Source organism: Onychostoma macrolepis, chromosome 14 (genome assembly GCF_012432095.1).
Source record: "Onychostoma macrolepis isolate SWU-2019 chromosome 14, ASM1243209v1, whole genome shotgun sequence".
NCBI lineage: Eukaryota > Metazoa > Chordata > Actinopteri > Cypriniformes > Cyprinidae > Onychostoma > Onychostoma macrolepis.
The window spans coordinates 8,313,360-8,530,909 of NC_081168.1; the positions used below are offsets into that span (position 1 = coordinate 8,313,360).

Genomic DNA, 217,550 nt, shown 5'->3' on the forward strand with positions numbered 1-217,550 from the left:
GTCTACTTGGTTATAATGTGGCTTTTGCTCTTATTAGGAAAGTACGCGCCTCATCTGTAAATATCTGTAAATTAGCGGGTGTGTTTCTCTCAAAAAGACTGTTAACATTTTGGCCAAAGAGAGAGAAATTTCAATTCCAACTGGTGTATAAACCAACAGATGGGCGTGGAGACGTGCACTTGGAGATGTGACAAGGGATTTTTGAATTCGCTACTGAAATGATGAATTGAAAAAAGATCTCAATAAACTTGTCACTCAGTCTTACAAAGGTCCGGTCAGATTCGAGCTGTTTTCCATAATTGTAAGGCCACATTTCTGATCCTCACTGGGTCTGTGGTATTTGGCTTTACACTCTAGTCACTCAGGGTCGCAAACCTGCAGGAAATATGGGCTACCATAGCAACAGAAAGATGGCCTCTGAAGGCTTAACATTATTCCGCCCTAATAGAAAAATAACAGCGCCAAATCCCGTCCTTAGTGAGGAAGCTTATTTGGTAGAGGCAGGCTCCCACCTGTGAGCCATAGTTGCCACACCACTGTGCAAAGACCAAAGGGAAAGGCAAAGCCCTTTTTAAAGCGCTCGGGTCGGGGTGGGGTGTGTGTCTGGTTTTTAACCAAGCCACAATCTCTGCAGCTGCAAACAGCATTGCTTCAAAATCACTTAGCTGGCCTGTAAACAAATACAAGATGCCATTTTCAGTAACAGCAAGAACCTTGTTAACAACTACTGGTTCTTTTATTTAATTTACCTTAACTGAATTATGGTGGAGAGTCCAGCCATTCCATAGAGTAACATAGAATCAAGTGCTGTGAATCAGTTGCACTGCAGCGTCTTTGTAGTGTCTTTTAAAATTTTCTGGTCTTGCTGAAAAGGCTGTTGTGTTATTGTTGGGTTAAGGGATATTGTCATGGATATGAGGCATCCCTATACTTTGTGTCTGTTAATTAAACATATTTTTGAAGCTCATAGATCGAAACAAGCTGTAGAATATGCTGTTCTGTCATTGAAATCCTTTGCTATTTGTCCTTGTGCCGATTCTGTGCATTCAAAATTTGAAAGATTAGCAAAGGCGCAACTGCAGTGGAAAACAATATTGTTTTCCCAGAACATTCATAGCATTTCCTTTTGTTGTTGTTTTCTGAAGCCTCTTTGATTTTTCAGGCTGTGATCACCATGCTCGGTTGTTATTGTGGCTTGATGGTTTTGAATATGCTATGACAGTCATAACGGGCAGCATCAAGGATTTCTTTGGACCACGCACTTCATTCTCGGCGTAATTAAATCTGTACAGTATACGCAGTTGACCAACGAGAGGGCAGCCTCCCCTGCTGATCACCGAAGGGAATCCTACTGAATCTCTCCAAAAGCCTCCTGTTTCAGAGCCTTAAACTGGGCACCTTTCCACATCAAAGCACTCCTGAGCGCTTGCTTCTCAAGGACTCACGTCTTCGGGAAAGAATGGCCTCTACTTAGAAACGAACACCGCTGGTCTAATTTGCCTTGCATGGCCCTCCCCATCCCCCTAGTGTATGTACAGACTGGGCCTGATCTGACACAGCCGTGGCTATCTGACGAGATCACATGGAGAGGTGCGGGAACTTAAAGGCGAGGAGTTACTCTGCATCCTACCAGGAGCCTCAAAAGGACTGTATTAAAATGCGCTCGATATGCCGGTAAGGGCTTTCAAAGTGCTGCACACCCTCTAGCCCCGGCAAACTCAAAGGGCATCTGTGAACCCATGGTAAGGGGAATAAGACCCCTATTAATTTAATGAATCCAGAGTATTAGTATGCCTAACCAGCCTCCCATATTTCATCTTTAGTCAAGTTCAGTTCAGCAGTCTACTAACTTGGGAGTGACAAAGACAGGTGGATGTTCCATGAATTTTGAGCTACATGTACAATTTTTTACACGAGAATCTCAATTGACTACATTTGTCTGGTAATGCAGATTACGATGAAAAATAATTTGGACTTTTGAAAAAAAAGAAAAATGGAGTTTATGGCGAAGCGCTTACAATGGAAGCGAATCTAAAAGCATCTAAAGCATCTAAAAGTAATAGCTCTATAAAAGCATTTACAATTATTCTTCGGTTAAAACTTGTTTATTATTTGAGCTGTAAAGCTAATCAAATCATAATTTACAGTTGATTTATGGTTTTATGTTGTCATGGCGATAAAGTTGTACGGAAAATGTTACTTAAGTGTTTTTTAAACTGACATCATGCATATACATGCGTATTGTTCACCTTTTCTGGCAGTGGATATTTTCATGTTTACAAATTTGCCCAATTCACTTTAGTTGTGCTGTAAGTGCTTCACTTGTAACAATTTTTATTTTTCGTAGACTGAGCTTAACTAAACCAAACCCGAAACATTCCTTCAGGAAAACCATCTCATGCTATTGTGAAAGTTTGCCTCAACATTTTACCACACTCAAACCTGCTAATATATCTGTAAAGGATAATGTTTAAGAAATTGGGCCATCAAATTTGCCAAAAGATGATAGACGGGAAGCATATATTTGCATAATTTCACACCCGCTTGGCTGTAAGATGGGAACATGCTGGTTGTAGTGATAGAACTGTGAATCTTAACCATGTCTCACTGCAACTGGCTGTGTTAGCTCAGCCTCTGTGCATCAGACTTGTTTGTGCCAAACAGAAGGAAGCAAGACGCGGCGGCGGTGGCTCCTCCCTGGACGTCGCACACCTGAGAGTGGCGGCTGATTTTGTTATGTTTGTGATGGCCACCTGCAAGAGATTAGGCAGATAGTGGAGTTTTGGACCAGGAAGAGGCAGCTGCTGGACCTAATTAAAAGCACAGTAACAGAAACTCTCGTAGCCGCACATCAAAGGTCTCAGACGACGTCCGTCTGCAAGCTCATCTCTGGGGTGTGAGGACCCGATGTGACCGAGACCAGTTGCATGCTGGGCCACAAGCCTGACCCCTGGTCCAGCAGCTCGGTCGGGGTCAGGCTTACCTGTGCCGTACTGGCGAAAGGTGATGCGCTTCATCTGTGTTTGCGCGGCGACTCCGACCTGGAGTGCAGAGAGACAGAGAGCAGAGGTGAGAGGTCAGCAGGAGAGGGCAAACTTAAGAGAATCACACATGGGGCACATTTACCAAACACTGTCTGGAGGTAACATGCATTTTCAACTGATATCGCTCCTCAGGAGCACATGAAATGTTCACAGTGCCTTTGTACTTGCCCCCCTGACCTCAGTTAAAAGAAAGAAAAAACTGCTCCTTTGATTGACTGCTTGCTGATTTGCCATGATAGTTAATTATCCAGTTCAGTCATTACCAAGACAGAGGGGTTTTAAAATTTCAAAGCCAAAGTATTGTTCACTTGATCTGGAAAATGCACCGAAAGAACATTTTAACCCCACTGTTGCTGGAGCGACTCTGCATTTTTCTTTTTCTTTTGAAATTAATTAAAGCAGACAGTGAAAGAAGGATGTTCAAAACTAAACAATTAAAATCTCTCTCTCTCTCACACCTTTTAATGTATCCATCCTTCACTGGAACCTCATGTGTGCCTGTCAGGGGAACCATAAACCTGTTATGCAGTTATCCATCACTTCAGCCTTATTCTGTAGTGATGTTATCCGAATCAAAGGTGCCGTAAGTCAGCGTTCACTCATAGTGATGTAAATAGTTTGACATTGTCTGCAGCACTGCCTACTTCTGCTTTATTGTTGTCAGACATCAAGTGTGGTTTTCCCAAGATTCTTTGTCATTCTGATTTCTATGCAGCTTCTTTGGTTTTCCATCATGTAGAGTTGCTTTCATTCAGCTACTAATGTAGTTTGTTAAAGCCTTACAGTTTGTAAAAAATGTGAGAAAGTCCTGGATAATGACAAAAACAGCTGGCCAGACCTGTACAATTAAAAATTTTGAAATAAAAATGTAAAAAAAAAAAAAAAAAAAAAGAATGAAAAAAAATAGTAACCTTAATGTGATTTTATTCTTGCTAACTAAATCTAACATTTTTGTACAGTATATATATTGTCCCTACTATCACTGAAATGGATTTCCTGAGAAATGACACCTGTTTTTATGATAGCCCTAGATTCTGTGAATGGCATAAATAGAGTCAGGGAGATAGCCCATGTTTTTATTTTTGTTTTTTTTCTTGATTGTGAGACACTTCACAATCATTGTGTGCATTCAAGGTTTCTGACATTGGGTTTGCTGAAAGGGTTGGAAGGTCAGATTTTGAGAGAGGGTATGTGATTGAAGAAAATTGATATTGCCTGGTTTTGCGGTGTCTTTCTATCTGGTGCGTTTCTCTTTGTCACATTTTTTTATTTGTTTATATAGACTTGTATATAGGGTTGGGTACCGTTCATATTTGAACCGGTACGGTACCGGTACCTGAAATTCGGTACCGGTACCCAACGGTACCTTTTGTCGGTACTTTACTCTCTGTGTAATAACAAAAACATTTATTTCAGTGAAAAAATAAGCCCAAAACTCTCAATTTCAACATTTTGAACAATAGGGCCCTACAATTTTTTTTTCTTTTTTTTCTTCCATAAATTGTTGTTTTCTTTTTTCTGATAATCAAATGAAGGCATGAAACATTTATTTATTTATTTTTAATCAAATGAAAATGAAACCCTTTTATTTTTTTGGCAAACAAACAGAGGTTTACTGTTAAAATTAATACATGGTTGAAAAACCGTGTGAATATTCCTTTAAAAAAGTTTTAATAATAATTGTATTTTTTTCTATAATTAAGTCATTAGTGTGGTTGTAATTATTTTTATCATTTAATTGTTTTATTTAAATTTGTCAGTAAATGGAATATATAAAGACGTTCATTATACTACTGTACAAAAGTAATAAAAGAGTAATATATTTCTGTTACATGTTAAACCTCACTTTTATTTTGACAGGTTGCCGTGAAGTTTCTGTGTGTATGCTGTATATGATGCTAGTTTTCTCAAATGAAACGCTAAAACTCTCATGAAGTGACTCTCACAGCCTGTAAGTTCATGTGTTCGTGTAGTAGGCCTACAGAGGCCGAAAATCACCGCGAGTTCACGTGTGCTTCAGTATTTGTGTAGTAAACAAAACCGAGTCTCCGCCATTCATACATACCGAGACTAATGGAACATGCAGGATTCATATTAAAACCATCTTTTTGCGTTAATATTCACATACACTAGTTCATATCGCCATTCGAATTAAGTGACAGAGCTTCTTTTATTCATCCAAAAATTGACGAATTCCGTGGCATTCCGCGCTATAGAGTAAATTCCGTTTTTTATGAATGGACTCCGCCATCATGTCCGCGTCTTCGCGATTCTTATCATTTTGGGTGAACATTTGCATTGGGTCATCACATTACTTCATTGTCAGTGGACATGAGACCTACAGCCCTGTCCGATGACCTTTGTCATGCTGCTTGTTTCATAATATGCTTTTGTTGTGAGATTATCTCTACTGTGAGTCTGTTTTTCTCTTCGGATCCATTCAGCTAACTAAAATACCTGTTCATGTCAAGGCAACTGTGCATCACCCACTGACCTCTATGAACATGAACGTTTTCTTCTCTTGTCCTTCTGACTAAAATCTGTAGAAAATGGATAGAATGTTCTGTCCCGTATTATTTGGAAAGAAAAGCAGCCCATGGCATAGTAGTTTTTGCCTGTTGAGTGGGAATAGAAATAACATGTCAGCTGGATTTCATTTTATAATGGTATCTGCCACCCTGGCCGTCCAGGCCACGTCTTGTCGAATAGTGTAAGGGCATTTTTGTGGTGGTTGTTCAGCTTTGTGGCACCCTGCTTGGCAGCAGGTTGTGTGGGAGCCTGCTTCAGGCTCCTTCAGCAAGCAGTCATGTGGTTCAATCTTGTTATAGCGATTCTCCACTAGTCTCTGCTTGAGCAGGCCTCCCCAAAGTGTGTCATCAGCAGATGTCTTTATAGAGCGGACTAGTGCCGAATGGAAAGGAGAGGCATCTTTGGCAATTTTGGTTTGGCAGTGCCTTTTCCCCCTCAGTCTATCGATCCCAGCAGTCATTTCAGTTTGGTTTTTCGGTTTCCGCTGAAGTCAGAAATACTGCTTGCCTCAGCAGGACAGACAGAAGAATGTAGTCCAAGAGCGAGATTCACTTTGCCTTGTATTTCGCAGGCCCGCACCTCTCATGTGGATTAAAAATTAATAATTCATCAGGGTCCTTAACTCCATGCAAAAGGGCTGCTTTAGACTCTGAGGATGGTATCTAAGTCATGGTGATGTCTAAATTTAGCTTTTAGTGCAATTAATTAACCTCACATTGGGAAATTATCATTGATTAGAAACAGCAATGATTTAATGTTTAACCTCAATAGAACAGGAACATGGGCCGACCCACATTACAGTGAAGCTCCACGGCCTTTATTTCACTTCTGGCTGGAATATCACATGTAAGTGGTTAGTTTGGCTTGTCTACACCACAAAATGTCTCTGTAAGTGATATTTTGCACGATGTGACAAAAGCTGTGTAATTTACAATCATTTGTTGTTTAAAGCAGCCAACGGGTAAATTGGTTTGGCAAGTAGATGCATTTTATATATTTTTTGCATATATTGTTTTGTTTTGTTTTTCCCCACAAATAACTGAATTTCTTTTCCGGTGCATAATTTTCCGTGAATTTTAGGGGGCAACTCTCAGACATTATTGGAACAATTGTGTGTGTTTTTTGTCCGTCGGTTATACTCTTTTCTGTTTCGGCGGTAAATAATGAATGGCATATTCACTGCTTATTTTTACCGCATAAATTACAGCTGTCTAAGCGTAGGTGAGATGCAGTGAGTAATATTAATGAAGCACAAAAGTCAAACTAGCCATTGCTTTTTTTCCCTCATTGCTTGGAGCACAGTTTCATGCTGTTTACCTGTCTGTCCATTGTGTCTCATTTACTATATATAAATTGTAAGATCTTCATCATAATAAAATAGAATTATAAAATCATAAAAAATCACATAAGATATAAATGTGCTGAGGGAAGGCTGTTTTTCAGCTTCACAGCTCTTATTTTGAGTCTTAATTGTGGGAATGCACTTTTTAAAAGCTCAGTTTTTTAAAAATGTTATTTTGAAGTAGCTAATATCGGCCATCTAGAGAATCTGCAAGTCACAATGCTTGTTACGTAAAGTCCTGTCTCAAAGTTTATTTTGCAACGAACAGACAAAAATATTCAAACTTCTTTTTAAACCAATATCAAAAGTCTCCCATATAAATAATGAAATAAAACTGAGATAGAAGTGACCTAAAACAGCACGCCTCTTTATGCTCAAGAGACCCACAGTACAGATATTTTTTTCTGGAAAATATTAAAATAAACATGGAATACAAAAATGCAAAGCTGAAAAGAACCCGGCATTAACAGGAACATCACCAAACTCTCTGCGGTGAATACTGTATTTAGGCCGCCACATTCACAATGAGGGAAAGTGATAATAACCCAAAACAACCTTTTTATTATGGAGGTGCTTTCACACCTCTACCGAAAACACCTTGATGTGGCACTTTGCATTGTGCTTCACACTACACTGTAATGGCGGCTTCCTCCGGCATTGTGCGTAATGAAGCTGTCGCTCGTGACTTTGCGGTGTGAGCAGAGGTCATAGCTGACTCTTCTTTGTTGTCGGGCATGGGTGGGTAGGGGCCGTATCTATTTGATATCAGTGGTACGGGCTCCCAACGCTCATTCAATGTTAATCTTGCATTAACGTGCCGAGCCACTGTAAGGTAGTGCTAACCCTTCCCCCCTCATCAGCCATGTTTGTTTTTGCTGGCACTTCATTATCAAAAGGCTAACTGCTTTACAGCGCCTCCTGCTGCTCCCCCCGGAGGAAACTTGGGCACATTTGGAATTCAGCCCTCAGATTAAAAGGTAATCAGAATGGCCGGTCTCAGCATGTCGAAAAAATTGAACAAAATGGACCGCGGTCAGTCTTCCCTGTGATTTTTGTACATAAACATTCAGCGCTTTGTGAATTTGCTGAGATTCATGCTCAAACTCATGCAACTGGTAATCCGAATGTGTTCCTGATGCTTTTTTTGAGAAGTTACAACATCCTGTTTTTGAAAATGCAAGCGTTTCTTGCTTTGCCATTTGGATCGTTTGTGGAAAATGAAGGAATTTCTTCAGGAGCGTTCAGACTTTAGATAGGAATCTCCTTTCCTGTAAGTAAATCCTGTAAGTTTGCCTGCATTTCTTTCCAGCCGGTTTTGAGTTTGTCCATGTCACTCCCAATTAAAGCTGTGTCCGCAGACGAGCGTAGTGGTTTTGGTGGGAGGCTGTCAGCTTCGGGCAGGCTGGAGGTGTTAGGTGAACGGGTGGCTTTAGGGGTCCTGGCCACGGCTTCTAGTAGCATGAGGTGAATGAACAGAATGCCTGTGCCCACCATGTGTGACCACTAATGAAGACGCTCCCAGACAGGACCCTATCACCCTGGTAACAAGATGTCTCCATAAACAAGCTGCAGGACATTGGCAGGCCACTTCCTGGTTGTATAATGTGACCTGCTTTTCTGCAAAGGCAGATCACAGGCCTGACTCGGGGGATGTGAGCAAATTTAGGAGTCGTAGAAAAAACGTAGAAATAATATAACCCATTTTTGTTGTCCTTAAATGTAGTTTGCCCAAATATCCCACCCTCTTTTGCATTGCCCGTTACTTTTCCTCTGACGTCAGCCCTTGTCCTGGTTTGCTATTGTCCTTGATTGTTTTACACGTTGCTTGAACCTGTTTTCTGAAATCACGTCTCATTAGTGTAGAGCCGTAAACCTGCATGTCAGTGGTCCACATGCCTCTTCCTGCAAGGGGGCTTTAACATCTTCCCCTCAGCCAGTTTACACTCAGACTTGTCACCTGCTAAACACAAAGTGCTTGACAACAGTGAACCATGGGAGATGCGTTTTTGACAAATCTAACAGATAAATCATAGCATCTGCTGTGAGGAAATATGGTAATAGAGTTAAGATGGCTGAATAGTCTGTGGGGTTGCCAACACATTTTGCCTTTGACTTTTAGTGACACTTGCAAAAAGTATACATGATCGTATATTATCGGAAATATTCTTGTCGAAGTGGTTGACTGTTTAATTGTTGTTTTCTGTGTGTTTTATTTCATGTTTCTTTAGTTTAGCTTTCAGTATGCGAGTATATGTGCTATCCATAGAGGGACGTCTAAGGATGTCTAATTATTCATATTTTTTCTCTTCCATTTTTTGTTTGATTTAGTGTAATATCATTTTAACAGAAATACAGCAATGTTCTTTGTTTTTCCAGTGATATAAAACATGAAAACATGACTTTTGATTGAACGGCACAATACAAAACTTTTTTAATTGATATCTTGTGTTCTTAAGTCATATTCGAAGAAAAAAAGTCGCACACAATTGCATCAAATGATTATGTATTGAACTGTAATTGAGCACTTTTGTTATTTTTAAGCCGCTCAAGCTCTGTTCCTTGAAACGGTGCTCACATTTTTAATTGATTTCATGAAAATTGTGTAAACAGTCAGTTAACATTATATATTTGTTGAATGCCTACAATATATTAGTTTTTGTTTTTAAAACGAACAAATGGTCTTTTTTTCACAAAACATAATAAAGCAGTGTTTTATTATATTAAAAATGATATGATATAATGAAATGCATAAAAACACCGCACATTACTGTATAAGATACACAATGTACAGAATTATGGAGTCGCAACGGCATCTATTTGTTTTTGTCTGTAAATAATGAAAAGTCTGTAAATAATGAAAAGGTTTTTTAAAAATCATATTCAAAGAGAATGTATTAATTTATTTTGTAAATGACATTGGTGTGCTAATTGCACTGATGCAAATGTTAAAACTGCCGACGAGGTCATAAAAATGTTTTTAAAATAATAATCTAATAATGATTTGAATTTGTTAAAATCAGTCTTGATTTTACGGATCTTTTTCGGAAAATGTTAATGTTCATGTTAAGTTGATGTCTTATTTTTCTTATTGTATAACACACCATTATTTTAACATTCATTGATATAGGAAATTGCTAAACAAGTTTAGCGGCTATTGAGGAAAAACAAATAATTTGTAAAATGTTGAATGTTGTCAAGTATTTGAAAGTTTCAAAGACAATTACATTTAAAAGATTACTGCATACTTATACAATTGTAAATAGCATTAAATTGCATTATAATGTGGAAAAAAGCAGGTGGCCTTTTTTTTGTAAAAAGAGACGATTAATTAACTTGCTGTAAACCGCATAACACACACACTCTTTTTTTCCCCCCCTGAATTAATAAAATAAATTCTAACAAAGTTCTTTAGGGAGACTGCATGACATGGGGTTATATTCAACCCAAATCTATGCACTTTTTAACATCATTATTTTTTTTAAAGACTGTTTCATGTTGTTTAATGTTTGAATGTTATATTATATTGTATATATTTAAATATTATTATTTTACAATGCATGCCCTGAACGTTTTTCTTGCATGCTTCTCATTTTTAATTAGTGCAAAGTTTGTTGTTTGTATTACAGTTGAAACTATAGATGCATAGAAGCGTTTTGATTAAACAATGAGTGTTTGAAAACCAACAAAAAAGCCAGTAATGCATTCTCAGCTTATTTTGCATTTTTGATTTCTCCATCTGTTTCAAATGACTTTTTTGTCGCATTTCTTGTATTGTTTATTTTGCTGGTAAAGTTTACCCGCAGCATCAAAAGCTGGCTCGGTTCATTAGGTATTTCTTGACAGAATCTAATTGGCAAAACTTTTTCATTTCCAGTGAGGCTTTTTACTTCTTCAAGGAGAGTGGTCATGAATGGTTTATACTAAGTCATAAACTAATCATACTTAATGATAGGAGGGAATCGACAGAGGCACAGGCCTGATCAAAACTGCTCTCTTATTCAGATGGTTCCTCTGTGTGAGAAGGGAAACACTAGGAGAATGCTGAATGAAAGCATACCATCTGTTTTTCACATGTTCCTCAGTGTTGGAGACATCAGACTCTGTCATCAGCTCATTTTACACTTCTTCACTGAGTGCCACTCAAACTCCATCTCTTTTAATTGATATTTACAGTCATCTGTTCATTTGCATCATTTTATGGCACACCAATAGATTTGCACTATTTAGCGATATGCTGAACTCTCATCTGCTAAAAGTACAAAGTGTGTTTGTGCATTTATAATTATTAAGCTTAAGCACTGTGTGGGCTGTAGCATGTGTATGCGTGCGTATTTATATGTAACGAATCATTTATTTATGAAATATATCTGTAGATTGCATACACTTCAAAAAAAGGTTTTTAAAGATAAAAGCGTTAAAAGTCAATATGATGCATTTTAAATATTTGAGTAATGCGACTTTATCCATCTTGTTTTTGATTCAACAAATTATTGACAACGCAATTTGATTTACTTGTCAGTTTTACCGTTTTTACTTCTGGTTTTATTTGAAGTAAACTGTAGTATATTTATTTCCTAAGAGAACATCTTGCAAAACAAAAAATATTATATGCAGTGTTTTTATACAGACACTTGTAGACTTGCACTACACTTACGACTAACCTCAATAACAACATTCGACAAACGTTACGTAAAAAATGCTCTCTGAATATCACCGCACAATAAATAAACATCAGTGATGACAAAAACCACAATAATAGCAATAGCATAAAATCAGCAAACAGCCATCCTATAAGGGTAACCTCATAATTTATCCTTGCTGAAGTGCATGCTGGGAGCTTGTGAACCTTTAAGAAATCAGCTGCATTCTACGTTATAAAATATTATAAAAATCAATTTAAATAGTTGGGTCATTTGACGGGATATTTATGTGGTTTAATGTAGGCTTAAATGCATCTGTCACTCAGAAAGACCTGTATACTGAATAAAATGCTTTTTTTTTCAGTATATATCGAATGAAAGAATGTGAGAACTACACTTCCATATTAAGTCCACATGCTGTTTGTAGTGTTTGGAATGGGTCCCTTCTCTGTCCGCTCATGAAAAAGTCCAAAAGCAAACAGTGAGGTCTTACTGTGCTGCCGTTCCCATTTCTCCAGTCAAACTCTCCGGACCTGGGAGATTTGGAAAGTGGAGGAGAGAAAGTTACCTTTCTCTTTCTTCTCATTCCAAATTAAAAAAAAAAAAAAAACCTCTCACATTATCCCCAAGTTAACCTTACATACAGAGAAAAAGACAGAGGGAGGAGATGGGATAAAGAGGCTTTTCCCCTTCTTTTTATAAAAGCTTTAAAGAAAGGAAAAAAAGAGTCAAAGAGACTCATATATGAGGCTGTCATATTTTACAAACTAATAGGTCTTAATGAAAGTTACTTTTGTAGTGTAAAAGATTCATTTACTCCACGATGTCCCTCCAGCCGTAAAGACATGCTCCATATAATGTGCTATTCTCGAAGACCGCTTCTGAGGAGTGATGCAACAGCATAGGTTTATGGTTTAAATCAACTCTCATATTTTCATCCCCTTTTGGTGTGATTTATCCCCACAAAGATGGAGAAACTAAATTCATATGGATCTCTTTAGAAGCGTGCGAGAAGAAAAGGAAATTGTTGCGTAAACATAAAACTGAGTTGCGTTTAGATGCACAAAAAAAGGGGCAAAGTTTTAGTTTCGAAATGGGCCAAGTTAATTCGGAGGAGTGTTACATCACCAATTTTTTTTCCCCCAACAAAACAATGTACCCAAACTGTGGGTGGGGTATGTGGGTGTGTGTGTCTGCGGGAAATAAGATCCTGGCTGTGGATAAATCAAGAAAGAAATGATAGATCTTCATGTCATTATGTAGAAAAACACAATCTATTCATATCTGTGTGCGATTACTCATGCGATGGGAAATGCGATTTGCGCTGCATTACTACAAATATCATATCACTTACAGCTTTCGCTCACTACCGCACAAAGAGGCAGCCATTTTGTCTGGCTCTCTCTGAATGTGCCTCCATTCTCATTGAATGACACCTAAACCCTCATTTTATACAACATTCATGATGCCACATCAAACGCCCGTGTCACACGGTCTCGTTTTGTCCGGCCCTGACAGAAAATGCACATTTTGAGGTAGTGCCTATGATTCTTATCTTCCGCTCAGAATGTTCCAGACACTATTGAGTAATAGCTACGCCACATGCCTCCCTTCTTTTCTTTTCTTTTCTTTTTTAACGCACACACATACACACACACAAATGCACCAAAGCGCCCAACATGGGACAAGATGAGGCTCATTGAAGAGCCAATCTCACACCTGCTCCCCCACCCACCGTGTCCACACACACACTTGCGCTCGCTCTCACACTGAGCTTGTTGTCCAGAGGTGACTTTATCCTGAATTGACAAAGTCAGCCAGAAGAGAAAATCTAGGTTGGACAAAAAAGGTAAAGTGAATAACTAGCAAGTGACACCACAGATGATGTATTAATCAAATGTTGATATAATCTGTCTTTGCTTAATTAGGCCTTTCAATCAAGTACAAACTTAATTTCATCCAATCTGAAGATGGCGAACAGCTAAGGAATTCTGTGTGAGCACTCGCATGGTTTTAAATACTCTGAAAGAGTGATTTAACTTCATTTGATACTTTTGCAATTAAAGGCTTTAGCACTCTTTGAAGATGTATAATGTCCTTAATTAATAATAGATCTCTCAAATCATATAGCCTTTTAACATCTCCACATCTCAGGAATATTTTAAAGGAATCAATACATTTTTAATTTTTTCTTGACAGGCCGGGTCAGTGCTGAAGTTTTGTAAGTATATTTTCACCAGAGAATACAAGATCCGTATGACCAACTATTTTCTGCCAACACAGCAACATGAAAATCCATCATCTGCAACTCATGATCACCCTGGAATAGGGTGAGTAATGTAATCCCCCTCAAGAAACACTTCTGGATTTTGTTAAGCGTAGTAAGCTTTATTTTTAACACAGATGTATTGATTTATTTGAACTTAATTATTATTATTATTTAAAAAAAAATTTATTTAGCCGTTGCCCATTTTCAGCACATGCATCTTCGGCCTCACCAGAACGCAAACAACATCAACTCACAATTAGGGAGTACATACGTGTACCCACCCACTCAAATTACCTGATCTATCAATCACAACACAGCTAAGCCTATTAAAGATTTATATGACTGTAAGAACGCTTATACACCTTACTGCGCAATGACGTGTACATAAACACTCACCTTATTCATTTTCTTTATACACCTCCTGCATAATTGACGGTTTATGATGTGTAGCTTGGAGCTTGCTGGACCAGATGTATTTTCTTCTTAATCTTGTGCAACTTCTAGCAGTCTGACTCAAAGTCTCAGCCCAACTAGGAGAGTAAGGCACGAAGCTGAACTCCATAAATCTGCACAGGCCAGGCCTTCACTGGTCAGGAACGCCATGGGAGTGTCAGGCTGCTCTCCGCTGGGGTTTTGGGGCAGGATTATGGATTGAGACACACAGCTGAGAGGCTAAACTTACACTTTTCATTCCAGCTTCAAGGGGGTCTCGATACTTCCTAGAAGCCAGATTCCAGACCTTTCATTTAGCTCCTCCAATGAATGGACCATTAAGTACTGATTTTTTTTTCTGCGTTCGTTTATGATGTGCAGTTGATAATTAAATTCGCCCTGAGAAATAAAACTAAAAATAACAATGGCTGCTTTTTTTGAGAAAAATGTGGGTAGTGCAAGACGATAGAAGGAAGGAGGCACACATGGTATGCTTAAACGCCTTATTCGCCTATGTAAAGAGAGAGCAGTATGCCCCCTTCTGGCTCTCTTCTTTTCTCTGTTGTCCTTTCTTCTTGCTCTTTTTTTCCCCCTTCCGTATTTTGAAATGTGAGTTATCTTTTGATCTGCTCTGACTGAGCGAGGGTCTTAGGATTTGTGAGAGTGACTGCCAACTGATTTGGAGGGACAAAAAATCTCCATAATAAGATGTTAGCAGCAAATGGGGGTCCAATAAACACTCTGTCTTCTGGTGTCCCTCGCTCCCCACAAAACGGTCTAGATCCTCTGCACTGCTCTGTAATCTTTGTGAACCGTCTTCTCCTTTGCCTTTATAGAGCTCTGGAAATGTGACAGTACATCATAAGAGGGCCACCTCAATATTGATATGGCTCACTTATTTTCCAGCTGAATGGAATGAAGACTTTCTCTGAGGAGCTGTTTGATCTTGCTGTAAATCTGGGGCACAAAGAATATTCTCAGTCACAGTGTTTGTGTTTTTTACTACTGCTTTGCCAAAAGTGTGCTACCAGAGATGCTCAACATCTGCGTCTGACATTTGTTACATGTGTGGATACTAGAGTTGGCCTGTGATTGTAATCCAAATCGATAAGAGCTATGAAAAAGCAACACCATCTCCGACTGGTTCCTATGGGGCCATACCGACCCAGTCGCTTTCAGTCGTTTCTGTGAGACAAACTATTACCTGATTAGCTGTGCCAAATAAACCCATCATCCTGGGATTGTGCATGTAGAGGAGGACAGTTGTAAGGCCACCTTCTCGCTCGCTCACTGTTCCCTTGCCCAGCACCCAGTGCCACAGACTTGAGCCGGCATTGGCACCGACGCCAATCTGTGGTCCACGGTGCCAATACTGGTGAGGGACCGGGATGAAGAAAGAGACAGAAAGACGACTGGTGGCTTCAGCATGCCCAGGCCGGGTGTGGGTAATTACGGCGGGGAGAAGCCGATTAGCCTAGACCCGAGCAGCACAGCGAGGGGGACGGGCCCACACCCAGCAGGGAGGGGAGTCTTGCCACGGCGAAGACCAATCAAGTGTAAAGCCCAGTGCAGACCCCCGGCCCTCAATTCAGTGGGAAAAGGCTTGGCTGGCGGTTCAGAGCACCGCAACTTTCACGGATTAGTTGAGACTCTATTCTGGCGGCTGAAAGGGGAACACAGCACGAGAGCGCGGCTTCAATGTGCGCGCTTGGGCTTGCACAAACACACACACACGCACACACACAAACACACACACACACACACACACACAGACAAAACCTCCCAACAGCTGGGGAGAGGGCTGCAGCCTGCACCATGTCACCATGGCAACGGCATATCTCACATTTGAGTCAAAATAAAGACACTTTGGGCTGGAATTGGAATATTTATTCCCCACCTCTAATGTAGCACGTTTGCGCTCCTCATTTACGTTGAGAGTGTCATGCCTCCAACTAGCAAACAAGGCTCGGAAAACAGGCTTTTTTCTGCTTTTTTTGTTTTTCCCCAAGGATAAATTGAAACTTTATGCTCAAATCCCCAGAAGATTTCCGTGCATCTAAAAAACTGTCGCAAAGTATAATCATTTTAATCGCAAAACACAATCGTTCATCTTTTTCACAGTTGTTTTGTGTCAAACGCCACGAAGGCAGATAAGGCATTTACACTCAGAAATAATACTAGCTGCTCAATGATTACAAGTTACAGCCTTTTGTGAGCTTTCCAGGCTCATTTTATTTCATATTAGCCTCTCACTGTCTATTTAATACCTATCATTTCACTATTATGTTGGAGAAAAAACTCCAGCTTGCCACTTCTTTGGTAAGTAGTCCAAAAAAGCGCATTCATTTTCTGTAACAATATCAATGCTTGATAATGGACGGATGACACGCGCTTGCTCACAGACACACACACTCACACATGTCCAGTTTATCATACAATACCCATAATCATTCCATTACCCATCTGCCAGGCACAAATTGAAGCAGTGCACTTGTTATTATTCGCATTTATTTATTTATTTTCTTTTAGCTGAAATTGGTGACAGTGCATTTTGTTGGAACAATTTACATTCTATTCCGAGTTATTTTACTGGCTGAATGGCTATCAATCTGTCACTTTTAATAGCACCAATAAGCAGAGGTGTAATGGACATATGTGTAGAGATGGAAAGGTAACACCATTATCAGAGCAGCTCCTCTTACTCCCAGCCAAGATAGTATCTAATTGGACTTATTATCTAGATTCACTCAAGTTGTTTGTACCTGTTATCTCAGAACGTGACATGCAATTACATTTTCAGCTACTACAGTGCCATCGATGCAGAATAAAGCATTTTATGTATTTTAAATAAGCGTATTTGAGTTTGTAACTGGTGGTTTTTACTCGCTGCTTTTTTTCAAATGCTGCTGTTTTAAAGCACAGTTTGGGGCTCATTTTATTTTTGGGGCCGGGTGGTGTTGGTAAGTTTATTTATGAGTGCTTGCACTCTCTCTTCCTCATTCTGTGTAATGGCCGCTCTTCGGCAGGCTGCAGATTGAAATCTGGTATTCTGTGAGATGAGATGATACGAGGAGAGGCCCCCACAAGCTTCCAGGGGGCTCTTCTTGCTCTCTGTCCTATCATGTGCACTGCTCTCTGTGTGCACTGCTTATTGCATATGGACTTTGAAGTCTCGCTGTTCTCTCTCTCCCCCTGTCTCTTTATCTCTCTCTCCCTTTCTCTTTTCTCTTTCCCTCTTTTCTCTCCGCTCTGGGTTGCTTTTGATGCATTTGCGTTCTATGAATGGTTTTCTTTAACGCCTGCTTCCCCATGCCTCTCTTTTCTCTCTGTAAAACAGTGAGTCTTTTTCTTTTCAAACAACGTCGATAAATTACAACTTGTCAAGTGTCATTTCCCTTGTTTACTGCCATTTTGGGCATCTTTTCCCTCCTAGTCCTCCCAGCGTTTCGCATTTAATTGCGTCAGTAATACTCGCAGAGTTCACCAGTGTGGCACGTTCGGCTCTCGGCTGTTATGGTGGGGGGACGGAAACTATTAAAATATTTTCCAGGCTTCAGGAGTTTTATGTGTGTAATTTGTGTGTATATACCCCACTGTGTTACCACCAACTACGACAGATATAACAGAGTTAATGTAAAAAAAAAAGACAGAGTGGATGAAAAAAGTACCACAGAGGTGTTTCTTAGGAGCCTCTGTTGTAGCTCTCCTATGCAAACGGCCTAATTTATTACATGTCAGCAAAAGCCAACAACCTTTTATTGCCCAACAGTAATTTCCCATATGTTGAGTGTTTATCACCACTCAGGGAACAGAGTAGTAGGAAGTGTGGAACTGGTGGTTCACTGCAGATATGAGGTCTTAAATAAAGCTAAAGCTTCACATAGAAAGTTGGTCTGAATTACCATGCAACTCTCTGTATCAGTATGTACTGTATTTGGATTTTTAGTCAACATCAGCCCTAGAAAGAAGCTAATCTGTATATTTGACCATTGTTCATGGCAGTCAGTCTCCTACTCTGTGTTAGTTCTCTTAGTCTTCTCAAAGAATCAAATTATTTTAACATCAAATTAGTATTACATGAGCATGTATTCACTTGTTTGATAAGTAGCTGTGGGGTAATGTACAGTCAGTAATTAGTGCAAAATAAATCCCCTTAGGATGATACAAAAAGACACTTCATAACATGGTCCTGACCACCCTGTTGTGGAGTTAATTTTGTGTTATTATTAGGGATGCATAATATATCAGTTCTATATTGGTCATTGCCAGTGATGGGAATAACGGCGCTATAAATAAACGGCGTTACTTTTTTCAGTAACGAGTAATCAAACGAATTACTGTTTCCTCTGTTACAACGCCGTTACCGTTATTGACAATAAAATGTGGCGTTACTATATTATATTATTAGAATAATTTTTCAGTTCATCTGAATGGATGCGCAGTGTAGCTGTATTTGACGTACCATAAACTCAAGTGTGAAGCGCACGACTCGCCGTCGCTTTCTCTCACACACACGCACACAAAGAAAGATACATAGCGAGAGAGTCTTTCATAACATGCAGAATTGACGCGCTACATGTAAACGATATTCTTTGTTGTATTTTCTTGTCAAAATAACGGAGTTCCTTTTGGAATTCTTCAGCTTTTAAGAACTGCCGGTTTCTCTGGTAGTGGGCGGAGTAAAGTAACGTGCCCAACACTGGTCATTGCCCAGTATTTATTAATATTGTTCAATATTTAATTATGCATGCTTATTTTTCCTACTTTTACATTCAGGTGACCATTCACATTCACTAACATTCACTTCAATTTAGCTCTCCATTAATGTGAAAGGTCTTTAAAAATGCACTCAAACAATTAACAGTTAAATGTAATCTTTAGCAAACCTCAAAGTGAATATCCATTTTTGTACTGTCCTTTCTCGTGTTGTGATGTGTAAAATCTTTTGTAGCATTTTAAAATGGATTGAATTGATTTTTATAGTTTTTACTGTTTTATTTTTAGTTTATTTATGCACAGTAATGTAGTAATCTTAATTAATGGCCCGCACAATTATTTATATTGGCCATATATTTAATATCTGGATTTCAACCAAACATAATCGTCTTATGCTATGACATTTCACTGGGAATCTTAACAGGGTCACACCTTCTGTGTTCCCTTGTTTGATTGATTCAACAGTTGTAGATGAGGGATAAGATAGCAAATTTTTAATTCACAAAGGCCTCTTCTGAACATTTGTGACACTCTGCGATTTTCGGACCCACTGTACATTAGGTGGCCTTAACTACTATGTACTTACCTTTAAATTAATCATTTGGCACAATGCACTTATTGTGTATGTACATGCTTTTACATTGTACTTATATTTTTAAAAACTCCTATATGTAATTACATCTGTAATTAATTTCTGTAATTACATTTATAATTACACTGTTGACCCATCCCTTACACCTTAACCCACCCTTTAACCTACCCAGACCACCAAACCTGTCCCTAACCTTACCCGTATCCCACCTCAATAGCAGCAGAAGTGTTTTGCAATACAGTATGAACACAATAAGTACATTGGCCACCTAATATAAAGTGTGACCAGATTTTCTTAGTCCAGAACTATGATTTGTGTGCGAAATCTACTTAAAGCCACAGTGCTGGAATGACTAAAGTGTTATGTGGGTGGCACGAACTGAGAAGCATTTGAGTCAGCCTCTGTTTGGTGGTACACAGGTCTAACCGAAGCACTATAAACATGTCCATAGTAGTGGATTTGAGAATGGAGTTAAGGGGGTATGAAAGAGCGTGATGCAAGCTGAGGAGAACAGAAAGCCCTTCTCGGCTATTGTTGGAGAATCCCACAGAGATAATCGATCGGCCAGCCACAGGTAGGCAGTCTGTAGATCATCTATGTGAACTGCCAAACGTCGACTGACTGCAGAACACCTTGCCAGAACAACACATTCACACACACACACTGAACACAGATATAAATTCATACACCCAATCCTGTATTAACCTTACTGTTTACCAGAGAGAGAAAAGCTTATAGAAAAAGACATTCTGTTCGACTCAGAAAATAGTTTTTGAAAGGAATAAAAAAAAAAAAAAAGCGCAGGGCATTTCTTTTCCCCGCCGGAGTTGATTTGCTACCTCATTAGGCCACAAAATGGTATCAGATCCGTCCATCATGCTCACAGCATCCAGCAGTGGTTGATCTCAGAGACTCCACAGTCCATTTCATTCAAATCCCCCCTCTCTCTGAACAACATGTTCTCGCTCTGTCTTTCGGTCTCTGGCCATGTACAGTAACTGCCGCTGAGCGTGTGCCAACTGTGTTTGATCAGATGTCACAAAGCATGACTGAAATGCATGGGAACAAAGTCATTAAGACTCCAGCTCTCATATGCCAGGGCGAGTGGAAGTCTGAATCATCAGGTTCTGCTTTGAGCTCTGCTGTGATACTGCAGCTCCTTATTCATAAAGAAATAGGTTAAGCCTTGATGTTTAAGTCAGAAGCAGCAAGTAAATCTCTTAAAATCTTTTTATGCTTGTTAGACAAAAGGATCTGGCTTTGGGAACACATCTTTTAGTTTGTCATAGCAGAGTCTAAAGTCCAGTTTTTTTTGTTTTTTTTTCTTGTTTTTTTTTTTCTGCTGTTTTTATTCTTGCTTAAGAATTCTGTTTATATAATTTCTGGTAGCTTTACTGACATAAGGCATATATTAGTGAAATTCAAACCGAATGCCTGTGGTGTGATGTCAAAAGGATTTTGTTCCCTAATGAGTGTCTATTGTTCTTCCTCAAACCTTAAGGGAAATGATCAGTCCTTACATGCGAGTAGATTTTTATTTTTTTTATTTTTTTCCATAATTACTTATGCAGCCTTCTGTTATAGATAATTGGGCTTGTGTATTGCATGTTCATAGGCAGCCAGTGTGTTTTGCAGTACTGTAGGCGATCAGGTTTGTATTAGTTAGGTGTGGAGAGGAGTCACAGTCTGACCAGCAGCATGGGGGAGTTTTACTGGACCTCCAAAATGAAACAAACAGGCTTTATTTGCTCTTTCCTACTGAGACACAGGGAAATTATTAGCCACAAAGTGCTGCAATAAGAATTGATTTTCCAGGCCTGATGAATCCAGCATGTTCCAGCTGAGGCTGCTTCTCCTGGGCAGCAGCGACCCACTTTATGGACATCGGGAGCAGGAGGAACTGGAAATTGGATCCTTAAAAAAGCCCTACCTTTCACTGCTGGCTTCATGACAATCATATTGTCATATATTGATGTTAACTGTTTCCAAAGCAGACATGAAGATCTCAGGCTTTTTGGGTAAGTGTTTATCTAGCTTGAGAAGATGTTGAGAGAGGGTAAAGCACCCGTCATGGGACTGCTGAATGGTTAAGTCTTATTTCAGTAATAAGAGCTTCGTAATTATACTACTTTCCTGAGATATTATTGCAGACTCCTTTCATGTCTTAATTACAACACGGTGAGATCTGAAAGCTCAGTTGAAGCTTTTTCACGAGACCAAAACAGATTAAAATATTTTTAACTTTGTTTTTACAGTTGTGCTTATTAATATGGATTTCCTGAATTTCTCAAACATATTTGCTTCCGTACTGTATTCTTTAGCTTGGTTCTCTAAAGCTGAAATCTGTAGGCTTACCAAACAGAACTGCAAATTTCAAGCAGGTTCCACAAATGCTCTTTCTGTTGGCCATTGATCGGATAAATAGCTCCACCCCAAAGTGCTATTTGTTGAGCCAAATTTGGTGTCAGAATGGTGAATTACATACTTTAGCTTTAAGAGGGTAAATTATGATTAGGAATACATAATATATCGGTTAACGACAGATATTAGATATTTTTATTTTTATTTATCTGTATTTTTTTTTTTTAATTGTTCATTTTAATTTCCATTATTTTTAAATTTAGATTTAGGCCTAAATCTCAAACATCTTGTTTAAAAATGTTGTCTTAATCAAATCTCAAAATAAATATAGATTTTTCATACATTTTAATATTGAGATACCTTAATTCTCTTGTCTTTTAGATTTTAGTGTTTTATTTATTGTTTATTTACAGAAACAGTTTATTTATCTTTTTTTCTGCATCATGAAAATAATTATCAGTTTTTACCCATAACAGCCATCATATCTAATTCTAGTTCAATATTTAGTAACACTTTTTAATGTCAGTCACATTATCTTGTACTGGAATCCAACGACTTATTTACAACATATCAAAAATACTTTTCAATATTTTTTCAATTTGTGCTTGTGCTGTATTTACTGTTACTGGAAAATCATGTTTTGAAGATTCCTGAAGGAAGAAGAGAGGGAAAAACTGATGAAGAAACTAAATATATTTGGTTGTATTACTGTCAGGAAAAAAAAGTTAAAGGAATCTTCATGTTTAAAAATCACCATATTTGATGCATCATGATAGGCACAATGATGTAAGTGATCGAAATATGTTTATGAACAGTTTGGCATTTTGAAGTTCTACAGCCAGCCCTGTAAGACAATACAGATGTGAAGAGAGCATTCGTCTTCTGAAAGAACACTGTTTTCATTCTTTTCACCCAGTGCTGTTCTGTAAACAGGCGGGTTTAGTCAATTCTCAATCCAAACAAGTTAGTGTTCCAAGGCGTCATTGTTTCAATGGCCCTTACCACACTCTGACTTACAACAAAAAGGCAGTCAGTGACTTTAAGGACATATGCTCGCTCAAGCTAAATGTTCATCCACTGGCTAATTAAGTGCTCTGAAAGAGGGCACATCAAAAGGAGCCGTGCATTTGGAATCGCTCGCACCGCCCCTCGGGTGCAGAGGTCAGCCCTCTTGGAGAGAGAAGTTAGGATATCCCAGCTCCAGACCTCTGCCTGGTAACCCCTCACCCCACCGGAGATATCAAAGCTCGGGGAGCAGTGGGATGCGCAGCCATCCCAGAACAAAAACAGGAACACTTCAAAGCGCCAGCTGGAAAAAGACAAGAGAGAAGGGAAGAGGAGGAGAGAAAATAACACAGGACAGCCGATATTAAATTCCCTCTTATTCTGAGCATATTCCAGAAAATGAATATAATTAATATCTCTGAGTTGTCATGCGTCTAAAGTGCTCTCGCTGTGCCGCAGCCTTGCTAGAAGAGAATTATACGATTTAACAGACCTGAGCGTTCTGGACTATGGGAGAGAGAAGAAAAGCCCTTTTCCCTCATAATACCCCTAATGAAGTGGCTGCCGCTCCTCCAGTCCTGGCCGTGGCCTTCAGCAGCCTGCTCACAATCTGTTTAATGATGGAACGGGGCCGGCAAGTGCACCAACGCTTCCCAGTGAGCCACAAAGGGAGATCACAACCCTCATTCTGGACAGGCAGAGGGGCTTAGTGCTCATCGACCTTATGAATCTGATCCCTGTTTGGAGAGAGAAGCTCCTTTCTGGAAGAGTCCACACTTAACCCTGTACCCGGTCAAAGAAGAACGTCCTTATCTGTCTCTCCAGCACTTACATTTTTTTATTTATTATTTATTTATTTTGTGTATTTAAAATGATAGTTCTCCCAAAAACCACCCTCATGTTGTTCCAGACTTGTATGGCTTTCTTTCTTTGAAATAAAAAGAAGATATTTTAAAGAGTGTTTCAGCTGTTTTTGTCCGTAATATGAACATCAATGGGAGCTAAAGTTCCACAAAGGAGAGATATATATATATATATATATATATATATATATATACAATACATACATATATATATACAATATATATATATGTATGTATGTATGTGTCCTTTTTAGAACTTTAACTCCCACTGACTTTCATAATATGGACAAAAACAGCTGAAAACACCAGCAGAGTTTTATAGATTCATTTCAATTTCAAAGTCTTTTGAAAATACAGAGTCATTTATGATAGAAAGATTGGAATTTAAGCCTTTATTCACTCAAATCAATGCACACATACATAGACTACATTAAATATGGCGACATACACCTTAGACGTCATGATATTTGGTCACGTGGCATATGAGAACCAATGAGGTTTTACGTTAGTTGACACTTGAGGTTTGTAATGCCATATGCGTGCATTGAGTTGTGTGTATATATAAATATCATACTACCTTGATGTCCCTTTTGGAACTTGAAAATTTTGGGTCCTGTTGACTTTTATAATATGGGCAAAAAAGCAAAAAGGGGTGTTTGTACAGGTTTGGAATGACATTTGAGTGAATGATGAGAGAATTTCACACTTCTTTTAAGTAAATTATGAGATTTGTGTGTTTTAATATAGTGTATTTAATACGATAAAGGTTTGCTTGCGTTCTCAAAGCAGCCAGTTCAATGTTTTCAGGCTTGGACTAAATGCATGCAAATTATTGACCACAATGGTACGCACAGCTGCACCCGCGCAGCCCGCCTCTTTCATGTGTAACCCTTGATCCCATCACCACACCACGTCATCTTAACCCTGACATTGTCGTCCCAAAAAAGCCATGCCCTCTTTGCCGCCACGTCCAGAAGTACTGATGTTACATTTAGGCCATGCTGTTGCTTTAACAAAATCTGCCAGCCCGTTCAGTGCAGCCTTGCGGCGTTTGGAGGGCCGGAGGAGAAGGCAAAAGCAAACAGTCCGTTTCATCCCTCTTCTTTTGGGCCTATTCTGCTTATTGTGAGCTGAGTGTGTAATGTGGCGGCGAGGGGCGGGGGGAGAGCGGGGAAGCAGTAAGGGGGTAAAGAACCTGATTGCTTTAATCTCAGTGTTGTGCGGCTTTGGCCTTTCATGGGGCACTGAGGCTGTGTGATTCAGAGCTCTGGCCCCAGCTCCTCTCACCCGCTCATTGTTCTCTACAGAAAATCAATTCTCTTGAAGACCCCTCCTTAATCCCGTTTTTCGCTGGCCACAAAGGCCACTTGTGTGCGACCCCTCTGGACTATGGACTGGGATGATGTGGATGTCTGCTCGGATTCCAGCCCTTTCAGGTGCTCCCGGCTTGCCTCACTTTATAGTGCCAAGCGTAGGACTCGACAGGAAGACATTTGCGATCATAATTTCCTGTGGAGTGCTGGCCGGCCCCTCCCCCTCAGCTCACCCCACGCCCCCAGAATAGTTTTAATTAGGCCCGACAACCACAGAGAGGAGGGATCAGTCAGCAACAATGACTGTCCCTTTGAACAGAGGACACACTGACCAGAGCCTTTACTCTGCAGAGAGGCAGAGAATCAAATTATTATGCATCTCATAACAGTCATGCATAGAGAAGAAATAAATGAAGCACAAACTACTCTGGATTCAGAGGTATATGGGTCAATGTTGTATAATGCGTTCACTATAAAGAAAAGGAAAACGTAAAAAAAAAAAAAAAATAGTTTAAAACGCACGTTCTTAAAAATATACTTCTTCAATTTATGTTAGTCTTCTGTGGTTTAAATTTTTTTTAAATTTAGTGAACCTAAAAATGCAGTGTAGTGTAATTGTCAACTTAAGTAATAAGATATTTTCCTTACACCTTGAACACGTGAGCGTACACATCTTAATAATTTTTTTAATTCATATGTTTTTACCTATATTTTTCAAGGTATAAAGTATTTTTTACAGACATCACAAATGAATAATTCATAAATATCTTAACTTTTTTAGGGAGTTGCACCACATGACATTTTCCATTCTGAACTAAATTTGCCTTGTCATAAAAAAATCAAACTTTCTGACTTATTGAACTTGACAGACTGCAGGGCTCATCTCTATGATTTCATTTCCTGGGTTTTTTTCTGCATGTTTTTGCATGTTAGTTGGACCACATTTTTCTAATATTTCTCAGTTTTGTTAAAATAATAATAATATAATGCCAAACTATTTTAGAATTTCTTTTTAAGAATATCATTTTTTAAGTTTACCATTTTAATGCAGAAACTAAAGTATTTCTCTATACTCATGTGGTCTATTACGTCATTGATGCCTATTATTAAAAAAAATAGAACAAAGAACATTAAATGGCTAGAATTCAGTTCTTTCTATATATTCCCAGCGTGTCCAGGGATCAAACCCCGTTTGACTGCTGGGAAAACAGAAGCCAAACATCCAAACAGCTACCAACAAACCCCAAGGCCCTCGTGGTGCAGCTTGTTCATGTTTCAGGTAGAATTTTAGATGTCCTCGTGCCTGTTTGCTTCATGTTGGATGAGAGCATTCTTCACCTGTCAGGTACGGCCTTTGGACAGGGCCTGACATCTGCTGATCTTTATATCGAATTCATACATCAAAACCTGCTCCGGCTCTGTGACCGCTGGACTTCATCAGTCGGCTTTGATGAGGCATTTCTAGCACTCTCCAAAGACTGAGAGCTGGCAAAGAACAGATCATCACAGCACAGATCTCTCCTAATTACAGTCAGTTATATCTCTAGAAGAAAAAGCAAAATAAACCTGATCAAGAAGACAAAGGAGTAAGTCTGTGGAGGAGGTTTCATTACCCTTCCCTCTCTTTACCTTTCTCTGTGTTTCTCGCTGAAAGGGAACAAAGACGGAACCCTACCGATTGAAAACTAGCAGAACAGTGAAACAACAGGACACAACTGATCACTCATGCATGGTTGGGATTAGGATAAAAGTATAAAGAGTGTGGAGAAGAAAGAGCACAACAAAAGGAACAGGGGACTGACTAACTTTTTTCTCTTTCTTTTGAGGTGAAAGGAATCAAAAAAGGAAGGTCTGGCCATATGAAAAGATAGAGAAAGAGATTTACAAATAGAAGCAGTCCTTTTTAGCCTCGGTACGCTTCCACTTCTACTCCTTTTAACCAAAAAACATGAAAGGCGGGACTGAGGTCTCTAGCAACCGAACCCTCGGAAGAAGTTGTTACCCCAACTTTTTCATCATATTTAACTTGAGCCGTGCATTTGCGCCAATCAACCTCCATGGGAATTTTGTCATGGCACAAGCAGCGTTTATTGTGATTCCGGTTGACCAACTGGCTTGTGAAGTCTTCAGTGACACACCAGCTAACAAGACAGCCGTCCTTTCAGCCCCCGCCTGTACTAAGTGGAAATAATCCAGAAATACTTTGCACATCTAGTCTGCCTTGGCCTTCATCCAAATTGCACTCTATTCTTTTTAATCTCCCTTAATAAAAAGGAGGGGATAAGAGAGAGATTAACATCTGTGCCTTTTTTCCTCTGCCACGTTTGAGTGGACAAATGTGAATGAGGGGAGGTAATGACAAGCCCCTCATTGACGTTGGCATCATTGAAGGGTCTACGCTTGGGGAACTTCACAGATAGGTGCTCCAAAGGGAAAGTGGTGGAGCGTTTGGGTGTGTCGAGAGCTCTTCATTCGGGATGCGAGTTTGGCAGGTTACGCTCTCTACAGCCGCTAAAATATTGCCTGTTAAATGTTGTGCTTGTAATTGTGGTTTATTGATCTACAGCTCTGTAAGAAGCAGTTGCTAACAGCGCAGTTTAACAGATGCTCCTCACGATGCAATGCACTTGTGGGCTCTGCTAAACGCTCTGATATGATGCAGCTGTTTCGTTTTACTGCTGGGATTTGTGTGACTTTCTCAGTGGCAGACAGTGTTTCTAACTACGCCTGAAGCTACGTGCTCATTAGCGTCTCGGTGTCATAGTGGACTCGCAGCCATTATTCAGTAGTAGACACACATTCTGTTCTGTGCTGAGGCCAAATGCAATAATACATGCACACCGCTCGTCAGCAACAAGGATCGCAGCATGAATTTTTAAACTACACACTTTAAGGTTTACAACAAATTACAAATACACACGTTTCATGCAGTACTTTGTAGGCTTGGCTCACTGCCTGGCACAAAAAGAATCATTCAGCCAGCAGCTTCCTTTTAAAGACATTTTATGGCACTAAAGACGTTGCTTGTGATAGATTGGATTTTTTTTTGAAAGATGTCAGGCTGTAAGTACAGTATTATCTCTCTGTTGACAGTTGTAATGCCATTTATGAGTAATGCTATGAGTAATTATGTGTAACATTTATGAGTAGTATGGCATCACCTTGGTTTAATTTTTAGTTTAACAACTCCGTTGATATTAAACGCATGCTGCTCCTGTTTATTGACAATATATACAAGTGCTATGGAGTTATTTGATGAATCATAGGCTAGATTATTTCTGCCCCAGCAATGATAATTTCCAACTATTTTCAGTTTTATTTCAGTGACTATAAAAACCTGTCTTGTTTGGAAGCCTATTTCCACCTCAGAGTAAGAAATGAGAATGGTAATTTCTTAGATAATGTATCTCAAATTGTAACTTCATTTCTTCTACAGCTGGTATTCTGAGAAGTGAAATTGCATTTGCAAGATATGAAGTCACATTGTGGAAAGTTGTAATTTTGAGAAACAAAGCTGCAGTTGAAAAATATAACACAATTTGTGACATAAAGCAGGGATACACAAATTGTAGTATCAATATCAGTTAAGGGCATTTTTTAATCCATATTGTATGTGAGCAATTCTTTAAGACACTAATAATGTAGGTTAATTGCAATCTTGAGCAAATCTCAAATATTAGTTGTCACATTAGTTGTCACATTATGTTGTGATGCCTAAATTCACTTGTCACATTAAAAACCATGTATTTTAGCGTTTATATTGTAGTGTTTGTGTCAGTGCTGTTCAATCCTGGTCCTGCAGGGCTACTGTCCTGCAGATCTTAGCTCCAACCCCAATTAAACACAGCTGAACCAAAGTAGTCAAGGTCTCCAGAATTACTACAATTTTCCAGGCAGGTATTTTGGAACAAGCTGGAGCTAAAATCTGCAGTCCTGGATTGGACACAACTGATTTCTGTATTATATAATTAAATATATTAATAAACTTAGTATAAAATGTTAATATCATCCTGTTATCCACCACTATTTATAAAATCAGTCACAGTGTGAGATATGCAAGTCTCAATTGTGAGATATAAAGCAATATATTGAAATGATCTCTTTATTTTTGTGTAATCTTAAGGTGGAAACAGGCTTTTATACAAAAATTATAAATTCAGAATTTGACTTACTGTAATCACTGTTTAATTTCAAGATTTATACAGTAACAGTATATTTTAACAGTGTACTGCACAGTACCTTACCAGTCACTATGGCTACCCATTTGTCTAAATTGCTTAACTTTCCTGTATTGGTGTCATGTGTTTGTGTAATTCACAGGATGCAGTTATAATGTAGCAGTTTATCTCCATTCAGTTTGCTGAGCAGTGACATACTACATACCTCATCATGGCACATCATTCCTGGGGGTCTAGGCCAAAACAGCCAGCGCCTGATTAACCCCGTCAACCTGTGAAAGGTACTTATGAGAAAATGAGAGGGAGAAGGGCCAGGTTAAAGAGGCATTTAATGAAGTCACTTTCATGCATGGGCCTGGGGCTGCCACATGGGTGGAAAATTGCGGGAAAAGAAGCTGAGTGGTCTGGGCACTGGGGTCTCGGCTACAGGGGGTCCCTCCTCAGGGGCCATTGTGTGGGAGGTGCTTTTGGCAAAAGCTGTCGTATACAAGTTGTGCTTTGTTCTACACACAGCAAGATTTTAGCCACTCAGGGTAAGACTGCAGACTTAAACAGCTTTAATGACATTACAAAGAGGTGCTGTTACCACTAGTGATGGAAACCCCATCATTTTACTGCCTTGCAGTGTTTAGGTGAGCTTTGAGTAGGTGAAAAGTGGCTTGAATGCTTATTCTCGTCTAGATCAGTTGTTCTGAGCTGGTTTTATTTCAAGATCCATATTTTACATTGGACAATGAGTTGTGAATACAGCGCTGTTTATTATATGAAATGTATAACCTTGAAGTGGCCTAACAATACAGTCAATACAGTGATTAACATGAAATACGGTGATGACTGAATATTAAAACTAAATAAAAGTTTGTGGTTGGTAATATTTTACTCATAAGAAGTCTCTTATACTTACCAAAGATGCATTTATTTGGTCAAAAATACAGTAAAAATAGAAACATTGTGAAATATTATTACAATTTTAAATAACTGTTTTCTATTTTAATATATTTTAAAATGTGATGACAAAGCAAAATTTTCGGCAGCCATTACTCCAGTCTTCAGCGTCACATGATCCTTCAGAAATCCTATTAATATTAATATTGATATTAATATCATCATCTTATGTTGAAAACAGTTGTGTTGCTTAATATTTTTGTGTGAACCTTGTAGGGGTGTCCCCGACTAAGGATTTTCATAGTCGAATCGGAATTTTCGAATCTTGCCAATAGTGGACTGATAGTCGAATCATATGTTTGGGGGCGGGGCAAAATACATTACCAAGAGTCAAGTCAGACATTCGACAGTCATAATTACTGATGATAACACACAGCGAAAATGTGGAATAGACACCTCGCAAATACTAAAATAATGTTTTATGTTTTGATTAAAATTCACAACATTTTTTACAACAGTGCTCTCGTTATAAAGTTATGTAGACTTGGCTATATGACAGTAGTTATTAATGTTCTGCATTTGAGCTGCGCGCACAGAATATGACCAGTAGAATGAAGTATTTGATAGCAGGTTTTTTAATCAATGGGATTTAACTCATCATTTATCTCACATAGAATACTCTTCTTTATTTATACAACATAACATTAATATTACGAGGGTCAATATCACCATAGAGTGCATTTCAACCCTCACAATACTCAAAAATGTTGGTTTTAATTTCCCATTCGCGTTTGTCATATCATAAATAGTAGACACTCAAGTACTATAGAAACATATTAGCTGAGCTCCCACACTTTTTTTTTAAATTTTTTTTTTAGATACTTATGGGCCATTATTCGAAGCATAAACCATAAGATATGTCCACCCTGTCATATATATTACTGTTAAATAAATTTTTATTGCAATATTAAGATGCAAATGATATTTTCTGAAAGGTAAGATGTCCCTTTCCTAAACAGGGCTATTTGTTTGCTTTAAAATTATAAATACATACAAGATTTTACGTAAACCATGTGTTTTTAAAGAAAGTCATGCAATTTGCACATGTATTTTTTTTCTTATTTTGAGAAAACTGTTATTTGGATGCAGTTTTTTGTTTGCATGTTATTGCCCCCACACCTAGCTATTGAACACACTGGATTATATAGATATGATTGAATTATTATTTAAAATATTATTGTAAAATATCAAGATGACAGGGTGGACCAGCACATGATGGTGTGGACACATAATGCAGAACACACAAATCATGACAAAATATGAAATTGAAACATTTATTCAACTTCATAATAATAACAAATAATATAATTACATTCTCAATCACATTGATATACCGCCCCCTCCCCATTCATTTTGATTCAGTCCACCCTGTCATGCGTCTGTCCACTCTATCGAGTCTACCCAGCTAAAAAAAACAATAGAAGCCCAATAGAAACCATCACAGAAATTCCAATGGTTTCCATTAAAATACCATTATAAACCATTAGCTTTTTCCAGTAAAACCATTACAAAATTCCTTTTTGTAGTGTGTTTTGGGCATTTTTCCAATAGGATTTAACATCCCACCAATAGAACCCATCACATACCAGTAGACACCATTATAGTTTCTATTAAAACCAATACAATTCCCATTATAACCATTAAATTTTCTATTGTGTTTTGGGCAGGGTTCTATTGTTTTTTTTAGCAGGGTAAATGGCTGACAGGGTGGACATTTTGGAACATGGACAGGGTGGACATTTTGAGCTAGAATTAGCATATTAACTTACAACAAACTGTGACTAGCTAAATATTTAGTCTGGTTGTTGAAGAGAATTTGGTATATTTAAACTTACATATTTTGAAAATACTGTATTCTAATCACTTCTGGCATATTTTATGCCGACAGGGTGGACATGTTAAAGGAATACTCCACCCCAAAATGAAAATTTTGTCATTAATCACTTCCCCCATGTCGTTCCAAACCCATAAAAGCTTCGTTCATCTTTGAGGGGAGGCTTGTGACTGTCCCATTGACTGCCAAGTAAATTACACTGTCAAGGTCCAGAAAAGTATAAAAAAAAACATCATCAGAATACTCCATCTGCCATCGGTGATTCAATCGTAACGTTATGAAGCGATGAGAATACTTTTTGTATGGAAATAAAACAAAAATAATGACTTTATTCAACAGTTCGTAACATCTCCTCTGCGTCACCGTGGCGCCATTTTGGAGTGTATCCCCTTGACGCAAAATGCGTACACTCTTCAAGCAATTTACTGCAGCACAACTCAACCAAATGCATCTTATACTAGATAAATAATATATACACTATATATATAAACCGGCTGAAATGTACCCTACCTGATCGAAAAAAAACCAAGTCTTTCACTCGGTCTTGTTAAAGATTTAAATTCTTGCCCCCAGGGCTCCTCCTATCAAAGCATCGAATCTTCGACTATTCGGGGTCACCCCTAGAACCTTGATAGTTTTTCATGATTCTGATGAATAGAAAGTTCAAAAGAACAACATTTATTTGAAAATATCTTTTGTTGTTACTTTCACTTTTGATCAATTTAATGATCAATTTCTTTCTTTCTTTCTTTCTTAAAAAAAAACAACTTACTGATATCAAACTTTTTGGTAGTGTATATAAACTTTTAGCAGCCTATATTGTATTACATCTATTAGATAGATTTGTGTCAAAATACTGTTTGTTGATTGGATGACAACCTTTGACGTCCACAAAAGCTGTAAGAAACATTTCCTCTCCTATTTGTAAAGCTCCTCCCTTTTTGGTGTTCTTGTAGCTCTAACAGTAGAGCAAGGTGCTAGCCGTGGGTTGGATTCCCAGAATGCAATGTGATGAGGAAATGTATTTTTTTGTCCTAACTTATTATCATCGTCATTGTTTTTCCTGTCCGCCAACCAATTAGAACTGCGAGCCACCAGCTGGGAATCGCTGATCGCTAATGTTATAACACATAAGTTGTAGTCAAAGTGTAGTTTGTAGTTAAGTTGTCTTGTCTAAATAGCTGCAATGATTCATCAAAGCTAAATACGTTTTAACATATCTATTTATACACAATTACTATTGTTATTCTAAGTTGTATAACACACACGCCCTCTGAAGCTTAGTAGCCAGTGCACTACAGATCTTCCTCTCTGGGGTGCAGTTAATCAGCTCTAAGCAAATATGTTTGCTGAAGCGTGAAAGCCCCATCGCTCACTCGCTTCACAACAACCCCTGTCTCTTCCACACATCTACCGTCACATCGGCCACCCGACTAGCATGTAGTACACAGTGACGATTACTTTACCGTGACACAGTGCATCTGGAGTGAAAAATAGCATAGAGTGTACAGGTATCCTCGTTTGAGTGACTGAATCTGAGCGTTCAAGCTATTTCAGCTTTCAGTCACGTCAAGGTAGTATCACTTCGAGATGTCATGTTTAATGCTATAACATATTCTAGCATTGGTGTTTTCCCCCCCCCTCGGGTCTCCAAGTGTACTAAGCTTTCTAATTCAGAATCATTTAGGGAGTGTAATCTACCTAGCATTGTTATAGGGACGGCGATCTGTAACCTCCTACCTAGTAAAGTTTATCTTTCACTCGGCTCTCCCAGACAAACAAAAACAAGAGCACAAAAGGGAGAGGGTGTGTGCGAGGGTGTTGTGGGCAGATGGGTCACATGCAGTCCTTTGAGAGTCTCCCCTATCAACCCCATTCACCAGGCCCTATAAAACTGACAGCCTGCTTAAATACCTGACACAAGAAAAGAGGAAAAAACAAAGACGAGAAGAGGCGAGAACAACGGTAAAAATAAATAAGACAGCCCTCGGTGACTGATGTGTAAAGGCTATGGCTGACATCTTAGTGACCATTAATAAATGTGGCTGTGGTCACAAAGGGCGAGACTAAAAAGGGAGAAAAGAGGCGAAAAAGAAAACAGTGAACGTTGCCTCCAGCTCTAAATTCCAATGCTTATTCATCAGGGTGGATGGAGCTTGCTTGGCCCATTTTTTTTAATGCCGCTCGCTCTTGGACCCCCTTTAGGGTCTTTGTTTGTCTTTGGAGTCCATGAGAAAAGTCAATTATATTTCAACAACCATGCTTAGTTAACATCACCATGCAAATCTTAAAGGGCACCATTACTCTTAATCATGGGTTGGAGGGGGCGAGAAGTTGCTCTGAATTGCTGCTGCTCTTCGGGCCTTTAAAGCGAGTAAGATGTTACGCATATCAAATGGAGAGACGCACGGAAAAATAAACACTGGTAGGCGATTAAAAATCCATATTTATGCAACGCCAGTTTTCCATGCCTGAGAATTCCACACATGCCTCCATTTGATCTGAGCAGAGAGACGGATGTTGAAACCTCAAAACTTGTAATCACAGTCTAAAGCGTTCACAAAAGTCATCAATTATACTGTAATTTGCAGAAATAGAGAGGAGTGGAGAAATGTGTAAAAAGCAAAATGATGTAAAAAACACACACAGGATGAACAGGTTGCACTATCTTAATACATTTCTAATTACATAGTGTCATTATGATGTCTTGTGTAGTTCATAGCAACACACTATTCACGTGAGCATAATTACATAACCTCAAACTATATGTACCACACACCAACTATTAGAGGAGATCTGCACAACTGATTGTAGCAACCTTCACAGAATTGTTCATATTAGGTTACAATTACAAGTTGCTTGAGTAAAAGCTTCTGACAGATGCTTAAAGGAATAGTTCACCCAAAATTGAGAAGTCTAGAATTATTTACTCACCTTCATGTTTGTTTTTTTTCCAAACCTCTATGAACTTCTTTCTTCTGTGGAACATAAAACAAAGATATTTTGAGATACGTTTCAGTGTTCATTTTGTCCATTCAATGAAAGTCAATGGTAACAAAAACTATTTGGTAAACATTCTTCAAATTTTTTTCTTTTGTGTTTTCAGAACAAAGAAAGTCATTTTTGAAGAGGGTGAGTAAATGATGACAGAATTGACAATTTTTCACATTGAATGCTATAGAAGCAGCATTTTTGGTTCCCCAAGAACCTTTTAGTAAACAGTTCTTAAAAGAACATTTTTATTAATTTTTTTTTTCTAATGTGAAGAATATTTTAATAATCTAAAGAACCTTTCTCCACTATAAAGAACCTTTTTTGGAATGGAAAGGTTCCATGGATATTAAAGGTTCCTCGTGGAACTATAGATGACAATAAAGAACCTTTGTTGTTAAGAGTGTATCCCTTAAAGTGTAATTGAATATATATTTATGAGTAAGGATGAAAATGAAAATAATAAAGAGAATTGCTAAATAATCAGAATCTGAATTGTTCAAATAAATGTTATGCTTGGTAGTGAAAGGCTCCTGCGTAAAAACTTGAGTCCCAATCCGAACAGAGACATCTTTAAAGTCGAGTCAAAAATAAATGGAGTGCCACTCCCTTTGAGAGCGTGCTATAAATCAGACTGAAGCCATACGGCCCTGTGGAGAGCTCCTCGGTCGGGCGTCAGGGTAAACTGTGCTGAATCCATCTGTGAAATCTCATCGCCATTATGTCCCTGCTGTTATCGGAGCCGTAAATCATCCAAACAAACTTTAAAGTCTGCACATCCGCTGTCTGCTTACAGAAACACGTGCTCTAGACGTTTCCAGCGCTTCTCTCAGAAGCACTTGACAAGTGCATCTGTTTTCAGGTCTGTGAGTCTGAGGTGCAAGTTTTAGTTGTGACTGACTCTGTGGCATTGATTACACAATTACACTCTGTAATCTCACCGTCATTGATTCAACACAACCGGTGTTGTTGTGTTGAATCAGTATAAACAAACACAGGAAAGTCGGCTTCACTTTAATTTGCCCAAAAATGAGTTGTTCAAACAAATTTCTCACACGGTGATGATGGCAGAATAACATTTACCTACTGCTTAGATACACTGGTACTGTATGTGGCCAGTGCTGGTATAATCTTCACCCTATAATGTATTTAGGAAATGATGTGTGTTAATCTGGCTGATAGACTGTGCTTTTCTGTGATTCTGTGCTGAGATATGCCTGGCTTCTTCTTTGATCTGGTGCACTCACCAGGAAGAAGTAGATTACAGGGTTTGTGAAATCAAAATACATCACAAATGGATTCTAGGTGCAAATGCTCAGGTTGAAAATGAATGCAGAATGACTGAAAAACTGCATATCACTAGTCATTTAGGTAAACACAGCCTTCGTAATTAAAGGTTCAGCTGAAAATTGTTTTAACAGTTGAAGTATAGAATGATGGTTGCATCAGTGGATATAAATGAAACCTCAAATACTGAGCAAAGATGTTCAAACTAGAAAAAGGTCACTTTTTTGTTTGATTATCATTTAATTGACGATGCACTTGTGCTTGACAAGCATTGCTTTTTTTCATTCAGTGATGTCCATAAGCAGTTAAATATGATTCATTTTTGTTTCCTTGAATGCATTCTTTTGGGAATCCAAAGTTTATTTAATGCTTGTATCTACAGCAAAAGTGCATTAGAGCAGGCTCACATCATCTCAAGCAGCCACATGTTAAGATGTGGAGGAAGTCTCAAAGCGCAGGTGTCTGTAGTGCAGCAGACAGACGCGAGGGGTCAAAGTTTGCTAGGAACACAGGGAACCCTGCGGAGAACAAGCATGTGCTATTGTCCCATGACCCAGGACGTGCGTGTGGGAGAGATGTGGTCTCTGTGTCTGGTCTCGGCACTCATGGCTGCTGTAGTTCAGAGAAGAAGAGAGCTTTAGAGTAGACTGACTGACAAGTTGTGCTGTTTCTCAGTGGCTAGTTGCGCCCTCTTTTGGTTTGTACAAGTTATGGTAGAAATGTGTTGCATAGATTCACTCTCCTGTGGCTTCTTCCTTGTTTTTCTGCTTTAAAGATGACAACTTTTTTTTTTTCTTACACTGAAATTTAAATACGTTCAGAATTCACAAAGTTTATCGGTTATTTTATGTATCTTCACAAGAAGATTAAATACTGATCGCTTCATTACAATGCTGTTAAGAAAATGAAAGAGTGTTTGAGTGAAGGATTTGTTCACTGACTGTGATGATTTGGCAGCTTGTTTTATCCATAATGTAGGCAGTGACAAACTGACATGAAAATGGATTGACGTGTCTCGTACCCTTAAGTCATGTGAATTTGGGTCAGGCCTACTGAGTGTTTCTGTCTTTTTGGGGGGCTTAAAATACAGTATTTTGTAGTCATAATAATTGTACAGGTGTCATTGTATTGCACGCATATTTCAATGCAAAAGTATCATGGGTATAAATGAGAGCATCAGAATATTAACAAGCTGTTGCTGCTTTGCTTATTTATTGTCTAAAATGATTGAGTTTTTGTTTACATTTAGGTATGTTTAGTTCATAGGTTTTTTGGTTTTGCTGGTTCACCCAATAATGTGCTCCCTGAGCACTGGCTATTGTTGTGGTTGTTATTATTAACTCTTAATAATGTATGACACGGTTGGTCATGTGATCTCAAAATGGTGGCGCCATAATAGTCAAGTGGTCAATATGTAGAATAAAATGGCTCTTTATGAGAGAAAATCTTCAACTTGAGTATAAATCATTTTAATATTTCACAAAAGTGCTTTTTTTTTTTTTTTTTTGCATAAAACTTTAAAACCTTTTAACACAGACTCCAGCAGGAATGTTCAAGAAGCATCAGGATTAGACAACGACATGCTGAAAGTTTGCATCTCCATTAACCGAAACACTCCAGCAGGGGGTAAAATTTCTAAATATAAATCACATTCCTGCTTAAATTAAATGTTATTAACTCTAGTGACATTTTATTCCGCATTGGGCCCGGAATAAAAGCGTGCTAAGTGAACCCGTGTTTCTATAAACAGTTTGTAGCGAGAAAACAACAGGTTACATTTATCATTATAAGTCGGCACCGTGTGACGCACCATCTCCAAGCGTACGCATTACCGTATTTTAAGAAGAAAAGTTTAATGTGAAGACAGAGATATTATTCAAATCTAATGCCCTTCTTCGCTCAGGATAAGAGCCTGATTTTAAACCTGACAGGTTAGAGAGGAGGTGGAGGTGCTTTGTTCCCCGTTTCCACTCTGCACACGAGGCTTTCGGAGCTTAGTCTATTTGAACATGCAACGTTTTAAGGCTGCTATCAATCAGCATGGGGTCCCAGAGTGAGCAAAATGAGAGAGCAGGAGGGAGAGAATGAGAGAGTCTGATATAGAAGGAAAGAAGTTATCGCACTGTTTATTCAAAGCTGACATGAGACAAACTTGTTACTGTGTTTCGTGCCTGTTCATGCATGTCAGGAGCGCTGTGAGGAGTGGAGGGAGAGATGTAAGAGGGAGTGGAAACCAGTGCAGGTTTCAGGCGACTTTGACACCCCAGCTAAAAATGAGAGCCTTCGTTCGAGCCCCTTAGCTGTCTTACTCTCATCAGGAGTGCAGAGGAGTGACAGACACGCTTTTTTCCTCTAAACTCAGAGCTCATTTTAAGTTAAAGACGATAAAACCTGCTGGCACCGCTGGAGTGTGTTTACTCCAGTGAGCTCCAAGTTCCAAGCAGATGGTCACCTGGATTCATTTACTCCATTTATTCATCTCATCATGAGTCTCCAGTTCATAAGATGTGTGTGCCAGTCGTCTAATTCAAAGACATCTTGCCTTGTTCATGTCAACGTCCACATGGAGTTTGAATGATTCCCTTATATTCCTGTTTAGTAGAGTAGACAGACATAGACGAGCCCTATTGTGCCTAAATTGAATATTTTACTTTCAGCCTTTTACTTTAGCCATAGTTTCTGACCACTGTATACATCTGAATACAGCTGTTGTTGCAACTGCAAAACTATAATATATTGACATGGAATCTCAGTTGATTATCTGTCACAAAAATTTCTTGACTCCCCACATCTTCAGAACAGTTTGTTTACAGATATTTAGGAAAGTAATCTAGTGGTCTTTGTTGCCATGTTGTTGTATTTTTTTGGAGAAAATTATACCCAAGTAGCTTTTAGCTCAACGAAACAAATAAAACAAAACAAAACAGTTTAAAGCTGCCAAAAATTCCAAAGGTCAAAGGTCATAATGGTTCTTTAAATACAAGTCAAATTTAACCCATAGCCTGTTAAGTCCACACATTAACACACACATTCAACTTTTTTATGTGCACTGATAATGTCTATAAGTAAATAAGACATAAAAACAAATGTAATTTCTACATTAAATAATTTAGTTCAGGTAAGAATTAAAAAATTAAAGTAAATTCTATATTAGTACTCAGTTTAAGCTGGTAAAAATTAAAGTTTGAACTTATAAGTATATTTTACTTGGAATTGTTTATGTTTACAAGGATTCTTTAAGTAAATATCAAAGTTATGATCCCGTTTTTCCCATCATGCATTGGGGCATGAATAATTAAAAAGGTTAATTTTTCACTGTTTTCGAGTGGTATTTACACTGTTTTGTGGTTGCTTTTGTTATTAGGTTTAGTAACTTACTGTTTTGTGACATCTGGAGTTCATTTTCTTTTCAAAATGACCCATTCATACTCAAACACTATTCACTGATTACCGTCATTGTGTATGGTGTACCAGGTATTGATGTCTCTGTGTTCATTTGAGTAGTAATTATATTGAGCGGGCATATTATCTTAAAATGATAACAAGCTGTCTACTTGTTTGTAGGTGAACCACATGCTTTGATAGAATGATTTTTTCCCAGTGCTACATTGTTAAGAGTAAATTTTATAAACTGTGTCTGAGTGAAATATAGTCTACTCTAACTGTTCACATTAAATGTACTTATTTCCTTTAAGTAGATTTTACTTAATTCAATACTTACATTTTACTTAAAATATATGTGTGCAAAAACTTACTAAAGAAAAATTAAGTAAATATTACTTATTGTTTTTTGTTTTTTTCCCCAGTGCAGTATATTACTGTTATTTAACAGCACAAACAAAGAGTCAATAAAATTTACTGGGAATTCCCAAGTAAACTTAACTTAAATTATTTAAAGCTGCTAATTATGTTCAGGATTTTACTTGTCAAATTTTTGTAAATTAACTAGCCTTTTCTGAGTGAAAATTGTTTTCAAGCTTTTTTCAAGTAAATCCTACTCCAAATTTTTTTACAGTGTGGAGCACATTAAAAAATGTTAGTAAATCAAATAAGGCCTATTACATTACTGTATATGCCAAACTACCACTAAATTAGTATTGTTTTTAAGGCATGCAATGAAAATGTGATGATTAGTTAAAATTGTGAACTTTCCTTTTGTGTGTGTGTGTGTGTGTGTGTGTTTATATATGTATGTGTGTATGTATTGCGCATAGGACTTTATGTCCTCCCACTGATGAACAGCACAAAATTGCAAGTATAATCAGTAACTCATATAAATCAATAATTAATATATACATACAATAATATTGCAATTATTCAAACATAAAAATGTGATAATTAGTTCAAATGCACAACTAGATATTTTAATGGCACATTGACTATTGACTTAATGTCACCTCACGGATGAACACTAGAGGGCGCCAAGAGAACACTTCTTTCCCAAGATTTATTCCTTGTGTTGAACATGCTGAAGATGCTTTAGATTGCGTAAAGTCGGGCACACTTGTGCTTTCCATAAATGAGGATTGACAGTCATAGCATGAGAGACCGCTCTGAGCTGACTTCAGAAGATCACCTTGTTCTGAGGTCATTACTCAAAAGATGGATGGAATGTTGAAAACTTCTAAAGGAATGTTAATGTATTGCTGATGGAATTTCTATGAGGAAGCGCATATCAAAAGAACCACACAGAAAACTTCTATAAACTGTAGTATGAGATTTTCAGATTAACAGTTTAAATTGTGTTTGATTTCTACAGGATTCTTGTTTGATTTTTTTTAGGATTATTTCAAAATTCCAATTAGCAGTTAGCATTAGCCAGACATTTTGTACAAAACTAATGGATTCAATGCTTGCACGCAGATCTGTGAGTGTTCTGGTGGCGTGTTGTTTTCATGTGTGTTTCGCTTCAGTCCTGCGTTTTCAGCAGTGATGACGGCAGTAGATTGTGAATCACGGCCTGTCTGCACAAGTGTAATGAAAGCGTACACAGCCTCTCAGACACACATTTATGTTCTAATCAAGGGCATTTGATTCCGCTTTGAAGAATATGTTCTGTGAGACATCTGTAATGTTCAGACCCAAGAACAGATCGGAATGCACACACAGGCTCAGATCTGCTGTAACTCTACCCTTATGTCACTATATTACATCTAGATGAAATAAGTTCAGTGAATAGTTGTATGATGTAGACCAGGGGTCTTCAACTAAAACAGCTCGAGGTCCAGTAATGAACCCTCCCCACCAACCGAGGTCCAAACAATTATATTTAAAAAACAATTGATGTTTTTTTGCCAGGCCAGGGTATCTGCAGGATATTTAAGCTTAATTTCAAGACTTTTAAAGACCTTTTTTTAAGACCTGAACAAAAAAAAATATATAAGTATTATATTAATTAAATAACATATAAATATATTTTACTGCCTTAATTGTTTACATTTTATAACACATTATCTTCAGCATATTTGCTGCTTAAAAACACGGGTTGATTTTCACATTGGCCTTTGACAACAGTAGACCTATGGGCTGATTGAAAATGGAAAATCATTCTCTTCCAGCAGGTGGCGCTTTGGGAATGGCAGTACACAAAGCCCAAGTGCAGCGCTCATATTTATTCAATGAATAGCCTTTTTTAAGTTTAATCGCAATTCTTGTCTTTCAGTCCCCACATTTAAGACCTCCTGAAATCATAATTAAGACTTTCTTGTAACATTTAAGATTTTTAAGGACCCATCAACTTTCCTAATTTTTGAAAATGCCATTGTTTTTCACCCACTGAAAGTTTCAGCTGTCTGTGCACAGCGGGCCACTCTCTGCTCTCATCACTGCTCGCACGACTGCACCCAAACGGCTCTAGAGCTGACCTTGATCTGCTAGATATAAATTTGATTTACTAGAAATTAGCGTTTGGTATTTATTTCATTATGTCAAAAGCCTTCTCGAATTCAGACCAGAGTCCACTACCGTAAAGACTATAAAAGCTGCACCAGTTGAAATAGAAGCTAGATATGTAGGTCCGGGTCCAGATGGGACGGCTTCAGGGTCCGGACCCGGACCCGGACCGCGGTCCGCCTGTTAGCGACCTATGATGTAGACAATTTCCATAGACTTCAATGCAAAAATTGCTTTGTATTCAACAGCGTGTTCTCTATCAGTATTCATTTGAATCTGAGCATGTGTTTAGCGGTATAATAGAGCAGCAGTAGTGCTGAGCTCAGTGAGGAGGGGAGTCAGTTAATCTCATGCACTCTTATTAATTACCCCTCCGTAAGCCTCTGGGCTTTCACACATATCAGGGAGCACACCCGCTCAGATTTAATTGAATGTACGCTAATGGGATGGGATCAGAATCAGGACTATTAAAGCTGATCAGAGTTAACAGGACAACTAGGCTTGTCTGAGACGTGTCTAGTCTTGGTATGAGATCTTGTTTATTGGATTTTAAAACCACTTTTTGCTAAACTGTTGTGTGGTTTTATGGCCTAGACTGCTGAAGTTGATCTTGCAATTTGAGAAGCTCAGAAAAAAGTCAATTATGACTCTGTTTTTAGCCTCCACTGCTTCAGTGTAGGTTAGTGTTGTCATCAGGGATTTTAAGAGATGTACGCTGGTGCACTTGAGTACTACTTTACCTGCAGTGTATGGAACTTGAATTCAAGAGGGTTTTTAACACAAGTAAGATGGATTATAGGGAGGCCAATGGGGATGTAAAACCGCAGATGCAATAAATTTACACAAAATTTCTGTCAGCTAAGATGTTAATTAAATTGTTTATTAATTATAATTTTTTTGCAATTATTTTTTAACATTACATTTTTCTGCGCTAAATTTTTTATTATTTTGACTCCCATAGTTTTTAACAACAAGCTATTTGTTTTAATTTATGATTTACCTTACATTATTCTAATTGTGGATAGAAAAACAGTCATCCTTTTTATACATTTGTGTTCTCCAGATAATATAATTAATAATATAATAAACATTTCTTTTGGCTGTAGTGCATTGATAATAATTTATAATTAATTGTAAATTAGGTAAACTTAGTACAGTTGTACATTTAAAAAAATTATATCAACTTTATGTGTATAATTATTTAACTACCTTACTACTACTATAGAATTGATTGCGGGGTTAAACCAAACCATCTAGATTTAAGGCTTCAGTGTTCTCCATGCTTCTGAGCACTGCCTCTGCTTATTCTTTTAAACCTGCACTCTTCCAAACCTATTTGGAGTACAATATCTCCCCTGAGCCGCCCTGCCAATGGCTGCACTCCTCCATTTATATGCTTGTGTTCCCCTGCTGTCCTGCCCTGCTGTAGTGCTGAATGTCTCTTACTCTGCTGCTGTTCAGCCTTTCTGCAGCACTGCCCCACTAATGTTATTTTCCATGGCTAAAAAAGCCTTCAAACCATAAAAGCAACCCTAAGTACTTCAGTGGTGACCATATGCGAACAAAAGTGAAGCTGCAATTACCGTATTGATTGTGTGGAATGCATCCATGCACTCTTTTATCTGCAGAAACAAGCAGTTCTTCACTTTATGTTATTGTGTCCATGTTATTTGTATAGTTCAGTATGTGTATATACTTAAGTGTACAGATAAACAGCAACAAGCCGTGCTAAAAGCTTATGTACTTCATCAGTTTTAGTAACGTAGTTCATATGTAAATACAATGTAAATGCTTTAATGTAAAGTGTGACCTTGTTTTTCTCCATGTTTATGTAAATTGCAGCAGTTTTGATGAGCTCATATAAAGCTACCGTTGATTTTAGATATACATCATATCAGAGTTTCTAATTTCATGTAGTTGTCCTATTTTATCTTCATCTTTAGCATCACAGGTGGAGAAGATCAATTTGCACCTTATGTTGCACTCTTAAAATTTGCCCTAAAATGGCAGCTTTCTCATCCCCCAAAGTGTCCAGCTTCCCCAGAGTCTTGCCTATTAAAAACCTTGTTTGTTCTGGCAGACGGGAACTGGCTCTCTGCTTGATCTCAAAAAAACGCATCTAAAAGCCTCCAAAATGTCCATATCAACACTCTCCAATGAATGAATGAATGATGTATTTATATGGCGCTTTATTGTGTATTGCTGTACCCCCAAAGCGCATTACAATCATGTGGGGGTTGGGCTCTCCTCAACCACCACCAGTGTGCAGCGTCCACCTGGCAGCCACAGTACAACAGCGCCAGTGCGCTCACCACACACCAGCCACAGGTGGAGAGGAGAGAGAGATAGAGCCAATCGAGTGGATGGGGATTATTAGGAGGCCATGACTGACAAGGGCCAGTGGCGGGAATTTGGCCAGGACACTCTTTTTTTTTTTTACGATAAGTGCCATGGGATTTTTTATAACCACAGAGAGTCAGGACCTCGGTTTAACATCTCATCCGAAAGAAGGTGCTTTTTTGACAGTATAGTGTCCACGTCGTATACTGGGGCATTAGGACCCAGACCTCAGGGTGAGCACCCCCTCCTGGCCTCACTAACACCTCTTCCAACAGCAACCTAGTTTTCCCAGGAGGTCTCCCATCCAGGTACTGACTAGGCTCAACCCTGCTTAGCTTCAGTGGGCAACCAGTCTTGGGCTGCAGGGTGATATGGCTGTGGCCAATCTGCCACCATCAATGAGATCAATGCTCATAGATGGTGAATGTAATTCATGTACCTATACACACACACTAAAGACGTTTACTTCATCCTTCCAGTCATCGAATTGATCTCTGTCTAAATTAACATCTGCACTGGCCTGTTTCCTGACTACTTGTTCCTTTATCATAATAGCCACATTATTAATTGTTGACTCTTCTGGTTTGACACAAGGCCAGCAGTCTACTTTACATCAGCATGTCGAGCAGACTTCATTTGACCAAGAGGTGGCAGTGTAGCTCTCAGGATCCCACATCCCTAGGCAAACCCTAGTGTCTCTGTGTCACTGTAAGAGATCCAAAAATCTATAACATGTCAGATCAGTTATAATTGCATTTATCTGTCTGACTGATATATTTATACCTACAGGATCTTCTCCTTTGTGTCTGAATGATTTGATTAAAGAAGGCTCTTTGGAGTTAAAGTAGGGTTTTCTTCTATTTTCATCTGTGTAATGCCATGTCTGGACTTGACTGTCAACATTAGCTTTATTGAAAGAGTGAAAAAATAACTTTCACTTCAAAGCTGGCTATTTTCAGTTATTCTGAGCTTACTGTATATACAGGTTGACTTCAATGAAATGTTTGTTACGTAAGCAAGATATAGAGGACTAGAGATATAGGAACTGACAGTTCCTTATTCTATCTGACGCACAAAGACAGATATTGATGGCAGATGGTGCCACAATTTTTATATTACCATATCTTTATTGTTTTGCTAAATATATTTCTTTTTAAGGTCTTTCCAAGATTTAATTTGAGAATCTTTCAAGTTGTCCTAAAATAAATGACACTTTCAAAACCAGTGAAGTTTTATAATAGCTACAGGATGTTTTAGCTGGACCAGGACACTTTCAGCTCTATCTGCTGTGGTATAGCGGTGACCCCTCTGTGTATAATGCATCTGCCTATCAGCCCTTCGACTGCTGGGAATGTGCCAAGTGATGGCCTATGGCAGGGGTTTTCTTTTCTGGTGATGCTGGAGTTTGTGAGCAGTTTCATGTTAGCCAGCCTGCTATTATGCACATGTTTGGCTGTCCATAGCTTAATGTAGGCTAAAATTGATTTATAAATATGATATTGTTCATTGTTACATGATCTAATGTATTATTAATATATCATTTGAACTGTTATTATTAATGTATAAAATGTATTAGTATATGTAGAACATACACTATTGTTCAAACATTTTAATTTGGTAAGATTTTAGACATTAGTTAACTCACATGAACTAAATATATAAAAAATTAACAGTTTATTACATGCTGTAAAATATATTGCTCATAGTTAGTTCATGTTAACTAATGCATTGACTAATTTTAACAAACAATATTATGTTATTGAAGGAAGTCTTGTATGTTCACCAAGGCTTGCATGTATTTGATCAAAAATACAGTAAAAATGATTACAATTTAAAATAACTGTAAATGTAATTTATTGCACCGATGCAAAGCTGAATTTTCAGCATCATTCAGTGTCTTCAGTGTCACATGATTCTTCAGAAATCATTCTAATATGCTGATTTTCTGCTCAAGAACATTACTTATCCATGTTGAAAACTGTTTTTCTTAATATTTTTGTTGGAACTGTTTTTTTTTTTTTTTTTGCAGGATATTTTAGAAAGTTAAAAAGAACAGTATTTATACAAAATATAAATATTTTGCAATGTTATAAATGTCTTTGCTGTCACTTTTGCTCAATTGAATGCATCCTTGCTGAGTAAAAGTATTATTAAAAAAAAATAAAAAATACTGACCACAAAATTTACTGAACAGTATGTAGAGTATAACATTAACCAACATAATAAATGCTGTAACATATTTTGTTGTAAGAACTACATATGTTACTAACCATGGCAGATTAACTTAAAAAGGAAGCTTTGGCTAACATGCTGTTTATAGTTGTCATCAGCTGACATACAGTAGCCGCAGCATAAAAATGACCATTTTATGTCTCCTCCTTTTTCTCTCGTGAGCCCTCAGCTGTACTCGCCTGTTCTGCACATCACCATATAAATAAATAAAGCCAGCAGGTGATTTAGTGTGTCTGCTTATTTTCGGGAGAGCCTTTGAAGATGAAACAACTGCATTCCAAGTCCCAGTCTCCCTCCCTGGAGACATGCTTTCCAAAAGGCTACAGCCACAGCACAAAGCCAGCCTTGACATTTGCATAAATCCATCAGCGTCACCGCGACAGCGCTGACTCCTAGGTCGCCATCCGCCGTTAAATTTAGAAGAAAAAAAAACAAAACAACTAGGCAGGAATGGTGAAAAAACACAGCAAACGTTGTAAAGCTTTTGCATTGCTATGCTGCAGTCAGATGATTACATTGACAGGTCTCAGACGAGCGCTTTTCAAGCACAAGCTATACAAAAAACAGCCATGGCTTTTGTTATTGCCTGGAGTTTTACAACATGACATAAAAGTGTGCGTGAGATTGTTTGTGTGTGTGAGAGTTCTGCTTGACGGAGGAGGCAGTGCATATGAATTCGTCTGTCCAAGATTCACGAGTAAATGCTGTGGACAAGGCCATTGGCCTCACCTGGCAGTCGATTGTCTTAATTTCACCGGTGTCACTTTCAATTTAGCCGGCGGCTGAGATGAGAGAGAACTCTGCAGGCTGCACCCACACCACTCCACCTCCTGCTCTCTGGAGCTACAAGTCTGCAGGCTGCAACAGCAGTGGCTTACAGACAGGAAGTAGACAACTGTGTGAGAAGAGCTCATCATCAGACTGAATGGTTATTGTAGCTGGATCTGGCCCTTTTTTACACAATTAGGTTTTTTTTTTTTTTTTTTTCTTCCCATTGAGGTGCTGTGAAATCAGAATTATATTGTAAGAAATCAAATAGATTGCTTGTTACCTAAGTCTCAGGCTTTCACCTATTATGTTCTTCTGTTAACCAAATATGTGACCCTGGACCACAAAACCAGTCATAAATAGCATTTGTAGCAATAGCCAACAATACATTGTATGGGTCAAAATGATCAATTTTTCTTTTATGCCAAAAATCATTAGGATATTAATTAAAGATCGTGTTCCATAAAGATATTTAGTAAATTTCCTACCGTAAATATATCAAAACTTAATTTCTGATTAGTAATATGCATCACTAAGGACTTCATTTGGACAACTTTAAAGGCAATTTTCTCAATATTTAGATTCTTTTTGCACCCTCAGATTCCAGAATTTCAAATAGTTGTATCTCGACCAAATATTGTCCTATTCTTACAAACCATACATCAATGGAAAGCATATTTATTTATTATTGATGTATAAATCTCAATTTCAAAAAATGTAACAGTTTTGTTGTCCAGTGTCACATATTAGCTAGTTTAGTTAGCTACCTAGCAGCACCAGAGTTACCCTAGCAACTGACAAGTGAGCATTCGTGAGCTGTCACATCACGAAAGCTGTTCCACCATCATGGCTCTTCTGTTTGGTTAGCTAACCATGCTGAGAAATCTGTGCATGAAATGATTTGTAATTGTACAATACTTAATCTCACTAATGGAAATGCTACTGATGTTGTTTCTCAGTTCTTAAAAGCGTTCTGTGCTTTATGATGACTGATGCGATTGGTATATAAATACTGTGTATAAATTGCGCTCATACAGTAAGTTTACATACCTGTACAAAAAAAATTGCATTCTTTTGTTTTTCTTTACAGTACATGTATATTATTGAGATCCAGCTTTGCCACTCAGGACAGTTGATGGCCTTATATGCAGAATCACAAAATCATGCAAACAACATCTGATGCTTGAGGAGGCAAGACAATATTAAAGGTGTGTAAACTTTTGAATAGGACAAAAAAAAACAGTTTTTTAACTGTGGAATAAAGTTAAATATTGGTTATACAGCTACTACAAGGAGAAACTGAATAAAAATATATGATCTTATTTTTTAAATTTTTCTCTTCATTTTTTTAATGAATTTATTTTTTAATATATTTTTTATATTCTGGCCTGAATTGGAAAAGAACACAGAATTTAGAGATTTTTTAATGGGAATGCAAACTTATGATCCAAACTGTAGCCAGTTTATACCCATCCATTTTTCTTTTTAAAATCACTGTATTTTTACAGCTCAGCTATCTTGAATGTGCTAGGCTTCCGGCGTCAGCCATGTCCAGTTATTTTAGCTCTACAAAAAAAAAAGTCCATTATGCTGCTTGATATTGCATATTTGTCATCATAATATTTCGTAACACTTTACAATAGGTCTCATTACTTAATATTAAAGGGATAGTTGAAAATTTACTCATCCTTATGTTGTTCCATACCTGTATGAATTTATTTCTTCTGCTTAATACAAAATAAGATATTTTGAAGAATGTGGATAATCAAACAGTTTCTGGTCCCCATTGATTTCCATTGACTTTCCTCCATACTATGGAAGTCAATGGCTACCAGCAACTGTTTGGTTACCAACAATTTTCAAAATATCTTCTTTACAATAGTAAACAAATGGAACCTTATTATAAAGTGTTACCTATTATTTTCAATAATAATTATTATTAGTTATTATTATTAGTTCAAATACTTTTACTATTTACTGCACTTTGTTATTGTTCTAGTTATTTATATCGGCTAATAAATCTGATATCTTGCCCATTCCCAGAAAATAGCTTGCTTTTGCATCGAAATATAAGGTGGATAGCCAGCATGGATATTTCCTTGAACACAGACCAGGAAAATTGATCAGAACTCTGTGTAATTGTGTGGGAGTGACTCAGTATTACCCAGAAAATGAGCTCTGTTTGAGTAGAGATCTCTGCTGATAACACACATCACATGTATCTGAAACAAGCAGTGAAAGCCAGGTTTGGATGTGACTGAGAGCTCACTAGCGGTCCTTCTGATGTTGGAGCTCAGTATCTGCAGTCTGGAACATCACGCCTCTCTCGGTTCTCATAAAGCAGACTTCAGTTATGTAATCTCTCTCTCTCTCTCTCTCTCTCTCTCTCTCACAGACTCAGACACAAGACAGGAGCCCTGTAATGCAACTGTCAAGACCATCTGTCATAAATTAGCAGCACAAATTTGATATATTAAAAATAATAGGATTCATAACATTCTCCCTCTCTCTTTTTCATCCTGCCCACTACAGAGTGTATTCTGTTATGGACCACATGGGAGAGAAGAGGAGATGGGTTAAAGGAAGGTTTAAGGTCAGGGTACAAGGAAATCCATGGATCAAATGGCAATAAATCAGTGGAAAGATGGCGAAGTCATTGCGACATTTTAGACAATATCAGGTTGATTGGGGAAAGTCCCTCGTGCGGACGACATGCCTATGGACTGCCTACAAGCCATGTTTGGACAATTTACATGTCAGTCAGATGGTCTTTTACGGTCTAAATAGATTATTCTTAGCCAGGATAAGCTACAATGACTAGGCTTTCGTCTGGCTTCTTGACATTAAGTGGATCCTAACCTTCTTGCCAGAATTATTTCCTAAGAAGAACAGGGGGATTCTCGAATTCAAATGAGTGGCATCTGACAAATAATTAGGTCAAATAACATTTATTTAAGGTAAAGGTATCAAGAAATATATTAAAAATTCATAAATAATACTGTTCAAAGTTGGAGGTAACTAAGAATTTTGTAATATTTTTGAAAGAAGTCTCTTATGCTTACTGCATACAGCTGTATTTATTGTACATACTGTGAAATATTATTACAATTTTAGTTTTCTAATTAATATATAAAATGTAGATTCTTATAAAATGCCGTTATTCCAGTCTTCATTGCCACATGATCCTTCAGAAATCATTTTAATATGCTGATTTGCTGCACAAGAAACATGTCTAATTATCAATGTTGAAAACAGCTGTGCTGGGATACATTTTTACTGGAATCTTTGAGTGCAGAGTTCAAAAGAATTGTTTTTATTTGAAAGAGAATTCTTTTATAACCTTATAAACACCATTGCTGCAATTTTTATTTATTGCATCCTTTCTGAAATAAGTGTTCTGAAAGAAAAAAAAACAGTAGTGTAATTTCACTCCATGGGATTGTATTCAATTATAAAATATGACTATATATGATATTCAAATATAATGGATTATTAAAGTGAGACTGACAAATTATTCAACTGAAAATGACAAAGCAGAATATTAACTTGCTTATTGCTGTTTTCCCACGTCTTAAGAAGAGTCATGACTACTAAACAGAGCTCCGACAATTGGCCAAAGTTTTCTGTTTGCCTTGCAGCCGTTCCAATTAAAACCACAAAGGTCAGTCATGTCCCTTCAGTCTGGCAATAAGAGACTATACTGAAGACAGCCATTGTGTTCCATGCTCACATCCTCAAGAGTGTGGAAACCAAACACGAGCAGTTAAGAGGAACAGTCTGTTCTTCCCCCCTGTTCTAAGATGCCAATTTTATATTAGTCATTTATTGTCGCAAAGTTATTAGAAGAAAAAAAAAAAAACAGGACAAAGAGTGCCTCATTAGAACTCATTAATCTAACTTCTATATCCAACAGAGGAAGAATGTGTGTGTTTTTTTAATTTAAAATAATAGCATACTGTAGGTAGAGGAGCAGTGCACACATTTTCAGTACAAAAGAGCACTTTGGTGTGTGTGATGACGGGGAGGGAGGAAGTTCTGGCACGACTCTCAGACTGCAGGGGCACATTAGAGGGTTTGTTCTCCCATGTCAACCACATCATGTTTAAACGAAAGTAATGCAATAAAAAACCCACTGCAGTAACAGAAAAAAGGCTTTCACACAAATGGAGCTAAAATCCCAGAGGAAACAGGGGTCTTTTTGAGTCAGCATAAAGTAGTCAATACTTCTGAGCATTTCCCCGATAATGTATGAATTACCATTTTTATAATTTTATCTATAAGCAATTTAGATTAACCTACCCCCAAACCTAAACCTACCCATTTTACAGCGAATATGCATTTTTATAATTTTATTAATAAGCAATTTAGATTTTAGACCCCTTAACCTACCTAAAAGTGCAGGCTTTGCTGTTTACGGTTGCTGGACTTGCTGCTCGGGATGGAGATGAAGATCGTCGAATAAAGGCTTGGATTTGGGTCTGTTCCTCGCTGTCGTATGGATTCTGAAGATCTGGATTACAGCGCACGAATAAAATCGTTTCATTTTGTAATTATGTTGTGGTTTTGGTGTTTTTTTTATAGTTCTGTTGTCAGTCACAGCATGTCGGAGAAAACGCCTTTTGTGGCCCATGGCAAACAAAGTACATGACAAGTAAAGGTTAAACGATTTAAAATGTTATTTATTTTAAGGTTTAAAGTGAAGTCTTGTTTAACATTATGTAGGCCTATTATTGGAAACGAGCTGGCAGCAGAAATCACACAACAAAACAAAATATTATCATTTCGTATTAAGTAAACGAGTAAACTATTTAATGATGCAATTGAAAACAAGGTAATTGATGACAACTAAAAACAACTAATAATAAAATTAATGCCGCGATTTCAATATTCATAAGGATTAATTCTTTAGATGTCGTCAATACGTCAGTTTTGTACGTTTAAATGCTGAAAATACGTAAGTATTGTACGTTTTAGTGCCTGTAAAAGCGTAAGTAAATGTACGTTTCATAGAACCACATTTTACGTAAAATACATACGAATTATCATGAGATCACGTTGCTATTTTTGAGTTTGTACTGATGTCACTGAAAACATCACATCATCTTTCCATTCCTACCTCTGCACGGCCTTGCAGGGTGCTGCTGTCAACAGTTACATGGTGGGGTTCCTGCAGCATGCTGTCGATGTGATTCAGAAGTAAATAAATAAATGATAAGGACCTGAGCTTCAGAGCCATTAAAGCTGTGACATTATATAAGCATATAGTCTTTTTTTTCTGTTTAATGGATCAGCATGTGGTCAACCCCTACTTTTACAAAAACATAATGTCATGTGAGCTGTTGCAATGCGGATTCTTTTTTATAAGTGAAAATCATATACTGTAAGAATGTTAGGTACTGTTTTTAAACTTACAGAAATGCTTTCTGTAGTAATCTCTAATACAAGAAATATGTTTGAATCAACATTCTGAGTTAAAATCAAAGTAAAAGCATAACAAGTTCACTTGTTTCAGGACTGCTGATTAGCTAAGGCTCTGGAAATCACAAACAAGCTAAATGGCGGCTTATGTGTCCCAGGTGAGAAGGAGGGCAAACGGTAATCATAATTAGGCTTCCAGAAATCAGTGATGACACAGATGTCTTCCCCATTATGAATATTCTGGTCATTAGTGAAGAGCAGAAGGCAGCTGTTAGAGGTTTATGGCACCAGCCTCACTCACAGAACAAGCAGCCTGTCTGGAGCCTGGCAGCAATGTGAAGATTATTAGTCATCAACGTGTGTATCACAGCTCCAGTATGTGAGATAAAGCTCTTAAGATATTAAACTAGGGATGTTTTTTGCTGGAGAAAGTTGATTGTGGTTGAAGTGTTCGGTAACAATTATAGCCACTGCATTTGTGAAACTGGAGGGTTTTTAAACCAGGATCCAGTGGGGTGCAAGTGGGTGAAAAATTTAAAACACTATTAATGATATTAATGAAATATATTTAGATTTATATACATTTAGATTCACCAAATTTGATTACTTTGTCATTTCTTCTTTCTACTGAATGGTCAGCAATCATGCAATTAATTGTGATTACTTTATTCTCTTGACAGACAGGTTTTATTCATCAGTAAGCAAAAACATTTGCATGTAGTAAAAAAACAACAACTCCAGAGTAAATATAAAAGTAGGTATTTTCCAGGTAATATTTCACAACTTGTGTTAGTGCAATGAATATATAAAAGACAATTATTTATTATAATATTATACATAGTAATGCCATAGAAACTCTTGAGGGCATGGACTGATGGGTCTTAACGTAACCAATGAGATTCACAATGTTAAATGATTTTGCACAAGCTGATTGGTTCATGTTGCATACGCAGCCAATGAGCTTGCTGCTTTACATTCAAATGGCTGGTTAGCATCCACTTGAGCATTTTGCAGCATGCTTTCAGAGTTCCTCTGAAACCCTCCACTTTCCCCTGCTCCACCTGTATAGATCTGCTGTGGGTTATTTTATATGCTATTTGTGCAGCAGCAACATGTCTTAAATACTCACAGCACTGTTTCGCCATATGCATTGGCAGTAGCAAGTTCCTGTACTTGCTTGTAGCAGCAGCAATAATTTACAACTACAACAATAACCAGCAGTAGCAGCAATTCTCTTTCACAAATCTATTCTGCCAAGACCAAATACATTAACATTGTCATAACCATTACCATGCTAAAATCTTCAGAGAGTTATGATAGAACTTTCATCAAACAGTATATGGGTTGGTATACATGAAAATATAAAGCTGAATTTATATATTAGGAAGAGTATCATCATATTCTGGGGTCCTAGAAATCAAAAAAAAAAAAAAAAAAACTGACCTTACCCATAGCACTTTGAGTTTTGTGTGTACTAGTGCTTGTGGTGGTCCACATTCTCATTCTTCTATAAATGTAGAAGACCAATTGCATTTCTTGTGCGGGCCATTACTATTGAATTAGCATTTCAATTTCCAGATGAAGTGGGACTAACTAATGAACGGCTTGCAGATTTATGGCAAATTTATGACTGGCTTTGTTACAGCACCATATCCTAAGGACACCATCCAGACACAGCCTTGCTAGCCAGACAGACTAAACGCGCATCGGTCTGCCAGGACAACAGGTCCTGTGCCTGTAGCATCAGTAAATTACAGTATGGTGCATAATTTCATCAGTAATGTACCAAAATTGTGTTCTCAGTGTCTGCTGACTGTTCTAAATGAGTGTCAGGTCTTTTTCCTCATCTCTCCTCTCCACTTGAGAAGTAGACTGAACAGGACAGCTGCACTTTTTATTAAGTTGCACTTAAACACTTGGTGTTGATAAGTCATATCAGTCTCTTTTAATGGACTCTAAATGGTCTCTTGGTTTGGCAGTAGGCACTGCAGGACCGTATTTGTTCTCATGTTCGTGTAATTAGATATGAGAGAATGATAGATAGAGGCAGGTGTGCTCTGGTGTGTCAGTAAGCAAATTTAGAAGACCCTACAAGAAGGAGAAAGACATATGAAGGAGATTGTAGGCTCACTTTTGAATTTGCATGTGCTTTAGCAGGACCAGCTTGAAAAATGCTGTGTGTGAGAGAGAGAGATGAGCTTAAAAAAATACAATTCCATTGTTTTTACATTTTGTTCATGATTCATATTATTGATACTTATTTGGCTTTTCTCCATGCCTGCATTATATTTACTTGCCTTAAAGGGATATTGGTGGTATTCTGCTGTATTAGACAAATGGATGCTGAAGCATCTTGACTTCCAGTAAGATGGGTGGGTTGTGATTCTGATTTAATCACAATATCAAAGTCCTGAAGAACAAGCACAGGGACCAGCATCTATACTTTGATTCAGGCCTTTTCTGCATCTGTGTTCTTAGCACAAGAGAAAATAATAATCAGCTAGAAGTATTGAAATAATATGGGTGGTTACATATGGGTTTGTTCAATGATGGACACTTTTGCCCTGCAGACCTTTAGAAAATGTAGAATGCACATTGTTTGTTTTTATATATTTAGTTTTATTAATGTATTTATTTATTTTTGCACTTTCACTAGTTTATACTTTGTTCGAATATGTTAATGTAGAATATTTTTAGAATTTTTAGAGCTTTTTTCAACCACATCATTATGATTGTGATGGAAATGACAGCCATGGAAATCACACAGTAAACTTTTTTTTTTTAATAAAATGGCTGATTACTTTTTAGTTTTGCTAAGGTTCACAGCTAACGTATGTATAAGAAATGCACATAAATAAATATATTTTTCTCTTTTTGCATAATGCGACAAAATGACAGCTTGATTGGACATGTACAATAAAATACAGTATTATGTTCATTGTGATGTTTATGTTGGTTTTTCTTTTGTTCAAACATCAAATGTCTAATTTTCATCCCAAGCTTATTCTTCACCAACATTGTTGTCTACTTTGTAAACGAGTACACTAAATTTTGCCATCTATTTAGGAACTTTTTTTTTTTTTTTTTTTAGGTCTGGTGGGAATATATAGATTAAGATTATAAGATTATATAAACACTATTGGAAGTGTAAATGTTTTAATTTGAACAAAAATCAACCCTCGGGACATAAACTGGCTAAAGTTGAGAAAAAACTAAACAAAACAAAAAATACACTCAAATATGGAAGTAGTGTTTCACCTGCAAAAATCTAGGAGGAAAGTAACTGCAGGGGTTTCTCTCATAGTGCTGCTGCTATGGTTATGGGAAGACAAACTGCATTGTCTACTTATCATTTACACATGCAGCAGTTCGAGCCAGTGACTCACTCTGTCTCTCTCTCTCGCTCTTCCTCTTGTAATGTTTCGATAGAATTCAAACAGGTACAGAACAATAAAACTCACTGGAGAGAGCAACTATCACACTGTAAGCATTGTTATACAGGAGTTTAATGAAGTCGGCTTCTTTTTGAAAAGCTACGCAGAATTTAGTTTCACCTCATTTGAATACATTTGTTCAACAGCTTGAGCACAATGACTCATTCACACGTCTTCTCTCTCCCTCATATTTCTTTCCCTTTCACACATGTACATCCTATATTCCTCCAATACGTTCCCTAGTGTGATCATTAAAGCGAAATCAAGAAGTGAACTGCGAGTAAGGTTACCATAGGAACTGATTGGCGGGCCATGATTTGGACTCTATTCATAATACTAGGCATTAGGAGGATTTTGCAGCCCGTTGCCTGGTTTCATTAGAGGCTAATATCGGTCGGGATGAGTCTGCTGCTCGGCCAGAGGAGACGGTTGCTAGGCGGACATGCGTTCTGTGTGGGAGTGCTGTATGCTGCCTTGAGACCACCAATATGCAAGCTGTTATCTCAGATGGAGCCTTTTCTTCCCTAAAAAAATAGCTCTTCTTTTGTTCTAGATGTGGCTTCGTTTCGCAGCTAAAACAGACAATGAGTTATGAGCACTGGGACCTGCCCACACCGAAGTAACAAAGATTTATCTAAAGTGATCCAAACATGTAAAGAAGCCCAGAATGATTCATCACGTTTTTGTTGATTGCATCCCGCAGCTCTCGTGTGTCTGTCGTCTTAACAATCGCTCCACTGAACATCCACATCCTCCTTTGACGAACTCGAGGGCCTCATCTGTTTCTGCTGACAGAGGGAGGACGGAACCAGTTCAGACAGTGGAATTATTCCCATTAGAGGGTCTCATTTACTAAGGAAGGGGCAAATCAGAACGGATGATGGATATTAATATTAAGGATTCTGTAGTGCTAAAAACAGCATCTGTTTGACAGAGACCGAAGAGCCGGCTGTTAATCACGTGTGGAGCTCGTATTGCCTCTAGACTCTTCAAAAGGACCGCTGCTACCCCTCTACCTACAATTTTATGCATTATTTACAATGTTCATGCAGGCCGCACAGACATATCTCAGATTGTCCTATAGATGCAAACAGGAGCAGATTGAGTAATATCTGTAGAATCTGTAAGCCTATTTCTAATGCCTTTAATCGTAGTGACAACTTTTGGTGCTGTGATTACAGATTTTGCATCTTTTAAAGTTAAAATTGTTATTCTAAGCTATTCTGTGTAGCTACTGCTGCTTTCATCATTTCAGATATTTCATCATTTAATGACTTTGCCTCAATACAGGAGTTTTGTCTCATTCTACTATTTCTTCCAATTTTCATAAACTGAGAGAGATTGACGGTCCTAATGTTAGTGATTGACAGCAAAGAATAACCTGCAGCATGTGCCTTATGGCATATTATGTCAGTGACATAAACTTTTGCAGTTGTGTTCCTGCAGCACATATCAACCAAACTCGCTCTAAAAATTCAGTTGTGAATTTTAGGCAGTCAGTTTGGTTATATCATGAGCTTGTCAGTCTCTTTTATTAAACTGTGTACAAACAGAGCCATATAGAGCTCCAAACAGAACTGACGACCGTGTTTTGTTTCTGTGTGAAGAGCCATAGATTTTCACAGTCTATCCTTTAGACCCAATTTGTCCATACATTATTGATGGCTTCTTTCTCCCAATCTATCATTAGATATTTCAGACTTTGTCTTTATTGCATGCTCCTCCTGGGGGTTTATGGGTTGGCAGAAGCATTGTGGTTTCTTCCCCTAAGAGCTCTGCAATGTTTACACGGGATCAAGGCGTTTGATTTTGAGTCGATGTTGTTGTGTGTGCACAAAGGGTTGAATAACTGAAGAAGTTTGAGGACTGGTTCTTGATCAGTGGTGGAGAGGGTGAAGAGTTGGTGGTGTTTGACTGAAACCATCAGATCCTGGAGCTAGAGCTCATGCTTCTCTGTGACGAGCACCACAGGACAAACTCTCTCTGTCTCCATCTCTGAAAGTGAGTGAGGAAGGTAGAGAGACAGTGTTCTTTTATTTGTACAAAAGTTCAAAGTACTATATTGAAAAAAGCATCAATGTTCACAATAAAAAACAGTGACAGGATAAGAAATGAGGTCAAATGTTACCAGTGAAAAATAAAATAAAATGCATTTGAAAAAAAAATAATAATAATATGTGTATAAAATAATATATGTATAATAAGTTTTAGTGGGTATGGTTTTCACTCATATTGTTGATTGTTTTAATAATATTAATGATAATGATAAAAATGATCCATATGAGCAAATAATTTTTTGTTACAAACCTAAGTCTTACATACATTAACATCAAAAGTTTCAAATAATTTTTAAGAAATTAATATTTTACACTTATAGAAAGTAATAATAAAGACAATGATGTTACAAAATATTTCAGTTTCAAATAAATGCTGTTCTTTTGAACTTTCTATTCATCAAAAATATAAGCAGGACATTTTTTTAAATTATAATTATAGAAATTGTAATTTTTAATTATCATATTAGAATGATTTCTGAAGGATCATGTGACACTGAAGACTGGAGTAATGATGCTGAAAATTCAGCTTTGCCATCATAAGAAGAAATTACATTTTAAAATATATTAAACTTTATATTTAAAATTGTATGTTTTCAATAATACTTGATTAAATAAATGTGGTCTTGATGAGCATAAGAGACTCATAAAACATTTCCTCAAACTTTTGAATGGTAGCAGGTGAATGACAAGCGTGTACACAAGAAGCGATTAGATAGTGAGATTGAAGGTGCGTGGCTGTTTAAGTGTATGGTGTTTAAGTGCTTGTGAGTACTCTGCTCTTAAAGTAATGAATGGTGTTGTAGGTCTCCTTTAGGAATGTGCCTGTTGTGTGTGTAAGTGAGTGTTTAGTGTATGCATTAGTGTTTAAGTGCTTGAGATAAGTGCCTGCGCTCACTGTAAAAGAACAGTGATTGGTGAAGCAGCAGCGAGCCCCCTGCTGGCTCTCAGCGGGGGGGATTGTAAAGGTGAGATTCTCGGGTGCAGCGGTACAATGCGGGACCCCTGGTGCGGGTAATCACCATGAGGCCGAGAGCATGCCACAATGCAACAAAGACCCCCTGTAACACACATGTGCCCTCCTTTGTGCAGTTAACAGCACACTCGGCCCTCTCCGGGGGTCCTGAGTGCCTCGGTGGGGGGCCGATTAAGGAATTAGGCACAGGGGAAAACTAGTGGTGTTGACTAACACTAAGTGGAGGCCCATCTTCAGTCAGAAAGCAGTGACTGAGGACGAGAGGCGGGGGGGATACAGACAGAGCGCTGTGTGCATGTGCATGTGTTTGTGACCTCTGGGGAATCAGACTTTATTTCTTTTTCTCTCTCATGCTGTGAAGAGTTCACTGCCCTCCTCCAGGGAGTCTGCATGTACTCCTACACCTCCAGCACAGAGGCAACATGATGTCAAGACCCAATAAATAAATAATCTCCAGCAACCTCCAGCTAAGTCCAGTAACAAGCAAAACGTGTAGATTATGCAGAGGAAAACAGAAGTTCGTATATTGTCAGGAACTACCTAAAGTATTCAATCATTCAAAATAAAAACATTAAGCAGGTCAGCAAAAAACAACCTTTCAGCTGTAATGTACTCTCTTAAAAATAGTGATTATTCATTGGCATCTGTGGTTCACTTCCAGGAAAAAAAATTCCTGATAATTTTACTCACCCCCTACGGTGGCCAAGAGGGCTCAACGTTCTGCAACTTCAGAAAACACATGCAAATAGAAAAAGCACCAGCAAATCAAGAAAACATCTTCACCAGTTTGACAGCAGGTGGTGCAAATGCTCACAACCAAATAAAGAATAGGTTGTGCTGTGAGTATTTGCAGTGTGTTTCTTTATTTGTTTGTATTGTGCGCATTTGCAGCATGTGTGTTGTCAAATTGATGAAGTTGTTTTCTTAATTTGCAGGTGTTTTTTTCTATTTGCAGCGCGTTGAGCTCTCTCGGCCACCGTACACCCCTAATCTAAAAAAAAAGACAAATCTATATACTTTTTAACCACAAATGCTTGTCTTGCGCTAGCTCTTTGATGCACATGAGCGACTTCACGCATTGCGTAATCACGTTGGAAAAGTCACATTGTCTGTGTACTTCAAAAAGTTTCAAAAAGGTAGGGTAGAGTGAAAAATTGCACTCATCCAACATCATTGTTTTTGTAAAGAGCGTTTGACTTTGCACATTCGCTTTGTAAACACTGGGTTGGTACTTCCACCTGCGTCACACGTGACCTTTCCAACGTGGCTATGTAATGCGCGAGGTCAAGCTAGTGCAAGACGAGCATTTATGGTTAAAAAGTACATAAATTGTTATATTTTATTAGAAAATGACCGATCGTTTCATTAGGTTAAGACCCTTATTCCTCGGCTGGGATCATGTAGAGCCCTTTGAAGCTGCATTCAAACTGCTATTTGCACCTTCAACCCACCATTGAAGTCTACTATATGGGGAAAAATCCTGGAATGTTTTCCTCAAAAACCTTCATTTATTTTCAACTGAATAAAGAAAGACATGAACATCTTGGATGACACGGGGGTGAGTAAATTATCAAGACATTTTTGTTCTGGACGTGAACTGGTCCTTTAACATCCATGGAACATAGGGTGTTCTCTTTTTCCCAGACATGTCCCAGCAGGGATTTTTATTTTTTATTATCTGAAGTGTCCAGGTTGTGGCTTTACTTACTATTGTTGTCATACTTCCTGAACGTAATAATGACTGAAAAGTAGTTTGACCAGTAGTGTGCAGCTGCTTAAATGATCTGAGATGACCAAACACCAGAGAAGAGGTGATGCCAACTCCTCAGAGGACCTCAGAGGATGACAAACCCTCAGACAATGTACAGAATTACCAAATTTTGCCATGAGTTAAATATATTAAGTTTCTACAATATATAAATATATTGTAGAAACTTAATTTCCTGTAAAGCTGCTTTGCAATGATTTGTATCGTAAAAAGCGCTATACAGATAAACCTGAATTGAATTGAATTGAATGCGAGAACATGGATTCTACAGAGAATGGACAAAGCAATGTAAATACATGTACATATAATGTATGAGAGCACATCAATAGGAAAACAAAGCCAAAACCTTCCAAACTTAAGATTCTTAAAATGTTCTTTTCACCAAGGAAAAAAAGGTGTTTTTATTCTTAAGTTGTTTTATTTTTATTGTCAACTATTCACTGAAAGGTTCTTAAGGGAACCATTTTTGGCATCAAAGTAAAAATGAGTGTGTGAAAGCTGTTGCATAAGAAAACTGTTAATGACACACAAATTGCAATTATGTTAAGGACAGTACATTCCCTTCGAAACAAGAGAATATTAGTTGTGCAACTGCTATGACAAATGCCTAGCAAAGCTTTGATAAACTGCCTGAAGAATAAAGGGTAGAAGAAAAACTTTAATGTTGTGGGTTTATTCTAGTCCATCTTTAATAAGAGCTTATTCAGTAATGGCAGTGGGTACAACCCAATCTCACAGGGAAACTTACAGTTGGTGTTGATTTCGAAAACATATAATGTAAGTATGAACAACATAACCATCACTGGGGTGCAAAACAAATTCATGAAAACTTAGTTATGAATTGCTATGAGATTATGTTGGCGTCTTTACACTGTACCCCTGAAATCCCTGTGCTTATAAAATGCTCTAATGATGTGCAAACATAAATGGGGGAACGTGTAGATTCTCTACATTGTGCTTATTCACCTTAACACAAATCCTCCCTCTAATGAACGCTCACTGTGACTCCACAGCTAATGGCAGAGAAGCTGTTGTGGCAGCAGTATGCTGATGAATAGAGGAAGTGCTCCCTGAGGGAATGAGAGAATACTGAAAGAGAAGCCTTACCGCTGAGGTCACGCACAACATCAAGTAAAGGAGCGCTGCCGTCACCTTACATGCCCTGTCCTGAGGGGAGAGGGCTACACTTACCACTGCCTTATAGACAGAGCACAGGAGCGAGAGGAAAACGGAGAGGCGACATGAATACAAATACACAGACACTGCTTCTGTGCACTACACATACTGAAACCACTGAAAATATGCTGATGAAACACACATACTGTGAAATACAGGGGAATTTAGGTGAACCGGGCATTCGATTTGAAGTTGACTGTCACAGCACATTTGATTAAATACACTCATTTCAATGCAGTGCGGAATGCAGCTATTAGCATATTAATGACTCCTGTGCATTGTATGAAAGTGTGAAAATAGGAGAAAATGAGATGCTGATAAGGAGACTTGCTCCCGTGTTTCTTATACTCATTTCTAGTGTTGCTCTTACTTAATATTTTCTTATCTTTTGCCTTTATTTCTAAATATATTTTATTCTGTTCTGTTATATATTTTATCACTCGTTTTTCAATTAGTCTTCATATTCTGTCTTTTGATCATTTATGTGCATTGTTTCGCACTGTTTTTTCTTTATTTTTTTGTACGCAGCTAAAGAGCAAATGCTTTGGTAATACAAATGTGCTATTATATGCGCTGTTATTATGCTACTGCTTATGTTAGCTTTTAATATACGGTTTTATTCTGATTAAAGCTTTAATACAGTACGGCAACCGCACACGCGTCCATGTATAACGCTTCTCATTGCTATGTGAAAATGTATAATTGGAACAGTTTGTTAGAGCTGATCTGATGATCTGAATGAGAGAGAGAGAGATGCAGAGCGGGGCGACGCGAGGAACAGTATTAAGAACGGCTGTTTTAGAACATTAATTTTGAAACTTGTGAATCCATTAGAATCGTTAGAAGACAGAATCGCGATTCATATATAAATATAGATTTTTACGTGCACCCCTAGTTTTCTTTTTCTCTTCCTCTTCTCTAAAGCAGCACAGCATGGCCCCGCCCCCTTCCTTACATGTTCCCGAGGGCGGGGTTTATCTGGGTCCGTGATGTATCAGACCCGGGAAGTAGTTCGTTGTAGTCCCTTACCAGCCGTTTTTGTAGGCATTAAACTTCCAGAATTTTAAAAGACGATATCTCTGTTTGCATTGAACTTTCAGTGCTGCAACTTTGCAGATATTGTTTATGCTCAAACAGCAACATTACACACTAACTAACGTTAAAAAAGTGAAATTGCAATCAACCACCCCTTTAATAAATGTTTAAATGTCATTATTAAATGTCTTAATAATGGAATTGTTTATTATAGACATGGATTATTGTGATGTGTTTCTCAGCTCTTTGGACTCGTTCTGACGGCACCCATTCACTGCAGAGGATCCATTGGTGAGCAAGTGATGTAATTCTAAATTTCTCCTAATCTGTTCTGATGAAGAAACAAACTTATCTAGATCTTGGATGGAGTCCAATTTTCAGCAAATTTTTATTTTTAGGTGAACTATTCCTTTAAGTACCTCTGGAATAAACATACTACTGCTTGGGAATAATTTAAAAGCGTTTAAAATGGTTTGACTCTAAGTATGAGGGTCTGACTAATTTAATAAAATTAATTTAAATCATTATAAATTATTAACAAATATTTTCCTGTACAATTTCCTGTACTTTTCATGCATAAAGAAAGCAATGAGCTACTAATATATTCTGATACCTTTATGTGTGATTTGCATTGAGCATGTCCTTGAACCGGGGTCTCTCTACACTGACCACAATGCATGACTGTGATTTTTATACGTGCTGATTCTCTGCTGTGATCAAAGTCCGGTGCATCACTGAAACCCCTGAACCCCTGCTGGGTTACTGTATCATCTATTTTAAATAGCAACAATTTGCATTTTAATGAGAAAGACAAACAGAATAACTTTTTTTAAATTATTATTATTATTTCATTGAGTGGTACATAACAAGCATATAGTGATCCCCAGGGGGCCGCAAAACTATACTAGGGGGTCCATGAAAACTTCTAAATGTATCTGTCCATACTATCAAAGTAAACATGTAAACTTATTAATATTAATAAAATATTTTTACCATTAGAGAAACCACAAGATTATTTTTTATTGGTTCTATTCATTTCGCATAGTTTTGTGAAAGAAAATACAATATACTATATTAAAGTTGATCTCAGATACCCTGTCAGCTTTTCTAATTTATTTTTTTAAGCATCTAATTAGCCATAAATATAATGTAAATGCTCTCAGCCAAAGCCAATAAATTAAGTGCAATTTTGTATGTGCTAAAATATTAGATTTTTGGAGGGGGGCCATTGACAAGGAGATCATTATATTCTGTGGTTCCTTGGCATCAGAAATTGTGAAAAACACTATAAGAGTGTTACACTGAAACCATACAAAATTCTCTGACTCACACCTGAATAATTACACTGTGCACTGCTGCCCTGAAGGATGTACAGAGGTTAGATATGTCTCTAACAGATGGCGAAGCCCTCCTGTTCAGAATACTAATGTTGGTACATCTTACAAAATCAACTCTGTCATACAACAGCAATATCACTGTGTATGGACCGGTCTTGCTTTACAGAGACCCACATTAGGAAACCAGATTCTTACAGAGCCCTGACGGCTTCATCTTTTGTCCTTAATTAACAGAGCTGTAAGTCGACTCAAGTCTCCTGAGACTTTTTAATTGGGTAAAGCAGTGATGTTAGACTGTACTTTTCCAAGAAAATGACCAGGTCACAAAAACAAACAAGGTTGTTTTTATGAGCAGTTATTTGAGGGCTTATTTTGCTCTTTCACTTCCCACCTACTTATTTATATTCATGTTATTGTCATATTTTTTTTCTTTGCATGTACAAGCAGAATAAAAGCTATATATATATATATATATATATATATATAATTTAATTGCCAGATGTAATTCATACGCTCCAGATGGGAGGATGTTTGTACATCAGCTGAGTTGCTGACAGATACATTTCTTGGAAATCTTGGAATCTCCATCTGGCAAGGGAAGAGGCAGCGTGTGGTTCTCTCTTGACAGAAGAAACCGTGATGAGCAGTGACACCATGGCAACGAGAGCCTTACCCCCATCCTCCTGCACTTTGTGTTCAGCTCTAGGGGTTACTCACATAGGCATAATTAATCAGATGAACTGATTTGTACTTGGAACATTCAGATATCAATAAGCAGCTCTCTGAATCCTTTTACACAGAAACACAAAACAAAAGAGGCTTTTATTCCCAGTTGTGGTGGGTTGACGTTGGTAAACATTGGTATACCAGAGTAAAGGGTAACATACAGTACTTCAAACCTGATGTATACTGTAAGAAGAAAGAAAGAACTTCTCAATGCAGCAGATCTGGCTCAACCAATGGGATTGTCTGTTTGACTGACCAATGGCAGATTAGAGTTTGGGAAGCCTGTTTTAAAAAATCATTGTTCAATCAAGTTCACTGTATTCTTTAATGCAGCATAAATCACACACTTCACCAGTGTTTGAAATGTGTTTGTTAAATTTTTCTTGAAGTTACAAAATTGCGTTGCACTGCCAGTACTCTCACAGCAACTCTTTTTCACATCTTGTCATGTTGCTCATTAAATGGCTGAAAAATCTTCTCGCACTCTCTTTCTACTGGAAGCACAAGATTGTCTATCTGCTACAGGAGCACTCCAAGTGTTTTTATCTCTCTTTTTCCCTCTAGCTGTCTCACCAGATGCTTTCATCATTTGAATGTGCTCAAAGTTAAACCATAACCTGCATCGTTTTACATTTGACACCTTTTTATCTCAACATGTGACTAAACAGATCCAAATCAAGTTTTAGTTCATCCTGGAAAACTGTAGAATAATGGAAAAAAACATGCCTAAACTAGAAACATGCACAGTGCATTTATACTCTGTGTAGAGAGGAACAACAATTGACTCAGAAGTGGATATGAAGTCTGTGAGGTGTTTCATTTGCCAAGGTCTTTATAAAGCACATGTCCTGATTAAACCATGTCCTGCTCTTCATACTAATGTAGTATTGCATGTAGAATTTACTTTGTGTTCAAAACTATCCCAGACTCCCTTTATGAAGTTCAGTAGAGTTTTGTCAGATCTGTAAATCATAATGTTTTATCAGTGATTTAGATTGATCTCTGCAGTCTCATGACAACCTGTTGAAACACTGTGAAATGCATATTCTAGTGTTTTAAAAAAAATCATTTCATTGACTGCAAAAAACTCAAATGTCATTAGTGGACTGATCCTGTTGATGATGGATTGAGTTTATGGGTGAATTTTGCTAATGAATGAACACATGTAATTAATGTTACTTGCAGTATATGTAGTCTTTCCAAAGTAATATGATTTCACTGGCAATTTATATTAAAGCCAATATACTAACAATATTGCACCTTTTTAAAAAGAGGCTATAGTAGGCCTAAAGAAAAAGAGAGTCAGTTCATACCATTGGTGAGTTCTTTGATTATCTGTGACACATTGGTGAATCCATCAAGGAGTCCATTAGTAAAACCTTAAAATGCATTAGTAAACTTTTCAAACTGGACAGCCTCATTGATGAAGATGCATCTATCCAATGTGTAATTTACCATGAGCACCAAGATGCTTCCTAACATGCGAATGAGTTTATCAGAGAACCACTTTGAAAAGCTGACAGTAAAGCCAGAGGGATCGCTGGACTCATTACTGGACTTATTGATTTACCTATAGTGAATGTTACATCAGGTAACTTATTGGCAAACTCACACATCCCCTCATCTATGAGCTCATTACCTAATCAATTAAACAATATTTATTAGCAAACAAATTGATGAACTTGGTGGAGATGCAGTCACTTATTTTCTCTCCTTTTAAGATCCATTTGGGCTCACCAAAGAACCTTTCAGTGAACAGTTCTTGTACTGTGCTGAAAATGACCAGCCTTATGACAATAGCATAATGACACATTAATAAGCATTATTTGTAGGCACTGGGAACACCACAAGTATAATAAGGTTGGTGGTGGGGAATCCCAAAAAAGAACAAAAATGATAATTATTAAAAATTATGAAGTTATTTTACGCTGTCTGAGCAAAGTCAAGTTTTAGTCCAATGTGATAACATTAGCATTTTCATGAAAAAGAAAATCCTCTTTGGATATTTTCCCTAGAACTTTTTAATAATCTAAAGAACCCTTTTCCACTATAAAGCAATTTTTGTGCAATGGAAGTGTTCCATAGATGTTAAAGGTTATTCATGGATCCATAAATGCCAATAAATAATCTTTATTTTTAAGAGTGTGGGTTAAAGCAGCTGAAGAACGAGGGAAAAAGTATCTTGGGGAGCAAGAGACGAGGTGTGTAAATTCTTCATGGTCAGTGTGGCTGTTTTCCTGGCAGTACCATGGAAGTGTCAGGAATAGGAATGCAGTTTTGATGCAGAGAGCCTCATGAATAGTGCATGACTGGCGGAGAGAGAGCAGAGAGGAGAGGCCTGTCTGCTTCTCTTATGTAATCACATCCCTCCCACTGCAGCAGCACACGCAGTCCGGGATTCCCTCCTGCACCTGCTCACAAACAGGGAAGAGATAGGCGAGGCGGAGGAAAAAAGGACGGGTAGAATCATGAGGGATGGAAAGAAATAAGGTTAAAGAAATGATAAATCAGACATACAGATAAAACATAGGGCTATTACAAATCAGCAAGCATGAAGGTGTTATGTAACAGCAAATTCAACTGTAATATGCAGCTCATTTATTTCATTCTAGAATTGAAAGTATTACATCATATACTCTTCTCAGGGCAAAACACAGGAGTCAAGAGTGCAGATGATTAATGCATTCAAAGAGGACTGTGCTTTCTGCCCTGGATTATATCTATAAATCAAACATACACATAGACAGTCTAGTGCTCGATATGTGATACAGCATTTGAAAGATGCAGAGAATTATGTCATCACATCAAGAGCTTCTTCTATGCCTTCATGTCCTTCAGTGAACTCAGCGCTGTACGTATGTGTGTTCCTCTGAGCCTATAGAGCTATTATCTGAGCACATAAACAGCTCTTGCATAACGTCTCCCTCGCACATGCGCTTCAGACGTCCCCAATCAGACTCATTTGCTCCAGCACTCTCACAGAGATCAAACCACTTTCTCCAGAGGTCACTGCAATTATCAAACCACACACGCGTGAAGACACATACAAAGACCTTTAGGTAAGGCATGACTAGAGAAGTGTGCTTTGGGCTTCAACATAACAGGTTATTATGCAGAATGTCTGATAATGTCATATTATATTTTACCTTGACATAGTTCACGTTCATTTGACTTTCAGCCTTGTCCAGCAGACAGATATACTTCATTGCTAGGATCAGTATTAGTGCAAGTCAAATGTAAGTGTAAAAATGTAAGTGGGATGATGGCTTGATATCATTCCAATGGAGCAGGAATCGTTCTGCACACAGGCAGATGATACATACAAAAGCTTAACAAAGAGATGAATCTGGCACATGAAAGCTATAGATGTTATTCTTATTCCAATTGCTGTCCATGGTGCTGAAACTTTGGAAAGCTAGTAACTGACTGAAATACATTAAATAGAGATTCATTATATATTTGTATTAAGTATTTAATGTGTCAGTATGTATGCTGTGTACAGTTAGATGAGGAAGGATGCCAGCCTTAAGAAGAATGTGCATTTACTTTAAAATTGTACCATATTTAAGTTTAGCATGTGCACAATGAGGCATCAGCCAAGGGAAATTAATACATTTGCTAATTTAATTGTTACAGTCAAAGATGCACGTTTCCATTGAAGATCCACCATAATAGCATAGTCTTTTTACTATAGAACTATACTTTTTACTCCGCAAATCTAAAAACATTGATGTTTGCACAAATCCCCCATTAAGAATTGAACAAATGAAATGACAAAATTAAAAATAACAGCCATTCATCATGAGTTGTGAGTTTTCTTATGCTGTCTGTTCAAAAAAGAAAAACGATAATCTTTCTTCAGGGGGAATCATACCTTGTCTGTAGGTAATATGTCTTTATACTGTATATATATATATATATATATATATATATATATATAATTAAATCTAACATCATCTAATGCTTGAAGGTAATCTTTTAAATAACTAATTTAACAGAAAATCTCAAAATAAACACATTTTTGTACATGATACTGTACATTATTATAGTGATGCATAAATTCACATAACATTTATGATAGATTTTTGTTTTTAGTGTTTTATTTTGAGTTTGCATTGCTTAAAATACATATATAAAAAGATATCTTTAACTATTTTATAAATATGTAAACCTTTTACATTCTAAAAAGCACATTTACATTGAGAATTTGCTGTTCATTTGCTGCTTTCACTTTTTGTTCATAAGGTTTGCAAATGTCTGTAAGTTGTGTTTGGTGTGTGAGGTCTCTATAGTGAGTTACTCAGGTCCCCTGAGGGTTTGTCTTCATTATGCTGGATGCTCTGTGAGCTACTGTCTGTCCAGTTGGCTTCAGCCTGCAGTGCTACAGAACTGTCTGTGTTAATGAATTAGAGTGTGCTGGCTAATGAACAAGAAGAAAGGGCCACAGAGAGGAAATAATGGGAGTGCATAGAGCAGCAGCATAAGAGATGAAATGTGTCGTACCTGCTGCTGTGGAACAGACTTCTCTTTAGTTCATTTTTGCTTACAGAGCTAACACACAGACCACTTGATTGCTGTATATATGTTTACACATACTGCACTGCAACCAAAGACATTCGTACTATTTCTGCCATTGTTAGCGATCCTCATAATCCCTCTTACACTCACATATATAGACATCACACATATATATCAATCAAAAGTTATATACATTTTATATACAGGGATTTACTAATATTCAAATTATATACAATTTTAAGGCTATACTAATTTGTGGAAATTAAAAATAAAACAAAAATCTATTGTTTTAAATGTTATAAGTGAATTTTGACATCACATTATAATGTACAGTTTGACCACATTTGATTCATTTGCCAAAGATTATATTTACATTGTTATTAAATAACTAGTATTTTTTAAAGATGAGCCTTATATGATGGCAAAACTAATCAAGCTAATAAAATGAGTGTGAGCACCATTTTACACCGTTCATATACCATTGAAAGTTTGGTGTTATTAAAGATTTCTTCTTCCAATAAATGTTCTTTTGGAACTTCAAAGAGCAAAGATTCTTTTTCAAAAATAAATGGTTTCCACAAAAATATTAAGCAGCAGAACTGTTAACTGTTATACACTGCTAATAATAAATGTTTCTTGAGCAGCAAACCAGCATATTAGAATGATTTCTGAAGGATCATGTGACACTGAAGACTGGAGTGATAATGCCGAAAATTCAGCTTCCTGCATCACAGGAATAAATTGCATTTGAAAAATATATTCTTAAAAAAAAAAAAAAGTTAATTTAAAATGTAATAATATTTAGCAATATTACTGTTTTCACTTTAGGAGCCTAAGAGACTCCTTTCAAAATCACAAAAAAAAAAAAATCTTACCAACTCCAAAAGTTTAAACAACATTATCCAAAATTAACATTATAATATTCATCTCACAATATCATAAAGGATCAAGAGTATCGATTCCCATATTATGAACTACTGCTCTATAATAAGATTTTCTAATATAAACACACTATATTATTCTAGGAAACGCAGTCTTATTCACACAGCTGTCTACCGCCATATTGATTCATTACATGGAACTGCTTCACTGAGTAGAAGCCGTGTAGTAGTCTTGACTCTGCAGGCAATTAAAGAGCAGATTTTTTGAGGGGTAATTCATCTCAGTCCAGAGGAAGTGGATATAGTTGGCTATATCACTGGCTCAAATACATGCCAGCATCAGCCAGGAAACCATCAAAAACAACATCCATTCCCCAGTGCAGTGCTATTTGTCACTTTCTTACAACACAGTCCTCTGTTAAGTGCTGTTTTACTTTTGTTCACGCTGGAAACAACACAAAAGTGCTCCAACAACAGCAATAAAGTGTAACAGTTTTTTTGATTCCCACAGTGGTATCAATCTGATCCCTCTTTCGCTTCAGTCTTTGATTTTGTTGGCACAATATGACTATTTAATATCCCAATTCAGAAGTAAGTAGATTAAAATAAGATGTAAGAGGCCATTAGAACAAACCGAATTGGCAAGGAGAAAGACGAGAGCAGTCGCCCGGTGAACAGCCTGTAGAATGATAATACAATTACAGCGATCGAAGTCAACAAATAAAGCACAAAGACACATTTTAAAAGTATATCTTAATATAAACATTTTATTCAGTGCATTGTATGTACACAACAAATAAGAAACAACTTGAAGGTACGTGGCAGAGTGCCAGTCAGTACATACATGTTGTTTGTCAGTTTTATCCTGGTAGTTTGGAACATATGATGCAGGGAGGAGTTAATACACATAGCCTACATCATGCAGCTCTATTCCTCACCTCCCTGCAGTCTCCCATGCAACAGATACTGTATGTTCATCTAAAAGAAGAAAGAAACCCAGAAAGAAACAGAAGAGAGAAGAACCCCCATGTAGCATGTATGACGTTATGTTGCCCGAGGGGAAGGATATATACTGTACTGCAGGCCACAAAAGGGTCCTTATTGTACACAACCTGATTTGTACATGCCCTGTACAAGATTTTTTATTTTTTTTTCACATTTTTTCACTTTTACAAATTAGACATACCCTAAAAAATTCAACCAACTTAAGTTCCACAGTATCATCTTTTGTTTGCTCATTTAAATAGAAAATTGTCACCACCATAAATTACTTACACACAAAACGCAGTCCAGGTGGGAGTCCCGACATGTCTGGGAAATCACCGGCAACAGTGACCAGCATTGACCAAAGGAGAGTCGACATGTGCGGGAAAGGCAAAAACACAAGCACACAGACTAAAGGAACTCAGAAAACGGACAACGGGACACAAAAGAGACGAAAGGGGTGACCTCGAACAGCCCTCGTGAACCACACACCCATCTCCTCGAATACTGAAACCTCTCACTAATCAGAAAAAGCTTCCTGTCATGCGTAAATATGTGGTCTGACGGCTCGAGGGGAAACTCTCACAGTTCTGTCTTTGGTGCACTGGATCTCCAGTCGCGGTTAAACCTCGAAAAACACTGATTTGGGGAAGAACAAGAGGAAGAGAAAGTAAGAAAAGCTCACAGCTAATTCAAACAATTAGCAAGCTGTGGCCTCTCGCTTCGGAGAGGCTCAGCTTGGCTCTTCATGTGAGCAGAACGCAGGCTTTATATTCCCATGCTAGAGAGCAAAACTCTCGGAGCGAGTGCACAAGAACGCAGGAGCCCCCCACGCACCGGGACAGGCGCTTCTCTATCGCGTCACTTTCAGGAAGCATGGAGGACAGGGGTGCCTTCCTTCCTCCGCACCCGTGCAGCTAAAACCCTCACTGACTGCCCTGAACTCTTAAAAAATGCATTACTTGATCAGGACCTGCGATGCTAGGAAATGAACCTTGATGACTGACGTTCAACTGCAACGCAACGTCCCATTGTAAGAAAGGCTACAATTTCTGTGTTTCACATGAAAAAGGCTATTATAGTGGTGATCGAGAAAAAAACAAACAAGCTAAACAGAACCAAAAAACGAGCTAATTATAAAGGAGTCCAATCAAATGTTACTCTAGTTTGCAAGTGGTTATGTTATGTATCATGTTGTCCTGAACCGCTGAGAGCTTTTTGGAGAGAAGTCTGTGTGAAGTCACAAGCATTCAGAGGTTTTGGTGAAGGCGTAAGGTAGCGGGCCGGGCCAGGTAAACCGGGCTACGTTGACTCGTTCTGACTCACAGCTTTGCCCCCGTTCAGCACAGCGGAGGCACTCCGGCTCTTGGTGGGTGTACCGCTACCAGAACGTGAGAACTCGGTCAGGTCGTGCAGAGAGGGTTCCCTGTACATGGCCACTGAAAAACAAGAAACAAAAGAAAGAGCGTGTGGTTAGTAAAAGCATCCCACATTTCATGTTAGATGTGCACAGAGGAAATGCTAATGGGATGCAAATGTGCTTGTTTACTTCATGAAAGCCACTGATTAAATGTGAACAGGCTGAACATTTTCCATCAGTTTTAGTAAACAGAATGTTCACAATAAAAAAAAAAAAATAAAAAAAAATCAATGTTTTTGTATTGTGTTTGTGCATTTACCCATTTGCAAATTAGACATTTTCTTATTAAATATGCACAGAAAATGCCAACCTTCAGTTAGATCAATAACTAATGGTTGGTAATTGTCTAAAGGTCTCTGCACACTGAGTCCGAAATTTTCGTATGCATTCATTATCCTAAAAATTCGTCCGATGCATATTAATGGTTGCGAAAAAATTCGCAAAGCAGTAGGCCTACTAAATGGAGTCTTCAAGCATTGAGGATGATTTTGTTGTCCTCTCGCTTCTTAAAAAAAGAAAAAAAGGAAATATAGGGTCCATCCAATCCTGAGATATAGAGAGGAAGGAGAGTTCCTCCTTATTAAGGGGCAGCGGGATTATCACGGGCGATTCAAAGTTTACTTCAGGATGTCAGTGGCTCAGTTTGATGCTTTGCTAGCGATACTAGAGCCACATATTAAAAAGACCACCACCAATTTCTGTGAACTCGTGGGGGAAGGATCTATAGACAGTGCTTTGTGCTGCGAGAAGTGGATGAACTTGACAATTCGCTTGTACGGTGGCTCTGAACGGTCAAAACACCTCTCAAAATGCTTGCCACGGATGCGAAAAACGCAAAACAAACTTAAGCCTTTTATTTATCAAAAAACAAAAAGACAACAGCAAAATCTGAAATCAGGGCTCTATACCTATTATAAAATATGAGACACTGCATTTACAAACTACTGTTCAAAAGTTTACACTACTGTTCAAAAGTTTGGGGTCAGTAAGTTTTTTTTTTTTTGTTTTATTCAGCAATGATGCATTTGTTCAAAAGTGACAGTAAAAGACGTCTGAAGGATCACGTGACACAAAAGACTGCTGAAATTCAGCGTTACCATCACAGGAATAAATTACATTTTAAAATATATTATAAAACAGTTATTTTACATTGAAACAATATTTCATAATATTACTGTTTTTACTGTAATTTTGATCAAACAAATGCAGTCTTGGTAAGCACAAGAGACTTCTTTCAAAAAACATAGTCATACACACTTTTGAACAGTAGTGTACATGTATAACATTTTGAGTAAGTTTTGGTAATTGATGTTGCAAAATATTACTCTATACAGTAAATAAAGTCAAAATTGTTGAATTGTCACTGCGAGAGAGTAGAGCAGAACAGACTGTGAAAAGCGATTATGAGAGAATGTGATTCGAGCAGAAAAGGTTCTGAGAGGCACCCTTTCACTCCACGTCTTGCCTTTCCAACAGAAACATCTGTTTTAGGGAGCTAATATCTCTGTCTTGCTGTATAGAAAACACAACTCCTGCTATCTGACACAAACATCAGACTCAAACACTTCAGACAGCACTTTCACATCACCACTCCAGAAATCCACTAGGTAGCCAATGTGCTAAAATTCATCCTCTCTGATCATCTTAACGATGGATGTGCAGTGCAGGGAGCATCACAAAGACTTCTTTTAACCTCACACAAAGCGTCTTCTGCCTGCAACATGCAATCGATACAGCACTTAAGTGGAAAGCTCTACGAATCGATAGTTGACGTATTGGTTGTGCAAGCGAGTGTCAAGCTTCTCGCCGGAGGGATGCAGGAGTCTCAGAGACCGGTGGCCAGGTCATTATTAGTGCACTCTGTAGAGCTTTCTCTGGGCTGTCACATACCTGCTCATCAAATTGTCTGGACCAGTGTGCTTCAAAGTATGACTGCGTCAATATGGCAATACATGGTTGAAGTGTTAAGCACTTTTAAATGTTTAAAACATTTTTTCTAATTAAAGTAACTGAACACGAATGAGGCCCCAAGCTCAGGGAATATGGATGCAGATACATCAGCCATATCGTGCCTTGTTCTTCGGCTATGAGAGTGTTCGTACAGGCTTTATATGCGTGTGTGCACTCTGGACACAGACTACAGTACTTTGTGAGCCGAGAGCTGGCAGCCGAAGCCATGTTCACAGCGAGGAGACAGTTCCTTAATTGGTCCTCTGGAAGAACACTGCTGGAGAATCTTTATAAGGCAGCGAGCAAAATTCCAATTCCCTCTCTCTCTTCAAATTACATAACTCTCCTCGACAACAACTAAACTCATAACTGACACAAGCGTCGATTTTCTGCATGAAAGATTATGGTAACACTTTGCAATAACATTTAATTTGTTAACACAAGTTAATGCACAAGGTTGACAATTAACTTTTCACAGCATTATTATTCTAGGTGAATCTTAATTCTTCATGTACTTATTGATCACTGTTAGTTCATTTTCATCTGTAATACAATAATTTATGTACATAAATTTAACTTAGCTTGAAATATTAATATATTTTTATATACTACAGTTTAAAAGGGACAGTAAGATTTTTTTAATAATACTTTTTTTCAGTAAGGATGCATTAAATAAATCAAAAGTAAAGACTTTCATAATGCTCAAAAATATTTATATTTCAAAGAAATGCTGTTTATACATGAAATGATTCCGAAAAAAAGTATCACAGTTTCCACAAAAATAATAAGGAGCACACGTTTCAATATTGATATGAAGAATTGTTTCTTAAGCAGCAAATCAGCATATTAGAGTGATTTCTGAAGGATCATGTGACACTGAAGTAAAATGGAAAACAATTTTTCAATTGTAATAATGTCTCATAATATTGCTGTTTTACTGTATTTTTTATTTATTTATTTTTAATCAAATAAACAGCCTTGGTGAACATAAGACACTTACTGGAAAAACATTTTTAAAAAAGTCTTACTGATGCCAAATTCTGAATGGCATTTAAAATTTAAGATTAACCTAGACTAATAAATGCTGTAAAAGTATTGCTATTTTATACTAAACTACTGCATTAATGTATGTTAATTGTTAATTAACTTATCATAAAATGTAACCAATATTTTAATATATTTACACACATTTTAAAACACCTGATCAAATTTAGGTGAAGCATCTTACTCTTACTACTTCGCTACTGTAAAAGGGGAAAAAATGTCTGGCTTCCAAGTAAACATCCTTAAAACAAGACAGCATTTACTAGAGAAGCAACTTGCTTGGGACTTTTATTCAGAGAACGTATCTTGAATAGGTTGCTATTTCCCCTTTTTAAAGCATAAGTCTCAATGGCTGTACACTGGCCTCTGAGATCAGCTCTAGTAAAGCATCTCCGCAGTGAATGCAGTGTGGAGCCAATAGCATCAGACTGTCCTTCCAAGCTAATGCATTACTCCTGCTGTCTCTTTCATTACCAACACTCACCATTATCCTCTCACCACACTACAAGCCTCTTTAGAAAAAGGAAATGCATTTTCAAGGGCTAAGGCATTTTCTCTGAGAACAAAATGTTTCTCAGCTGCTAAGCCTCCATTTTTAATTATAATCAAATAAAAGACCTTGTTTTAATTCTTTAAGCAATGAAAAGCGTTATTGATTTCTCTAAGTAGTTGAATTGCGTGACATTATCAGACATTATGTTCAAAAACTCATTTGTGCAGCATGAGTCATTTGATAAGTTACTGCTCAGCGTAAAAACAAAGCAGCTCATAGTTTGGAGAACCGTCTCATCTTCATTAAGAGAAAAATCCTAATTATGCGTCTTTACTAAATGACGAGCAAGGCATTAAAAGTCAATCTAAAAGCAATAAAACGAAATGTTTACCTTGAAATTGGCACATGCTCAGGAACAAATGTAATATTTATGCGTAGAGTCTTAATGTTTTAAAATGTAAGCTTTCATTCATCCTTTTTCCAAAGCAACAAAAACAACAACAAAAAACTTCCACAGAGTTCGGATTTGTGCTTAGAGCGCACTCTCTCTGTGTTCGCTGACAAGAAAGTATGCAGCCGGCAGATGAAAGCCACAAGGAACTTTGACAATTGCACAAAGCTCTGTTGTGTTCTGCTCTGAGATGGCTGCCTTGGCCTGGATGGAAGGGGTACAGTGCTGTTTGCTGTCAAAAGCTGCTTTATCATTCCAGAGCCTTCTGCCACAGACGACGCTTTAAACTGTCTGATTGTGCTGGCGTCTGCAGCGCTCCTTACAGACTCCACTATCCACACCTCATCACCTCAGCAAAGAGTCTGAGACCAGCGTTCCCCTCAGGCGCGTGGAGAGAACAACGGTGGAGGGACAATGGAAATGCTCACAGGTCTGGAGCCTGTAGTTTAGAGCATTCTTTGGGGCACATATAATGGAATTCCATTGAAAAAAGATACAATATACAAAGATGCCTTGTGTTTTATTTCCTGTTCAGTAGATGAATCATCAGGGTTCCCACAAACTAACAAATGACTTTTCCAGGCATTCATGATTATGAGACGTTTTTTATAGGGACTGCACTTATTTTTAGTCGAATAAATGTTTTAGAGCTGGATACTGACTTTCAAAAATCATTTTATACAGCAATTTAACTGCGTCAATATCAATAAGAGTGACTACATAGTGTGTTGAGGTAGCGACTTACCTTTCAAAGGCTTGGGGAGGAAGTGTGCAGCGGGCTTGTTCTTTTTCACATGGTTGCCCTTCATGATCTCTCCTTCCTTGTTCAGGCCTAGGTACCAGCCCCTGCCCGACTGCTGCTGTCTATAGATCATGGAGGAGTATGTCACGTAGTAGTTTTCAAACACTGACTCCTTAAACTTGCACTCTGGTGTGAAGTGTTCCTAAAGGGCAAAGGAGGGAGGAGAAAAAAAGATGCAAGATGAGGTTTGAAATTTCAAATCCTTTAGGTGACACAGTGGATAGTAAGTAGTAATATGGTGATACAAATATACACAAAAGCAGTGTCTAAAGATTAACTGTAAAATAATTAGATTTCTCAGGTTATTATGCAGAGACAACTATAAGCCATTTTATAGACTGATATCCCTGCAAAAGTATAAAACACACACATACATATATATATATATATACACACACACACGTGCATATACATATATACAGTGGGTACGGAAAGTATTCAGACCCCCTTAAATTGCTAAAATCATTTAAGTTCTTTTTTTTTTTTCCTCAATGTACACACAGCACCCCATATTGACAGAAAAACACAGAATTGTTGACATTTTTGCAGATTTATTAAAAAAGAAGAACTGAAATATCACATGGTCCTAAGTATTCAGACCCTTCGCTCAGTATTTAGTAGAAGCACCCTTTTGATCTAATACAGCCATGAGTCTTTTTGGGAAAGATGCAACAAGTTTTTCACACCTGGATTTGGGGATCCTCTGCCATTCCTCCTTGCAGATCCTCTCCAGTTCTGTCAGGTTGGATGGTAAACTTTGGTGGACAGACATTTTTAGGTCTCTCCAGAGATGGTCAAATGTGTTTAAGTCAGGGCTCTGGCTGGGCCATTCAAGAACAGTTGTTGTTGTGAAGCCACTCCTTCGTTATTTTAGCTGTGTGCTTAGGGTCATTGTCTTGTTGGAAGGTAAACCTTCGGCCCAGTCTGAGGTCCTGAGCACTCTGGAGAAGGTTTTCGTCCAGGATATCCCTGTACTTGGCCGCATTCATCTTTCGCTCGATTGCAACCAGTCGTCCTGTCCCTGCAGCTGAAAAACACCCCCACAGCATGATGCTGCCACCACCATGCTTCACTGTTGGGACTGTATTGGACAGGTGATGAGCAGTGCCTGGTTTTCTCCACACATACCGCTTCGAATTAAGGCCAAAAAGTTCTATCTTGGTCTCATCAGACCAGAGAATCTTATTCAGGTGTTTTTTAGCAAACTCCATGCGGGCAGTGTCTTGCACTGAGGAGAGGCTTCCGTCGGGCCACTCTGCCATAAAGCCCCGACTGGTGGAGGGCTGCAGTAATGGTTGACTTTCTACAACTTTCTCCCATCTCCCGACTGCATCTCTGGATCTCAGCCACAGTGATCTTTGGGTTCTTCTTTACCTCTCTCACCAAGGCTCTTCTCCCCCGATAGCTCAGTTTGGCCAGACGGCCAGCTCTAGGAAGGGTTCTGGTCGTCCCAAATGTCTTCCATTTAAGGATTATGGAGGCCACTGTGCTCTTAGGAACCTTAAGTGCAGCAGAAATTTTTTTTGTAACCTTTGCCAGATCTGTGCCTTGCCACAATTCTGTCTCTGAGCTCTTCAGGCAGTTCCTTTGACCTCATGATTCTCATTTGCTCTGACATGCACTGTGAGCTGTAAGGTCTTATATAGACAGGTGTGTGGCTTTCCTAATCAAGTCCAATCAGTATAATCAAACACAGCTGGACTCAAATGAAGGTGTAGAACCATCTCAAGGATGATCAGAAGAAATGGACAGCACCTGAGTTAAATATATGAGTGTCACAGCAAAGGGTCTGAATACTTAGGACCATGTGATATTTCAGTTTTTCTTTTTTAATAAATCTGCAAAAATGTCAACAATTCTGTGTTTTTCTGTCAATATGGGATGCTGTGTGTACATTAATGAGGAAAAAAAATGAACTTAAATGATTTTAGCAAATGGCTGCAATATAACAAAGAGTGAAAAATTTAAGGGGGTCTGAATACTTTCCGTACCCACTGTGTGTATACAGGTGCTGGTCATATAATTAGAATATCATCAAAAAGTTGATTTATTTCACTAATTCCATTCAAAAAGTGAAACTTGTATATTATATTCATTCATTACACACAGACTGATATATTTCAAATGTTTATTTATTTTAATTTTGATGATTATAACTGACAACTAAGGAAAATCCCAAATTCAGTATCTCAGAAAATTAGAATATTTACATTTGAGTTTCAATTAATGACCATCCCTAAAGTATAAATTCTGGGTATCTCTTGTTCTTTGAAACCACAATAATGGAGAAGACTGCTGACTTGGCAATGATCCAGAAGATGAACATTGACACCCTCCACAAAGAGGGTAAGTCACAGAGGATCATTGCTGAAAGGTGTGGCTGTTTACAGAGTGCTGTATCAAAGCATATTAAATGCAAAGTTGACTGGAAGGAAGAATTTGGGTAGGAAAAGGTGCACAAGCAACAGGGATGACTGCAAGCTTGAGAATACAGTCAATCAAAGCTGATTCAAACACTTGTGAGAGCTTCACAAGGAGTGAACTGAAGCTGGAGTCAGTGCATCAAGAGTCACCACGCTCAGACGTCTTCAGGAAAAGGGCTACCAAGCCCTACCAAGAGGACATTGGACCACTGAGCAACAGTCCAGTTCTTTTTCTCCACAGCCCAGTTAAGATGCTTCTGACATTGTCTCTGGTTCAGAAGTTGCTTGGTAGCCCTTTTCCTGAAGACGTCTGAGCGTGGTGACACATATATATATATATATATAATGTGTGTGTGTGTGTGTGTGTGTGTGTGTGTGTGTGTGTGTGTGTGTGTGTGTGTGTGTGTGTGTGTGTGTGTGTGTGTGTATGTGTGTATATATATATATATATATATATATATATATATATATATCTCTCAACCAATGGCATGAGATTTGGGGTGGGACTATCCATCTCAGATGAGGGGGATCTGTTTGAAACCAGGGTTATTATAGTTAAATTTAAAAAATAAATAAATAAATAAAAATTGTTGAAATAAAATAAAAATATATATACAAAAATATTTTATTAAAGGTAGAAGGAAAGAAAACTTTCACTTGTTTTCATTTAGTTTAACTTAATGTATTAAAATAAATATAATTGAGATAAAACAAGAAAAAAAAAACTAAAATTAGGATAAAATCAATAAAAACTATATAGGCAAATAAAAAAAATTTCAAAAACAAAACATTAATAAAACTTTACATTTAAAATATAAATGGAAAATGTGTATTTACATTTGTATATTACAAAATTTGACTGATTACATTAAGAATTAAAAACATTTGTTTGTATGAAATGTTTTCTGAAATGTTATATTTAAATATGCAAATGAGGTGTTATCAAATTAAATATGCACTAATTTGCATACATGTCTAGAACAAAACATTCTCACAAAAAAAAACAACAACTCAGAAATACTCAAAAAATCTCAAAATTGCCAGGTGCATAAAAAACAGTTTTTGCATGCAGTGTATGGCCTTAATAATAAACAACAACAACAACAACTGTTAAATTAAAAAAACATATGTATTTTTGTCTCTCTGCTATCCTCTTCACATCACTTACCCTTTTATCTGCTTTTTTCCCCCCTAATAATCCTAACTCTTCCCTGCTTGGTCTGTTGTATGCGTTCTCTCATTAGCACTTCCAAAAGCAATCTATGTTGTAGTGTTGCATAAACATGCTAATGGAGTTTGGGGATGGATCGCTCTTCAGCTCGGTCTATGGATCTGGCCGTATTGAATGTGTGCGAGTACACCGTGTGCACTTCATTGAGTCATTCTAAACGCTCACCTCCCACTAGGCTTGATCCTGTATTGACTATGTGCTTCGTTAGGATATTGCAAGCGGTGTAAGAGGGTGAAAAGATCAGAGACAGTGCATGGAGCAACAGCAAATTACGTTATTCTGCATGTTATCTGGCTAACTAATTGCTTTTCAAGAGGTGTCTAACTCATTCGCCTGCCCAATAAAGCATTCAAAATAAATCAATGCCTATGCAAAGCCACAACACACCCACTGTTCATGGATCCACACTTCCTGTTTATATACCAGCTAGTCCAGGCATGGTGAACCACGCAAAACTTAACTGGCTGAAATGTAACATATTTCTTACATCACTATGTAGAAGTGCTTGTACAATCCTTGTAAAAAAATGCATTTTAGACTCATATGGATAATATTACACACATATGGATTTATAATGCTTGATTTTTCAAATCCATGCACTCGTACCATATCCATCTCTTTAAATGCAGGAGCGAAGTAAATTCAAACAGAAAGTCATTAGAAGAGGTTAGATTAATATCTACGCCAAACCTTTGGGCTGCTGTTGCAGTAACTGAACGGCTCTGTTAAAATGGATTACAGAACCTCAGGGTCTTGTGGCTGTAATCTTTACTGTTTGAGTGTGGCAAATGATGTGGAAATATTACAGAGAGAACTGTAAATCAAATTATGTTTTTCATCAGAGCCAAGGGAAGAAAGTAACAGTAAATAATCTTTGTGTCGCGCTGCAAACATCACTAGGGGAAAGTGTTCAGTGTTTCAGCTCTGAGAGCTTGATACACTTAAAAGGAAAATCTACAGCAGGTTTGAGATTTATACAGGAGACAGCAGATTAAATAACAGCAAATTGTGTTATTTCATCTCGCTTCCTAAGTGTGCTTGCACATGAATATTGTGGCTACAATTTCAATATCTGTGACAATCAAGCATAAGCTAACCAGACATGAGACGCTAAAATCTCTGAGTTTGTTAATCAAGACATTTTAAAAACTGCTTGAGGTCTCCAGCATTGTGCTGAACAGCTCCAGTAAAAGCTCACTGGTCTGAAATCTAGTGCAACATAACTCTATTAAACATGAAATATCTTCTGTTTGGCTGTGATGGTTTTTAAGCATGATTTGGGAAATTCATGATAAAATTATTTGAATTTAATAATATCTGAAAAAATGTAAAAGATTTCATCATTTTGTAGATTCCAGCCTTATATAGATATTTTTAATGTAAAAAGAGAAAAGAAAAAAATTTAATCTCATGCTCACCAAGGGTGTTATTGTGAAATATTATTGCAATTAAAAATATATGTGTTATTTTATTTTAATATATTTAAAAATGTAATTAAAATTACTGTGATGGCAAAGCTGAATTTTCAGAATTTTCCATTACTTCAGTGTCACATGATCCTTCAGAAATCATACTAATATGTGGATTTGGTGCATAAAAAAAACATTTAATTATCATCAATTTTGAAAACAGTTGTTTTGACATAATTTTGTCATACATTTTTTCAAGATTCTTTGACGTTTGATCAAACTTTATATTTGATGAATATAAAATTAAAAGGAACAGAATTTGTTTCAATGAAGCAATCTTTTTTTAACATTATAAAGCTCTATATTTTCCCTTTTGATCAATTTAATAAATGTTGCTGAATAAAAATGTATTAATTTCTTTCCAAAAAAATAAAAAAATAAATCCGACTAACCCCAAACTTTTCAACAATAGTATACATGTGTACATTATGTACTTAGCAAATAGCTGCTCAGGTGTGCTACCAAGACAGCCACAGAGTGCACTGACAGCCTTAAAGGGAATTTGTAACAAACATAGATATACAGCTATTGTAGCAGCAATGCTGAGAATGTCTCTTCATCATGTATACATAAAAGTCCTGAACTCTCACTCTCGTCACAGGACGCTCTGTTTCCCAGCCGGGCTGGTGTCAACAGGAGCGCTCCAATGTTCAATGTACAGGCCAGAGTTGTCCTTCTGCTCCGGGTGACTCACACAGACACTGAGCTCCCACACACGCTGACAGGAACACTCCTGATGTCACAGACCAGCCGTGACATCGCACCTCCTCTGGGACAGGCTGTCGGCTCAGCTCTGAGCTACGTTCCGTAAACATCCCGAAAAAAGAAAGCGGCTGGGAAGTGTGGACGATAAAAGGATTTGCACTCTGAGGGGCTGCGGTCAGCCTGATGAGAAAGTTTGATTACGTGTGAGATCTTACGAGCAGACACGCAGGGACGTATCTGAGATCAATACTTCGCCAGAGATAAACGTCATCAAGATGTTAGATGCATCTTTGGTCAGCTATCAGCAATGTGGTAAGGACACTGTTGGGTTCAGTCAGGGTGAGAACTTAAAGTGAGGTTGCATCTCATCTCATCCATGCTTCCAGTCAGAAGAAACGCTCCCTCGTAAACATCCTGTATCTCTCAGTTTAAATAAATTACTGCTATATTTTGTGCCTCATATACAGCTATTCTGTTAGTAATTCTGTTAATGTCTCAGCTGAAGGTCATATTAATTAGCTACGACCAAATGGAGCACAAAAGCATTATGTAGAGCGACTCTCAATAATGACTGAATTGCATCCAATCTTATCAGGAATAATTCATCATAATTATCATAATAAACAAAAACAAAAGAGTGAAATGTTGAGAGGATGAGGGCAGGAAATGGGGATGACTGTAAATGGCACATTCTAACCACAGCAAAAACATTATGCTTCTAAATGCCTCTCTAAATGTCCTTCCCAGCAAAGGTTTGAACAAATAAAGATTCTAAAACAGTCAATATGTTGTATGGTTATGAATTAAATAAGTAATGTCAGCTTTGACAAATTTCATTTTAAATGTTCAAGTTGGCAGCCAAAATACTTTTCAAACCCTACAAAGACAAAATAGTCAAAAGCTAGAGTTAAAACAACTCAGTTTGACAACAACTTTCATACAGTATGAAAACTTGTGCTGTCAAGCGATTAATCGCATCCAAAATAAAGGTTTTGTTTACATAATACATATATATATATATATATATATATATATGTGTGTGTGTGTGTGTGTGTGTGTGTACTGTGTATTTTTATTTTGTACAGTATATATAAATACACACACATACAGTATATATTTTGAAAAAAAAAAATTATATATAGTTATATATATATATATATATATATATATATATATACACACACATACATTAATATATTTATATTCTTATATTTTATATTATATATATATATATATATATATATAAATATATTTTAATATATAAACATAACATTTTTCTTAAATATATACATGCATGTGTTTGTATTTATATATACACATAATAAATACACACAGTATACACACATATATTATGTAAACAAAAACTTACTTTGGATGCGATTAATCACGATCACAGCACTAATGAAAACGTTTGGTGTCAGTAACATTTTGCCCAATAAGGCTACATTTATTTGATCAAAAAGCATGTAAAAACAATATTATTGTGAAATATTTCCACAGTTTAAAAAGTTATATTTTAATATATATAAAATGTAATTTATTCCTGTAATGCAAAGCTACATTTTCAGCAGTCATTATTCCAGGCTTTAGTGTCCACCATGATCTTTCATAAATTTTTTATTTAAAATTTAATTTATTTTTTATTTTCAATATTTTTGTGGAAACTGTGTTTTTTTTATTTTTTTATTTCAGGATTCTCTGATCAAAGTTTTTCAAAGTGTGTTTATTTGAAATAGAAATCATGTGTAAAATTATAAATGTCTTTACTCTCACTTTTGATCAATTTAATGTATATTTGCTGAAAAAAGTATTTTTTAAAAATAATAAGAAAAAGAAAACAAAAAAAAACTTGCAGACCCCAACTGAATGTAACTGCATTTGAATAGCACATATCATAATTGCTCCAAAGCAGCTTAAAACAAACAAAAACACACACACACACACACACAAACCAAAAGTCTGTGCCAAAGAAAAATAAAATAAAATAATAAAAAATGAAGGTAATATTTATAAAAATGAATGAATATATAATATTCTCTCAATTCCAATAAAAAGGAAAAAAGCACCAGACCACTGTAACTAGTGTCTAATTTCATGTGTTAATATCTCTTACTTCCTCTTACTTTAAGAAAAACACTGTTTATAATTATGCTAATGTATGAAAAATGATTTGTGTTCCGAGTGAAACCAATCTTAGGCTCGCATCTGAACTGTGGTTCACTAATTGATGACCGCTGCTTTAAGGGCTGGTCCTGGAACAATTAACTGACTTAAAGAGTAATGAATCATATTCATCTATAAATGCTGAAAACAATCTTCCTCCTCTGCTTTTTAAGATAAATCAATTATTTCCTATGGTTTGTCAGAACCTTGAGACTAAGGCCATTCAGCATCAATAAAGAGGCACAATGCATTACCACAAGCGCATAACAGTATTGATTTAATAACCAAGGGGCAGTTCGATTTCAGAGACAAAGCCTCTATTTGCCTGCAATTGTGGTATACTAGGTCCAAACATATGTGATGTGGGTGTAAACAACATGCAGTACTCTTTCTCTAAATGGACATAAGAACTATTAACATCACTGGCTTAGACAAGAAAGTAACACAAAATCATGCACAGTACAAAGGTTCTTCTACCGCCGTGCACACAAAGAAAGAAAAGAGTTGTTAAATCTCCGAGGCATCACCACATACTGTAACACGGCTTCCAGATGGAGTGTGTTAGATGAGAGGTGCACTGTGCAGAAACGGCAAACACATTTTCCTAATTGTCCATGCCATTTTATCACCAACACTGATGAAAATTGCAGCAAGCAGTGGCATAATTTAAAAACGCTGGAGAACAGCTATATACATAGAAACACAGCAGATATTTTTGGGAACCCGCTGATGTCTTGTGGAGATCAGAGGAAGGAGGCAGTTTTATCGAATTACCACACATATACTTGCAGCAGTGCTGAGAATGAGGAGTGAAACAAAGAAAATTCAGATAATGTGCACTGTGATGGGGCGAGAAACATTAATCTCTCATTTAGCTCTACAGTATCCCCATTTATTTATTGTTGCTTTGGTGGCTTAATAGAATGAATATTCTATCTATCTGTCGCCACATGGGAAAAAACACTTTCATTTAGTGATACACAGAAAATTTTGGCAACTGAAAATATTTGACCAAAACGGCAAAATAAATAGATGAAATTTTGGCCAAAATAGTTTTGGAGGGCCAAAATAAGAGGCGGCTCATTGCCTGAAGAACTCCACTAGGGCCCTATGGAATCAGTTTTAATTCTTTCCAAATTCCGTTTTTTTCCATTTTAATTTTTCTAGACTGTTTTATGGGTTAAGTAAAATTTTATTAATCAAAAATTATGTCTAATTAATTGAAATCATAAACAATATTAAATAGCAATTTATTGAGAGTTTAACAAAAAAATAAATTTTTAAGGCCCTATGAAATGTGTTTTATTTTTTGTCAAAATCTTTTTTGGTAACACTTTCTATGAGGCCCATATTTATAATACATTATAAGGATATTCTAAAGGCATTATAATGAATGCATAATGCTAGGGGTGCTCCGATCAGGATTTTTGAGGCCGATCACAGAGAGCAGTATCTGCCGATACCGATCTTTTTACAGCCTTCTTTTTATGTAGAATTATTTATAGTAATACTCCAATCAGTATTTTTAGACATTTATTCAGGGCCTGAATTTCATTTTTGAAAATGAATTCCCCACTTAGGTGACTCTTGTGAGAGGGGATTTTTTAATTTGAGGGGTGGAGGGGGCATATTTTAGACATTTTTGAAAAAAAAATATTTATCTCACCTAAATGTTTGATCATGTAGTGCATTTTTGTTTTTACAATCGTGCAATAGCTTACACACAGTACAAGCCAGATTTTATGAGCTGTATGTGAGTTGGCCTTTTATGCCAGGTTCACACATAGGCCTACTCCATTTGCAGTGTGTATGCAGTCCATGTGCGGTACGTAAGCGGTGCAGAAGCAGCACTGACTCATTGTGCTTTCACACAGGAGTCTGCAACTGATCTGTGGCTGTATACCACAAACACAACGTTTATCGATTATTTTGATTTCAAATCAAAACATTGTCACTGAAAAAGTCTTTCATAGACGTGTTTAAACACAATAAATATAAGCAAAGCAACACATTATTCAATGCTTTTTACTTTTGCATTTACTTCTAGATTTATATATTAAGCTGCTCAAGTGGCAAAACATTTCAACTACTTTTCTACTTTTCTTTTTTCTTGACAGTTCCTGTGTTCCTGTCCAACTGTTCAGCGTGCAGCTCGCTTATAGTGCAGACGCGATGTGATTGAAGTCGTTTGCGCATTTTAGGAAAGAAAGAAAGAGCGTGCGCGCGGTAGCCAATCAATCGGCGCACCCCTACATAATGCATTATAAAAAAACCTTATATGTTATAAGAATACCCTTATAATGTATTATAAATGTGGGCTTCATAGAAAGTGTTACACCTTTTTTTTAATACCAAATTCTGTTCTCCATAAATTTTTGGATTCCATTTTAATGGTTTAATTAACTATTAATAATCAAAAGCATCTCTAATTAATTGATTTTATAAAATAATACTTTTTTTTACTGAAATACTGCATTGTGTATTTACATTTTTCTGCAAAATATTTTCTTGTAAATATTTTTTATGGTAAATATTCCTTTAAAAATTATGTTTTAATAACAATTTTATTTTTAGTAGCAGTAGTATCATTACATTAAATAATATTTCTGTCACGGTTTCATCAAGTTAAACCGAAGTTATTGTCAAGACCTTTAGGTTTCTGTTTGTATATGTAAGGAATAATTGACGACGGGCCGTTGGATTATTAGAAAAATAATGCACACCCGAGGTGGTGATGCGGTCACACCTTGGGTGTGCATTATTTTTCTAATAATTCAACGGACCGAAGTCAATTATTCTGCTTATACTACGGTTGCCACACCTCAAGACATCGATCAGATGATATATTTCAAGGCATTCGTCCAGTATTTCTACTTAAATCGCTGTTGTGAGTAGGATTATTTCTTCCGCATTTCATCCAACGCCTCCGTTGCGAATTCCAAAACGTAATTTTAAACCTAGTAACGGAGGCTTGAGCCGTTGACTAATGCAGTTAATACAGTTAATAACTAAGTTATGAGAGAGAGAGAATTACCTCTGTGCGTCTCTCAATAGTGTTCGGCGGCAATGTCTCTAGTTATAGTGAAACTTAGTTCCTTTTGTTCACGAACAGCGCCGTTGTTGTTACCTCGCTTGTGAGAAGTCATGTAGTTTTTAAGTTGTTTACTGATAAAATCGTCAGAGTAGCGCTAACAACATTAGCGCGATGTATGTTAGCGTGTGTGCAAACTGTAACTGTTATGTATGTGCGGTCTGTGAGGAAGGGAGAGCAGGAGAGATAAGAGAATGTGCTTTCCGTACAAAATAAAGTGTAATTTTGTGGCAAAAACACAGACATGATCTGTCGTTTTTATCATTTTGATTACTATATTTATTTGTTTGGCCAGTGTCGTTGTGGGTCTTGGTTATTTTGCTGTTGTAAGACCTTTGAAATAACAGAAATCATTTGGCGAAGTGATATGGTCATGTAATGTGGTCAAGAGCTGCCTGGAACTACATTCGCTGTGCGTTTCCCTGAAAATAATTGCACACCTCAGAACGTTCGGCAGCCAATCAGATTCAAGCATTCAACGGCCCTGTAGTATAAATGACGATAGTTTTACTCAAAAGAAAAGTCACTCTCAGATCAGTTCTAGAGATTATGTTCATGCGTTCATGTACTCATATATCGAGGCGGCAGAGGCTGAAAACACTGTGAGCATCACCCGCACTTCAGTATGTGTGTAGTAAATGAAACTATGCATCTGGCACCATTCATTCACACAGAGACAGGCAGGATTCATATTTAAATTGTATTTTGCAAGTCGATGTGATTCTGTGACATTCTGCGTTATAATGTAAATTCTGATTTTCTGAATGGATTCCGCAATTACGTCTGCGTTTCCACATGTAATTTAATTACCAAAACTTTATTTTTCATTTCAGTTTTCAGTGAAACCGAACCAGTGTTTTGGTAATACATTTATTTTGGTGAATTATTAATTTCATTTAAATTTAGTTTAAATTATGTATTTTTACGTTGTAGTTCATAATAAACCGACCAACAATCCATTAACTGAAGTATCAAATACTCACTTTTCAAAGCCAATTTTTCTTTGCATTAGACATTGACAAGTATTAATTTTGGCGAGTGACTTGACCTGGGCTCCGGCTGTTTCTCTGTACTGTCCCTAACCACATGACTAATCTACCCTCCTAACAGCTGAGTAAAAGAGAGCAGATATTGAGGTGTTGTAGTGCTTTGTGTTCGAGCTGATTCTATCTCCAAGTGTAATTATATCAGGAGCTGCAGTCATGCTGTTGCCAGCTCACTGATTCGTATCTAATATCTTTTCCTCTGACAGGGGAAATCCCGCATTGCCCCTCCCTCCCTTCTCCCAAAGGGCTTCCCCCTCCCAGACAGAAAAGCATGAGGAGATGTTTGTGTGTGTGCTAAAAACAGATAGTGTTTCTACTTGGTCCTCATATATGTCTAAGTGCTCTATCTTCTGCCATCTGCTCAGCTCTCTCCTTCCATCTGATATTTTCTTTTCCATCCTATTTTTCCCTTATTGCTTTTCTCTCTCTTGATCCATCCTCCATCAGATGCTCCCTCTGTCTTTCAATATCTTTTTCAAAAACTAACCTCGTTAATTTTCGCCTCTCCCACCATCTTCTCCATTTTTCTCTACGATTCTTCCTTTTTCAGCTTCTGTACAGTATACCTACCTCCCCCCATTCCCTCTCTCGATCGGTCTCATTACTTTAGCCACTCTCCCTCTTCCAATTCCAATCCCATTTATGGAAAAGAAGTAAATGGGGAAGCTGACAGAATCCATTCCAGTCAGAGGCTGTTCCTTCCTGCTTGGTGCAGTACAGATGCCTGGTAACCAGGTCTCTCCACCTGGACCTCATTTTCCCCTCTGCCTCAACCACCCATCTAAATAATTGAATTATCATTGAAGCTCAAGATGTCTCAAACGAAAGAGTCGTACTGCTGATGGCACTAACTTTACTGAGAAGAATACCACAGGACTACGGTTTTCCTTTTTCAGCTTCTTGTCAAGTTAATGTGAACTGCTGTTCAAAACCTATTTTACTTCTGTAATGTGACATATTTCAAAGTGAAACAGGATATTGAATAAGAAAATAATGTAGGACAGGACTTGATTTTATTTAATCAGCATTTGATTGGACTGGGTGTTATATACCAGAATGGCCCCTAAAAAGTCATTCCCAAAAGCTATTCCCAATGGAAGCCTACAAATGACAGTGGTAAAGTCGTTTTAGAGGAACATAAAATATTTCACAATAATACTTTTTACAATCCACTGCAATATATTTCAATTCTTTAGTTAGTCTATCAAGTCACCAAGACTCAAACATGAGTTGATGGGACATTGAGGGAACAAATAGGGTACTAGTGACAAATTAAACATCATGAGGAATTTAGTTTTCTAAACATTCTCTATGGTATTTGCAATTTGGTAATGTCTAAACAATAACAGATTGTCAAAAAACAGTTTAATCAAACATATTTAATAGTTCTCAAAGCAAAAGATACAGGATTTATGTCTTAACTGCTTTAAAAAAAGGCATGGGATATCGACATGTACTGTATTTGTAGAAAGTGTTCTATAAGGTCTGAACTGTCCCCTTGCAGAGTGTCGCTTATGGCCACTACAGCAGGCTATGGTGTCTGTGCTCTCTCTGTAGTCTGTGGACTTCTAATATTGATGTGCCTGTCTCTGCCTGCTCTTAATGACCCAACACTAAACTGATTTTCGACTTCAAATGTGCCTGCAGAGCAGCTCACAGGACAGCCCGCACGTCGCCAGTGTGCACTGACTGTCATCTGATCAACTGTTCATTTGTAATATGTTGTGATTAAACCATTTATATTTGCATGGTTGTTGTAATATTTGATGTGTTCACTGATCAAACAGCAGGTATTACCATTAAACACAGCTTAGCATTGAATCATGTGGTTTGGTTTATTAAATGTAAAGAGAAATTATGCAGAGAACAGAACATATGTTTAATTGATTTCCTCTCTCCCACTCACTGTCAAGCTGATGGATGAATACATTTGCACGCAGTAATACAGACTCACTCATGCATTCTCTTTCTATATTCTTTTCTACCTTCTGATCACAAACACACAGATTACAAAAACACACAATGCTGTTTTTTTAGCATGTTGCTATGCGGTTTCTAGGGTTCTCTGAGTGCTTACTGACAGAATAAAAATTCAGATTCTAGTTGTAATATTCTTGAGCATGTAAACTTGGTTAGAGAGCTCCATATGTGGGAACCTTTGGAAAGAAACTTTACAACAACATACAATGGGTCAGCAGAGGCTAAACGCCCTTGCTATGCTTTCAAGTGAAAATAATTCATTCATGGACTGCCAGATCTCAAAAGAGGAAAAAAAAGGTTATTGTGCAAAGTTCTTTTCTTTAAAGTGAACTGCACTGGTGAGTCAGCCTGACTTAATCCTGTACTGCTGATTTACTGCGTAGTAGTAAAAGTGCTGAATTGTAGGATACTGCTTTATGACATGTTATGGTTGATTTGACTTGTAGTAGCCCAAATTAACTGAACATCATTTACTATATTCCATTTGCCATTGGTTTATTTATAATTTGGCCACACTTATTATATTTGCACGGCCTTGAATAATCAATGTGGCCATTTTCAAGGCATTTTAGCTTCACATGTAATAACTATGGATGCTTGTGTGTGTACACATTGTGTTTGTCTACTAACTGATTGGTTCTTTATTTATTGAGGGGCACAGACACCACTGGATGATAAAGTTCAAATTCACTTTCATGAATCAGCCCAAATTTTCCATATTGAATAGATTCACAACGATTAAATTATTAATTTGCATTATTGGTCATTGCATTTTGAAAATCTACAATGAACAGAATTTTGACCGATTAATACAATCAGTTTAAAAAGTCTTTTTTTTTTTTTTTTTTTCCCCCAGTAATTTATCAACATATTTTAAAAGGTTTGCTGCATGGTTATAATACCCTACGTGTATAAAATAAAATAGTGTTTTTTTAGAGAAAAAAACAGTCGCATTATTATTTCATTCAGAAATGGGCCTAATGCCGATGCAAAATGTTTACAAACATTATAATAAACACTGTAAACACAGCTAGGCTATTTTACTTCCCCTCACTCCACAACAAATCTTTTCAATTTAATATTCAGAAAAGAACAAGAATTAAAAATATAAGAAGCTATAGCTATATAAACAAGCCAAAATGAATTCATTTAGGCTAAAACGAAACTGAAACCAACGCTGGGTCTCTCATTCAACACAAAATCAAATGTTTCCGTATTCGCGATGTATTTGAATGCCAAAATATTATTTATTATGTAAACCCGGTTTTGTAGGCTACTTCAATCGCGTTCCAATATACACGTAAAACAAAGAGTGTTTGGCATAACATCAAGGCGGTACGGTGATGACGCTTAACGGCACATATTTTACTACATATTTAAACTGTGCAGTGTTTTTTTCCCATATGTCTGACTGACTGTATTTTAGTATGATAATTAACAGGCTGCATTGTCAAGGTAGCAATGCTTAACTGTGTGTGCGCACGCAGCGCCAGCACTATCACTTGAATTTTTTCCTTCTAACAGTGGAAGCAACTACTTCTTTTAGTCATAAAGATAATCGGAATTGTAAAATATTTGCTTTTATTTGTGTACATTCACAATAAAAACAAATCTTTGTGCTTTTGTAAAATAGGTCTAAAGAAAAATAGGATGCCTCTTTCTGCCATCTTGGTTTCCTTTGTTTCTCGTATAGGCCTATTTATTCGCTTTATATATATGTATGTATGTATGTGTGTGTGTGTGTGTGTGTGTGTGTGTGTGTGTGTAATATATATATATATATATATATATATATATATATATATATATATATATATATATAAAAACACAGTGCCGCTTGAAAGTTTGTGAACCCTTTCGAATTTTCTATATTTCTGCATAAATATGACCCAAAACATCATCAGATTTTCTGATGTCCTCAAAGAGAACCGAATCAAACAAGTCAGAGAAAAATATTTTTTTTGTCATTTATTTATTGAGAAGAATGATCCAGTGTTACATATCTGTGCGTTGCAAAAGTATGTGAATCTTTGCTTTCAGTATCTGGTGTGACCCCCTTTTGCTGCAGTAACTGAAGGTAAAGTTTCTTGTAAATACTGATCAGTCCTGCACAATAACATGTAGGAGTTTTAGACCATTCCTTAGTGCAGAAGCACTTAAACTCTGTGTTGTTGGCGGGTTTCCTCCTATGAACTGCTTGCTTAGGTCCTTCCACAACATTTTAATTGGATTAAGGTCTGGACTTAGACTCAACCATTCCAAAACATTAACTTTGTTCTTCTTTAACCATTCTTTGGTAGAATGACTTGTGTGCTTGGGGTTGTTGTCTTGCTGCATGACCCACATTCTCTTGAGACTCTGTTCTTAAACAGATGTCCTGACGTTTTCCTTTAGAACTTGCTCGTATTATTCAGAATTCACTGTTCCATCAATGATGGCAGGCTGTCCTGGCCAAGATGCAGCAAAACAGGCCCAAGCCATGATACGACCACCACGTTTCACAGATTCTTAAGCTGGAATGCAGTGTGTTCTTTTCTCTGAACATAATAGCTTCTCATTTAAACCAATAAGTCCTATTTTGGTTTCATCCATCCATTAAACCTTTCTCCAATAGTCCTCTGGCTTGTCCACGTGATCTTTAGCAAGCAATTTTCTTTTTGGAGAACAGTGGCTTTCATCTTGCAACTCTGATGGTGGGCTCATGAACATTAACATTAGCCAATGTGAGAAAGGCCTTTAGTTGCTTAGAAGTTACCCTGGGAACTTTTGCAACCTTGCAGACTATTACACGTTCTGCTTTGGAGTGATCTTTGTTGGTCGACCTCTTCTCAGGAAGGTAACAGTGGTCTTGAATTTCCTCCATTTGTACACAATCTGTCTGACTGTGGATTTGTGGAGTCCAAACACTTCAGAGATGGTTTTGTAACCTTTTCTAGCCTGATGAGCAACATCAACTCTTTTTCCGAGGTCCTCAGTAATCTCCTTTGTTCGTGACATGATTCACTTCCACAAACATGATCAGACTTTGATAGATCCCTGTTCTTTGAATAAAACATGTCACATACTGACATTTGATAGTCATTGCACTGACTGAAAACACCTCTGTACAGATGGACTCTAATTTCACCTTTAAATTAACTGCTAATCCAAGAGATTCACATACTTTTGCCACTCACAGATATGCAATATTGGATCATTTTCCTGAATAAATGACAAATAAATTATTTTTGTCTCATTTGTTTGATCGGGTTCTCTTTTGTCTACTTCCAGGACAATATTTATGCAGAAATATAGAAAATTCTAAAGGGTTCACAAACTTTCCAGCGGCACTGTATATGGCCAAAAATATCGGCACCCTTGGTAAATATGATCAAAGAAGGCTGTGAAAATTAATCTGCTTTGTTAATCCCTTTGATATTTTATTTAAAAAATTCGCAAAAATCTAACCTTTCATTGGATAGGAATTTAAAATGGGGGAAATATCATTATGAAATAAATGTTTGTACACAATTATTGGCACCCCTAGAAATTCTTATGAGTAAATTATCTCTGAAGTATATTCCCATTCATATTCACAATTTTGAGCACTCCAGGGCGATTATGAACATGAAATTATCCAGCCATGGCTTCCTGTTTCACAGAAATATAAATAGGAGGGAAAACAAAGCCCAAATTCCCTTAATCATCCATCACAATGAGAAAAACCAAAGAATATATTCCTGATGTGCAGCAAAAGATAACCAAGTTTCACAAATTAGTGAAGTGGCTTTAAGAAAAGAGCTAGAGCAGTGAAAATTTACATTTCCAACATCAGGGCAATAATTAAGATTTTCCAATCAACATAAAATGTTACGAAACTGCCTGGAAGAGGATGTGTGTCTATATCGTCCTAATGCACGGTGAGAAGGAGAGTTTGAGTGGCTAAAGACTCTCCAAGGACCACAGCTGGAGAATTGCAGAAAATAGTTGAGTCAGAAAACCTTGAAAAAAAAAATTGTCAAACAGCACCTACATCACCACATGTTGTTTGGGAGGGTTTCAAGAACAATTCTCCTCGCTCATCCAAAAACAAACTCCAGCGTATTCAGTTATCAGACACGACTGTAACTTCAAATGGGACTGGCTTCTATGGTCAGATGAAACTAAAAAATTAGCTTTTTAGCAGCAAACACTCAAGATGGGTTTGGTGAACACAGGGATAAAAAGTACCCCACGTGTACAATGAAATATACTGCTGTATTTTTGATGTTGTGGGCCTATATTTCTGCTGGAGGTCCTGGACGTCTTGTTTAGACACATGGCATCATGGATTCTATCAAATACCAACAGATAAAAAAAAATCAATAAGTGACTGACTCTGTTAGAAATCTTATAATGGGCCATGTTTGCATCTTCCAACCGTAAAATACTCTAAACACAAACCTCAAAAACAACACAAAAATGGGTCACTGAGCACAAAACCAAGCTTCTGCTGGCCATTCCAGTCCTCTGACCTGAACCCTATAGAAAATGAGTGGTGAACTGAAGAGAAGCAGCACCAACATGGAGCTGGGAATCTAAAGGGTCTGGAGTGATTCTGGATGAAGGAATGGTCTCTGATCTCTTGTCAGGTGTTCTCTAACCTCATCAGGCATAATAGGAGAAAATTTACAGCTGTATACTGGCAAATGGAGGTTTCAAAAATTATTGAATAAAAGGGTGCCGTTAATTGTGGCCAATGTGTATTTATTTCAAAATGATATTTCCTCCCATTTTAAATTCTTATTATCCAATGAAAGGTTAGATTTTTGTGAATTTTTTAAATAAAAAGATCAAAAGGATTAACAATGCATGTTAATTTTCACAGCCTTCTTTAATCATATTTATTAAGGGTGCCGATATTTTTGGCCATGACTGTATGTGTATGTATATATATGTGTATATTAGGGATGGGACTATACACCTACCTCCCGATTCGATACTATCACGATACTTGGGTGCCGATACGATATGTATTGCGATTTTTATAAGAATTTCGATTCTGCAAGTATTGCGATTCGATATTACTATGTGTTGCGATTTTTGTTTTTAACTCTAGACCATGGGAAAAAGTTGAATGATACACTTAATATACAGACTGTCACAATTTAAAAAACACACACACATCTTAGCAGTTACTAATGCGATTCAATATTACAATTTATTGTGATTTTTGTTTGCTTGTTAAAGACTAGACAATGGAAAATAGTTGATTATACCCTTAAAAGAGACTGTATATGATGAGTCATATTAACAAAAACAATGCATCACATCTTTCTAAACTTTTATTTCTGGAGCATACACATACACAGTAGGGGTGGGCGATATGACCAGAATCTTACATCACGATATAACTAATTTTATATCACGATAACGATACATATCACAATGTAGTAATTTTTTTTTTCTTTTAAAAAGGTTTTTATGATATTAAAATCTTTGATACCATAGAATTTTCATAACCCTTGTCACCAATGTCAATATCAAACTAATACAAGCCTAAAAATAGGCAAAAAACAAACAAAAAAAAAACCTCAAGCTCACTGAAAATAAATAAACAGTTAGTGATGAAATAAGTATAAGAACCTAATTTCAAGCAATAGGACAAAAAACTACAATAAATAAGAAACGCTACATACATTGTGTAAATTAATTAATCTTCACTGTGTTAATTATATCTATCTATTTGTCTATCTATCTATCCATCTATCTATCTATCTATGATAGATATAATTAACACGTGTATTATGTATAGATTATATACACACACACACACACACATACATACCACATATATATACACACACACACACACATATATATATTATATATATTATATATATTTTATTATTATTTCTTATTAAAGTTACAAAAGTGATTTAGTCAAGAGCAGTGAGAGATTTTCTAGCAATGTGCTATGATGAATATGAATGGCAGACAGAACGAACATTGGACAGCTTCCCCTTTAAGACCGAAGTCCGGATCCAATATACTGTTACATATGTGTTTTCTCTTTTAGCCGTTTCCTCTCTCTTAAGACCTAAATCGCTGTCTTTATGAGGATACTTACCAAGACGGGGATTCTGACACATATAAGTGTGTTTATGTAATCGTTCAAAGTCAATAAAGCTGCAAAAAAATCTAATAAAATGAAATAAAAATCGATTCTGAGGTAAACCAATCGATTTTTAAATCGTTTTAAAAAGAATCACGATAGTTAGGGGAATCGATTTTTTCTCCCACCCCTAATATATACATATATTTGTGTGTGTGTGTGTGTGTGTGTAGCCTAGCTTTATGATGTTTTTCTCCGCTCGCAGAAGTGCGTGATGATGTGACCATGTGAATCTTCATGTTCTGTTGTTTGCTGCTTTTTGTGCATGTAAAATGAATCCCTGGAAAACAAATTTTAGTATTTTTAATGGGTCACAGACACTTATCCTTTCTAATTGAAAATAATCTTGTCGGTTAATGGTTAATAATCGGTTAACGAGTGTCGGTTGTCGGTTAGGAGAAATAAAACATGAAAACTCCAAACAGAAACAGGTGTAAACCCTCCCAGCAGAACTGGAGCTGCTTCAAACCTCTCATACGTCACTCACTACAGTACCTACTCTCCATTGATTGGGGATTTCCCAACATGACTGGTGTGTGATTGGCTGGTTGTGTGACTCAGGCAGCATGTGGCTCCATAGCAGCAGACATAAAGAGCCAGTGAGGGGGATAAAAACCCCAGAAGTGCATGCACACACACATTACAAGAACACAGAGAGACTTCAGAATTACAGCACACTAAATCATTAAAAGACCTTATAATACTGTTTAGATTACCGTAATGCCCTACACTCAGTATCCTTCACCCATAATCACCAACCACTTATGCCAGCTGAAAGCTCTCCACCACTGTGTAAGCGCTGGATTACTTCACAGAGCTACAGTATACTCAATAACATCAGCACATTCTGCTTTCATTCACCCAAAAATCGCCTCTCATGTCCATATTATTGAACATTTCACAAAATTGTATATTCGATATTGGATAATTACAATGGAATGCAACTACAGGAAAAGCTTTTAAAATGGAAATGAACACAGGGAGCAAATGGAGATGAATGTTCAGAGACCTATGTGTATTAACACTCTCCAGGCTAACGGTTACAGTTGCAATAAAATATTAACCTACAGAAGCTTGCTGTGCTGTCACTCAGAGAAAAGTTAAATATAGCCTCCGTCCTTCTGCCGTCGACCAGGATGCCACACGGTGACACATAAAAATACTAAAATTGAAAATACTAAAATTTGTTTTCCAGGGATTCATTTTACATATGCAAAAAGCAGCAAACAATAGAACATGAAGATTCACATGGTCACATCATATCACTGTTGTTGAGAACAGAGCTTTAATTTAATGAGCACTCCGGCACATATGTTTTCATTACAGATGCTGAAGCACACATCATTAAAGTCACTGAGTGGGAACAGAGATCCGCCGTGAGTTACAGTGTGCTTGAGGTCGGGATGTGCAGTAGCTGTATGTGTGTGTGTGTGTGTGTGTGTTTAGATCCCGTTGCTTCTCTATCATCCCCAAAGGCTCCTGCTGGATATGTTACAGCTGTATCACACCTAACGTTATGATCAGATTACATGCTTTTGTCAGACTTCATGTGAGAGTCTCTTGTCTGCTGCCTTGTTTGTTTATCTCCCGCCTGCTGTGAGCGAGTTCAGCCCAAAGCATCCTGAAAACAGCATTACGTAGGACAGATTCGATGGCAACAGGTTTGCAGCATGGATGAGCGAGCTGCTGGAAAAACACTGCTCCTAGATTAGGTATGTGCAAAAATATTGATTTTCAAAATTAACTAGTTAGTGTGTTGTTTGAATGACTAGTCAACTAGTTGCTTTCAAGAAAGACCTGCAAAATTAAATGGCTTGAGATTCACCTGACGTGTTTTTACATAACACATTTGAAAACAAGCAGACAGATGCAGTGGGACAAAAAAAAACACTTTTCTGAGAAAAAGTTTTTGTTCTTTTCAGAAAAACTATATTTTCATTGTAAAATGTAAATGATTTTTAATTTGACATATCCAAAAATGTCAGGGCTCTAGACTCATTCTTCCCACTGGTCGCTCTTTTGCGACTAACTTTCTCAGTTGGTCGCACAAGCACATAATTTGGTTGCAATTTTTCTATTTTTTTGCTACATGGGATTAATCAATGCATGATGATGAACTTTTATCATAAATTATAGTAATATGGTAACGAAAGTGTTCAACATTCAACCCGTTCTTCCTCTTTTGCTGTGTTATAAGCCGGGCTTCATGTGCTTTCACTTTCGAATTCGCAATTTTGGCATCACGTTTTTGTCCGTTTTGCTTTTTAAGACTAAAACAAAAGATGGATTCATTGTTATTCTTGATTAAAAAGCACAACAACAAGAAAACAGTAGGCTATAATGACAAACAATCTTACATAACGTTTAAAAACGTTTACAAAAACGAATAAGATGAGCCATGGCATAGGTCTACACCACATGCTGTATTATATACAGACTAATAAATTACAGAATGTTTAGCAAACACTGAGGAATAAATTGTAAAAAATTTTAAGAAATCCTCCATAGCGTAACGTGAGGTAAATAGCAAAGATAACAAGCTTTACAAAATGAAAACAAAAAGAAAAGTAAAACTAAACTTTCTGTAGGTGACAGTGCTTGCATTTTTTCCCCCACAAGTATACCAGCAAGTTCAGCTTCTCTGGTTTAAGAAGTGGTCTTTTACTTTAGCTTTAAAACCAAACCCTCCGTCTGCCATCATTTCTTCGATATTCGCATCATTTTTTCCGCGCGATGCTGATGCGGCGAGTATAAACAAGGCTCTACCCCTGAAGCGCTCTCTTCATGTGATCAGTGAAATCTGACTCCTGCTACAATGTGCCGCGGCTCTGCAGCGTTGGAGCAGCGCAGACCATGCACTCACACAAATGCGACCACGTCAAGTTTTAACTTGCACATTCTCAAAAAATTGTTGCAAATGCGACCATTTTGGTCGCCGTCTAGAGTCCTGAATATTATACAAGTAATACATCTTCCAATAATCTACATGTCAAAATTAGTGAGGTTCACACATCTTTTTTTAATTATTTTTTTACTTTTTCATTTTCACTATACATTACTGTTTTTTTAACAAAATTAATACATTTATTTTGCAAATGCATTCAACTGAGCAGCCAACATGCTAGTAATACTCATGCTAATAAGCAACTAGTTAATAGTGAGAACTGGTCCCTATACTAAGGTGTTACCATATTTCATAATATTACTATTTTTACTGTACATAAAGTAAATGTATCCTTGGTGAGCACAAGAGATTTCCTTCAAACACTTCTTTCAAAATAAATTACTGACTTTTTGTTGGTATTGTGTCCGTCTATGTAAAATCTAGAGAAAATAGTAAACTTTACTAATATTGTCTAGTTGGTCGATGGAGTCAATTAGTTGAATCATTACAATCTCGGACCAGGCTAGCTTTCTCAGGCAACATCTGCTTCCTGTATTTTTCTAAGTTTCCTCAATGATCCTTCTCCAAAGCTTAGTGTCCAATCATTCTACTGTTATTCATAATTTGGAGGATTTCTGTCAGCCTCGAGACTGAGGATGAGTGAGAGTGTGTTATTGTTGAGACTGTGTATTCGTTTGCGCCCACTCTCTCCTGACAGACAACATGAGCTCCAGTAATGCCAACCACATAGTGAAATTCTGACATTTGTCTTGCAGCAGAAGTTTGGCAGGTAGGTTACTACATTATTCATGTCTTCATGCAGTCAATCAATGTTGGGATGTAGGCTGCCTGTTCAGCATATTTTCACGAGTTTCTAAATGTTTCAGCTTTTGATTTTAGTCATCTTTACAACGAAAGCCGTGTTACTCAATTCATGCACTGAAAACTCACCTGTCCCCCTATTTCAGAGGAAGGTGGAGAAAAGCCTCTCCGCAAGGGACTAAAATATCTTCTGGGCAACAACTATAATAATGGTAATTACTCACGGCAACAGTCAACAACCAAATCATTGTGACAACTGAACGCATCGGTGATTCATAGTATTTTGCATGTACTTTTAAACATTAAGCACAATTACAAGCAGTCCTCCATATGTATTTTGCTAATTAAGGATGATTTCACATGTGCTTATGAAAGCAGAGAGTCTCATCTATCTTTCGGTGAAGCTGAACAAAATGATTGGGACTGGTGTACATTTCCACAACCCACATACTGCCTTGCCTGCATCACCATAGTAACCAAGACGAATGCCAGAGCACCAACATTTCGTCTGGTAGAGGCAGGAAGAAGGTCAGGACTGTGAGGGGGGCAAAGTTCAGCCCGACCACAGCCAGTAAACAAACATCTCTAAGCCATCCACCCTGTAATCACGCCACTTAGCGTGAGGGGCTGCGCATAATCTAAACTACGAGTGTAGAGCTGAGGTTATGAAAACATCTTGAGATATTTGTCACAGCTGTAACTTAACTCATGTTCTGACAGCATGCCATATGGAGAGAGGGTGTGAGACTAGCACACAGTGGAGGCTTCATCTGTTTATATGGATAAATCTGAAACGCTGTGCCGTGCTCTTGGGAGTGACAATTTTTTCAGCACAGTAAGGGGTTCGGGAGCAGGAACGTATCTTAAAGGCCATGTGACCATTTGATCTTGGGTCACAAGGAGGTCTGTTTATCTGGAGTGTCTGATATCACGATTTGGCAGGCGATGAGAGTTGGGTGCGCTGGTGCAGTGAGTGTTAATGACAGAGCTCAGGTGTTGGTCTGAGAGCAGCAAGTTTGGTGTGACTTTTCTTGATTTAAAACAGCTGAAGGAGTGAAGTATAGTACACATAAACAAGCGTCAACATTAAATTGTAGTTACTTACTGATGTATACAGGTAGCCCTCGCTGTTCATGGCCAGATAGAGTTTGGTCTGAACTCCTTGGATGGCCACCACTCGCAAGCCCACCGGAATGAGGTTGAACATGGCTGCATAGGAAACAGAGAAAAGTCATAATTATATTTGCAAACATTTATGCATAAGTACAGCTAATTGATTAGGATATCACTATTGCAGTAACTTATATAATATATATATATATTTGATGTTAGGGGAAGCGAAAATAAAGCAAGCCAGGAGCATTTTACATTCACAAAATGCACCACACGGTCTGTGCTCATTTGAAGCGTTCACATACAAGGCAAATCCTTGCACAACTAATAAAGTGTCATCCAGAGACAGGCATAACGCAGAATATGCAAGCAGCATGAGTCTGAGAATACAGATGTGCATGCTTACGTTTCTCATCAGCATCATGTCAGCCGCGCTGACATTCTGTCCACTCACATACACTTCATCAACACAGCGCCCGACTCACCAGAATCCGCAAAGATTACTAACACTCCAGTATAAACACCCTAGAAATGCTTTAGCAACTCTCTAGAACGCAACCAGCTAGCATCTATCTGACAGTCTTTGTCTATTTGTGTAACACTTGTATGGACTGTAAAAGCTTCAAGCCAACATCAAAGTTTACCTAACTACAAGTATTTGGGTTTTATTTTTCCTCAACCAAATGGCCTTGATTTATATCAGTAGAAAGTTTTTTTTAGCTATAAGATTTTGAAACTTTTTTCCATTGTCCGTTAGTTCATTGTTCTGATAAAATGTCACTTTTGAAAGACTTTTTTAAAATATTACATTTAACATTACAAAGACAGCGTTGCTACTGTAAACTACAACAAATATTTATTTATTTACTTATTTTTTTGATTGAAATAAAGCCGAAATAAAATGACAATGTAGAAATGCTGCTTGGCAACTAACTGAAATAAAATAAATTGTAGTATTAAAAGCTCTAATACTAAATTAACTAAAACTTAAACTGAAATAATGAAAAAGCTATATATAGCTGAATATATAACTGAAAATTAAAAAATAAAAGCTCATTCAAAATAATAAATACAATAATCGTATATATAAAAACACTAAAGTAACATTGTAAAGACATTTTAAAATTACTTTTGAAAGGAGTGAAATTATTTCCTTTATGAAATTAATTCCTCATGAGGCCAAAACTCAGGAACTCTCGCAGCACACATGACATGCAATAAAACAATAAACGTTCTAATCTGACAGGAAGATCTGGGAGAAAGACCATTTGCACATCTGTCCCTTGACCCATCCTTAGGCTCCCTCCTTCCCCCCTGGGCATGACATAGAAGTGTCAAGAACTCAAGTTGCCAGACTTACAAACTGAATTTATTATATCTTAAGAATTAATGATCTTAACCCTTTCATATTTGGTATCATTTTGAAGGTATCTGTGCGATTGGTAAACTGGTCTCAATTTCACAGTAGTCACTTTTATTATGAGAAATATTGAAAACTTTTGTAGAATTGTGTTCTGGTGAGGAGGGGGTGTGTCCCCCTTTAGGGGTCAGCGGGAATGTTTATCCATCTTCATCCAGGTGCGACCCTGGAGCACTAGAACCAAAAACACCAAAAAGTCTTTTATCTTTTTACAACTTATCTGAAGATTTTTTGTTTTTCTTATTTGGGTATATAAGGGAAGTGACAAAACACTACTTTGGAATTTCTGTAGTCAGAAAACCCCATGCAGTGTGTGAGGTCTCTGGAGCTCTCGCTGCCGTGTGTCTCTCTGCTGTCAGGTATGATTTAAAAATGTAATTGTGTTAAACACATTGTGCCCATAGTGCACACTGTATAGTTGTTTGTGCTACGACATGTGCACATAGGCTAATTAAGTTTATTTTCTAAAACATCTGAGTGCTTTGCTATGCATTTGAGACCGTGTGTCTTGTGTTAAATTAGGATAACTGTTACATGTGTGACTATGTTCAATTTGTTCGTCTCCTGCGTAGGTCACTTGGCTATTTCCCATATAGCCACAGTCTCTATGTACAGGAGCAGGGTTGCCACGTGGTTACAATGTGATTCACAATTGCATTATCCTTTCTAAATTGGCTTCTAATTGTTTCATTATGTGATTGGCATGATACAACTTTACATTTGATTTATTCTGAACTGTCCTGAAATCATTATGACTATTAGACTGTGAGGAGGCTTTTGTTACCGCACATCTACGGCCAGGATAGGTCAAACTGAAGGCTCATGAATGAACGGAGCAGTAGGCACGTCATCTGAGACCTCAGATTTCTGTCTATCACTGGTGCTAGCAAGTTGTACGGGAAACGACTAAGTAAACTACACTTTATATCATAAGCAAGCAGTTGGCGGCAGACAATTAGGTATTAGTCTACCTACATCCTTTGACTAACATCGGACTGGTGAGTTTGTGTCCGTGAGATCTACGCAAAACCCGGGGCGTGAGACTCTATGCGACATTAGGTACCCAGTGAACGGATAATTGAAAGTATGGGATGTCTAGGATAATCAAATATCTAAATTAATATAGAAGCGATATTTGTGATCAGTTTTTAATTAGAAGTACAGTCTAAATTTAATGATCACTTGGAATTGTAGTCAGATTGAGCACGGAGCTAGACCAAAATTGAAACTAAATCCTGATGAATTCAGAAGCGCAAGTAAAAGACCGAATACGCAATAAACCTTCAACCAGGCTGCTGGATTCCATTGTTTGGACTAGCGGGTGGATCCTTACACTTTTTTAATGAAAATAGTTTTTACACATTTTACTGCATTTCTAACCCTGATTTTTCCAAGTGTTTTATAGTTAAATCCAGTGCACTTTAACCTGACTTATTATGATCTAAATGTGGCAGCATTTCATCTCTCTCCCTGGCACTTGTGTGTTGAACTGCTGTCTCTTTAACATAGTTCCTCTTTTTCCCTTTCACACGCGCTCTCTTTCTCTCTGTCTGTTTCACACTCTTCCCTCCGTCTCTTTCACACATTCTCTCTCTGTTGAGCAGTTAGTGAGCTGTGCGGGGCTCTGTCTTCCTGGTACCACTGGCTGTGCCAACTCTCCTCACACCTTTGTCCCCCCTGTCACCACGTAAGCCACAAAGCTGACAATCTCTCCCATCCACACAGCCTCTTTCTGCCAGTGGGAAAAGTGAAGCAGCCAGCCAGCCACCCCTAACACTGAGAGTATCTGAGGAACATAAGCTTGAGAAGAAAAAAGCACAAGCTTTTTGAAAAAAAAAAAAAACATATGAGCCATTTCACTGGTTATGTAACTTAGCTTGATTAAAAAAACAAGGAGGAAACAAACTTGTAAATTAAAAGGCTGCTTTCCTTCAGTGAGTGTGTGTGTGTGTGTGTTAACAGAGAACAATGCACACTGATCTAGATTAGCACAATTTATACTGCCTTCATGTGACAACCACAAAACAAGTTTTGTGTTTTAGGAATATGTACTCTCATCAACTAAAATATTATCCCTCCTTTATCTCTTAAAGGGTTAGTTACCCCAAATATGAAAAGTCTGTCATTAACTCACACTCATGCACTTTTTCTTCTAAAGGTATATGACAGTTTTGTGATGAACTGACCAAAATTTGTCAAAATCTGATCAATTAAAAATGTAAATATTCAGTGATCTATTTATTTATTTTTTAAGGGATACTTCACCAAAAATAAATAAATAAATAAATACATTTTAAAAATCCTCACCCTCAAACCTGTAAGACTTTTGTTAATCTTCAAAATACAAATGAAAATATATTTTTTAACAAAACCTGATAAATATCTGTCCCTCCATTGTAAGTCCATCCCACCCAAAATTTGACACTTCACAATGTTCATAAAGAAATTATAAGAAAGCCATAACAATCAAGCTAAATTAGTCCTAGTCTTCTGAAGAGCTACAGTATGATCACTTTATATTTTGAACTGAGCTTTTATTCACATAAAACATCAATGGTCATACAATAGAGCACATGAAAAATGGTAATAAGGAAAACTCAAACATGCATGCTTGAAGATGGACAAAATTTGTATGGGTTTGGAGCAAAATGGTGAGTAACTGATGACAGAATTTTTATTTTTGGGTGAACTATCCCAATTTTTGTCATTATTTGCACGCTCTCATCTCATTTCAAATAATCTGGGTGACCAAATTTGGGTGAACTATCCCTTTAACTCAATCTACGTCCCTGTTTCCTCACCCTCCAGAGAGAACATAACCAGAAATGCCTTCTGCCTTTCATCATAAACATGAGAGCTCTTGATTAATATTTCTTATTTCCTGCAGAGCTCAATCGATGGCCATGTTGCTATTTTACACAACAGTCCGGAGTGCTTTCCATCCCCTCTAATCCCACATCAAGGCCCTTCCTCTCCCCTCTGAACCCCTCTGACACCAGCCAGGTCCACCTGTAGAGATCTGCTCTCTTCCTGCTCTGTGGTCTATGGCCACTGACTCATACGAAGAGTTTTAGAAGCCAAATGCAGATGCTTTAATGAGCTATTGATTACATTTGTATGAAAGGAGGATAATATGTTTTTCGTATCTTCATCTTTTGTGGCATAGACACATAGGCAGTTACGAGCAGACCTCATTTCAGAGGGATTACCAGAGCTTGGTCGCTGGGGGTTGTGGAGAGGAGACTCAATTACTCACACCTAATAGAGCACCTGAGCACAGAGATCTGGGAAGATCAAGAGGGCACGATAATCATCTCTACAAAAAAGCCAATACAACAACCATCAGGATTCAGTAAAAAGTCTCTCCTACAGCACCAATCACTGAAAACATGGGTGAGAAGACTTCCTGTTCACTTAGTATAACATATAAAGGATTAGTTTGGCCAAAAATGAAAATTCTGTCATCATTTAGGCCTTCATCAAAACATGCATTTACTCTCTTCTGTGAAATGCTATGCAGTTCAATGCAGTCACAAATAATGGGGACTAGAGCTTTAAAAAGGACACAAAACACTAGTGCTGCACGATATATCACATGCGATATTTAATGCGCATCTTGTCAGTAAATCCGGTTCTGTAATCAGCGGTAATTTCCATCACGTGCGTGATTTCACATGGAGCTGCATTTACCACACAGAGCCGTTGTTCACTGACAAGCTGCGCAAATCCACATTGATAATGAACGTGGATTTGCGCAGCTTGTCAGTGTTAAAATATTAAAAATATTATGTAATCTATTGATTTATTTCTAAAGCAATGTAATCCATATGAATTGAGCAGTTTAATCCAAGTCTTCTGAAGATACACAATATCTGTAAATGATCAACAGATTTAATTTAGACTTTTTTTCATATATAAATATATAGACCTAGACCTAATCAAATATGGTAAATGGAGGCTCAAATATGCTTGTTTGATGTTTGTTTGTTTCGTTTTGTTTTTTTGTGCACAAATCAAGTCTGTCAGGTGTCATTAAAAATGCCTTTACTTGTGTCTCAAAGATGAAAAAAAGTCTTATGGCTTTGGAATGACATAAGGGTGAGTAAATGATGGCAGAATTTTCATTCCCTTTAAATAATACTAAAGGATCTTGGACGTTTTAATTCTGATGTTTAATTCTAGATGCCTGGATAAAACCATGTACAGTAAAACTGGGTAAACTTTTATTGCTTTTTTAGAGAAACATTTCAGCCTTTCATTCAGATGTTAGTATTTCAGTTTATTATATCCAGAGATAAATCAGACTGATTAGAATACACCATGACTGACTGAAAAACACATCAGCCTACTCTTCAGATGGAAGGCGAGTTAGCAGAGATAAAACCTAATGTTGACGGAGAGAAAGGTCTCCTGCCAAGATACATTGATCAGGAATTGAATTAAGCTCTAAAACTCTGCACAAAGAGACATAATCCAATAGAGCATCCATACCTGACATTTACTGCCCAGAATGAGCTTTTGTCTTGTTCCTCCAAGAGCTCATCACAGTCAGACTTGAGAGATGGAAAAGCTGATTTTCAATAAGGTCTTTATCTTTAAATGTCCGCTTCTCAACCCCCTTGATCTGCCCAATTCATCTAATAAAATCCATTTGATTCTATCATTATCAAATGGCAATGAAACCTTCTCATTCTGGCTGACATTCTCACACAGTTAGAAATAACCAATAAAACATAATAATTGATAGATTTTTGAGTGATTTGCCTAAATTTTCCTGTCAAGCCTACTATCTTTGAGAGAAAGAAGATATTTATCATTTATTTATTTATAGCACCATGGCATGACTTTAGGGCAAAAAAAAAATAATAATTGCATTTGTCTGATATATGCTATAAACACCTAAAAACTGGAACTAATGTCATATTTATGGGATTTACGTGAAACAATGACATAATATTTTAAACTTAACATGCTCAATCACAATCAGAAGCGCAATGAGCATCAGTTAAGGTAAGAGACGTACATCTATTCCAGAGAGTAAAGAGAGCTTTGGAGCAGACCCTCATCCCTATCAAACACACACACACTCACACACACACCAAGAGGAGAGCCAAGAGGACTGCACTGCCGTCGCTATGGAGACAAGGGCACCAAGCTCCTAACAATTCTATTTTTGTAGCGTGAGAGATAGAAGCTCCCTGTTTTCCCACTTCTCTTCTCCAGCAACAGCTTTTCATTCTCTCCACAAAATAAGGGAGAGTGGTGGGAAAAGCAGGTCAGCTATTATGTAATCTCACCCCTATATAACTCATTTTACCTCAGTCAATCACGCAGGGGAAGAACACAAACAAGAAAATAAACAAGCACGCAGCAAGAGACGGACTGGCCAGCTGCACCGGTGGCGCAGATTCAACTCAAGGGTGAATAAAACACGAATGCTTGAGTCAAACAACCACTATTTAAATTCAAACAGAGGGTGTTATTTCAATTAGCACGGCTCTTCAAGTTAAACATTGTTTATGTGCACTAGACACAAATTTATGTTAATCTAGATGAGCATGATGGATGAGAGGATTTGGAGACTCGAGTGATCACAGTTACAAATGACTCCTTTCACCACAAACTCATTTGCTCGATATAAGCGTCATCTTCACCCAATGACTAATTGAATAGAGTCAAGCTAATTTACAGGCCCCAGAATGCCACAGACACTTAGCGTCAGTGAGATATAGCACATATTAAATTAGAGCCCTGCCAACCAGCCAGCCGGCTCCATCCGCACTTGCCTACGGAATAAATAATTCACACTTGCAGGTGCCCGGCAAGATGACTTCAAATGACACAAAATAATCTTTGGTCGTAAGGGACAAAAAAAGTTTTTTTTCAGGCACTATGGACATCCGCCTAAAAATGTTTCTCTCGTACTTGGGCTTTCCAGCCACACTGACTGTTCTCTCTAAAGAACTGTTTTCTCAAAAACAGTGACCGCTCCGGCTACTTTTTCCATTTCAGGATAATAAAGAACTGAACCTCTTGACTCTTGTGACCAATACAGTAACTGTAAAAGTATTAAAAAGTGAAAAGCAAAGCTGAAGCTGTCTATAAGTGCCATTATGAGACAGAAATGCTGTCTGAAGGAGCAGTACAGCTGCCAAGGAAACAATAACGACAGCAGCTGTCACTGAAATATGAGTAGACATCCAGTGTCCCCGAAAAAGCGTTTGGACACTTAAGTTGCACTTAAAAATGTCTGGATGTCATTGCATTAGATGCAACATATCAAACCAAGTGGCATCTGCAAATGATGCAAGACTAGAACTAACTTCACTTTTCTAAGGCATTTTTGCAATTACGTTTTACCAGCTGGTCTTGAGGAGATTTTTAAGGAAAGTATACAGTCAGTTCCCTTCACTGTCCTAGTTGAGTAACTATGGGCATGTTCCGGTAACGTTTGGCAACCATAAAGTATCCAAATACTTTATTCTAAACTGTATTTTTATTGCTGAATCATTTGAGGCCTAAAAACATGTTTGTGAAGCAATATAATTCTTATATTTAAAATAATAATAATAATAATTTAACACCACTCTGTTATTCAACACAAAAGCATTCATATATCACGTGTCCAAATATTTTTAGGGGCAACTCTATCAGTGTATCCTTGTTTCCAACTCTGAACTTGTGTCTTGACGGGTGAAAATTTGAGAACATATTCTAAAAGAGGCCAGCTGACTTACTGAAACCACTGTCCTCCTCTTTAGTGCCATCAATGGTTCCATCTGCTTGGAGCTGCAAATGAAAGCCCTGTCGACTGTACAGCTTCGTTACGATCCCCTTCAGCTGGGGCTCTGCAAAAAGACAGAAGGTAGAGAGAGAGAGAATGAGAAAAAGACAGGGTTAAACAGGCATTGCCACAGTGAAAGTGTTGGGGGCTTTAAAGCTCCTGGCTTAGCAAGAGCTTTCCATGGTCTACAGATTTGAGCCTGCATTACAAACAAGAGATCAGACCACAGTGACAGAAGAACAGGGAAAAAAAAATATCTACATGTGGAAATAGTTCTCAGAGCCACCACGCAGGAAATTGGTGAGAGCTGCAATTTGCAAGGAAACTGCAGTCTTCTGGCCATGATAAGAATTCATGTGAATATGTAGATGCAGAGAGCTATATCACCTTACATGGGTCTGATCTGCATGACTGAAACTAAAAAGCACAACTATACAGGACACAGCTCTCCCGTGCAAAATACCAGATTGCATCAGCAGATCTGTAGTTAATAAGGCTTAGAGAGTCGGTGGATCATGCTATTAACACTGATTAACTTTCATTTATCATAGGAGATTTAAAAAAAACGTGTATATTAGGTTACATCTTATAATAAAAACTATTTATATAGACCATTTAAATTGTAAACATCCCTGAATTTCAGTCATTAGAATACAAAGAGAATATTAATGTTTAATATAAGTCTATTAGATATAAATCCAGGATAAACCAAAATGCATTACCATACACATGCTATAGTACGGTGCAATACAGATACATTACAACTGGTTGGATAAATGTCTGAATGAACATATTAAATTTCATTTCGAAAGGCGTCACTTCTCAACTTATTAAACATGGATATGGAAATATGCTTATGTTCATGCGTATCTGTAAACAAGATCGTAGGCATGAGCCTGTTTAATAAAGACGAATCACTGCTGCAAACAACTGCCACTCTACACACACAAACTTCCACACTTCTGCTTAGGTGTCACATAAGGGTTATGTAAGATGCTGTCTGGGGAGGGAGGCAAGGTAACTGGGACTATGACAAGCTTGTAAGTAAACAGTTGTGTGCTGAATGTGTGCGTGTGATAGATAGATAGATAGATAGATAGATAGATAGATAGATAGATAGATAGATAGATAGATAGATAGATAGATAGAGTAAATTAAAGTAAATTTCTACTGATTCCTGGTAGGTCTTACTACTTATGGACGGAGTTACTACAGACCATCCACACAAAGTCTGACCGCTCAGATCATCATAATATCAATCATGAATTATGTTACTTAATTATTCGACTTGAAGTCACTTTCTGTAAAGGAATAGTAGTTAATAAAACAATAAAAATCATTTATAGGGTAACAGCAGATTTTGCTGCAGAATATCTATATGGTCCAGATTGTGAGACTAAATCACCAGAGACTCATCTAGCTTGCTAGATAGCTGTTGTCCAAACAATGTGCCAAACAATAACCTGCTTAGTTTGCTTTCTATTGTCCCTGTGTCCCTGAAGAGATGAAAAACACTAGAGAGCTGACACTAAATCAGTATCAACATCATTGCAGCACAATATCTGCAGAAAAACATAAAGTTCTGTCTTTTCCCCCTTACAAATTATTTGGTCAAAATGCCTGAAAAGTTCAGTAAGGTCGTGTATCTGAGTCTGACTGAAATCTCACTCTGAAGTGTGAAAGTACATGCTGGCGACTTTTGAAAACAGTAAGTGCCCTTGCTTTATAGGAATGGCAAGTACTTTTTAAAAATTCAAAATGCAACATTTTAAAATCCATTATTTTTGAAAGTAGAGACACAAATGCATTGATAATGACAGAGATGCTGTTACGCAAATAATAGCCATATTAATTAAGAACCCAAAAAACACATGTAACATCAGACCTGGTCGTCTCCTCCTGCGCTTTTTGGAGCCGAAAAGCTTGACTCTGGAGAAGACACTGAGTCGACTGGGTTTCTCGCATGTTCCTTTGGTTTTGTTCGGACTGCTCACGCAGCGGCAGGCGTTTGATTTCTCACGCTCCCTCGCCTGCCTCTTCTGCCGAATAAGGGAGCTGGCGATCGCCGCAGCCATGGCCAGTTTGACGGTGCGACACCCAAAACTTTCAGAGGACACAATCCGTTTCCCCACCTCCTCCGCGACACGATCTCTTTTGGGAAATCTTCACTGAACAGCTCACATCCAAGTCTTCATACACCGGTCACCGCCATCGTTCGTTAATGCGAATGACAGATTGGCAGAAAGGAGTTGTAAACTAATACAGCTTTAACACAAAACGCAGTTATGTAGGTGACGGTACGCGCATCTCTCCAACGCTCATTTTCTTCAGAGATAAAGTCCTCAAACAGCTCTACATTCAATTAGCTGCAGTCTTACCGCATCTGTCTCCAGATAATGTCACTATCTGGCTATTTCGAGTAATAACGGAGAAGATGTTCCTCCAGACACCGAGAACACGCTTCGCAGCATCCCACAAAGCAGTCAGTCACAGCAGCACACAGAACAGAGCCATGTGAGAGAAACACCTGTTAGCGAGCGCACGAGCGCGATTCACTCTTGGGTGCGCGCGCTTTGTGTGTGTGGGTGTGTGTGAGAGCGAGAGAGTTAGTTTCAGTTCATCTTCTGAATCCCTTTGTAATGTAGAAACAGACGACTACAACACGAGCGACAAGTTAAAACCTAGCGGTAGTCAAATTCGGAAAAGATAAACCACTCAACGTGAGGACAAAACAGTTTGCTCGGTTCGTTGTGGTATCTGACTAGTGCTAAAGGTATTTCTGCGAATCGGTTCTTTCGAGCAGCTCGTTTCAAAGAACCGGTTACAATGATTCAGAAATTATTTTACGTCATGGCGTAATTAAGTTATATTAATGCGGGTGTTTATCGTTTACTTTCTGTTAAAACGAAATGATGTATTAAATAGAAATTTAGTTTTAGTCAAATGTAAACATTTTCAGTAAACATAAATAAATAAATAAATCTAAACTACAAATTTTCTTCACTCATCAGTTCTTAATTAATTACGAATCTGCCATGTCTGAAAGAAACTAGGCTGTAATCCCATTTATATTAAAATGTTATCCTATATTAAATAGTGTTATTCGATTAAATTCCTGAATCGTATATTAATCTAACACGTCCGAAAGAGGGCGTGTCTCGGTTCAATGGGCTAGTGGTTAACCGAAAATCGCTGTGACCGATTCAAGATCGTTTCAATCGATTCACTGAAAAGATCAAATTTAGACGATTCGAACATCGCTAGTTCGCGAACGCGTCCTTCTTACAGAGCTGTTCTGGGGCGGTGGACGAAGAGTGAGGAACAACAAAACAATATTTTTATGTTGTAGTGAAGTGCGTAAAGATTAGTCCTAAAAACTAGATCCTGAATGTCTGAGAATCATTCAGTGTGAACAGCGAGCTGGGTGATCAATTTCTAACAGGGAGACGAATCTATCGGGCTGCCTCTCCCGTTAGAGACTCGAAGGGAGACGGTGACACACACAAATGTGACAGCTGCAAGTGAACTGGAGCACTTGAAGCTTTATAATGTTTAGACAGTTACACAGTCGAACATAATGTGCCAGTCATGTGTTATATTTCTTTCCCAAACATAACGGATCGCGTGGAAACAACAGAATTGCGATGTCCTGATTGGAGGAGTGTTGGTTGCCATGGCAGTGAGTTTCCTGCGTGCGTGGCAAAAGCACAGTTGTCTTCTGGCCCACTCATAATAACATGCATATTAATATTTGCACTACATAATTTTCATAAATAAAAAATAAAATACTGTTGTAACATTGCTTCCATTCGAGATGCACGATGTATATTAAAAAAACATTAGGATTTTTTTTTTTTTTTTTACCTGCATTACTGGAAAGATTAAGAAAAGTCCTAATCAAATCAAATCACGTTAAGTGACTGATTGTAGGACGCATTACACTCAACATCCTCAGTAACTATTATCGATCTCAACCTTTCAGACTCCTGCCTGGTCATTCAACTGCAGGGCACCTTATAGATTTTATATGCTCATCAACAGCGCCATCTACTGTCCAATAATCGCATTATAAGACGCAATACGACTCAACTACACGTTTGAACGGAAGACAGACATCAAACGTTACGATTGGGGGAAAAAACCCAGATAATATTATTTTGATTCAGTAATGCAAAGTTACAATGAAAATAAAATGCTAGAAAACACTTTCAGCCCTTCTTATGTCAATAACAGGCATTTTTAGTTGAGTTAAATAACCGTGGATTCTCTGAGGTGCGCAAATGTGATTCACTCCACATAAAAATTCTATTTTAACATTTAATTAGGGTAAATATGATGAAAAATGTTCTTAAAATTAAAACCTGTAATCTTTATAAATACACGCTACTAAAAACTAATAATACGATACGGGATTAAGACAGACAAATAAGACTGTGAGAACGAAGAGTGAATTAGTAAAATAAATATGACATAAAGAAAGAAGACGCTAATGAAACATTACAATGAATCTGCAGTTCAGCACCTCGGACAGCTCCACAAACTGACAGCCCAGAGAACAGTTAGACAAAACAAATAGACAAAACTTGAACCTGAAACCAATAAAGCCCTCTAAAAGTAATAAACAGTGAATCCAGCAGGTCATTTTCAATGCCGACTATAAAATTCTAAATATACCTTAAAACCAAAGAACCAAAAAAGTGAAGAAAAACCTTACCTGATGTTGATTTTCTGAGAGGAAATGTCATATTTAGCTATTAAATAGTGGAAAGAACAAAGCAGGGAAACAGTGGTGATTCACTGCAAGCAGGAGGATGTTTTCAAAGTTTTAACCATACTAAAAGAAATCCTAATGGAACAGTCGAGAGGCCATCAAGGCGGGGCCAGCTGCATTCAGAAATCATTAATGGACATTAGTGACTAGCCATTACGACTTCTAAAGCGGTCATTAAAGATTCATTGGGAAGCGCTGTTGATCCGGCAAACACAGGGCGTGTGTTCACTAAACTGCAGTGCTCTGGGTCAAAATTGCAGGGAGAAAATCGAACATTGTACTTCCTACTAGAGCAGAGCTTTTGTTCCTCTCACGTTACAAAGAAACGGCTGTAAAGTGATCCTTTAATGCGTCGCGTAAACCAGTTATACCAGACCTTCCATTCTCCACTCAGAAGCATCAACGAGCATCTGCAGATATACGGCAAACATTAGCTGTGCTTTTCCCTTCTGTTGTTCTCAAAGAGTCTGACAGATTTAACAACAATCTAAGCATCCAGATAAAAGAGATTCAACACAATTCTTTTAATAAAAACATCTGTAAAAGCTGCCAGTAGTCCAGTAAACTTGACAAAACTATGAGAAATACCGAAATAGCAAGATGAACTTTAATATCAATTCCATTCCATTAATAGCAGTCTGAAGATTTAAACCACCCAAGGTTTGCATATTTATAAGCATGAGCAAATTAATGTAGTTAGACTGACTGAACAAAATAATCAGCCACTGATTGTCACAAAACAGCTCAATATAACAATCACAATAAATATGTTTATGACGGAAGCAGAAAATGCTAAATGAGGCAGATCTCAGGTGATTCTCTAAAACATCACTGAAAGTGAAACCAATAAACAATCACTTCTGACCTTCAACAGCACCTTAATTTCAAGTGTATTAATAAAGGCATCAATGTCTGTTATACCAAAGGTAAATGCAAAAGTAAGGATATAAAAACATTGTGAAATGCAACAAGAGAGCCACTGTCCAGATGAACACAAAATGCTTTTCCACAACAATCAGATAATATTCTTTAAACTAACGATTTGGTGGGAGGGATCTACAGCATCAGACACTTACTCCAAATAACATTTACTGCCAGTAAGACAAGTTGTATGTTTTATCTTTCATCATGTATCCCCTCCATAATGCTTTTTCATCGAGCCCATAACCATACAAGCCCTATATATTTATTAAAAGTGGCCAATAGAAAATGAATGATTCATGAATCACTGCCTCAAAAGTGTTTATCAAAGGTTTGTCCACTAGATGGCGCAAGCTAATCATATTTATGAAGCTGTGCAGTCCATCCATTATTTCATAAAGCCACTTATGTTTGTCTGGTACATTATGTAACTGAATACCTAACTATTACTGATATTTAGGCTAGATTAATATAAGCTATATAAGCTAAATTACAATTACCTATTTAATAACGTGAACAATTCAAAGTTGAAAATGTTCCAGTTATTTGCATATTTAATAGAACTTGACTCTTACTTTACTCTTCAGAGGTCAAAATGACATCTTTATTTTTACAACATAGATTGTAAGATCAATAAAGTGCTACACAAATTTTTGTGGGGCAAAAACCTGACAATGGCTTTGCATTTTAGCATTTCCAGTTTCAGAAACCTGAAGTCAATGGGCTTTTTGCTAAATGCCTGAAATATAGTGGTTAAGCTCAAGATATTTTCATTTATTCTTGTCATGAGGCAGTCACTAACAAGTGGCTAAATGGGATTACCGAGGTTGTTAGGGATATTAAATGCCAATGTGTTAAACAGGTAAACTCATCTATCTACTCACTAGTACACTTTTAAAGCCTCACTCTGTTAATGACCGTGCTCTTAATGTCAGGTGCTTAATAGTTAGGTCATGCAACTGTTGTGTAGTTTGTTTATAGTCTATATCTAGCTTTTTACTTCTGATTGTATTTAGAAAGATCATAAAAGTTGTTTATCTGTGAAGATTATGATAAACTAAACATGTACAAATCAAAGTTTTGTTGGTCACAGAGCTTATTTCCTGCAATAATTTAAAAAGCAATGCAATCCTATTAGTTTTTGTCAAGGGAACTAGGAGGATGCAAATTTCTCAGTTGCTTTACAAAAATACGTCATTGCTGCAGCACTCTGTAAGAAACTACACTGACAAGGACAAACAAATATAGAATTATTCATGACTTCTTACGTTTTTTGTTTTTCTCTTCGAGTCAATGTCGCTTGTTATTGATCTTGTTGATCTATGTTATTGAATATTTTTGGAGTTGTAGTTTGAGCTGTATGATAAATGAAGCAGAGGGTCATTTAACACTAATGACATAAATCAAGCAACAAATTAATTTGTTTGGCATTTCAGGTCCTTGAAGATCGATTACAAACATATAGTGATAGAAAAGACATTGCTATTTAGCATCAACCATAAAATGCAGAAAAAATGGAAGCACAATGGAAGTCACAGCTGATCAGAAGGCGCACACAGCTTGATGATTATGATTATGGATTATAGGAGCTTTGATGAAAAACACTGCTGCACAATTAATGTGACTGCTGTCCACTAACTACTGACAGACATTATACACTAAACATTAGCTACCTTTACAATACCTATGCTGGTTTTACAACATCCTCAGGTGGTTCAAAATTCACAATTCTACCCCCACTAAAGAAGTGCAAACCAGCAGTGTTCACTGTTTGTTCTGCATGTTTGAACGGCAGAAACCTCTCATATATCAGAGGGTTCACAAAAACAGACTCATAACATACAGAAAATGCCTTGCAGATGAGGAAACAGCCACAATAGAGCACCTGTTTTATTACATTCACTGCGCTATTACAGAGTTGACACACACACACTGATAATTGTGCCAGTTCCTGCTGACACACACAGGCACACAGATGGCCATACTGATCCTCTCTCATCGCCTGGGAACGCTCAGATATCAGCAGCATACAGCCTTCTCTTCACCAAGCACAGCCAGAAAGAATGACATCATCCCTCAAAGATGCGCAGACATCATGGCTGTGAGCGCATTCAGTGGCCACTAGATAGAGCTGTTGTTAACAGACTTTGAGATGCATAAGTTACAGAAAACGAAGAGCCTTTTGACCTCTGCATCTTATTTTCTATCCTCAGTGGAAGGTAGGTGTGTAATATTTAAAACGCATTCATTTTTGAGTTGTGTCAATGATTATAGGTTACTGTGAGTATTCAAAAGGTGATCACAGACACAGAGGATCAATTGGGTGTCATGTTTTACCTTTAAACAGCAAGTGAAACGAACAGAGATTAAGCTGAAAATGGCGGGGAAAAAAAGAGTGAAGATGAAGTATGCATTGTCCTAGTGTGGCCCAGGAGCCCATGCGGGTTCACAGCATCTTATTGCTGCTAAAAACAGGAGGGCCTTCTGATGAGCGCCGGCCACTAGCACTGTGGCAATGGCAGGCGTTGTCATGGAGACAGTGTCTATATCACAGTGTGTGTGTGTGTGTGTGTGTGTGTGTGTGAGTGTAGTAGATGGGGGAAGGGGAACATCATCCTCAACCCTCTACTACCCCCATCTCCCCTTTTTTTCTCTTTCTCTTCACGCACTGTCTTTAACAGCAAAATGGGATTTTCAAATCATGTCCACAACCAGGTTACACGTCACATGCGGTCTGCTTTGAGCCGCTGATGTAATAAGTGTTAGACGGTGAGAAATAAAATAAAGTGTAATTGGAAGAGATGAAAGGGAGAGATTGGGAAAATAAAATAATAGTGTGGGTGCAACAGAATGAGAGGGATGGGGCATATTTGTCATCATCCAAGGTTATGATAAGGAGAAGATGAATGCAGAGATTGTGAGTGACAGAAAAGAAGAAAGAGCAACAAAAAGGATGAATAAGATGAGACTGTGATTTAAAAAAAAATCCACCAAAGTCTAAATAAATTAACCTCCATGTTCTGTTGAAATTGACTGTTTTTTATGTTATTTCTAAAAATAAGATTTTTAATTGTTTTTGACATCTTTATGCTCATCAGGGCTGCATTTATTTGATCAAAAATACAGTAAAAATAGAAATATTGTGAAATATTATTAATATTACAAATAACTGTTTTATATTTTATTATATTTTAAAATGTAATTTATTCTTTTGATGGCAAAGCTGAATTTACTCCAGTCTTCACTGTCTCATGATCTTTCAGAAACCATTCCAATATTCTGATTTGGTGCTCAATAAACATTTCTTATTATTATCAAAATAAAAACAGAAATATTTTGTAACATTATAAATGTCTTTACTGTCATTTTAATCAATGTAATGCTTCCTTGCAAAAAAAAAAAAAGATAAATAAAAATAATAAATGAATGAATGAATGAATACAATTTAAAAGGAAAATTTGTATGTATGTATATACTGTATATATATATATATATATATATATATACACACACTGTATGTATGTATGTATGTATATACTGTATATATATATATATATATATATATACACACACTGTCTGTATGTATGTATGTATGTATATGTATATACAGTATATCGTAGAAGTGAGTACACCCCTCACATTTTTGTAAATATTTTATTCTAACTTTTCATGTGACAACACTGAAGAAATGACACTTTGCTACAATGTAAAGTAGTGAGTGTACAGCTTGTATAACAGTGTAAATTTGCTGTCCCCTCAAAATAACTCAACACACAGCCATTAATGTCTAAACCGCTGGCCACAAAAGTGAGTACACCCCTAAGGGAAAATGCCCAAATTGGGCCCAATTAGCCATTTTCTCTCCCCAGTGTCATGTGACTCGTTAGTGTTACAAGGTCGCAGGTGTGTTAAATTTGGTGTTATCGCTCTCACTCTCTCATACTGGTCAAAGGGAGATCAACATGGCACCTCATGGCAAAGAACTCTCTGAGGATCTGAAAAAAAAAAAAAAAATCGTTGCTCTACATAAAGATGGTGTAGGCAATAAGAAGATTGCCAAGACCCTGAAACTGAGCTGCAGCACGGTGGCCAAGACCATACAGCGGTTTAACAGGACAGGTTCCACTCAGAACAGGCCTCGCCATGGTCGACCAAAGAAGTTGAGTGCACGTGCTCAGCGTCATATCCAGAGGTTGTGTTTGGGAAACAGACGTATGAGTGCTGCCAGCATTGCTGCAGAGGTTGAAGGGGTGGGGGGTCAGCCTGTCAGTGCTCAGACCATACGCCGCACACTGCATCAAATTGGTCTGCATGGCTGTCGTCCCAGAAGGAAGCCTCTTCTAAAGATGATGCACAAGAAAGCCCGCAAACAGTTTGCTGAAGACAAGCAGGCTAAGGACATGGATTACTGGAGCGCAATGCGGTCTCTAACATCCACCAGCTCCGTGATGTTGTCATGGAGGAGTGGAAGAGGACTCCAGTGACAACCTGTGAAGCTCTGGTGAACTCCAAGCCCAAGGCTTGTTAAGGCAGTGCTGGAAAATAATGGTGGCCACACAAAATATTGACACTTTGGGCCCAATTTGGACATTTTCACTTATATTGGGGTGTACTCACTTTTGTGGCCAGCGGTTTAGACATTAATGGCTGTGTGTTGAGTTATTTTGAGGGGACAGCAAATTTACACTGTTATACAAGCTGTACACTCACTACTTTACATTGTAGCAAAGTGTCATTTCTTCAGTGTTGTCACATGAAAAGATATAATAAAATATTTACAAAAATGTGAGGGGTGTACTCACTTCTGTGAGATACTGTATACACACACACACACACACACACACACACAGTCACACACACACACACACACACACAAATAGTCTCTTATGCTCATCCAGCCTGTATTTATTTTATCAAAAACACAGAAAAAAATGGTAATAATGTGAAATATTATTGCAATTTCTAATACTGGTTTCTTAATTTAATTTACTCTTAAATATTATTTATTTCTGTGATGCAGCACTGAATTTTCATCAGCCATTACTCCAGCCTTCAGTGTCACATGATCTTTCAGAAATCATTCTAATATGCTGATTTATCATCAGTGTTGAAACTGTTCTGCTGCTTAATATTTTTTGGGAACCTGTGATACTTGTTCTTTGATTCTCTCATGAACAAAAAGTTAAAAAGGACAGCATTTATTTATTATTTATATCATTTATTAATTATCTGTAGTTTTGATCAAATAGATACAGCCTTGATTACCATAAAAAAACTTACTGATCCCAAACTGATCCCGGCAGTGTATACACACAAACACAAACACATACACATACACACACACACACACACACATACACATGCTCATATGTGATCTCTGCGATAATTAATGTAATGTTTTTCATGCAGGATGTTTGAAGCATGATAAATAATCCGTTCTCTTAAGATTGAATTTAAATGTTATACTTGAATGTGAAGTATGTTTTTAAACTAGTCCCTGACCCCAACCAGATCATTGTAATTTTAATTATATATTTGCACTTAAATCCTTATACAAAACAGCAACAGTCTGTAGTACTATGTAGGAGAGGATCATTAGAATGAGAACGATTTCTCAACAGCGTTGAGCAGTTACATACATCATAAAGTCAACACTGCCCCAATTATCAGGCTGTTGTGTCCTCATTAGGCCATCAGCTGCATTAGCAGGGGTGAGCAAGAGTCCATCACAAACCAGGCGGCTGATTATTCTGCAACAACCAAGTACACAACTATGGCTAATTTCATTCTGGGCCTCCAGGGACTCCCATTTAGCTTGAAGGAAAATTCAATTCAGAGACTCATCTCCAGCACTCTCGGAAAAACGCTATGTACAGTCACTGTGTGTCCTGACTCAAAGGAATAAAGTGTATGCATCAATAATCGGAAGTAGTAAGGAAGGTAATTACAGATGGCTGCTCTGTCCACTTCAGTGTGAGGACACTTTAACTGAGTGTGATCAGAACAGATAAAGGAGTCATTCTGACAAGTACTTGAAGTCATCAGCTGACATGTGGGTCATGCGAAAAGATCTGCTTTTAAAGCCGGAGTGTGCCATCAGCTTCAGAAAAACAAAAACAAATTAAAAAAAACATTGCTAAGTTAAAGAAATAGTTTACCAAAAATCAAACTTTGCTGAAAATTTACTTACACTCAGGCCATCTAAGATGTAGATGAGTTTGTTTCTTCATCAGAACAGTTTTGGAGAAATTTAGCATTACATCACTTGCTCGCCAATGGATCCTCTTCAGTGAATAGGTGCCGTCAGAATGAGAGTCCAAACAGCTGATAAAAACACAATAATCCACAATGTGACTCCAGTCCATCAATTAATGCATGTTTGTAAGAAATGAATCCATCAATAAGGCATTTTTAACTTCAAACCACTTCCAGTGAAAAAGTCCATCCCCTGCTGTCATGACTTTTTCACTACAAAGAGCAATATTATGAATTGAGGACTTGTATTTTAGCTGGAAACAGCAATTTGGCATTAAAAAGGTCTTAATGATTTATTTGTTTATTGCAAACATGCAGCTTTTCACTTCATACAACATTAACTTTGATGGATTGGAGTAGTTTGGATTACTGTGATGTTTTTATCAGCTGTTTGAACTCTCATTCTGACGGCACCCATTCACTGAAGAGGATCCATCGGTGAGCAAGTGATGTAATGCTAAATCTCTAAATCTGTTCCAATGAAAAAAAAAAAAACTTATCTACATGGATGGACTGAGGGTGAGTACATTTTCAGCAAATTTCAGCTGAAGGATTCAAGAAGTATAACGTCATGCAACCACAAATTATGGAAAGTAAAGTGTTTACAGTGTAGAACAGAATCCAATCTGTTATGTTGTGAACAAGGTGCTCATTTCCTGTGTTGAGCATGAGTTCATAAACCCAGCCTCAATCCTGGTCTGAGAGCTTGCACTCTTTGATGAGTGGGAGAAGTCTCAATCTCCAGAGCCAAATGAGCTGTGAAACGGCACACAACAGTGAGGTTCCGTGCTCGGGCCCATCTGACCTGAATGAGTAATCTGAGAGCTAGTTTCATTTGTATGAGCTCCACAGAGCCTAAGAACGAGAGAGAGAGAGCTGCCCCAGGTGATGCTGCGAGCCGAAGACAGCTGCAAACCCTTTTACACATTCTTACTGTCTCAATTCTGAGAGGATACAACCACAGTCACGCTCATTCAAACGTTCCCCCTTAGTTTTTGAGGCATTTTGATTTTGAATGCCACAAAAACAAATAAATAAAAATAAATATATAAATACACTACTGATTAAAAGTTTGGGGTCAGTAAGATTTCATTTTTGTTTAAAGAAATTGATTATTATATTCAGCAAGGATGCATTAAATTGATCAAATGAGACTGTAAAGATTTCTATTTTAAATAAATACTGTACTTTCTATTCATCAAAGAATCCAAAAAAATGTATCTAGGTTTCCACATATGTATTAAGCACCAATATTAATAATGAGAAGAAATGTTTCTTGAGAAGCAAATAAGCATATCGGAAGGATCACGTGACACTGAAGACTGGAGTAATGATTCAGCTTTGCCATCCCAGGAATAAATTAACTTTTAAAATATATTAAAATATGCATGTTTGGTGAGCATAAGAGAATTTCAAATACAATGAGAATTCTTTCAGACCCCAAACTATTGAACAGTATAGCAAATAAATAAATCAAACGATCGATCATGTTGCTAAAACTCAATCCAATTTTTATATTGAGTGACATAAAAAAAAAAAAAAAAAATGGTGGCTACTAGGTTGACACCACTTCTAAACAACAAAGTAAACTAAATCACAGCATCTGAGAGTACAGTGCACATAATCACGATACCCTCACAGTCTTCTAAGACCAGATTTCAACCAGCAAGTGGCTAGTTTCTCAGAAAGAGGCCAAGCATGCGCTGCACGATGAGGCTAGCCCAGATTACTGCTGTTTCTGGGTTGCTGAAATATTGTACCCTACTTTACCATCATGGGACTGACTGAGCGGAGATCAGAAAAAGAACGACACCGTATATACAACAGGTGGCCCAGTTAAAGAAAGTTTTAAGCAATTATAATGCTAACTTGTACCTGTAGAGTTACACATGCACATAGCTTATGTTATTCCAGCAGCCAAGTAAAAAATCTTACAATTTTACTGCCCTTGAAACTGGGACACTTAAAAGGAAGCACCTGGATTTCATAGCTTCAGATAGCAATAGTGACAACTACAAACAAACAATGTCTTTTCTCAGAACTCACTGCACTTTTCCGAGCAATTCCAAGTCACTTTTCTGAAACTTTTTTGTGTGAAATGTCTTGACTAAAAATAATGTTGGTGTTTTCGCTTATTTTATGTTTTGTCATATAATGCAGACATGCATTCATTAAGTGTAGCTAAGTATTTTTGTTCTGTTAATTCATTGCCGTGTGACCCAAATAGGTCTGTATTTACTGCTATAATGAGCTCAATAAAGTTTATAGACCACTTCTGTTCTCTGTAAAACTCATTCACAGCTTATTAAAACACTGATATGCTGCCAAACCCCCAGTTCACCGGGAAAGACTGCGTCCAATTAAATGGAGAATGAAGCATTCATCTATTTGACACAAAGCACTATTTTGAAGCTTTCTGATTGTTAGTAATTTCACGAAACTTCCCAGCATGGAATCGCATGAAAAGGCAAATCTACAGTAAAATGTTTCATTTTAGATGTTGGCTTATAATGTGCTGCATGAGAGGGGCTAAGAAAGCGCTCATCGCTTTTATATGACATGCTTTCATTTCCTCAATGGCTCTGAGCCCACAACCTGCTCCGGCTAATCACCAAGGTGAGAATGAAAATCACTTAATGTCTGCAAACTCACACACGTTTTCCGCCAGGATTCCCTCTGCAATAATCATGAGTTCCTGAATTACACACTACCTAAACATATTAATAACTCATTTTCTATTTTCATCCTGGCAGCGGGGCCTGGGCACAGGATGCGTGAGGGTGCCGCTGACCTATATCGAATCCCAGTCAGACAGATATAAATGGAAATGGTTGGAAATGAGGGGCAGATGACCCTGCTAATGCTAATTCAACAGAGTGAAAATGAGATACAAGATAAAAGAGAGAAAGGGACAAAGGAAACTCATCTGGCTGGATGGGCGAGCAAATAGCGCCGTCTCCCACCTCAGCTCGGAGGTGACAGCTGTATCACAGCCAACTGTCAGAACTCTTCGCATCAGTCTGACCCATTCTAGAACATGTGATGCTAAGCTTAGCCACTGCTCAAAAATAGCCCCAATCATCTCCACTTTGCTTCTGGTGCACAGAAATAGATATGGAGGTTATGCAAGCTGTCTGATTACTTTGCTAAGTTTCCTGCGGAAGATCATACACAAAATCCATTTAGTGAGGCAGGCGGTTTTCATTTCCCATGCTAATACCGTGCTTCCTCCAGGAGATATCTGATGTCTTCTGCCTTGCTCGGCGACATTGCGTAAAGGCCTGGCATAGCTGTACGGTGACAGCTGAGTGTGGATCAGTGGAGCAGGCTGAGGTAGAGTCAGCCGGAAGAAACTGACTTCATTACACTTCTGCAGAAAAGTCACAGAATGAGTCAACACTGAGCCCTTACTAATCAGACCACAGCAACATGCAGGTTGTTAGTTTCTACCAATAATAACAATTTAATGTGATTGATTAAGAAATAACTTTTGTGTGTGTGTGTGTGTGTGCGCGCGTATTTTTGTGACACAAATTTGTATAATGACATGGATATGACATAGGTATTACAAGGAGAAGGAGATTTATGAGGACATTTCCCCATGTCCCCATATTTCAAAAGGCTTATAAATCATACAGAATGAGTTTTTCTGAGAAAGTAAAAATGCACAAAGTTTCCTGTAAGGGGTAGGTTTAGGTGTAGGGAGATAGAAAATACGGTTTGTACAGTATAAAAACCATTATGCCTATTGAGATTCCCCATAAACCACAAATGCCAGACTGTGTGTGTGTCTTCTTTTGCACATAAAACTGCTGACAAGTAACATCACATTGAATGAACTATTTTAAAATAAATGTTACATACAGTACAGTATGTTGATTGTTTGCAATTTTCTACCTGGTCTTATTGTGAAACTGAGCTATTTTAAGTCTATAGTTTCCAAGTGGCTATAGATACATAAAATGCAAACTTAAAATAATAAAAAATAAATAATAAAAAGCCATAAAGGTGGTTTGATTTGGGTTACTGGGTACCACAGAGGTAAGAATAACTAAGGTAAGAATAATTTAGTATTAAATGGGTTACTCATGACCCCTGATTCATATGTAAATCCTTTAATAAGTCAGTATTCTATACCCCACCAAAAATTAAAGCAATCAGTAAATTAAATTAAATTAAATTAAATAAATGTACCAAGAGTCCACAGTCAGCACAGCCCCAGTTGTTCACACAAAAAAGTTCAAAAACAGAGTGCAACTGATAATATCATGGAAATTACATTTCACGTAGCATTTTTTGTTCCAACTAACACAACAACTTACAAAACATTGGATTCTATTATTAAAGGGACAGTCCACCCAAAAATATTTATTTACTCACGTTGTTCCAAAACAGTATGATTTTTTTTCCCCCCTCTGCGGATTATAAAGACAAAAAAAAAAAAAAAAAAAAAAGAATGTTGGTAACCAAGAAGTTTTGGTTCTCACTGACTTCCATATGTTTTTTTACCATCATTTTTCAAAATATCTTATTTTATGTTACACAGAACAAAGAAAGTCATACAGGTTTGAAACGACATGAGTCTGAGTAAAGCATGACAATTTTCATTTTTGTGTGGACTACCTTTAAGCTGCCTGCAAAGTCTTGGCCAAAGGTAGAAACACCTCAAGGGAAGACATCTCTGTTAAAAATGCCCGTTTGCAGTTTCATGACTTTAAATCCAGAAGACTGAACTCCTTTTATGAATCTGAGCTGCAGCCAGCTTTGATTTGAGCAGTACAGTCAGAGTAGATCTGACCTTCTGCATTATTGATGGCCCTCTCTTTTTTTCCACCATGCTGTTTTTCCCCCCCCCAGAAACAAGTATCCAGGAGAGATCCCAGGCAAGGCAACACTTCTACACTGCCTTCTGGGATGCCTGCTTGGCATGCTGATACTCTCAAAACTTTCTTTATTTGATTTGTCTTTGCTCTCTCCCACAGACCTCAGCTCCAAACACACCACCTGTTCTAAAACCTTGGGGAGCAGCCACCGCTGTACTGCAGTGCATGAATAAATTGTTGCCTCTTTTTCTTCTCATAACTCATTTTACCATTAAAATGGTGAGGAAGGTGCATGGCGGAGAGATTCAGTTAGGTTATGCAGTTTGTTGCTTTACGTTGTCTACTTCGCAAACAGTCCATAATTTAAAAAGATAGTTCACCCAAAAATGAAGCTTCTGTCATCATGTATTCACCTTAATGTTACTCCAAACGTGTACGACATTTTCATACATGGAAAACAATTAAAAGAAGATATGTCTATCCCATAGATATATCTGGACTCCATTAACTTTTATGATTGTTGTGCTCCACATACAGAATGAAAGAAAGTCATACAAGTTTGAAATGACACGATGGCGAGTAAATAATGACAGAACTTTCAACAGTCCCTTTAAGTTGGAGTTTATATGCTTCTACTGTATCTCTCTTTGGACAACCAAGCTTCAAGTCGCTTCCATGTGCACAGCAAATGCATTATACAAAGTTTTTCGGGTGTGTTTTATTCGTTTGAGGCCTTCTCTTTTCATCTTTTTACATTATTTCCTTTTTTCCAGCCTGCATAGTTTGTGATCTAAGCAGACGCTCATGCAGTGTGAGCTGTCTGAATAGGAGGTCGAAGAGTAAACAGCAATTGAAATTCCTTTGATTCTGCCACGCTCTCGTCTGCTGCCTCACGAAAACGCAGCAGTCCTTTAGCTGCAGGCGCTCTCATTTCTGAAAGCCAGTGGAATAATAATAATTCTGACATTAATGAAGCAGGAAGAGTGAGGGCTAAGAACAAAGCTTTGTGCCAAAACTCTTTTTACAGAACCCAACTGTCTTGGTTGAGACCTCAGACAATGAGTTTTTCTTCATTTCTGATGTCTGTCTCTTTCTAACTTTCCCACTCCCTCTTTGTAAGACATGTTTATGACATTCTGGAGTCTGGAACTACAAGAGGTTAAATAATAATTATAATAAACAACTCACAATAAAAAAATAAATAACTAAATAATAGAAAATGTGTAGTCATTCGGTCATTATCACAAATAAACCCAAATAGTGAGATCAGGGGTTTATTATGCAGTTACTAAATAAGTAAAAATAAAATAAATCTGAACTGGAAATATTTTATGTAAAAGAAATAGACTGTGGTGGAGAGGTTAACACTGGCATAGCTATGCTAAAATCAGTTAATTAAACAGCTTAACGGTCATTATACGCAACTATTTGTCTGCAAGACACCACAACTGACCAATCAGAATCTAGCATTTTGGAAAGCCATGTAATAAGTCTGAATATGATTCTGAGATTACGCTGAGCTCCTGCAATGACCAAGGGACAAATTCAAGCGATTATAGCCTGGTCCCAAGCATTACATTACCATGATTTACTTCCGTAACCAGAGTGGATTGGGCATCCTTTTGGATTGGAAGCAGCCATCTGATCCCATTTAAAAACATCTGCCATAACAAGCACACACTGCAGAAGGAGTCGGACTCATGCTGCTATAAAATCAGTGAGGCTTAAGTGCAGATCATCACACAAAGCTTACAGAGTTATCCAGCGGTCCCCGCTAATCAGCTGATAAAGCGTGCGGCCACTGCCAGGGGGATAGCATTAATCAGGCCTTTATCAGTGTTAGCGCAGAGATTAGCGCTAGCTGGCATCATCAGCGCTGCCTTTTGTATGCTGGGTCCTACGATGCCGATGACGCTTGATTGCTGCATATTACATCATCCGAAGCATGCGTCTGAACGGTGTGATAACCAATCAGACAGTTTCATGTCTGACGGAGGGGGTAGGAGGGAAGAGAGCGCACACGCATTGTCTACATTCTAACACCTCTGTTAGACACAGACTACGTAATGTAGTCAAGACGGGTGCAAAATTAAAGGGATAGGTCAGCCAAACACAATACATTTTGATATCATTTATTCACTCTCATGTTGTCCCAAAACCGTACGACATTTTTTCTTCTGTGGCACATAAAAGGAGAACTTCTGAAGCTGGTTACTCTTCTCCATGTGATTACGACGAATTCAAAATCTTCAAAAGCACCATAAAGAGAAAGTTAGTCGATATGACTTATGATACTTCCATTCTGGAGCTTTATAGCCCCAGTGCTCATTCATTTTCAATATAAAGAACGGCGAGGAAATTCTTCCAAAATTCACCATTTTCATTCCCCGAAATGTCTGCCACACCCGTCAATGCTGGAGAACTGACAAAATGTACTATTAATGAATATTTCTTGTTTTATAAATTGTTTTTTTTATATATATAAAATCAAACAAACAAAAGAGCAACAATATGTAAGTGCTGTGACAAGTCCCAGTAAGTGTAATGCAGTACATTTTTTAAATAAATTATATTACTTACCTATATAGCACTTACATCATAGCACCTACCTATTCTATTCAATTCTATTCTATTCTACTCAGTCTAATTTATTGCCATGTGCACTGTGCTAGACTAACTAAGACTTGTCACAGCACTTGTATATTGTTGCTCTCTCATTGGTCTGATTGCTTCTATTTTATAAGTCGCTTTGGATAAAAGCGTCTGCTAAATGACTAAATGTAAATATTATTAAATTATATATATATATATATATATATAAATACATATATACACACAGTGGTGTGAAAAAGTTTTGGCCCCCTTCCTGTTTTTTTTTTTTTGTCAAACTTGAATGATTCAGATCATCAAACTAATTTTAATATTACACAAAGATAACCCGAGTAAATACAAAATGCAGTTTTGAAATAATGATTTCATTTATTAAGGGAAAAAAAGCTGTCCAGACCTGCCTGGCCCTATGTGAAAAAGTAATTGCCCCCTAAATCTAATAACTGGTTATTACATATTAGGGGTGGAACAGTACACAGATGTCACGGTTCGGTACGTACCTCGGTTCAGGGGTCACGGTTCGATACGATTTCGGTACAACAGGGAAAAAAAAAACTTTTCATTTATTTTGAACAGACAAATTACAATTTTTTTCCACCTAGATGTACAAATACTAAATATTATTACATTATGTTATATATATATAAAATCTGCAGTACATATATACATACAAGGAATAAATTCTTGAAATATATTTGATTTAGTTTACAGATAAACAAGGGGGAAAAAACAGTGCGACATGTAACGTGGCCTATATATGCTGAGTTTCAGTTCATTTTTGTGACACGCTTAATTTGTCACAGAAAGGAAACATCAGCACGCCTCTGTGTCACCATTGGAACGCGACTGAAGTACAAAGCCCATCATTTACATAATAAATAATAGTTTAGCATTCAGATATGGAAATATTATGGAATATTTGGATTTGTGCCGAATGAGAGAGGTAGGATACATGAGCACAAAGCTCCATTTCGCAAACAGTTGTGTGTGCAAGCCTTTAAAGTATTCTCATTTATCAGTCTATGAGAGAGACATTCAGAATCAGCACATGGTCACTGTCTAGGGGGCTTTGTTTTCAACTCGGCATTCGCTGTTCTTCTGCTGGCGGTTATCAAACAACGTTGCATTACTGTGGGTGCCCCCTTCTGGATTGGGGGTGAATTGCCTGTATTCGTTGTAAGGCCTCGTGCACCGAACCGAGATGTCCATACCGTGACGGTTCGGTATGAATACATGTATCGTTCCACCCTATTACATATATACTGTAATATATATATATATATATATATATATATATATAATAAAAGAATAAAATAGAATAGAGAGAACTACTGTAGTATTAGGAGTTTCTATTAACATTTTATATATTATATACATAAAAACTATGTAAAACTAATAAATATTTAATACATTTAAATACAATAAAGTTATTGCTAGAGTGATGACAGATGTTTGATCATTTGTATTTGATCTTTTTTTTTTTTATAAATAAAAAGAAAACAAATAGATAGAACGGAAATAGAATGCTAATGTTAGGGTATATGTGTGTGTACATATACATACATACATACATACATACATATATACACACACACACACACACACACACATATATATATATATATATATATATATATATATATATAAAGTTTGTAATAACAAAGTTATTACAGATGTTTTTTCATTTGTATTTCTTTTACAATATGATTATTCTGCATGAGAACAGACAAAGCTTTTCTAAGAAGAGTACTATCTACTGTTGCATTGTTAAAACGCATGGTTGACATTTCCGTTTCACATCTCATAGCTCTAGAATTACTAGTACATGCACAGATATACTGTAAACAAATATTATGTTACAGCGGATATTAATGACATAAAATCTTGAAATAAGAGGACAATCTGATATAAGATTGCAGACTTGGGTCAGATGACCAGATATTGGATAAGTATCAAACAACATATGAAAGTGGCTTAAATCGGATGTGGAAAAATGTGATTTGCTCAGTGTTTCTGCCATTTACATGCATGCAACAAGATCTGATCAGATATCACTGCAGCAGACATCGGTGACAGTATGAACAGAGCATGCATGCACGTATGTGTGTGTGTGTGTGTGTGTGTGTGTGTGTGTGTGGGTGGGTGGGTGTCTATACATATGAGTATTGCTGACTCAGCCTCAGGTGTGTTACAGGATTATCATCACTCACAGGCACGTGGCTACTCTCTCCCATGCTCCGGTTCGGCCTTTGCATCCTAGCAGTTCATTTATTCTTCCCTTGCCCTCCTCAATCTTTCACCCACAAATCTGATTTGGTTCTGTGATAACAACTTCCTTCCTGCACTCCCGTGTCCTGCATTCTGATTCAAGTGACTGCTAGCGCAACCAACACATTGTTTATACATCAAGATGGAAACACGGTGCCACCCTGGACTAAATGATACCAAACTGTTTCATCTTCTTCATGTGTTTTACTCTAAACAAACATGATATGTGAACGTATGGTGTATCTTTCCATTTCTATGCCAATGATACCCAGCTCTATCTGCCTATAAAAAGAAACGATCCTTCAGCTATTAAATCCCTATTTACATGTCTTGATGAGCATTGGTTGGCTAGTAACTTTTTAACCTTAAACGACTCAAAGAATGAGGTTATTGTCTTTGGCCCATCAGACAATTTCAAATTTTACAACTCGACCTTGGATAGCCTGTCAGTTTTTGAATCAAAGTGTGTTAGGAACCTTGGTGTTCTCTTAGACAGTCGGCTCACTCTAGAGAAACATGTCTCCTCGGTTGTTGCTTCTAGCTTTTTTCAGCTCCGCTTACTTTCTAAGATCAAACATTTTCTGCCTGAAAAACCTCTCGAGACAGCTGTTCACACATTTATTTCCTCTCGATTGGACTATTGCTACTCTTTGTATTGTGGCATCTCAAAGTCCCAAGTAGCTCGTTTACAACTGGTCCAAAACGCAGCAGCCACATTTCTTAAGAAATGCCGCAAATAAGATCCTGCCACCCCCTTTTTGCGAGCTCTTCATTGGCTCCCTGTTCATTTTAGGATAAATCCTCCTATTCGTTTATAAATGTTTACACAACCTTGCCCCGCGTTACTTATCGGAATTGCTGCATCCTTACAACCCTAGCAGAGATTCAAGATCTGGTCATCAAAACCTACTTACGGTTCCTTCCACAAGGCTGAAACGCAGAAGAGATAGAGCTTTTTCGGTGATGGGCCCTAGATTGTCGAACAGCCTGCCAGCATCTCCGTCTTTATCGGTTTTTAAATCTCTTTTGAAAACACATTTGTTTTCTTTAGCTTTTGCAAATTGATGTTGTTTGAATGTGTTTTTATCTTTGACCATTATGTTGTACAGCACTTTGGTCAGTCTTGTGACTGTTTTAAACGTGCTTTATAAATAAAAGAACTAGAACCCTGGACCACAAAACCAGTCTTAAGTCACATGGGTATATTTGTAGCAATAGCCAACAATACATTGTGTAGGTCAAAATGATAGATTTTTCGATAACACTTTACAATAAGGTGTCATTTGTTCACATTAGTTAATGTATTGACTAATATGAGCAAACAATGAACAATACATTTATTACACTATTTATTAATCTTTGTTAATGTTAGTTAATAAAAATAGAGTTGTTCGTTGTTTGTTCATGTTAGTTCACAGTGCATTAACTACTGTTAACAAGCACAACTCGTGATTTTAATAATGCATTAGTAAATGCTGAAATTAACATAATAAATGCTGTAGAAGTATTGTTCATTCTTAGTTCATGTTAACTAATGTAGTTAACTAATGTGAACTAATAAACCTTATTGTAAAGTTTTTCAACCTTTACAAGTTTACAAGTTATTGTCAACCGATTTTTCTTTTATGCCAAAAATCATTAGGATATTAAGTAAAGATCATGTACCATGAAGATATTTTGTCAATTTCCTACCGTAAATATATCAAAACTTAATTTTTGATTAGTAATATGCATTGCTAAGGACTTCATTTGGACAACTTTAAAGGCAATTTTCTCAATATTTAGATTTTTTTGCACGCTCAGATTCCGGATTTTCAAATAGTTGTATCTCAGCCAATTATTGTCCGATCCTAACAAACCATACATCAATGGAAAGCTTATTTATTCTTTTTTTTTTCAGGTGATGTATACATTTTAATTAAAAAAATTACACTTGTGACTGGTTTTGTGGTCCTGGGTGACATATGGGCATATGTTTCCATTATAAATAATCAAATTAGTAACTTAAAGACAGTTTTGCAGGTTCTGCTTGCATATATCAGTGAAAATGAATCAAGAAGGCAACTCCAGCAGGTAACTTTCCGAGCAGCTGTCTGTGCTTTACTTCAGGCTGCTATCTGTCTGCACATTAGAGATAGGATAAGCGGTCTGCCCATGAAAAAAGGGACGATAACAGTACCGTAAAAGTACAGTCAAAATTATTCAAATAAAAATAAAATCCACCTCAAATTATAAATCACTCACAGAAAAAAGGTACAAAAGCTGTCACTGTCACCTTTTCAAACATACATGTTTGTGCCTTATTTACACTTTTTAGTACCTTAATGGAACATATTACCTAAAGCATACATATTAGTATCTATAATGGCATATGTTAGAACCTTTTGAAAGCTTACCACCCCTGTGACAAATTTTGTACCTTTCTGTACCTACTGTAAATATTTATTTAACATTTTGTATGTTTTATAGTCATGCATATGTGTAACAGTCCTTCAGAAGGTGATGATGAACAGTACCACTCAATTTAGGGGTTTCATTTAGCATTAGTGACTCTTTAAGTAATTCATTACATGGCCCAATGGTACAGTCATGGAACAATAAATATTTAAGGCAACACATGACATTGACTGCACTTCAAAGTAAACAAGTCATGAAGCCCATGGAGAAAACATGTGGTTCAGGATAGTAGGTCAGTATCCTGCTAGCACACATGTATTAGAGATGCTTTGCAATGATCTTTTTCCATCCTGTTTTGCTTGCATCTTCCCTGAATGCATGTCCCAGCACAGTGACTTAGCCCCTGTTCCCTGTCACTTCAGGATTAGCTATAAATAGCTTCTCGCCTGGAGTGGTTGAATACACTGAATCTCACCCTCTCTGTAAAGACATTACTGGTCCATTGAGCCTATTGCTTTAACCCACAGCAGTGCACAAACTACAGCACCGATAGGGAATGGCACTATATTCAGGTGCAGACTGTTTAGAGCGCTTCAATTGTCAAAAAGAGACTAAATATATCCTTGGGTTAACCATAGGCTATATATTCTCTCTGACAGTATCTCTGAACCACAAAACCGATAAAAGCTATGAGAAAAGTTTCTTTGTATAAAAATGAGGACAGTGAAGTGTCGCAACTGAGAAATGAGATCATACGTTGTATTTTGTCACAAAAACAGGAAGAGACTTATGTTGCATGTCTAAGGAGATGGTAAAAGACAAAGAACATCAAATATCCCTATTCAAAAACTCTTTTAGCCTCAGTGTCTAACATACATACATAGGCCTGTTTTTTATTAGTCATCTCACTTCAGTTCACAAGTTGTAGTAATATCAGACTTCCCACAAGCCCTTCACTGACTGCCAGATGCATGCTGCACACAAAAAATGGCAAACATCAGAGAATTCTAAAATACATGCATCACAGTTTCCACAAAAATATAAGGCAGCAGAACTGTGTTAAACATTGATAATAATAAGAAATGTTTGCTGAACACCAAATCAGCATATTAGAGTGATTTCTGAAGGATCACGTGACACTGAAGACTGGAGTAACGATGCTGAAAATTCAGCTTAGAATAAATTAAATTTTAAAATATATAAAAAAAGAAAACCATTACTTAAATTGTATTAATATTTCACAATATTAAAGTTTTTACTGTATTTCTTATTTTATTTTTATTTTTTTGATCAAATGAATGAAGCCATGTTAGTATACATTGGAAAGTGTTTATTTGTTAGTATTAATACTAAATACTTTTTTTAAATTTTATTGATGTTGGTCAATATTTAATTGTTCATGCTGATTCCCACTATTTTTTACATTTAGATTACAGTACCTTTGCCATTATCTAATGTCTACTTAAAAATTCAACACTAATCAGTTAATAATACTGTTAAATGTAACCTCTAAGCAAATTTCAAAATTAATACCAATTTTTCATTCTGCACACTGTCATGCTCTGAAGCCTAAATTCACATGTATCATTTAAAGCAACTGATTTTTGTAGTACCTTTTTTTTTAAATCTATTTACATAAAACAATATACAATAAGATTTTAATATTAGCCATGAAATAATGATCAACCACAATGTGAAAATAATTATTGCCTTATCTGTATCATCCAAAAATGTTTAAATCAGAGACTACATTTGTGATCATTCTTTTAGTAGTGTGGTTTGAGGTGGCTGAGTCTCCACAAGGAGCTTTCAGCTTTATCACCACTGTGCCTTTGAGAAATGCACTTAATGCAAGGTTGCTCCAATGGGATCTTCCCTCATGTGACTGATCCACAGTATCACATCACAAAAAAACAAACCTCACTATCCCTTGTAAGCCAATAAATAAGTATTACACACATGGCTAAACAGCCTGTTACGATATTGAACCGTCAACATCTTACAATTAGTTTTCCAACAGAATCATTTCACACAAAACACCTCTATCTATATATTGGTATGCTGGTGGGTGAGGAAGAGAGTGCTGGCAGACATTAATTCTGCATCTTCTGTCCAGCCCAACACTCTCAGATCCTTCACCAGGGCTGGCAGGAGAGACGACGCTCCAAATTGGGTGTCTGTGTAAATCAGTGCCGACAAGGCCTTAGCCTGCCAGAAGCCCTTTGGGAGAAGTCGCTCTGGAGTATTATGTAATTGCGCTATTCCACTGCATCCCACTGGCCCACGGGACAGGACCATTTCACAGAATGAGGGCTTGGGGTTCAACTATCACCACTGTTCACATTCGCACTATTGGAACAGACAGAGAACACAACTTTCCCAGTAAACATTTCGACAAAAATGAGGGCATCACCCAACTGTAAAGTGGCATAGCTTAGGCAAGAGCACAAATGAGTTTTAAATGGAGCTGTAGAGTGTTCGCCTATTGATTTCATCTCTGACAGGGTGGAATATTTCCATTCACGGTGGCGCCGCTTCAGCATCCCGCTTTAGTTTTCGCAGAGCTGTTCAGCGAGGGAGCGGAGGAGAGAAGTTACCTACTGTACACCTCTCAGCTCAACTCTCCAGGAGCACGAGGGATTGAAGAGGTGTGAAACAGGTTGATGAAAGAGGAGAATAGGCGAGAGCATGTGGGGAGATGACTCATCATGACTACCCGTCTAAACAGGCATCTGGAATACACTGGCGTGGGCGAGAGGAAAAGACCAAGCGTGTGTGTTTGTGTGTGTTTAAGGAAAGAGGGGGAGTCAGGCAGGATTGAAAGCATGCAGTGAGCCAGTCCACTCCTGCTCTCTTCCTCCCATTCACGTATTTTGCTGTTTCACTGGGGTGGTTCCTTTTCAAAAGATACTAATATGTACATTTAGGTACTAATACATACTTTTAGGCCTGGTTTCACAGACAGGGCTTAGACTAAGCCAGGATTAGGCCATAGTTCAATTAGGACATTTAAGTCATTTTTATAAACATGCTTAGAAAAAAAAAAACATTACTGGGCTGGATTTTGAGACAAAACAAAGGCACTGATATGTTTTAAGATCAGTCAGTGCAAGTTTATTTCAGTTGAAACAGCTCAGACTTACATTTTAGTCTAGGACTAGGCTTAAGCCTTGTTTGTGAAACCGGGGGTTAAGGTACTAATAACTTAAGATAGTAATATGTACCATTTAAGGGTTAAATAAGGTACAAAGACTTTCAGCCCAGTGATAGATTTGTCCACAGAGACCACAAATGGGTCACAATGTTCAACTATTTCTATTCGTTTAGCAATCAACTGTTTAGTGAGGTCAACTAGGTTATATAGAATTTTTTTCCTTACGTTGTCAGTTCTAACATTTTAGCAGCAGAGCCTTAATTAATAGAAGAGGCACATAAAAATAAAAATATGATTAATGGTTAAAAATACTATGTAACTATGTAAAAATAAACAAATTTATAAACCATTTACAAATTGCTTTCAATCAAAAGTTGATTCTAATTAATTTAGCAGATTCCTCCTACATTTGAGCCATCCAGTTTCATAAAGCACTTTGAAAAGGTAACTAATTTATAAAAATACAAATGAAATCAATTTATTGTTGTTACATAACTACATACCATTGATCTGTCCATTTGAAAATTAACTTATTTTTATTATAGTATTAATAAAATGATAACTGATTCCATCATCTTGAGACACTTCTAAGGCTCCATAAACTAAAGCACCGCTGCTAAAAATATCAAAACTAAAAAAAAGAAAATCTAGATCTAAAGTGTAAAGTTTATAAGTCAGTGTGTGCAGTTAAAAATAGTCCATCACATTTCAAGACAACTGCATTCTGCTCTATTATATTGTACTACATTCAATATTTTTTTAGAAACAAAAACAAGTCTATAAACTGCCAAGAAACATGTATTCTTGACGATAAGCATGTGAAGTAGGCTGTCATTGTGTGAATCGTACAGCATAAACAGCTTGCAGACTAAAATGCTGTTTACACATTAGCTAATGTACATATATCTTCAGACTGGGTGAGTCTATGGCTGTTCAACTGAAAGATTTACGTGAAAATCTGGCATGGCGTGTTACTGGATTTGACAGAATCCACTAAAGTGACAGCAGGTGAGATTTGGGTTGGAAGGTTTTTTTTACATCTTCACTCCAGGAGAGCCACAGGAGGTCTGTGAGGCTGTGTGGAGACGTGTGAAAAAAAGAAGCGGTGTTAAAACAACCACTCTGAAAATGTGTGGCCTAATGGTTCAAGAAAGCTTTAAAGGGGTCATCAGATGCCCATTTTGCTAAGTTTCAAGTTGATATGATTCTTTAGGGTCTTAATTAAAAGTCTATAACATACTTTGGTTAAAATGTCTCAATGGTAGTGTAAAAAACACATTTTTCACCCTGTCAAAATCAGCTCTGTTTTCAGCAAGCTATTTTTAGTCCATGTTGCTTTAAATGCTAATGAGCTCTGCTGACCCCGCCCCTCTCTTCCATGGGGTGACGAGCAGTACTGTTTACTTTAGCCGCGAAACTAGTACATTATTAGGAAAGGCGATTTGCAAAGATTCATAAAAAACTTTTATACTCACTTCATCTGTAAGTGAGGCTGGATCACGAATGATTCGCACGAACAGACGCATTTAGGCAGATAGGGGATCGGCGCATTCACTTCAAAGCGAAAGTAACGTTAATCCTCTGCGTCTTCAGCGGCTCAGATGCCGGGAGTAAATGATGACTGCTATATTCATTATTACATCCATCAACAAAGCAACACAATCGCTTAATCTAAGACATCTTGTCTTCCCCTGCACTGGAGTCGACACAATGGCGGACGGACTATTTACAGCTCACAGCTCACTCAGGGCGGGTCTAAGGTAAGACGGCTTGTCAATCAACTATTGTGGGAGCGGTCTGTGCAGAACCACGTCATTTTGACAGGAAACTCAGAACAGCCTGATATGAGAAAGGGGATTTTAAAATAGGGATTTAAAAAAAAACACTGGGTGGATTTTTATAATTATAGGATGGATGTGTACACACACTTACAACACACACTTATGTTCAAACAACTTGAAAAGTGAATTTTGCATCCGGTGACCCCTTTAAGATGAGTTGTGCTTCAGGACTAAGACAGGATCTTGATTATGGTGCACTGGTAACCAGGGTAATTTGGTTCCAGGAAGAGTGTCTCTCCAATGAGTTATCGCTACACTTTATATGTAATGACTACAATAGTTATTTCCAAGAAAAAAAACTAACAAAAAGGAACTGTAAAGAAATATAGACGGTGAATAAGTGGGGGAATAAGAGAAACTGTACATTTAGAAATTAGTAGAATTTGTAAAATAAAATAAAATTTTAAAAAAATTAAACAAACAAAACAAAACAATACAATACAAAAATTAAAAAAATTTAAAAACTTAATTTGACATTTTGGTTTCTAAAGTAATGACATTTTCAAGTGCAGTTAAAGTGTCCAAATACTTAATAAGTGACAATATAAGTAAAACCAGTCATAAGTAGCACGGGTATATTTGTAGCAATAGCCAACAATACATTGTATGGGTCAAAATGATCGAGATGATTTTCTTTTATGCCAAAAATCATTAAGATATTACGTAAAGATATTTTGTAAATTTCCTACTGTAAATATATCAAAACTTAATTTTTGATTAGTAATATGCATTGCTAAGAATTTCATTTGGACAACTTTAAAGGCGATTTTCTCTCTCTCTCTCTCTCTCTCTCTCTCTCTCTATATATATATATATTGCACCCTCAGATTCCAGATTTTCAAATAGTTGTATCTCAGCCAAATATTGTCCTATCCTAACCATACATCAATTCAATGGAAAGCTTATTTATTCAGCTTTCATATGCTTTCAATTTCAGATCGACCCTTATGGCTGGTTTTGTGGTCCAGGGTCACATATAAAAAAAACTACTGCTTGTGCACAATGCACATTTCTTACTATTAAGCCTAAACTGTGTTTTAATCTCACTATTGATGAGGATTGTATGATCTTTGAATAATATCAGTCTTTAAATGCAAGATTTTTAAAGGTACCTAAAGTATACTTGAAATAGTTTCACTTTAGCACAGTCAAATATACTTCAGTATAGCTTTAGTTAGACTTCAGCACTACTTCCACACAATTAAAGTGCATTAAGCACAAAATTAGTTTTTAGATTTTAAGTATACCAGTTTATTATACTAAAAGTGCAATTGCAGGGTATTTTTAATGGGTACATAAATATGTAAATGTATTTTTAGTATACTTAGCATGAAATAAATATATTTATTTTTCACCAGGGACATCACTATTAACCCAGCTCAGTCGAAGATGACAGCAGCATGGCGCACTGGAAGCCCTCCATCACACTGTTGGCATTTCACAGCAGTTAAAAGGCTGGCTGTGTGTCCTGGAGCAAGATGATGGCAGTACTGCCACCTGAATGACCAGTCAGATCAGCTGCATTCCCTCTGCTATCCCAAAGCTCTCACCTTTTACACATCAAATATAAAAATATAAAATGCACTGTTAAAAACACTTTTCAAATAGAGTGCAGTGCAGATGGTCTTTCACTCTGCTCCACCCATCTGAATCCCCCCTGCCCACATCTATTATCATAACCATGACTTATTCATGCTTTCTCTATTTGCGCAAACATTTGCATAAATAGCTCCAGCCTGATCCCGTGAGCGTGATGCAACAAAATGAGGAAACAAACAAACAAAAACGCCATTATTAGAGTCTAGCTAGACTTGTGCGGTTAGTGATAATGGTGTTGAGTCATGCAGTTTGAGAGCAGCAGCTGAAATGAGAAGTGGGGGTCAGTCGTAATGTAATTTCAGAGCTCATCAGTCGCACTGATGCCGTTTACACAGGTGGGAGAGTGGATGAATGTGCCAAGTGCTTTATTGATACACATGGTTTGTGAAATGAGCAAGCCAGCCATTATTTTGGATTCTGCAAAATAGGGCTATGGACGTAGTCATGATTTATAACTGCAATATGTTATGTGTTTGATGAATACCATTTAAATGGTATCACAACAATAAACATCATTTGACAAACTATGACCAGCAAATGGTCTCTTTATATTACCAATATATATTTATATTATATCTATTAATTTATATCTAAAATGAATGCTTTTCTTTAGAACTTTCTTTAAACAATCCTGAAAAAAGAGTAAAATGCTTTAGCACTGATATCATGAGTCAACAATAATGTTAAAACAATCTGTAATAATTTGTAAGATTTTACTGTATTTTGCTCAAATAAATGCATGCAACCTAAGTGAGCACAAGAGATTTTGAGCATTAGAAATCTTTCTTACCACAAACTTTTCAATGTTCTTTTTCAAAGTGCACGCAACTTTCTATCATAGTAATGGTAGCTGGAAATGTTAATATACACACCCACACAGTTTCCGGAGAAGACAGGGACATATTAAACTTGTGGGTTATGAAGAAGTTTGGCCTGTAAATAACAAATGTTAGCGTGTCCCGATGTTTGAGTATGTGCTTTCGAGGATAAATAGCAAAAGTACAACTTGTTCTCAGTTATTGATTAAATATGATAAAGAAACAGGCCTTTGGGACACACTAAGAATGAGAAAGACAGAAAAGAGGAAAGAGAAAGAGGTTAGGATAGAGAAGAGAAAGAAATCAGGCAGATATTGATTGGGGGATGAATTTGGAGCTGTCAAGAGAGAGTAAAAGAGATAAAGGATGTTGAGGGTAAGTAGCGTAACAGAACAGGAGACAGAGGAGAAGTTAAGGAGAGAGAGAGAGCGACAGAGTCTGCTGCAATTGTGGAGCGACAGGGATTTGGATTATAGACTCCACTGCTGATCTGAGTCTCTATTGTGTGTGTGTGTGTGTGTGTGTGTGTGTGTGTGCGCAATAATATTTGTGGTGTAAGAAATCAGCAACAGATTTCCAGCTTACAAGAGCAGCAACTGCACCCATTGCTCCCTCCATCACTGAAACATGTCCAAACTAACTCTGAGTCTCTGTGACACACAATCTGATCTCAGAACAGCATGTCTTCCTCCTACACAGTGGTTCAGATGTCCTTTCTCTCTTAAAGAGATAGTTCACGAGATAGTTTACTCACCCTCGTGTCATTCCAAACCTGTATTTTTCCATGGATTACAAAAGGAACGGTTTAGCATGCATGTTCTTTTGCATACAATGAAAGCACATAGTGACAAGGTATTTAAGGTTTGAAGCTCCAAGAGGCATTTTAAAAGTAGTTTGTACTACATGTATGCTATATTCCACATCGTCTGAAGACATATGATAGCTTTCTGTGGCAAACAGACTACATTTTAATTCATGATGAGAGATTTGAGAAATTGTAGACTGGAAGATTTTGCCACGGTTTTCAAGAGAGCCATGATTTGGAATAAAGTCATACACTGAAAAAGAAAATTGGTGTAGAAACAAGTTTCACTCAGAAATACACTGCCTGAAGTAACACAAAATTGTAAAAATTCTGAAGTAAAAAATAACTGAAAGAGAACCCCAAAATTGTTTTATTAATTTATTTTATATGGGCAACTTTTGGTACTTCTATGGTACTTTTGTGTCATTTTAGAAGATTAAAGGGATAGTTCACCCAAAAATCTAGCGTCAGCGTTAGCTCTGGCAGGTCACGTTAGTCAAGCTTGCATCATCTGACTCTCAGCTGATCCACATCTACCTATTATCACCAGCTGCGCGTTGCTCAATAGCTAATTACCCACCTCCATCCCCAATTCCTCCTCTGTCAGTCAGAATCAGACTTATTTCTAAAATGTTACATTAAATTATTGAAGTTAATGATATCTGCAATACATTTTATGTTGGTTCTGTTCTTTTATTGCTGCTCTCCCTGCTCTTACCCATGCTAGGCTGCATGGATGCTCAGGGAGTTCTTCCCCAGAACAGAACCACACCGCCAATCCAAACTGTATGCTAATTGTCAGTCATCTTTGACGATAGTGGTCCTGACAGAAAGGAAAATTCTGTCATTAATTACTCACCTTCATGTCATTCCAAACCCATAAGACCTTTGTTCATATTCGGAACACAAATTCAGATGTTTTTGATTAAATCCGAGAGCTTTCTGACCCTGCATAGACAGCAACGCAACTGACACATTCAAGGCCCAGAAAGATAGTAAGGACATCGTTAAAATAGTCCATGGGACATTAGTGGTTCAACCGTAATTTGATGCATCGCGGTGCTATCATGAACGCATGTCGAAGACTGACATGGAAGAGAAGAAATTGTTGAATAAAGTCGTTATTTTTGTTTTCTTTGTGCACTAAAAGTATTCTCGTAGCTTCATAACATTACGGTTGAACCACATGGACTGTTTTAACTACATTTCTGGGCCTTGAACGTGTCAGTTGCATTGCTTTCTAGCTCTTGGATTTCATCAAAAAAAATCTGAATTTGTGTTCTGAAGATGAACGAAGGTCTTGGGTTTAGAACAACATGAGGGTGAGTAATTAATGACAGAATTTTAATTTTTGGTGAACTATGCATTGAACAGTCTCTGTTCCCCATCACTTTCACTGTATGGAAAAGAGCAGTGTGAACTTTCTTCTCAGCATCTCCTTTTTGTTCCACTGAAGAAAGCAAGCATTCAGAACGACATGAGGATGAGAAAATGATGACAGAATTTTCATTTTAAGGTGAATGATTCCCTTCACCCTTGACGGAATGCTTCTTATGAACATGTTTCATAAGAAACCATTGACTTTCTTTGCAAATTCAGTCACGTCCAAGCAAAGCTTCAGTCAGACTGAATAATAGATCTGCAGTACTCCAGTCTGTCTCTTTATAAGCCTTCCCCTCCTTCTCTCTCACCCGTGTCCTCTTGTTTGCAGCATGATCCAGACAGATAAAAATTTACCACAAACAGACATGGAAAAGATTCCCTGCACCCAACACACTCTCGCTCCTCAGAGACTCTCTACAACTCTATAAGATGCAGAAATGAGGTAGTAATGACCGTGAATATAAACCATTACTGAATAATTGATTAGGCACATGTTTGTCAGCAGCAATGGCACTGTATCTATGACAACTAAATTATCCATCAATCTTGAGCTGCATTCCAGCGATGCGTGAACAATTCATATGTCATCCAGCACAGCGGCGGAGATGAGCGCGTTTGTGTTTAACTTTATTTATTTAGGCTTGAGGTGACTGCTGATGGCTTACCCAGTGATCTGAGAGGCTGAAAAGAAAAACACTTCACAATCATATTTACAACATGTTTGGACAATCTTAGTACTCTACAAGATTCCCTCAACATAAAGACAATACAGCATTCAGCCGCATGCAGGACCCCATAACAACCTGTGTACAAACGACATTGGCAACCCTCATGCATCTGAAAACACCTGCCAGGAAGAGCCAGATCGATGGGAAAGAAAGACAAAGAGATAGAGTGGCCAAGCAAGCCCTTTAAAAGCAGAAACATTATCATTTTTGAAACAGATATTCATCTAATGTCGACCTGATGTGTGAGGAGAGGGGTGTCTGAAAATGAGTGAAGAGCTAAAGAGAAGAGAAGAAAGATATACAGAGGGAAGAGGGAGTAAAGGTATTATAAAGGGGAGGGGCTTGTGGTAAATGGGTGGAGTTTGATCTATAGAAGGAAATAGGGCATGCTTGTCAATCATCATCATCATCATCGTCGTCCACTCACTCAATAAAATTAAAGGGTCAGTGATCAAGGGGCTGCAATATAAGGCAGACTTTATTGTGTGGATGTTTTGTATTTACAGGGCTCTACACTAAAGTATGTCATTTAAAACTAGTGTCAATGTAAAAATTAATTTAGTCGTTCAAGTACAACTGATCAAAACTCATGGCTAATGATGCAAAATCAAGTTTTCAAAAGTGCCTTTAAGACTACTATAGAACTGCACTTGTCTAGATGTTGTTTTCTTCCTATATCAAAGTGTACATATAGGCTGCATTTTTATGGTATAGAAATAAGGTACTGTATATTAATTAGTCATGCAGACATCATGCCTTTGCAACTCATGAATTTATGAATTTGAAATTATGAATTTATGAACTTCCATAACGAAAGTATGGATTTCATGTAATTTAATTTGTAATTTACAGCATTTAGACACTCGAGAAAAATGTGAAATAACTTTCATTAAAAACATTTACAAAATATATGATATTGTTATAATTTTATATAATGCAATACATAACATCATTAGTTAAAATCCATTCATATTTCTATTCATTTTATAGTAAAAAAAAAAAGTTAGTTTAACACATTTGTTTGTATAATTCATGGCTAATTGAAGTTATTATATAGCATTACTGATAAGTGTTTGTTTGTTTTTAAGGGCTACTGTTGTTTAATGTTGCCTGTCAAGTTACCTGGAAAACATTAACGGGAAAGTGTCTAATGTCCTTTGTTAAGTTGTGTATTTCATACATATTTATTTAATAAAATCTTAACTTGGATATGAATGTTCCTAAAAAAAAAGTGTGAGTGTAGAGCCCTGATTTGTGCCTCTAAATGTAAGTATGGAGCCTCAGCTGAGGCAGTGTGACATCATCGGGTAATCACTGGTGAATACAGATCTGAAGGATCATGAGCACGGGTCTGCATTCAGCACAGACACACAAGGAGAGTGTGTCCTTAGGGCATTCAACATCGCAGGCTTCAAGCAGTATCTACAAGACACACATATGGCTCAGGAACAGAAAATGCACAAGCTAGATGCTTTTAAGAAAAGGCAAAAAACAAAAGCAAGTTCAAATGAAACTTAAACCTAAGTAAAAGATACAAAAGCATCAGCAAAGTAAAGAAAAACACAGATGTGTTGCACACAAACCTTCAGGCTCTGAGTTTTCTTTGTGGACGACTTGCTTCAGTGTGCAGCAGAAGATTTCATGACACTTAGCACGAAAAGGGGAGCCTTTACCCCTTATATCCGCAGAATGGATGGAATCCTGCCGCAACATAATGTACTCCTGGGTACCTGGGGCAGCATCATCCTGGACTGCGGTCGGGCCATAACAAAATGAACGCAGGGTTAGAAAGGGAGAGAGCGCTCAAAGCAACAGAACTAATTCAACACAATGACAGAAATACGCAAAGAAAAGAGACAAAGTATAAATGACAACAACAAGGTCATAATAATAATAATAATAATAAGCAACAACAGTAACAAGATTAGCAGAACACATAATAGCTTGATATACAGAAGAAAGAGAAGAAGAGAAGGTAAGAGACAAAGAAAAGCATAATACACAGTAGGACTGGGCGATTCATCAAATACTTACAATAATGTTCAATGATTTCATACTGTATAAAATTGTTTAATTACATTAATGTGCATATCATGATCATATATATATATATATCATCAGAATAATTTCAAAATTCTTCCTTGTCAAACACTGTGTTAATAATTAATAGTGACAGATTTAAAGAGTTGGAAAGTAGAATTTAAGTAAATTGGTTCAAATAGTATACTTCAAATAATTCATGTGTTCATGTGTGTTATCACTCAAAAATATTCTCAGTGGCAATTTTGTGCATGAATATGTTTTAAAAATATATGTAGATAAATGTTGCTGTCTGTATGACTATGCATAGGTGAATAGTAATGAAAATAATTAAATATTAATGAAAATAATTAAATATCATTATTAAATATCATTTTGTGAAAAACGAGGTGGAAAACATGCCATGATTTTTATATTTTTATATATATATATTATTTTATTTTACTTCTTGCATTAAATATTTTGAATCTAGTTTAATGCAAAAAATAAACTACAACAAAAATGCAGTTAAAATTACTCTTTTCTTTAAATGATTATTTCTGATTAAAAATGGGAAAAAAACGCTTTTAAGGAAAGATCAAGAAATACATTAAAATATTGTCAAAAATGTGAAAAATAATGAAAAGCTAACTTCAGTTACATCGCCCAGACCTAATACACACTATGTCACAATGATTGAAACAATATGACAGCAGTTAGTTAAGCACTGGGATCTAGTGGTAAATCAGAGCAGGCAGGGGATTTGAAGCTCGTCTGGCTCTCATTAACTTAAAGTGTTGTATGGTTGTTCTGGAGCAGCTTCAGGTGCATGAAGGTGCATGAGAGGAAAACAAAAATATCTGAAATCCAATATTTCAGAAGGGTGATGAGCAGGGTCAAGAGCACATAAATGGACAGAGCCCCCATGCAAACTTACTGCGTTGGATCAAGACATATCAAGAGACTGCTTCTAAAGTATTTTCTTCAGTACTAGAGAAAGTCAATCCAGTGAAAGCATGCATCATCTTCCAGCACAGGCATCTTCTGCATCACACATGCACAGAGGAAGCACCTCAATCTGTATGTGGAACATTATTTAAATATAATGTTCACATATGAACAGCTGTCATTGTTCCAGGACTGATAAATGAGCTTATATAGCTTGACTCTCATACAAGTTAAAAATAGACCAACTAAATCCTTTGAAAAAAGCAATGACTAAACAGTTTGTGATCTTTTTCTATAATTCTTGTTTTAAATATTCATTTTGACTATGTCCGTAAGAGCTTTAAGGCGGCTAAAAACAACCCAGGGTCAGGGTTTGGCTGGTTAGGATTCTAAGGGAAAAGAATCTTTCTGCATGGACTGTCATTAAAAAATAGTGTGTAATTCTGATGTTATTTGACCTTGACTTCTGAATCTCTCTTGACACAAGCAGGCTAATGCTCACTACTAATTCAGGCACATGCTGTGAGAGGTTAATAGAGGGTTTCATTTTCTCGTGCTTGTACAGCCTACCTTGCCCTGAAATGAAATGTACTAATAAAGTTCACACTGCTGTTTTATAGCATCTCCTTTTTCCATTGTCATGATTTGAGGCCAAACACAACTACTGCCAGAGTGTTTAACAGCAGGGTATTAAAACTCTTCCCCATGCCTTGCTCCTTCTCGCTCTCTTTCAGACATGTTATTAAAGACAAAAACATGAATGGTGGTTAAGAGAAGACCTGTCATCTTCTCCAGGTATGGTCTTCACTGGTAGGTTAAAGGACACACAGAAACATTTGGGGCCCAATTTACTTCGGTATGAAGTGCTGGTGCTCTGACAGCCACCTTCTATTTTAAACCAGGAAATCTATTATATTGGAGAATGAAGTCTAGATTTCCTTCTGGTGAAGGAAGTCAGTTATGTGGCCTTTTTTTTTCATCTAACTTTTCGCGATAAGTTGACCAATTGTCATTTACAGTATTTACCCATCCTAATTTAGTCATACTGTAGCCAAAATTACTAAAAAGAGATATGAAGAAATATTATATTATATTATATTATATAAGGACTGGCACGAGACAATTATCATTATGGATAAGTGGAAAACTATTTAGTCAACATTATTGACAATATCTTTTAAATATTTCAAAATATAAAAGATTTTCATCAATCTTACAGAATTAATATAAAATAACTGTAAACTTGAACAACACAAGATACTTTTAAAAAAAGAGTAAAAGTTTTTGTATGATAATGCTGGAATAAAATGTAAAAATAAAATAAATAAATAGATAAATAAATCATGTTTTTATGAGAATATTGGAATAAAATCCTTATAATAATAATAATAATATTATTATTATTATTATTATTATTATTATTATTAAATAATTTATATAATAATAATATTTATTATTATTAAATAATTTAAAAATGATAAATAATTAAATAAAAACAATAAAATAAAACAACTAAAAATATAATAAACTAATTACATACAGTGTGTATGCAACACACTGATTGTTACTTCAAGGGCATATTCTGCCAGGTTCTCATAATTATGCACTGCCTCTAGGCTTTAGGTTCTTTCCATTTACACAACCTGAAGGGGAACAGTCCATTATTCCCTCCAGAACGCAGTCTCCTTTTGTCTCCAATGCACTTTGAAGGTCTTCGTCCATCAATGGTTATTAATAGCCATGTTAACAGCAGCCCCGTAAACCTCAATTAAAATGAGGGGCAAATTTAGGACTGGACCGTCCTAAAAGAGCTCTTTACGACTTAGAGCGGCACGACGTGCCAAACTGTGATAGAGAGTGCACGGAGGGGTCACAGGATGCCTGATGGATATGCAGCCTGTCGAAGCTCCACCCTCCTTATCAGCTGGGCCTTCAAAATGAGCTGTCAGCCTGTGGGGTGATGGGATATGATCTACAGCTCATGGTTCTGCCACCACATCAGCCCTGCGCTGATGAATGTCCCTGTCCATGGTGCTGAAAGCCAGTCGCTCACACTCCAGAGAGGAACTTGATGGGAGAAAGGATTTAATGACACAGAGTGCATAACCTTCCGCTGTTTACATCACCTTGCCCTCCTGAGTTGAAGGTATCATGTGTCACAAGTTGGATGCAAAATGACCCTTAATCAAGGGAGGCAATAAAAGTCAAAAAACAAATGATTGGTGATGGCTTAATCCATAATAGCCCAGAAGTGTACATGGGTTACAGTTACCCTGCATATCGATGCACAAAGGCATCAAGGACAGGACTGACGCTATCAACTGCTCTGAATTATGACCATGCCACGGTTTGAACATTTAGGCCGAGAGCTCGCTGCAGATTGAGGTCACGAAGTTTAGCAGGGAGACAGATTTAGAGGTGGACTGTCTCAGTTTGTACAATTCAAATGAGGGGAAGTCAGAAGCCATTTCAATCACTCTCATTTTGCACGAAATGCCAGTTAACCGTCTGATGGAAACGAACATCGCCATCAGCTGCTCCAGCAGCCCTGGGGGAGCGTGCGCTTAAAATACCAGCACTTTAAATATCATGTGTATCTGAGTCAAGACTACTTTCCGGTCTCTTGGGATCTTCTTCTAAGTTCCGCAGCCTTGAGGAAATGGATTTAATTTTTATTGCTGTGTCATTCTGAAGCTCTGTAAGCTGTGGTGAAATCAAGCTTTTCTTTACATCAGTAAACCTCTTTTATTCTCTACTTAAAGACAGAATCCATATTTTCCACAGCTTCAAATGCCTGCGAGCAGTCAACATTCCGCAGAAGGAGAAAACGGATAGTTTCAAAGTAGGGTTTCTCTACAAAAATATCTAAACAACTTTAAATGTGTAAAAATAGTTTACAAATAATAAAATATATACATTTTTATTTATTTGAATTGTATTGTGGTTATAACAGCACAACACAAACAAACAGCAAATTACGTTACTTTTAATAATTTATATATTTTTATTTTTTCCTGGTTTATAAGGTAAAGTATTTAAAAAACATTTAACATTATATTAAGGCTGTTAAAAATCGCAGGTTTCTATAATTACTGTAATCATAAACATTAAATTAATGACATAGCATTAAAATTATAATTCATAAATCTTTCCACTCTTAATGTAATGATCTTAAAGGTCCCATGACATGCTGCTTTTTGGATGCTTTTATATAGGCCTAAGTGGTCCCTAATACTGTATCTGAAGTCTGTTTCCTGAAATTCAGCCTTGGTGCAGAATTTCAGCCACTATGAGCCAGTCCCACAATGAGCTTTCCTTAGGACGTGCCGTTCCTGTGTCTGTAGCTTTAAGGAAAAGAGAGGCGGGGCAAGGTGGAGGGTGGGGGTGGGGCCTTAACCAGCTTGCGCTACCATGCGGTAATGTTGACAGTGGATGTATCGCAGTGGCTCATAGACATGCAGTCATTCAAGCTTTTCAGTTTGACCCAGAATCTGATCCGGATGGAGAAGCACCGGATGAAGAAGCTGCAACTCAGCGGCTACAGCAGGACGTCTCCAAATGGTTAGTTTAAAATATTGTGTCTGGATACAGAACTTTAGTTGGTTTGTTTATGTATGCTGTTACAGTTATTATCATGTAGCTAATGCTAGCCATAGGCTCGGATGAAGGAACTAAAAAAATACTTCATTGTTCATTTGTACATCCAAACACTGAGCAACTGTCATGCTTCGCTCGTTTGCAAGCCATGATGTCTCTCGAGGAATAAAAAATATTGTGCTCGCCTCGCATGGTAGTAGCTCATTTTCTCATGGGCGGGCAAAGCAGAGAAAGGGGAGGTAACCTTTCCCCGTATGACGACATAAAGGGAAGATTCCAGATTGGGCCATCTGAGCTTTCATTTTCTCAAAGGCGAAGCAGGATACCCAGGGCTCGGTTTACACCTATCGCCATTTCTAGCCACTGGGGGACCATAGACAGGCTAGGGGAACTCATATTAATGTTAAAAAACCTCATAAAGTGAAATTTTCATGCCATGGGACCTTTAAAGAAACAACATAAAATAATAATTTATTTAAAATATATATAGTACTATGAATGAAGGCTAAATCACTGATGATACAAATACTGCTGCTACTGCAAATTATCAGATTGTTTTTATTAATAACAACAAATAATTAAAAATATTATAAAACTTTTTTTAAGTAAACTTAAAGGTGCCATAGAATGCATTGATACAATATTTTAAATTGTTCTCTGATATCTACATAGAAGGTATGTGGCTTCTAGATTTTCCAGAAACAGCTTTACATGTGCATTTACAACCCTAGGATTTCTCCCTAGAATGAAATGGTCTGTTATTGGCTTATTTGGAAGGGTCATGAATAATAATGTAGAGCTCTGCTCTGATTGGCTGTTTCACAGTGCGGCTCAATCTTGAGCTCTGCTCTGAGTGCGGCTCATTTCAGTAGCTCACACAGCAGGAAGGAAACACAGGGAAAATATATATTTCAATACTTTCTCTTGCAGTTATATTGTTGGGTAATTTCAAATGCACGATCGCTTTTTACTTTCATTTTCGCTTTCGAGACTTGCAATCATACGAACTCTGTTTATAATATGGAGAGCGGCAGTACTTACCACACATTTTACAAGATCAGATGCTTGTCAGTGGTGCTCAGGATCTGTAAATCATTCGCCATCATCCTCAGTCATCTCTCCTTACTGTGTTTATGTGGTAAGTGAAATATTATGTACTGCAATGTAACAGGCTACCGCTAGCAAGGAGCTAACCATGTCCCTTTAGTGGCTCGCGTTATTTTATTAGAACGCATTATTTGTTTTCCGTGCCTTTCTGAATACAGACACCAACCCATACCTGCACTTCACATCCCCTGCACAGCCTGGAACATAATATTTATTTCCGTGATCTGCCATTTTCGCTGTTGTCCTCGCTTGTTTCTTCACAATACCTCCAGAACTTCTGATTGTTCAGCTGGCGGCTCGCCTAGAACATGGGCGTGTATATGCAAATGTTGGGGGCGTAACTATTAGTGATCCCGACTGTTACATCACAGTCAGTGTTATGTTCTGATTTGCCTATTTTTCAGTAGTCTTTTTTATTCACGAGATTTACATAAGAAGGAGGAAACAATGGTGTTTGAGGCTCACGGTATGTCATTTCCATGTACAGAACGCTTATTATTCAACTATGCCAAGGTAAATACAGTTTTCAATTCTATGGCACTTTAAAATATTTGCATTATAATAAATGCTAATTTCTACAGCTCTAAAGTTGCACTTATATAAAAAGTTCAAATTTAAGATGTTGGCAAACATCTAATGACCAAATTGAACCAAGCAACATTCTGATTATAAATGCTGTCAGAAGATTTATGCTTTAATAATCATCAAAAACCCTTTTAACTAACCCCACAAAACACTTTCCTGTCACGCGTCCTCATCCAAGCAACACCCCACACCCTCTAACTCAGGAACACATGAGAGTGTAACAGAGTCATCTCACACCCTTCATCATCACCCCCACCTCCCTGTCACATCAGCCCATTTAACACAACACAGACCACCTGATGCCTCCCTCCCACAGGAACACACAGCTATGACGCACAGGCCATGCCTGATTCTCCCAGCGCCTCTGTCAAACACACACAGACATGCTCAGCTCCTCCCGGCCCATTCAGCCAGTGACTAATAGCTAATCAGAGGGCACCCTGAAATGGCCCTGAAGGGGCTTTTATGGCCCCCGCCATCTCCAAAGACAAATTTGCTGGAAATGGCCAAGTGAACTTACGTCACAGGTCCATAAAAGCAGGATGGATGGGGTAAAATGAATCACAGTCCTGTCACTAACGCCTGGATATATATATATATATATATATATATATTCTTTCTGACATGTACAAACATGTTGATTAAAAACTAAATTTGTATGTTTTTTTGTTGCCGAACAATGAATAGAACTGCAAAATTGGTCTGTCACACCTACATGACTCATGCGGAGGAAAAGTTACACCTCCAGGTTCAATTTAAAATAGAAACAAGAGTGAAGATGATTGCAACAGCAAACATGTAATAAGAACACCAGTGGTCACGAAGAGCAGAACAACATCAGTTTGAAGTGGTTCAAAAGATTCATTGAAAGAATTTTTACTCCACACTAAATCAGTATCTAGAGAGTAACTTTGTATACATACTTGCACACATACTAAAATGTATATTCAGTAATTATTATAGCAAGATCTGTATGACTATAGACTTTTATATTTTAGATATAATTTTTTATATATTTATTAAATATGCACTACTGTTCAAAGGTTTGGGGTCAATTAGATTTTTTAAACAGAAAATATTACTTTTATTCATCTAGGGCAGTGGTTCTCAAACTTTTTACACCAAGTACCACCATAATGACCAACATTAAAATACAGTAGCGTAGTAGGACTAATTATTCAGCTTCAGCTATGCACAGATCAAAAACGAGGCAGTTTTATTCCTAATAAGAATATTTATTATTGTTGGCCACTTTAAACATTGTAAATACAGTTTGAACATTAACACTGCACTGTGATTACATACAGGTAAATAAAAAAACTTAAATGATTAAATTAAAATGTACTGTACATAAAAGTTAAAACTGCACTGTACTTGAAGTAAAAAAATAAAAATAAAAAACTGCACTGTACTTAAATGTAAAGTAAAGAATGTACAGTACTTGATCAAAACTTCATTCTGAATGGAGGCGGGGTGAAGTTATGAGGTTTGACTGACAATTTGAGGATCCAATGGCCTTACGAGGTTTAGTCACAAGCTCTTTTGAATGCTTTTCTTTGGTTAAATATTTGTAAAACCCACAAACCGACATAACAATGACCGATAGCACTGATTTAAAATGATAACTAAATATAATAGAGATAAGGAAGTTTTTGATAATTTTCCATAGCACACCCGACAACAGTGGTTGGGAAACACTGTTTTAACATTAATTTATATTTAAGTCAGTGATTTCGCATATGAAAAATATGAAGCAGCAGAACTTTTTTCAACACTGAAAATAATAAAAAAATATTTCTTGAGTAGCAAATTAGCATATTAGAATGATTTCTGAAGGATCATGTGACACTAAAGACTGGAGTAATGATGCTGAAAATTCAGCTTTGCCTCACAGGAATACGTTAAAAATACATTAAAATAGAAAAGTTATTTTAAATTGTAATTCAATATTTACTGTATTTTTGATCAAATAAATGCAGCTTTGATGAGCATAAGAGACTTTTTTCAAAAACTAAAAAAAGCCCCAAAAAAGAAATCACAACCCAAAACAGTACACAAATACTTTTCCAGCCTGAAAATACAATTTTAACATTGTAGGATATTTCCATATTTCCCGTAACTTTGGGAACACAAGCTTTGACGGAATCAACTTTGCAACTAAGGATGAATTTATATTCAAGGACACAGTAAATTAAAATATTCTAATGCCAGGTCACCGACGGTAAGCCATGTAGTTAATTCACTGTCACTGCTGTGAACACACAAATGAATCACAACAAATATTCAATCAGCAGAGCAAGAGAACATCACACACACCCCATTTGTGACTTAATAACGGTCTGGTGTTGGTTCTCTGGACCGAACTCACTTTTCTTCAGAGGCTTTAAAATTAATTTAGATGTGGAGATACTCCCAATTTAAATGCAAACGTAAAGGTGCTGATATGCTTTCAAAGTGTGACCTTACGCCTGCCCACATTCATTTATCATCATGAGTCACCTTGGCGTACAAGCTTTAATATAAATACACTCCCTTAGGTCTTAATGAAAGCAGTGTGGCAAGTTTGCTTACATTTGTATTTAGAGAGTTTAAGCAAGAGATGCTGTTTAATACAACAGAACAAAATCATGTTCTTTGCTGAAAGCACAAAGACAGGTCACAGTAGGGTTGCTTACATTAATAAGAACCACAAAGTCTAATTAGTACTTGAGATATTTACGCTCTCGTTATACAGTAACTCAGTAACACAATCATAGCTCTCGTAGGACTCGCTGATGGTGGACTGGATTAAATGCTGAGGTGGATTGAACCTCTTTATCGCCTGGAGGCCCTATGGCTGTCCAGCATGACATCTGAATGTGATTCTCATACTCTGAACACTGCAGAAACTAAAAGTACACATCCTCACACATAGGGCCTGCTTCCACCCGGGGCCTCATGTATAAAACTTTCCATAGATTTCATCCTAAAAGTGTACGTACGCACAAAAGCTAGATTTGGCGTATGCACAAAAGTTTTCAGATTTATAAAACCATGCGTGCGCCAGAACCTGTGCAAAAATCCTTTTATAAATCCCTGCCAGCTGAAGATTGTGCGTACATGTGTCTTCTCCCCAAAATCACCATATATGGAGCTTACAACGCCGAGTTTTACGATGCATAACCTCATCTGCATATTATTTCCATGCATATTCCCATCCACGTGACACCATGTTTAACACCATCAAAGGTGCATGACATGAGGACTAAAAATGCTATTTGTACGGTACATTACATTGCTAAAAAATCATTCTCTGTCCTTGTCTTGTTTTCGAATAAATATATCAAAATAAAATAGTCTAAAATACTTCTCAGAGAATCTTTTTAGAATAGAATGGATCTCTTTCTTTTCCACTGGCCAAAGCAGTATAGTTTTAAACATATCAGATGTTTTAGGATATTTAAATAGGCTATAATAGTAGAATCAGAAATAGGCTATGGTGTGTGTAAATAAGTGTACATAATTGTATGACGCGGCATCACTGACAAAATATTATAAAAAAAGAAACGTGCAAATCTTACCGTTTGCTTCAGATTCTATCCTTGCTATTTTCAATGCTTTTTCATAATGTTCTGAAGATCGCAGAAAAAGTCTGCCTTTACACGAAATAAACACCTCCGTGCAGCCAGGTTGTGCAGTAGCCTAGGCTAATATAATCGGACCTATTTAAACTTGCCAATGGACCGTTCCACCACCAAATCCAGCAGTGTCTGCCACAATATCGAAGTAAGTGTGCATATCGTTGATGTTTTTGCTAAAAATATTTTCTCTTAACATGAGATCTGCAGTTTAAAGAAACATTACTGTGCTGTCATTAATGACACACTCCTTGCTGTCATTAAAACAGCATGCAACAAGGAAAGTGATCAAAAAACAACGCATTCACTACAAATACGTCTAAATATCTAAATTCATATGTTTTATTTAACTTTTGAATAATGACTTTATGTAATGTCAATGCTTAACTCCATTAATCAACAGAATATTCAATCTAAATGTGTATATTGAAAGGAAAAGAAAGTCTGAAATCATTCATTCGCTATTACGCCAGTAAAAGAGTGCGTACGCACGGTCTAGAGTTCCCGTACGGTGCGCACATATTTACGCCAAGTTTGTTTTTTATAAATCCCGATATATACATGGGAAATTGCGTATGCACATTTCTATGCCCGTTTTGTGCGTACGAAACGTTTATACATGAGGCCCCAGGTGTAAACAGCCCCATAAACACCATCTGAGAAGACCAGCTTAGACCAGCATGCGCTTCCAAGCGGTTAGCACTTGTTTAGATGAACTGGTGGACCAGCACAACTTATATGGAGAAGTTGGGTGATCAAAAAAGTATGATAATACTTTATGATGTTATGATTGAAGGGACAAAATGTTTATATCCTACACAATAACTGGCTAAAACAGTTCATTTTACCTGTGTTTTTCACATTTCAGTTTCTAAATAATATCACTTATTACTTTTAAAAAAAACTTTGTATGTGTATTCGGGGTGGGCGATATGACCAAAATCTTGTATCATGATATGAGTAATTTTATTTCATGATGGTAACAATATATTTTTGCTTTAAATAATAGAATATAAGAATATTAGACTGCTGTCACTTTAAGAGCTGCCTGGATCCAATATACTGTTATACATGTTTTCTTTCTCAGCTGCTTGTTTTCACTTAAGACCTAACTTACTGTGTTTACGAGAATACTTGCAAAGACGAGCATTTTGACGCATACAAGTGTGTGTATTTAATCGTTGAAGGCCTATGAAGCAGCAAAATAACTCTTGAATATGTTCAATACTCCCGCGCTCTATGAGCACCGTCTTCATGCGCGTGCCTCTCTGACAGCTCTCTCAGCGCGTGCATATAGAGAAATTATGACTTATTTTTAAACTGCAATGCTTAAAAGCATGTGCAAATGACACATTTGCGACCATGTGGCACAGTAACTTCACCTGAGTGTCTTACTCTACCTGTTCTCTACCGGTCGACAAATTTCTACCTGTTAATCGTGTCTACCAGTATATCACCCACTCCTAATGCGTATTATTTTTTTAATCCTCAATACTTATTCATTTATTCCTAATAATATCTAAATGTGCTCTTGAGTAATCTCCAGTAGTGCAACAAATTGTTACCATTTTTCATCCATGCACAGTGAATCTTAAACCCAACATGCTGAGAGGCAGAAGTGCTCTAGTGTGTGTGCCCCCTGTGAGGGAGAATATGGATGGGCTGCATTTAAAGATGGCAGCGCATGGAGAGGCCACACGGACTGACTTACTGTATTCCACCTCAAGATCTCATTCAACAAGACTCCTCTTCACAGGAGATGACAAAGTACAGTCCATCACTGTCAAGCAGGTTCTCTCTCTGGCTCACTGTGTGTGTAGGTATGTAGAGAGCAGAACGTATTCCCCTCTGGCTGGAAACCTGCCGACCTGCCCTTGGATTTAAGGTAACAACATAAACACAGGACTCTGTGCGCATGGTTGAACACATTTAATACTACAGGCCTGCACAGCTGCGCTTCTGTGTAATTATGAGGTTTGCAACACAACAGCCAACTGACTGCCATCACCAAACATCAATGATGATAGATAGATAGATAGATAGATAGATAGATAGATAGATAGATAGATAGATAGATAGATAGATAGATAGATAGATAGATAGATAGATAGATAGATAGATAGATAGATAGATAGATAGAGGGAAATGAATTGAACAAATTGAATTGAACTGTTTTAGCCATTAATTTGCAGTGTAAAACACATTTTAGTTGGCACAATTACATTTATATTTTCTAAATATATTTACTTAATTTAAAATGATAAATCTTATTACATTTACCATAGTCTGGGTCCTGTTTTCTACCTTGCACAATTTTGTGCATGGTTTTGGAGTATGAGGTCTTGTCACGCAACCTGTCCATGTTGGCATCTGTCTAATTTGGCTGCTTATACCAAGTGACAGATGAATTTGCATCAAAACACTGTTAAGTTGATTAGACGCACAGCCTTTGATGTCAACAATAAAATATACAAGAAGCATTTTCTCCTCCATTTTGTTGACAAGCCTTCCATCCTAATTCTTGTTGCATTTTATTATGTGCATTTAGCGTTTATATTTTTTTAGCAGCTGAGAACTACTGCACACATCAATACGCATTTAAAGAATTAGCTTATTTGTGCAGTTTGTGCAAACCAAAAAACTCCCTGATATGAAATTATTACTGTTATACTGTCGACAGTACAATGAATGTCCAGAAAAAACAATTTAGAAAAGAGCAAATGGACTGAACTGAACAGCTGGCGGCTGTGCTATAGCCCCCAAAAGAGTTTCCTAGTTACTAATACGGGCTTAAATTTTGGTAACATCAAACATTAAGTTCCAAGTAAACACATTTTGCAACTGTAATGAGTGTGTCTTTTATCCATAAAGACTTTGTGTTCTCGGTATGTGCTTTCTGCTCAGTGCAGAGCTGATGCGATTCCTCAGTGGTTTCTCGCAGTCAGAGCTGACTCATACGCATTAATGAAACTTCACTGCGGCCTCTTTTCACAACCTGAGAGGAAAGCCTCCAAAGATGACGTGTGAATCACAACGGCTCTCCAGACTGTTTTGACACTGCTCTCTCTCTCTGACAGGACCCTCAGAGCTGATGACTGAGCTGCTCTTGATGGTTTCTGAATGCACCAGACTACATATCTGAAGACACTGAAGTCAATCTTTCCTCTCAGGTAAATAAGACCATCTCTCTACCGCACATTCACACACTGCAAGTCATCTGCACTGAAGCTGAAAGCAAACAGATGTAAGAATTAAGTGGGATTAATGTTTTGGACCACATTTACCGCAGTCGACAGCTGATGGAAGCTAATGGGATTCAGTACAATACTGGGCTTGTTAGAGGCTGATTAAATCATTCATTATGCCAATTAAAGAGATTAAAATATGACAACATTCAGTACAGGCCATGGTAAATATATTATGTAGAAACTTTTACTATCAACCTTGTGGAAATGATTGTATTGGGGATCTTGTGTTCACACTCAACTGTGTAAACTAAGCATCAATAACTACTTAAAATAGCTTAAATCTGCAGCTGAATACAGTTGTCACTCCTCTTATGATTGTTTAATCCCGTTGACACTGGTTTACTAAAAAATAGTTGAACAATAATTAATCTACAAAGTTAGTTTGAACAAAAAGGGTAAACACCAAATAAGTCAAACTGACCTGTTTTTGCCAAGGTCTCTTATTCTGAAGTTTTTTTCCTCAGAAAAAAGAAAAGAAAAAAAAAAACTTGGTTAATTTATTATTAACTTATAATTCATTTAGAATTAATAATTTATTTCCACTTTTTGGCAAAATAACAAAATGACAAAAATACAAACATTATGAATATTTTATTAATATTTGCTATTGTTGTTTTTTGTTATTTTCATAATTCATTTCTGATTTGACAATAATGATGATCATTATACTACAAAAATAAAAACAATACATTTTATAAAAATGAAAAACATAATATAATAATAATAAAGAACAGTGATCTAAATAAATAAATATATACATACTGCATATAAAATTCTTCAAAGAGAAAATTATCTGAGAAACCACTGTTGATTTATGTCAATAATTGTATTATTTCTTTCTTCAATTTCTCCTAAGAAGTTCATTGAAGTTCAAGTTCAAAATTTAGTTTGGATGCTGCCCAAAATTGATTTCAATTGACATTAAACTGAAATAATTGAAACCTAACAAACTTGATACTTGAAACCTAAATGAAGAATAAAGATTTCCTCTGGGAGTATGAGCAGGTTTATTCCACACACAACACAACTACAATAAATAAATAAACAATACTTTGCAGTGCCTTAGGTTAACTTCCACTAAATTCATCATATGTCAGTAGGAAACATGCTTGCAGCTCTTCACAGAGAATTTAGCGTTATGTTATTCAGTACCACTCACTTCCTTCCTCTCTCCCTCTATCTGTCTGCTAACTGCTTTCACTCCTCTTACACTTAGGAGGCTTCCCTCAGAGCTCATGTGTCTCAGAGCTGTAAAACACAACCCCAACACACAGTGAGATGCCACCTCTCCACACCAGACACCAGCTCCCCAAACGGCCTCCGGAGGAAACCTCCATTCATTCATGTACGAGCACATTTAAAAGCCAGATACTACAACTGTGTCATCATTCAACCCTCTGAAAACCCTCTCACAGTGAAAACTGAAGCTGTTTTAGTGTTTAGTAAAAGTACGCATTATGATTTTTTTAGACTATTCTCAGCTTCAGACAGCATGCCCACAGACATCCCACAGTCCATTCGCTGACCGTCTGATGCACATTGCTTACAAATCTAGAAACTTGCTCTTTAAATTCTAGAGGCCAGATTTACTAACAGCTTACGCCAGCACAAAATGTCTTTTGGCATTAAAATACTACTATCAGGATTTACTAAAGACGCACAGTGAAGAATTAGCACTGAAAAGGCGTGGACAGTTATTTTTGCACCTGACCTTATTGAATATGCATTTGGAGGAGTTTTCCCTTTCGGAGGCAAAATTTATGGGAGGAGAGTATTAAAATGTATCATGCAACGCAACGTTTGCGTTTGTCAAATTACTGGTATTTGCGCCATTATTTAATGCCCAAAAAAAGCATGTTTTAAAGCATATGGTAATTTGGTACATTGTGCTTGTCATTATGGAAATGATCTGGCTGCGCCTGTGTTCTTTAATGTGCTCATTGTCAGTAAATCACACGCAAAATTTTCCCCTCCCATCTGCGCTTTTATGGAATTGCGCTCTAGCGCTGATTTGCCCTGTTTAGTAAATCTGGCCCTAGATCTGGTAAACTCTTAATCTGAAAGGCCTTGATGCCACTTCCAACAAACAAAAAAGTCCACCTGCAAACATAGTCATTTTAATAGATAACAGGTTAAAATAATGTTTTGGAAAAAAAAAAAAAAAAAAAAGATAGATTTGCAATAGATTTGGTTTTTCAGGTTCTCATCAAAATAAAATAGAATAAAAATTAATAATAAAATTAATTAAAAAATAACAAATTTCTGTTCAAGTTTGGTCAGATGGCCTCTTTCTTTCTAAGTGGGCAGCTTTGAGGATAGCATGTATAGCCATATGGGCCTCTTTTGAAATAAAATTTATATGAACTCTAACACACTGAAAGGGTATGCTATTTCTGGATCTCTATCAATATATTGCTTTTATGAGTTGTGCTCTTAAAGGGATAGTTCACCCAAAACTGTAAAGTCTGTCTTTACTTGCTCTTCAAGTTCTAAACCTGTATGCCTTTCATGAGGTTGAGTAAATGATGATAGAATTCTCATTTTTAGATTAACTATCCCTTTAAAACTCCGGAGATCTTCTGTTAGCTATTTTTATTACTGGCAGCATCGCTAAAGCTAAGCCACCCTATCTCTGCTCTCGGTCTCATAGTACAAGGTGTTTGTGCTTCTTAATGTCAGTTCTGTTTACTCTTCCATCTGTGTGTGTGTGGAGCCTGAAAACAGAGACCGGAGCTGAGGACACTTGAGACTCCCTTGTGTCAATGTCGAGCTAACAGAGAGTAAATGGATAGTGAAAAGTACAAAGTGGAGGTTAGGAAGTAATTGATTTTTTTCTTCAGAAGACGCGGCAAGTTAACGTCTCCTATTGTCGTCTCAGATCCACATTCAACAAACTTCTCCAAAGAACACAGGCTCACAAATTTCCTGATCCTACCCACTGGACCGAAAGCAATTGGGCTGTTACACAACAGTCGTCGGCTCTGTCTGGAGGCGCTGTCCGTACACATAGTGACAGCAGCGCTTCACACGCGGGGCGGTCATCTCTTCCCAGAGGCTACGACATGTTGCAAGCTCAAAGTTTTGGCTTATTGCGCCAGGAGACAAGCTCTCATTGAGGTTTCAGTTTCTAAAGGCCTCTGATCTGATCCCACTGGCCTGCCTCTCAGTCTTCATCCACAGCCTTTACACATACATTTCCATACTGGATATCCTGGTTCTTAGTTCACCCAAAAATGAACAGTCGGTCATCATTTAGTCACCCAAATGACTAAATGAAACATGTATGACTGACTTTCCTCTACAGAACACAAAAGTAGGTATTCTGAGAAATGAATGCCCTCGTCGCATTAAAGACTGACATGGACGAGAAGAAATTGTTGAATAAAGTCGCTATTTTTGTTTTCTTTGCACCCAAAAAAGTGTACTTGCAGCTTCATATAATTAACGATGTCCTTACTAATATCTGGGCCTGGGAACGTTTCAGATGCGTTACTGTCATTGGGTGTCAGAAAGCTCTCGGATTTCATCAAAAATATCTTAGTTTGCATTCCGAAGATGAACAAAGGTCTTATGGGTTTGGAACGACATAAGGGTGATTAATTAATGACAGAATGTTTATTTTTAGGTGAACTAACCCTTTAAAGTGATTTAGCTAAATAGCATATGCTCCTGGATCAACATCCTTGTTAGTCCTGGAAAACATTCCAATCAACTAATCAGATTTTCAAACCATCACTTGGCATGAACTGCTGTTTCTGTGCGGCTGAAGAGTCGCCTGCTTTCTGTGCTAAACTCACAAAATGAATCAGAGTTTTCAAAAGCTGTGGGAAGAGCCAAGCACTGAGAAGTACACACAGCTGCCTCAGACGGTCTTGTGTTACTGCCTGCCTGTCATGCCAGAGCTCCTTCAAACAGCGCCTTCCGCTTCTTTTCCCGCTCCACAGGAGATGTGAATCCATGCACGTAGGTCATTTCGCTTCAAGGGTCACATTCATTTTTTATCTGTGTGAGGAATATGGTGTTGTTCACAATGATTTAAGCAGCTTCATTAATGTTCTATTCCAGACAGGTAGTTTAAAGAAACGCAGCAAATGACACTTTCCCTCAAACCAAAAGAGGAAACACACAGGTGATCATGTGCCACAGTTCTCTCTTATTCACACGTGTATGCGTGTCTGGGCCGTGCATTTAATGCGCTTACGCAATGGCACAGAGCACAATGCTGGCTGCCTGTGAACTCAAGCTGATCATTCGCCCGGCGGCCCCAGGACCTCACGAGAACTACAGTGATCACACAGCTCAGTCTACAAATCATAATGATTTTCAAGCAATTTCTATAGGAACTTTTTAAGAAGCAATCGGTTACGGTTCATCTCACACAAGTCAAGCTGTCTCTAGGTTAAAACTGTAAACTTAGCCAAAAGTTAGCATTCCTTTAAAGGAAAAGTTCACCCAAAAAAATGAACATTCTGTCAATATTTACTCATCCTCATGTCGTTCCAAAACCTGTATAACCTTCTTTCTTCTGTGCAACATAAAAGAAGATATTATGAAAAATGTAACTACTGATCAAAACAACGGTTTGACTTTGGCTTTTCTTGTATTTTGAGTGAACTATCCCTTTATCTAGGGATGCACTGAGAGATATGTCAGATATATATATTAATGTTTGGGATAATAATCGATAAATGGTCAAGATTAAAAATGTGATACTATTTTCTATAAATAAATAAATGTAAATGAGTATACTCGAAACAATCCAGCACTGATTGAAATATGGACAAACCCAGGGATTGGGTTGTTTTGACTCAGCGACTGACCCAGATATAGGTAGTTTTATTTAACTCAACTATTGCTTAAAAATGACTATTTCTTGCATGAAATAAACCCCAAATAAGTTGGAAACATTTATTAATATGATTGATAAATGAACATTTAATAATAAAAAAATAATTAAATACCGGTATATACTGTGTATATATATATATATATTAAATTGCTTATTAATAAACGTTTACCTTTTGATTATTGCTGATGTCTCTGTAGTACGTGTCTGTTTTTTAATTTACAACTTATTTTGGGTTCATTTTAAGCCAGCCATTAACTAATTGTTAAATTAATTGGTAAGTAAATGAGAAAATAAATACAAATTCATCTTTTAAACACTGAAGTGAATTTAGGATTCAAAACAGCATGAAAATAGATTTTGAAGATAATTTTGAGATCTGCTTAGTATTACATTTAACAGTGTTATTAAATTATTAGTGCAGATATCTTTCTAGGCATTACACTCCTCTTCGGTTAGCCTCGGGTGGCAACAGGATGTGTTCTTGTCTTTCTATTCAACTCTTTCCTTAGTGGCACTATGATGAAGCTTTCAGTAAATTGTATTCTAAATTGTGTTTGTATCCAAAGTCATCTCTGATTTTTGCAGTTGTCAGCACTATCTATATTGTGTCCATATAAGAAACAGCTGTGGAGCACTAATGGTCAAAGCTCACAGTGCATCACTATAGTTCTGAATCTCTGATGTCGGCGTGACTGGCATCGCTGAACGCCTTCCTGCTGGCCAGGCCTAACTTTGCATAATAGTGCCTGACGTACAGAAGAGTGAATATTGTATCAAACACACTTGCCAGTCCAAATCCATAACGTCTAGACTTGTCATCCCAGCTGGTCTAGAACAACTCAAACCCTCGGTACAGCACAACCTGCAATAGACAAATGGGTTGAGCCTCTAAATCACCTCAGGGCAACCATCTAACTTTTTTTCCATTTGCAAGATTTGGTAATGGGTTTTGCAGTACGTATTGATTAGCTGTCCGGTGGCATTAATCTAGGACAACAGGAATATAAATAAAACATACGGCCTTGTCTTGTATACAACTCTTGAGGTGAACAACCCCCATTACAACTGGGGCTCTAGAGTAATAAACAAATGAGATAATGATCCCTGTCCTACACCAACCGACTTTCACAAACCTAATAGTTTCAGGAGTTTAGAAACAAGATCACACGGATCCGAATCATGAAACAGATTGCATAACAGCAAAAGCGCTCATCCATTTGGAAGACACATCAGAAAATAAGTGAAGCCAATTAAAGTTTAATTTTGGAGATGAAAAGGCAAAATTAGCTGTTTTTGTCAGTAATTTGAAGACACCTGAAGTGACCCAAAATAAATCTACAAAACTCTGTACTCATCACAGCAACCCCATTCTGTCAGATACTACTTCTTTAAAATAAAGGGAGGTGGCCCAGACAAACACTGTCTGCAAAGCGCTGAGCTCTACACAGACAAACATCAGCCATTTAACAATTTGAAATGGCTTTTATCTTAGAAACTAATAAAAATGAACAAATAGTGCCTTTGGCGAAATAACATGAAGCAATAACAGCACATCCATATAAAAACATGAACATTTTTCTGAAGAAAGTATCTTTATATTTTGAGAACACACATACTTTCTTTGTAAACACAGATGTTAGAAAGATCAGAACCGTAATTCGTACTGTAGGTAGTGTTTCATTAAACAAGAAGTACACACTGTACAACTGTTCTAAAACCTGCAGCACTGCAGTACAGATAAAAGAACAAAGACACATTTGTCCACCAATGTCCTTTAACTCCTTCAGATCTGACCTTCAGGTCCAGCGTCAGCTTGTGTTCTGCTACGGTGGGGGCTGATGGCTGGAATAGCTTCATGAATAATTCGTGTTGACAGAAAAGGTGGCCTGGGAGAAGAGCGCTACTTCGGTTCAGTGTGGCGGAGATTACTAGACACAACTGCTCTTTAATACAGGACAATAATGATTACAGGCCCCCAAATCAGCAAGCCTGAGACCAATATAGAGAGAAAGAGAAGAGGCATGTATAGGAAGGTACGTATAGCGCAGCTCTCAGTAAGGATGCTGGATCTGTGCCTTCTATTATGAATGCTGAACACATCAGTGCTGCAGGAGAACTATCCCACTGAGAAGAAGAGATCTGCCACAGACCCTTATAAACACACACATACTGGAAGGATCTAGAAGACAGAAATAATCTGATAAGAGAACATCACACAGTTGAGTTAGGAGTGTGATAACTGTTTTTCTTTGCACCAGCGATTGTTAAATACTGACATACTGTGCCTAGAATAGAATAGAATAGAATAGAATAGAATAGAATAGAATAGAATAGAATAGAATAATTAGCTTTGGCATTTTTGGTATTATTTTTGTTGACAGTGTAAAAAATATAACTAAATGGCCAAATTCTGTCAGAAAGTTACTCAATAATGGAACTGTTGTTTAAAAGCAGTATCATACAAGCGAGAGTGCTGTTGGTCTTATTATTAGCACAGTTCATAATTTGAACAACACTACTGCAAACATAACATTTCTATTGGAAATTCTAATACCAGATGAAATTTTCATTTTTGGGGGTTTTTGCATTTGGTAAGGTTTCTGGTGTATCTGCCAGCTCAGAAAAGCTGAAAAGAAAATACACAACCAGTTTGTTATGGGCTGTCTGAATCTGAAACGGTTTCATCCAAGGAGCTGTTTCAATTAGTAGCTGTTTTTTTACTTAGATAGCTAGCTGTTTGAATAAAATAGAAAAAATCACTTCTGAGCCATATATGGAGTGTCAACATGCCCCACGGAAAAGAAGGGTGGGGTGAGCAGTAGCTCATTATCATTTAAGGAGCCGTGCACCAAAATGGGTTGCTGTGAACAGAGTTGGTTTTGACAAGGGTGTTGTTTTACACAACCATTGGAGAATTTTAACCAAAGTATGTTACAGACATTTCACGAAGACCCTTAAGAACTTGTGGAAAATGGGCATCCACATCCATATTTAATATATAAGTAATTTATATTTTAGACAATATTGCCAGTTACTGTAATCTAATCTGTAAATCTCCACCTAAATCGGTGTAAAATCTCCACCACAAATGTACAGACTGACAGTCTCTCTGGAACACGCAAACACACACAAGCAGAGTAATTAAAAAAAGAGAGAAAAATGCTAATCACAAAACATAATATTCTAAATTTTTCTGTACATCCATTTGGAAGCATAAACTAAATTTAGTTATATCTCAAACCACAACACATTCTTTAATTTGATAAACTGCTCTTTACAGTATCTTAAATTGCACTTTATGACCTTGAGTGTTCAAAGCATCACCATGGGAACAGTTGGCAAGACATATTTGACAGGAATATAAAGAACAACTCCCTAAGACTCGCTTCTCAAAGCTTCTACAAATATAGCCAGCTGCATTTTACATAATCCAGTTGTTGCTTTAAAGCCAAAGCTATGTTTAAGGCAGACAGATTGCATTTCGTCCAAAAGAGTTGTGTGGCCAAAGGATTTATGTCAGGGATATCAGAGATGTCAAGTGGAAAGTCTCTGTCTGTCTGTGTGTGTGTGTGTGTGTGTGTGTGTGTGTGTAAGTGAAAGTAAACACCTGCTGGCAGAAGCCACGGGAGCCCTGCGTCTCTGATAACCGCTGACATCACTCCTGTACTCTCCAAAACTCTCCTGAACTCTCTAGAACTCTCCTACAAGTAACACCAGTTTTGTAATGACTTTACTTTTGCAAGTAACTAGTAAAGTAACACATTACTTTTTAATTTACAAGAAAAATATCTAAGTTACTTTTTCAAACAAGTAACAAAAATAGAACTTTTTATATTAAAAATAAACAGTAATGTAATGCATTACTTTCCATAAAAATGAACTAAGTAACGCAATATTGTAAAGCATTACTTTAAAAACTAACTTTCCCCAACCCTTCTGAAGAATGTTGGGAACCAAACGGTTGACAGTAACCACTGACTTCCATAGTATTTTTTCCATACAATGGAACTCAATGGCTCCCATCAACTGGATAACTTGAGTTTGAGTAAATGATGACAGAATTTTTGGGTGAACCCTTAAGACAGAGCAGAATTCATATGGTTTAAAACTTGTCAAACATCTGTGTTTCAAAACCTGCCTAATAAATCAATAAATATTTTCATGTTTTGTCTTATAAGCAATAAAAGGACAATGTAAAAATTCTATAATATAATAAACAATAAAATCTATAATCTTAAAGGCTTCAAGTGAATTTTAGCATTACAACACGATCATGTACAGTATGAGAAATTTATATTCATTTTGAGATTTGTTAAAGATTACATTTAACAGTGTTATTTAAAATGTTTTTAAAGATTAGCAAAAAAAAACTGCAATAATGCTGTGCAAAAGTCTAGAGGTCTGTACAATTTTTACTTTTTTTTTTTTTTTTTTTTTTTAAGAAGTCTCTCATGCTCACCAAGGCTAACTTTATTTATATATACTGAATCTTTCCTCAAAAATATTTTTTTTTCATATTCGCATGATTAAACTTGCTGTCTCCACCCAATTTACCTATGCTCAGACTAATCACAGATGTCAATGATGCTAAAAATGTTTGGCTACTAGGTGTTATGAGAGGAATTACATCACATATATAATATAGATAGGCAAGGATGCCTGAGGGGAAATTGAGAGCCGTGTTATGATGACATGATAGACAGCAGCTACTCTTTCGTCTGTCTCACTCAAGAGGTCGATACCAATTTAATGGGAAACAATTACATTAATTCTTTAATAAATTGCTACATTACGTTTATTTGGCAGAGCGTCTGGAAGCAGAGTATAAGGCAGGCTCTAGTGAGCAGGTTACGTTTATATTACTAGACAATGGTCAGAAAAACAATTAAAAGTCTATTCTGAATCATAACCCCACATCTGGCAACATTTATTTAAAAAAATAATAATACGATTTGTAATGCCAGAATTCAAGTCAAATAAACTCACATAATCACATATTTTAAATTTAGGGTCGAAATGAAAGACAGGAGGCTGTAGACCATTAAATAGGGTCTTGCTAATTCTAATGAGAATATTTAAAACCAGTTCATACACAAACCCAGAGTTAAAGCCTGTTACCGCTACAGTATAAAAGACACTGAAACAGCATCTCAGCTACAGTAGTTATTCTATGATCAATTGTCTGATTCAACCCACAGTACCTCAGAGGTCTGCTTCCCTAGATGTAACCCATTGTTCCTAAATCAAAGGGTTGCGGTGGGCATCATTACAGCCCCCCTGTGAGGACACATCTATTGTCATTTCAGACTGTTACAAAGTAATGACTTGCTACACTGGGAGAAAACTGAATCAAGAGGAAAGCACATACAGTAACTCATATTTCATGCGGCCGCCCCCACGTTACTCACCGAGACCCGGGAAATCACTCAGTGATTCAGCTTCAGTCACATCCTACAGTTCAGGGTTTTGTTTTGAGAAGAAAACAGGTTAGCCATTAGCATCAGCTCTCCAGCAATAATATCCCTGCCCTTTTGTGTACAGAGCATTAAGAGAAACATGAGGTAAAATGCAAGCAGTGTCATTCTGAATCAAATGTCAATGCAAAGAACACATGTTGCATTCACGCAACTAATGGATCATTAGATCTTTCTAAAGGTGATGCATTTAATTTCTGCACTACTAACGGAAAAAAACAGAACTAAAAGTAATGGCTGTACTGAGTGTTCAAAAGGTTTCCAGTAGTGATGTCCAGTTTGTGAACGAATCATTCTTTTGAACCAGTTCTTATTAGTGAACTGGATTAATCATCTGAAACAGTTCATGGCTCGAGTCAACAGTGACCCACAATTTACTCAATCAGAAATATTCAGACATGCCTAACAATCACTCCAACTCTAATTTAGCCAATATCTTGGAAAATATGATCCTATGAAGAAGTTGTTTTGCACTGTTTGAGTTAAGACTAGTTTATTCACTTTACATTCTTTAAATATGTAAAACATCTGCATTTGCACATCATTGCCTGCATTGAGTGCTTTAGTTGAAAAATGAATATAAACTTTAACATGAAAAACTGAAGGGAAAATTTTGAATAAAAAGGGTTTCATTTGAATGTGTTTGAGTGTGTATTTTTATCTGCTGGGGTAAATAGCAAATGCGTATCACTGACATCACAGCATGATTACATGAAGTGTTAAATCTTTTTTGTTTTTTTAACTGGCCTACTGAAACCAACTTACCAAAAGAACCGGTTCGTGAAAATGAATCCACAAATGGATTTCCCATTACTCAAGCATACATCAAGTCACTGTTATTTGTATTTGTATAGCGCTTTTAACAATGCATAACAACAACATCAGTTTACTGACAGTGTGTATGAGAACAGTATGACTATGTAAATCTGTTTTAAAATAATATGTACTGGGAAAAGCGCTATACAACATTTTGACTTGACTTTGGACTTTAAACTTCTTCACATGCCAAAAGCTTCAGTCTGTCTTTAAATAAACAACTTTACATTCTACAAGTTTAACTCTGATGTTCCACCAAATAACAAACCAGTCAAAACAAGTGTGAACGCTGGGTGAGCAAACACTTGGCCATTAATCAAAACCCCTCCAGCTGCTGTCCTGAAAGATACACGCGGCTGGGCTCTCACAGTTTTGGGCAGAACTGAGAGAGTAGTGGGAAAGTAGGAGGAGAACAGCGAGCTCTTTTCATTTGACTGCGGCCTCTGGCGCAGCGGGAGCAAGGAAGCATTAAATTGTTTTTCAGACGGTTGTTTCCCTGCCTCTCCCTCCAGATGTATGTCAAGGTTTTACATCACTACCCTTATTAATGTCAGCGCTCCGAACCTGAGGTCACCTGAGGAGGACACATGCTCTGAGAGCAGTGGAGGTTATTGTGTATGCTATACATGGCCTATACCGCAGAGGGATTTCAACTCACTGAGCTGATATCTGTAAACAAAACTAGACTGATGCAGTTATGTAATGAGAATGCACGATTTATTCATTTCTGTATCATATCAATGTGATTTTAATGCCTGATGAACAGTCAACCACATCAAACAACAGTGAAGTAGCTGATAAAATACTGAAATATTTTGGTTTTAATTATGATCTCTGTTTATAATTAATTGCACTGAACAACAGATAGGCCTATTTCTGTCTCACAAAGATTTTCGAAAACATGTTTAGCTATAGCTAAGATAAATAAAACAAATGCGCAATGTGCTTCTGTTTGATATCTGCAGCCACTTTCTTCACAAAGAAGATAAGTGCAGCTTGAGGAGACACTTAAAAATCTCAACCAGTGACCTTTTGAGGACAAAGACTGATGGTATCTGTACAGCAGCTGTCATATTATTGACCAAAACATTACCCGGGGAAGCTTGTCAAAGTGAAATGATATCATTTAAATAAATGGTTCCACCTAAAACAACCATCACCTTGAAACAAATGTCAAATGTAGCTAGTATGGATTTAATTTAGGAAGGTTTTTTCGTACATTTAATTAAAATATAACTTAGACATTACAAATCGCAAATGCATATTCATTTGCAAACATCAATGCAACAAGCAATTAAATGTGCTATTTACCCTAAACAAGCAATTACCAACATACTACTAGTTTTTAAAATACTACTGTTCAAAAGTTTGTAAAATTTTAGCATTTTTTTTCTTCAAAGAATCCTGAATAAATTTTCGCAAAAAATTAAGCAGCACAACCGTTTTCAACAAGATAAAAAAAAAAATGTATCTTGATGAGCATCAAATCAGCTCCTGATCAGATCATGCGACACTGAAGACTGGAGTAATTATTCTGGAAATTCAGCTTTGCCATCACAGAGATAAATTATATTTTTAAATATATTTAAAAAGAAACTAAGATTACTGTTATTAAAAGGATAGTTCAACCAAAAATGAAAAATTCTGTCATTAATTACTCACCCTCATGTTGTTCCAAACTCATAAGACCTCCGTTCATCCTCACAACACAAATTAAGTCATTTTTGATGAAATCCAAGTAGACAGTAACCAAATTACACGTTCATTGCAGACTATATACATTCACCGCATGGGTCATGGTACTGTCGTAAACATGTGTCAAAGACTGACATGGAACAGAAGAAATTATTGAATAAAGTCGCTATTTTTGTTTTCTTTGTGCACAAAAAATATTCTCGTAGCTTCATAAAATTAAGGCTGAACCACTGCTGTCACATGGACTATTTAAACAATGTCCTTACTACCTTGAAAGAAGGTAGTTGCGTTGCTGTCTATGGAGAGTCAGAAAGCTCTCGGATTTCATCAAAAATATCTTAATTTGTGTTCTGAAGACGAAGAAGGTCTTACAGGTTTGAAATGACATGAGGGTCAGTAATTTGGTGAACTATCCCTTTAAGATTTACTGTATTTTTGATTAAACAATGCATTATCAGAGGTGAAAATTTTTTATGGTAAAAAATTTCCAGAGTCATGTTGAGTAGCACCAAAGTACAATCAGTAATAAATAAATAAATAAACTAACTAATGGTCATATAGACCTAGCATTCAGCACTGCGCTCGTTGACTTCGGTCTTCTGTTTGTATTTCCACACCGTGAAGATAAAGTCATAAAAATGTATGAATGAACCACTTCTACTGTCATTTATGATATCTGGTTCAAACATTACAATGCATATGATACAGTAACTTTCATTAACTCGACAATAAGCAAATCCATTTCACCAGCAGCAGCTAATTACTCTTCAATTACTCATGATACTACAGAGCTACCGCAAAACATGAAAGATGGCTGTGCACTTGTTTCTCTGATACGAGATGGTCAAAAACAAAGATGATATCTCCGCACTAGCCCTCATAGTACACATCTGATCTTTTACTCACACTGTCCATTGGCAGCCTGTGTATCTGTGGGGCAGTGTAGTCTTGAGTCAGCTCTGATCAATGGCCACAGGCCAGGCAGACAGGCCCTTAAAAAGAGTGATGGGAGGATGAGAGCTGAGGTTGTGCGGCTTCAGCGAGCACATCACTTCAGCAGCAGGCTATAAGGCACCTCTCAGTTTGTCTCATCATTTCTCAGCTGTCAGCCAGCAACTGCAGAAAGCAGGAACAGGCGGCGAGGAAAAGGAGCGACCATCTCAACAGCTATCAGCACTCTGTTGCCTCCTCATTCCTACCGTAACTCTCATACCTTGAACTCTGACCCCAATGCATAGCAACATGCATGTGCTACATTGCTTGAGACCTGTTGACCCACAGCTCATAGTGATAACAGCTGTTTAGCGCCCAATCAAATGTTCACACTTTAAATCATTTCACACACTGACCTATACCCAACCTAAGGCCACATACCTTTAACATGATTTCAGTGTGTAACCTTACACTGTATATAACAGCTTGTAATTTGCACATACATGCAACCTACAATGCTTATAAGTGGAATGACAATTTCCTCTGCCCTTGATCTTTTAGCTATGTGCTGAAGATAAACCAGAGAACTGAGAAATGCAAATTGCCCAGCATGGAAAAAAGAAAAAAGCATTGAAATGAAGGTGCCAGTGAGTACTATATCATGGTTGTCATCCACTTTCAGGCTGCTGTGTCTTTGATTTACAGGCAGACATGTTTATCTGCAATGGTGGATGTGTGTTTTTTTTGTTTTTTTTTACAAGGTAGTTCACTATAGGTAGGCCTAGTTCTCTGCTTTTATACCGTACCTCACAAACAAATTGTCAGGCTTTACGAATTCATATGTTATGGCTGATATGATGGGTGACATTATGAAGCTAGACTTTTCTTTTTAAAGATGCACTACCATTTTCTTTCTTTTTTTTTTAAGAAATTAATATTTTTATTCAGCAAGGACACATAAGTAAGTCAGCAAGTGCATGATGCCTAGTCTTCGAAAATCTGTTCAATTTTTAAAAGTCCTGTAGTGTCTTCTAAACTTAATGCAGTCTCTGTGTCTGGTATGCACTTGGTATGCAGCTCACTAGGTTTAGGAAGAGAGTATCTTTCTGAATTAGAGTCAGTACTTGTCACAGAGTTTATTCGCACCATCCAGCATGAGGACAAATGGTGATGATGTAATATGCAGACAGAACGCTTAGAAGATATGCAAACGTCATGTCTTGTTTCTGTTTTTTTAAACACTATTTAAATTTAGCTCTTTGTCAGCTTCCAGATTCAGACTTCAGCTCATGAATAATTCAACAGAGAGATTACAGGTGCGATTAAACAAGCTCATCTGCATTAAAGACACAGTGAGCTGCGCTGACTGCAAACGGTCATGATCAGCGGAGCGGTACCTCTGATCACTAAACATCTGTAAGTAAAGATAAGATATAACTCGATAACTGGTCATTTACAATGTGCTTCAGCATAAACAAACACTGCACATTCTCAAACAGAAATGTTAAAATAATGGATGCACATACTCTACAATACCATGCTATACCATTCAAGAATAACTTAGGCTTTACAGAAGTATTTACATCTACATAGTTCCAGCATGCTCAGCACTATCGGTTGATATTACAATTTACTATAGCATTATGATTAATCTGAGACACGCATACAGCACAGATATATTCATATTAAGTTTGAAGTCACAAAAATGGACAAGCTTAGAATGAAACAAAGCATGTCCATGAACTCCTCTACACCAAGGCTGAAATATCATACTGGCACATTGTAGGAAGGTTCGCCACTTAGTGTCTGACAGGTTGGTCAATCTCACAGACTCCAAAGGGTGGGAGCTGTGGGGTCAGGCATTTAGCAGGGCAATGGTGCTATCAAACATACATGAATCATTACTGAAAATTCAATTTTCAGACATTAAAAAATTACAGAGTGGTGTAAACACTTTTTGATGTGAATAATTCACAAATATTTTTTACTTGTGTGTCATTTACTTGCATAGCATTGTGAAAGCATGCTTTACAGACATATGAAATAACAGTCAAAGTTAATGTTTAGATAAAATTTTAATTTTTAAAAATGTGAAAAACGTTTGCTTGTGTTTTTTGTGGAGTATCATATTTGATATATCAGACAGATCAGACTTGTGGCATTTTGAAGGAGCTCATACACAAGGAAAAAAACACCTACATTTTATTTAGAGGCTCAAACTGAATAAAAATAAGGAATTTGGTGCAATTGCTGATATTTATATGGCCAAAAAGATTCAATTCTGATAGCTTGTAATGTAAATCAGTGAGATCTTTATAACAGTATAGCTAATTTCATAAAATGCATATTAATTTCAGTTGTCACTTAGCAAAAGTATTTAAATGCTTACTTTTATGATCAAAGCTCTGTAGTTTTTCCTTGTGTTGTAAACATACTGTTTAATGCAATGCAATACAGTGATGAGTGGCAATTATGTACTGATTATTGATAGTGTCTTTTAGAAAACGCTGCAAGGCTCACTCTAATGAAGTTTGTTCAGACATTCTCAATCAAAGTCTAGTAATCCTGCTACCCTATTCATTCTCGCCACGTCAATTCATGCCATTACATCCATTTGCTCTAGAGTCTAGACGGACCTGATGAAAAGAACAACACCTAATTGCTGCTTTAAAATGGAGGAAGGGAGCAGGGGGGATCAGGGGGAGAGAGCCCATCCAGTTGTGGAGAGAGATACCCACAGGGTCTTTGTTATTCTTAGAGCAGCCATGACAACCTTGTAACTGCAATAATCAACTTAGGGCTCCTCAGAGATGAGACAAGCGATGATGTCAGGGTACAACAACAAACACAACCTCAAAAGAACTGCAGACGCTTTTGTGTACAGCAGAGCACTGCAGTGTGTCTGTGAACCTCTGGAGGTCAACAAGAGTACATGTGCAGCAAGAAAAAAACATATGACCTACACTGAGTGAGAGAGCAAATAGGACAAAATGTGGTGAACAGATGGAGAAATGGTTCTTGAGTTTTGACTTACGCAACAACCTCTACCACATATCTCCACCAAAAAGTAAGCTCTTATTCTGGCCAAGAACCGCACACTTAGACAGGAAGAGACAAATCTGACAGATATGTAAAAGACCAAATTGCAGATTGTTTTGTTGTATATCCTTTTTAGGGGCAGTTTTATTGACATGGATAAAACTATAATAAATAGGCATGGGGGAAAAAAATCATTTTAGGTATTTAAATGGTGACACAGTCTACGTAATTGATTTTACAGAAAACACCATGAAAGTAATGAATAATTAAAAACTCACAGACGTACAGTAACTTAAAAGATACAGATATAACTCACAGAATGTAGATCTACTCATGGATATCTCCTTAAAATAGTAGAAATTATTTTAATAGTAGTAATTTAGTATTATTAATATGCCATCATAGTATTCATTAATATTTTGATTAGCTATTTTGTTTATATATTTAGTTTTAATTTTAATTTTAGTTTAAGCGTTTACTGATTTTGTTATGTGCTTGTAATTTTTACTAGTTTTTGGGGTTTTATATATATATATATATATATATATATATATATATATATATATATATATATATATATATATATATATATATATATATATATTTCTATATAGTGTTCATTTATTTTTATTTCAGTTTACATTTTACAACTTTAACTTATTTCAGTTAGTTGTCAAGGCAACATTTCAAATTTTTGTTTAGGGTTTTCGCCTAATATTTATTTTTGTTTTATTTAAATTTTTTTAGTTAATAACAACAGTAAAAATCTCTAGTGATTTCCTCCTCAAAATGGGAACGGCATGAATCACACAACCTTTGTTTTCTGTATTTAAAAAAAAAAGTTGCATAAATCCAGCCGACCAGAATGAAACGGATGTGCCATATCGAGCTGAGACTAGTAAAATGCAACAAACACTCGTCAAATGAATCTGAGCAAATAAATAGTTACTCAAGATGTTTGATACTCAAAATGAGCTGATACTCAAAATTAGATGTCTATGTACTGTATGTGAATGTTTTGAGTTCACATTTTATGTCACTTTGTATCTTTTTCTGTCACCTTGTGAAGGTGGCATGAGCGCAGATGTTAGCAACATGTTTTGTAAATCAGCAATGCTCTCACACTCCAGTCCTCCTCCATCAGCATGCCATCATAGCTATCTCTCGTTCTCTATCTGTTTCTGTGAGTAGGTGTGATGTCTGCCACCTCGAGGTTCAGGCCTGCCGCTGTATTACGGCCCATCAACCGTTTGCTGCCTCATAAACTGACATGACTCTTTAATGGTGACCTTAACGTTACCTCACATCCTCTACTCACAAGTCATTGCACCTGACAGTCTTCAATGCAAATATCTGTCTTGACTGGTCTGCCATAAAATCCTGCCAGTGAGAGAAACCAAATATTCCAACACCAGCATTTCACGCAGACTTAAAAATGAGTGCTTTGGTTCGTATTAAAGCATTTTAAAGATTTAGTTAATGGTTTTGAAGTGTGTATATGTGCACGGCAGCTGCAGTGGGTATACAGAGTTATCAGAAAACACACTCATCAGGACAGGGCTGGAAGCTGAACTACTCTTTTATGAAACACTGACGGCAGATGCAGCTTGCACTCTCTCCTATCTCTCTCTCCTTCTGTCTTTCGCACACATGTGCACAACAATGATTAAGAGTCCACAAATCACTCTGAGAACAGCTCCCACACATGTTCACGCAGGCAGTTATGCAAAATACTGGTAGGATAGACGGTCAGTACCTGCGCTGAACACTGGCCTCCAACACTACATCCACCAAACTAGCAGTTTTCAGAAGACCGGACTGACATCAAAGTAAAGAGAAACAGAAATTGTGGGACAAAGAATGACAGTTGAATAGATTTTCAGTATTTGCTGGTGAAGTGTCAGAGGCTGCAACACAACTAGAAAACTCGAAGTCAGCTGAATGCTGATGTTTTGAGAAGCGCTGAGGAAGAGTAGCAGAAGAGGCTTAAGGTCAATTCTAGAGGATATGTCTTCACTGAGCTCTTCCAGTTTTGACACGACACCCTCCATATAATCCATCAGAAGCATCCTCATAAAAGCCTCCATTACAGTCACAACGACAGCTCTGTTCACTCATAAAAATTACACTGTCATGAAATGTAAGCTTTAAAAATGAATGGCCAGGAATTAACTCCCCATTTAAAGGTATAGTTCGCTCAAAAATTTAAATTCTGTCATCATTTACTAACTCTCATGTCATTACAAAACTGTATGAAGATGCGTACCATAATTACAAGATTCTGACTTTTAAAAAGTATTCATGTCCTCGTATAACTTGTTATTACAAATCTCAAACTATATCAATGCAAAAATAATCTGAAAACAAAGGAAAGAACAAAAATAACGTATTAACGTCTCTAGCGAGTTGAACAACTATGCGTAGACAACTATCTTGGTTTATTTAAAATGCATTTGCATAACAACTTAGCTTGCATTACTGTTTTGTTTATTGATTGCTCAACTCCAAAATAATGTCCTGGGTTGTCAATACAGCATGAAGTATGGAGTCAATACAGCATGACATTCTTTCTTATGTGGAAATTTAAAAAAATGTGCTAATCGCTCTTTTTTATGCAAATGCAGTGATAAGAGTCTGAAGCTTTTAAAGGCATAGTTCTCCCAAAAATGAAAATTGTCGTCATCATTTACTCACCCACATGTCGTTCCATACCTGTAAAAGTTTCTTTCCTAAAAAAAAAGTACATTCTTCAGAATTTCTCCTGTTGCTGAAGTGTTCTTTCACTGAAGAATGAAAACCATGCAATTTCAGGGAGGTAGGAAATGATGACCAGATTTCCATGTTTGGATGAATTGCATCTTTTAATGCTTTGGATGCTCTCTGACTCGATGCTCAACATTTTACTGTCCTCAATCTGAGGCAGCGATGTGTTCACTGCTCCTTGCTTAGAGTCTGATGCACTGTGAATCATACGGTCATTACTTTATACTCATTCATACAAACATTTCTCCCCCACAACACTTTAACCCTGCCGCTAGTGCTAAACCTCATTCACAAAGAGATCAAAGATCCAGCGCATTCAAGGTGACCTCAACCAGACCGCTCGTGTTCAAGTCCCATCTCTAGTGCTCTTCCAGAGCAGCCGTGTGAAGGCGCAACAGCTCATTAACACGTGGAAGTGGGTGGAGAAAGCGCGTTTCAAAAGACAAACAACATAATTAGCTTTAGCAGCCTTTAACGTCATCTCTGAATAGTTTAGAAATGCTGCTTAATACATACTAGCAGCAATCCTATAATTACAGCCTGGTCACATTTCAGCACTCGCTTGTTCTTTAGGAAGAAATAATTAAACTCCATTTAAAAAATCTAGTGGCTACAAATGGTTACAACTCTTGTGGTCACTACTGTAAGCCATCATGATGTAGATCATCAGAACTATTTAAAGGGCAGTGAGTCATTTAAACTGTATGTAAATTATTACAGGATGTGCAAATGACATGGCATTACTAGATGGATAAAGGAAAGGAGATTTAGAATAGCTCATGGTAAAGCATGTTGTGCATTTTAATACTTTTAATGAGCGAGGATGCATTAAGCTGATCAAAACTGTTACATTTCATGTAAATGCTGTACTTTTTAACTTTCTATTCAACAAAGAATCCTGAAAAAAATGTTTTTTTACACAAAAATAATAAGCAGCACAACTGTTTCAAACATTGATAATAAAAAGAATGTTCAAATCAACAAGTTAGAATGATTTCTGAAGGATCATGTGACACTGAAGACGAGTAAAGGTGCATCACAGGAATAAATAACATTTAAAATTATAAATAGTAAATAGAAATTTGTTCTTTTAAATTGTAAAAATATTTCTTAATATTGCTGTTTTTACTAGCTATATTTGATCAAATAAATGCAGCCTTGTATCTATATTGTCTGAAATATACAAAACATGTCTATAAAAGTTCTCTATTTGCACTCCATTTAATCATATCGTTGTCTAGGAAAAACAATTGAGATATTTTGTTATCAACTTTTTATTGCTTTTTTACACACAACATCATAACATTAGTGGTGCAACGGATCACAAAACTCACGGTTCGGATCATACTACGGATTTTGAGTCACGGATCGGATCATTTTTCGGATCAACAAAAAAAAAAAAAAATTTTGCTTTTCATTTATTACTAAAAGCTTACTTTAAGCACTTCTATACCCCAGCAGAAACTACTAGCTTAACTACTAAAGTCAGTAATACAACAAGAACAACTGCACAAATTCCAAGCATAGATGGACTGCCTACAACATAAAATTATAGGTTATATAAAGACAGTAACAGTAGTATTCAGGTGCAGAAATGTAATAATTAAGTGTAAAACAACACAATAATGCTTACTGCATAAGTTAAATATAGATTAATCTTTGTTAAAGCTGTGATGTTGTTTGATTAGCAGACAAGACTGTGGTGTTGTTTGGTATGTTTGGTATTTCTAGGCTGTTGTCTCTTTAAGACTAAATGCACGGACCTTTTTCTTAGTCAGCTGTATATGTTAACTTAATGGACATAACCTACTGTGTTTACCAGAATACTTGCCAAAACGGGTATTTTCACATAACTTTGTGTGTCTGTATCCATCCGTTGAGGCGTTGTCTGAAACGCGGTGTCTGAATCGCGCCACTCTCTCTGCGCGCTTCAGTGTGTGTGCGCGAGTCCCGATTCAATTTCTCCTTCATCTGAATGGTCTGAAATCGCTTGAATGTGTAAATTGGTAAACACGTGCAAATTATCATTTCAGTCTATACTGGTTGAATTTAACAGTTAATCCGCGAATCACATGCGTGCCGAAACGTGGGGACTGGTCCGTTGCACCCCTACATAACATCCATTCAAAAAAAACAAAAACAAAAAAAAACAACAGACATATAATCAATACTTTAAAGAGTCCAGTCAAAAGGGAGAGAGAGAGGGAGGGAAAAAAGAAAAAACAAAAGTCATTCCTTTATATAATCAAGTATGTTAAAGAAAAAACACTGCCAAGCATCAACAGTAGAGGGCTTGGCCCCAAACAATATTAAAGATATTAAAGAGATTTTTCACATGGGTGATGTACAGTGCCTTGCTAAAGTATTCATACCCCTTTATTTTTCATTTTGTTATGCTGCAGCCTTGTTAAACTGCTTTAAATTACTTTTTTTCCCCACATCAATTTACACTCCATACACCATAATGACAAAGCAAAAAACAGATGCAAATTTATAAAAAATAAAACACTGAAATAAGTACATTGCAGAAGTATTCATACCCTTAATTCAGTACTTAGTTGAAGCACCTTTACAGCCTCAAGTCTTTTTGGGTATGATGCGACAAGCTTTGCACATCTGCATTTGGCAATTATCTGCCATTCTTCGCCTCACCTCTTCGCCTCTCAAGCTCTGTCAGATTGTATGGGGACTGGCAGACATTTTCAGGTTTCTCCAGAAATATTTGATTGCGTTCATCTCAACATTTTGGTGCATTGAGCTTTTCTTCTACTCTGACGAGTCCCTCAGTCCCTGCCACTGAAAAACAGCCCCACAGCATGAGGCTGCTACCAGCACACTTTACTTTTGGGATGGTACTCTGCAGGTGATGAGCAGTGCTTGGTTTCCTTCAAACATGATGCTTAGAATTGAGGTTCATCAGACCACAGAATCTTGTTTCTCACAGTCTGGGGGTCCTTTAGGTGCTTTTTTTCCAAATTCCAAGTGGGTTTTCATGTGTCTTCACTGAGGAGAGGTTTGAGTTTGGACACATTGCCATAAAGACCAGATTGGTGGAGTGTTGCAGTGATGTTTGTCCTTCTGTAAGTTTCTTCCATCTGCATATCTGATCATGGAGCTCAACAGTGACCATCAGCTTCTTGGTCACCAGTATAACCAAGCCCCTTCTCCATCAAATGCACAGTTTGACCAGGAGGCCAGTCCTAGGAAGAGTCCTAGTTGTTCCTAGTTTCTTCCATTATGGATCATGGAGGCTACGCGATTCTGTGAACCTTCAATGCAGCAGAATTTTTTTCTGAACTCTTCCCCAGATCTGTGCTTTGACACAAACCTATTTCTGAGCTCTGCAGGCAGTTTTTTGACCTCAGGGCTTGGTTTTTGCTCTGATATGCATTTCAGCTGTTAGACCTTTTCTAAGAGGTGTGTGCCTTTCCAAATCATGTGCATTCAAATGAATTTGCCACAGTTTAACTCCACTCAAAGTGTAGTAACATCTACAAGCAATATGAGTGCTCCTGAGCTAAATTTCAAGTGTCGCAGAAAAGGGTATGAATACTTATGCAATGGAATCATTTCAGTTTTTTATTTCTAATAAATAAACTTTTTCGTGCTTGGTCATTATGGTGTATGGAGTGTAGACTGATGTGGAAAAAAAGTAATTTGAAGCAGATTAAAAATATAACAAAACGTGAAAAAAATTTATAAATACTTTCGCAAGGCACTGTAAGAGCATGAGGATATAAATATACTATGCTATGGCATGCACAGACAAATACAAGCTTAGATTGGATGCTGCTCCTGTGAATGAAGTCGAGATCGAAGCAAAGAGAGACACATCCACACCACATGCAGTCTGAACTGCTACCACAGCCTCTGTTTACAGGCACACATACAGGAAGAGCAAGACGTTGTGAAACCGAAACATGAGGATGTGAGCTGCATGCTATCACTAGTTTCACCCTCTCTCACTCTCAGCTGCTCTCTCTATCACACGTGGCGTGCTGCGGTGCGGTGCTCTGAGAGCCTGAGGTTTCATTGACTGCAGTGTGCAGCGAGCGTGTGCGGAAAGTCATCAGTTTCTCCGCAGGCTGGGAAAATAACCTTTCCTGCACATTCGTGTCCTGCGCCTCAGCCTCTGAATAAATCATAAGCCCTTCGTCTCAGCATAAGTGATCCTGTAATGCTTCACTACATCTACATGTCACACGTTGACGTTCACTCCAAGCTGAAGTCCTGTTCTCGGGCTCAGCAGAAAGCGTGACAGAATTACGTGGAGAACGTGGTAGAATAGCAGCTTGCCGGGACGATTAGTGCAGCGTCCGGTGTGCTAATATAGGTCAGGTCACCTGGAGCCTTGGAAGCGGCTTGTAGGCAGTGTAGTAAGCCATACACGAAATTATGAGCTTGAAACGGTGATAAATATAGGAGTGGGGCATCGGGGCCAAAAAGTGTTACTCTTTCTGTGTGCCAGGACAGGATGAGAACATAGAGATGGGGTACAGGAGAGCAGCAGGATGGCAGAAGGGCCATCTGTCCCTTGAGCAAAGCAAACAGCGCTCTGAGCTACATGTGCAGCGATCATGAGACTCTTAAACCAGATTCAGAACTATTCTGATGAGCCAGTTGAGTAACGGCAAATTTGTAGTTCAATCACAGGTGTTCTCTCAAGGTTTCTTAATAAATATGTAATAATGGGCAATTCCTATACAGTACAATTTTTTGTGCTAATTTTTGGGGAAAATGTCTACTAATGTGTCTGAATGCATTACTGAATTAGCTGAAATAAATAATTATCGGCCACACCAGTTTCACACCATTAGGAACCAGAAGGCGAAACAACTCTCCCCAACCCCTGTCCATTAATTACTTCAAATTATATTTAAAATACAAACAACAAGAATAACTTTGTTGCGCATACACACACACACAGAGAGAGAGAGAATTCACACACAACAAGCATTTAAACCAGTGGATCTTAACCAATGAACCAGGATCCACTAGGGGGCCTCAAGATGACTTATTCTGATTATCAGGATTATCTGATTATTTATACACTAAAAACTGTTTTCTTTGAAAAGCAGGCTTCTTACTGTCTTGAAATACCTGTATACAGTATATGATGTAACCCAAAGTTAAGGTGTGATTCCTAGACCGGAAAAAGTAATGTAAATTAATAAAATTTGATAACTCCATGGATATTTAAAAAATAAATAAAAATAAAAAAATCTAGTTCTGCCATGCTCTAAAATTTTATTTTATTATCAGTGGTTGAAAACTGTTCATAAAACTATACAGATATTCAAAGAAATGCAAACATCTCAACAAATGTTTGAGTGACAATGGCAGCTCTGTGTGTGCACATCATGTGAGGGTACCTGAGATTGCAAGTCTCCTCATGTTTGGATAAATTACTCATTGATCGTTCAGCAGTAGAAAACGAGTGATGCACGGCGACAAAACTACAGAGACAGGACGCAAGCTCCTGTTATTATTAACAAAACGGTCTACAATGTAGAAAAGTAGATAGATGCATATATGAACATCATTTTGCATAAATGCATTCGAAAATTAATCAATGCTTTCAACAGAGAATCAGTATGTTATTGGAGCACCAGACCCACACAAGTCAGTTTTTTTGGCACATACGTACTAACAAATTAGTGCCCTAAGCAGTTACCTAATGGATTGATTTGGTAATACTAATAAAGTTTAATATAGAATAATTTCTTAAATATATGGCATGTTGATATTGATGATACAGGTAATTGTATGTGGATTTTTTAAATATAGGGAATTTATTGTGGATATAAGCATGGGTAGGTGTGTGTGTGTTGAGCTGGTGGTAAGCTAATGAGGAGCTCCAGTGGTGTCAAGCGGTGTCATGTGGTGGTCTTTTCTCTAAAGGAGGTCTCCAGTCATTAAACTCTAAATACAGAGCAATAGCATAAACAACAATTATTATCTTTTTATATAGCACATGCTGAATCTTTTAACAAGAACATGACATGGCAGAAAAGAGAAAAAGTGTAAGGCTGCATTATTACTAAGAGGTGCCTATGGAGATAACACAAGGAGGTGTGAGGGAATTGGACATTCAGGTTTGGATTCAAGCCAATAGTTTTATTGCATATCACATTATGTACAAATATGTATCAATGCCTCCACCTTGACAACATGTAGGCGTTTGTGGTAGAACGATCTAAAGCAGAGATGCGCAAAGCAGGTATCTTGCCTGTGGACTCACCAGGAATCATCCCACACCCTCCAGGATAAGGAGACGGGAATGAAAATAGGGAGGGACAGAGATGCTGAACACAGCAAATGCGCAATTATGTGGATGCCTGGGAGGTTAACACATTGCTTTGTGAAGCTTCATTGCTTTTGTGACCTCAGCTGTATGACTCTCTCGTACTCAGTGTATACACATGACTATATCACAAATCATCTTTACACATTCTTCTAACTAAAGATTATGGTTCACACTGCCTCAACATTGGATCAGTGTGTTAACCCTGCCGTTTCAAGTCAACCACCTGAGTTATGAATGCCAAGTGACTAATCATTTGGAGCCACAAGAAAATGACATCATGGTTGGCTGATCACCAACTGATGGCTGATGGCACCACAAGAACATTTAACTCTAGAGACTATCCTGCAAAGTGGTGTCAAAGGCAGCAAAGGAAAAATCCATTTCACATTTTTAAGAGCCTCCAAAAAAGATATCTACTATAAAAATGCAAATATTTCATTATGTGGTACCCACAAAAAAATTATTTTGATCCAGATGCCTCTGCATGGCCACCACTGGATGGGACAGTGAACCAGCCTTATAGGGACAGTCCATGCAAAACTGAAAATTCTATCATCATTTACTCACCCTCATATCGTTCTAAACTTGTATTACTTACTTTCTTATGTGAAATACAAAAGAACATACAGTGAAAGTCAATGGGGTCAAATGTTGTTTTGAACTCTTAGACATTTTCTTGTATGTACAAAAACAGTGTAAACATTCTTTTGTATTATACTGAAGAAAGTCTTACAGGTTTCAAAAAATGTGAGGGTGAGTTTATGAATTTTCATTTTAGGTGTATGATCCCTTTAAGAGAGAAAGACAAGAGTGATGGAACACTGCTAGAATGGTGCCAGACACTGCTTTTAGACATCTGCGACATTCAGCTGATAGTCCAGAAGGATGGAGGTAATGGATTATATGAAATACATAAACAAAGACATGCTCAGTTTGCTGACAAGACTTGAAGAAAATTACAAAACTGTAGACACACATCCTCTCGCACTACTAAGGCAGTCAGAGACATACTAATGCATTAAAGTCATTTTACATTGTCAGGAACATCTGAACTAGACTTTCTGACTCTCTGTGGTTTCTGTCAATCCAATTTCCTCATATGTGAATGCGTTCAGGAATGGCAGCAGCACACTATAAGACTAAAGCTCACCAGCCTGTGCTCATGTTTTCTCATGTTTGTGCACAAAAATAACTGCAAACCATTTGTTTCAATATCATCAAGAAACATAATTTGAAACAACACATTAATTAAAGAGCAAAACTTTCAGATATTATATAACATATATATATATATATATATATATATATATATATATATATATATATACTATTTCACACTAAAAGAGCATCTACAATGGGTGCATGTGTATTTGCTACATTCTGAGACTTCTTGTCACAGACTTAAAACATCAAAGGGCAACAAGCTTCAGTCTTGTAGTGTGGCTTGGCTTAAAGCACAAGCCTGTCAGCCTTTCAAATGCTGCACTTCATTACAAGCAAATGGGCCTGACTTAATGAAATCAGCTGCTTCTGTCTCTGTCACTGAGTATTTACTGATGGTCACAACCGTCACAGCTCTCCAAAGAGAGACTATTCAGTGGGCATGTTTTTTGCTAACCAACAGCTACAATATGTAACTTTACAAGTTACTTTTTACAAAAAAATAATACAAAAATATATATATATATATATCCTATTGTGTAATCTTTATTGTTAAAAAATATACTATTCAATAAAAACATTTTTTTAAAAAGGTATGTTTTGTTATCATGGAGCGGCGTATTAGTATTGGTGCCTATATATTTTACAACTTACTTCAAACACACAAAGAGAAAACATCAGTGTAACACACATGGCACTAAAACAATGCAATAAATATCAAATGTAGTGACAACAAAAATAAGAACATAACTATTTAAAAAAATAAATGCTGAACATCAATGTGATGTGTCATGCAGCACCTTCTGGAAATGTCTTTTAAATGTTTTTGAATTATTATTAGTTGACAATTAATAGTTTTTTTCAAAAACCATGCGTTTTTACAGTAAAATTAAAAAAAATAATTAAATAAAATTCAATTATAAATAAGATGTATAATTGTTTTTACTGTATATGGTAAAGCATCTTACAGTTAACCAGTTAACAGTCATTTTTTTTACTGTAGGATTTTGACAGTATTTTTCGTAAAAATTACAAACAGTGTTCCTGAAACATTTAGAGGGATACATTTGAATTTACCGTAGTTTAGGTATACAGTGGAGAGACTCTAACAGATGACAGCAATGTTCAGCACTGCTCAGTGCAGTGACAGCCCTCATCCCATAAAGCTTTGATCCATTAAAACTCCTCTACTGCCATAACTGACGCCTGATAGGAGCGAAGGGTAAAAAAGTCACTAATATGGGATACTTTTCTCAAGTTACTTTAATATTTCTAAATCGAGGCATACATTTTTATTCTGTGAGAAACCAGGAGATGAGAAGCAATGTGATGATTCTGGGCTGACAAACACACAAACAGATTAAACATCACACAAACCTACACTGAAAAAAAAAATTTTTTAAGTACACGAATATTTTTTAAGTGAAATTTAAATAAGGAATTAAGTAAAATCTATTTAACTAAGTTATCTCAAATTAGTAAAGGAAAGAAGTAAATTTAACGTGACCAGGTAGAGTTTGATCAGTAATTTCTACTTAATTATTTTAAGTTTACCCTACAATACTCAAGTACATTTCACTCAGTCACGGTTTGTAAACTTTACTCAAACAACATAGCACTGAAAAAAATGCCTATAAAGCATGTGGTTAAGTTAAAAGCACGTAGGCAAGCAAGTAGACTGCTCGTTATTCATTTTAAGGTAATATGTTGACTCAATATAGTTATAAACTGAATGAACACAGAGACCTGAATACTTGGCACATGATACACAATGACGGTGACAATCAGTGAATAGTGTTTGAGTATGAATGGGCCATTTTGAGTAAAAAATGAACTCCGGATGTCACAAAACAGCAAGTTACTTAACCTAATAACAAAAGCAACCACAAAACAGTGTAAATTCATCTCGAAAACAGCAAAAAAAAATTACCTTATTAATTATTAATGCCCAAGTGCATGATGGGAACAACGGGATCATGACGTTGATATTTACTTAAGCAATATGTGTAAAAATAACAAACAATTCCAAGTAAAATATACTTATAAGTTCAAACTTTAAATTCTACAAGCTTAAATTGAGTACTAATATTGAAATTACTCTTTTATTTAAATTCTTGCCTGAACTAAATTATTTAATGTAGAAATTACATTTGTTTTTCTGTAGTATTTACTTTACCACAAAATCATTTTTATCAGTGTAATGCAGGGCTTCAGAAGACATGGAATATACTGTGTAAGTCATATGGACAGACCCCATTCCCATTCACTTTGTCACTGCATGGAAAAGAACAGCAAGAACATTCTTCAAAAAATCTCCTTTTGTGTTCAATGAAAGAAAAAAACGGTACTGGTTTGGGACATCATGCGGGTGAGTAAATATAAAAATATTGTGTGTGTGTGTGTGTGTGTGTGTGTACGATATCTTTAGACATCTATCCTTTCCTCTCCTCATGTTACATTGCAAGACAGCTAAGAGAGTCTGTGACTGTTTGCTCACCACTTATTTCTGATTTGTTGTCTTGGCTGTCTCTTAATGTAAATTATTCCTTCTTGTGTGTGTGTGTGTGTGTGTGTGTGTGTGTGTGCTCCTCCTAACACTGAAGCACATGCACACACACACACACACACACAAACACCTTATAATCGTCACTCCAGAGTGTGTGAAATCAGCTTCAGAGAACAAGGGCGTAGCTATTTTCAGCTGCTGTCATCCTCACAATGGTTTATTTTCATTCTTCTTCATGAGTCCATCATAGATAAGACTGAGCTTGGAGACACAGAAGTGTCAGTGTACACAAAACACTTTTGGTATATGTATCTCCAAAGACCTGTGTATCTACGACATCTTTTGACATCAGACGTTTGAGAAACTATCTAAACAGCAACCCCTGAGCACTTGAGAGCTCATCACTCATCTAAATGTCATTACAGCACAATAATGAGGTAGATGGAGATTCATTGCATTTTCTTCAAATCTGGTGGACTCTAAATCATTCTGAGAGGTGTTGAAATGTGATGAATCCGCATAGGTGAAATTCCCAGGTTTAACCTGAAATAAACTGCTGGAAAGAAGTGCTGGGAGTCAAATGAGAAGTAGAAGAAGTGCTGACATGGCAGCGAGCCTGAAGAAGGATACTTACATGATATTCATCTGATTTCAAGCCATGTGCCTTCAGAAGAGTCCACCTCTCTACAGGGTTTCAGCATTTGAATGCAACAGCTATGTTGACCACGTGACCCCAGAGATCAATGTGGTCAATAGTGTTAAAATCAAAAATGCAGCGAGCACATGACATAAATTAATCCTGTGACAAATGACCAGCTACCGTAATCTCAACCTTAGACTACTCACAATTGTTCACAGACCATCTTCTACATATTCCAAACAAAAATGGCGAGCACTGATGAAATCGCCAGTTTCAATCTGACTAGATAGTATATAGTGGCATCAGTTTTAAATAAACCCACCTCTAAATAATACAGGCTTGGTGGTTACACTTCAGTCAGATCCTGATTTGTCTTGACTGCGTGGGCAGTTATTGGCAAAAATAAGCTTCTGCAGGTGACCAACTACTTGAAGCTACTGCTTTAAGACTTCAAGTTAGAAATCCAGCCAGAAAAGTGCATAGTATTTACCTCCACAGAAGTGCTTAATTAGGCTTGTCTTGAAGAGTTGCTGGAAGTGGTGTCAGACACTAACAGTTTAAATTTAGGTAATTTTTGCTCTGGCCAGAATGGTGTCAAACTGTGGACTAAAGGAGTCTTTATAGAGGCACTCAGACCTTTCTAATCATTCATGCTGAACAATTTGTAAAGCGAGGCACTGGGAGATTCAACACACTGTACTTGTGGTGAAAAAATGGCTGCCTGGCTGTCAATCAAATGCTCATCGATGTAATCAGAAACCATCCACATATTGCATGATCTAAAATGCATCCTGGTTTGTGGCGATCAGACCCTAACCCAAGCCATTTTGAGGCACAAAGTTCTGCACATATCATAAACAACCTACAGTGAAAGACCTTTATTCTCCCTCCACTGACCCAGAATGCAATGTGTATCCTCTCAAGCCTTGTTAGGCTTTATTACCCCCCTGTCGTAATTTGGCCAGCTTTAATTTGATCATGATCAGACCAATGACTAACCCTCGGCACATTAAGAGCGTCTACCAGAAAACTGGCTATTAACATGTGACACACATATGCACACACAGAGTCATAATCACAGCTATTTGCTTTAACAACCATCTCACTAAACTACTTAAATAGCAGGACTACACAGACTGGATGGGTGACATCTTCTCAGGCTTCACATTGTAGCGAAAGGACAACTGTACCTTTAAAGGTGCGAGACCTCGGGTCACCTGATTATTAGTTGTGTGATCTCGGTTTGCACTATATGCTTTCAGCCATTCCTTACACTGTCAACGATCGAGAAGGGCGGAAAATAATCAACTGGACCCCAACGACCAATAGAAATTACCATTTAAAGCATAGAGTTTAATTATTAACCTCTTTATTGAACTATAGCGGAGCAGGCAGTAAGACGCCCATGGGAATTGACTGCAGGGACAGAAGTGGAGGACTGAGATCGTTTAGGAATTCCAATCACCTGATGCAAGAATGGCTTGTCGTCTCAAATGACCTTCTTGTCACGTACATCACGTCAACACTGCCCACTACTTATAATGACTGGACTTAGCAGATTTACAAATGATATTAAAGGTTGTACCCTTTCCCTATATGGAGAGTACTCAAAATGTCCTATACTTCTGCTGCACATTTTAGGGAAAAAAACAGAATTGCAATTTTTCTGATAAAAATTGTGGTTGTGATTTAAAATATGAATTAAACAAATGTTTAGTGTGCAAAAAAAAACAAAAAACTATTGTGATTATATTAATGACTTAATGATTATATGATGACTTATAATGATTAATTATTATTAATTACATACTGATAAAAAAAAAAAAAGTATAACCTGAATGCACTGTAAGTCGCTTTGGATAAAAGCATCTGCTAAATGCATAAATGTAATGTAAATGAATTATTATATGATTAATTATATGATTAATACAGTTATTAACAATAATTATGAGAAGAAAATAATATTAATAATAATTATTGTTGTTTTGTTGTTGATGTTGTTAAATAAAAAGAATAAATATTATATGCAATATTTCACTGTAAAATAAGAAAAATAAATGCATTTTACAGTACAGCTGTAAATTTATAACACTAATATTTATAACTTTCCAAAAATTCAATTTTGAAACGTTAAACCATCAAGGTTTTATTTCGGTAGAAAACCGCAAGAAGACTTTGTTGTGAAAGCTCCTTTTTGACAACAACTGGTTTATAAGTGCTTCTCATGACAAGTTTTAGAGTTTATATGGAGCAGTATTTACTGTGAACTGGGACGCTCTGAGACACCACACACACTAAATGATGAACCGCTCAAAGAACAGTGTTCAAAGAACAGTGTCACGTTTCCCTTGGAAACACGCAACACATATATCTAATTTAAATCACAGTCCTTGTGATTTGATAATCGCACTAAGCCATTTTGTGCACCCCTACTTGGTAAACTTCAAGCATGATACATTTTTATCATTTTGCAGAGGCTTTTGCAGAGTTGGCCGTCCATTCCTACCTCTTACCAGACAAAACCAAAACAAGGTCATTCTCTTAATCTGATAACAATGAAACACTTGTCAATCACTAAGTAAGAAACTTGACTGCTAATTGACTAACAACTTGTCTTCTGTTGGCTTTGCAGCAGAAAATTAAATCCCATTAAGCGATGCCGCGTTCAGGCCCGGGGGAAGTGTAATTAAACAAAACACAATATCCACAGCAGGCTCTGGGACGGAGCAGCCAGCTCAGGATGTCATTGACACAGGTACATAAATCAACAAGGTGCAGTGATGGTTTCAGAACTGAACTCCTGCCGCTACACTTGAAATGTCATGCGTGACTGAAGCAAAATATTTGTCAGTGCAGCTGACATGGATCACTGGACATCGCGTAGCGCTGCGGTAATTATTCTCTTGGTAGTGTTTCTGTAGCTGCGAGATTTATACTTACTCTGGAGAGCAATAAAAAACTAAACTGCAGGAGTCTGAAGAAAGTTTCACTCCCCCATGTCTGAGATGTGTTATGAATCTACTGTGACCTTGTTACAAGCAGCTGAAGCCTTGTCTAATGTCTAAGAGCTCAAATATGTTTTTAAACTAAAAGCAATATTCTCCTTTTCAGTCACAACAAGGTTTTGATTTGCTGAGTCAAACACCCGAAAGTCATGGCAAAGCAATTCAATACAAACCTACAGACACATGGACCGTGTGTGCGTCTGCATAGTGTGCGTCTACATAGTTTGTCACACTCTGTCCAAAGCCAGTCTTTTGAAACGAGCCCAAGTAAAATTGCTTTGTTTTCTATGCCACAGGTTACTGTAGCTATATAAACCTAGACAAAGTACAAATAATTTTTTCTTGTGTTTTAAAAATGCATTTTCGATACATACAAGAGATTTGCTTGAACAATTCACTTTTAAACTTAATAGTTAATTCATACGTTGTCAAGGGAGTGAATGTTCACCTAAAAATACACATTTTTAGACATGCTTCTACTTTCAGTAAATTCCAAAGAGTGCACACAAGATGCAAACATTCAGAGAAAATATCCCTCTTTTCAGGATTAAAGGATGCTGTTCAGTAATCTCAAATTTGGAGTACAAAATTTTGTCACTTAAAGGAATAGTTCACCCAAAAATGTAAAAATTCAGTCATCATTCGCTCATCCTCATGTCATTCCAAACCTGTATGACTTTCTTTCTTCTGTGGAACACAAAAGATATTTTGAAGAATGTTGGTAATGATTTTAGTGACCACTGACTTCCATTGCATGGTCAAATAAACACCTAAGAAATTTCTCAAAAATATCTTATCCTACATTCCACAGAAGAAAGTAAGTCAAACAGGTTTGGAACAACATTAGGGTGAGTAAATGATGACAATTTTAATTTTTGGATGAACTATTGGAGTCAGAGTCTCACTTACATTTCCATCTCCGGTTTGTGCATTCAACACAGGGTGAAAATTAAACAAAAGAACAGACTGACACTAGTTTGTAGATAAATCTTGATGCTAAAATTTGATGTTATGGTGAATTGCCCTACTGTACTTCAAAACCTGGAGAGCAACATAAGAAGTGCCTCTGTCCACAAATGTTACAAAACGGAGCAGCTTATCTTTACATCAACCAATGGCATGAAAATGCATTTCTAAATCTCAAACAATTCCATTCAGACCTGTAATCCAAAAATCTGAATTGCCACGTAATCCCACACCTTCAAAAACTACATCCCCTGAATCAAACCATTAGTGTAATGAAAGAATCCAACAAATAACACCAATAACTAGATCAGTAACACTGGCTATGAACGTGATTAATTCAAAGATTATGACTCACCTGAAAATAATACCCAACATACTGTTCTCCATGTACTTTACAACACGCTGAATACAGATAGGAAAATATTAATACAGATAGGAATATCCTCAGCATTAAAGGCTTTGTTATAACAAAATGGACTGGAGGAACTCACTGAAGAATGCAGAGATGATGAATATTCCAGATTTAGAGAATGTGTGGTAGTGGCCTACATGCACAACACTGAGAGACTGATTGGGTTTTAATCCCCATAAATGCATTGCTGCATAAATCCCATTACAGCCATCACTAGGCCACTGCTGTCATCAGTCATAATATGAAAACTCCATCACAATGGACCATTTAGGGTCACTCACTCTCCCTCTCTGCCATTTCTTTCTTCTCAATTGTTCTTCCTCTTATAATTTAACTTCTTTGTGACCTCAGCATTGACGTAACATTGTAACAAAATGACTAAATTATTCAAATGGCAAATTAACAGTAAAAAGTCAAAGATACCAAAGGTTCAGGGTGAAAACCTTTAGACAAAAATATTGGATTATTGGAACAGCCCACCACTTGCAATATGGAATGTTCTACATATCACGCTATAAGACAAATCTGACCAGTAATCAGCTTTAAGTAATATTTTGCACAGTGTTGTATATTTGTAACTGTATCGTCACTAGCAATCAGTGTTGCCAAGTCTGTGGTTTTCCCACGGAATTGGGAACGGGTTATTTAGTCCGCAGGTTAAAGCGTTCTCACACATGGAATGCGATTTTGATGGAGAGAACTTCTGACAGAAGGGAAAACTGCTGAAAAAGCACAATCAAGCTAGTTTTGAGGTACTTTGGTTCATAGACCTGGCAACCCTGCTAGTAATGTCTTTATTTGTAGAAACTGCAGATGCAAAATAACTGTTTCTGTTACTGATGTTCATTAATGTGCACTGTCCGTTTCAAATGAATACAAAATGTGTTAAATGTTATTTAGGGAAGATTTATCCTCAAATAGGATGTAATAATAATTGGGCTTGACGTTGTATCTTTGAAAACACAAACAGACTGAAGGCAGACTGATAAAATCCTGTGTGCCCTTACTTCCAGAAGTTGCACAAAATCAGCCAATCAGATAAGAATAAAAAAAAAAAAAACACTGTCCAGATTTGTGAGCAATATGCATCAGGCCCATGCGCCGTCTGAGGCTGAGACTGAGAACTGTGTGGTTGTGACCTTCAGAGCAGAGCAATGTGACCTATAATTTATAAATTGCCATCTGAAGCAAAGCTGATTTCTACAGGAACTATGAGCTTAGCTTAGACCTCCACTCCCTTCAGACACTTCCAGATCTCTCTGAATTACTGCTTCATTCACTTCACCACAGGTATTTGAAGACTTTAAGGTCACAGCATTTAATTAAGATGAATCACCTGGCTACTTTGTGCTCTTCTATGTTTGAAGGTGACATAACCATGCTTGAATATTAATTCCAGTATGAATATTTATCCCACTATAACTAAAAACGAGGTAACTATTAAGCTAGGTTCAGGCAAATTGCCAAAGCGAGGAGAGGCACTTGAAATGTTATGACTCTCCTCCAAAACAAACAAAAACAAGATTTGCATTATTCTGCTCTTTCTTTTCAAGTATGTTTTTAAAGCTGCTATTATGATAAGCAAGGTTTTGTGAGGAGCTGGAGATCAAGCTAAAGCGAGAAAGGGCCAGCCAATCAGAGAGCACTAATCGTGCTGCTTTCACCAGCCCGGCCGTCATTGACGAGGTGGAGGGAACAGCTATAGAGACAGGCCCGCGACATTCCCAAACATTTCAGAGAGCAAGGCAGCGATATAGAGTGACAGCTCTCTAATGCAGATGGAGTCTTGCTCTAGGGCTGCATGCTGAGATTTCTGTCAGCGCTGAGGAAGCGGTAGCACTGTCCTGAATCACATGTGTCCTTACGCAGCCTTTACAGACCACTTACTATACAAGCATCTGACCCTTTAAAGATGAATATGATTCTGCAAGAGCATTGTACAACATCATTTTCTTACTAAATTACATTTTATTTAATATAACAGCACTGGTTTCATTTCGTAATAATGGTCAGTTTGTGCACTTAGTATTCCAGACTAGAGTATACAAGTGGAAGTGAACTACTTTCGTTGATGGCATTTTTTCTTTTTTTTTTTTTGTAAAGAAATTAATACTTTTATTCAGCTAAGATATATTAAACTGATCAAAAGTGACACTAATAACATTTATAATGTTACAAAAGATATCCATTTCAAATAAACGTCTTTCTTTTGAACATTCTAATCAAAGAATCCTGAAAAAATATTAAGAAGCACAACTGTTTTCGTCTTTGATAATAAGTAGAGTTTCTTGAGCACCAAATCTTGTCATTTTAGTACTATTTCTGAAGGAATATGTGACTGACATAATGGTATCTGAAAGCTCAGCTTTGCCATTACATGAGGACATTACATTTTAAAATATATTCTAATAGAAAAGACGTTATTTTAAATTGTAATAATATTTCACAATATTACTGTATTTGGATTAAAATAACTGTCACGAATCCGGGCTATTAACTTCCGTTCACTCACCACCAGAGGTCACTCGCTCACCACATTGACTCTCACAACACCTATCACACTGGACTCCATTTCCCATCATCCATTGCACTGATGACACTGATTGCACATACACAGCTGAAGGCAGTGATAACACAGCTATCACCAATCACACACTCAACTTAAGCCATGGACTATCTCTCCCTCACTGCCGAGTATTGTATGCACTTATCCCTCTCCTAGCGATAGCTACTCTACGGAGCCCATGTAGTTTTCTTAGTCTTGCCTTGCCTGTTTTCCTGTGTTTTATTGTAGCCCATGTTTCCTGGATTAACCCTTTCCATGCCATTCCGTGTTTCTGTTCGGTTCCTGTATTGTCCTGCGTTTTTCACTCCCCTAGTGTTAGCTGCTTTACGGAACGTTTGTTGTTTTCTAGTCTGTGTTCCCAGTATTTACCCCTGTCTCACTGTTCAGACTCCGTTTATTCCTTTGCCTGGATTATAGCCCGTGTACCTGGATTATCTCTCTGCCTTGCCCCTTTGGATATTGTATACTGTTTGCCCATCGTCGACCTCCGCTTGCCCTAGGATTACTCTTTGTCTTGTCCCTGCCATACCTGTTTGCCATTGTTTCGACCCTGCCTGTATATATGACCATGCCTTTAAATAAAAGCTTGCACTTGGATCCGCACGTCTCACGTCTCGTCAGCCCCGTTACAATAACAGTGAACATAAAAGACTTCTTTTAAAACCATTTAAAAATCCTACAGACCCCAAATTTTTGAATGGTATCATATATTTTTTGTACTAAATATTATATTGATACTCAGAACAATAGCACTTTTGCTTCTGTAAAACTGCTTAATTATGTAATACTGTAATACTTATGTAACTAATGTAATATTAATTCAGGAACATAAGGAAAGCACTTTTGCCTTTTATTTATGTCAAAGTTTCCGTTTCCACTCACTTTGTGTGTGAAATGAGGTTGGCAACATCCAAACAACAAGTTCAAACTCTTCTCTTTTATGTTACTGGCACAGTTTAACCTACAGTGCTGAAACATGACACTGTACAAAACAAACCTTTATCCATAAGTCATATTCAGCTATTTAATTTACTTGGGTCTGGCAGATCAAGACAGCATGTTTTTTTCCACCTCCAGTCACAGCATCAGTGGATTTGGATGCTGCAGCAGTCAGGGTGCCGCTATGCCAAGAAGATTAGAGCAGGTGTCAGAGCAGGGCACAAAAAAAACCTTCTGCTGCTTTGTGATTAATGAAGCCTCTCTAAATTATGCTCTGGATGCCTATTGATTTGGCACTGCATCTGGCCTGGAGATGAATTCATCTGCAAGAAAATATGAAAGACTCGCAAGCCCCGCTCAGCCAGTCCAGAGCCTGTGGCATTCATCCTCCGGCTAATTAGCCTGTGCTGTAGTCATATGCCCTTGGGCATTCAGCGCCACTGGCCTAAATTGCAGTGCAATGGAGGACTGATATTTATCAATCCCTAAATAAGACACATTCAACTGGAAATTCATAACACAGTCAATGTTTCGAAAAATATAGCTTGTATTCTTAATTTTGTGTTTTGCCTGTTTTATTAGAGAGATACTGATGATAAACTGGAAATTATTATAGAGATAGAAGAGGGATGTGATTTGTGTGAATTTCAGGACAGATTCAAACTTGCATCTTATTTAGCATGGCTCCAGTGTGTTAAAAGCATGCATGCTTTTGCTGATTTTTCTAATAGCCATACAAATATAATGCTCTCAAAACTGTGATAGTAATTCTGTAACTTAATGACGAACATTCAGTGGGGGCAGTCGTGGCCTAATGGTAGAGAGTTGGGCTTGTAACCCAAAGGTTGCAGGTTCGAGTCTCAGGTCCGGCAGGGATTGGCGGTGGTGGGAGTGAATGACCAGCGCTCTCTCCACCCTCAATACCACGACTGAGGTGAGACCCTTGAGCAAGTCAATGAACCCCCAACTGCTCCCCGGGTGCTGCAGCATTGGCTGCCCACTGCTCCGGGTGTGTGTGCGCACTTGGATGGGTGAAATGCAGAGCACAAATTCTCAGTATTCACCAAAAGTTACCTCCTTTCCTTTCCATCTACAAGTCAAGATTATTATTTAATATGACTGAATCAACTTGCCGGGTTAGACCAAGTAGAATTGAACCTTTTTGCAACAACTGCACGAATCCGCTTTTAACAGTGCAGCTGCTAACCACACAAAGTGTGAATGACTTAGCATAGTTTCTATGAAAACACAGATGAGCTCAATGACAGCACTGCTCATGCTTATACAGAGAACAGAAAAGCTAAACTTTCACACATTAAATCCAGAGTAACTAACAAGCTAACAAGGGATGGTGAGAATACCAATTTTAATGTAATCCTGAAAGTTTTAATGATGTAGAGGCAGCCACTGCAATGTGTTTCATAATAGCTCAAAACAAATAAGATGAAAGCCAGCATGCTGAGTGAATGAGTCACGTACAATGCTTTGACAAAGTGCTGCCTAAAACAAAAAGAAAAATGAACTCCTGTCGGTATTCAATAAAGTCTGCTGTACATTTACTATAAACACTAATAATAAAAAATACATGAGGATATGCTGGAATTATATAACATAATGCTGAGATAGCTGTCTGTCTGTTCATTATGTGCCTAAAAAGGGGCGAGGAATGGATTTCTTGTGTTTGCCTCAAGAACAAGGTTTTTTTTTTAAGTGAAGAAGAGTTGTTGTTTTTTTTCTAATACCTAATGAACAATATTTATCAAAATAAAACAAAGCAATCACTCATATTTATTTCTGATAGCCTATTAGTGAGTCTATGGAAAAATTAAATTAACTTGACAAAAAGAATCAAAGAGAACAGATTCTTTGAAAGAATCCAAGTCAAGTCACTCTAGATTTTCTATTGTATAGTAAACTATAACAATATCTATTAGAAGTTGCTTGCTTTTAAGTTCGGGTTTTATTATTTTGCATTTACTTTTATGCAAAACAATTTAATTATTCATTTATACAAAAGAGGAACAAAAGCAATTTGTCCGTGTGCCAGCAATACTGGTAATATACAGTGCCAGGTTTATTTTAGAGGTAATCAGGCTATACTACATCAGTAGTATATCATCAGTCGGAACAAAGGAGCACAGCATATTCATGTCGTTGTAAACTGAAATGAAAACCCCTCAGCAGACAGCATGCACATCAATTAATCGCGCGGAGGTTTCTTTGGCAACCCTGTAGCCCCTTTGTCTCCATGGCAATGGTTGGCCAGTTTACATCCCGTTGAAGCGCGGCTGTTTCGGGGACATGCAGAAGCTCAGTTTTACGCAATGGGTCATTTGCGCAGTAGCTACCCAAACAAACGATTACGCGTCATCACACAGCGCAGATCGTTGCAAATGTGATAAATATTTGAACAGTTACTCAGACCTACCTTAATGTGCAAGGAAGGAAAAAGGGGAAATTGAATGGGATGGTCATTGGTTTTATTGCAGGTTACATTAAAGCGACAGCCAAATAATTCATCTCCGCAGAACAGACTAAATGAAATTTATGCCGATTTTCGGTCTTTATCAGGTCAGGTGGCAGTTTTTTGTTATTCAGCAGAGCTGCTAATCATTATGTATGTATTCTCATAAACGCTTTACATTTATCTTTACCAATTTCCAATACTGCTTTTGTGTTTTCACAATTGAACAACAATGCAACGAGTGGGAGATGAATGAGATCACGGTCGCTTTAAACCTGTGAGCAATCGAGACGTTTCAAGACTCTTCTTACCCTTTGAAGCATCCTTTTCTTCTTTAGGCTTAGCCACTTTTCCGCTCATAGATCCCAGTTTGGATGTATAGATCCCGATTTGGATTAAAACTCGAAATCCTTCAGTCGAGTATACCCACTGTTGCTTTAGGAAATCCTTGGCAAATCCAAAACAAAGGTGCCAGGTGAGGAGATAAGAGCTCTGCAAGAAACGCATAGCAAATAAACAAAAGTGCATGGTTTTTTTAAACATCAGAGGGAAAGTGATGGTTCTCGTACCTTCTATCGACATTTATCAACCGCCGTCAATGCAGTTAAGCATACAGACTACAGAAGTCGAGTTTACAAAGCGCGTGGTAGTAACAAGTCCGCCAATGTCACAATCAAACGCAGACCTTCACGTAGTGCTCTTTGTTATCAACAAGGTTATCTCACCTTATCTCTTTCACGGTGTCTCCTACATTAATGCACATTGATATAGACAAACGGCTCCCGCGTGAAGCTCGAGGTGATGAAAATAAGACGAACCCTCTCGAATGAAGCAAACCGGAGAACAAAAAGCGCGAGGGAAGGAGAGGGGCTTCCACCGAGTGTCAGTCGACGTCAGCTGTGACACACTGGACGCGAGCGCTGATATAACCTGAGGAACCACCTTTTGATAGCTACTGTAACAGAGATAGCCTTTTCACAAATGTACTAGCCTGTTGCCAGCGTTTGCAGAATCTGGGTCTGACGTAAAACACGCCATGCTAGTGTGAGCAACAGATATTGTGAGTCAAATCCGAAATAGCGGTCTACATCGCATGTACAGTATAGAGGGAATAAATCACTGCTATCCATAATAAGGGATATTTATAAGACATACATAAGATATTTTCAAGAAAAATGGGCTACGCTAGGCTACTATTTTTGATTCGATCGATGTTAAAAATTCCAACAATCCCCAAATTCCAATGCGCATTTTATATTGAATATCAATTGCCCTAATTAGAATACAGCTCGAACCCCCATGGAGTTCAAAACGAAAGAGTGGGGGCTCTTAAAAAGTAGTATAGGCTATGGCCTTCATTTTAGTCCAAATAGCATACCCTAATTCGCTATTATCATTCTATAAAATGTAATCTAAAACTCTGTGCTGCTGAAAATAGGCTAATTGTTAAAATTGCAAATTTAAGCACCATATTTTTCTCGAAATTTATCACGCTGGATAAATTTTAAGTTAATAACAAATCACTCTGAACAGTCCTGAAATTGTCCATTAAAAATTCCTTAATAGTTATAGGCTACATACGAACATGAAATATTTACACCCCAAAAAGTAGATAAAATTACTTTTTCATTATAAAAGTGGTTTTGTACAGGTAAAGAACAAGGATGAGCTTGAGAAGTCAGGATCCAGGAGAGAAATGCTGTGGGCTACTGAAAAAGCTCTCAAAGTACGGTATGAATATAAGTTTGCGTGTCTTCTTCGGTCTATCTTCCACATTCTTTTCAAGTGTGTAGGTTAACAAACTATTTGTGCTCACAAGAGAAAAACGCATGCTTTTTTTCTCTCCATGTGGTACCAATGATAGCCACTAGAGGCATCTGTTTGAAGCGCCCCCGCCTCCACCTCCGCCCCCCAGTTGAACCCCCGGATAGTCTTTGTACAAGTGGCACCCTGTTTAATGACTAAATTCCTTCTGAATCCACAGTTATGAAACATTAAAGTAGCCCTATTCAGGCTACCGCTCAAAATACCCTTGATCAAATACACTGGTAATCTTTCTGCAGATTATGACGCGCATATGATTTTTGCAGACTTCATTAATAAAGTCCCCGGAGTGGACAATGCACAGTCTTGTCCTAACGATATTCACAAAGGGATACTAATGAAGCTCGGGAGTTTCTAATGTGCGAAAAGTTGTATATCAGCACAATATCGCGAGAAACACATTCAGATGTAAAAGTTAATTAATTAAAAAACATTACACAAGAATACTTGTAATATATGCACCATTTTGAATGTGAAAATATGCTTCCGTGTAGCTAACATGCAATAAAAAATGATTTAGGGCACATGTTTTGAAGTCTGCATGCATCCCGTGAAAACGCATCTTCCAGGAATGTTACGGAGTCTACAAACTAAATAGCCTAATGTCAAGGCGAATATGATTTCGTATTGTCTTAAATATAGTCCTGAAACCGTCTCTCGATTAAAAGATACTTTAACTTACCTGTTTAATCGTTGAAGAGAGGCATAAGACCGATGAATTGCCCTCGTTCGGTCTTCAGTCAACCACGCTTAAATTCTCCACGTATTCTAATCACTTTGTCCGCTTTTAACACCTATTGAACCACAAATGTTTCCCTTTGAAACACTGGTTTTCTCTGCTAATTTGGAGTTGACAGTAAAGCGACATCAGACTCGGTGTTTATCACCTGACGGATTGTACTCCTTTGCGGCACTGAGTGGAAGGAAACAGAAGGCGATGGTTTCAGGATCCATACTTGCTATTTTTAGGGACAGTTGGACGCCTTTCAAAGTTTCGTTGACCAGACTTTTCTTAAGACGCTGTCCAGGGCTTTAAACTGACAGTGCTGGGTTTGTAAGGTACTAAATTATACAATAAACAAGGGCTTTGAAAGATGATTTAAATATTCTGATAACTTAGATCCCACCAGCATGTAACTTCCTGACCTCCCACAAAATCTTTAGTCATTTAAAACTAAAACGCATTTCTTAAAACTTCTCTTTCCTTTCAAATTTGCAAATAAATCCTACAAAAGGGGAATTTTACTGAAGGGAGCTAAATAGGAGTATCATTTTCAGCAGCTGGATTTCCAGCAGAAGGGAGATTGCCTCCACAAATTATGATGGCATTTTGAGGTTGCAATCTACAAAGTCACCTTGGAGAATTTAAGAAGATGGAAGGCAAGAAAAGAGGCCATCCAAGAAGTGTGGGTTAAAGTGGTTTATCTGAGCACAGTGTATCTTCGGGGTTTATAGTTTGTCGGGCAAGAGCTCACATCCCAGCATGAGGGAGCTGTAGGCTATTCTAACCTCCCTTTGCCCTTCACTGTTTCTCTGTTGATGCTCAAACATCTTGCTAACGTACACAGAGTCTGTCAAATCCAGAGCCCAAACAAAAAGCTCTCTCCACATTAGATCTGAGTTCACAGCTCGTTTAAACATTTGTTAAAATGGTGATTTATGGTGGACAACAATGTTGACAGTTATGGGTTTTATTGGAGCTAAATGCTTGAATTAGTGAAACAACCCGCAACAGTTATTTACAAAACAGTTAGTGTTGGAAGTCTCTTGTTCTCACATTGTAATTATTTCCTTTCAAGTCTGTCATCGTCCTCGCTGCTAGTACCACCAGCACTAATGCTGAACACAGTGTGCCTTTTTTAAATAATATGGAACAATAAATACTACTGGTTTTTATGTACTGAAGAACTACATTTACTAGACAGAGACACTTTTCACTTTGAATCTTTAACATACAGTTTGGACAATTGGTGGATGCTGGGTTGAGGTGAACGGTATATTGTTTTGGCAGCTCTTTATCTTGACAAGATCCACATGATGTGTGTACTGTACAATAGTAACATGCGTACAGTATTTTTCATGTACATTGTAGCAAGACAGGACTTCAGCGCAGATTAATGGCCTCACATTTATATTCATGAGAACCGCATAAGTAATTTCTGTGCTGGGTCTGAAAACATTAAGGAGAGGTACAGCTTTCCAAATGGTGAATCAATATTTGCCATGTCCAATCGGATGGAAAAGGTCATGTAGGTCAGTGTGCTACTGATCAATGAAGAATGGGGTCACTAGCTGGATGACATGATGAAAACGTTCATCTGAAAAATCGCACTATTCTGCAACTTGCTGTCAGTTAAGAGAAATTTACAAGTCCAGTAATGTTACCAAAAGTGTGTCAAAACATTGTATTTTATATGTTCCACTTCATCATTTTGAATTCTACTCTGATCATACTCTGATCATGCAATAAATCAACAGATCACTTATGTAACCTTGGTTTGTTGTTATATTTAATGTCATAAATGATTTGTTAGGGCTGTATGGATTAGTGGTGGCCTAATACTGATTCTTCAATGACTGATTTTCCAGAGAGCAGAGTGTGCATTATCGATTTAATGATGGTAAATGAGATAGCAAACATAAAATAGCAGTCACCATACTTTATATAATATTTACTTAGATTGTTCAAAGTAAAAATTGTTACTAAAAACAGTTTCTTCTCGTATAAGGGAGATTTACGGAAGTCTGAGTGTCCTGTGTTTTCAGTCAAGCAGTGCCGTCAACAGGTCACAAGATTAAATCAAAATAGGTTACATTAAGTGTTTACCTGATTTTAGCTCCGTTGTGACTCTCCCACAGTGTCCATTGAGCCACCCAGTCGTCACTCAATCAACCCCTGAAAAATAACAGTAGTTAAGATTCAAGACTATGAATTATTTCACAGTGCTAAGTCAGGGGTGTTGATTTCCAGAGGTGTCCTTGAAATGCTTTTACTGATGAATGGTTGGAACGATAGTATTATGTGGGCAACAATTATCTAAATGTTCATGAAGAAAGGCTCAGCTGTGAACACTCTGTTATGGGCTGACATTAATGGCAGCTTTACTTACAAAGCTAGGACACAGTCATGGTGATTTTCTCTAAGTTGTTTTGTGAGGAGGCACACACTTCAAAGTGACTTTGAAGAACACAAGAGTAACTTTTGTAGAAGTTTTTATTTTTATCAAAGACGTCATACACACACTTCTTATCATTGTCTTATTTAATATCAGTATTTATAAGTTTACTGCTTTAAATAAATCTATGATCTCAAATCAACAAGCCTGCCAAGGTGGTCGAACAAATAGAAAACTTTTTACAGACCAAATGATGGATGAGAAAATATGCCATTTTCAGGACCTTTTGGGATTGTTCCTAAAATAATTTTCTGGGACAGAGAGAAAAGTGTTTTAGGAATAAAGAGCAAGTGATTTATGGACCGCTATTATGCTGAGGTTTTAGTTAGAAGGCTTATTTTGTAAATATTGATATGTCCAGTGCTCTAGGCAAGGCTGATTAGGGAATAATTAATTTCCTGTTATGACAAGTATTCTGCTACTACAATATGACATCTTCATACGAGAGCATACACACCTGAGGGTCATATAGCTGAGTTTGCAGTATAAATAATTGCCTCCCACCTAAAAAGGTATTTATTAAATACCTAAGAGAAGATATCTCTCATTTCCTCTCTCTTTGCTGCATCAGAACTTCCTCTTTCATTGCTGTATAGTGCACATATGCTAGCAATGACAGGTCCCAATGGGGTCAGCCAACTGTTAGAATTGAGGTCAAAAGCTTTGACCTGACACCACAATTCCGTCATTTCCTCCATCTAAAATTGGCACAATTGATCCCACTGGGTTTATGGCTGAATTTTCTACCCAAAGTGTCATCTCTCACAAACCTTTGGAGAACTACTGCTTTCTAGCAGTCAGTGAGCGTGATCAAACCGAGGTGTATGTATATTTACCACAACGTCTGTGATCATTAATGAGAATATAGCTTGAAACAGCACAGAATTTTAATCCATATATCCCACACTTTGGTGAAAATTCTTTGTAGCATATCAGAGCGAATCAGACAATCTAAGATTCAATCAGAACAGTGTTGAAACGACACAAAGAGGCCCAGGATAACAAGACAACATCATAAATCTGCTTACAATACCTGAGTTTGAAGCGAGTCCACCAACTAGCAGCTTTGAACAGTGTGCAATATTAACACAAAAGAACACTTATTGATAATCCCAACTCAGGAAGGAGGTTGTCAATTTTGGGGCAGGAAAATCAAGATTAATGATTGAAGATACAACGCATCATGACAATCACGAGTAAAACCATAAGGAAAACCATTAGTTGAGACTTCCTTGGGTTTCCTCCCACTCAGGACAAAGACCAGGCTCCTTCTAGACCTTTTGACCTTTTGTTGCTCACAGAATACATCCTCACATTCACAGAACTACACAGAGAATGTCTTTTACATATGTAGATGCACCAAAATTATCTTGAAAGGACTTATGTAAATGAAAATCAGTCCATTGCATAACTCTATACCATGTATGTAACCCACACATTTGTCTATCATATTCTAATCACTCGTTGTGTATGTCCTTTTAATAACTATTGAATAGTTTAGCAGTTTATATTTAGTATGCATACAGTGGTGTGAAAAAGTGTTGGCCCCCTTCCTGATTTTTTTATTTTTTTGCATGTTTGTCACACTTTAATGTTTCAGATCAAACAAATTTAAATATTAATCAAAGATAACACAAGTAAACACAACATGCAGTTTTAAATGAAGTTTTTTATTATGAAGGGAAAACAAAATCCAAACCCACATGGCCCAGTGTGAAAAAGTGCTTGCCCCCTAAACCTAATAACTGGTTGTGCCACCGTTTGCAGCAACAACTGCAATCAAGCGTTTGCGATAACTGGCAACGAGTCTTTCACATCGCTGTGGAGGAATATTGGCCCACTCTTCTTGCAGAATTGTTTTAATTCAGCCACATTGGAGGGTTTTCGAGCATGAATGGACAGTTTAAGGTCATGCCACAGCATTTCAATTGGATTTAAATCCAGATTTTGATTTGGCCGCTCCAAAACCTTAATTTTGTTTTTCTTGAGACATTCAGAGGTGGGCTTGCTGTGTTTGGAATCATTGTCCTGCTGCAGAACCCAAGTGCACTTGAGCTTGAGGTCACAAACTGATGGCCAGACATTCTCCTTCAGGATTTTCTGATAGAGTGCAGAATTCATGGTTCCATCAATTATAGCAAGTCATCCAGGTTCTGAAGCTGCAAAGCAGCCTCAGACCATCACACTACCACCACGTTTGACTGTTGGTATGATGTTCTTTTTATGAAATGCTGTGTTGGTTTTACACCAGATGTAACGGGACACACACCTTCCAAAATGTTCAACTTTTGTCACATCAGTCCACAGAATATTTGCCCAAATGTCTTTTTTGTCAAATGTGAGACGAGCCTTTGTGTTCTTTTGGTCAGCAATGGCTTTTGCCTTGGAACTCTCCCATGGATGCTGTTTTTGTCCAGTCTCTTTCTTATTGTTGAATCGTGAACACTGACCTTAATTGAGGCAAGTGAGGTCTGCAGTTCTTTTAGATGTTGTTCTGGGTTCTTTTATGACCTCCTGGATGAGTCGTCTTTGTGCTCTTGGAGTAATTTTGGTAGGCCGGCCACTCCTGGGAAGGTTCACCACTGTTCCAAGTTTTCTCCATTTGTGGATAATGGCCATGGTTGGCTGGAGTCCCAAAGCCTTAGAAATGGCTTTATAACCCTTTCCAGACTGATACATGTAAACTATTTTGTTTCTCATCTGTTTACGAATTTCTTAAGATTGCGGAATGACGTGTTGCTCTTTAAACATGCTTCACTTTGTCAGACAGGTTCTATTTAAGTGATTTCTTGATTCAACAGGTCTGGCAGTAATCAGGCCTGGGTTTGGCTAGTGAAATTTAACTCAGCTTTCTAAAATAATGTGGTTAATCACAGTTCTTTCATGATTTAATAGGAGGGGGCAAGCACTTTTTCCACACAGGGCCATGTGGGTTTGGATTTTGTTTTCCCTTCATAATAAAAAACTTCATTTAAAAACTGCATGTTGTGTTTACTTGTGTTATCTTTGATTAATGTTTAAATTTGTTTGATGATCTGAAACATTAAAGTGTAACAAACATGCGAAAAATTTAAAAATCAGGAAGGGGGCCAACACTTTTTCACACCACTGTATGTTTGAAAAGTTATAATTGAAACTTTCCTACCAATCAATGCTATTATTTTCTTAGAAACCATTGTCCAAATGATACTCTTGAAGAGCAGGAAAATTTGGACCATGTGACTAATAAGATAACATGTTGATTTATGTATTGGGAGGAGAAACATAGCAACACCCTGAGCGAAAAAAATTTCTAATTGGTCAGGACACCATTTGGGATGTGTCAAACAGCTGAGTTTAAAAACTCGGGACACCAACATATTTTGGACGTTTTGCCTTTTCGGGTTTTTGCCACCACCATGGCTTTTGTTGCTTCTTTTTGCCTTTAAGTTTTTGCGTTCTTTGAGTGCTCCCTGGCCTGCATGCCTGCTGCTCCTCTAAAAACCTTGAAATACGCCATGTAGTCTCATCAAACTTTTCTTCTTTTCTTTCCATTGAAAGTTTCGTGTTCCGCAAAGCTGTGTCTCAGATGTTGTCTGTGCCCGGCTCAAAACTTCAACCAGTGCACACGACTTTGCACCATCCTTCAGCCAATGACATCACTTCGAACTACTATTAGACCTTCTGCCAATTAACAACCTTGGGAAACCCGTTTCTGCAATAACCACAACAAAGGGAATCCCATAAAACAGGCAACGCAAGTACCTCCAGATTCTAGCTGAACTGGTGCATTTTAATAGCCTCATTGAGAAACTCAATGCGAGAGTTAATTAATTGATTGATGGTTGTTCAGGTCTAAGAAATTGCATATATTTCTATAAACTTGGGATTTCACATTTTCTCTCTCTTAAATTCATTCTTTCCTCACTTTCTCTCATTTTGCAACTTGTGTGAGTGTGTGTTTATGTGTTAGATTAGTTTATATGTCTTATATTTATCCAATAAAGTCTTATTTATATTGAAAAGAGAAGTACCTTGTCTTTTGTGATAAGTTAATGCCTTAAACTGCCAATCTTGTTTTAAATTCCCTGTAAATATCATAATTAATTCCCTTTGGGATAAACTTACCCATTTCCCTTACAGCTTCTACAATAAAGGGTCAATTAAAATTAAAAGTATTAATTTTGAAATGTTTCAGTTTTTGGTTTGACCGCAGCACTCCAGCTGCATGAACTTTTGTCAAACCTGATGATCATGTTCTCCAGTATGACTTGAGATGATCCAAACACCAAGATGATTCACTGGAAGCAAGAATACCGTCTGTACAGTGAGTCACATGATCAATGTCCCAGATTTATTTATGTGATTAGTGACCAAGAAATAATTCACGCTTCCTGTTTATTTCCAGGTTTAAATTAGGTTTTGACTCCAAGATTCTTAATGTGGTCTCAGACTTATAAGCACTGAAAATCTGCTGTAGTTTTACAGCAGTCTCAACAATCTCATTTTATACAAAACCATGATCCGCACTCACATGAAACAGTCTTTTCTTTTTGTTTTATTCTACATTTATCACCAATAGGACAAGGACACAAACGTTTCGGCTCAAAGGTCTTCCTCAGTGTGTTAAACAATACAAATAATCCACCCACTTTTTAAATCACCAATTTGATGTCATCGTTCATTTACCAATGTTCATTCATTAAAAGCTTACGTACTCCATTTCAATATACAACAACTTGCATTTAAATACCACATCCATTATCATAAACACCATTGCATTACAGTATACCTCTCAACAATCTCACTCACCATTTACATTTTGTTATCCAAAAAAGGGGGTGATACATATAAGAATTTTAGAAATAAGAAAAGGCCAAGGCAGAAAGCCATTGATTTAACCTGAGATTGACACAAGAAATATCCCCTTGCATGACTTCCTACCTTTCTCTATCTCCCGCTTGTCTCTTCCTTTGTACTCCTCCATCTCTGCTGAAGAGCCTTGAGCAGAGTTCTGTTTAACATTCCATGGGTAAACATTGGGCTTTATTGTAGCACTGTCCTAGAGTGTTCAGAGATGAGGAACTCTGGCCTGACTGATCCCCAGAAGACAAGACCAAACATCACAGTTGCAGAGCGCTGGGGGAAAAAAAACACTAAACTAGGGCGAAAAAAAGAGTCTGGAAGTGTTGTGATATTTTGTTAGGCACAATGTGAACTTTTCGTCATGATAATGAATAAACAAAATATGTGTGATTGTCTTGTTTTGGCATTTGATGAATCCCGGTGGTCTGAGAACATTCTAAAAATGTTAACAGCTTAGCTGGAGAAGATTTTATATGTAATATGATAAGAATATAATCTGCAGTAGTCCAAAAAAACTACCGATCCAAAATTAAGTCCTGCATTTAAAAATGTTTGGAAAGTTTTGAATTGGGCCATTACAGAATTACATGGGAGCACTGACACTGTTTCTAGGCATTTGAACTTTCACTGTAATCACCAGCTGCTGATTGTGATGGTGGGATAATGGTAGTGTAATGGCAATGATACTGGATTTGGAGTTTTTTTTTTTTAAATTTAGACAGGGTCGACAAATGAACTGGAAAAAAAAAAAACATTTATATATACTTTTCCAACCCTCTTGTTATTATTCCCTGGACCATACATCTTACTCCATGCTTCTGTACTTAAGGGGGGCTGTCTCTGTAGTCAGTGCACTTTAAATGATCTGTAAATGTAAGCAATAGCTTTATATCTATTAACTGGGGTGTGTAAATGTAGCTGGTTTAAACTAGTGGTCTTCAGCTTTGACCGACAGGAACATCTTTACAAAGCAGCCAACAGATCAGTCTGAACAGTGAGAGAATAGCAGACTAGCCCAGACTGGTTTAAGTCATTTAGAAAATAAATAAATAAATTTGGGAGCCCAACCACAGATTTAGAGGTCTTAAATCCAATTCCCACTGCACCGACAGATGCAGACTAACACATACGGTCACCAGATTACAGTATGTCTCTTCTCAGATCTGATGAATGTGTTTGTCTGCGTCTGTCTGTACAATGTGAATTGGCTTTTAAAAGTACATTTCTGACATACTGTATAAGAACTAGAATGCTGCAGTTACCAAAACAGTTACTCTCAGAAAAAGGTACAAAATTATTTACGCCTAAAGTTGGCATATTAGTACCCTGAAGGTACATATCAGTACCTAAATGGTACATATAGTACCACCACAGTGACAGATTTTAACTTAGCAGTTCATTTTCAATCTTAATTGTTGATCATCCACACAATCGCTCAACAGTGTCACTGGGGTTTTTACATCTTCACTTACTGTCAGACTTGGTGTCAGACTCAGACAGACAGAGCACAGGACATCTCCACACAGTTAAAACCCATCCAATATGATGAAGTACTGCTAGCCTGCAGATTGAGAGAGTGAGTCCAAAGAAATGTGTTTACAGTTTTGAGCACACATAAAATAGCTATTTCTTTTCATCCTCTTACTAAATATCAAGCAGATTGTTTAAATGTCAGCTGCTTAGATTGGGCCGAGCTGGAGTGGCGCACAGGGGCTGTGGGTGTGAAACATTACCCTTTCAGACTCACAGAATGACTGTGCTAATTAACAGAGGTGCACTCCAACAAATACCAGATTAATGTCAATGGCCACGTCCTGGAGACTCAGGCATGGGCAGTCGTTCCATTTATAACTGCACCCACAGGAAGGGAGTCGGGAGCGCTCCGTGTGATTTAATGGTGGAAAGGGAGACAGATGTCAGAGCCAGCAGCAGCACATGCCCCTATACTCACCTTTAGAAAATAAATGGGATGCTTCCATGTCTAGCATGAGTGAGATTAGACACACAGTCTTCAGTCGTGATCCGAACTGATTAAACACACCGAAACACATAGCTTAACATGTCACTAATGTTCACTTTTTTAGGATAAATAACCAGTGCTACTGTACCATAATGTTACATATTTTGTAGCAACTGATTCTCTGGTCAAAGAATATAGGGGAGAAGTGGGCTAGTTGTCACACTTTTTAGGCCATTAACATTTCTTAGGGCAGGTTTGTTTGTTTATGTATTTATTCATTCTTTTTATTATTTAATTTAATTTAATTTTTTTCATTTTCCATTTCTGAATAGGAACATACTGTACACCTTGAGATCTTGAGGCTACTGAACATTTCCACAGATATTGACCTGTAATAAAATTATATAGTTCATTGAACACACAACATTAACATACAGGGTTTGTTGTTACACTTTGTGGTTACCATTGTTGTCTCAGTAGGAACCTGCCAAACACAAAACAATTGATGAATAAGCAGAGCATGAACAGAAGATATCAATTTTCAAGTAATAAATGGCATAAAATTACATCATTTAAAATATGACTTGCAAAAATGTCCCAACCTGCCTTGACATCAAATTAAATATGCTTTTTTGACATTAAATTAAATTAACATGTGTAAATATACATTTTTCTGTAAAGTCTGTTTACCTATGTATAGAGTTTTGAACATATAGTTTAGATATATCCCCTGTGACAGCCAACGTTATTAACTTAATATAAAACTGTATCTTATATATATATAATTTAAGTATAAATAATATTTTATAAATAATAAAATATAAATATTGACTTACATTAAAAACAAAAATGAGAAATGTTTGAAGTAGAACTACTGAAATTACTAAAACTAAAACTGAAGTTCATTAAAACATTAATGAATACTATAATAGAATATAAATATTACTAAAATAACAGCAGGATTATTTCATTTATTCTCCGTTGTTTAATTCATTTTTAATTTACAGTCATTTTATGATCCGAATATGGTGGTTAGAGGGTCGATTCAGAAGCAGAAATCAAGACTTGAAGCCCCAATGCATGACCTAAAAGTTCTGAAAGTGGTTCTTCGATAAAATGCTATGTAATTTGCATAAATAATAGCTTTGGTTCATTATGCCACTGTGATTGAAAACACACCCACACACCCTCCCATGTTCCTGCAGGAGGAGCAGCAGGGTAAACACACGGTGAGGAGTGACTGATGTCCGTACTGCGCTCTCAGAGGAGGAGGAAAACAGTAAGGACTTACATGGTGAGTCACGGCTAATCCCTGTAACCGCAGAAACAGAGGCAGAGATTGTGGTGCCTGCGTGATGTGAAGGTTGTTCTCAGACAGCCTGCTATTCTTAGGCTGTCTGCCTTCGTCTGCGATGGTGCAAAGTTTATTTTTCCCCCTTTTCTTCTAAAAACGTACAAAGCAAAGTGAAGTAATTACAACCTTTCTCAGTCTTCTCTGTGCCGTTTCCTGTTGGTGTGATGTTTCTCTGTTCTCACTGTTCGCTGTGATGTTCAATGCTATATATCTGCGGTCTGGCCTGCTGCCTCGCCGTCTCTGGAGAATTTCATGTCAAACTCAACCTCAGTTAGTGCTTTTATTAAGCGTATCATCTAAAACAACTTCAATATACAAATACACTTATTCTGTGTCCTGGATATTACATGGACATATATACAGTAATGCTATACAGCACCTCTGTTGACATGCTTATTAAAGAATTAATTTGCCAAAAAAAAAGATTGTCATCAGTGATGATTTACTCAGCCTCATATTGTTTCAAACCTGTATTTTCCTCCATTGGAGATGCAAGTGAATGGCAAGCAGGGAAGTACCACAAAAATGATCCATACTCCATATATGTGCATATTTATTTATTTATTTTTCAGGTGCTTTTATTTGAAGCAATTTATAAATTAAGAACATGTTCACAAGAACCTCACAGAGCAATACTCATAGTATAGCAGAAAACGAGATTAGAAAAACTAGAACTAGTGAACGATTGTACACTATATTGCAAGTCTTCTAAACTCATACAATAGTTTTATGTGAGGAACAGACTACAATTCATTACTCCCAAATAACCTTCCCTGCTACTGTTGCTCACAAATCTCATTTGTGCAATTTGAATGTGCATATTTACATTTGGTGCATCCAGATTGCTTACGATATATACAAGAACTAGTATGGCTTGAGGGTGATTAAATCATGGGGTAATTTTCATTCTTGTGGGAGCTATCCTTTTGAACTTTAGTCTTTTTCTCACACAAACCTATTACATGACTTCTGTAGACTAAGAATATACGGCATGAGTCACATGGACTGCTTTTGCAGTGCTTTTGGTCACCATTCATGGAAAAGAGCAGCATGAACATTGTACCTAATAACTCGATTTTTGAAAGTAGAAAGAAAATTCTGAAGGTTTGAATCAACATGAGAGTGAGTAAATTATGAAACTATTTCTTTAAATAACATAGTGTGGAGCAGGGGAACATGAAGCATCTTTAAGAACAGTGTAGTCTTGTAACTGTTATCATTTCCTGATACAGTTAACACTGCAACAATCACAGCTCCTCATTTCTCTCTCTCTCTCTCTCTTCACATTACGCTACACCCAATCAGGTGTTTCTTGAGGCCAAAAATAAATTTGCACAAATGGCTCAGGGACTCTAATGAGCTACATGGGACCTGTGCAGAGTTCACAAGGCTGGGACCTCTGTGATCTGCTTACCTCCCCAGAGTGAGGATGCTCTCCATAATCGATTACACTGAACAGGCGTCACATTTTTATTATCTACTGGAGTGGGCTGATCTTTCACAGTAGCCTCTAATCTAATTGGAGATGGCACCAATTCCCAGCAGCACAGGGCAGGCAGACAGACGCACATCACTGCTGAAATCAATGGTGCTGTGTTATAAATCAGCTTCAGTTCCCACATGCGCCACATAACCACACCAACCTGCCCTGCTATCACAACATTATACAGTCTCAGCACCTGCTGTGTATCAGGCCAAGGCTCAATGCATATGCCTTCTCAAAACATGATGAGAGAAACGTTTCCCCAAATGATAGTGTATTCTCTCAGTAAGTGAAAATGTACAGTTAGCCTGTCATTATCACAAAATAAACTGTGACAGGGTGATATTTTCATCTGCTGAGATGACAGCGTTAAATTAATGGTGTCATTATGTGATGGCGAACAATATCTGGTGAATCTTTTTATGTTTTTTAACTTGTTCACTGGAACAAAGGGCATGTTCCACTCCCTACACCTGCAGTACTGTGCGTGTGGCCACGACAGTGAGCAAGACTGTGCCATGGGTCAGAAAACTACCAAAGCTCAGGGCCCTTAATGTACACTAAATCTACTCTAGGGACTGCTGGACAGGCATTTAGAAGTTTATTTTAAAGTTTTGAAAATTAAAATGCGCAAATAAAGCTCTGTAAAAATTTTACTTGCAATACACACTTGCGGTCTTCATGCACACTTGAAAAGTTGAGTCAAATACAGGAAATTTCTCATGCAAGTATGTAAGTGGACAAGTGCAAAGACCGAAACTATGTATTGGGACAGGCCCTAAAATTCTAAGGGAAATAAAAAAGGTTAGCGTAAAAGATTTGCTAGTGATCAGGACTTGACTAGGACAACACACCCAGCTAACAAGAAACGTTTTCAGAACTTTAGCTAATGTTCTAGTAATCTTAATAGAACATTTGTTTAAAGTTATCAGGTCTTAGTTAATATTTTCAAAACGTTAGAACAAAAAGATTATAGCTAAAATCTTTTAGTTCTGTTTCAGAACATGCTGAAAACATTCAAAAGTAATATTGCCATACTGTTTGTGAAATGATAAAATAAAATATTCCCTTTTAACATTCATATAATCAAGAACAAAATTGACATTTTCAATGTTTACCTTTCTATTACTTAATGAGAAAGTTAGCATACCGTTCTTAGAACGCATTTTTATTTTATTTTATAACCTTACGTGAAGGCTATATTAGCCTATTATATATTAATGTATATAGAGTCTGTTGGGGAAAATAGTCCACCATAAAGTCGAAAACGAACTAGCAACAAGACGAAGTTTGCTACTAAATTAGCGTAATACAAATAGTGAAGTCATCTGAGGTAACTTGCACTGATCTACAAAGTTGCCACGGATGACGGGTTAGCGCAATGGACCAATCATAAACGAGTATTCCAGAACGTCAAGGCATTTTAAACACAGTAATGCATTTATAATTTTTGTTAGCGTTGTCTGGATTTGTCTAAATATAGCTCTGCCTTCAGAGACTTAGCTTCACTGACTGATGGTGTTGGTTTTAAAAATGGCTGTGAATTCAAGGCTAACTGGGGGTAGAGCTTTTCCA

General features: G+C 37.2%; 1 protein-coding gene across 7 annotated transcripts; it reads right to left on the reverse strand.

Moving 5' to 3' along the window:
* Nucleotides 1-71,657: 71,657 nt before the first annotated feature.
* fgf13a (fibroblast growth factor 13a) lies at nt 71,658-204,087 on the reverse strand. Of its 7 annotated transcripts, XM_058797905.1 has the most exons (8): nt 204,045-204,060; nt 203,840-203,951; nt 201,645-201,825; nt 147,261-147,428; nt 111,258-111,368; nt 103,093-103,196; nt 77,984-78,182; nt 71,658-73,319 (listed from the first exon to the last, which is right to left on the reverse strand). In XM_058797905.1, exons 3-8 carry the CDS (start codon nt 201,691-201,693, stop codon nt 73,183-73,185), a joined length of 768 nt encoding a protein of 255 aa, XP_058653888.1. In that variant the 5' UTR covers nt 201,694-201,825; nt 203,840-203,951; nt 204,045-204,060; the 3' UTR covers nt 71,658-73,182. The 7 variants fall into 7 exon arrangements, with proteins under 7 accessions (XP_058653888.1, XP_058653889.1, XP_058653887.1 ...); XM_058797906.1 differs by lacking the exons at nt 203,840-203,951; nt 204,045-204,060 and adding an exon at nt 202,059-202,363; XM_058797904.1 differs by lacking the exons at nt 203,840-203,951; nt 204,045-204,060 and adding an exon at nt 201,903-202,363.
* Nucleotides 204,088-217,550: the final 13,463 nt, after the last annotated feature.

Coding starts and splice junctions, on each gene's coding strand:
- fgf13a (XM_058797905.1), bottom strand. CDS start 201,693: ATGAGCGGAAAAGTGGCTAAGCCTAAAGAAGAAAAGGATGCTTCAAAG. Junction 103,197..111,257: donor AGAGGAGGACAGTGGTTTCA/GTAAGTCAGCTG, acceptor TTTCCTATGCAG/CCATGTTCAACCTCATTCCG. Junction 73,320..77,983: donor CCTCCCCAAGCCTTTGAAAG/GTAAGTCGCTAC, acceptor CTTGTTTTTCAG/TGGCCATGTACAGGGAACCC.